The 257,799-nt window shown below is 53.3% G+C and overlaps 1 protein-coding gene across 6 annotated transcripts; it reads left to right on the plus strand.

The window, feature by feature from the left end:
- Nucleotides 1-58,458: 58,458 nt before the first annotated feature.
- IQSEC1 (IQ motif and Sec7 domain ArfGEF 1) lies at nt 58,459-228,048 on the plus strand. 6 transcript variants are annotated; one of them, XM_032412014.1, is made up of 15 exons: nt 58,459-58,900; nt 81,218-81,262; nt 182,573-182,867; nt 187,442-188,691; nt 200,625-200,786; nt 203,330-203,452; nt 204,793-204,959; nt 209,604-209,743; nt 210,426-210,455; nt 212,058-212,183; nt 213,418-213,517; nt 215,942-216,103; nt 216,895-217,071; nt 222,295-222,344; nt 223,646-228,048. In XM_032412014.1, exons 1-15 carry the CDS (start codon nt 58,878-58,880, stop codon nt 224,201-224,203), a joined length of 3,408 nt encoding a protein of 1,135 aa, XP_032267905.1. In that variant the 5' UTR covers nt 58,459-58,877; the 3' UTR covers nt 224,204-228,048. The 6 variants fall into 6 exon arrangements, with proteins under 6 accessions (XP_032267905.1, XP_032267908.1, XP_032267906.1 ...); XM_032412017.1 differs by lacking the exon at nt 81,218-81,262; XM_032412015.1 differs by lacking the exons at nt 58,459-58,900; nt 81,218-81,262 and adding an exon at nt 105,760-106,249.
- The last annotated feature ends 29,751 nt before the right edge of the window (nt 228,049-257,799 follow it).

A 257,799-nucleotide genomic window follows, 5' to 3' on the forward strand; every position in this document is an offset into this window, starting at 1 on the left:
GGATGGCCCGTTCATATTTGATCTGTGAACACCTCTGGGACAGGCCTCTGCCTTTTCTTCTCTGTGCACCTTGAACCTGCACACAGTGAGCCTTCATGACATGTCAGGGACCTCGCCACCTCCCCCATCATGGCCAGAAGTCTCCAGCCATCATAAAGCCTTCCAGTTCACTTTGGCCCAAGCACTACTTCTGAACTCCGGGCTCTCCTACAGCCTCTTCAGGGTGAAGTGTGAGGTCTTTTCTAAACAGAGCTTTCCAGCTGTCAGCTTTTGCCTCATGCATGCCTTCAAGGGCTGAGCTCTTGATTTATCGTCAGTTCGGCCTCTCCTGCAGCAGACACAGGAGCCCACCATGCAGAGAAAGGAGTGCATGAGCTGAGTTTCAAGGAAGACGTAGGAAGGGCAGTGATGGATACATCCCATTCCAAACTGAGTGAGATTCTCTGCATGTTCTAGAAAAAAACTCTGGTGTGCAAGTGGGGCGTAGGGTCCCCCAAGGCCCCAAAGAAAGAGATGTCCCCAAAGAAAGAGATGTGTCCCCCAAGTATGGTGGAGGGGTGAAGGCTCTTGGCCTCCCCCGTAGCAGCTCCTGGTGCTGGCTGTGAACAGGGGACTGTCCTGTGGTCACGTGGGCATGACTCTGCCAAGGAAAATCAGGGAAAGAAAGGGATTCTAGGCTTCAGGGAGCTGGGAGGGTGTGTGCGGCTGGTGAAGGAAGTTCTCCTTCCTCCCTTCAGTGCGAATTGCTTTTGTGAGTCTTGTAACAGCCACATGACAGTTACCAAGCCTCAGGCACCCACAGGATACCAGGCGTGGGGCTGGGTGCTGAAGCCCCTGTCACATGGACAAGCCACATCATGAGGCTTCCCAGGACGCAAGCAGCAGAATCTGGGTTTGCAGTCTGGCTCCACACTCCCAAGCTATAGCCCTGTCACCTCCTTTCTTGGAGCCTCAGTCACATCCTCTAAAATGACATTGCTACCTTAATGGGGTCAATCCCGTGAGGATTAATTTGGGTAATGTGAGTGGCCCAGCCTGTAGCAGACCTCCAACAGGTACAGCTTGAATCCATTTGGATCTCCAGGTTAGACTAGAATTTTGCAGTGTTATCTGGAAATCCTTTCTTGAAGCTAGCTTAAATCCATGCTGTCACAATTCCAGGATGCTCCATTTAGCCAACTGGAAGGAGCAGTCAGATTTTTTTTTTTTTTTTTTTGATAGCCAGTGACAGAAAACCCAAAGTGGCTTAAACAAGCAATCAAACAACTCAGGAAAGAATGATTTATGTAACTGAGAAGACTAAGGGCAGACAGCTTCAGGCAAGGCTGTACCTGGGTGCTTGATGACATCAGCAGGAATCATCTTTCTCCACCTATTGGCTTTGCTTACTATCCTCTTTGCAGGTGTTATTCTCAGGTAAGCTTTCCCATTGGGAAAGCAAGATGGCCATCAACAGTCACAAACTGATATATCCCTTCACCCCAACAAAAATAGAACCTTTCATTCCCTATGATTACAGCTGAGATCTGATCCATTGGGATCTCATTGGTCACATACCCAGCCCTGAGCCAATCACTGTGGCCAGGGAGGATAGAATATGCTGATTGGCCAGATTGAGGTCAGGTGACCACCCTCCCTAAGGAAACTCTTGAGCTGTTCAACCAGTTTTCCTGGGTGGGAGATTGTGTGAAGCCTGAGAGAACAGAGGTCAGTCCCTCTGTGCTTAATGTCCTGGGTGTGCCTGCTCATATCCTCTTCCCACACCCCATTGTCTTCATAGCAACACTTCTTCCCTTCCCCCACTGCTTCCTTCCATACCATTTCACCTATACCAAAAAGGAACAAGACTTCCTGTTTGAATTCAGGATTCGGGGTCCACTCCCAGCTTCAAGATTTGTGTTTTGTGTCTCACTATAATCATTTATTCAGTCAACAAATGTCCACTGAGTAACTACTATGTGCTACTATGAGTTTTCTGGACTTAATTATTCTGGGTAGTGAGCAACAGCCAGGAGCCTTCCAAGGAAATGAGTTTTGTCTGAGCAAGCCTCTAGAGGCTAGCTTCCAATCCCACAGTGCCACTCACGGAGTGGTCCTGAGGGAATTCCTTCCCCTCTCTAGGCTTCTGTCTTCTTATCTGTAAAATGAGGCATTGGGAAAATTGAGATCCTGGAACCCTCTCAGCCCTGATATGTTGTGGCTGGGTGTTAGAAGTCTCTTCAGCTGAGTCAGCCTGTGAGCACCATGGACAGCGACTACACCCTTAAGGGGAGTCGTGTGGTCGCTGTCCATGGTGAGCTGGGCTGAGTCCACAACCATACAATTCTGTGTCTGAATCTTACTTTTCTTGGCTAACAAGAGCACCCAGGGCAGAGGAGTCTTTCTGTGCCTGTGTGGAACCCAAAGCTATAAGTTCCTGTCAGGTTGTCTAATGCTGCTGCTACAGAAATTCTCTTTTGGGATGTTTGTGAATCCCAAGCCCTCCCACACTGAAAATCAAGTTTGGAACTCTGAAAAGGAAGTGTAGGGAGACCATACAGAGGAGAGGAGAGGATGCTGTAGAGGTTCCACGGAGGCCATCCTTCATCTGCCTCCCTGTCCCTGGAAGAAGAGAGATGCCTGGTGTGTTGGTAGCGGAGGGAGGGATCCTTCTGAGACATGCCCAGTGGGGAGGCCTTTCTTCTTCTGGTTGAGTCTAGTTTCTCTTCATTCTTTGAACACTTGGAGACATGAATTAATTCCCCTGGTCCCTTTGTCATTCATTTGTCACTCCACTCGGCTACTCTTCACCTTATTAATCCATTTGTTCCCTTCTTTATTTAGCTCAGGTTTTTTTGTTTTTTTTTTTTTTAAGCAAGAAGGGAGATTTAATAGTAGAACACAGAGAGCCCAAGGACAAGTAGAGAGTAGAGTAGCTGGTCTTCCCAAAAGACGGGAGCCAGCAAGTGGTAAGACATGAGAAGCCAACTCTGCTACATTCTTTCTACCTCCTGGGGTCACATATTCACTCACCTGTGCTTCTCTTTGTACATCCCTAGAACTTCCCATCTTGAAAATCTATTGGCTTCTCTCCATTTCCACTGCCATGACCCTAGTCTAAAGTAGTCTGACCCTAGTCTTTTTTTTTTTTTTTTGCATGGAAAACTGAAGTGGCCTCCTAATTTTTCTCTCTAAATCCGCTCTTGCCCATTTCCAATCTGTTGGTCTCACTACAGCCAGAGTGATTTGTTAGAAATGAAAAATTTATTCAACAGATTCCATTGCTCCTAGGATAAACATCAAACTCCAAGCATGGTGTGGAACTGGACTACCATTCCCCCACATTCAGTGCCCTTTATTGTGGCGCCTTTCTTGGATGGAGGATTATACAGCACCATCCATGTTGCTCTCAGGCATGGGAGAGGGGCTGGTGAACAGTGAAAGAAATCTGAGCACACACTTTAAGAACCAGTGAGTGATTTACCAGTTTTCTTTTCCTTCTTCTGTGACAATGGCAATATTCCAGATAGAGACTGCTCTGTCAGCCTGAGTCCAGAGGGGAAAAGATATGAAGGAGAGCCACATGGACATGTAGCATGAGCTATAAATAAACCTTATTGTAGGCCACTGAGATTTTGAGAATTGTTTGTTACACAGCATAACCCAGGCTATCCTAGCTGATACACATAATCTATGAGCTCTTGCTCACTACCACATTGCTTTGCTAAAGCACCACTGGCCTTTCAGTACTTATACAAGTTACCCCCTCCCACTTTAGAACATTTGTCTGTTACTCCCTCTCCTTGGAGAGTTCTTTACTCCCATTTTTGTGCGGTTGACATTTACTCACCAATGAGATCTTGGCTTAGCTGTGAAGTACTCAGGAAAGGATTATCTGGTCTGTGTTCAGAGTACCTTGAATTCACCTTCTTTGTCATTTGATATCTTTCACTAAACTATAAGTTGCAGGAAGACAGAGCCCAGGTATTTAGGTCATGCTTTTTTGAGGCCCTACTGCATCCCCACAATGTACCAGGGCCCATGCTGAGGGGCTGGAGGTAATGGGGGTACCTCAGCCATGAGCCCTGCTCCCACAAACCTACCCCATGTTAGGGGAGACAGATGTGCAAGCAGCAGCATTTGACCCATTATGATCATTCTAGCAGGAAATGAGTATAAAGAGGCCAGAGAGAAGGCAAGGGGACATCCTGGAAGAGGGGGCATCAGAGATGGTTTTGAGGAGTATTTGGAGTTGTCCAGGTGGGGAGCTTCCTGGGGTAGAGAGAAATGGAGGGATCTGATGGAGAGATTGTAGAGCAAGAAGTGGTGCCCAAAGTTTCCAAGGCTTGAAAGAGAATGAACCCAGGAGAAGTTGGAACCAGAAATAAACATCTGGTATCTGTGTTTCTGGGAACACAAGTGAGCATTCCTGTTTCAGCGTCTTTGCAAGTCTGCGCTGTTTGCTTCTCGGAGTCTGTGGATGGTGTCGAAGATAATAGCAGGTTTCAGGCCCTTCCACACAATGGGTGTCAGTGACAGACTCTGATCTGAGGGTCTGGCAGGCCACATGTGGGCATGTGCTGGCAGCTTTGCTCCAGGACAAAGCAGTGGGAGACACCTTTGTCTTCACTCTGCTTGTTGGACATGTCTCGATGCCTTAAGTTCCCGCCTTTGTTTTCTAAGAACTCGCCACAGTTCTTTCTAGTAAATCAAGACTTCCTGTGCACACAGCCCAGCAGTCATTTAAAATTTGCATAAGATGAATAAAATGAAAGAGAGATGAATCACCAAGGCACCATGTCACTGAATATAATGTCTCTCAATATGATCTCATTATTTAAAAGAATCTGCAGGTAGCAGGATGAAACCAGATGCTCCATGATTAGGGGCTGTGGTCACTCAGCACTCCCCTGCTCTGGGGAGGGGAGGGGTTTCCACACAGGACTGGGGTTTCAGGGCTCTGATGGAACATGGCAGAAAAGCTTCCCAGCCTCCCAGAAGGTGGGAAGGTGGGCAGTGATGCTGGAAAAGTCACTCCCCTTTGTGGCCCTTGATTTTCTTATTAGAATAGAGAGTGCTGTCCCCCACTGCCAACTTCCCTGGCTGTGAGGCTCATACAATAGGTGGGCAGTTCTTAAAGAAGCCCTTTTATTCTGAGGCATTGTGGCTGCTCCTGATGGTATTATTATTTTCACGCCAGTTGTGAGCTAGACCCTGATGCGCTCCCCACTCTGGAAGGCAGACACCCACAGAAGCTGGACCAGACCCAGCACACAAGTTCTCCTTGAGAAAGCTGACCTCTGTGTTGTGGACATCTAGAGGAAGGGATGTCAACTCTCACTGGGGAGGAAAGAGATGGAGCAGTGCAACCAAGGAGGAGTCTTGTGAGCTAAGGCCAATGAGGGGAGGAGGAGGAGGGCAGGCAGAGGAAAGCACGGGAGCAAAGGCCCGCAGGCCCAAATAGGCAAAGGCAGTGAAAGGAATACCATCCTCCTGCCTCAGAGGGCTATTTGGATCAGGCACAATGGGGCCATTTCCAGTATTCTCTGGACTAGAGGGTGATGATGAGCTCCTGCCTGGCCCTCTGTTAGCTGAGCTGTTTTCAAGTCTAGCACAGCTCACCAACATAGGGTAGACATGAGCCTGCCCACCCAATAGATGGAAGCAAAAGGCCTGGTCAGATGGTGGGCGGGCAAGGGCCACCTGCAGCAGACTGGAGGCCATGGGAGTGGGCACCGTGGAAGCTGGGGCTGCATGCTGCCAGGGTCTGGCTAAGGTCTTCTCCAAAGCCAGCAGGCTCCTCCCTAGGGCCACAGCCTTTCAGACTAGCTAGCACCTGCTGGTGAGGCTTCAAAACTTGCAGGCCAGAGCTGGATGGGCTCTCCAGATCAACAAGTAGGTATCATTAGTGTGCCATCTCAGATCGACCAGCCTGCAGGGCCCAGCTGAGGAGTCCAAGGCTGTGTATGTGATCCATGTGAAATAGTGCTGCAATCCATTAGTAGTGTCTGTAGTGGGGGAGGATGGGGAGACCTGTGTTATGGATGCCAGCCATTTGTCATTCCTGGTACACCCCCTTATTTTGCATATGGAGAAACTGAGGCCCAGAGGGAAGAATGCCCTCATCCAATTTCCGGTCCCTTCACCTCCTGGTTTGGCCTCTCCAAACTTCTTGGTACGCACTGTGACACGAAGTGAAAATAGTGAACTGTGTGACAAGGAAATCATACTGGATCTGTCTAGATCCACAGTGTTCCTCTTTTTTCTCCTTTGCCTGTGTCTATTTAATATTTAATGTGTTTTGTACATGATAAAGGACAGCAAAACAACAAACATCTGTGAGTCCACAACTCAACTCCAAAACTAGAACATTCCCAATAGCTTGCATCCATGTGTTTGCATCTTGTCCTACCCTGGAGGTCACCCCTTATCTGCAATTTTGTGTTTGTTTGTCGTTCTCTTGCTCATAGGCTTACTGAATAAGTCTAAACATTATATTGTTTGTTCTTGAGCTTTAAAAAATTGTTTTCTATACTTAGATTTCTAAAATTTGCACTTTCTTTACTCAACATTTTACTCTAAGCTTTAGCTATGCTGTTGTGTAGCAGTAGTTTACTTTCACTAGTGTGAAAATAAATTGTGTGACTCTTCTGCAATTTATTTTTGCATTCTCCTGTCAATGAGTATTTAGGTCATTTTCTCCCCACCCCCATTATTAACAGTGCTGCTATGGAATCTTCTTGTACATGCCTTGTGTAATACCGAGGAGTAGATTTACAGGGTTATAAGGTATGTGAATGGTCAACCTAACAAGAAAATGCCAAAGTGATTTTCAGTGTGGCCAGACCAGGTGTCACACTCAACCACTACATATTCCAGTTGATCTGTATTCTCTCAAATCCTTGGTACTATCAGATGTCTTACTCACTGTGAGTCTAATGGTTATGAAATATCTCATTGGGACCTTAACTTGCACTTCCCTGCATCCTAGCGAAGTTGAACAGCTTTTCCCATGCTCATCTGTGCACCTGTTTCCTCCTCTAAGACATGCCTGCTGTGATCTTTTTGCTCATTACTTCTCTTCTTCCTATGGATTTATAGTTCTTTATGTATTCTGGATACTAATTCTTTGCCTGTTGTACATATTCCAGATGTATTCTTGCTTTTTGTGGTTTGTCTTTTCACTGGTCATTTGGTAAAAACAAATTTTTAGTTTTACTGCAATCAAATCTACCAATTTTTGTATGCTTAGTGAGTTTTTATACCTTGTTTAAGAAATTGTTCCCAACCCCAAGTTTGGAAAGATATTCCCCCAGAGAAAATTCCTCTTAAAGTTTTCTCTTTCAAATGGAGATTGTTGATGTGTCCGGAATTATTTTTTGGGATGTGGTGTGAGGTAGGGATCCAACTTCATTTTACCATGTGGATACTGAGTTGTCCCAGCACCATTTACTAAATGGGCCTCCTTTCTCCAGTCACATATCAAGAAGCCTCTTTAAAAATCCTAAGTACTGAGGCCCTCAGATCTTTGATAATTTGTAGCACACCCTGCAGTCATTCCTACTGTCTGTGTATTCTCCCCTTCTCCCTCTTTTTACCGTTGCAATTTCCGGTATGTGCAAGTGCCCCAGTAAGCCCTGTGTAGCCATCTGTAGATGTTTTTGTGAGATTGAGGAAACATGAGCACAGAGGAGAGGCTGAGGTTGTAATGACAACTGGGGTGGCCCCAACATGGAGTCTGGCTCCAACTCTCTGAAGGCAGGTACTGTGTTCCTTCCACTTGCTGTCTGGCTGTACAGAGTAGGGCTGGTAGGTTGGGACCTGAAACCCTGGGGTTGGCAGTAGAGCAATCAGACCTGACAGCCTGCCTTTTCATTTCTGTCCCATGGGCTCCAGTGAGCTGGCATGAAAGTCATTTTGGCACATTTCTCCTAAAGGCCTGAGAAGCTGTTGCTGCTTCTGCTTCTCACCCCTGTCATTTTGATGATGAAGCACCTGAGGTTTAATAGATTCCTTTCTCTCACTCCCTGCCAGCTCCTTGCCTGGTAAGGGGATGGAGAACTCTGGGAGCAGCACTCTATCACCCTCAAGCCTGGAACAGAGTTGTATCCTTGCCAGGAAGGCTCCTCCTTTGCTCTGGGGTGTGCAGAGTCATGGCCTCTGGTGTTGTTAATGACAGGTCACTTCCATAGCACTTGTGATGTGCCAGGCCCTGGTCTGAGCATTCCATGGGGCTCAGTGCTCCTTACACTTACAATGCTCCTTACAGCCCCGTAAGGAGACACTGTTTTTACACCCATCTTGTAGATGAGGAAGCTGAGGCTCAGAGCCATTATGTGACTTGCCCAAGGTCATGCAGCAGCAGGTCAGTGAATGAGCTGGGATTTGAACCAAGACAGTCTGGCTCCAGACTCCGTGCTCTTTACCACAACACTACACAGTCCCTTCGGACCCTGACCAGGCCCCCAGCTCTGCCTCCTGGTTACTGGTCTAAGACCCCAGTGGCCATGGGGCCCCTCCCAGAGTGTAAAAGAGCTTTATCCCTGAACCCTGGATCCATGGTTGGTCTGGGCCTCCCAGGCCCTGGAGAATGCTCTCCCCAGCTTCTGAGGCTAAGCCAGGCCACCTGTTGCTTCTCCTGCCTGCTGCAGGGGAGTCCCAGCTCCCAGCTAGAGAATTCTCTTTTTTGTAGGCTCTAGCACTTCTGAGAAGGGCCCTAAATGCTGGGCCCTCAATTAGAGGATTTCAGATAGGAGGAGCTCCCAGGTAGACCCTGTTTGTGGAGCCTCCTGTGTCCCAGGGAACAGATTTCTGGGGCCACCTCAAGGCAAGGTATTTTTGACAAACATGTGTCACCTACATGAGGCTTGTAAGCAATTATGCCACAGCCATAAATCTGGGCTTGTGCTGCCGGGTATAGTACCAGCTCCAAGAAGTGGCTAAAGCACATCATTGCCAAGAGTGTCTCTGTGGTTGTCAGGCAGTGGGGGATGGCAGGCTGCTTCAGGATACATGGACTCCCAGTCAGTGGCTCTATGCTATGAAGGTCCCACGGCTGACCTCTTTCTCACCACCCCATCCTCCCTTCATAACCTTCACTGGCTCCCACTGAATGTCTCACAGTATGGACGTTATTGCACCAGGTCATGCTAAGTGCTCTGAAAAGAAATAAAGCAGGAGGAGGGTGTAGAGATTGACTCATGCCATTTGGTAAGGAGTGATCTATGGGTTGTTTGACAAAGCCTGGAGGAAGTGGGGAGGGAGCTGTGTGGGTGTCAGGGAAGAGCATGCTAGTCAGGGGAGCTGCATGAGCAAAGGCCTGGAGGTCAGGTTGGGTCCTGTGGGTTGGAGGCAGGTGTGCCTGGAGTGCAGTGAGAGGCACGAAGCTGGGAGGGGGGGGGGGCACTGGGAGCACCGTGTGGGTTGGTGAGGAGTTTGGGTTTCACCCTGAGTGTCATGGGAAGCCACTGGAGGGCTCTTCATAGGGCCAGTAAGCAGTAGAAGAGGCCAGATGGCTTGGGCACGACCACTGCCAGGAGAACTAGTTGTAACTGTGCTCACTGCAGCTCAGGGTCCGATCTATAGAGCAGAGCCGAGGTGACAGCAAACAAGAGGGACAGGTGAGATCCCCAGGGCCAGCCCACTCATCTGTCTACAGCCAGGTCTCTGCCTGTAAATCCTGCAGCTTATGTGCCCAGAATTCTGGGGTAGCTGTATCAGTTAGCTTCTGCTGCATAACAACCACTCCAAAATGTAGCAGCTAAACAACAGCCATTTACTTAGCTGAGCAGCTAGATGGCTGGGCAGGTCTTCTGGCCTCTCTCAAGCATGTGTAGTCGATGGCAGGGCCCGGCTGATTGCCAGCTGGCTGTTGGCTCGGGCGACCAGGGGTGGTGGTGACTGGGCTTCATGTCTCTCATTCTTCCAGGAGGCTGGCTGGGCTTCTGCCCATGGTGGTGGCAGGGTCCAAAGCGGGAGGGCACTCAAGGCCACAAGGCTCTTTGAGGCTGATGTGTTGGCATAGCATCATTTCCACATTCCGTTGGCCAGGGCAAGTCATGGAGCCAGCACAGATTGAGGGGGAGGGGGGGACCAGACCCCACCTCCTGATGGGAAGAGCTGCCCAGTCACAGTGCAGAGGGTGTGGAGACGGAGGTGGAGAAATAGGGCTGTTTGTGGATCAACCACAGTGTCGCTCGTTCTTGAGGGAGGAGCAAGGGAGGAACCAGGGCCCCAGGACAGTTGGCTGTAGCTGTGTCTCTGTTTCCCGGAAGACACCAGAACTCTGACCCTCCAGGACTAGGCAGAGGAGGCTCAGACCATTTGTTACTTTGTCATTTAATGCCAGCCAGCCATGTCACACGGATGGGAAGTAGTTTCCTGTCACTTAATGCCAGCCAGCCAGCAGAGATAGACCCACCGGTCCCCATGGCGGCGTCTTTCTCTGGGATGCTTATACCCAAGTACTGCAGAGATCACATGGAACATAGCCTGCTTTTGGCATCACCTTTTTCAGGAAGCCCTCTGGCTCTCCAAGCTTCCTCTGGGTCCCCCAGGCTCACCTGCTAGCCCCTGTCACAGCAAACAGTGCACTGTGTGGCCATGATTGGTGCATGTGTGAGTCAGAAAGGCTGGGGTTTGAGGACAGAGCTGTGTCCTGCTCTGGGAGTGACACTGAGGATTAGGCCAGCAAGGTGTGGGTACTGGAGACCTGCGTTCAGTGATGACTTCCAGTTGGTGTCTGTAAGGGGAGGCGGGGGAGGGTCTGGAACAGGGGAGGGAACCTGGCCTGCAGTGGGGATGGGGGCTGCTGGAACAGATGCTGGGTGCAGAGGGCAGCGGCAAGAGTGCAGTGAAGCAAGGGCAGATCCCACAGTCCTCTTCCAGACGGCCAGCACTGGGTCTCAAGCTTCGGGCACAAGCACCAGGGCAGGAAGGCGACCTGCAGGAGAGCATGCAGAGAACCCACTTTGAGCGTTCAAGGGCAGCGCTGGACAGATGGAAAGTCAAGCAGGGCACGCCACCCCCATGGAGAAGAGAAACATCAGCAACCTTTGACATAATAGTTAGTTTCTGTGTACTGGAGTTTCTGTCACCTGAATTCCAACTTACCCCAAATAAATATTATTAGCATTAAAAAAGAAAAACAAGCCAACTAGGAGGTGGCAACTCTGAACGCAGCACAGTGTCTGCCATCGCAGTGCAGGGGAAAAATCTTCATCACCCTCTCGGGCACACCAGAGACATGGGAGGGAGGGGGTGGGGAGGGGAAGTGGTCTTCAGGAGGTCGCAAGGGTGCACCTCACGGGGGCCCGTGGTGGGTTAAGCCAGCCAGGCCTGCGAGTGTGCCAGCTTACTCCTGCCAAGCTGGCATCGGCCCCACTGCCCCAGGTTGGGCCGGGCAGTCTCCCTTGGGGAGAGAGCTTGAAGCTTTTGCAGTTTGTAGTTGTCTGTTGTATTTAGAAACCCAAGCATCTCGGAGTCATAAATTACCTTGAACTAGTTTGCTAACCCGTGTGACTCTGTGCAGTGCCTTTTCAAAGGCGGCCAGTTATGTAACTGGCTGAGTGAGGCCGGGCCCGGTCCCCTCAGCGAGGCAGTGCATGCTGGGTCTGGCAAGGGGGCTGGCGACCCAGGACAGTGGGGCCAATGCAAGGAGATGCTATGGGTCTGTGCAGTTCACTGACATTTCCGTGGAAATGCACTCCCAGCAAGGAGCAATGGTTTGCGAACTCATGAAGCCGGATTCTCACTCCCAGAGCATGGTCATGGGATCCATGCCACATGGAAGGGGCAGAGAGCACCATCTGGTTCAGTACCCCATGTGATATCCCTGCTAGAGGATCAGCTCCTGCTTACACCCTTCCAGGGACAGGAGCTCGTCACTGCCTGAGACATGTCACATGGATGGGAAGTTAGTTTCCTGCTAATTCCAGCTGTCTCTTTTGGGGACATGCCTGAATCCATGCCTGCAATAGCCCGGACAGAGTGGGAGGCCATGCAGGGCTCTTGGCCAGCTAGTACGGCTCTCCCAGCCTTTCCTCCATGGCCACAACCCTCTGGTCAGAACAGGTGCTAATGGGGCCAGCTGGTTAGACATGCTGAGCGTTATCCCTGCACGGCAAGCTTATTGGCCATGCCCATGTTGACATAAAATTTTAATATCAAATTATGCAAGAGAAACATGTCTCATTTTCTTATCTCTAAACAGAGCTCCAGCCTCCCCTCTGTTTTTGTATTCAGAAAGCAGAGAGGTGACTCACACATGCTGGGGTCGTACAGAGGAGATTTGGGTGTAAAGGGAGTCTCTGCTTGTAACATGGGATCAAATTCTATGATCCTCTGGGTTTCCCTGAAATTTACTGGGGAAACAAGACCCATTTGATGTTCAAAACCAGGCTTCAAACAGAATGGGACAGCTGAAACACCCCCAAGATGGGCAAAATACATGAATAAGTTGGAAGACACTGAACATCAGGCAACAAAGGACAGTGATCCGTGAGAGGAGGGAGACTAACAAAGTGATCTCTGTGGTGCTTTGGGCATCTCCCTTGGGAGAAGGTCCTGGCCCAACTTGGCAGGTGACATGTGTGTAGTTGGGGAGGGGAGGGCAGAGCCCAGAGAAGTCTGTGAATTGAAGAGGTGGAGCTGAGTGTCCAGGAAGACCAAGGCAGCTAGAGCTCACAAAAACAAGTACTGGAGAGGACTGCACTGCACAGAGGGAGAACTTGGGACATCTGCAGAGGGTCCCCCTTGGGCATTCAGTGGAGTATTGGCTAGGACACTGTGTGAGAGAAAACTATCAGAGCCCAGGGAATTAACTACCCAAAGGAAGCCAGAGGCAGTGCAGTGCCCGGCACCCACCTATGAACAAGGCAGAGTTCCTATTCTCACCAGCGAGACCAGAAAACCTCATGATGCCCAGGACATCAGCCAGAGGATTCTGCACAGACTTGCCCTAGTAGGGGGAAACGATTAGCCCTAAACCAAGCACTGCTGGGTCCCACCTAACAACCTTAAAAACAAAACACCAAAGGATCAAACTTTTTCCACATAACTTAACCATGACCCAGAACAAAACTCAAGATGATTTAGAGGAATACAAAGATATCCAGCAAGGTAAAATTCACAATGTCTGGCATCCAGTGAAAAGTTTTCTGCCATGAAAAGAGGCAAGAAAATATGGCCCATATGAGAAGAAAAATTAGTCAATCAAAACTGGCCCAAAATAGATAGTGATGCTAGAATTAGCAGAAAAGGCCTTTAAAAGTTATTATAACTGCATTCCATATGTTCAATAGGTTGTGTATAAACATGCAAGATATTTTTTTAAAAACTTGTAGAGATTAAAGCTCTAAGGCAGTCACAAAAAAATATTCAAATAATCAAAAAAAAGGTTAGGAAAAGAAGAAAAATAGAACAAAGAACTAATGGGATGGAAAGAAAACAAATAGATTTAAACCTAACCATTTCAACATTCATATTAAACGTAAATGGTCTAAGTACCCTAACTAAAAGGCAGTGATTGTCAGATTAGATGTTTTTAAGAAGCAAGAACTAGATCCTGCCTACAGGAAACACCTTAGATATAAAGATACAAATATGTTAAAAGTGAAAGGATGGAAAACATGTAACACACCAGCCACAAGAAAATTGGAATGGCTAGATTAATATCCAAGTAGATTTCAGCGCAAAGAATATGACTAAGGACAAAGAAGGTCATTCCATAATCATTCAGGGATCAATTCATAAAGGTAAAAATAGCAACCCTAAATCATCACAACAGATGTTCAAAATACATGAAGGAGAAACTGATCAGATAAATAGAAACAGACAAATCTACAATTATGGTTGGAGATTTCAGTATGCCTCCTTTGATACTTGATAGAACAAGTGAACAGAAGTCGGTAAGGATGTAAAAGACTTCAGCAGCAGTATCGCCAGCCAACTTGACCTGTTTGGCACTCCACCCAACAGTAGCAGATACACATTCTTCTCAAGTGCACCTGGAATGATTACCAAGACAGACAGAATTCTATGTGATAAGACTCATCTCAATTACTTTGAGAGGATTCGAGTTAAATGTTCTACGACACCATGAAATTAAACGTCAACAACAGAAACTTTAAATATGTCCAGTTTATTGTATTGATAAAGCTGTTTACACACACACACACACACACACACACACAAAGGCTTCTGACCTCAAATGGACGCTTCCCTTTAATATTGAAAATACTAAATTTCATCTTGTAAAAACTTTGAGGACTTGTGCAGTGAGGAATGTCTCCTTTTCCTCTCATGATTTTGTGTGAAAATGACCAGACTGTCCCAGGGAGACAAGTAGCGGAGCCCTTCTCCAGGTGGCCGGGTACCTTCCAACAGGACCTCGCTGACAGGGACACACGAGGCCTAGATTAGGACAGCATCTCTCTCATTGAGGCAGAGCAGAGCCTCAGAAGTCATTGGGTATGAGCCCCCCTTACAGGCAGAGAAACTGAGGCTCAGGAGTAGAGCATGGTTAACATTCTGGAGTCCTGGAATTCCCTGCTTTAGGGGCACAATTTGGTGAGCTCCACAGGGATCATCATGACCCCTGAGAAGCTCTCCCCCTCCCCCCACCCCGCAGTCACAGTTTGCTAAGTTGACCTGGTCCATAAATGGGGTCCTGATGCTCTGCCATCACCACCCTCTCCCTACCCCCAGAGGCTGCTCACCCTCACAGCCTTGGAATGGGGCCATGCACCCTGATGTGAGCCTCCTCAGGGCAATGAAGGGCTTGCCAGACTGGGGCACAAATGCACACTGAGCCTATGAGTTCTGACAGTGGCTGGGTCAGCTTAAGGGGACAGCAGCATCCCTTAGGCTGCTGTTGTCTAAAAGCTGCCGTACCCCAATATAGACAGAAGTAGGGTAAGGCTGTGTTCCAGTAAAACTTGACTTACAAGAGCAGGCAGAGGGCCAGATTTGGCTCAAGATCTGTAGTTGGCCAATCTTTGTTCTGTATTTACCAGATTCCGTGATAACCCAGATTCATTGGTCTGACCCTAGGTCAAGCAGCAGCCCCAACACGGGACCTGGGGCAAAGCAGGGCACTGGGCTAGGGGCACAGAGGGCCTGGGTTCCCTGTCCTGCCTCACAGTGTGATCCTAGCAACACACTTCACCTCTCTGGTCCTCAGTCTCCACACCTGAAGCCTGGATCAGGGGAGCACAGTGAGGGCTGCTGGGGTCACACCACCATGTAATGGAGAAAGGCTGGTTGGATGGGATTTAGGCCCATCTAAGGACTAAGCTGGCTTCTCCATTCCCACCAGTCATTGCTGGTAGACACACTGGTCCGGCCATTTCAGGAGTCACAGGCCACATTTCAATGCGAGCCCTGCTGGGTGTATGCTGGCCACTGACTCAGGCTAGCCTGATGTGTGAGGCCAACAGTGGCCACAGGCCATGTCCCTTTGCAGTCCCTCAGCTCGGGGCTGTTTGTTTCCTCCCACATGGCCTTTGGTGATGCTTTTACTAGAGGACAGAGGAGACTGGCTTTCCCAACAGATGCTATTTGTAGGTTCGAAATAAATTGCAGCGAGGCACAAACATTAGAAATGGACTCCCTCCCCTCACCTGCATGCCTGTGTTCATTACCACCCGGTAATAACCTTACAAGGCCTTCAGTACTGAGCTCACGTAGCTCAGAATTAGCCTGCGCAAAGCCTTCTTGGCTGGGTTTTTCTTAATCATTTGCTCAGTGGGTGTATTATTTGACATGTAATTGTCTTCCTAGGGGAAATTAATTTTCAGAGCCTTGAATGGTCTTTCTGAAAATAGAGAGAGCGGTAAATTCCAGCCCTGCCCGGTGGGGCCTGCAGGAGACTCAGCACACCTCACCCGGGGAGCGTGCATGAAGACGTTCCTCCCAGCGGGGCAAGGTCGCCAGCCTGCATCCCCGCAGGTTCTCCAAGCCCTCCTCCTTCATTAGATTGACTCAGAAGGAGCTCCTAGTGTGTATTCAAGGAGTGGGGATGCTGCCAGCCCCTTGGGAGGATGTAGGTCCACATCCTGACCTGTCCAGTAACGGGCCATGTGACCTTGGCAAGGTCCTGACCTGTCCTGTCCGGAATGGGCCATGTGACCTTGGCAAGGTCCTGACCTGTCCTGTCCGGAATGGGCCATGAGACCTTGGCAAAGTCCACTGCTCTTTGAACTTCAGGGTCTTTGGCAACAAAGGGAAGCCACTAGTGGGGAGCTGGTGGTAATGCTTTCCCGGGGAGCCTGTGCTCGAGCCACAGCTTGGAGGGCTTTGGCAGCACCTGCAGGACGCAGTGAGGGGTATGCAGCCCACACGCTGCCCCCCCGTTCTGTGTCTCCTGAATGTGTAGCTCTGCTCAGCTCCTGGTTCTCCTCTCTCTCTCTCTCTCTCTCTATGCATTCATTCATTGTTTCTTTCCTTCCTACCTTCGTTTTTTTTTTAAGATTTTATTTATTTGACAGAGAGAGAGAGAGCCCAAGCAGGGGGAGCAGCAGAGGGAGAGGGAGAAGCAGGCTCCCCTGCTGAGCCAGGAGCCCAATGTGCGGACTTGATCCCAGGACCCTGAGATCATGACCTGAGCTGAAGGCAGATGCTTAACGGACTGAGCCACCCAGGAGCCCCTCCTTCCTACCTTTAATCCCACACTCAGTCCGTTCTCCACTGGACTGCCAGAGGGATCCTGATAAAACCCAGTCAGGGCCAGCCACTCTTGTGCTCAGTGCCCTGCCGTGGCTCCCTCTTTGCTCACGGTCAGAGTCACTCTCCTCCCCATACCCTGCATGGTCCTGATCATCTGCCCCGTCATTTCTCTGCCTTCAGCTCTTCCCGGGTTCCCTGTCATTCACTGGCTTCCAGGCATACCTCTGTCCCAGGGTCTTTGCACTGGCTGTGCTTTTTGCCGGGCTCACTCTTCCTCCAGACGCCCATGTTGCTCCTCACCTTCCAGTCTTCACATGGTTTCATCTCCTGGGGGCCTTCCCTGAGCAGCCTGTTTGTTTTTGCAGCATTGAACCCTTCCCCTGAGATTGGTGTTGCCATCCACAGTGCATGTCCCCGTATGCCAGGTTCGGTTCATTGTCCTCTCCCTTACTAGAAGGAGAGCACTATGCAGGCTGACCCAGGGCAGGAGTGAGGAGCACTCGCCTACCCCCTGGCTGACCTGGATTGTTTCCACCCAGCCTTGAGAGACGTGGCCTTTAATTTGGATGGAGAGCCCCTTTCAGCCTCCTGCAGCCTCCACAGTGCCCTGAGCCCCGGCGGGGGGGTCTGCAGGTCTGCACATGCCCGGCGCACCAGGCAGTTCCTGGTCTGGCCCCTCCGTGGTCAGAGCCAGGAGTTCCAAGGCCTGGCTCAGTGCCCAGCCCCTGCGATGCTCCCCTGATTTCCGCACTCATGGGGTGGAGCCCCCACTTCCTGAGGACAGGGCCCTCCTTAGCCCCATTCTTTCCCTTTTGCTCTTTGTAGTTGGCCTTGGCCCCAAACCAGTCCCCAAGCCTGTCATCCTTCAGAGGCAACACCAGCTGGTTTGCGCCTCCCTGGCCACCCCTGGTTGTCCTCTTAGGACTGGCCTTGGCCCTCTTGTGGCCTGGCCACCCTGGACCTTGGCAGGTGGCGTCTCAGAGCACATCAGCTTATGGGTGCACAACTCTGCTCAGGGCCTTGGTCCCTGGGGCAGCCAGCCCCTTGTCCCCGCAGGTGCCAGGAGGGTCCCTGTAACCTCAAACTCCACGCCGAGTAGGGTCGTTCATTCAAGTCACGGCCTCCATCCACACGTCTGTCCATCCATGTAGCCTGTAGTCACCAGAGAGCTGTTTTGTGCCCGGCCCTGCTGGGTGTGCTCGGAACAGGATGAAGCCCTGTCCCCGTGGGGCTGGCCTTGACCTCTCCCAGCCGTGGGGTCCTCCTGTGAAATGAGAAGAATAACACTGGCTTCCCAGGAGGCCATGAGGAGGAATGAGACAGGTGCAGGACGGCATCAGCAAACACTCTCTGTAAAGGGCCAGGTAGTAACTATTTGAGGCTTTGTGGGCCATACAGTCTGTCATCACCACTCACTTCTGCAGATGTCCCAGCCAGTGATGATAGGTCAGCGGTGGGTGTAGCCATGTTCCCATGAGACCTTCCTCCCCAAACAGCGGGGGGGCTGGATGTGGCCCCGGGGCCATGGCCTGCTGACCCTGAGGCAGCGTGTCCGGGCTGGGCGCAGACGCAGCGGCAGCTGTTGCTGTAATCTTGATTGATGACGATGGTGGGGACACTGCCCTCCTCCGGGACACAGGACCACAGGAAGCTCGTGGTCCTGGGGTGGCAGGGCGCTGGGGGTAAGGCTTCCACAGAACCCCCTTCTATTTCAGTCTGTGGACGCCTCATTTAGTCTGGTGTTCCCTGGAGCTATAGTTAATCCCTAACACGGCGGGGTAAGATCTCAGAGAGAGGAAAGCTAGGACTTAACTCATGGCTGAGGTCTGCCAGGAGGCCCCGTGGAGGCGGCCGATTTCATTCCCCGCACCCTGCCGGGCGCCACCACTTTGAAGGAAGCCTGGCCTGGGCTCTGGGGGCAGCTGGGTGCAGGCAAGAGCCCCACAGATCTCCTGCATCCTGCTTAATTGCCCGTGAGACTCCTCTGCTGGCGCCGGCCTCGCTCTCTCCCTGATGCTCTGAGATCCCTCTGCTCGTTGCTCTCTGCAGCCCCATCTCGGACTGTGTCCTGAGTTTTTCTTAATTAAATGTTTGCCTCCTCCCTCTAGACTGTGAGCAGCTCCTCCTTTGGGAAGGGAAGAGGAAGAATTAACATTAATTGAATGTGGGCCACATGCGGCCTTGGGGAGGAGTACAGGGAGCCCAGAGAGGTTACACGCCTGTCCGAGGGCACACAGCATAGGAGCCACAGAACTGGGATCGGGCGTCGGGACCCTCCTTCACTCCCCTGCCCCACCTGCCCTGTGTCTTGTCCTCACAGGAGAGGCCAGGCATGAGGAACACAAGTTGGAGTCAGAAAGACTGGCGCTGAGAACTTCCCCTCCCACCAAGCCTCAGTCTGCCCATCTGTAAACAGGCACAGTGAGAGTCGCCACTGCACAGAGTAGTCCTGAGGATCCAGTGTGACGGGGGCGGGAAGGAGAGAGGGAGGGAGGGAGGGAGAGGGACAGAAAGTCCTCGCCCTGTCTCTTGGGGCCTGAAGGTCACTGCTGCTGCAGACTGCCCAGCCGGCCCCGTGCGCACCCCTCTCCCCGAGCTGGAATGGTTGGCAGCAGGCCTGTGTGCATTATGTTCTCGAACTGTCCCTGTGCCAAAGGAATGCCTTCCAAGGAGCATGCCACCGTGGCCTGAAGAGTTCTCAAAGCCTTCCTGGGGCGTGGAGAGCGGCTGGGGGTTTGTCCTTTGCCCCCACCCCAGTCCTTGGCCATTTCCCCTGCGGGGCCTCAGAGAAACCAGGAGGTGATGCTCAGCTCATGAGGCGGGCTGTGATGGCCCTCTGTGCTGACAGAGACGCCAACAGAGATGCCTTGCTGTCCTGGGAAAACCAGAGCCCGCGCCATGTAGTGAAATCAGGGTTCCAACCCACACTTAATCCCAGCACCCCGTCATCAGCCTCATCGTCATCCAGCCCGATCAGTATATCCACAGCCGCCCTCCTCCTGCGCCCACCGGGAGCCACTGTCCCACCTGCTCCGCGTCAGGAGTCCAGTTCCCTGAGTCCCTTTTAAGGCGTTGGAGGGACCAAACAATGTGTTCACGTGGGCATATGCTTTTTATTTTTTATTTACTTTTTCTATGGTGGTAAAATCTATATAACACAAAATTTACCATTTTAACCACGTGTAAGTGTGAGGTTCGGGGACATAAGTACACTCACACTGTTGTGCGGCCATCCCCACCATCCGTCTCCAGAACTTTTCCATCTTCCCAAATTGAAACTCTGTCCCCCTTAAACGCGAACTCCCCAGTCCCCTCCCCCAGCCCCCGGCAGCCACCGTCCTGCTTTCTGTCTCTGTGAGTTTGACGACTCCAGGGACCTCCTGTGAGTGAAGTCATACAGTGTTTGTCCTTTTGTGACTGGTTTATTTCACTTGTATGATGTCCTCAAGATTCATCCATGTTGTAGGCATGTGTCAGAGTTTCCTTCTTTTTTAAGGAAGAGTAATATTCCATTGTGTGGAGAGACCACATTCTGTTTTGTCCATTCATCCATTGTCCGACACTTGATCAGCTTCTACCTTTTGGCTATTGTGAGTTATACTGCTCTGAACGTGGCGTACAGATGTCTCTCCGAGACCCCGCTTCCAATTCCTGTGGCTGTCTACCCAGAGGTGGAATTGCTGGATCGTATGGTAATTCTGTATTTAGTTTTTTGAGGAACCTCCCTACCATTTCCCACAGCTGCCGTACCATGTTACATTCCCACCAGCAGTGCACGAGGGGTCCACTTCCCCCACACCTTACCAGTGCTTGTTTTGGTAACAGCCATCCTAATGGTGTAAAGTGGTATCTCACGGTGGTTTTGATTTGCATTTCCCTACGTTGAGCATCCTTTCATGTGCGTATTGGTCATTTGTGTATCTGTTGGAGCCCTTCACCTATTTTTGAATTGTATTGTTTTTCATTGTTGTTGATTTTTAGCAGCTCTTTATATATTCTGGACATCAGTCTCTTATCAAACACATGATTTGCAAATATCTCCTCTCATCTTGTGGGTTTTCTTCTCTGTTGATGTGTCCTTTCATGTACAGAAGTTTTTGATTTTGATGAATTTAACTACTTTTTTTCTTTTGGTGCCTGCATATGTTTTGTCTATGACTCCTTTGGTATCATATCCAAAAAAATCATTGCCAAATCCAGTGTCATGAAGATTTCCCTATGTTTTCTTCTAAGATTTTTATAGTTTTAGCCCTTATGTGTAGGTCTTTGATTCATTTGAATTGATTTTGGCATAGGGTGTGAGGTATGGGTCCGACTTTATCCTTCTGTGCGTGGAATCCAGTTTTCGCAGCACCATTCCTTGAAGACTGACCTTTCACTGTGGGGTGGTCTTGGCCCCCTTGTCGAAGACCATTTGACCGTGTACCCGAGGGTTTATTTCTGGGGTCTCTGTTCTCTTCTGTGTTTGTAAAAGTTTTATTGGAACATGGCCACACCATTCACTTATGTATTGTCTACCGCTGCTTTGGAAAGAAAACTGGCGGAGTCAGAGTAGTTGTGACAGAGAAAATTAGGTTCTCAAAGCCAAAGTGGTCCAGTCTCATCTGCCTGCAGGGCCCCTTCGGCCCTCCCTGGGATGTGAGCTCCCTGGATGCTTCCTCCATTCCCCCCCACCAAGGGCAGTACGAGGTCCACCACGTTGTAGGCGCCCGGTCAGTGTTATGGGTTCGTTGTCCTCTGTTGACTTGGGAGGGTTTTCGATGACCTCTACCTTGGTACACCTACAGGGACATAGTGGCAAAGAGGTTAAAGGACCCATCATTCATTCCCTAGAGCCCCTCATTCATTCCCTAGAGGCTCCTCATTCATTCCCTAGGGGCCCCTCATTCATTCCCTAAGAGCCCTTCATTTATTCCCTGATGGCCTTCCTTCATTCCTGAGGACCCCTCCTTCCCTATGGATTGGCTAGAGGAAAGACTGGGAGGCATGGCTGAACTATTTCACAGCCTCCTGGAAGCTCCCTGCTGCACCAGATGTTAACCGTTTAGTTGCTGAATTGTGGGAAAGTGGGGAGCAGTTCCATGCAGGCAGCCAGATAGTGGGAGGGGCTCAAGGCAACAGATACTTACCAACCAGACAAGGGTGTTGTACTGGTTAACAGCCCTCGGTGAATAGTACCTGTGAATAGTACTGATGCAAAGGGCCTAGAGCAGGCCATGGCCCACAGTCAGTGCCCACTCCAGGTGCCAGGCCCTGGGCATTTGTTGGGGCCACAGATGCAGTCATAGGGGCCAAAATGTTCTGACAGCCTCCAGTCCAGCCACCAGCATGTGCCTCAGCTGGCAAGACAATGCATTATTGTCCCCGTTTTACCAAGAGAGGGGAAGATTTATCTCGGGTCACAGAGGGGATGGGGACACCCCACCAGAGGACCCAGACCTTTGGGGGATGCTGTGACTCAGTCCCATTTCTGGTGAGACTCTCATCCTGAAATAGGGCCCTGCCGAGCATCTGGCCAGGTGGAATATCCCAGAGCAAGAAGGGAAAGGACTTGGCCACGGGAACAGGAAAGGGGGTGCAGGGGGGTGGGGTGGAGGAGGGGAACAGGCTAAGTCAGGCCAGACCCATGTAGGGAGCAACCAGTTGCTCTAAGTTATTTCATTGCCCATTCAGTTCAAAAATCACCCCTGGCTCCTGAGGAACAGAAGGAAACCCGAACCCCATGGCCCTACCTGCAAGGCCTCCCCTGAGCTTTCCAGTGTCTGCAGCCCACCTGCCCAGCACCTCCTGGGGCTCAGCACACCAGCCCAGCCGGTCCCCTCCTGCTCCTCCCACTACTCAGGCAGGCTCCCCAGCCTCTCCTGCTGCTGGGGCTCTGGGAACCCCCACCCCGCCCCCCGACCCTGCTGCCCCCACCCCTCCTCTGCGAATCTCCCCAAGTACTTGGCCCTCCTCTCTGGCACTCCACTATGTCTTCCAGGTCACACTTTCTTAAAGTATTTTCAAAACATCAAACCCACGGAAAAACTAGAACAATGTAATAATTCCCCCTCTAGAACTTCACCTGGGCTCCCCAGCTCTGAGCGTCTCCTGCGGCCACTCCGTCCCTCTCTGGGAATACACATCCATGGCCCCCTTTTGCCAGCCTGTAGGCTGTGGATGCACAGGGCACGGTGCTGGAGAGCTACACCCAGGAAACACAACACGCCGGCTCAGTAACTTCACCCGCAGCGTTCCCATTTAATAAGCAGCGTGGGACCACGTTCTCTGTAGGACTAATTAAAGCTGTGAAGGGGCTGAGGGGCCGTTTGGCCCGTGTCCCCAGCCCGGCCCCTCCCACAGGTGCCCGCTGACGTCTGTTGGAAGTGTGTCTTAGCAGGGCTTTTTTGTGCGTTTTCAGGTGCACACAAGCATTAAGCGGATGGCACCCTGTACGTCTTCCTCTCTCATGACTAGAATTACACCGCGTGCAGAATGTTCTGCAAGATGCCTTTGTACTCCCGGAGCTGTTCCCTGTGTGATCCTGTGCCCCCCTCGGCGTATCTTTGCCGGTCCCCCACGGAGGGGCGTCCAGCTTGCCTTGCTTCGTTGGACCAGCCCTTATCACGTCAGCAGTGTGGCAGGCTCCCAAGGGACCCCCTTGCCCCCGGCAGCCGCCCCTCACATTCCTGCGGGAGACCCTGAGCTCCCAGAGGGCGGAGGTCTCGTGCCCTCGCCGCCCCGTCCCCCCACCCCCCACGTGAGGACCGTGCCCGGCTCGGGAAGCAGCACCGAGCTGAAGCCCAGCAGTGAGGGGCAGGCAGGTTGGCTCTGGGGTCTGTGCATTTAACTGCTGCCTCTTCAAAATGTTGAACCGGCGGCTCAGATGAATTGAACCCACCCACCCCAGCCACCAGCTTCAGTGTTTGCCCTGTCACTACTAGCACCTGCGTCCTTGTCTTATCCCAAACCTAGGCAAAGGGGCAGCCAACCAGGATTCAAGTCCAGCTCCGCCTCTCCCTCCAAACTGTGCGACCAAAGCTGGTTACTTGCCATCTCTGAGCCTCAGTTTTCTTTCTTTTTCTTTTTTTTTTTAAAGATTTTATGTATTTATTTGACAGAGAGAGACACAGTGAGAGAGGGAACACAAGCAGGGGGAGTGGGAGAGGGAGAAGCAGGCTTCCCACGGAGCAGGGAGCCCGATGCGGGGCTCGATCCCAGGACCCTGGGATCATGACCTGAGCCGAAGGCAGACGCTTAATGACTGCGCCACCCAGGCGCCCCTGAGCCTCAGTTTTCTAGTGTGAGAGGGGCTGGCAGCGGGACCCTCCTTGTGGAGGTTGACCTTGGAAGGTGCCCGCACAGCCCCGGGTGAACAGCAGGAGCCCGATACGTGGGCATCCCTCCCACGGAGAGCAGTTTGGGGCCCAGCCGCCCGCAACCCAGGGACTGATGTTTAGCGGCTGCCGCCCGAAGCCAGAGTAAGTTTATGACACTCTAGCTGGTTTTTAATCACAGCAAGATGAAAATTTGGCAGATTCAGACACTGATTCATGTGACAACATTGTCTCGCGTCTCATCTGTCTTTCTCAGGCTTCGGTGGTGGTGCAGTGGGGGCTACCCTGACGGCCCTCAGGCCCCCTGCATCTGCCCCAGGCCTGCTGCGTGCCAGGTCTGAGCCTTGAGGGAGAGGGACGTGGGCACGGGTGTGGAGGGACCCTCCCAACCTGAGGCAGTCCTGATGGCCTCACTTTTCAGACGGGACCCAGAGAAGTTGAAGAGAGGCCCCAGGTCACCCAGCTCATCAAGAGCGGGACCGGCTGGGAACCTGTCCGCATCGCTGGTCTTTGCTGACCTTCTCACTGTGGAACTCCGGCGGCGCACCAGTGGGCACCCGATTAATACTTGCAGACTGTTGCACTGACGAATGCGGGTCCAAGTGCTGGGGGGGAGGGAGACAGGGCTGGGAGGAAGCTGCTAACTCTGTGCATCATGGGCACCAGGAAAAGGTGCACTAGAAGGAAGGGGGCACATCAGCTTTGCCTTAGAGGCTGAGTAGGAGTCCGGTGGGCAGATAGGAGGAAGGAAGTGCAGCCCAGGCAGAGGGAAGGGCAGGTGCAAAGATGGGGCAAGTGCAGGGAACAGCAATGAGGGTGGAGGGCTGCCCGTGTGTAAGGTGTAAAGGTTGGAGAACATGGCAAAACCAAAAATCACTCAGTGTATTAGCTTGGGCTGCTATGACAAAATACCGCAAACTGGAGGTGGGGGCACTTAAGCAATAGACATTTCTTTCTCACAGTTTGGAGCCTGCAAGTCCCAGATGAGGGAGCCCGTGAGTTCAGTTTCTGGTGAGGGCTCTCTTTCTGGCTTGCACTTGGCCACTTCTTGCAGTGTCCGAGAGAGGAGCAGGGACGTTGGTCTCTCTTTCTCTTCGTATAAGGACTCTGATCCCATGGGGGCTTCACCCACATGGCCTCATCTAAACCTAATTACCTCCCAAAGTCCCCACCTCCAAATACTATCCTACTGGGGGTTCGGATTTCAACATATGAATTGTGGGGGGACACAAACATCCAGCCCATAACACTCAGCTAGCTTAAGCAGAAAGAGTTGTAATACAAGGGATCCGGTGCTTCTCAACGTCACAGGAAAGTCTGGAGGCACAGGCTCTCGTTGGGCCTCCAGGAACCAGCCCAGGGCAGCCCTACAGAACTGGTCCAGATGGGCCTCCACCACAGTCCAGACATTGGGGGGTCAGGAGGCTGCCAGCTGAAGGATCAGGAAGCCACCATGGCTGCCCCTTACCACCCAGGAAGCTGGCGACTCAGGCCCCAGATGCTGCCGGAGGAAAAGCCAGAACCCTCCATCCAAGACATGTGGTAGCCACAGCCGAAGTATAAGAGCAGGGAAGGGCCTGGGCAGGGGTTGGGGGTGGGGGGGGCTGCAAGGTCTGGAAAGCCCAGGCTGGGACATCCCAAGCTCTAGCTGCAGGGAATGAGCTTTCCAGCCTCTGCAAGGCAGGCAGGAAGTTGGTGCAGATGCTCTCCCTCTCCAGCACACCTTCTCGGGTGGTGGGGGCCTGGGACTGCCTTTTCCTTACCTGCTTCCTGGTCTCTCATCTTCCCCTTCCTCCAGCCCCCTCTGATTTCTCCGCTTAGGGATGACAGCTGGGCGGGTAATTCCCCCCAGCCATCCTCATTGTTTACTGCAGAGCCTGGCTGGTCACTGGGTAAGCTCTTTAGGACAGGTTCATCTGCATCGTCCCTTTAATTGGTGCCTTGCCCCACCCAGTGTAAATCTCCAAACCATAAATCCGCCAGGGCTTCTGAGCCTCGGGCGGCTGGTGTCCCTCGCTCTGCATGTCCCAGACGCCCAGCAGCCTAGGAAGTGCCTACGACGGGGGCATCAGGCAGGTTTTCGTGTTCCAGAGACAGGAAAAGCTTTGGCCAAAATCACCCAAAGAGAATGAGATGTGGGGTCAGGGTAGGGGGGTATAGTGGAAGCTAGAGCCAGGGCAAGGTGGGGGCGGGGGCGGGGGGCTCACGAGCAGGAACTGGTGAACAGGCTTTGTCGCCTCTGTTAGAATAACTCAGCTCCAGTTGTATGGATTTTCTAAATTACAAAATATTTCAAACCTAGGGAAAATAAAAATAAGAGCCTATACTTATATAGCACTTCCTATGTGCCCAGAACCATTCTAAATGCTTAATAAAGAAAAATTTCTTTAATCCTCCTAACTACCCCTTGAGGCGGGTTCAGTGTTTTCAAGTGAAGCACTGAGCCAGCGAGCAGTTCCTGCGGGATCTCCTTGGGAAGTGGCGGAGTCCAGATTTGAACGTGGGCAGTGTGGATGGAGAGCCCCAGACATTCATACACCCACCATCCAGACCGCTGACGTTGATATTTTGCCTTAAAATGTTATGTGGGGGCGTGCCTGGGTGGCTCAGTCGTTAAGCATCTGCCTTCGGCTCAGATCATGATCCCAGGGTCCTGGGATTGAGCCCCACATCAGGCTCCCTGATCAGCAGGGAGTCTGCTTCCCCCTGCCTCCCTCTGCCTGCCACTCCCCCTGCTTGTGCTCTCTCACTCTGACAAATAAATAAATAAAATCTTAAAAAAAAAAAAGTTGGGTGGGAGGGAGTGGGGGAAGGAGGGAGAGGAAGGTAGTGCTCTAGGCTGCCCCAACCCCTCCAAGGGTGGGCATTGTACCCTATTCCCCTGCAACTCATGCTCCGGACATGACCTTCCCTGGTTGCTGTTCTGAAGGTCTGCATCCACAGTCAGGGCCCCAGAGGGACATGTTGGCCATGTGCCCCTGAACTCGGAGGAGGCCACACCCTCCCAAGCTGCATCCTGTCCATTGTCCCCCCACTTACCTTCAAGACATCTCCCGACTCCGGGGCTACAACCTGCTGCTTCCTCTACCCGGTCCCCAGCAGAGGGGCTGTGTGGTCCATAGGATGCTGTTTCATTTGTGAGTTTTGTACAGATTCTTTCCGATGGCACTTATCTTTTTGCAACCTGCCCTGTTTGGATCACTGTGGTGTTTACAAGTTTTGTCCATGCTAAAAACACCTGCAGAGCAAGTAAACCCACGCAAAATTGTGTCCAGTGGCTTCTCTACCTCGGAGCCATTCAGGTCAGGATTCTAAACTCAGAGGGATGGGTTGGTGAGGGAGGCTCCCACTGAAGGCTGACTCCAGTGGAGGTGAGGAGATTCCCTCAAAAGGGGAATGTTTGCAAGAGGGGAGATGGGTGTGCGTGGCTGAAAAGTAGCAGAAGGAGCATACTCATTGCAGCCTGGGAAATGCAGGCTGGAGGGTGGTGTGGGCATTCGTATCGAGGGTCCCCACAGTGTCCACAGTTTTGACCCATAATTCTGCCTCTCAGAATGCTCCTGAAGGAACCCCTCATAGATGGAAACAGGGAAATGCCTGACTGTCTAGCTCTTTGACCACCGAATATTAACAATAACACTGATGGCTAAAAATAGAGCCTTTGGCTCATCATTTACCTCAAGGCCACATATTAGAGTAGAAGGGAGTCACTAAAAAGTAGGGTTTTTTTTAAGACTTTATTTATCCATTTGAGAGAGAGAGAGAAATAGCAAGAGAGAGCATGAGCAGGGGACGGGGGCAGAGGGAGAAGCAGGCTCCCTGCTAAGAGCCCCCCACGCGGCGCTCCATCCTAGGACCCCGCGATCATAACCTGAGCCAAAGGCAGACGCTTAACTGACTGAGTCACCCAGGCGCCCCAGAGGTAGGGCTTTTTAAAAATGAGGTGGCAGGAGGCTCATGAAGTCATGGTCATGAAAAGAGTGGAAGGCAAAACGAACTACTCCAGCTGACATGCCATGAGGTAGAAACAAATGGCTTGAAAAAACAACTAGGGGGTGCCTAGTGTTGGGCACCTACCAACTGTGTGACCTTTGGCGAGTGACTTTGGCAAGAGCCTGTTTAGTTTCTTCATGCAGAAAATGGAGATGTTAATGCTCACCTGCATTGGTTCCTGGGAGGATTAAACAGGTGGAAAGCATGTCACTTGCCTGCTGGCTTTACTTACCTGAATGGGTCCCAGAGGGTGTGGACTTTGCCATTAGAGTGGGAAATGGTGTTGCTTTTCCCCAGCCACTGCTCTGACCAGCCCTGGCTCATCTTTCTCCCCGCTCTTGGATGGCCCCCAGGCCTCTGTCCCTGGTGGTCACCTGAGCCACGCCACACCTTCTGCACATCAGAAATGGCAGAAGAGGGGAGAGACGACAGGGGGCAGGGGGGGATGTCTGCCAGCTTTGTGACGTCTCACCCGCTCATCGTTGCTTTGGGCTGGCCTTTCATTAAGATATAAGCCTTCCCATAAAACCACTGAGCCTTCCACTATTTCATTCCGGCTGCTAAGTCCGCACGGCTGGTTGGCTTTAATGCGCCACAGAGCTGGCATTTGGCGTCTCTTCTCAAGCAGATCCGAGATGATGTATTTGGGGGAGATGTGCACGTAGGATTGCAAGGGTGCGAACCCCACGGTATGGGACCACTGTCACGGCTGTCCACCAGCATGTCTGTTTGGTCACTTGTTTGATGAATGTGCCTGGAGCCTGTGCTCGGGGCTCAGCCCGGCACTAACCACAGGCGTGGGAAGGGGATGGGATTCCTTGGACCCAGGGGCCCCTCGCCTGCAGGAGACACCAGGCAGTGCAGATCCGTGGATTCTTCCCTAGTTGTTCATCCATCCACCCTGACACTGATCCGTCTGCTCACCGGGGTTAGCCCTGCTGCGCTGGGAGGCTGCCCCGCGGTTAAGGCTGGATTCGCTGCCCCGCCTCCTACTACCGTGTGACTCAAGGCCCGTTACTTGGCCTCAGTTTGTTCATCTGTACAATTTTGTGGGATTGTGCTCAGGATTAAATGAGAAAGAGCCTATATACCTGGCATATAGGAAGTGTTCAACAATGGAGACTGATTACCCCAGGCCCCATGCAGGGTTCCAAAATAAGAAGGGGAAGGAGCAGGGTCCTGTGCCCTGAGGAGGGGGTGTGGGGGCGGGGGACTGGCAGAGTCACAGTGGAGTGTGGGCAATGGGAGCCCAGGGGAGGGGGTGTCACAGTGGAGTGTGGGTAGTGGGAACTTCCTGAGAGGGGGTTGGGAGCTTCCTGAGCTGTCCCTTGGCAGAGGTGGGGGGATTCCAGGCAGTGGACAGATGTTCATTGCTCTATTAAGATTCCGAGGAGGACAGGCAGCCTGGATGAGCCCAGGGCTCTGCTCTGAGTCACCCAGGAGACTGGCCTCCTCCCTCCTGTGGCCCTGCCTTTCCCTTGGGATGGAGGCTGGTTCTCCACCCACCCCCACAGGGTAGGGGAGAGGATATGAGCAGAAGTTGAACACTCTGCCTTGGCCAGAATTCACTTATGAAGTCACTCTGCACTGATCAGCCACATGCCCTGGTGAGCTGGGAGGGAGCGAATGGACCCTGGGAAGAGACAGCAGGAAAGTGGAGGAAGGGACAGCACCCCCGCCATGTGTGCGTGGGGGTCATATAGTTTTTGGCAACTGGGTAGTATTTTCAAATGCAAACACCAACTTGACTTTGTGTTTTATGGGATTCACAATGCCCCTGAAGTTTCTTTCCTCTATTTCCTCTGCCCCTGCTGGTTGGAGGTGGGAGTCTGAGGAAGGAGGTGATGATACCTGAGCAGCACATGGCTGCTGACCCTCCTTTAGGGGACCAGAAGGAACCTGGTCTGTGTGGCTCCAGCCCAGGCTCCGTCCCTGGCTGGTGGTGGGGCCTAGGCAGGAAAGACAGATAGGGTGGATTCTGCCTGGGGGAAGAGGGTGGGAGCAATCAGGGGTGGCTTCCTAGAGGAGGCAACAGCATTCTGGGTAGAGGGGGCAGGCCTGAGACAGGGAAGCATCCTCATATCTGGAAGTCCACTCTGGATACAGAGGGGCCAGACCATGAAAGGCCTTGAATGCCAAGCCGAGAGTTCACCCTGAACGGGGCAGAAGTCATAAACTAGCTGCTGAAAGACTGCCTCTGGCCTGCAAAATGTGGGTTAAAATCTTTGCTTTAAAAGCTTATAATGTAATGACTTTTGACATTTGAAAATCGGGAGATTTCAGGTGGCGAAGGCTGGGTTTCTGTCTTCTCTTGATGGCTCAGAAAGTCTGGCAGTCCTGGTGGGTTCCCTCCTTGCAACCACAGGCTGGAGCCCCCAGCAGAGGCCCCCTTACACAGAGCAGGTGACCTTCAGTTCGCCCCTGTCCCCACTCACCCAGCTCCCTCGCTTCTTCCCCAGCAGGCAGCCCCTGGAAACTCAGCCCCTGCTACATGTGCTTATCCGGGTCAGCTTCTGGTGGTGGCCAAAGAGAGAGATGAAGGGGAGGGGGCCGTGGTGGACCCTGAACCTGTGGCCGGTGAGAGCAACTGAGTCGAGAGCCAGGACAGAAGGAAGGAGGGGGACGGGAGGGGAGAGGCTGGGGTCAGGACACTTGGAACATCTGCTGACTGAGGTCTGGTTCCCAGTGGCACAGGAAAGAGAGGGTGGCCCCCAGGGTGTTCTTGCCCAGATGTTAGGTCAACAGTAATGCCCTTACCTCATTGGAAAGTTCTAAGATTCGACATAGAACACAATCATGGCTCTGCACGCTCTGTGTAGATGACAGAGAGCCCCAGGGTAACAGACTGGTGAGGATGGAGGGGGGTGGAATCAGAGGGGCCCTAGTAAGGGCCCCCACGTTGGACTCACTGGGAGGTTTGTCACCTCTGGGTCCCCCAGGGGGATTCACCTCTTCTCTCGCCTTCATCCCCAACCAGAAACACTCCAGATTTGGGCCAGCAGACTGGTTGACTGTATTGTGTTTCAAAGAAAGCAAAGAGTACAGAATGCACTCATTTATTCACTCAACATTACATGGGGTGCAGCACCCAGTTCCTGTCCTTCAGAGCTGACAGGCCATGGGGAGCAGGTAAGGGAGAGTGGTGTGGAGTTCCAGAGTCAGATAGGTTCAAAATCTCAGCTCTACCACTTGCTAGCTGTGTGACCTCGGGCAAGTCACTTAACCTCTCTGTGCCTCAGTTTTCCCACCTATAAAATGAAAACACCAGTAGTGCCCACCTCAAGGAGTGCTGTGAAAATGAAATAAGATCATTTAAGTGAAGCTTCTAGAACACTGCCCAGTGCAAATGGAGCGTTCTAAGTATGGCAAGTATTAGTGTTTACTGAGCAGCAATTTACTGAGCACCTGCTGTGTGCTAGGCACCAGGGATAGAAAAGCATTGGAGACAGGCACAGGCCCCTGCCCGTGTGGGGTGGTAGGCACCAGAGGGATAAACAGGTGAGCAGTGTGGAATGTCAAGGAGCCCCCAGGTGTGGGAGGCAGAGCCTCCTGGGGATCATGCTCCCCCTCCATTTCCCTGCTCTGAACCTGCAGCTGGCGGCCCCTCCTGGCCCCTGTCATCAGACCCCCATGGTCCTGAAGCATCTGGAGAGCCTTTGCAAATTGTCTGCCTCCAAAGGAGCACTTGCCCTAACTCTTACCAGCTGGGGGGTCTTAGGACACTGCCTTGGCCTCTCATCATCTTTCTTTTTGTGAGGGAGGACCCGGTCCCTTCCATGGGGGTTCCGAGAGGAGTGGGGGACAGAGTAGATGGCACCAGGCCAGCGGGGTCAGTTCCTCCAGTGATGGGAACAACTGGGCGGCTTTAAACACAGCTGCAACTCCCCATGGCTCACGGAGCCTCGTGGTCTATGGTCTGCAGAGGCAGCCCCGGGAGGATGATCTATTGGTGCCTTGGGTGTGTTAGAGGGGGGTTAATTAAAAATGTGGCTGGAAGATGAATTTCTGGAAACACAAATTGGAAACCAGTGGAAGCTATTGATCTGCCTAATGGGAAGCCGATGGTATCTGAGCGCGCAGACAGCTCTGGCTTACGGAGGTGGCAGGAATCGATGCGGCCCCTTCCCTGAGCTGGTCAGCCCTGGGCAGGCTGGGGACATGGATTGGGGAGGGGCGCTGAGGTGCCCCAGCCTCCTGGAGAGGCCCCAGGCTACTAGTTCTGGCTCAGAGCTGGGGAACCAGCTTGGGGTCAGAGGAGTTCCTAGCCGAACAAAGTAACAAACGTCTTCCTGCCTCAGTTTCCTCATCTGGCAACTCCCGAGCCCTGGTGTTATTGTAAAGTTAGATGCAAAAAGAAGGGGGCATGGCAGGCACCGTCCTCAGGGCTAGGGACTCGGGAGCATAGACTGCCCCAAGTCTCAGACCTCCTGGAGCTCACATTTTAGCGGGTGAGACAAACAACACACAGGTCTGTGTACTGTGCCGTTCCAGGGAGAACTGTGTGTGCCAAGGCCTCAAGGGGGAGCACCTGGTGGCCTGCAGGTGACAGCTGTAGCCTGTGATGTGACTACAACATCACCATGGCAACCAATGAACACCTCCCCCAAATTTTGGACCCCCACCCCCCTCCCCGGGGCCTGCAGCACTGCCAAGGAGAACCACTGCTGTGTGTATCTGCTCACTTCCTCCTTGCACAATCCTGCAGCACATGTGTTTTTATGCCCATTTCACAGAGAGCAAACTAAAGCTCAGAGCAGCTCGGCCAGGACCCAAGGCCACACAGCTAGGAAATCAGGCTTCCAGGGCAGTGCTTCACCCCAACTCATGGAGTGGACGTGGCTCTGTTCCCTTGGTGTCCCCAGGGGCCGGCTCTCCAGCTTCCGCCTGTCTCGGGCCATGCTGCTCTAGAATGTGTGCGGTGATCGTTCACCCTGCCCTTGGTGAGTGGATGCCATCGAGGCGTGGGCAGAGTTTATCAAGCTCTGGCTGGTGCCTGGGCTTCGGTCTCACTGCACCCCCCGCTGCCCTCCTTAGACCAGAGTCATTTGGAAAGCACTTACTCGTGAAATGCTCTCCCAGGATCTGGATGGGGAAGATGGCCAGTGTTAGTCTGTTTATTGATTCCTGGACTTTACAAGGGTTTATCTCTGAAACAATAAAATTGAAAGATGGCCTCCAAATTTCTATCTCCAGCCTGTACCTCTACTGCCCCCTGAATTCCCATCCAGGCTTGAGCATCCATGGCCCTTCAGGCACCACCATTGCCCCCACCCGACCCACCCACCCAGGGGTCTTCTGGGTCTCCATTTCCTTTCTACTCTCTCAGCAGCCAGGGGGAGCTTTTAAAAGCACAAATGACCTCATGTTGCTGGTTTGAACCGTCCAATGCTTTCTCTTACGCTTTGCATAAAATCCAGGCTCCCCATCACACCTGCCCTGCCTCCCCCTCAACCTCCTCTTCACAAAGCATTCCCCTCCAGACACTCTGTTCTCATTGCAGCTCTTCAAGTGCATGGGGTGTTCTCTGGCCTCAGGGCCTTTGCACTTGCCACTCCCTGTCTGAACCACTAGTGCCCCCAGGTCTTTGCGTGGCTGGTACCTTGTCGCTGTCTAGGTCTCGGCTGAAAGGTCACCTCCTTGAGAAACCCTCCCTGACCACCCCTGTGCACCTTCACAAAACTTAGTGCCCTCTCAAAGTCTCTTTCGTGTGCACCCCTTCCCCCATGGTAGCAGGAACTGTCTTTCCTACTTATGGCCCAATCCCCAGGGCCTAGACCAGGGTTCGGTAAACATTTGTATAATTAATCAATGAACAAAGTGTGAGGCTCTGCACAATTCAGCCAGAGACACAACCTGACTTGGCCCAGAATTCTGGGCTTTGCTGGATTTACCCGCACTTGGTGGCATTGTGCCCAGTCTCTGCACCACCCCTCCCGTCCACCCCAACCACTGACCTGAGGATAGGTGACCCTGTGGTCTCCTCAGCCCCTGGCCCTGTCCCAGTCCTGAGGGCGGAGCTCAGGGAGATGTCATGGAGACTGGTCTACACTGAAGGCCCAAGCCCGCTGTGTGGGTGGGAGGGAAGCGCCTTACCCTGGGGTGCCAACCTCAGCAGAGGAAGCACCTCCTGCACCCACGGGGTGAGGAGCTTGAGGACGAAGCTTCACCAGGCAGATAGGAGAGAAGGAAGAGTGTTCCGGGTAGAGGGAACAGTATGTACAAAGACCTAGATGTAGGAAAAGCATGGTGTAGAGAAAGAAGAGGAAAAAGCCAAGCACGTCTCATTTTGGAAGGAGGACCATGGTCTTCATCTGGCTTATTTGATCCCCCTGCCCCTCTCTGGGAGAGTCTGGTGGATCTTCACTCAAGGTCATGGGGAAGTCTTCTCCTGGGGCCGCTCATACCAGCCTCCTCCCTGCTTTTCCTGTTCCTGCCCTTGCCACCTTACTGTCTGTTCTCAGCATAAAGCCAGAGGGGCCCTTCTTGTCCTCTGCTCAGAACCCTCCCAAGGCTCCCACCTTAGAATAAAGGCCAAGACCATCCAAGTCCTGTGCCAGCCGATCCTCTGACTCCTCTTCCCCTGACTCTTCCCAGCACTCCCTCTGCACCAGTGACATCAGCCTCCTCGCTGATCCTGGAACACACCAGGCATGCTCCCACCTCAGGGCCTTTGCACGTGTTGTGCCCTCTGCCAGGAACCCTGGGATACAACCACCTCCTTCACTGATGGTTCTGCGTTTATGGGGAGACGGGGTGAATGGGGCATGAACAGTGAACACTTGGAGGTTGCGGGGACTTTCCTGGCATCCAAAGCTGCTCTGGGGGGTAGGGGGGACCTTTGGGGAAACACTAATATCTGTTTTCCTAAAACTTAGGGCCAAGGAGCCCTCCCAGAGATGGAGCCCCAGGGTGATCTGGAAGAGTCCATTTCCCTCAGCCTGGTTAATTCCTATAAATGCTGACCTTTATTTCCTAGAATATCGAGCTCCACCGCTGACACGAGTTAAGTGGGGCCTCTGAGGGCTACCGATGTGTGTGCCAGCGCTCAGGCGTGGGATCACTACTACCTGTAAGCTCTTCACTCTGAGCAGAGGACTCTGGTGACCCCTCTCACCACCCAAGGGACCTGGGCCTGAAACATCATTTGTCCCACTAGCTTTGAGATGATGCAATTCTTAGTGATTTAAAAATGTCAAATCCTCATGAAATGCAGACCTGCACACCTGAAACTTCATCGCTTACACCGCACCAAGTACCTTCCAGCATCCCCAGGTTGGAGTCTGATACGGCCCACATGCCTAATAACTCTGGCGTCAGCTTCCCCAGAAGGCTCGCGTCACCCATTCCTGGCCCCGAAACTCCACTCAGGTCTCTGCTCAAGTGTCACCTCCTAACCGCCCTCCCCATCTTATCCTGATTCCTTTTCCTGCATGGCGCTAATGACGACCTGACATATGACATAGTTATTTTGTAATGGCTTTATTGATGTGTAATTTACATACTATAAAGTTCACCCATTTAAAGCACACAATTCAGTTGATTTAGTATATTCAGAGTTGTGCAACCATCACCACTATCTAATTTTGGGATGTTTTCATCACCTGTAAGCCTATATCCATTAACAGTCATTCCTCATTCCCCCATCTCCCAAGCCCCTGGCAACCATTTACCCATTTTCTGTCTCTGTGGACTTGCCTATCCTGGACATTCATATAAATGGGACCATATGCTCTGTGATCTTTTGTGACTGGCTTTTCTTTCTTTCTTTTTTTTAAAGATTTATTTATTTTAGAGAGAGAGCGAGAAAGAGCATGCACGTGAGCAGAGTAAGGGGCAGAGGGAGAGAGAATCCCAAGCAGACTCCCTGCTGAGTGCAGAGCCAGATGCAGGGCTCGATCTCATGACCCTGAGATCATGACCTGAGCAGAAACCAAGAGTCAGAGGCTTAACCGACTGAGCCACCCAGGCACCCTGAGACTGGCTTTTTTCATGTAGCAAAGTGTTATTTTTAATCATCCATTTCCTCCTACCCCAGGGCCTTTGCACTGCTGCTCTCTTTGCCATGAACGTTCTTCCCCAGATATCTCTGTGGCTCCCTCCCTCATCCACCTCCTCAGCAAGGTCTTCCCCAACCCCTATGTGAGTGGGTAATCTTGCCCTCTTCCCGACCCTTCCGACCTTACCAGCTTTGCTTTTCTTCAGTGACCTAGCTCCCTCTGACGTTCCTGCACTTCCCTATGATTCTGTTATGAGCCTCCCCAAAAGTAAGGGACCTTGTCTTGCTCTCTGCTGTGCCCTCAGTGCCCAAAGAATGGCTGCATGTCATCGTTGCTCAGTCAGTGTTGGTTGAATGAAGAAATCCTGGGGTCTTCTGGTATCCCCTTCACCTTATTCGGAGCCAGCCTAGGGTCCAGAGAGGCCATGAGCCGCCTTGGGGCAGGCAGATGTCAGGGACACCATCACCCTGGGGTGCTCGGTTTTGGCCTCTAGAAGCTGCCACAGTGCTCAGGGTATCAGGGACTGAGGCCGTCAAGGGCCATAAGTGTCGGGGGCCTTCCACGCCCATGAGGGGCCGCCGGACCTCTCCCACAACGCCATGGAGCTGGCCACGAAGAGAAGGGCTGCAAACAGGGCTCAGGCTCCAGCCTTCCCCAGTGACAAATGGCTGATAATTAATGTTGGACCTGCACGTTATTAATCAATTTAAAGTTGAGTGTGCAGCCAGAAGCGAGTCCAAGAAAAAAAAAATGTTCAGCCCCACATCCTCCTCATTCTTACTCATCAATCACCAATTTTGCAAGCAGCTTATTAAAATGTAGAGAAAAGCTTGGCTGGAGAAATGAAAGGCCCAGAGATGGTTTATCAGGGTTTTGCAGATGTGGATGCAGAGAGTGGGCAGGGGGGTGGCAAGAATGGCAGAGCTGAGGGGCCAGGTCCCATTTCACAGAGCGAAGGTCTGAGGCTAGCACCTCTAAGGTGAAGGACAGTGGTGTGAAATCCAGAAGGGTTAATGCCAGCCCAGGAGCATGGCCAGAGGCTAGAGCCCCCGGGTGCAGGAGCTGGGGTTGCAAGGCGCGCAACCAAACAGAGCCAAGATCCCATGTGGACAATTTAGTGACCAGAGGGCCCCGGAGCCATGTCCAAATGCAAGGCAGGCGAAGAGCATTATTTTGGTGTTTGGCAGATCTGGTTTCCAATCCAGGCTCTTCTCCTGACCAGTGGTATCAGAGGGTGAATCACCTTCTCTCTCTGAGCCTGTTTCCTCCTGAGCCCTGAGAAAAGCAGACCCCTCTCAAAGGTGTGCAAAGATGAACGGAGGCCATGTATACACAGGCCTGGGAGGCGTTAGGCACAGAGTAGATGCTCAGTAAATGATAACTATCACTGAAGGCCCAGAACCGGTTACCGAGCACAGCTGGGGGTGCTTCTATACCTCGCTAGGGCATGCAGACAGTATTCTGGGTCTAGAGCCAAGCAAGTGTGCCCTTTGCCAGGACAGTCTTTCAAAGCACCAGGAGGCTGCTATGCTTTTGCTCATTCTGTTTCTTTTCTGGGAGTGTGCTTTCTTCACTTCATCTCCTTCCCCCCAGGGAACTCCTATGCATCCTTCAAAACCCACCTCGGATGGCACCTCCTCTGTGCTGCCTTCCCAGTACTGAGTCAGTTTCTTGCCTTCTATGTTCCAAACATACCTGACTCTTGCTAGATTGTGAATCCTTCCTGGGAAGGGTTGGTGCTTTATGCAGCCCGGTGTGCAGTGACATAATAAATTTTATTGGATGAATAAGTAAAGGAATGAGTGAATAAATGAATGAACATTCCCCCCTGCCCTGATATCACTTAGAGGCCTGTCCCTCACTACCCTCTGCCTCCAAGACTGGATACCTCCCAAGAGCCAGAGCCTGGCCTAGAGGTCTTGTCTTTGTCTGTCTGCCACTGCCCAGGTCAATTCTTGGTACATACTAGGTACTCAAAAGATGTCAGAATGGTTGAGAAGGAAAAGAGGAGACAGGAAAGCTGAGCCCACATTTAGTAAGCCCCTACTAAGAGTCAGGGGTGGTGCTGGGCATTTTTGCCTGTAAGATCCTTTCTTAGCCTCATACCAAGCCCATTGCACAGACGTGGGAACTGAGGCAGAAGGACCCAAATATGTGAAGGAGCCAGAATTTAAACCACGGAGTCTGAATGACTCTTGAGAGCTGTTGCCACTCCATCGTGATGCCTTCCGAAGGCGTTCCTGCGTGCATGCGTGAATGAATGAGTTAGCCAGATAAATGAGTGAACTACGGAGTTCTCAGGGGAAGCTTGCTGTCTGCCTCCTCTGTCTCCCTCCAGTCCCTCTGCCTCCTGCCCAGGCCTTTCTCCTGTTCAGCTGGCTCAGCGCTTTTATTTTGGGGCTGTAGAATGAGACCTGCCCCGCCCCATGCCTTTGCGGGGCTCCCACCGCCCTGCAGATTTTCCTGCAGGCCCCCCTCCTCCTGCCCCCCTACCTTTCCTTGCTCTGTAGCTGCAGCTGCTGGCCCCTCCTGCTCTCCTGCCAATCAGACCCCCATTGTCCTGCCACATCTGGAGTGCTCTGCAAATTGCCAGCCCCGAAAGGCTCACTCAGCATCCTCTGCAAGAAGACGTCCATGCTTCATTCACAAACACTAGTTCCTAAAAGGCTGGTGATTGTGTCCTCAGCGTCCCCACTGGGCCTACCTGGAGACTTGGAGTGGCAGAAAAAGCCCCAGATGGCTGGGGAGGGAGGAGGTGTCCATGATTATCACTGAGCAGGAAGTAGGCTTGGCCTCTGGGAGGTGCAGGGCATGCATTAAGTAGGGAACACATTTTCTAAAATATCCTTTGCTCCACTGGCCCCCAAAGCCTGTGCTCCTGCCTCCCTGAGAGGGAATGTCTCCCTAGTGGGGCGGCATGGATGTCGGCAGGAAGGCTGTCAACACCCCGAGCGCTGGGTCCGCCCCGGCTTCTGGCTCAGGAGGCCTGGGGTGGACCTGCCATACTTTGGTCAGGGGAACCACGAGGGGGCTTCAGGAAGGGCAGGACCCCACTCGGCTGGGCTCACCTCTGGGGAAGGCAGTGTTCACCTGGACTACATCACACACAGCCCAGGGACAGGGATGGAGGCCACCTCTGGTGCATTCTCCTGTGGAGCATCTTTATGGAGCTACATGCAATCAGCCAAGAGCCAAGTGAAGAGGAGGGAAGGTGCTCAGAGGGAAAGACCTGGCTCTGGTCGCAGCTCAAACGGGTGACCATGGTCACCACCATTGTAACACAGCGCAGTGGGACCCCTCTGAGCCCCTGCTGTGCACCAGACACAGAATACCTATCTCTCTTAGCATGTGATTGGACATCTTTGAAGTCTCTGTTTATGAACAACCTAAATGTGTCCCCCACCTCCCTGGGGAGGTAATGATTGACCTCAACTCTCACCCTCCCTGAATTTCCAGTGGAAGCCCAGAGAGGTCACTCTACCCCAGGTCACACAGCTTAGCAGGTACACGACTCACTGGGAGAAGGCCCTGGAGCTTGTGGTTGCTGGAGTCTGTTGGCCTGGGTTTGGTCCCTGAGCCCCTCTGCCCAGCAGTGTGGCCAGGGGCAGGCCCCTAACTTCTGTACCGTGGGCCCGAGGAGAAGAAAGAGGCTGCTGTGACCACACGCCCTCAGGCCCCCATCCGTGGATCTGATTGCTTCTCTGCGGCCACCTCGTCACGGCAAACCGAGAGCAGGGTTGGCACTCCCCCTGCACCCATGTCGCAGATGAGGAGCCTGAGGGTCAGATGAGGCAATTCCCCAGGGTCACACGGTGGCAGTCCTCTCCCTGAGACATTGCTCGTCCTCTGGAAGCTGTTGTTCAGAGGCTCATGATCTCCTTGGTGACAGTGTGGAGCCTGTGCTCACCCTGGGCCTCGTGTCAGATCCAGGGTGGGTCTTCCTGAGCACACAAGGACCGGGCCGGGCCTCTTAGCCCCTTGCAGGGATGAGGGAGGCAGGCCCCCAAATGCCTTGGATTAAAATACGAAAGAAAGACAGACAATGGAAATTGAGAAATGCTGAATTAGTGTCCTCGGGATCAGATATGGCAGCTGACCAGTCGCAGCTCAGCCCACCTCCCCGGGCTCTCAGAGACAGACTGCTGGGGGACGTCTGGGACTCAGGACCTGGGTGGAGCTAAAATAATTCCGGGTACTGAGCCAGAGACAAGACTCTTCAGGACTGGGAAGGACATTACCCGGGCAGTCAGGGAGGGCCTCTGCGCCTGTGACATTGAGCCAAGAACTCAGTGGTGGGAGGAGCCAGCTGTGGGGCTGGGAAGCAGAGGGAGCAAGCGCAAAGGCCCTGAGGCATAAGAAGTTCACTGATTATAGGATGGTTCACTCATTATAGAATGGAAAGAAGAACAGCATGGGGGCGCCTGGGTGGCTCAGTCGCTGGGCGTCTGCGTCGGCTCGGGTCGTGGTCCCGGGGTCCTGGGATCGAGCCCCGCGTCGGGCTCCCTGCTCCGCGGGAAGCCTGCTTCTCCCTCTCCCACTCCCCCTGCTTGTGTTCCCTCTCTCGCTGTGTCTCTCCCTGTCAAATAAATAAATAAAATCTTTTAAAAAAAAAAAGAAGAAGAAGAAGAAGAAGAACAGCATGCCTGGAGCAGAGGGAGAGAGGGGCCAAGGGTTGGGGGTGAGCCCAGGGGGATGAGCCGGGGCCAGAGCATTTAGGGCGTGAGGGGCGTCTTGGTGAACTGTGTTCTATGCACAGGGTCGGGGACAGATGTGCAGACAAAGCCCCTTTAACCCTTAAGAACATGAAGGAGCAGAAGGAATCTGGGTTGTCAGAGACAGAGATGAGGAGACGGCATTATAGCCAGGAGTAAGGCATGGGCATGGATTTGGAGGGTAGTGGTGGTCTCATGGGCAGGCTTGGGAGAGAGCCAGGTCCTTTGGGTCTCTCTGGATCTCCTTGGGTACCAAAGATTTTGTAGGCAACTCTTTCCAGGACTCTGTAGCAGCCACACACTGCCCTCTGCTGGGATATCTGAGTATTACACCCCATGACATTGGGATTGGACCAACCCCAGAACTTCTGAGAACTTCATGGGAACATCCCTGGGCTCCAGGGTCCTCAGGGCTGGCAGGGGCTCCCAGAGGATGTGGCTTTCTCGGGGAAACCCCTGTCTTTGTTTCCATGTCAGAGCCACTCAGTTTCCCTGAATCCAAAGGCAGGCTTGACAATGGGCCAGGACTTGAGGAATGGCTGGATGTGGACACGGGGGTGGGCGGCTGACTCAGAGAGGCCAGCCAGGGTGAAGCTGGGGCTTCTCTGGAGTATCTTGGGGCCTGTCTCACATGGGGCTTCCAGGACCTTCCAGGACCCAGCCCCTGCCTCTGCAGTAGCCATGGAGGAGGGATTCGCAGGGAAGCCAAGAAGAAAGGTGAGGAGGGAGGGAAGTTGGCTGGCTTGGTGGTGAAGGAAGAGGACGGATCCCTTGAGTAAAAAGCCCAGCGACTTTATCTGTCCTGTAAGCAGACTCATTCATTCATTCATTCATCAAATATTTTGTGAGTACAAGCATACCTCATTTTGTTGCACTTTGCAGATATTGCATTTTTTACAAACTGAAGATTTGTGGCAATCTTGCTTCAGGCAAGTCTGGGGGTACCATTTCTCCTACAGTATTTGCTCCCTTCATGTCTCATTGTCACATTTTGGTAATTCTTGCAATGTTTCAAACTTCTTCGTTGTTGCTGTATTTGTTATGGTGATCTGTGACCTGTGATCTTTGATGTTACTCTTGTAACTGTTTTGGGGTGTCATGAACCATGTCCATGTCAGATGGGGAATTTAATCGATAAATGTGTGTGGTCTGACTGCTCCACTGGCCAACTATCCCCCGCCCCCCTCCTTCTCCTCGGGCTTCCCTGCTCCCTGACACACAATCATATTGAAATCAGGCCAGTTAATAACCCGACAGTGGCCTCTAGCTGTTCAAGTGAAACAAAGAGTCACGTCTCTCACTTTACATCAGAAGCTAGAAATGATTCAGCTTAGTGAGGAAGGCATGTTGCAAACTGAGACAGACCAAAAGCTCTTGCACTGAACAGTTAGTCAAGTTGTGAATGCAAAGGAAAAGTTCTTGAAGGAAATGAAAAGTGCTACTCCAGTGAACACACAAATGATAAGAAAGTGTAACAACCTGAATGCTGATACGGAGAAGGCAGGAGAAGGTCTGGAGAGAAGAGAACACCAGCCACAATATTCCCTTAGCCAGAGCCTAATGGGGAGCAAGGCCCTAACTCTCTGTAATTCTGAGAAGGCAGAGAGAGGTTAGCAAGCTGCAGAAGAGAAGTGTGAAGCTAGCAGAGGTGGTTCTTGAGGTGAAGGAAAGAAGCCATCTCCATAACATAAAAGAGCAAAGGGAAGCAGCAAGTGTTGATGGAGAAGCTGCAGCCCGTTATCCAGGAGATCGTGCTGAGATCATTAATGAAGGTGGTTACACTAGACAACAGATTTTCAATGCAGACGAAACAGCCTTCTAGTGGAAGAAGATGCCATCTAGGACTTTCATAGCTTAGAAAAGAGAAGTCAGTGCCTGGCTTCAAAGCTTCAAAGGACAGGCTGACCCTCTTGTTAGGGGCTAGTGCAGGTTAATGATGTTAAGTTGAACCAATGCTCATTTACCATGCAGAAAATCCTAGGGCCCTTAAGAATTATGCTAAATCTACTCTGCCTGTGCTTTATAAACGGAACAACAAAACCTGGATGACAGCACATCTGTTTATAACATGGTTTACTGAATATTTTAAGCCCACTGTTGAGACCTACTGCTCAGAAAAGAAGATTCTTTTAAAATATTACTATTCATTGACAATGTACCTGGTCACCCAAGAGCTCTGATGGAGACACACGATGAGATTAATGTTGTTTTAATGCCTGCCAACACAAAATCCATTCTGTATTCCGTGGATCAAAGAATAATTTTGATTTCAAGTCCTACTGTTTAAGAAATACATTTCACGAAGCTATAGCTGTCATGGATAGTGCTGGTGGAGCTGGACAAAGTCAATAGAAAACCTTCTGGAAAGGATTCACCATTCTAGATGTCATTAAGAACATTCGTGACTCGGGCGCCTGGGTGGCTCAGTTGGTTAAGTGACTGCCTTCGGCTCAGGTCATGATCTCAGGGTCCTGGGATCGAGTCCCACATCAGGCTGCCCCTGGCCTGTGGGGAGCCTGCTTCTGCCTCTGCCTCTGCCTGCCCCTCCCCCTGCTTGTGCTCTCTCTCTCTCTCTGTCAAATAAATAAATAAAATCTTAAAAAAAAAAAAAAAGAAAAAGAACATTCGTGACTCATGGGAATGAATGGGAAGAGGTCCAAATATCACCATGAACAGGAGTGTGGAAAAAGTTGATTCCAACCCTTATGGATGACTTTGAGGGGTTCAAGACTTCAGGGGAGCAAGTAACTGCAGATGTGGTGGAAATACTAAGAGAACTGGAACTAGAAGTGAAGCCTGAAGATGGGACTGAATTGTTGCGATCTCATGATCAAACTTGAACGGATGAGGAGTTGCTTCTTATGGATGAGCCAAGAAAATGGTTTTTGAGATGAAATCTACTCCTGGTGGAGATGCTGTGAAGATCGTTGAAATGACAACAAAGGATCTAGAATATGACCTAAATTTAGTTGATAAAGAAGCGGCCGAGTTTGAGAGGGTGGACTCCAATTTTGAAAGAAGTTCTACTGGGGGTAAAATGCTATCAAACAGCATCACAGGCTACAGAGAAATGGTTCATGAAGGAAGAGTCAGCAGATGCGGCAAATTTCATTGTTGTCTTATTTTAAGAAACTGCTGTAGCCCCCCCAGCCGTCAGCAACCGCCAGTCAGCTGCCGTCAGCATCGAGGCAACACCCTCCACCAGCAAAAAGATTTAGCCTGACTGAAAGCTCAAATGATGGTTAGAATTTTCTAGCAACTAAACCTTTTTTTAATGAAGGTATGTACATTGTTTTTTAGACACAATGCTATCACACACTTGATAGACAGTAGTGCAGTTGACCCTTGAACAACATGGGTTTGAACTGTGTGAGTCTACTCAGGTGGATTTTGTATGGGACAGCACTATAAATATGTTTTCTCTTTTTTATCATTTTCTTAATGTTTTTTTTTTTTTTCTCTAGCTTACTTTATTGGAAGAATATAGTGTGTGATAGATACAACATATGTAGTAATTGACTGTTTATGTTGTTGGTGAGGCTTCTGGTCAATAGGATATTAGTGAAGTTTGGGGGGAGTCAAAACTTACATGTAGATTTTCAACCGCATGAGGATCAGAGCCCCTCACCCCTGCATTGTTCAAGAGTCAACTGTGTGCGGCGCCTGGGTGGCTCAGTCAGTTAAGCGTCTGCCTTCGGCTCAGGTCATGATCCCAGGGCCCTGGGATCGAGTCCCGTGTCAGGCTCCCTGCTCTTCGGGGAGCCTACTTCTCTCTCTCCCTCTGCTGCTCTCTAGCGCTTTCTCTCTGTCAAATAAATGAATAAAATGTTTTTTAAAAAATATTTTATTCATTTATTTGAGAGAGAGAGCACGAGCGGGGGGAAAGAGCAGAGGCAAAGGGAAAACTATCACACACTTGATAGAGGGAGAGGGAGAAGTAGGCTTCCCATTGAGCGGGACACATTTTATTTATTTACCCACTCGTCAGTCAATGGACACCTGGGTCTCTTCCACTCTTTGGCTGTTCTGGGCAATGCTGCTGCGAACATTCGAGGGGGGGCGGTTTGTGTCGACGGCTGCCCCATTCACGTTCCCACCAGCAGCGTGTGAGGGCCCCTGCTTCTCCACATCCTCCCCAGCCCTTGTTACCGTGTGTTTTTTACTTTAGCTGTCCTTGCGGGTAAGGAGTAGTTTCTCGTTATGTGCGTTTTCCTAATGACAGGTGATACTGAGCATCTCTTGTGCTTATTGGCCATGTGCACATCATCTTTGGAGAAATATCTATTCAGAGTCTTTGCCCTGTATTTGCTTGTTTCTGGAAAAACAAAACAAAACAAAAACAAAACAATTCCTTCACAGGAAGCCTACCAGAAAACCTGAGAGCCGTGGTTGCCGCTCTGAATGGGAGCCACAGAGCTGAGAAGGGTGGAGCAGAGGCGGGACCAGACTTTTCACCATAAACCTTTGGCATTTTGTGCTTTGGAATCCTGCAAATGTACTATGCAAGGACATGTTTAAAAAGCAAATGTGAACACAAATAACTGCATCAAGTCATCCAAACCCGCCTTCGGCAGCCCCGGGAAGCGATATCTGAGGCTCAATTCAAGAAACCCATTTAGTTCCTGGTCAGTGAGGGTAAGCGTGGTCTCCCTTCCCTGCCCAAGGTCCTCATCTGGGTCATTCACTCCACCAGGAGGGAGCTCCTTTGATTTCCTTCCTACACAGATCATCGTCCTGCCCACGCCCCCTCAGCTACAGCTTACATAAAACCACCATGGGGGAAGGCAATAGGAATCCAGCAGGGCAGATAGGAACAGGGGCTGTGAGAAAGGGAAGGACAGTGTGGTCCCACATGCTGCCCTTGCAGCTGGGCATTTTTGGTCAAGGCATCCAGGGGAATGGTGGATGCAGTCCCAACCCTTCTGCCCTCGGTGTCCTTGGCCAAGCAAGCGGGGGGGGGGGGGGGGGGGGGGCAGCGAGCCTCATGGACCCTGGTCATGAGCCCCAGATCAGAGCTCTCCAGTCAGCCCCTACCAATTAGAGGGTGTGGGGTCCTCCAGTGTGTCTCCCTCACACCCAGCAAAATGCCCAGGACACACAGGTGTGCCCAGGAAATGTGTATTGAGCAAAGGAGCCCCGGGCAGTGGTATGGGGAGGAGGTGTGGGCCAGAAGAGGATCCATGCATTGAATGAACAGATGCATGGATGACCAGGTGTGTGCCTGGACCTACCCAAGAGAGGCCTGTGGCGTCCTCACCCTCCACACCTCATAGACCTGTCCTGTGGGAGGCTCCTGGCCAGCAGTGGGGGCAGATGCGGACACAGAGAGGGACAACGTGGGGGATTTGAGCTCTGGGGCTCGCTAGGGAGCTGTGCCTTGAGCTCAGATTTCATTCACTCACCCATTCAGTGTTTTGTTGAGCACCTACTGTGTCCCAAACAGTGGGAATATAGCAGTCAACAAAACAGATAGAAACCTTATTTTCATGGAGCTAACACAGTAACGGGAGGAGGGGACCGACCGAAAACTAGGATACATAACTGAAAATACATGATTATTGTTCAGGTGTACAATTCAGTGGTTTATAGTGTAATCGCTCAGTTGTACGGCCATCACCAAAATCGATTTTAGAACCTCTTCATCACCCCAAATAGAAACCCTGTCCCCATGAACTCACTCCCCACACCCCCCCCCCCCCCCCAGATCCCAAGCTCCTGGCAGCCGCTGATCTACTCTGCCCCGAGGGATTTGCTTATTCCGGATATTTCGTATAAGTAGAGTCATACAATCTGTGGTCTTCTGTGACTAATGTCTTACCACAATGTTTTCAAGGGTCATCCACGTTGTAGCCTGTGTCATATTTCCTTCCTTTTTATGGCCAAATAATAGTCCATTGTATGGCAGACCGTGTTTGTTTATCCGTTCATCTATTGATGGGTACTTGAGTTGTTTCCACTTGGGGGCAAGGCAGAGTTTCGACGGTGACAAGCGCTAAGGAGAAAAGGCACGGATGGGGTCCGACAGTATGTACTGGGGAAGGGATCGGACAGGACCTTACTGAGGAGGGGACCCTGAGCAAAGGCCTGGAGAAGACAAAGCCGTAAGCAGATGGCTGGGAGAGGAGGCAGCCAGGCTGAATCAGGGCTGATGTTCAACAAGTACACACCTTTGTTAAAATATTGAAAGATTTTCATGCCAGTAAGTTGAAGACCACTGCCTGAACCCCCAGAATGGCCCCTTGACTGCTGTTATGCTGTCCCGCCCCACTCCTGGCCCCCCTCACAGATCCCCAGGACTTGCAACAAAGGAGTTAATACTTAGCGTAGCAGGAGGTGTTTCCGAGTGGTCAGGTCAGTGCCTGTTGTTAAATAGGTTTAATATTCCCCTGGGCAGAAACCACAGCACATGCAAAAGCCCTGAGGCAGGAGAGGGCCTCACAGGCTGGAGCAAAGAAGAGGCCATTGCGCCTGGGGCAGAGTGAGCAAGGGGGAGAGGGACAGAAGACAGGTCAGGGGGATGATGCAGGGCCTTGTGGGTCATTGCAAGGACTTCAGTATTTACTCTAAGTGGGGCAGGAGCCTGGAGGGTGCTGAGCAGAACGGTTAATGTGCCTTGTTTACTTTTAGCCAAAGGATCAAATCTGGCTGCTATCTGTAGATAGGCTGTCGAGAGCCAGGCCAGAATCAGGGAACAGCTTCTCTGGTCATCCAGAGGGTGGCCGGGACCAAGGTGGGCCATGGAGGCGCAGAGAAGCCAAAGCAGGCAGGGGAGGCGTGGGGTGTGAGAAGGAGACAGCAAGTGGCAGGGTGAAGTCGCCTTGCCAAAAGAATGAGACAGCAGGAGGAGCAGGTTTCGAGGGAGAGGGCGATGCTGATCTTACACTGTCCTAGAAGTCCTTCCTGGACCTTAGGTCCAACATTAGCAGAGAGGTCAACGTTGGAAATATAAACATGGGCATGGTCAGCGTCTGGCGGGTTTACAAAGCCAGGAGGCTGGATGAGACCACCAGGGAGTGAGTGCGGACAGTAAGTGGCCAGGGACACGGGGACAAGGAGGAGCCAGGTGAGGGGACTGGGAAGGAGAGAGGCACCGAAAAGACATCGTCTCGTTTACTGCTGTTTCCCAGCACCTAGTAGGTGCCAGCACATAGTAGGTGCTCATGCAATAGGCATAGAATGAACAGATGCATGGATGGCCAACTCCGTTGGAGCCTTCAGTTCTCCTGCTGGTGGGACTCCGCCATCGGTTCATTCACCACTGACTTGATGAGCATCTACTGTGTACCCCTGGGGCTCAGCAGTTTAGAAGATAGATAAAGGAGCCAGTGATCCAGTGGGAGAGACAGGCATTGAACACACAAATCCATCAATGTGTCGCAAAACCTCAGGGGCTCTCTTCCATGAGATATGTTTCAGACAGATGATCCTGGTTTCCATTTAGGGCAGGGAAAGAAAGTTTCCCTTTTAAATGCATTCAAGTAAAAAAAAAAAAAATCCACTTAAAGAGCAAGCCATTGCTTGGATACTGGTACAAAGAGTGCTAGCCCATGGCGCAGTGTTCGTGGCAGTGGAGGTTTGGGATTGGCCTACGGACTCCTTCCCTGCAAGGTAGGTGTTATCACCCCATTTTACAGGTGAGGAGATGGAGACAGAGACATTGGGGGGGGGGTTGTTTGCCTGCACTTAAGGCTCTTACTGCATCCAGAGCCTTTCTCCTCTGAGCGGCGAGTTTGGGAGCTCCCTGAAATAGCTGGGGAACTTTCCACATGCAAATATTCCATCCGGTCCATTAACTAAAATCGCAGCAAATAAACTATAATCATAAGACCTATTATTAGTGCGAATGCGCAAGTAATTACCCTGTGCAGATTTAGACTGTGGGAAGAACGTTCGTCTGGGCTGGGATTTTTACCAAACCTGCAAAGGTTGAGGCATGTGGGAATAATGAGAAGCTACAGGCTCGTACCCTTGTTCCCTCTGATGCAGTGGGCATGAGCCAGGTCGTGTGGCTTGAGAGCATCCGTTTATTCTTTCAGTTGGTGAACATTTATTAGGCACCTACTGTATGCCAGGCCCCATCAGTGCCCTGGGAGAGGCTGTGATGACCAAGTCGGAGGTGGTGACTCTGCCACTGGGGACCCAACGTTCTCTTGAGGGCAGACAGATGTTGAAAAAGAAAAAACAACTAAACAGGATGAGTTTAAACGCTCTGGATGAAACAAAATGGGCATGGGGGCGGGGGGAGGGCCATTTCAGCAAGGATGCTCAGGAAATGCCTCCCAAAGAGGTGATCTCTGAGCTGAGATGTAGAGAGTAAGCTGTACAGAGATTTGGGGGGGGGAGGGTGTTCTGATAAAGGGAACAGCGTGTGCAAAGGCTCTGAGGCAGGAGCAAGGTTGGCACAGAACAGAGTGGGCAAAGGGATGAATGTCAGCATGTGAATGAGAGTGGCAGAGTTGTGATGCCAGGCCAGGCGTGTGGATTCTATTCTGAGGGCCATGGGAAGCCAGAGCAGGATGGATCTGATTTGTGTTTGTGCAAGATGATATGCCGCAGTATGACTAGGCCACAGCCCCAGAGAACCCCTTCTCTGGTCCTCCCAGAGAAGACTCCCCCCGGTTCCCACTCCTAGGGGTGTCTCCGTGTACCTAGCTTCCCCAGATCCCCCTCCCAAGGCTGAACCAGAATGGAGACCGAGACAGGCCTCTAGAGGCCCAGGACACTTATGCGTAGCATGCCCCCCCTGAGCTCAGCCTTCACCGAGTGTGTGCTGTGGCAGGTACATCTCCCAGAACCCTTCTTGTGCTCCTTCTCAGTGGGGATCTGCTTTTCCCATTTTCCAGGGTAGGAACCGAGGCACAGAGATGGGCAGTCACTTGCCCAAGGTCACACAGCAGGTAAGCGGGAGGCTGAGACCTCAACTGAGGCCTGAGAGCCGAGTCCATGCCTGCTGTGCCCCCAGCCTGTCCCACCCCAGTCTGCCCTCGGGACAGCCTTCATCAGGCCAGATGGGCTGTGTCTGTCTGCGTGGGGTGACTCAGGACCCCAGCCCTCCCACACGGGCCCCCTTGGCAGCCCAGGTCAGCAGCCAGATCAGCCCCCGCTGGCCTAGAGAATCTGGTAAGAACAAGCAGGTGACTGGCAGAGGGAAACTCGGGCCCAGAGCCAGCTGGAGGTGTGGGGAGAGGAGAGCGCAGGACCCGGGCTCCCCAGGGTCAGCCTCGCTCATGGTCCTCTCTGCAGGCCCAGCCTGGCCTGCAGGCCTGAGACTCTACAGGAAGACCTTAGACAGCTTCCCCTACCCTCTGGAGCCCAGCGGAGCCTCACTCTAGGCCTGGGTTCCCACAGGCCCCTCGGGCCAGGAACAAGTTCTGTAGGGAGGTTCTAGAGGGAACCTCAGGCTTCGTGTCTAGCCTCCATCCCCATCTGTAACGCGGGTGAGGACACCAGGGAGTCAGAAGCTGCAAGGGGACTCACCGTGGTGCCATCTACAACGCAACTTTGAAGACTCTATCAGGGGCCCGAAAGGGGCCCTTTGGTCCACCTCAGGCGCTCAGTCCAGTAGGACCCACTCAGGGCTACAGCCAGCACCCAGCCCAGCACATTGTGCCCAAGGGTCACCTTCACTGCGTCCTGATTTTTTTTAAAGATTTATTTATTTATTTTAGAGAGAGAGCGCACACCAGTGAGCAGGGAGAGGGGCAGAGGGAGAGAGAAAATCCTGAAGCAGACTTCCCACTGAGCGCGGGGCCTGAGGCAGGGCTCCATCCCACGACCCCAAAATCATGACCTGAGCCGAAACCAAGAGTTAGATGCTTAACTGACTGAGCCACCCAGGCGGCCCCCATGGTATCCTGATTTTATGACCCCTGGGGATGCTGGTCACCTTTGTGCAACACCTGTCCTGGGCACACACTCTTCCTGGTGCACTGCCTAATCCACTCATTTGGTCCCCATACAGCCCTTGTGAGGGGCGGGGATGGATCCTTGGAGGGAAAACCAGCCCGAGAGAGGAGCTAGGACGCAGCGCTGAGGCAGGTGGGGGAGCTGGATTCAAACCCCCACCTGACTCCAAACCTGTTGCTCACCCCCACAGAATGCAACATTTTCCCCTTATTTTAGTTAAGCATGTTGTAGATATTATGAAAAATCAATTAAAATGAAAAGGGAAATAAAATTGACCAGTACCTCCACCACTCAGAGGTGCGGACTCTTAATGGTGGCATATTGGCATTTTTCTAGTTGTGTTACACTCACATTGCAGGGTTCGTACCGAATACACACTTTGATGATCTACTTTTTGTCTAACAACTGTCAACATGATTGCTTGCAAACCTCCCTTTTAAAGACCGCATGGTAGCCCAGCACATGCAGAACCGTGTATTTGTAGCTGGCTCCCAATGTCGGACCTTAATATTTGTTTGGAGTTTTAGTTTGTTTATTGTTGTTATAAATAACGCTGTGATGAACATCTTTGAGCACGAAGCTTGGTGCCTATTTTGGATTCTTTTTTTGCTCAGAAACGCCGTTACGTTATGTCAGGTCCTTGGGGAGGCAGGGGCAGGGCCTGATTCACTGTGGCAGGGACAGGGCAGATGGTGGATCCCCAGGAAGGATCTGAGGGGTGGGGCCGGGGAATGCAGCCCAGTCCCGGGCTGGGAGTGAGCACGCTGTCGCGGGGATGTGTTATGGGAAGGCGTGGAGCTCGCACCTGTGGGCAGGGAGGTCAGCAGGTTTCTTCCCACCACCTCCCTGCTCTGGCTTTTGCTTCTTCCCGTAAGTGTCCACATGCCCAGAGCTCTGCCCGGCTTTCCCCCTTCACCCCCACTCCCTCCCCACCCTGATCTCCTGGTGCTGTGCCTCCAGCCAGATTCTTACAGCCTCCTGGATGCTTCCCCTGGATGTCCCGGAGGCACTGAGCCCCAACGCATCCAAAAGGAGTGGGGTCATCTCTCCTTGCACCCTGCACCTCCTCCTGTGTCCCCATGTAGGTAAATGGCACCACCATCCACCCAGTGCCCAAGCTAGGAACCTGGGTGTTGCCTTTGACCCTGCCTCCCCGTCATACCTCATCCGCACCTCTCCCCAACGCATTTCTTCTCTCCCATCCCCGCCCCCATGCTGTATGCAGGGCAGAGAGAAGTGCTGGCTGGCTGTCCACCACAAGCCTAAAGACACGCCGTTCCCCTTCTCCAAAGGCACTGTCCCCCTGCCTCTAACCTCTAAACCCATACCCCATGAAGGGATTTATTTAGTCATATATCCCTCCTCTACTCAGAATCCTTCTGTGGCTCCCCATTACCCTCACCATGAAGCCCACGCCGTTCGGTAAGCTGACCCTCGTTATTGTGCTTCTCACCTCCAGGCCTTTACACCTGCTGTTCCATCTGCACGCATGCCTTTCCCTGCACTGTCTGCCTGACAAGCTTCTGGTCATCCTGTTAGACTCAGCTTCAACATCCTGCCTTCCAGGAAGCTTCTATTTTTCCTTCCTATATCCTTTTCCAGAAACTTGGCCCTCCTTCCCCCATATCACATTGTATTCTATGTATGCCTCCATTGAAACAGTCACTCAGTATTATAATATTCACTCGGAATCATAACTATTGGGAGACACATGTGTTAGGACTTTCGGTTGTAAGTGACAGAGAACCCGCTTCAACCTGGCCTAAAGGAAATGGGATTATCAGCTCACGTAACCTCAAAACTACAGGCATGACTGGATGCAGAGGTTCCCATGCTGACACTGGATCTGTCCCTCTTATGCTCTGAGTCTGGCTTCCCCATGTACTGGCCCCCTTCTCAAGGGGCCCCATGGAAAGTGCCGGCTCCTATCTTTCAGGTTTAAGTTCAAGCTCAGGTCCAGAGTTTTTCTCTCCTGACAATGCCAGTGAAGTCTGGGCCTGCCTGTCATGGGCCCAGCTTGAGTGCCATACCTGTTCCTGGGAGTAGCGTCAGCCCTACCTGAGCCCCAGACACCGAGCGGGGTGCAGGAGTGATTGCCAGGAGGGGAGGCAGCTGGGTGGGGAGAGGGGTCCGCTGTCCACCACAGGCCTCAAGACCTGTTCCCTTCTTCCAGGCAGGACATGTGGCTTTCTCTCACCTTAGTCCCCCCACTGCCTAGACTGGGCCTGACCCAAAGCAAGAAGTAGTCAGCATTCTATGGATGAAGATACAAGTAGATGGAGAATTAGTGCTGCTTTGTGGTCAGGGAATGCTCATGGCCCTAGGAGCTGGGGGCTGGGCAGTGGGTGGCCACACTTACTGGTCCCCAACGACACACAGAGCCCAGCATGGCTTTGTAGATCCCTGTGAAGACCCAGGAGGAGACCACCCTGGAGACCAGACTGTGGCGATGATGTAAGGTGACCATGGAGGGTTGCTGCCCCCCTCATACGGGCCTGAGGCCTTTCCACTCTGTTTCCGAGGAGCAGTGCAAATCACCAAAGATAGACCCAGGTAGACACACACACACGCACGCACACACGCATGCACACACGCACACATGCACACCTAGAACCCCCAGCCGAGACAAGGCAGGAGGGCTTCCTGGAAGGGTAAGAGGCAGTCTCCAACCCCACAGTAACCACAAACAGCCCTGTGACCTTCCCCAAACACTGCCACACGTATTCCTGGCCTGTCCTGACCCAGCTCATGAGCATGGCCTTCCCACTGCCTGCATGGACGCCCGCCCTGCGCTCCCCCTGCCTGGTGTCCCCAGCATCAGCACGGGGTTTCCCAGCTGGAGACCCTCAGACCCCTGAGGCCAAGAGAGGGCCTCAGGGCAGCGGTTTTTCTTCCATGACCCTATTTATTTGAATGTTTATTGGTGGTGTAACTAGCCCACTAAGTACACGATGTACCATAATGACAGAAAGTTTAGCTTTTGAATAAAAACTGTTTTTAGATTTAAGAAAAATATTAGTCAAATTAGTCAGAAAGGTGAGAAATGGGAGGTGCTGTGAGGTCGGTTTGGGGCCCACCGGATGCCCTCATTTCAGCTGGGGGCGTGGGGGAGTGGGGAGGTGTTAGCCTGGTCTTCTGACTCCAGTGCCCAGCGAATTCCAGTTCTGTGAACTTCCCAGCAGCCTAGCCAGCTCGAGAATCACGACCACACTGCCTAACGCTTCTAGTGCGAGTAAGCTGTCCCAGGCCATGGTCGAACTGCTTTGCACCTGTTAATTCATTTAGTCCTTACCTGGAGGTAGAGGGAGACGCCCTGTGAGCCTCAGTGCATAGATGGGTTACCTGCCCACAGTCACACGGCCGTTGGTGGCTCCCGGCCTTGACCACCAGGCTACTTGCCTGCTGAGAAGGTGCAGGGCCGTGGGGGGTGGGGGAGCACAGAGGGGGTATAGCCACCTATTAGGAGAGGGTGTGAGCCCACACCCCAGGCCACACTCAGACCCATCGGCTCTGGCTTGGGGTCTATGGCTGGTTCATCCTTGGCCAAGCACTTGGCCAGTGGCGCCTCTCGTTCATGGTCACGCCCACCCTCCATCCCGCTGCGGGCCCCTCGCAGGCTCATGAGTGGAGGCTCAGAAGGGCATGAGGCTATTCCCAGCATCCTCTGCTCCTGCTGGTTGCCGCCCTCTAGGTGAGCGGGACAGAGTCCCAGCCCCGCAGAAGGGACACACCAAGGTGAGCCTGACTCCCACGCCTCCTCACCCCCACCAGCACAGCCCAGATGCAGCGGGAGTGTCTGCAGGGAACGCCCTCCTGGCGTCAGCCGACTCCGTGGACCAGGGCTGTCCTTGGCCAGCCTGGCACAGCAGTGGGAGAGAGACTGATGCCAGCCCCGTGGCTTCCAAGCTTCCATCGGCCAGGGCTCCAAATGGCATTGAGAAGCGGCAGCCGTTGTGTCTCAGCGGCCTGTCAGGGACCCCTGCTAAAGCTGTCCTGGGGCCAGGGCCTGGGCTTCTCCCCTAGGACAGGGGACAGGGCACCTCGCTGGGATTCGGTGCATTGCAGACAGGGTGTTTACCAAGCTTCCGGGAGTCCGTTTCCAGAGATAATTGCTGTAGCTACCTCCTCCCTGCCTCCGCCGCATACACGTGAGGAGCAGGGGGTGCAAGCTCAAGGGGGGCTGTGCACGAGCCTGCCGGGCCCCTCCCAACTCCAGGAGCCTGGCCCACGGCTGGGATCAGAAAAGCCTATGATTTGGCAACTCAGCAAAGAAGAGTCTGCTTTAGAGATTCCATCTGGGGAAAGAGAATTGCAGAAAACGACGTGCAGTGTGTTTCCATTTGTGTAAAGTTTAAAAATGTGGGCAAGCATTCCTGCCCTTTGTGGGCACCTATAAGGATAGGAGCAATGTATCGGACGATTCACTTTGGAGTGAATTCACGTGTGTATGTGAATTGGGAAGGGCTGGGGAGGAGAGAACAGAGGTGATGACGGGGTTTCCATCAGATTCGTTGTGTCCTAATTCTTGTAGTAGGTGCTGGGGACACCAAAGTTCACTGCAGTTATCTTTATGCCTTTTGGTGTCGTGAAACTAAAATTTTAAAAATTTCATAATTTAATAAGATACCATTTGCTAGGGTCCATGTAATTCTTTATATTTTCTAGAGGCCTATAAATGTAGCTGCATGCCTCACAAACGTTCTGGAAGGATGTGCTCCAAACAGAGGACATCAGTTATCTCTGCAGAGATGGGCAAGGGGAGTGGGCCAGGGCATTTTCTTTTGTTCAAAGAGAAGAGATCTTTGGGTTATTTGTGCAATTAAGTTTTGTTTCTTTAAAATATAAAGCTTAAGCTAAAAGGAAAACAAACAAACAAACCAGGATTTGAAAGATTTGTGATTCTGAGCTTTGAAGAGTCAGAATGGGGATGGTTCTATGTTTCCATGGTTAGAACAGTTGGTGGCCTGAGCACGAGGCCTGGGGCTCCATACTGCCCCCATGGAAGAGGTTCGATCCCTGGGACTCCAGAGCTGCCAGTCTGGAAGGCGCTGTGACCTGAGGATCTGTGGACGGTGTGCTCCAGCTCTTTCTGTCCTCCCTCTTCCCAAATGCTATTGTGCTCCTTTCACACTGGGGACAGATGGGGGCACATCGGCAGCGGGGTGCAGGAGCCAGACCTCCCTGTGTGAATGTGCCTATCAGCCGGCAGGTTGGAATTTTCCAGTTGGGGAGGGGAGTCCTGGATGTGGAAAATTTTCCCACCCACTCTTTGTCAGCCAGTTGCTCCTTCTAGTCTGGGTTGCTTCCACGGGTCCACAGTGACAAGGTGGGAGTGCAGGGTGGGCCTGCGGGCATTTCTAGAGGGACCCTGAGAGTGAGTGGTGGCTGCCGCTGTCCCAACACCAATTCCCGCCAGGCCTTGGCTCCATGATTTTTGGAGACTCCCTGATGCCTGACCCACCACCATCAGAAATCAGAACAGCCCAGGTGTCCTGTAAACACTTGCCTACACTCTTGGCATTTGTTTCTGAACACTGGGGTCTTCGCCATTTGCCCTATTTTGAAATTAACAACATAACATAGAAGAAACAGACATGTAAGTTTATAAGGAAGAAGTGCCAGAAAGCAATGAATACGCAGATGGGTGCCATCCCCCCCACCCACCCCCGCCGCCCGGAAGGCTCCACAGAGCAGGAAGCCCAGGAAAAGGATGATGGTGCTGGCTCTGCAGTCAGGGGCCGTCTGTGCTCTGAGCCTCAGTTTCTTCTTCTGGAAAATGGATGTGATAAAATAATCCCCACTTTGAGGGGGCTGTGAGGGGAGTTGCTAGGGGCCCAGGCTTGGGAGTCACAGAGATGTGGCTTCGAGTGAGTGAGCTCTGCTGTGTAGAGGTGAGACCTCTCTGCATGGGGGTGGTAATCCACCTACTTCTGAGGATTCACTAAACATCGGATCTGACAAAATGATCTTGTGAAGCCCTCATGGTTGTAGTTGTTATGTTTGCATCGTTATTAAAATCTTGTGCAACTTCAGTCAGGAGAGACGGTGGGGATGGGGGGGGTGGGTAAAAGCGGGATCTGTAACATGTTAAGCCCACAGAAATGTGAATGACGACTGCATTCTTCTCAGGGAGGGAAGTGCACAGTGTAGGAAGATTGGTCACTCCAAGGTTTGCTTCCAGAGGGTGAATCGGGAAGCATCACGCAGTTCTGATGCCATTTACCACATTTACCACATTAGTTACTCCGAAGCTCAGCTCTACCCCTGCTCCATACGGGACACGGAGCCAGAACTGGGTCCCAGTCCCACCTCTGCCACTCAGTGCTGTACAACTTCAGGCAAGTCACTCACCTTCTCTGAGCTCCATTTTCTCCACTGTCAGGAAAGGAACAAAACTCAAGGATGTAGCATTCCTCCTTCCCCTAACTTCAGTGGGTCTGAGAGTCCAGACAGGATAGGAAAAAGGGAATGGTCCTCTGAGCTGCCAACCAGAGGCGGGGCATTCATACCTCTTCCCTCATCTAATCTTCCCAATGAGGAAGCTTTGCAGGTGCTTAAGAGTCAGGACTCGAGCCAGACACCAGTTGTGTGACTCTGGGGCAGCTGGTAAACCCCTGGCTTTAATTTTCTCCCCTTAAATAGGAAGATAATCTTATCCTTCATTGAGGTTGTCATAAGGATTATAATGGACATAAAAATTATATATGTGTATATATCTGAGATAGGTTTTGGATTCCTGATTTACAGATAGGGAAACAGACTCTGATCAGTTAAGCATCTGGTAAGAAAAGAGAGAGATCTGTGCATGAAAGAAAAGTGAATCCGGGGGAAGAGGATGGATGTGGACCTTCTCACCTTCACCTCCTTGTGGCTCACCCACTCCAGCCACACCGGCTTCCTCAATGTTACTCAAATACACTCTGCTCATTTCTGCCTCAGGACCTTGACACTAGCTTTTCCCTCGGCCTGCAATGCTCCTTCCCTAGATCTTCCATTAGTCAGGTCTCAGCCCACATGTGCCCTCTTAGAGAGGCCTTCCCTGACCACCCCCTCTGATAGAGATGTCTTCCTCCTTCCCTCCCTCCCATTATCTGCCTCTCTTCTCCGTCGTCTTCTTTACTTCTTGTCCTCATCCTTACCATGTAAAATTATATAGTTGACTACATGTTGTTTTCCTATTTCCCTCTTGGGATGTAAATACTATGAGAGCATTGCCTTCTTCATCACTGAGTTGACCGTCCACAAGCAGTGCCTGGCACGTGGAAGGTGGTCAGGGGTGTTTGTCAAATGAATGAGTGAGTGAGTGGGCACCACAGCTAGACCAGAAATTCTCCCTAGCTCCAGGGCATGGCCAGCAGAAATAATAACAGCTGTGCATCTATGCAGCTACTGTGTGTGACAAGCCCTCTTGGAACCCCTGTGACGTAGGCGTAATGATCCCATTTTACAGTAGCATCAATCGAGGCTCCCAGAAGGGAAGCGGCTTGCCCAAGGCCTCGAGGCCCTTAGGAGGCAGAGCCAGCCTTGGAATCGGTGGGCCTGACTCCAGGGCGCCAGCCTGTGCATTCCATGGCTTGCATGTCTCTGTGCCAAAGGCAGAGAAGCCACCCTGGAAAGCAGCGTCGTCGCAGGCTCCGGGCAGCGCGTGCATTTTAGCAACCAGATTTCCAGGTTTCCAGCGCCAGCCAGGAAGGGGCTAGGCAGGCCGCGGTAGCCTCGCACCCGCGCGGGCGCTCTCTGTCGGGCGGGTGACTTTGCAGCGAGGGCGCCGCCGGGTGGCCGCGCCTGATGCTGCAGTTGTCATGGCGACGAGCGCTTCGGCGATTGGTCCAGCGCGGCCGCACTACGTTGCTCCTTGGGCGCCTGGGGGGGCTGAGGCTCGCCAGCGCCCGCCCCTCCTCCGGATGCTGCGAGAGCAAAGCGGGCGCAGACTCCCCCCAGCCCTCCCCTCCTCCCCGCGCTCAGCCACCCCGGATGTGCGGGAGGGAAAAAGCCCGAGGTGGTCCCAGGTAGCAGCGAGGCCGACGCCCCCGGCCAACCTGGCGACCATGGTGACTGGACGACTTCGCAGGCTTCTGGGCACGGTGTGAGCCCTGCTGTGCCCGGGGCCCCTCGGAGCCTGCTGCTGCCACCCCCTGCTCCCGCCCCAGCCTGGGCGGAGGAGCCCGCCGCCCCCGGGGAATGTGACTCGCCCCTCGATTTAATTTTATTCCCTTCCACTTCTCGCCTGAGCATCCTGCTCCTCTTCTAACCACGCTGAGCCTTCCCAGCTGGAGAGCGAGAGAAGGGGAAAACTGCCCCCAGACAGGATGGCTTGCCGAAGACGCTACTTGTGAGTATATGTGACGGGTTTATGCCTGAAACTCGGGACCAGAAGCCAGAGGGGCCCCAGCTGAGCGTGGAGCTGGAGTGGGGGCTTGGTGGGGGGAGGGGTGGGCTGCCATGCAGGTGGCTCGCAGAGGGAGCTGGCCACCCGGCTGAGGTGTCAGCGTTTGTCTCCTGCAGCGAGGTATGTGTTGGTGGTGACGAAGAGAAAAAGGCTGTTAGTCAGCAGGTCTCCATTGGGCTGTGAAATTCCTTATCTCTGAGGGCAGGTAATCCCCCCAAATCCATATACAGCAGGGTCTTCAACGCCACTTCTTCCATTTTGGCTTTTGGTATAGCCTTCAGCGTGTCTGTTGGAAAAAGCCTCTTGTGCCCAGCTCGTTCGTGACCAGCCATGCCTGATGGAAGGTTGGCGGGAAGGTTGGGGTGGGGACAGGATGCTGTGCCCTCCATGGACAGGTGAAGGTCCAGCCCGCCGTCTTGAGCAGGGGGCATTGATATCCTCCTGTGCCGCACAGGTGTTCTGTGGGCCAGTGGCAGAGCACTTGTCTGCTGGGCCTACAGCCAGCGGCAGAAGCTGTTGAAACTCCGCACGGGGTGGTGACATCACGGGTCCGGGTATTTATGGAAACCCAAGCCCGTGCCTCGTTAAGCTAGGCTTCCCGGGGGGCATCGGATTAGAACGCCAGCTTCCCTCGCAGCTCTCTGGGGCTCTGCACTGTGCTGTTCTGGGGCGAGCAACCTTTGGTCTCTGGCCTTGCAGGATCCTTCCTTGGGGACTTGAAGCTATAGGGGTGAGACCCAGCTCCACATCTCCACCTGCCATAGGCTGCCTGCCCAGTGCCTCAGCTGTTCGGGGCTGTTCAGTGACCTCAGACCTTGTAAGGTTAGGGAACCGAGTTGGACCCTCTTGGGCTGGGCTCAGTCCCCAGGATGAGAAAGGAGAGGCCTGGAGCATTATGTAGGGGGACATCTTGGGGGCCACTCGAAGGCCTCAGAACCCTATAACATGACAGGGACCTGTGGAGCCCCTAGTTAAGCAGCACCCACCCCCCTCCATGGAGGGATAGCTTCTCACTAATGGTGTGTGAAGGAGAATAAACATACTTCTTGCCACTGCACCAGCAGGCCCAGACAGGAGCCCCAGGGGGCGATGAAGGTGGCCTGTGTCTATGGTTTGCTGTGATATTCATTTGCTTTTTTAGTGGAAAAGCCCACAGGTTGGTTGTTGATGTGAGCAGAACACCGCGGCGTTCTCACTCCCTGTGACAAGGCCCCAGCTGTATTTCTGAAAACAAATAGTAAATCCTTCCCCAGCATGGCACATCCACCACTGTTGCTGAGAATAGGTCCTCCCAAGGCAGCCGTCTCCTTCCTGCCACACCTTTGCCTGGGCTCAGGAGCTACTCAAGCCTATCTGCTCGTGATTTTGCCAGAGACACAGTTGCCATACAAATTCCACTACTCATCCCAATACCGGGAGAGGCTCATTTGGCCTGCCAGGAGCCCTGGACACAGCATTCGTAACACATAGCCCCTGGCAGGTTTGTCCCACAGACTAACCCTGTCCTGCCGCTTGCCTGGGAGAGGGGCTGAGCCGGTGCAGAGGGAGGGCCTCTGGGGGGGCTCTGTACCCCTGTACCCTGCCTGTCATTCGTGGGGGTCTTTTTATGTTTCTCCAGCTCTCAGGCTCCCACGCCTGGTGCCATGACATCCAGGCCTTTTCCCCAGGTGCCGCCACCAGACCTATGGGTACCAGAGGTTACAAAGCAGCTGGGGAGTAGGGGGGGACTGGAGAGGAGCCATTGCCCCCATGGTTTTTATGTAAAGATTGGAGCCCCAGAGCAGGCCTGGCTGCACAGTGGGCCCTGAGGGCATGTGTTTGCTCCCCTACTTCACCCTCACCCAGAACCTCAGCTCCCCTAGCACCTGCTGCTCAACCTTTGTTCCCAGGGCTTTCGACGTGGGGCGGGGCTGGGAAGCTAAGTATCTCTAGCTATTTAACTTTCAGGGCATCTGGAAACTCAAGCACGGTAGCATCTAGCCACCACACCGCTGCACTGTTGGGCTCCAGAGCCTTTTCTGCCCCGTTGCCTCTCACCAACGGCTGTAAAATGGGTATTGTTGATCTCATCTTACAGAAGAGGAAACTGAGGCTCAGGGAGGGTAGGAGCTGGGCTGAGGTCACATAGCTGTTTCCTGCTGTCCACTGGGCAGCGGTGTCCCTCCCCCGGTACGCCACATGCCGGAGCTGACAGACTCGCTCCAGTGTCCCCGTGCATGGCAGGATCAGGGTGTCCCATGTCCTCCAGTTTCTTGTCCTCCAGCCTCTGGGTCCCACAGAGTGGGCCCTAAGAGAGTGATATGGAATTTGGGCTCTGTCTGAGAGTGGGCGCCAGCCTGGGGGCTCAGTCACTCACGGTGGTGGCACAGCAAACGGAATAAAGGCTGATACGACAACAAAAACGGGAGATTTCTTAATGAAATGGGGGGAAATCATGAGGCCTCCAAGAATCAGCTCCTTAATCAGATTTGCTAACAACTGAGGTCATTACTGTACTGACAGTTTAATTAATGGTGTATTAATTAAGGTCAGCCCCCTTCCGACTGTAACTACATGGAGCATGGTAACCGCCGTCTTACGGGCATGTCACATCCTGCCGCCTGAACATGGGAAACTGGACTCCGTGCAAACACTGAAGTTTGCAGTGAGTGTGAAATTCAGAGCTGCTGGCGGGGGAGGGGGGGTCGGGGGCTGGAGGGGGGCAGTCTCCTGCTCATGCATTCATTCTTTCACTTGCTCATTCATTCATTCACTCTGCCTGGAACTCCCGTGACCCCTCTCTCCATTCCTTCCGGGTTCTGCTCCCACCACCAAATCTAGCTTGCAGATCCCACCTTCCCTGCCCAGCACGGTCTCCATCTGCCCGCCGCTGTGTTCCTTGTTGGTGGATTGGTCCATCTTCACCACTAGAAGGTCGGCCGTACCAGGGCAGAGAGGCTGATGGTGTGTTAGCTACTACCTCTAGCATCTAGAAAGGCATGGGCATACAGTAATTGCTCAGTAGATCTTTGACAAATGAATGAATGATGGATCTGTGCCGGGCACTGCCCTAAGCAGAAGAGCCTATTGCTGAGTAAGAAAGAGCTTCTGCCTTCTGGGAGCCTGCAGGCCAGGGGGAAAAACACACATGAACAAACAGTATCAATGCAGAGTGCCCAGGACCAGGACAGAAAAAGGACCCAGAGACGGAGAGGGTGGCCACATCCTCCAGTGGGCATGCGGGATGAATGGGAGGGAAGGGCACTCCGGTATGCAAATGTTAGGCCGTGGTTACAGGCATTAGCTCATTTGACCTTCACAGTAACCCTGGGAGGTGGGGCTGTTACCCCAGTATACTGACAATGCCACTGAGTCACCAAATAACACCCCAGCCAACACCCAACGAGGCGGTAGAGTGGGGCTTGAAGCTGGACCCCAAAGCCCAGCTCGAGTGCTCTGTTATACTGAAGGCTTTTTTGAAAGTAGTTATGTCTGGCCTGAGCCCCAAGTGTGAGGGAGAAGATGGTGACAGATGACACTGACAATGTGGGCAGGACCCAGGGCAGGAGTCATCTGGAGTGCCCGGAGGGGGCTCTCTCTGCAGGCAGTGGGTCGTGGGGAGCCATGGAGGGTTCTGATCAGGGGTGGGGACCATGGTTACATCGCTGGACTTGGGGGGAAGTTGGAGGGCAGGCTGGACAGGGCTCTCAACTGTCCTTTTCCTGTGCCCATAGCAGGGCACACGTGTCCCCAGAGAACAGTGACATCCCCTAGGATGTCGGGTCCCCTCAGATCTCCACGCCCCATTTGGACAGTCAGGAATACTGCAGGGGAGGTGAGAAGGAGTGTGTGGCTTGCTCCCTGCAGGGCTGCTAATGGTAGGGGCCGGGAGCCCGAATGCTCCTGAGAATGCCCCTGGGTCATGGTCAAACTGTTTTTGTTGTGACCGACAGGGGCCTAGAAGGCATTGTTGTTGGGTGCTGACTAAGCACCCACCAGGCCCATTCGAGGCCCCAATTTCCCTTGCATGCCTCACCCCACCTGCTCTCTGGCTGCTGCTGTCTCTCTCTCCCCCCGTCACGCTCACCCCTGCCCCTACGTCTCTGAGGCACTGGCCCTCCCAGGGTCTCACAGAGCAAGAGAAGGACATTCCACTCCAGCTCTGCCCCTGCCTTGCTTTGTGATCTTGGGCAGGCCTCTTGCCGTGTTTGGGCCAGCGATGTCACCTGGAAGCGGAGAGGCAGGGTCTACTCTTGCTGGTCGTCAGCTACCCTGGCATGCTGGGAGGAGAGAGGCCACGAGAAGCAGGAGCTGCATTTCAGACATTCTGGCTCTTCCGCACACAGTTCTGTCTGTCACACATGGTCACCGTGGGGTCATCGTCCACGCACGGATTCATTCACTCAAGCCAATCTGTGCGCCAGGCCCGGTGGGCACTTACTATAAACAGCCACAGTCCAGGGCAGCAATAACCAAGGCCGCAGAGGCCCGAGCCATGGAGAGATGGAGGGGAGAAAAGGGGGGGCCCCAAGGAGCAGTGGGGTGGCCCTGCTCGAATACTCCCCTTCTCTGGTTCCATGGCCACCCGGCACCTCCTGCTTCTCCTGGCCTGCCCACCCCCACTGCACACCCCAGTGCCCTCAGGAGAGCTTGCCCATGCTGGTTCCTCTGCCAGGAATGCCCTTTCTCCCCCTCACCTCAGACCCCAAGATCCAACTCATGCCTCTTTCTTGACTCCCCCAGGCAAATTGGTCCCCACGCTGAGCCCCTGCATGCCCGGTCCTCCCCTTTGCCACCATGCAGGCCCCTCTGTTGTCGCCAACTACCCGCTTCTCCATCTCCCCCACCAGCCTGGGGGCTTCCCAGGCAGGGCCCCGCCTCTGTTTCTCAGCACCCCAGCAGGCCCTGGCCTGCAGAGCACCAATAACCTTTCCTTAAAAGTGGTGGCAAAATACACATAGCCTAAAATTTACCATTTTAACCATTTTTAAGTGTGCCCTTCAGTGGCATTAAATATATTCACACTGTTGTGCAACCGTCCCCACCATCCATCTCCAGAACTTTTCCATCTTCCCAAACTGAAACTCTGCCCCCATGAAACACGAACTCCCCAACACCTCCCCCCCAGCCCCTGGTGGCCCCTGTCCTACTTTCTTTCTCAAGGAATGTGACTGCTCTAGGGACCTCATGTAAGTGGGGTCATACGGTGTTTGTCCTTTCATGACTGGCTTCTCTCACTGAGCATAGTGTCTTCGAGGTTCATCCATGCTCTAGCTTCTGTCAGAACTTCCTCCCTTTTTAGGGCTGAATAATATTCCATTGTGTGGGTAGACCACATCTTCTTTATTAATGCACCCATCAGTGGACACTTGAGTTATCGTGAATAACACTGCTCTGATCGTGTGTGTGCTAATATCTCTTCAAGACCCTGCTTTTGATTCTTTTGGATATATAGCCCGAAGTAGAAATGCTGGCTTGTATGGTAATTCTATATGTAATTTTTTGAGGAACCACAATACTGTTTTCTGCAGCGGCTGTCCCATTTTACATCCCCACCAGCAGTGGGGGAGGGCTCCAGGTTCTCCACTTCCTCACCAATACTTGCTGTTTTGTGTTTGGGATTTTTTTATAGTAGCCATCCTCATGGTGTGAAGTGGTCTCTCACTATGATTTTGATTTCCCTTTCTTTGATGAAGGCTGAGTGATGCAGACCTCCCCACCTCCCGATGGACTGCTTAGCCCCAGGGACACTTGGCATTGACTCAGCAGGGCTGGGTCCAGCTGGGCACCCGCCTGTGCCTCCACTGACTTTGTTGGGGTGTCTGTCCCAGGACAGAGGGGAGATTAGGGGGCTCTGGGCCCCCCACCCAGAACCCAGTCCTCCAGGACATATGCAGTTCAGGGGGGCTGGGCCCTTTGGGGATGACTGGCGCACAGTAGGTGCTCGAAAATTTTTAATCACAGAAGCAATACCTTCAGTCTATCTTTGGTGATTATTTATTCATATAATTGAGAGAGAATTCATCCACGTGGTACAAAAATGTCTGTACACAGTGCAAAGTCAGGCCCCTCCCTCCTTGTCCCCTCTACCCAGAGGCCACCGCTGCGTCCACTTTCTTGAGGTCCTTCAGAGAAGGTGTGCACATGTGCGTATGTGCTTGCTTCCTGAAGTGCCTTGGCTGCCAAGACAGTTACACAGAGCAGTTTAGTTTCCAATCACTGCTTGGCGGTTCTGAATTTGAGCCAATTAAGCTCAGTCTGGGGGGCCCCTGGGTGGCTCAGTCAGTTAAGGTCTGACTCTTGATTTCGGCTCAGATCATGATCTCGGGGTCGTGAAATTGATTTCCGTGTCGGGCTCCGTGCTCAGCACAGAGTCTACTCGGGATTCTCTCTCTCCCTCTCCCTCTCCCTCTGCCCCTCCCCCGGCTCGTGCTCTCTCTAAATAAATAAATAAATAATCTTAAAAAAAAAAAGCTCGGTTTGGGGGACATGGTGACCAACTAGGCCTTAAAGGAGGCAGCCGTCTCCTTCTGGCGGGAAGCCCTGACCGGCCAGTTCCGCACAGCGTCGCCATAGTCACCGTGGCTGACTGTCCAGATCCGTCCTGTTGAGCACATGTATTAGCACCTGTCCAGCACTGGGCCTCAGCTAGAGCCCGCGGAACAGCAGCCCCTGCCCTTGGGGAGACAGATGCAGGTGGATCGGTCATTGTGGGGACGGAGAGTGAGTGCGGGGGGCTCTCAGCAGGGCCGCACTGCCTCCTCTGGGCCGTGGATGATGCGGGCAGGAGTTCTGGGGCACTCGAGGAGAGGGGTCTGGTAGGCAGGGGCCAGAGGGGCTAGCGCCCCACAGCCAAGAACCTGCGAATGTCTAACCGCCTATTCATGGGAGTGAAAATCCACGCGTAGGTAACCGAGCCTGGACCTCACTCCATTTGGCATCCAAACCACAAAACGCGTTTCATATGGTTTTAGTATATATTGCATTTTCCAGGAACGCCACTGCTCTTCTCGCAGCCGAGGGAAGATCAGGCTTTGATAGGTTCAGAGCTTTGCCAAGAGCTGTCACCGTTCAAAGGATCACGTCACCGAGGGCAGTATCCCCCCGTGGCAGCATCTTGCCAGCAGCCCGCTGTATCCGCCTGGTCTGGAGCCACCGCCGTCCAGAGAGGCAGGTGACTGACTTCCTCGGGAGGCCCTGTGGGACAGCCAGACCCACCGCTCTCATGCCTGGGGCGCTCTCTCTTCCTTATGGTCACTTTCCTCCTTTTCTCTCTGGATTGTTACAGTGAGGGCACTCTGTTGACTTTTGTTGTAAAATAGATGTGTAGATAGATGTTACGTATGGACTTCATGTCATAACAGAGAAGGCGGCAGCACAGGATTAGGGTTATAAAGGACAGGGGGTTGGACGAGGGATCCTTGTAACGGAACGATGGTGTGGCTCGCCTATGAACCCGCACACGTGATAGAAGCACATGGAACTGAACACACATCTGCCCACGTGCACACACATGCGCACATGCTCACACATGGGCATGAGTAGGAGTACAATGGGAAATCTAGGATGGCAGACCGCACCACGTCAGTATCGGAGGTGATATTGTCCTACACTTTTGTAAGACGTTACCATGGAGGAAGATGGGGTAAAATGTAAACAGGATCTCTCTATTATTTTCAACAACTACAAGTGAATCTACAATTGTCTCAAAATAAAAAAGTTAATTTTTAAAAAAGGCTGAAGATAGGTGTTGGATCTAATGGGCTGGACCCCTGGTGACCATGAGACAGGAAGACGGGCAACCCCCTAGTCTGTCCTTCCATGAGAAGCCTGTCCGCTCCGCTGCCCCCCCAGACAGATGACACCCCTTGACCCCTTCTCCCCAAGGCGGCACCCAACCAGGGGCCCTGGGACCAGCTTCCTCCCCTCCCAAAAGCCCTTTTTGCTGTCAGCTGGGGCCTGGTCAGCCCTGGCGATAAGTTTGAGACTCTGGAACACTCCCCCAGACACCCTCACTCCCTGAAGCCCCCTCTGAAGCCTGGGCTCAGCCCCAGCTAGAGGCTGCCCTCGGGTGGGCCTGCCTGCTCCCTCCCGCTCAGCCTCTGCCCAGTGCCACCTCCATGAGTGATAATACAGCCACCTCATTCTTCCCGGCCCCTCTGTCCCTGCTCTCTGCCTCCCACCCAGCCACAGGGAGCTGGGACAGACACAAATCAAACATTGCTTCAAATGCCATTTGAAAACAAAAATATAACCCAGCCAACTAAAACTAAAAGGTTAAGGGAAGCAAGTGTTTTTGAGGAGTCTCTCGTCCTGCAAATTGACTTCTCAGTGAATGGGCTTTTGGCAAATTGACTCGTCACATGTTGAGGGAGAGCCGGGACGAGGCCAGTGAGACTGGCGGCAGTGAGTCTGAAGCCGGGACGAGTGTGGTGTCCGCTCGGGGCCCCACCCACCTGGGATCTCAGGGGCCAGGCTCCCTGGACAGACCCCCCAGCGGACGGACTCTGGCCTCCCCTCTCTGGTCTATTGGATTTCCTGGGGATGAGCTGGGAAGACGAGGCCCGGGCTGGAGATGTCCCATGTCTCCCCCTGTCTCCGATCAGGCCTGACCTTGTTGGACCCTGGTGCCCTGGCCCGTCCTCAGAGGGACAAATCACCCAATTGTGACAGGGTCCCACTGGAGCAGTCTTAGAGCTCAACGGGAGGCCAATCTGAGCATGGCTAATTGCAAGATGTTTTATTGGCTCCGGCGGTTTCATTCCTCGTCAAGACGGTCCCAGCATCTGTTTGGAATGGTTAATAAGGGAAGTGATGCATTTTTAATCACCACAGCCCTCACTGCAATTCACAGCCTGTCTCTCGCAACGTTTGCTGGGCCCTGAGATAACACAGAGAGCCAGGCTTCCTCACATTTGCTCTCATTATCCAATAAGAGAGAAACGCCCGGCTTCACCCATTTGTCACCCAGAGGGCTGCAGGCACCTTCCAGGTCCCTCAGTCCCCCATCCTGGTCGACTCCAGGCCCTGACCATCTCCAGGGCTGCTGGGTGATCAGGCTGCCCTGGAAAAGCTCCCTGAGAATGGGTGGGCCCGGCAGAGCTGAGGGGCCCATGTATTGGGGTTCTGAAGGCCTTTTCCGATAGCGCCCCCTGCCACAGGGCTCAGCCACCCTCCGAGGAGCTGCTTGGATGGAACCCCTTACCTTGTCACCTGGTGGCAGTGTGACTTGGAGCAAATGGCTTAACCTCTCTGAACCTCAGTTTCCTTTCCTATAAAATGGGGCCAATAATTCCAACTTTGCAGGGTGGCCATCAGGATTCAGTGAGGTAATAAAGCACATGGTGGATCTGTCACCTAAAATAACATTCTTGTCCCCTTCCTTCCCTGGATTCTCACTGCACAGAGATAGGCTTTGGGACACCCTGGGACTGAAAAATTGGGACATCTGGGAAGGGGAAGGCTGGGGCTGGGGAGTGTGTTAATCCAGGAGCCTTTGGATTGCAAAGGACAGAAACTCCAGTCAGAAGAGATGTGAATGGTTACTATCAGTGCACAGTCCAGGAGTCTGCTTCGGTGTGGCAGAATCCAGGGGCTCCCCTACTCTGGTCACCATCTCCTGCTGCCCTCCCCCCGGGTCATGTTCCCATGCAGGCGCTCTAGGGCTCACGGCCGTTCCTGACACCCTGTCCATGGCCCAGGGGAGGCCATGTGCCACTTGGCCAGCCTCTGTCACTTGGCTCCCCCTGGAGGTGGGCCGACAGGGTCAGCCCCACCTGGCCCACACCCCGGGAGTGTAGGAGGGGGATTCGCATGTGTGTGTTTGTGGGGGAGGCCGTAAACTGAGGTTACAGACAGCCCGCTGAGTCCGTTTGGAATGAACAGCACCCTACATATGTCCACAGCACTTCCCAGTTTATAGAGCACTACCTAGGAAGTACGTGTGCAGCTCAGAACCATCCCAGAGGCAGAGCAGGGCTTGGAGGCCCTTCCATAGAAGAGGAGCTTGAGGCTCCAGGAGGCACGTAGAGCATCTCGGGGTCCCTGTGGGCCAAACGGGTAGTCTAGGTCTGGGTCCTGGGCTCAGCTCATGTGCTCCCTGGATCAAGTCTGGGTTCTCCAGGTGCCCTCCGTCCTGTTCTCAGGGCAGCTGCTTCCTCCTGGAGCCTAGGGCTGAGGATCTGCCAACCCCTGAGCCCCACAGGCAGGGGCGTGGCTGCTCTGCTGGACACGCAGACCCCCTGCCCTCCAGCAACCTTCCCCAGCTAGGCCGTGCTATGGCTTTGCCTCCATCCTGTCCTTATTCCTCAGACGTGCCCTGAGCCTGTCATCAGTTCACAGACAGGTGTCCCTGCCAGGCAGCCCCAGGTCCAGACAGGGACATGAGCCCAGAGAGAGCAGGGCTCTTCCCAGGGTCACCCAGCCCATCAGCGGAAAACCAGGGTGTGGACTCGAGCTCGGGGACAGCAGTGCTGCTCACCCCCTGTCCTAGGGCCACATCTGGCTCACTGACATTGCACACGTATCAGATCGTAAGATCTCCGGGCCAGGCCCTCAGGAGCCTTCCAGCGCCCCCCCCCCCCCCCCACCCTGCCCCCCCCCCCCAGCCACAGCCGTCTCCTTTCTGGGCTCTGCAGCTATCTCTGTACTGACTGTGGGACCAGAGACCTTGGGGTGCTGTGCCTAGGAGATGGCATCTGAGCCAGGCCAGAGTGACAGGCCAGAGCCTGGCACAGAGCAGCCCTCTGTGTTTGTCAGGTAGGAGAAGGACATCCCACGTTGTCTCCTTCAGCCTGAAGTTTGTTTTCTGTTTCTCTTTCTTTCATCCAGAAAGCACCGTTCAGAGGGCGCCCCCATGCCGGGCCTGGGCTGGGAGGGGCGGGCATGATGGAAAAAGCCAGAGGTGGTCCAATGGGGAGGCCAAGGAGTTGCCAGAGCAGAGTGCCCCCTGAGGGTCGGCCTGAGGCTGGGGGCAGGGGTGGAGAGGAAGGCAGCAAAGGTGTCACAGACTACGGCATCCAGGATCTGGCTTGGGGTCTGGGTGGGTGGCAGTGCTGTCACCAAGATGGGCCCCCAGTGTGGGGGCTGCTGGTACAGAGACGCCTGTGGGGCAGCCAGGGAGGAGCTGCGGGAGCACCTATAGGTTGGAGTGGGGGGAGGTCAGGGGCTGGGACAGACCACCAGTGAGGACGCTGCCCCTCCAGCCACCCCCTCGACTCTGCACCCCAGGCTCAGCCCTGCCCAGCCGGCCAAGGACACACTCGGCCTGCTGCTGCAGCCACCAGCCCACGCCGAGGGCCAAGGACACGCAAGGCCTTCTGCCTGGGCTAGAGCCCTCCGCCCGGAGAATGCTCTGTGTCCCGAGCAGAGACCAGACGTGCGGGGAACAGAGCGTGCTGTGATGGCATCTTACCGCCCCTGAACTAGAAGCCCCCACACTGTGGCCTTCACCCTGAGCTTCTTCCTCTTCAGCTCCTCTCTCGTGAACAGAGGGGGTGGGTTAGGGCTCCCCTTTTACCTAGAGACCACCACACCCCTGGATCCAAGGGCTGGGAGTGCCCAACAGCTCTGCCTGCAGACACCGCCCCCCCGAAGGCTTCAGGGCCCTCTGCAGCCCTTGAGAAACTGTCCCCCATACTGAACTGGGGTCTGCCTCCTGCTACTGTGGGCTGGGGTCCCTTGTCAGCTGTGCAGACCTGACTCTCTCCCTCTGCCCCACCCCCTCTCCAGTCTAGTCTGCCCTGAAGTCAAGAACGGCGCCCCAAGTGCCCTCTCTTCCTGTGTGACTGGGGCCAAGCCCCTTCCCCTCTCTGCGCCCAGCTGGCCATTCTGCAAGGTGGGGGTGATAATAGGGTGCTCGGAAGGACAGAAGCCACATGCCCAGTGCTCAGCACACAGCAGGCACTCGGCACATAGTGGCTTCATTGTGAGCCTTCACTCTGAGCCTCGGTTTCCCCGTGAGATTTACAATAAAGCACCTAGCCCAGGGCCGGGCCCATGGTAGGTTCTGAAAGTATTCTTTGTTGTTTTTAACTTTCATATAACTGAACTGAATCAACACACCCAGTTTGCAGGAAGGAGGGGCAAATCTACATGAAAAGAGCTTGCAAGTGGAACCTGAGCTCTTCATCACCCTAGGTCCTGGTTCCCCGCTTTCAGCTAAGAGAGGCTGGAGGCAGAGTTGCCTTTAATGTGGTTGCTGAGTGCGGGCACAAAGGGGGGAGTAGCGGCGTCACATCCCAGCTGACTTGCTCATCACGTGACCCTGTGCTTGGTGGCCTGCGCCCCACCCCACCCCCGGGGTACTCCCAGCTGGGTGCTGGGGGGGTCTCCATGCTTGTACGTATGCACCATCACGCGCGTTGTGTTTTGTGCATGCACGTGTGTGCGCGCGCATGCCCACGTGATGGTAGGAGTGTGGGTCTGAGAGTGCGTCTGTGAGCTGGGGTGCTGTTAGTGGGCCCCATGTCGGATGTGGAAGGGGACACAGCGCCCACCGAGGTCCATGACATCCCAGAGGCATGCACTGTGCCCACCCCACTACTCCAGGGTCAGGGGCTTGGGTCAGGGAGGCCCCCCAGCATTCCCCGACCACAGAAGAGAGTTGCCCTTCGCCCCTACCCCTGGAGACGTACCCCCTTCACCTGGCTTAGTCTTCAGGCTGAGGTGGCTCAGGGGGCACTAGTGAGCTCCAGAATGTACCGGTAGGGGAAAAGCCAGGGCAGTGTGTCCGGGAGGAGACCTCCGTGTGAGGAGCAAGTACACACGTAGTACCTACAGCTCGGCACGTATGCGTCTGTGTGTGTTCACGTAAAGACGTTCTAGAAGGACGCCCAGGAAACTGCTGACAGGGACTCCCTGGGGGGCAGGAGGAACATTGGTGGGTGCGGGGCAGTGGGGAGGGAGACTTTAAACTTGATATCTTTTCTATTTATGTTTGAACCGTGAGAACATGTTGACTAAAAGTTAAATTTTTTAAATGTGTAAGTTGCTGAGTTTGGGGTGAATTGGTTTGTTTTCTGGCTATCCAAAGCCTCCCACCTCGCCTATCCCCAGCCCTGCAGGGGAAAGATATCCTCCGGGAACACACGGCTCAGAAAATCTCCCACCTTAAGGTTGGGTGGGGTCAGAAAGTTCTCCTGGTTGGGGGTCAGCTGCCTGGAATGACTGTGGATGATGGGGACCATGGAGAACAGGGTGGGGAACAGAGCCCTGATGACCCGGGTCAGGGTCTGGGTGGGGTTGCTTACCAGCCGAGAGGCCTCAGGCCTCGGGCAGGTGAGCCCCTCTGAGCCTCAGTTTCCTCATCTATAAGATGGGGATAAGAACCTCCAACTGCCCACAGGCTTGAGGATTAACTGAGTCCCTGTCAGCACCCGCCTGAAGAGCCTGACACCTGGTAGGGGTGAGGCTGAAAACCTAGGAAGGACCCTCCAGAAAGGCCAAGGGGACCCAGTGGGTTTGCTGGAAGCTGCATCTCTCCTGGAGATGGGCAGGGCAAGGAGTCCCAGTTGGGAGGGACTGCAGCACACCCCACCCTCCTGGCCCGGGTTAGACTAAGGCACCTCCGTGCTCACTGCCCATCAGCAGACTGGACCTAGGAATGACAGGTCGTGGCAGTCCCAGATGCAGTGCCGAAGGCCCTGGGGCATAGGCGAGGCTGGGGTCCGAGCCCCAGGCGGAGGCCTCAGTCCACTCCCCCAGCCAGGAAAAGCTGGATGTGCCCTCACCAGCTGCCCTGGCCTGTAGACACCTTCTGCAGATGTCTCTGCCTTAAGAAGAGAATCCCTGGTGGGACCTTTCGGGTGGCAGAAGAAGCTGGGATGCCGGAGTGGTGGTCTTGGGGGTCTCTGGGGGCCTCCCTCTCCAAGACAGGCTTCGTTCCAGCAGCAGATGCCTGGCCTGGCCCCCCGCTCCACAAGAGGGACCCTCACCTTGAACGTGCTCAGCTGGCTCCCACCTCAGGCCTTTCCCTTGCTTATTCCTTACACAGAGCCCCATCCTTCTGAGCCAGCATTTGATCGTCACTCGGACCTAGGCTCAGTGGTCACTTCTTCCTAGGGGCTTTTCTTGGCTAGTGTCTAGGGGTGCCCCCTCCCCTGTCTCATACACCTGCTTCTACTTTCTGTACTGGTCCAAATGACCTTGTTTGTGTACATGCTTATCTACTTTTCTTGTCTGCCCCCTCCTCCACTCAGACAGTATTATGTCTATCTTACTTACTCTGTATCGCCCTATGCTCAGAATAATGCCTCTAATCACGTCTGGGAGCCTCTGTGTTCTCATCTGTGAAGTGGGGATGTGAACATCTCGAGTTGCAGGCTGGTTGTGAGGGCGATAGGAGTCAGTACTAAGCTCTTAGAGAGCCTGGCCCAAAGTGGGGGCTGTGTGCTTAGTAGGTGGGATGCATGAATCACTGTCCCAAAGTGGCCTGAGACACCCCCACCCCCAAAGTTAAGAACCACTTCTGTAGACAAACCCTCCTATGGTGCAGACGGGGAAACTGAGGCCCAGAGATGGACTAGATGCACTCCAGGTCTCACTCAGGGCCCCTGCCTGGTCGCCCCGATCTCTCTCTCCACACCTCTGTCCAGGGGGGTTGCACAGAGACACATCCCCCCCGCCCCCCCCGCCAGCAGGGAGTTTTCCAGACTCAGGCTGAGCTCCTAGGCAGAGCTTCCTGGCAGGATAGAGGGGCATGGAGGCCAACCTGGGGACAATCACCTCACTGTGCCGCTGGGTGGTGGGGCCTCAGGCTGGTGGGCAAGGCTGTCTGGGGCCCAGAGCCAGGACAGGAAGGCCGAGGGTGGGTGAGCAGGAGCTCTCTGTGGTCTTTTCAGAGGGAAGCCCCAGGAGGGGCGTGGGGGACTGGGCAGGACAGCCGGGGCATGGGCCAACATGGCAACACCTCACGTCTGTCTGGTTTACAAGGCGCCTCCAGTCTGTCAGCTCCCGGAGCCTCACTCTGGCCCCTGAGGCAGGAAGATCATAGATGAGGAAGCAGAGGCTGAGGCAGCGTCCCTTAGCTCATGAGACCAGAACTGGGAACCCCAGTGGGTCTGTGAGCACCACTGTGTGACACTGGGCAAAAAGCTTCACCCCTCAGGGATTAAGGGGATGAGACACCAGGACAGCCTGGCCCAGGGGAGGGCGCTCCTGGGTTCAAGCCCCTTCTCTGTGTCTCTGCTTGCGCGCCCCCAGAGAAGAAGGATGCCAGCCCCCGGGCCCTGGCCCTGAGGTGCTTTCTCCCAGCAGCCAGCAGAGCGGTCGCGAGCCCAGACCTGGCACGCCGTTGCTCACACAGCATCCGTGGCATGGGTCACAGCTGATTCACCTACACGGGGCACGGGGTGGGCATGGGGCAGAATGGCGCCCAGCGCCTCCTCCCTCGGCCTCGCCTCTGCCCCAGACAGACACACTTCTGTGGCCCTGAGAATGGCTGAGCGCTCGCCGTCCCCGCTGCTGGGAGTGTGTTGGTCCAGCCTCGTGGGTCAGCATCCATGTGTACGCAGAGACATAAAAGCATTCCCACCCCGTGACCCAGAAATTCCAGGAACGGGTCCTAAAGGAACATCCCAACCTGTGCACAGAGACCGTATTGATGGGACAGTCCCGCAGCCTTGTTTACCAGGAGAGGAGAGATGGACCCAAGCCCAGCACCCACCTGGGGCAGCGGGGAACTCACAGGGGTTCCAGGCAGCTTTCCAAGGGGTGACGAGCAAGAATATTTGAGACCTAAAAACACACTCAAGAGAGGTGTGGAGCGAGAGGGTGGGGTGGGAGTATTTTATAGAACAGACTGTGTTTTTATGTAACCAAAAAACATATATATGCCCAGTCATGGGCACACATTTAGAGAAGGGCCCGGCCAGAAAATATTCTCAAATAGTTACGCTGGTTAGTCCCTAGAGAGCTGGGGTGGGGGGCGATTTCATTTCCTTGCTGTGCTCTGCTCTTATTCCTACGGTTGCTGCAGTGACCACCAGCTTATTTAATGACAGGGAGGGAGGGACAGTGTAACAGAGGGGTGCGGCCTCCCCCACCCCTTTGGAGATTGACGTAAATTCCACAAATATGTCCCTTCCAGGGCCTGTGACAGGCTGGAGCTGCCTGGCCTCAGGTTCCCTCCTGGGTCATGCCCTCACCCCACACATGGACTTAGCCACCCACTGCTTTCTACAGACAAATCCACTCGTAGAGGCTCCCGTGGGCTTTGCGCTGACTCCCTGGAGTGAGGGGCTCCCAGGAGGGGTCCCCTCCCATGCCCTCTGTCTCTGCTCTCTGTTGTCTCCCCGTTCCTTCTCAGGAAGAGACAGGGTCCCCTCGGGCCTGAGACATAGTAGCTCAGAGCCACCTGTGGCAGCCTGGACCCACCAGGGAGCCCTCCAAGTATCCCTTCCAGAAAGCACGGGCCGCCCAGAATTCTTATAGCAGCGACCAGGTTCTTTTTAAACTTTCCAAGTTCACATGGTGCTAGGGGATTAGCTGGTTGCCTATTAAACCCATCTGGGGAGCTTTTAAAAATGAAGGTGCACGAGAACAGACATTTCACCAGAGAAGATACACGGGTGGCAGAGAAACTCAGGAAACAGTGGTCGTCATTAGTCATCAGTGAATTGCAAACTCAGACCACAGTGAGATCTCACTTCATAGCTCTGAGAATGGCTAAGATAAAAAATTGTGGCAGCACGAAACGCTGGCCAGGATGCAGAGAAACTAGATCACGCCTGCATCACTGCTGGAAACGGTTAAGACGGTCCGGCCACCCTGGAAGACAGTTTGGCAGTTCCCTTTCAAAATAAATGTACGCTCACCGTGCAACCCGGCTGTTGCACTCTTGGGCACTTATTCCAGAGATATGAAGACTTAACATTCACACAGAATCCCATATCAGAATGTTCATAGCGGTTCTGTTCATTAGGGCCCCCAAACTGGACACGACCCAGATGTCCGTTGGTGGGCGAGTGGACAACTGTGGTGCGTCCGGGCCGTGGAGTACGCATTCCGTCCGCAGCCATCCAGAGGAGGTAATGAGTTACTCAGCAACTCGAATGAACCTCCAGGGAATTACACGGAGTGAAAAAAGCCAGTCTTAAAGAGTTACACATTGTACGATTCCATTTGTAGAGCGTTCTTGAAATGGCAAACTTAGGGACAGGGAATGGATGGGTGGTTGTCAGCAGGGAGGGACTGGGGACGAGAGGCGGGCGTGGCTGCAGGGGGAGCACAGAGCCTGGTGGGGGAACCGTTGTGCCGTTGATCACGGTGGGAGTTACACCAAGCTGCATGTGTGTTAAAATTACATGGAGACACGCATGCGTGCACACTTACACACACGCGCACACACACATGTGCTTGTCTCACGGGTGAAGTCAGAATAACCGTGGTGGATGGTACCTATGTCAGCCTGGATGGTGCCCTGTAGTTGTGCAAGATGTTATCACTGGAGGAGGCTGGGGAAGGGGGTGCGTGAGACCTCCCAGGACATTGTATTTTACTACTTCCTGTGAATCTATGGTTATTTCCAAGTAAAGAATTAAAAAAACAAAACAGAACACCCACAGTGCAGGAACACGCCCCCAGAGGTTATATGACTTAATTGGCCTGGCTTAAGGCCCAGGCATCAGTACATCAGAATTCTGAAAAGCGCTGTCTCCACCAGAGTTCTGAAAAGCGCCGTCTCCACCGTACAGCCGGGAATAGAAACACTGACCACTTCCTCATTCAGCAGAGGGAAACTGAGGCCAGAGAGAGGAAGGGGTTTTCCTGAGGACACACAACTGCTGTAGGGTGCCTGAAGGGGCCTCCAGCTATAACAGGCTCAAGCTCTGGGTTTTTCCTGCTGCTCCAGGCTGGGGCTGAACCACACAGGTTTTTTTAATGTAAATTTTTATTGAAATACAGTGTACAGCCTGTGGAATTGTCGCAGACAACACACTCATGTGATCAGCACCAAGGCCCCAAAACCCCGATGACCCAGCCCCCCCAGGAGCCCCCCTCGTGGCCCTGCCAGGCATGGCCCATCCCCCAGGGGGGCTCTCTCCTGACTTGTTCCAGCACAGAGCAGTTTTCCTGTTCCTGAACTTGGTATAAACGGCTGGGTGCTGTTTAGGAGCTGTGCTAGAGAGGACTGGAGCAGTCGGTTTATTCTGAAGGTAAAGGAAGTGGCCTCCCCAGGAGCCCAGTACAGTAGGGCGGGGGGGCAGGGGCTTCCGAGGAAGGACTGTCCCAGGGCAGTCACCTTGTCCAGGGTGGCCAGAAGGGGCTACTTATCCCCTGCGCCTGAACGGGAGACAGGAGGAGGAGTTGAAGCCCTGCCTGGCTGACTGAGAGCCCTATGTCCGAGCCTGGTCCAGGGTGCCCAGCGCGGGGAGAGGTAAAGCAACTCCAGTCCTCCAGTAAGACTAGTGGCTTGAAGAAGTTTCCCCACATATAAAATGAGGATTTTATATATGTGAATAAAACAAATTTGTATTAATACAGGATTAGTGTTAATGTAACACATTGATATTTTGCTGACTTACTGTTGGTATTATATATTAATATAATCTATATCATGTATGTTACATAATATAAGGTATATTGAGTAATTCTTTTGAATCCTATCTATACTAGTGATAGCTGGCATTTATGGAATGCTGACTCTGTGCCTGGCATTGTTCTAAGTGCTTTATTTTTTATTTTTTTAAAGATTTTATTTATTTGGCAGAGAGAGACACAGCGAGAGAGGGAACACAAGCAGGGGGAGTGGGAGAGGGAGAAGCAGGCTTCCCGGCGAGCAGGGAGCCCGATGCGGGGCTCGATCACAGGACCCTGGGATCATGACCTGAGACGAAGGCAGCCGCTTAACGACTGAGCCACCCAGGTGCCCCGTTCTAAGTGCTTTAAATGTATAAGCCAGTTGCCTCTTCCCAAAACACTACAGTTGGGGAGACTAAATTGAGGCACAGAGAGGTTCATTAACTTGCCCTAGGTCACACAGCTAGTATGTGGCAAAGCTAGGATTTGAACCCTGGCCCTCTTGGCTCTAGAACTCATGTTTGAATGTTTAAGGCCTGACATCTCAATATACACTCTGACATGTATGATAATAGCTGTAGGAGTACCTCAAATATGCATGCACTGGCGCTTTCTGGTTTACAAAACGCTTTTTCTTTCTCATCTCTCCTCTCATCATCCATGTGATGTTATTGCCACCCCTTGTTCCAGGAGGCGGCTGAGGCTTAGGGTTTCTGTCACCACCAAGGTTGGAACTGTGGTGTGAGCTCAGGTGGTTGGTTCCAAATGCAGGTATGCTCAGCCAGGCGGCCACAGAGATTCGGGCTGGGCCACGGCAGGCCAGGTCAGCCCTGCGTGACTGTTAAGGCCCCTCAGCCCTGTGGGGGCAGGTCGTGTTCAGAAGACAGTCCCCCTCTTCATAGGTGTACTTCAGTGACAGTGCTATCTGGCTGGAAAACATCGTGGACGCTTCGACATCTTGGAGCCATGTGTCATAGTATGGTGACGCGTCACCGTAACTCCCTCGCGGGCTCCAGCGAGGACTAAATGAGTTGATACCGGGAAGTGTTAACGGCACAGAGGAGCTGCTCCAAATAGATTTGCTCTTATTAGGGAAGGGGGAGAGAGAACAAGGGAGGAAGGGCAGGAGGGAGAGGGGAAAGGAGGAAGGAGGGAAGGAAGCAATCTGCTTAGGAGGTCACGGTCGGCAAAGAAGGCTGCAAGGAGGAGTTGACCCTTGAGCAAGGTTTTGTAGGGTGAATAGGAGTTTGCTACAGGCTAAAGAGGCAGGAAACAGAATGGTGTCCCACGTACAGGGCCCCTGAGCTGCACTTGCTTTGTGCCTCGTGAGGGTTGTGCAAGGGTTAGATGAGGACGTGTGTGGGAACAGCCCCTAGCACTAGGTGGGCTCTCTGTGGCCGGCTGGGATGTTGCCAGGTTCTCATAATGTAGTCAGAGCAGGACTAGATCTAGGGAGCCGAATCCCTGTGCTGTGTCAAGTGGCTCTGTGCCCGGGCATCTTGGCATCACTTTGCTGTGTCCCTGTCACATCATATTGGTATTTGCTCCCATGGCACATCTGCATCTGAGGGGCCAGTTGTTGGGGGAGAGGTGCTGAATGCTGGGTCCCCTTGTCAGGACTAGGGACTCCCCGAAGGCAGGAGCTCCTTGCCACTGCCAGTATGGGGTCCTGCCTCGGGAGGGAGGTAAGGCCTGCCTGGCCAACCCCGCCCTCTCTCCCCCTGGAAAAGCCATCACCCACCTGAGCAGGCACAGGACAGTGAACAGTCTGGAAAAGTGACTGGAGAGCATCCTGACACCGCCCTTTACGTCCTCTTTTCTCATTGAGCTTCGGCAAGGCCTCGTTGACACAGGCCGAGTTGCTGAGCCCTGGAGTGAGCTCTGGCTCCGGGGGGAGAGGAGCCGGTCTGCAGCCTCTGCAGCTGGGGTTGGAGAAGGAGGAGGGGCCTGGGGCAGGGCTCTGCTCTGGGGGATCTAACCCACTGAACGTGGGATCCAGCAAACCAGCAATGCTTTCACTGGACCAGAATTGCAGGTCAGTGTGGGGATGTGGAAGGAGGGTCAGCCTACTAAGGGCAAGTAGGTAAACCGAGGCTGAAGCTTGGATGACCCATGGCAAGCACCCAGAGTTGGCTCAGAATGGCAAAGCCCAAGTGCCAAGCACAGGCCCACAGGAAGCAGGGGCCCTGGACTTCTGAGGCATCGGGTGGGGGAGGGGTGCGCAGGGTGGCCACGGTGGGGAGAGGTGGCGTCCCGGGAGAACAGGCAGCGTGGCACGGGAGGAGAGGTGTAGTCCAGGGACACTGCCTCCAAGGGTGTGTCCAGTGTCATAATAGCCGCTCCCCAGGAGGGCAGGGACAGGCTGTGCTGGGGAGCCAGGCCATACCCCAAGGCCCCAGAGGTCGAGGACACTGGCCATGCTACCATGCACAGCGAACAGAGGCTTGTGTTTCTCCATAGTCGTTTCAAATCCATTATTTGCCCCCATGAACGATTTACTTATCCCCCTTTTACAAATGTGGAAACTGAGGCACGGAGGGGTAAAGGGACTTGTAGCAAACCCATGGCGAGTGAGGGTGGAGTGGGGTCTGACCCCAGGTTGGGCTGGCTCTGGGCCCAGATCCAGAGCTGGGCATCAAGTCTCTGTGCAGGGTCTCTGGACTCCGGGCATGGAGTTCATGGGCCTGGCCTGTAGTCTACAAGGACTCCAAGGGGAGGCCCCTTTAGGGATAAGCATGGTGGTCCCAGGCCAAACACACCTGAGTCCCAATCCTGGCCCAGTCCCAGTCTCGAGCTGTTAGACCCATGGTGCTTCCCCGCTCTGAGCCTCAGTATCCTCAGCCATGATGAGGCTAAGAGGCTGCCTCGCAGGCCACTGTGGGACCTCGGGTGGGGCTCCCTCCCCTCCTCTGACTGCATTCACCTGCACTCACCACCTCTGACCCACCATTTATAGCAGGTGGCAGGATTGACTGGTCTCCTCAGTGGGGCCAACAATGACCAGGACACACAAGACCCTGCCTGGAAAGATAGGCAGTGAACAAGCCCACAGCTAAATGGCTTAGCTCCTTTCACGTGGGGCTCTGAAAGAAATAAAACAGAGTGATGGGATGAGAGCATAAGGGGCAGGGCTGCTTTAGACACACCAGGAAGGCCTCTCTGAGGGGAAAGTGAGTGTCAAATGTGGCGATGGGGGCCAAGCATCCTAGGTAAAGGGAACAAGTGCAAAGGCCCTGGGGCAGGAATGAGATTGGCATGTTGCAGGACCAGCAAGGTAGCAGGGTGGTTGGAGGTGGGGGTAGGATGAGAGGAGGGTGAGGAGGCAGGGGCCAGCTCGTGCATGGGCAGGGTTGGTCAGTGGCAAGAGGGCCAGTGGGCAGAGCTGCAAGGTGGCAGGCCCAGGCCCCTGTTGGGTCTCTGGCTACAAGGAGCCTCAGGCTGGGAGACTCCCTGTGGGACCTTGGGCCTTGGTTTCCCCAGTGAGCAGGGAGTAGCTGGACTTGATGTTGCCAAGGGTCCTTTGTAACTGAGCTCTCCGAACTGGCGTGTGGGATGGAGACAGGGCAGCTTCTCACTGACCTGTCAGAGAGAAAGAAAGCACATGGTTTCTTGCATGTGGGGGCCAAACACGTTTCCCAGGGCTGCTCACCTACCCCAGGACCTGTCCTGGGTCCACCCAGTGTGGCCTGAGCCGGCATGAGCCCCGGGAGCATTTGTCGTGTGGGGGTCATGGGTAACCCTGTCTCACTTTTGCCGCCTCAGGAGCTCCCTGGAGACCGGAAGCAGCCTGTCCACTGACCACTACAGGTACTGTCTCTCCCTCTCCTCTGGGCCCTCTCTTCCCATCGGCACCGAGGGTGGGCCCAAGAGGCATCACGGGAAATTAGTCTCCCCGTTTAGCCCTAAACCTCCCCCAGGGACCAGAGGTACTGCTGACACATCCTCTGAGAACCAGTCCAGGGAGGAATGGTCCCCTGACGACTAGGGCTCAGCTAATGGTTCCTCTGAGATCCAAGGCTGGGGTCCCTCTGAGGGCCAGCCTGCGGCCACCAGTTCCCATGACAACAGGGCAGCGACCCAAGGGCGAAGCTGATGCTTTCTATCGGTTTTCGGATGGTAGTTGGGGGGAGTGGGGCTGTCCGAGGGCCTCTGCCTTCACATGTGTTTTGCACCTTGACATTTCCATAAGATGTCTTCAGAAAAAGACATGCTCTAACTTCACACGAGAGGGTTGGAGACCGAGACACTGAGGAAGGTCCTGTGGATCGGAAGTCAGTCAGTGTCTGCTCACAGGCCAGGGGCGCAAAAGACAAGTCACAGGCCGCTGGTCCCGGAGTGGTGTTGGCGTGGGGAGCCATGTCTGACGTAGCAGCCTGAGCCAGGGAGGAGGGGACTGGCCTCGTGGACTAGAAATAGGCTGGTCCTTGTGAGGGGTGGGAAGCGAGGCGCTGCCGAGAAGGGGCGTACTTGGTGACGATCCGCAAGGGTGGATGTGGCCCAGCGTGCAGAGCCAGGAGGGGTGAGGCAGAGGGTCGGGCCGAGCTGAGTCCCTCTGGAGAGCCTGAAAGGAGGCCCATGAGGTTTTGAGCCCCAGCACTGGAGACACCGCAGGGCCTGGGCCCCCTGTGCTGGGGACAAGAGCCATGGATGCTCCACTGGGATGGGATGGTCCCGGCCACCGGCTCTGAAAGCCTAAGGCTGCCTGAGGTTCTGAGGAGGGCAGAGGGGTGACCATCCGGGTGCTGCTTCCTCGAGCCGTCGTGGTGCTGGCAGCCCCCCTGGGGGGTGGACAGCGGCTCCTACACTCAGATAATCCTGTATGGGGACGCCCCATGGCCACGGCCACATGTGATACTGACAGGAGTGGGCACATGTGACAAAAGCCCACAGTAACCCAGCTCCTCACCACCGCACAGAACTAATACATTAGTATTTTACAGAAGTCACTTGTTCAGGATTCTCAGCCGGTGAGCAGAGCGTGCTGTGAACACTCCCCAAGGCCACAGCACACTCCTCGCCCGCGTGGACACACCTCCTCGTGCCCGCAGCTCCTGGGACTGCGCCGGCACCATCACACACGCTGCGTCCAGAACCCGCGCACGCTCCATTCCTCATGCGGTCAGCCCCTTGCTCGCACCCGCCCGCGCACGGGCTCCCACACCCCCACGGCCACACTGCATTTTCACGTGCTCACCGCCGGACGGCCCGGCCTGGCTGGCCCGGGGTGCTGGGCAGGTGTGTGGGTGTCTGTGACAGAACGGGCCGAGCCCAGGGTGAGACGGTCACGAAACTGCTGTAAAGACGCTGAGCCACTGGTTTCTCTGAAAACCACCCAGCAGTGTGGCTCCCCGCCGCTTTATCTGCTCTGCCAGCCCCTAGTCAGCACTCTGCTCAGGGCCAGGCGGGGAAGGCTCTAGAATGAAGGGAGGGTGCATGGGGCTTTTGTCCCTGAGTGTCTGGGGGTTGGGGAGGGGCTGTCACATGTCCCCTGCTCCCCTCAGGTTTGACCCTGACCCAGCTCTCACCAGACCAGACAGGAGGTCATGGTCAGGAAACGGCCACGGTAACCACCACCCCCAAGGCTGGTCACACTTGACCTCGAAGCCAATGACCCAGTGTCTTCATAGCCCTAGAGGACCAAGCTAGGGGTCAGAGCAGACAGCAGGACCCCCTAGCTCTGCCCTTTCCCCCTCCTCCACCCAGCCCTTATTTCATGAGCACCTATGGGTGTCGGGTGCTTGTGATACTGTGGGGAACAGTGTTGCTGTCTTTGCTGAGATGCTGTGTCAGGCGGAGGGACAGGCAGCAAACAAAGGAATCGGGCTTTAAAATACCATGTCAGGTGGTGGTAAATTCTATGAAGAAAAATAAATCCGGGTGAAGAGGATAGAGAGTGATAACAGGGTGGTCAGGGAAGGCCTCTGTGAGGAGGGACCATTTAACCAGACACCAGAAGGAAAGTGGAGGTGAGCCACGTGACTGGAGGAAGAGCATCAGGCAGTGGGGATGGCCCGTGCAAAGGTCCTGAGGTGGAACGTGCTTGGTCCATTTGAGGAACAGAAAAGGGGCAGGTGCCAGTTGGGATCTGTGATGTTGCAGTCCCATGCATCCTGACTGCTGACCCTCGCGGCAGCCTTGGGGCACAGGCAGAGCCAGGCTCAATGTTCTCATTTCACAGATGAGGAAAACTGAGATGCAGAGACCAGAGGAATATTGGTGTCCGACCCAGGCCCAGGACCCAGGGCCCCCACCAAGCCTCTCCCACCAGCACCTGGCCTCCGTGCGCTTTTTGTGCGGCAGCGCTGTGGGAGCCTCGGGGAAACCTGGCCCTCAGGCCCCAGTGGAAGAGGTGCCATTCTGCCCGTCCATCCCACGGAGGTTCTGGAGGCCCCATTCACAGCTTGGGAATTCAGAAACAAAGGTCCCAGCCAGCAATTGCCTCCTTTCAAAGGCACAGCCGGCTTCCTCTGCCACAGGCGTGAGAGGGAAGCTGATGTCCTGGTGGGGGGAGAGGGGCGGGGCGGCACTTCACGAGGCCTGTGCTACCTTGGCAAACAGGCAGACAGGCTCCTCACCCTTGGCAGATGGCCACTGTCACCCTCCTTCCCCATCTGCCCCGCGGTTATCAGCCCGGTTCTCCAGCGGCTCATGTCTCCCCAGCCCCGGACAGTGCGGGGCTTTCTGGGTCCAGCTTGGGCGCAGACTAATGATGCTGGGTGTGCCCTTTCCCTGGCTGGGCCTCACACTCCCTGTTTGTACAATAGGAGCCTTGGACTGAGCCATTTCGAATGCCCTTCCAGTTGTAACTGTCCACGATGGGATATTTCCAGGCGAGTTACTCTCCAGGGCGGGGTTTCTCTGTTTCACCACTACTAACAGCTGGGGAGGGATTGTTCTTTATTGTGGGGGCCATCCTGTGCATCAGAGGATGTTGAGCAGCATCTACACACCACTAGATGCCAGTAGCACACCCCTCCCCAGTTGTGGCAACCCCAGATTTCTCCAGACATTGCCACCTGGCCCCTGGCGGGGCGGCGGGGAGCGGCAAAATCGCCCCTGGTTGAGGACCACTGTTCTAGAAGCAGCATGCGTGCCAATGCCAGAGAATGCCCTCCTGGCGCAGGTGACTCTGTTCTTTGGCTTTGTCAGAGTGCGGGGCTGGGATCAGGCCCCTGGTTCCGCACCTGGCCCCCAGGAGCCTGGCAGCCTGACTCAGCACCAGCTCCCATCTGAGGCTGCCGTCTCCTGGATGTCCCCTCTCACGCATGGTACGGAGTCTTTTCTGAGCCTCAGTTCCCTCATCTCCGAGCAGGGGAGGGTCGTAAGGACCCCACGGGACCACCACTGTATAAATGATGTTGAGCCAACCAGGGACCTGGAGTGGGGGGCGGGGGGGGTGCTGTTCGTAGGAGGGCATTTCGTGTGCTAAGACCCTTCCATTCTGCTACCCAAGCTCCTTCGTTCCTTCCACTAATGATGACTGGGTGCCTGTGGTGGGCCCAGCTGGGGCCGAGCTGGGGGATGGGCGGTGAAAAGAGAGAGAGGCGGGGGCCCTGCCCAGGAGATGCGCATGCTGCAGCCAGCGCAGAGCGGTGGTAAATAAGTAACCAGGATCGTTTCGGAGGAGGGCACGTCCAGGGGAGCAAATTAGGGCGCGGGGTGAAGGAGGCTCTGAGGAGGTGTTGGAGGTGATATCTGATGGATGATGAGTTGCTGCCCCAGAGGAGGGGGCTCCTCCGGCGGAGAGCACTGCATGGGAAAAGGGTGTTGTGGATTAGGGGACATGAAGGGGGGGCGGGTGTCTGCGGGTCGGGAGCCTAGAGAGGTCAGACGGCCAGCAGGAGCCAGTTTGTCGGTCAGGAGTTTGGCCTTTCTTCTGAGAGTGGCATGTGGCCACATGAGGGTATGGAGAAGAGTGACATTTTAAGGTCCCTGTGGCTGGTGTGTAGGGAATGATCCCTAGAGCGGTCAGAGCAGAAGCAGGACCCACCGGCAGGGATGGGGAGAGAGGCCAGGCCGCATGGTTCTGCTCTGTTGCCTGGGACGGCCTGGGGCCACACAGCCACCCACTCTGCCCGTGGCCCCCTCGTTCCCGCCCAACAGCCCGTGGCCCCTCAGCCCCACGGCTCTCCTCCCTCCCGCCCTCCCTGGCTGGCGGCGGGAGTCCCCTCCCAGCAGCCAATGAGCAGCTGTCATCGAGGTTCCATTTTAGATTTTATCAATGTGTCCCCGTCACCCGGGCAACGGCTCCGGCGGCCCTGTCAGTCTTTCTCTGCCTGCCTTTCAGAGCCAAGCTGCTCCCACCCACACCATGTGGCTAAGTGGTGAGTTCTCGCTCACCCAGGCCGGACTGGGATTCCACCAAACATAACCGATCTGGGTAGCAAGGTCGGCATTCGCCTGTCATTTTGCCCCCTCCTGGCCTCACGCCCGGGTCTTTGGGGCCAGAGCCACTCTGGGCCAGGCAGGCGGGTGGGCAACCACCCGGCCAGGTGCGGGTGAGGCCACCGAGTGTCCAGGGCCTGGTTGGAAGAAGGGGCTTTGAGCCGCCATCAGGAGCCCCAGCATCTAGGCCCCCCAGGATGACGGGCCGGGGGCCCCTGCCACTGGGCACAGCCAGGGCTGCCTTGGTTTGCCCTGGGGAGCCCCAGGGGAACCCCAAGAAGAACCAGCCGCCAGAGACAGCAGCAGTCTGAGACTGCCCCGGGTGAGCAGCACCAACGAGTTGCTAGGCTTTTGTGCACGCTGCTCTTTGTATTGGAGGCGTGTGCTCTAGGAGCCGGCTGGGCAGGGCCGGGCCATGTGAGTGGGGGCTGCGGCGGGACCAGGGTGGGCCAGAGTGGCCAGGCCCCCAGCTCCCCCCAACCCCTCTCTGAGTCCCGGTGGAGGAACCGCGGTGGGCCGGCTGGAGACTGAAAGGTGAAAATGCTCAAGTTCAAGGCCTTTTGCCTGGATTACTGGCAGTTCCTGTGCCTGCAGCCGCTGCATGGAGTCTATAAAAGGTATGTGGACCCTCCGGGGAGGACCTCTGCCACAGGGTAACGGGCTGTGAGGTGAAGTCCCCCCCACCCCCCAGCCCGCCGACTGCAGGGCCTCCTCAGGTCGGCCAGGGGGGTCCCCGCCACTGACCAAGAACGGCGGGGGCGTTTGCCGCGGGTCACTTTGCAACTCGGCTTAATTGTACTCTCATCTCCCTCTAGCCCTGAAACTGGTAGGCTTTCTGCAGGGAAGTGCTCGCCCCAGAGTGTTCAGTGGCCAAATGCTGTGTTTCATTGTTTCTTGCTGCTGGGATCAGCCCTGGAGTGGACTGGATCTTGGGCAGGTGTGACCCCGCAGGAGGGCAGCCTGGCCCTTCCACGGTACATTCCCTCCGGCCTACTGGGTGGCTCATGTGATTCACAGGTGTGACTGCCTGCATCCCAAGCAGGAATTTGAGACCTATTTGGGGAGGCTGAATGGGGGATCCCTGGTCTGGAGGTCAGGAGACCGGAGTTCAAGTCCCTTCCCTTGTTGTGTGACTTTGGACAGGTTGCTTTCCCTCTCTGAGACCCAGTTTCCCCATCTTTTGGTGTTTGGAACTGATTATAGTGGCATTTGGGGACTGCTCCCTGCAGACACCACGAGCCCGAATGTTAACAAACCTGACAATGTCTTCTGCACGTGTGTTCTGTCTGCTCGCACACCTTGGCCGAGAAACGCGGGGGCCTAGGCCAGCGGGAAGGGCATTGTGGGCCATCCCCGTGGTCTCCTTCAACGGCATGTAATGAAAGACCTGGGAGGAGGGAATTAGAATACCAGCTATTCTGAGGGAATTAGTTTTTCCTGATTTCACACTCTGTGAAGTCCACAGCTATTAGCATGCGAGCAGCTCTGGGAAAGCATGGCAGCTTTTCTTTTCTCTTCCAGGGGCTTTCTCCGAAGGGGGCGGGCCCTGAGGGTCTCCCGGCAGCCTCAGAAAGCAAGTCCCTGTTCTTGGGCGGGTGCCAGGGAAAGAGGCCTGTCCTGCATCTGATGAGCACTGCCACATCTGAGCGGAAGGCCCCACCAGGTGGGATCTCCACCCTGTGCAGGTGGCCGAAACTCCACCCTCACCCCAGGGAGCTGGTTGTTAGAGCCTTGGGGCACCTGGCATATTCTGGCTGTTAGTTATCAAGTGACAGCGGAAGGTGGGGCACTTTCCATGTTCATTCATCGTCAGCCCTACTGCTAAAGAGGCACTAAGCCCCCACTCTGAGCAGGTGAGCCAGTAGAGACTGCAGGGCAGGCAGCCAAGTAAGTGAGGCCACAAGATTTGGACCTAGGTCCCTCTTGTTCTAAGACAGTCTCTCTTGAGTGCTCCCCAACTTGAGGCCATGCAAGCACACCAGGGCCTTGGAGCGGGAGGGATGACTGAGGCACAGCCCTGCTCCACAGGGGCTCAGGTGGAAAAGGTAGGAGTCGCGGTCAGGGTGTGGGGGCTTCACGGAGGAGGTGACAGCTGAGCGGGCAGTGAAGAGTCTAGAGAAGTTGGCAGGGCTGAGAAGAAGGTGGGTTTCCAGGCAAAGGGAAAAGCATGTGGGGAAAGAAACCAGAAGCTTTCAAAGGGCAGATGTCTTCAGGTGGTAGCAAAAGACCATGGAGCTCGGAGGGGGTGCCAGGGACTGGAGTCCAGGACCTGGGGCTGGGCTTTGTGCTGCACACAGTGAGGACCCCATGAGAAATATAGGGAGGGAGGGGGGGACAAGCTGAGTGTCACCTCTGGGAGTCCCATGATCCTTGTGAGCAGCCTGGCTCAGCCTCCAGGGGGAGCTGGTGACAGCCCCCTTGGCCCCCGCCCACCGTGGGAAGTTCATATTCAGAGTTGGGGCTCTTTTCCCAAGCCCCTACTGCAGCCCAGAGACAAATGGGATATAATCCTCAAGGAGCTCCCAGGCTCCAAGGGGAATAGACCCACTAACAAGCCATGAAAATTAAAGATGGGAGGTAGAAGTGGCACAAAACTACCAGCAGCATGAGGGAGGCTGTCTGGGAGAAATCCAGGAAGTCTTCCTGCAGGAGGTGGCATCTGAGCTGGCTGTAGGAGTGGGATTTTTCCAGACAGGGAAGGGCAGAGAGCATGGCTTAAACAAACAGAAGGAAGTAGGACCGAGCCTGGCATGGTTCAGAAATGGCCAAATGTGAGGCTGAAGTGTAGGGTACCTGTAAGGGGATGAGCCTAGAAAGGAAGGCAGAGTAGGTGACGATAATGCTGAAGCTCAGTGAGCACCCAGTACATGTGAGGTCCCATTCCAAGCCCCAACCCTGCGGCAACCCAAACAAGTGGGGGACGTGATTATCCCGTTTTCCCGCTGAGGGGAAACTGAGGCACAGGAAGGAGAAGTAGTTTGCCCAGAGTCCCATGGCCTGTCAGTGGGACCATCCGGATTTTACCAGGTGATCTGGCTGCGGAGGCCACTCGCTGCCAGCTGAGGAGTCGAACTATGCATCCCAGCAAATGAGATGCTCAGGGCTGGGTCAGTCCTCTCTCCATCCCCAGTGAGTGACCATAAATAACGGTGACACATCAGGGAGACAAGAACTTGGCTTTATGATCAGACCTCATCCTGGCAGAGCGCTCAGAAACTCACTTTCCCTCCAAGCCCGCCCCTGTACGATGTGGGAGGGCTGCTAGCCCACCTCTCAGGGCTTTTGTGGGGATTGACAGGGACAACTCTGGGAAAGCACTTAGTAGGGGCATAGGAAATGGTGGCTGTCCTGGCCCACACAGACCTTCCATCCCGCCCCCCCTCCCCCGCCCAGGAAGGCTTTGCAAACAGAACCTCTTGGCTTTTTTCCTGATGCCATATTCCGTTGTTTAAAACAGCGACCCAAAACTTAAGAGTATGAAAAGGATGTTTTGCAGACAATGCATAATTAACCACTTCTAAACACAGGGTGTGCCAGGCTCCCTTGAAGCTGTTAATTATTCTTCATTAGAGATCTTAAATTAATGTAAAATAATCCTGGAGCTCTGCCAGAGGCTGAGGCTGGGGGAGGAGCGGAGCTGCTTATTTCAACTAGAGAATGAAAGAATGTTTGTAGGGCACTTCTGCATTCCGGGGGGGGGGGGGGGGGAGGTGGCCCTGCGGTTCTTCAGCTTTGGCCAAGAGGCCACTGTAGGAGGACATGGAACCCTCCCCCCAGTCGCCAGAGCCGAGCAAACCGCAGGGTACACTTGTTCAAGAAACAGGTGCAAAAACGTAGAGAGAAATATACCCAATCGCCTGACTTCACAAATAAACTGTTACCAATGTGGCGGGTGGCCCCTGTGGACCTCCCCCAAATGCCATCCCACGCCCGCCCGCTCCCCCAGAGTTAAACCTAAGTAGTGCGCCGCCACCTCCCCCCTTTTCCATCTGTCTATTTCCCATGCACATTCTTATAACTTTGCTAACACAAAAGCTGTTTTACATGTTTTTAAACTTCAGATATATGATGTAATCTGCAACCTGCTTTTAAAAATCTTTCAATTGCAGTAAAGTACACATAAGTTATAATCGACCATCTTAGCCATTTTTTAAGTGTCCTGTTCAGTGGCATGAAGCACATTCACACTGTTGTGCAAACATCACCACCATCCGTCTCCAGGGTATCACAGAACTCTGTCCCCCTTAAACACCAGTGCCCCCCATTCCCCTCCCTGCCCAGCCCCTGGCAACCCCCATTCTACTTTCTATCTCTGAATCTGACCAAGGACCCCATATAAGTGGGATCATCCAATGTTTGTCCTTTTGTGGCTGGCTTATTTCACTGAGCACAATGTCCTCAGGGTTCATCCACTGTAGTAGATTGCAGAATCTCTTTCGTTTTTTTTTTTGTTTTTTTTTTTAAGATTTTATTTATTTATTTGACAGAGAGAGAGACAGCGAGAGAGGGAACACAAGCAGGGAAAAGGGGGGAGGTGGCGGCGCACTACTTAGGTTTAACTCTGGGGGAGCGGGCGGGCGTGGGATGGCATTTGGGGGAGGTCCACAGGGGCCACCCGCCACATTGGTAACAGTTTATTTGTGAAGTCAGGCGATTGGGTATATTACTCTCTACGTTCTTTGCACCTGTTTCTTGAACAAGTGGGAAAGGGAGAATCAGGCTTCCTGCCGAGCCGGGAGCCCGATGTGGGACTCGATCCCGGGACTCCAGGATCATGACCTGAGCCGAAGGCAGTCGCTTAACCAACTGAGCCACCCAGGCGCCCCTCTCTTTCATTTTTAAGGCTGAAAATGTTCCATTGTATGTAGAGACCACACTTTGTTTATCCATTCCTTCGTCAGTAGGTGCTTGGCTTGCTCCCACCTCTTGGCAATTGTGAATAATGCTGCTGTGAACACAGGTGTGCAGTTATCTATCTCTTCAAAGTGCAACTTGATTCTTTCACTCAACATTTATTGGTGAGCTTCATCCATGTTACCATGTATAATTCTCATTCATTCGTTTTCATTGGTGTATGGTATTCTGTTGTATGACTATGCCATTGTGCCAACATCCGTTCTGCTGTTTTGATGAATTAGGTGGCTTCCCATTTTTCGCTGTTACAGACAGGGTTGCAGTAAAGGGTCTTGCACATACCTCCTTGCTCATGTTTGCGGAGTTTCTGTAGGGTTTGTACCAGGGCGGTATATGAGTACCTTAAGCCTCACTGAGGTTTGTACAATTGCTTTCCAAAGTGGTTGTAACAGTGTGCATCCTCACCAGCAGTGGGCAAGAGTCCCCGTGTCTCTACATGCTTGCCTGCACTCGGTATTAAAAGCCAGATGCGGGGCGCCTGGGTGGCTCAGTTGGTTAAGCCACTGCCTTCGGCTCAGGTCATGATCCTGGAGTCCCGGGATCGAGTCCCACATCGGGCTCCCTGCTCGGCAGGGAGTCTGCTTCTCCCTCTGACCCTCTCAAGCTCTCTCTGTTTCATTCTCTCTCTCAAATAAATAAATAAAATCTTTAAAAAAAAAATAAAATAAAATAAAAGCCAGATGCGGTTTTTAATGTTGAAAGGAGAGCAAGAGACAGAGAGGAAGAGGAGAGAGCGCTGTAAATGGTGTGGGACTCCACCCATAGCCCCACACAGCCTCAGGCAACCTGAAGTGGAGGGTGAGACACACATGTGCTGTTCCCTCAGTGTGTTCCAGGTCCTCTGGAGTGAGGGATTTTTCAAGAGTAATTATAACTGTGCATGTTCACTTGCCCCCAGGCTGACTTGTAGCCTCGCCTCTGAGCATATTATGGATGTCTGGTTACAAATGTAGGATTACTCTAGATTAGACCACTTAGTTCCTGATGGGCAGGTCTCGCTGACCACTTCTGTTGGAAATAACCAAGGCCAGGTATATCAAAACCACAGTGTGAAGAAACTCACTTTGGAGAGCGCTCCCTAAGCCTCAGCCCCCGTGAGTGGATTTGGTTGGCTTGCAGCTCCGAGGGCTCAGCCCAGGGACCCGGACAGGCAAACCTTCCAGGACAGGGTAGGGGGTACCAGGGTGCTCCCAACACACACCAGAGTCCCAGACCTCAGCTCTTGGCTGGAAGTTCAGTCTGTTGAGGAGAAGCGTGGCAGTGAGACCCCAGATGCTCTGTGACTTGGGGAGACCTCACAGGCTCTGCGGTCAGGCTGACTAGGAATCCAATCTGGCCGGTCCCTTAGATAATAAGTATTACTATTACTCCTTACTCTCCGTGAGTGTTTATGCGTATCGCCATTAATCCTCCCAACAGCCTCATGAAAGAGATGCTGTTATTTTCCCCATATTTCTGACAACAGAACAGAGCCCCAGAGAGGGTAAGTGACCTCCCTGAGGTAACAGAATGTGGTCAGTCCAAGCCAAGGGATGGACTCCACTGGGCCGCCTTGCTTCATTTCCTGTCTGCGCTGTTTGAAGCTTCCTGGCACCATGTAAGTGCCCCACTAGCTGTGGCTGGCTAACAAATGACCCCAGAATGTAATGACTTCAAACAATGGCAGTGTCTGATCTTCCCACGGATCTGCAACTTGGGCGGGGCCTGTTCGACTCCCATCAGATGGGGCTTCTGGAAGAGCAGAGGCTGCATTGCTCAGAGGCCTCCCCCACCCACCCACTCACCCCATCCCCTGTCTTGCAGCTGCTGCTGGCTGTCAGCCGGATCACCCACACGGGGCCTCCGCATGGGGCCTGGGCTTCCTCACAACATGGTGGCTATGTTCCAAAAGTTAGCAGCGTTCCTAGAGAGCCACGTAGGAAGTGTGTCACCTTTCATGACCAGGCCTCCGACGTCATGAGGCCTCACTTCTGTGGCAGTCCACTCCCTGGGGCATCAAGGGGTCCTTCCCACGTGCAAGGGGAGGCAACTCACACCCCACCTCCTGACCAGGAGTCACGAGATCTGACCAAGCCTACGGGGCCATCTTGGGAGGTCAGATCTGCCACGGTGACCATCCAAAACACTTCCCCATTCCCACCCTCCCATCCTGAGCTGAAATGGGCTTAGGAAGAGTGCCTGACAGGCGTGAAGCCACCTGGGACACAGCTGGTACTTGATAAATTGTAGGTCTTCTTTTTATTAATGAAAGAAGTTTGAAGAAAGTGTGATTATTCTTCAAGAGAGGGAATGATCATTTCAACTAGGAAGGCCGGGAGGGTTCTTGCAGAGCTGAGATGGGTCTTGAGGGATGAGGAGGGCTTTTCCATTGACACGGGGAGGTCAGTGCCCAGGGCAGAAAAGGCACGAAAAGGATGTGAGAGTGGTGGCGTATGAGCACTGGATCCAATAGTCTTTGGTGGCGAGAAACAGCAATTGCCCGTGGCCAGCTCGAGCCAAAGGGAACTTGGGTGCCTCTCTGGGGAGTTCAGAGGATCAGAAGAAGCTGGAGAAGTGGGCTGGGCCCAGAGCAGGAGCCCCATGCCCCCGGGTGCAGGCTCCCCGCTATGACGAAGGCTACCTGCACCCACAGAGCCCACAGCCACAGGCCTCCACTCCGGATGTAAAGTCTGGGGCGAGAGTCTGACTGGTGTAGCTCAGGCCATCTCCTGCCCCTCAGCCATGCTGGGATGCCAGGGGAGGAGCAGTAGGAAGGAGCCTCCAGGGACCCCGTGGCTTCCAACCCCACCAAGGCCTTTGTGCTCCCCCCACCCCCAGCAGCATTGCACTGTGTGTGAGAGAGGCTGGTCCCTGGGCTCTATGGGAGGGCTGTTAGGAAAGAGCTGTGTGCTGGGTGGTGCAAAGTGCCCCGTATTCCCTGTGAGCATGGCCTCCTCGTGCAGGCACTTCTGCTGGACCCGAGCGAGGCCTGGGTGAGGTATACACCAGAGGCTCCATTTGGCCAAATTGTCAGGGGCCTGGAGAAGCTTGTCTTCAGCGGAGTGGTCAGTGAAGGTTGAAGAATCAGGGAGCCAGAGCTGAACCCAGCTCAAGTTCCAAGAGAGGAATTGAACCCCTTGAGTGGGACGAGGCTGCCTGCCTCCATCCACATGTCCTCGTCGGGCACATTTAGAGGGCATTTAAAAGCAGGCCCTGCAGGCGTGGGTAGGTTCCAGGGCAGCAGTCTTTTACGCATCACCTCTCCTGGCAGCCTTGTGTCTTAGCAAGATCCCTCGGGTAGCCCAGAGGGTGGGGGAGAAATTACCGGACTCTTGAGGATAAGCACTTTTGTCTCAGTAATTGCTGGATTTTGCATATGAGATGATCCATACTGAGGGACAGTCTGCACCTCCGCCATGTCTTGGCAGACATCGGATGGATGGGTCCGCCTGCCTGGGGAAGGGCATGCCAACCTGAGGGGCCCCAGGTGCCCAGGCAACTCAGAGGAAGAAAGTGCTTGGCCCCGAGAGCTTACGAGCTGGGTCCCTTCCCCAGTCAGGGCCTGTTATGGGGCGAGCTGTGCCCCTGCCCTCCCCCGGCCATACCGCATCGAATTCATATGTGTAAGTTCCAACCCCAGTAACTCAGAATGGGACTGTACTGGAGATAGGGTCTTTATAAGGGAATTAAGTTAAAATGAAATCACTAAGATGGCCCTAATCCAGTATGACTGGTGTCCTTATAAGAAGAGATTAGGACACAGACACACACACAGGGAAGACCATGTCTGATGAATAAATTTGTGTGTCACCTCGACAGGGCCACTGGGGTCCAGATATTTGGTTAACCGTCATTCTGAATGTAGCTGTGAGGGTGTTTCTGGATGAGATTAACATCCGAATCTGTAGTCTGAACAAAGCAGATTGCCCTCCCCAGCATGGGTGGGCCTCATCCAATCAGCAGGCCTGAGTAGAACAGAAAGGCCGAGTAAGAGGGAACTCCACCTGCCCAGCTGCCCTTGAGGCCTGCCTCTGGACTCACACTGAAACTTTGGCTCCTCCTGGGCCTTGAGCCTCCCAGCATTTGGACTGGAACCCACCATCAGCATTCTGGGTCTCCAGCTTGCCAACCGCAGACCTTGGGACTTGTTGGCCTTCTTAATCACATACACCAATTCCTTATGTATGTATGTGTGTTCACACACATCCTATTGCTTCTCCTCCTCTGGGGGACCCTGACTAATACCCCACATGAGGACCTGGGGAGAAAAGCCCATTTACACGCCAAGGAGAGAGGCCTTGGAAGACACCAGCCCTGCAGACACCTTGATCCCAGACTTCCAGGCTCCAGAATTGCAAAAAAAAAAAAAAAAAAAAAATATATATATATATATATATATATATATATGTGTGTGTGTGTGTGTGTATATATATATATATATTAGTTTCTGTTGTTTAAGCTCCCCAGTGTGTGATACTTCGATATAGCGAAGTGCTATAGGACCTCTCTTTCTTCATCTGTGAAGTGGGTCCAAGGGCCACTTGGGTTTATCGTGAGACTGCCAAGCACAAGGTGTGTGCACCCTCTGTCCACTCGGCAGAGCCGACATGTCTGTGTGTGGCGGTCGGGGCTGGGAGCTGGGTAAAGTGAGGGAGACATTCACTGCGGGCACAGAATTTAAGTGGGCACCAAAAAAAACCCACTCAGTAATCAAGTAAATAAAAGGTCAAGATTGTACCTAAAGACAGGTTGTTGTTTGTTTTACAATGCGCATTACCGTGCCATGCAGTCATTTCTACAGGGGCTCTGGTTTCTAGGCCCTTCCGCCCAGTGTGCCCTGCAGGGTGGGTTTATGAGGGTCGACAGTGAAGTGCAGAACCCTGAAGAGAGCGAACCGTGAAGCTGTATATATAATCTTTTTTTTTTTAATTTTAAAGCCTTATTAACTTTTTCACTTGGTTCAAAATACAGCAGGCTATTTTGGCAAGTATGTATCAAGATGCACATTTGTCCTTTTGCACTGGGCCCTAGCTGGCCCTGAGCCAGCCGCCCACCTGCTGTGCTGTCCACTTTAAAGGGTCAGGCTGGGTGTTCTCCTTGGAAGGCCATCCTGAGAATGCATTTCCCTCTGGATATCTGTAAAGGAGGCTTAAGAATTAGGATTGTTTCTCCAGAGAGGACATGATTAGGTCATTTGGCAACTCTGAATAAGATCTGAGGATTAGATAGTAGAATTCAATCAATGTTAATGTCCTGACTTTGAACACTGTACTGTGGTTATGTCAGAGAATGTCCTTGTTTTAGGACAGACACTCTGAAGTAGCAGGGGCTTGAGCTGGGCAACTTACTCTCAAATAATTCTGGAAAAAAAAAGTGTGTGTGGTGTGGCTAAGTGTGTGTGTGTGTATGCTTGTACTTGTGTATGTGTGGAGAGAAAGACAATATGATAAAGCAAAATGGGATACAGTGTTAACATGTGGAGAATCTGGGTGAAGGATACACAGGCTTCTTTGTATTCTTCCTGCAACTTTGCTGAAGTCTGAAATGAACTCAAAATACAAAGTTTAAAAACAGTGTCAGGAGTTGCTGAAGGCTAGTTCACCTTACTCATGTTCTGGCTTCTTCCGGAGCCCCCTGACCCCAGATTTCCCCTCTGCCTCCTTCCTAGTCCCTCAGGCCCCAGCTGGAATGCCACCTCCTCAGAGAGGCCCTCCCTGATCAATTAGCTTGTCTGGCACAACACCATCCTGTCCTACTTGTCATCTTCCACGTCCCCCACTTTTGTTTTCTTTATCACCCTCTGCAACATCAGAAATTATCTCATCATTTGCCTAGTGTTTGTCTCCTCTGCCCCCACCTCCAAATGTCAGCTCTGTGGAACTCTGTCTCATTCATCCCCACCCTTTCCCCCTCCCCATCCTCTGTGCCTGACACACAGTAGGTGCTCAATAAATATCTGTGAACAAGAAAAAGTTTAGATGATCATAGGGCTGCAGGTCAGAAAACCCAGAGTCTCATCCTTTCTGGTTTCCCCCACAGACTTGCCAAGTAACCCTGGGCAAGGTCCCACCCCATCTTGACCCCAGCTCTAAAGCTTTGGGACTGTGTGATGCAGAAAGCCCCAAGCTGCTACGCCATCTCAGTGTCCCCCAGCTGAGACCCTCTCTGCTGCAGGGATTACCTGGGGACCTGCCTCCCTGGGCTCCTCACCGCTATCCCCTGACAGAGGAAAAGCAGAAGAAAATGTGTTTCACGGATCTTACCTGTAAGGCACGTGTCCCCATACAGTGGGGCCCACAATGAGAGTGCATTCACTTCTCTCCCAGGGCTTCTTCCTAACAAAGACAGGGCAGATTTTAAGCCCAGCGCCTTTGGCAGGAAACAGTATCTGCCTGAAATTGAATAACATTGTCTTGTTTTCATGGTAACCTTCTACTTACAGCAAGTGATACTAGTTTTCCATTTGGGGGAGTGATATAAAGTTTCCTTTTAAAATGAATGTATTCAGGAGTGAAAGCCAGTTAATTGGGTATTTTGTGCATTGTTTTTAACTTACTATTGTTGTAAATTGGAAATCTGGTTGGAAGCAGAGAGCGACTGCTCAGGGTCCCATAGCAGGGTCCCGCCATGAATCACCTACCTGCACCAGATGTCAAGGCTTTGCCCAGCGTGTTTTATCTTTCCTCCACACGTTCCACACCCATTTTCGTGTTCAGCTTTCCCAGGGGGTCTTTAAAAATGTCTTTCTACGGTAGATTTGTTCAAATCAGGATCCTAATGCAATCCGCATGCTGCATGTGTCTGTTGAGTCTCCTTATATCTAGAAGCTCCCCCTTCCTTTTCCAGCTTTGCCATTCATTTGTTGAAAAAACTGGGCCATATGCTTTAGCACCTCCCACATTCCATTTCTGGCTGATCGCTTCCCCCACTGGTGTCATTTCACCTGTACCTCTGTCTCCCGTAGTTCCTGTTAACTAAGAGTTAGATCGAGGCACTTGATTAGGCTTGCTGTTTTAAGCCAGACTAGATATTTTAAGCCAGTTGATTTTAAGGGAAAATAGTAAATCGTATTAAATGAAATACCAGCATGTCCACAGAGAGTCTGCAGCAAAAGGGTGGGATGAGGCTAGGGCTAGGAACTATCTAGGAACAAAGGAAAGCAATGAAGGAGACTCAGCCAGGGGGCTGACCTGGACAGGGCAGGGCTGGGGCAGTGGATGAGAAAAAAAGGAGTCAGGAAGGCCATGGAGGAGGTGAGGTCCAGGCCCAGGGTGGTGCAGTCCTCACCAGTTCTCTGAGTTTCGTGTGTGGGCATGATCAGTCAAGGGGAGGGTTCCTGTTTGGGGGCCCTTGACCTGCATGCCAAGACCCAGGAAGCGAGGAGCCAGGGTCCAAAGAACTGAGACCTTTCAGCACAGGATGGGCGTCCCAGAGAACAGCTCTTCTCCTTTGCCTGAGAAGGACCTAGGGAATGGGTAAGGCCAGCAGCAAGTGGGATTTAGGTTAGGCATAGAGAGGGACTTCCCCACCAGAGTAGGAAAGTCATGTTGCATAGTGGTTATAATGTGCGTTTTGGAGAGCATTGCTTGGGCTCAAATCCTAGCTCTGCCATTTCCTATTTGTGTAGTCCTGGGGATGTTTGTGCATCACTCTGTGCCTTAGTTTCCCCACTCTACAGATGAGATAATAATGGTACCCACCTCATGGATAGGCCTGAGGATTCGGTGAGCTCATCACATGTAGGGCTCCGGCAACAGTAAGCACTCAATAAGCACCGGGTATTATTATTACTATTGAGTGAGAGCGAAACATCTCTCCCTGGAAGCTTTAGTTTTCACCACAGCCAGCAACTGTAGAGACTAGAAGCTCAGAAGGGCATTGCTTTATGTTCATGATCCTTCATAGAGCTTCTCAAAGTACATTCACACAGCATTGGCTCCTCCTATGGGTTTGATCTTCACAAACGCCCCCTGAGGCAGGTTTTGTTCTCTCCCGGTTTTGCAGATGAGGACACTGAAGGGGGGGGGGGGGGGGGGCAGGGCAGGAATGGTTTATAAAAACCCCTTGGCCGGTGCAGCTCAGGGGTGTGGAAAGGTCTTAGTCAGAACCAGTGTTCAGAGTCCCAGATCTGCTCCCTGCTGTGTGACCTTAAGTAAGTCACTTAACCCCTGTGTGACTCCATTTCTCCATCTCCAACATCAGGGAATGGGACCGGGGCCTCCATTGCTTCCACTGTCTGATCTCCCTACATAGCAGATGGGGGCACAAACCCTGAAGGTCCCCGGTACATCTGCCTTCCCCAGGCCCAAAAGGGAACAGAGTCACAAGTCCCAAAAGAGAGAAGCCAGGAGGGCTGGCTGTCGGTTTGATTGATTGCCGATGTCAGACCCTGCCCTTTGGGGTTCCATCTGTCCCATAGCCAGGCCACCACAGCAGGTCCTCAAGAGACATTCCAGAATAGTCTTCCCCCCCACCATCCCCACCCCGGATACTTAGGAGCTTCCCAGGATCCTGGCTTTCCCTCCAGTGGCCAAACTTGATAAGATCATGCAATCATCTTTGTACTTCCTGCCCCACCCCACCCCCAGTCTCAGGGGCAGGTGACAAACAGGCTGGACAGTGAGCAGGCCCAAGCCCCAGATCTCACCCTAGGCAGCGCACATCCCTCCTCTGGGCCTCAGCTTCCTCATTTACAAAATAAAAGGCAGACAGATCAAGTGAAAGGGTTGTTCCTTCATTTAGCAGATACTCATTCATTAACTCCTCTGGGCCAAATTGTTTGCCAGGGCCAGAGAAACTGATGAGCAAGCTCCATATCTACCCTCAAGTCACTCCCGGTCTGGATTTTTCCCTGCTCTAAGGGCTGTGAGGAGCCACGGGCATCTCTGGAGCTGGACCAGTCATGGGCAGCTTCCTGTAGGACGTGGCAGCTCAGTGAGCCTTGACAAGTGAAAAGGAACAAAGAGTACGAGAGGTGACCTGTGGGCCGGACACCACAGATGGACTTGATTTGACTTGCATGGGATTAGCCCTAATATGGCATTTCAAGTTTGAATTTATTGCAGACATGTAAAAATCAAGAGCTTTTAGGCAAAAGTGTGGATTTCTGACTTCTGAAAAACCAGAGCCCTCATTCCTACCCAGCAATGGTTGTCCCTTTAGACTGCATGGTCCCCACCCCTCTGTCCCACCTGACCATCCCCCACACCTCTCCCCACCAGCCATCCTCATGTCCCCATCGCCATTGATGGACCCTCCAATCCCCCAGTTGTTCAGGCCAGAAACCCAGGCATCATCTCCTGCTCTTCTTTCTCTCTCACCCCATATCATAGCCATCTGCAATCCCTACTGGCTCTGCTTCGAGAATGTTTCTAGACTCCAGTCACTTGTCCCCACCATCTGGGCCACCTCTTGGGTCCAAGCATCAGCTGCTTCCTGGTCCTTGCTTCTGTCTTTGCCCCCTACAGTTTCCTGTCTGCACAGCAAGCAAAGCGAGGCCCTGCACGCCCAGTCGGGAGCTTGGACACAATGTGCCTCACGCTCCCCAAGATGGACATGGCAGAGGTCTTCTCTCGAGTCTTCTCCAACACCCGGCCTGACTCGGTAACCATCTCTGCCTGTGCCCTTAGCCCTTACTGGCCTCCTAGGTCTGAGACAAGATGGCAGAAGTTGGTTGACTAGATTCCCTGGGGGCTTGGGAACTCACCCAGTGGTCCCCCATGACCCAATGCTCTTAATGACCCTGGGCCTCCATTTTCCCATCTGAAAAATAGGGGCATCCTAGCACCCCCTCCACATAAGGCAAATGCTGCTTAAGATGCAGGAAGGTTAAGGGTTTTAACATTCAGCCAACTTGGCGTGTGTTGGGTGTCTGCCTCACGCCTGGCCCTGCTCTGGGCACCACTGGAAGTCTGTACATATAAATGATGGGTGATTCATTTTGTTTTCAGCCTGAATCAGGAAAAAGAGCTCTGGCTTTGGAGTTGGATAGACAGAGCTGAGTTTAGAGATCATTCTGGACAAGGCATCTGAACCTCAGTTTGTTAATTTGTTAAAAAAAAAAAGGGGGGGGTAGTAGTGAGCGCCACTCCTCAGAGTGTGTGAGGTGTGGAAAGAGCTAAACTGCGTGGATATTTTGCCTGCTTTCCATGGGCTCTCAAGGCTGGGAGGGAAAGGGATGTGGACACAGGCCATGTCCATGCAATGTGAGGCTCAGGGACCAGAGAGGATGTGGGGCAGAAGAGGAAGGAACCCAGGAAAGCTTATCAGGTTTATTTATTTGCTTGGGGCCGGTTACTCCTCCCAGCAGAACATCAGCCCTGTTTGGCTCCCCCTCCTCTTCCCCAGGTCCACGAGTGGAGTCTGGCACTAGCAAGGCAGTCCCCACGTGTTGAACAGATGAAGGAACAAACATAGGAGTAATTGGCTTCCTAGAGCCGGTGGCCTTGGTGGTGGGGCGGGGTATCGAGGGTTCACTGGAAGCGTATGTACGCAAAGCTGGCCACAGTGGAGCCGTGCACAGACATGGCGGTAGGGTTAAGAGAGGACCCAGGGGACGGTGTGGCACCAGGGCTGCCAGCAGTTGGGAGGCCTTACAACCCAGGGCCTGAGCGTAGGGAGAGGGCGCAGTTACGTGGAGCAGGAGAGAGACAGAGCTGTGTACAGAGGGCCACCTGCCAGGCACTGCGGCTGCCGAGGGGCAGTGAACACCCTGACCGCCTCCCGCTCTCCTGCCAGGGTCTCCCACTGGCCACAGACAACCAGGAACGGGGGTATAGGAGCCTGGTGGTTCAGTCCATGGGCCCAGAGCAGAGGAGACAATCCATCTGCTGGGCATTTGGAGAGTAACAGGCCCAGGGATGCAGAACTCCTGTCCAGAGTGGGTAGGCTCAGAGCCAGGAGGCCTGGGGCAGGGACCGCTTGTGGGCATCAGGAGGCTCGATGTGGGTGGCAGACGGCACAGGGTCTTGCCTGCCTCATTGTGGTTTGGCCAGGAGTAGGCAATGGCCGGCCGCTGGGAGGATGTTGGGTTTAAAACGAAGCTTATGACAGATAGTGGGAGACAGGCCGAAGGCAGGGACAGCACTGGACAGCAAATTAACAAACTGAGGTTCAGATGCCTTGTCCAGAATGATCTCTAAACTCAGCTCTGTCTATCCAACTCCAAAGCCAGAGCTCTTTTTCCTGGATCCAGAGATCCAGAGAACAAGGAGGGGTCCGCTGTCTGGCCTCATAAACCCACTGTCACCGCCAGCCCACTGCCAGGGAAGAGACTGGAGGTTGACCATTTTGTGGGCAAGATGGGTGGAAGTCAGAGGCAGAGGTTGGAGGGCATTCAGAGCCCTGAGACCACAGATATTCCTCACCGAGCAAGTAGAATTGACAGATCCAGCTAGGCCTGGAGGCTAGACCGAGGCTCACAGGCCCTCCCTTGGCCTGCGGAGGAGGGGCGCCTCCCCCCGGCTCAGTCCCCCTCCCCACGAGCAGGGGCTCCCCCCACTGCCCTCCCTGCTGGTGCCGTTGCATCCCTCCACCGAGCACAGGCTGTGTCCTGCCCTCACAGGCCAAGTTCACCATGGCATCGGCATCTCCCAGGGAACAAATGTATCCTTTTCTTTGCCTGGGCGGCAGTGACTTCATCCTCAGTGGGCCGTGTGAGTCACCGCACGGAGGGTGGAGGGCCGGCCAGCTCTCCGCTGAGCCTGGCCGTGGCTGTGTGGCTGGGGAGAGGGGCGAGCTTCCACTCAGACCTCCCTCACTTTCTCTTCCTGCTGTGGCCCCCTGTGTCCTACAGGGGAAGTTGGAGGGACAACATCACTGGGCACCTAACGGGTGCCCAGCCGTGCCAGGGGCTTTTGCCATGACAGCTGCCGTGAGCTCTGCTGTCCTGCAGAAGGTGGGCCTCAGAGGCTGAGGCCTGCACCCAGGGCCACACGGTTCTGTGAGCCTACTATCACTTCTTCCCCACCGTAGCAAGGATGCTTATTCCCATTTTGCAGAGGAACAAATGGAGGCTCAGAGAGATGGGATGACTAGTGTTAGGGACAGGGAGTCAGAGGTGAAGAAGGAGTCCGCCCCCATTCTCAGGGACAAGCCACCATCGGTGATGAGGACAACGGTGTGCTGAGTCAGCATTCAGGAAACCTCAGAGCACCGGGAGCCTCAGTTTTCTCACCCATAAAATGGGCATGATGACAGCCACCCCTCAGGCCATTGAGAGGACATGATGAGAGTAGTCGTGAAGGAGGGCAGCACACCCCCAGGCCACCACCACCTGCACCCCGCCGTGTGACAGTCTCTGCGCCATCGGCACCCTGCGAAGTTGGGGAGCAGCGCAGGGGGCATGTAACGGCTCGGGTGTGAGGCTGGCCCAAGCTGACAGCAATGGCGTGGGGGCTGCCAGCGCTTTGAAAAAGCAGATCTTCAAGGGCCACCGGGGAGGGAGTGCGGGAGATGGCCCAGGGCGTGGCCCCTGCCGGGTGGCGACACTACACCTCGTGCCCTCAAGCTCTTCCCTGAGGCTTTGCTAACCCTTCGTGGGTGCCCCCCACCCCATCGCCCGTCAAGCCAAGGAAGCAGTCTTCTGAGAAGCAGGCGATGCCCCGGCAGCTGGGGACAGCTGCACCCATCCCTTCCCCGTGCCTTAGTTTCCCCATCTGTGAAGTGGGGGAGGGAAGCCGTAGTGTGATGCTGTTGGAAAGGAGGGGCACACAGGTGGGTGCAGCCAAGGGGAAGAACAGAGCGGCGCCTGGCCCCTCCAGAGGTTTGGGTGGCAGGGGTGTCTTCCAGGACAGGGTCTTGGCACCCTGTCCTGAAAATGACACCTCTCTCTGAGATCACCTCCAGGGCCAAAGCTGCCACCTTCCCCTCTCTACCAGGTACCCTCCACGACTGGTGTCTTGCACACAACAGGCATGGGAGGTGCACGTGACAGATACTCTTCCCAGCTGAGTGGTGAGGGACCCCAGTGCTAAGCCCTGGCCCAGCGGGTCTGCCCCAGAGCCTGGGGTCAGAGGGCCCAGGAGCCATGAGAAACCAGAGCCTAGCGGGCAACAGGAGAGCACGGGGCAGAAAGACAGCAGGCTCAGATGTGCCTGGGATGGGACAGGCCATGGATGGAATCCTGGGGGACCAGGTGAGAGGCAACAGGCTGATAGGGAGGATGGGACAAGGGTTCTGGAAGATGCTTCAGGAAGAGAAAGAGGTCTCTGCAATCACCTATTCTAGCTCTTTACCCTGTGGGGACCAGGGGTCAGCCCAGGCCAGAGGGGAGTGAGTGAGGGGATGGATGGAAGGAAGAGGAGAGGATAGGTGGGTGGATGCCTGGGAGGGGAGAGGGAAGGGAGGCGGGAGCTGGGTATGGATGTGTGAACGGATGAGTGAGTCCGTGGATGGTGTGAACAGAGTGGGGGTGATGGAGACACGAGCACAGACGCTGCCTCTGCCCACAGAAGATGTTGAGAAAACTTCCACCAGTAGGACAGACCAGATAAACTCTTGAATGGAGGTCCTACTCTGTGTGGCACAAGGAAGCGAGGTGCTGCCCCAGGGAGAGTTTCCTTAGGTCAGTGGAGGCTCAGGCTGGAATAGCAGCCTTGAGGGATAATGAGCTTCCCATCACTCAGGGGTCTCAAGCTGAGGCTGGGCAGCCACCTCCCCAGGGTGCTGTGGAGGAGCTTTTATGACAGGTAGTGGGCCGCTGTGGTGGCTTCTGAGGAGAGAGAACTGGGGTTCCCAAGCCCCCCAAAGGAGCCACAGCCTTTGTAGAAAGCAATGTTGCTTTCAGATAAAAAGTTCTTTCCTGGCTTGGGGGACAGACAAACATGCAGCTGCTGATCCTCACTGTGGGAATCAGGCTGGAATCCTGGACGTCCTGCCCAGGCCAGGGCCAGGGGCCCGGGGACAGAGCAAGGCTTTGATCCATAGACCCAGGCTCAGGGCCCAGCGCCACCCTCCCTGACTGTCTGTGGGCAGGTGATGCCCCCTGTGAGCCTCAGTTTTCTTATAGGTGAAACGGGGGCCCTGGTGGGCCCTGGACAGGATGACACTGGCAGCCGTCCATAGCTCTATAGCTCTACGCCCAGGGCCTTACAGGGTGCGGGGATCTGGACCCACCTGACCCTGGGGAACTTCCTGGGGGCTGTGGGTGGGTAGAAGTAGATTCTGTGAACACTGACCTTGAGCTGTGAGTCATTGTCCCTGGGGGCTCTGCCTGGGAAGCCCCAGCTGCCTGCCCTGGGCTGGGCCCTGGAGCAGCTGGGGGGAGGGGGATGGGGAACAAGGGTGGGGGCTGCAGCTGGGACCCCGGTCTGGAAATGCCCCAGACCCAGCTCGGGCCCAGCCCCCACGGCCGCTCAGAGGGGCCAAAGCCCCCCGCCCCCCTCCACTTCCCACCTCTACCCAGAAATGCTGCGCCCGGAGCCATAGCAAAAAGCCCACCTCCCCCGCTTCTTAGGGCTGTGACCTGGGGTGAGTGACTTTCCCCATCTGTGCCTCAGTTGCCTCAAATATCAAACAGAGCCGATGATCAAATCCACTTCATAAGGCCATCGGGAGAACTGTGCCGGTTCTGGCCCCGTGGAGAGCTTAGACCCGTGCCCAGGACTCCATGAGCCCGAAGTGGTCAGGGAAAATTAAGGTCAAAGGGGCCGGCCACACACAGCATCATCTGTCACACAGCAAGGAAGTGGCCTGGCCAGGCCTGGGAACTTTGTCTCTCCCAGCAGATGGAGACCCTCTTGGGCCAGCCGCCCTCCCAGGCTGCAGCCCTGACTCTGTCTTTCTTTTGTGTCCCGTACACCCCAGGCTTCCCCCAGGAGCCAAGCAGGCAGAGCGGCCCCTTTCCCTGTCCTGGCCAGCTCCTGGCCTGCTGGCTGGGGTGGGCCGGGCTGCGGGGCGGGTGTTGGGTTTAGGCCTCTGGGGAGATGGGGGAGGATGTGGGCCCGCCCTCGCCTCCCCGCCCACCTCCCTCCCTCTCGGGCTCGGCCTCTCCCGTCCCAGGCCAGCCTCTGGACACAGGACCGGCACTTTCCCTCACCGGGCAGACGCCCCTCACCCGTCCCGCCCCGAGTGACTCACTGCTCCCCTGGCCCACAGCCCACAGCCACTGCTGTCTCCTGGCAGGAGGCAGGCGCAAGGTTGTGCCGAAGCCACGGGGTCTGGTGCGAGAGGGCCACTCAGCCAGGAGGGGCTGAGCAGCCCGACGGGCCGGCACACAGAGGCTGGCCTGGGGACAGCAAGGTCGGTGGCTGGGACTGACAGTGGCCTGTGGGAGCCCGCGCCTCCCCCTCTCCCCTGGCTTGTAGGCCTTGTCTTTCTTCTTCCCACCATGAAGAAGGAAGTGACCTGAGAGCCAGCAAAGACAGCCAGCCCCTGGCGGGGAGGAGACCAGGGTTGGAGGGCTGGGGCCCTGGGTCCCTCAGCCGCTGGCTCTTCCAACCAGCCAGGCATGAAGGGGGGCGGCAGCGCCGTGTGGAGCCTCATGTGGAAGTACTGCATCTCCGTGAGGACCCTCAGGTACTCGGGACGCGCGCGCGCACGTGTGTGTGTGTGTGTGTGTGTGTGTGTGTGTGTGTGTGTGGACGCAGCTCTGCCGGGCCATCGCCTGGTGGCAGGGAGGCTGGGCACCGGGCTGGCCGATTTGCACGGACTCTGTGAGCCCCAGGACAGCTCCAGCCTGGGGGGAGCAGGGATGGAGGGCAGGAAAGGTCATGCCTGGTGCCCTCCGGAGAAACTCAGAGTCTCTAGTGGGGAGGGAGGGAGGCAGGAGTGTGGAACAGTAGTGGGGAGTGTGCGGACATTTGGCTGCGCCCCGGCGTGCCCGCAGGAGGATGCCCGCGGCAGGTACGGTATGGCTGGCAGACTCCCCGGGGTGCATGGGAAACGGGCGTTTGTTACATAACACACGGGCACTGGGCACAGCCGAGTGACCTTGGCCCTGTCCCCTAGCCTCTCTGAGCCTGTTACCCGTCAGTGAAATGGGGCCCACACTCGTTCCTTCAGAGCGCGGCGTGCGGCAATTTCCTGTGCCTGTCCGGGGCAGTTGCCGAGCGGCTGAGAACTCAGCCCGGACGCAGGCACCAGGCCGCCCAAGTTTAAAACTGACTTTGGCATCATCAGCGGCGTGAAGTGGCTTCATCTCTGCGGCCAAAGCTTCCCACCTGCAGATCCTTACAGGATTCGTGTGAGGCTTTAATGAGGTGGTGTACAAAGAACAGGGCCTGGCGCCCGGCCAGCGCTGGGTAAGCCTCAGGTGTGATTACCGCTGCTCTTGTTCTCGTCCTTCCCCTTCGCCAGGTGGACGGACGGGGAGGGGTGCCTGGACCGGGGGCGCTGTGCACGCCAGCACCCATGGAGGCAGAGCAGGGCTCTTTGCACCCTGGGGAGGGGGCTTGTCCCCGGGTTGGCGCCAGCCCCCGCACCTGCTGAAGGGATTCAGACCAGGGAGCAGGGAGCTGGATCCTGTGTGATCTCGGGCAAGGCTGGGTCTTGTCTGTAAAGGGGGATTAGGTGCGGCCAGGGTTTATATGGGAGGGGCTTAGAGGCAGCTGCTTGGAAGGGCTTGGAAGACATCTATTTAGATACCACCTAAGGGCGTATTTGTTACCAAGGGGAGGTTTTACAAAGGCTAAGGGATTGGAAGAGTCTCCCTCTTTCTTCCCACCTTCATCACCTAGTTTATAAACTATATAAACTCTCCCTTCCTTTCTTCCTTCTTTCCTTTCCAAAATATTTGTGACTGCTTATAGGAAATACCTACGATAAATCAAGTAAAACATCAGGACCAGGATAAGCACAATATAGGACAGAATGTAATGACCTAGAAGAAAAAAAATAGAATGGGACAGAGAGATAAGCAGGATCCTGAGGTCCTTCTGTAGAGGTGAAAATTGCTGAGCTTCCTGGCAGCCAAAGAGAAAGGGGAAACCTAGCCCCTCAGCCCACACTCACTGTGATAGGAAACCATCATTACAGTGGCCACAGTTGTCTTTGCTGCTGGATGAGAGGGTCTGGGCCTCTGGGCCTGGATAGATGGGTGGGTGAAGGTGGGAGGCATGGCAGGGATAGGCCTTGGGTCTAGCTTTAGGAAAACAGGGCAGACAGTGAGGGTGGAGGCATTCTCTTGGATGCGGATGTGGCTGGCTGTGGGAACAGAGAGAGGAAAGCTTACCCCAGGAGTGAGTCAGTGGCCACCTGTCCTTCCTTAGACCCTGGGATAGACCGCCTCGGGTTGGCACCTCGGCCAAGCAGGCCACGGCAGGGGGTGAGTCCCCCGGCTATGGTGAGTGTGCTGTGTGCCTTTCCCTCCAACCTCAGCTGGATTTCCCTGTGTCTCATTCTCTCCTGCGGTTTCTGGGGATTGGCACTATGGAAACCTCAAGGGTTGTTTACAGGATGCAGGGGGCCCAGCACTGGGAGGCCCTGCCATGCTCTGCCAGAGGCTCACCCAGTCCAAGGAGGAGTAGCCCAGCCTCGCAGGGCCTGGTAGATCAGCCGCTCCATGCCTGAATTCCCTCATCTACAGCGCGGGGTTAACAGCACAAGGGATAATTACCAGTCAGGGCTGTGAGGTAGAGACTTGCACAGCTCATGGTTAAGTGCTCCAAGAGTGTTTTTTTGGCCTGATAGCCCAACAGTGGCGATGGGCAGGCCTGCATCGCAGGGCTGATATGAACACTGGTGGGGTGGCTGCCTTACCCTCAAACACAGCACCAGGTGGGTGTGGACACCATAATTGGCACTGGGTTGGCCCCAAACCCCCACTTAGCACCTGTAAGTACAGGGCACCTCCATGCTTAGCTGGGGAACATGGCCCTTAGGGGGCTCCAGGAGACTTGCTCTGCTCTCTGGACCCACACCCCATTTTGTTGGGAGGCCACCACGAGGACTGAGGTGACCCCCCGAGTCGGACAGACAGATAGAAGGACAGAGCAGGCCCTCGGTGGGATCCCAGCCCCCCTCAGCATCAGGGAAGACCTGAGTCAGCAGGTCTGCGGCCTGAGGCGGGGCTGGCGGCAGCCACAGTGACAAATTGGAGGGTTGCAATCGGACAGCACATAGTTTTCCACTTGCGTCTTCAGATTCCCCTCCGCCCGAGTCTGTCGCCCCTGGCCCAGACCCGCTTACATCTGGAAAAGCAAGAGGTGTGTGTGGGGAGCAGGCTGCCGGCCGGCCAGCCCTGGCCCTTTGCCCAGGGGTTCAGTGACTGCAGCCCAGAAGCCAGGGGCAGGGTCTCTGGGCCTTTGGCCCCAGATCTCCGAGAGGGAACACGACACCTAGGAGCTGTGCACACCGGGGCCCAAAGCCAGAGACGGTAGGTTATATGATGTGCGTTTTGGGGTGAGTTGCTAAACCCCTCTGGGCCTGTTTCCTTGGGTAACATGCCAGCGAGGTGGTTCTGGGGAAGATCACGAATGGGTTCCATTGGCCGGTACCCAGTGGAGCGCCTCCCTGTGATGCCTGTCCCCTTCGTCCCCCTGAGTCTCAGTGTTGGAGTACTGGAGCAGGGAGAAGGCCAGCTCGGCAGTCAGGCCTGCCTGAGTTCGAACCCCGGTCCAGCCCCTTTGTACTGTGTAAGCGACTTCCAGGGCTGTTGTGAGATTAACTGAGTTGAGGCCGTGGGCCTGCCCGGGCAGGCTAGGTGCCGCACGGTGGCTCTGTCTCTGAGCAAACACTTCCAAGCTCCCATCTGTCACAGGCCTTAGTCTGTGGCATCGGTAATCCTCAGCCTCTGGGCAGGCTGGAAAATCACTTTTGCATCTGGTGTTATTTTGGGAACGACAGATCATTTTGTGCCTTGAGGGCCAACGGGGCATTTGAGCCGCCTGGTGGGCAGAGGCAGCCCACTTGGGGGGCTGGTGGGTGTGGGGCGGGGGTTCTGCTGAGTAGGCCCCCCCCACCCCTCCCCTGCTGAGGTGCATCTGGGGAGGAGGGCTGGAGGAGCAGCTGACAGCCAGGCTCTGGGAGCTTCCAGGGAGCTTCCCGGACAATTAGCCATCTGATGCCCTCTGCGGGAGGCCGTGTGCACATACCTCCTGGGACAGGGAGCTCTCCGCCCCCCAGCCTGGGCCAGGCCTGGGGAGCTCCAATGCAAGGAAATTCTTTCCCACTTGGAGCAGACACCCCTCTACCCCTCTTCCTGTGATGTGCCCCACCGACACACACTGGGGGGCCTGGCCCTGCTCTCCGGGCCCCCAGAGCATCTGCTTCCCTGTCCTGGGAGAGCCTGTAAGTGGCCAGGATTCCCTGAGGCTGAGGACAGGGTCTTTAGTCCCCTCCCCACATCCTTCCCCTTCTGGACAGGCTATCCCTGTCTCTCTCTGGGCAGGGTCTGGAGCTGGGCATGGGGTGGGACGGGAGCTCCTAGGCAGGGCTCACCCAGCTGCCTCCACCCCTTGCATGGGCACTGCCCAAAGCACACATGGATTCTTCCGGTGGCTGCTTTACCCTTTCATACGAGGGACTTACCACCTCAGCCCTGCAGGCCTGCCTTCCCCTCCCCCTCCCCCCTTTTCCCCCTGCCCCACCCCATGCTGCTCTATTGCCCATCACCCCCCATCCAGTCTTTGTGTGGGGGTGAAGCCCTCCTCTGGCCCTGGCACTGTGCCAGGTGCTCAGTGTCCAGCCTCACGTCAGGCAGCTAATGTCCACCGGGTGAGGGCAGCCATCCCACTGGACAGAGGAGGAACCTGGGGCTCAAGGGCCTCAAGTTACTAGTCGCCAAGCTGGGCCACTGCCGAGGCCTTTCCTGGTGAGGGCAGCAGGTGTCCTCCAAGCCGGGCAGGGAGATTGCACGGGAATCTCGCTGGAAAAGGCTTCGTTCAGTCAGCCAATAAATATTTGCTGGGCCCCTGCTCCGCATCAGGCCTGTGCCCGACCCTGGGGATGTGGCAAGAAGTAAGGCAACGGCCCAGGCCCCACGGGGCCGACGGCTGGGGGGAGAGAAGCAGTAAACCAAGCAAATAGACGGAGGGAGGTGTCTTCAGACAGGGATTACAGGCAAGATCAAACTGGGAGGGTGGATTGAGTGACTGGGGCCGAGAGGACACCTGGATGGTCGGGGAAGACCTCTCCCAGCTGCCCACTGGCTGCAGAGCACACAAACTAAATCTGTCCACACGATGGAACGCTACGCAGCCACGAAAAGGAATGAGGGGCTGCGATGTGTCACGACACGGAGCCACCTTGGAAATAGTATGCTGAGTGAGAGAAGCCGGTCACAAAAGACCACTGACAGTGGACGAGCCCACAGAGACAGGAAGTAGAGTAGCGATTGCCAGGGGCTGGGGGCTACGGGGGGCACTAGAAGGGCTGCTTAATGCAAGCGGGGTTTCTTTTTGGGGATGATGAAAGTGTTCTGATCTTAGATCGGGGTGATGTGTGCATAACTCTGTGAATATACTGAAATTGTTGTACACTTTGAATAGGTGGATTTTATAGAAAGTGGATTATATCTCAATAAAACGGTCTTAAGGGGCGCCTGGGTGGCTCAGCCATTAAGCATCTGCCTTCGGCTCAGGTCATGATCCCAGGGTCCTGGGATCGAGCCCCGCATCGGGCTCCCTGCTTGGCGGGAAGCCTGCTTCTCCCTCTCCCACTCCCTCTGCTTGTGTTCCTGCTCTTGCTAACTCTCTGTCAAATAAATAAATAAAATCTTTAAAAAAAATAAAACGGTCTTAAGAAGAAGAAGAAAGAAAGGTCTGTCTGAGGGAGTGGCATTGAGTTGAGAGTGGCAGGGAGGAGGGAGCTTATGAAGACCTGGGGGAGAGCATTCCAGGCGGAGGGAACAGCAGGTGCAAAGGCCCTGGTGTGTTTGAAGAACGTGGAGGAGACCCAGCCGGGGTCCAGGAGGGAAGGAATATGCAGTCCCCAAAGTCTGGCAGTGCCAGATCCTTGTGAGGACCTGAGAGTTTACTGGGGTGGGGTAGAGACAGGGCCAGGTTTAAAGCAGGATAATGACACGATGTGCTTTCTGTTTTAAAACAATCACTGGAGCTGCTGAAGGAAATGAGACTGTGGAGAGGGAGGGGTGTGGGCTGGGGGACGTGACACCAATCAGGAGGTAGTGGCCACTGTCTAGAGGAGAGACGATGATTGATACCCAGAGGCGACAGACTGGCCAACGAGGGCAGTGGGAATTCAGATGGGAACAGATCACTCCCAGCTGGGGGTGAGGAGGCTTCCTGGAGGCGGGGCCAGGGTGGGGCCTCCGGGAATGAGGGTGGGCCAGGCAGAGGGCTTTCCAGGGGACACCACCAGTGTGGGGGTGGGGAGCTGAGAGCACGGAGGCCGTAGGGAGGTGGAGTGGAATGTCCGGCCCCTGCCACCCCAGTCCTGGTTGGGCTGGGGCCACCTGTCGTGCGCCTAGTCCTGCCTGCTCGGGCTGGCCCTCGGTGAGTGTCAGTGCCCCTGTGGCCAGAGCCCCAGGCTGGGCAGGCACTCCGAACAAAGCAGCCTCACCTGAAACTCGAGTGGCCTGAAACGTGATCGGCCACACGAGACTGGCCAGGGAGGGAGCTGTATTATTTATTGACCTGCCTGCTGAGGCCACTCGGACTGGCCGGACCTCGAAGGAGCCCACTGGGCAGTGAGTGTCTGGGGCCCAGTCAGAGGTAGGCGGGGGCCCCAGGGTGCCTGGCACCCTCTCCCCAGGGCGTGGTTTCCTCGATGCTGGCTGAGCAGGGAGGAAGTCAGACGTCAGGCCCTGCAGTGGGGAGGGCCCAGAGCTCGTCCCCAGGGGCCGTGGAGGCAGGCAGGGTGCTGGGGCTCCAGGAGGACCTCCGCCCTCTCCCCTGTGACACTGTGAGTACCAACCAGATAGCCTGGGGGAGGGAGAGGGTCGCAGCCGCCTGAGAAACCTGTGAGAGGCCACTGATGGTCAGGGCAGCCTGCTGGGGCAGGGTCTCTGGGGCTCTCATCGGTGTGTTCAGTGTTTCTCGCAACTGTTTTCTGTGACCTCTCCTCACTGCTTGGATGGCACAGAGGCCCAGCCAGGGCCCAGAGAACCTCAGGGGTTTCCCCCACAGCTGCCTACAAGGGCAGCTTCAGCCATGGGAGGGGAGTTCTTTCACTCCCCTGGGCATTAGCCCAGCCCCAGGCCCTGGTGGGGATGGAAGGTCGAGGGCCCCTCATAACCACCCCGAGAAGGAACCACACCCATTTTCCAGCTGAGTAAACTGGGGCCCACAGAGGTTGCACACTTGCCAAGGGCCCCTGCAGTGTAGTTGGTGCAGTTTCTTTCCCCGCTGCTACCCCCTCACCCCACAGAGCATAAACTTTGAGCACGAGGAGGCCCAGGGCAGAGGGAGCAGAAGCTGCTTTCCAAAACGATCCAGAGTAGAATCTTGAGGATCTGCAGATTCCCCAGGGCTGGGCGGGACTTCGAGACAGCCCCTGGGTGGATGGGCAGCTTTGGACACACAGAATGAGAGAGATTCAGTGAGCCTCTTTGGTGCTGGCCCTTGGGAAATCCCCTTGAGCAACCTGGGGAGCCTGGGGCCACCTACCCCTCAGGGAGATTCCCCATCGAGCTCTGCTTCCCCATCTAACCTCACTACAGCCCTGGAGAGGACAATGGCTAGCACCCTTGGTTATGTGGGAACTCAGGCACAGAGATGTTGGGAGATCTGTGCAATGTCCCACAGCGGGTGTAAGCTGGGCAGCTGGGGCTTGAACCCAGAGTGACTCCGAGCCCCTCAGTGTATCATGCAGTCTCTGTCTGGGGTGAATGACCCCATGACTAACCCATCACTAGGTCTCAGTTTTTCCAATCGTAGTGGGTTGGACTCCAGTGCTGAGGAGGGGGCTGCTGTCTGCCCCCCTGGCTTCTGGGAGCTGGGGCTGGCGTCATGGTAGGCTTGTCCGCAGAAGTGAGAGCCCCCAGGGTGGTTCTGTGTTCTCAGGTCAACAAAGGCTTCCTCTGTCACATTGGTAGAACCCCCTGATGACCCCAGTGAGCCAGGGGGGCCGTGGGAGGACCCTGGGGTGGTCAAGCAGCTCAGAGCCCAGGGCTCTGGCCTCCAGTTCAGTGGTCTCCAGCAGCGACCTGTCTTTTTTGGGCTCCAGGGTGCAAGCTGGGGAGCCTGGCCAGGTGGGTGCCGGCACCTGTCCTGGAGGAAGGCCCATTTCAGTCCTGAGGGTAGGGCAGAAAGAGCGGGACCAGGAGCCAGGACAGCTGGGCTCACCTGGGATCCAGACAGGCTCCTTTCTTTCCTGAGTCCTCATGTGCTCACCTGTGAGCAGCCAGGTGTAGTCAGGAGCCGTGAAGCATTCCGTGACTCCTTGCAGGGTTTCGGGCTTGTCATTCATTCATGAATTCAATCATTCGACAGACTTACGGAGCACCTGCTGCGGGCCAAGCACCGTCTTATCTCTGGGACTACAAAAGTGATAAAGCAGAGGAGGCCGCAGCAGGGTGTACATGGCGGGCGAGGCGTATCTGGTTGGGTGTGTTTTGTTTTCATAGATGCATATCACCTGTTAGGAAACAAAACCAGCCAGCATACCGGATTCATGATTTCAGAGCTACCAATGCTTAGGATGAAGCAAACTTACCAAATGAAAAAGCGAGTGGATTTGAAGTTGATCTAGAGAGCAGGCAGTGGACAGAGAGGGCCGGAGTCGTGCACGCGGCTGTGGGTGCCTGGGGCTCTCAACAGAGGCCGGGCGAGCAGGGGACTGAGCTTTGCTGTCTGCCTAGGGGGAGTCCGGGCTTTGAGGAGAGATGTGGGACTTCCACAGACGCTCCTTCCCCTGAACCTTCTAGAAGTGGCCAGACCAAGTCCCACTTAATAACGTGACTGTTTCAGCTTGGCTCTGCTCAAATAGGTCTCTCACACCCGACAGTCACATTGGGCTTCTGCTGACCCTCCAAGTGGGCTCCCGCTGCAGAGATGTCGGCATCCGACAAGCGCTGGTTTGGGTCCTAGCTCCACACGCCCGCCCGCCCGTCTGCCCGCCCGAGTCTAGTCAAGCCACAGGCCTTCCCCGAGCCACCAGCTGCTTGAACATGAAAGACTGTTTCATGGCACCAAATAAGCTCAGGTTGACGGCCCTCTCCTCCTGTCCCTTCCCCTGCCACACCTTGAAGAGCCTGCATCCTTTGAGGCACGGGGGTTTTCCTCAGGCCTTCTCTCCGGGGATTGGGCTTGGGTGGGACACAGGGTCCAGGAAGCCAACTCGGGCCCTCCCACCTCCCGGGGGCCTGCCAGTCTCATCCTTTCCGGAGCCCCTACCCCTGGGCTCAGAGCGGGCAGAGGCGGTGCAGGTCTCCTAATCCCATCATTAGAGAGCCAGAGCAGCATGGCCTCCAGAAGCCCAGCACAGATGTGGGGTTACTGCCAATATGGGAGGCCTGGCCAGGCATGCCCGCGGCCCCCGAGCTGGGGAAGGAGTCTGCCGAGCATAGCATCTGCAGGAGTCAGACAGGTGAGGGCAAGTAAGAGGGTCCACACTGCATCCTCCCCTCAGAGTCCTTTATGGGCCAGGCCAGTGTGAGGCGCTCTTGGGCCTTCTGCCTGGGTCGGCTAGGAAGGGGTCATGAGCCCCATTTGAGGGATGAGCCAACCAATGCCCAGAAATCCATATCAGTGTGATTTCAGCTGCTTCTGGGAAAGAGGTAAAAGGAGTCTGGTCAGGCTGGGTGGGGTGTCCAGGCTGTAGCCGGCCTGAGGGGGGCATCAAGGCAGCTGTCAGCTGGGGCTTGGGCTCTAGGGCCATGAGGCAGGCTTCTGGGAAAAGTCAGGCTGCTGAAGTAGGTTGAGAGCCTAGACTTTGGTGTGAGTCTCAACTCTGCTACTTTCTTAGCCATTTGACCTTGGATTAGCCTCAGGTTCGCCTCAGTCTGTCAGTGAGGACCCTTCTGGTTGCTGATGAGAGGAAATCCAAATCAAACAGGCTTAAGCAGAAGGACGGCTTCATTAGTTCATGGAACCGAAAAGTCTGGGGCGGGGGGGTAAACTAGCTTCAGGAACGGCTGGATCAGGGGTTCAATTTATGTAACGGATTTGGACTTCTCAACTCTCACCTCTGCTTTCCTCCCTACTGGCTTCATTTTGAATCAGGGCTGCTCCATGTGGGGTCCCCAGCTCTGTGCTTGGCATGTAGGGAATGCTCCCCAACCCAGCAACAGGCCAGCTTCAGGGGCCAGGCTGCCAGGAGCAACACATTATCTCTGTCTTAGGGATGTTGACAGTACCCTGGGGGAGATGGGACAAGAAAAGAGGAAGTTACCATACAGGGTGATCAGAGCTGAGACCGGTGTGCGCTCCAAAGCCCATGGGAAACCAGAGGAGGAATGTCAGAGTTCACATCTGGATGGGTTCCCCAAAGTCTTCCTAGAAGAGATGACAGCTGGACTAGGTTTTGAAGGGAAGGAGGAGTTGGTCTGGGGAATGAGAAGTGAGGGAGCGGGAGCCCTGGGGTTCAGTGTGGAGTTCAGGTTGCCTCAGGACCCACACACAGTGGGGCTGGCCAGACTGTGGAGTTCCCGGTGGGGTTTAGGGGTCAGGATAGGTGATGGGGGTGGGGGCAATTGAGGGTGGGAGCAACTGAGCCTACCTGTGGGTGAAAGATGGCTCTGGCTTCAAGGCAGCGAGGACAGGAAAGAATGAGCACGTAGTGAGCACCTACTGTGTGCCGGTAACTTTCCATATGTTGCCTCATTCCGGCTACCTGACGCGCCCTGGAGGTACCTCATCCCCACTTTGCAGAGAACGAAACAGGTGCTAGAACAGAACTCCTTATCTGAGTCAATCAAACATATTTCCCCACAAACTTCGAATTTTGGACTTACCAGTTGGCCAGGCTCAGTGACCTCTGACCGGCCATCGAGAGGCTACTGGGATACCACCCATGGCAGGGACATATGGGGAAGTGACTGTTCAAAACAGTTACATGATGAAACACCTTCCCAGCAGACGAACCACGAAGACTCCTATCACACAGGTAGCTGAAGCAAACACGGTAAATCTGAAACTTCATGTCCGCAAAATAGGGAGCACATCATAGCCAGGGGCCAGGCATGAATTGTGAAGCCAGAGACCCCCATGTTGAAGTAGGTATGGAGAGCCACCTGCTCATGAGCAACCAGAAGAACCCAGCTTGATTTTGAGCTTTAAGCGGCGAATTTTTAAACCGCTTCTGAGCTGCCCCCCACAGTGTGTTCAGTTGTAGCTGAGGTAAGTCAGGGAGAACATGGGGTGGGAGCAGGAGGACCGAGGGCCAGATCCCAGCTCCCCGTTTGGTTGCTATAATAACCCCTCTGAGCCTCAGGATCCTCGTCTGTAAAGTGAGGGCATGCCCTATGCAATGACATCGAAAGAGCTCAATAAATGTCAAGGATTATTATCCCCAAAGAAAATAAATAGTCTCGATTTGATTATAGCATTTTAAAAATTGCTGTTTTTGCAACCACAGACTTGAGCCAAATGGGAAATTGTTTGGTTCAGACTATACTCCTCCCCCTCCCTGCCCCGAGGGCAGGCACCTGGTCATTCAGTCCTGTGTCGGCTGGTCAGGCTTCAGGTTCAGGAAATGCACTTGGTGAGTTAAAACCAAATTTTGAACTTGTCAGATATTAAATGATCCAAGGTATTAAATTTTTATTTATTTATTTATTTTTAAAGATCGTTTATTTGAGAGAGAGAGAGAGAGAGAGCATGGTGGGGGGGAGGGGCAGAGGGAGAGGGAGAAGCAGACTCCCCACTGAGCAGGGAGCCGGATATGGGGCTCGATCCCAGGACCCTGAGATCATGACCTGAGCTGAAGGCAGACACTTAACCGACTGAGCCACCCAGGCACCCCCAGGGTATTCATTTCTTAAATGAGATGGTGAGACAAAGCTTTTTGAAGAGAAAAAGAAAAAATAATTAGTGGACTATACCCCAGGGATACAGTTAGAAAGTGGAAGGAGGCCAGAGGTAGATGCCATTGGCATTTCGGAGTGGTGGAGGGATATTGAGAGGTTTCTGGGGGAAGGGGGGGTGACCTCTGAGCCAGGTCTGGAGTGTGAGTGGGAACGCTGGGCAAGTGGAAAGTGGGGGAGAATTTGGGGGGAACGTGTAGGTTGAGTGTCCATGGTGTGTTTGGAGAATAATCATCAGTCTTGGGTGACACGGAGTCTGGAAGGATGAAGCCCAGAGCTGAGGCCCAAGTGGAAGGCCAGTGAGGCCCAGAGCTCAGAGTGCTAGACTCAGTGGGCACAGAGGAGCCCTCAGGGGTTTTGAAGCAGGGAGGTGGTATTAACCAGCACTCTTTTGGTTGCATGTGATAAGAACAAACAACAAAAGCAGATTGTCTCAAGCCAAAAGCTGAATTTATTGTCTTCTACTTCTGTAACAGTGAGGGCTTCAGGTATGGTTTGATTCAGGGGCTCAAACTCTATCTCCAGACACTGGCGCCTTTTTCTCTTTTTTCATCTCTCATGACTTCGCCAGCAGAAACAGTTCCAACAGAACTCCCAGAACAGACTCTCACTGGTCTAGCTGGGGTCACATGCCCATCCCTGGACCCTTCACTCTGGCAAGGGGGTGAAATATTCTAGAGATAGGGATGGAAAAGGCTGATAAAACTAGGTGGACTAAGAGTGGAGGAGGGGATTCCCCAAAGAAAATCAGGGTGCCTCACCTGAAGTGAGAAGGAGGCTGGGCAGACAGAAACATCCAGCATCCCCCCACTGTGAGCTGAGAAGCCCTGCCAGGCGCTATGCTAGGTGACCCGATGTGTGGCATCCCTTGGTGTCAGCCCCATGAGGTAGAGTTTCTTATGATCCCTGTTTTGCAGATGAGAAAACTGAGGCTTGGGGACACAGAGTGGCTTGCCCAAAGTCACAACATTAGCAAATGGCCTCAGACCCCAAATCTACTGGACTCAAAGCCCGGGCTCTTAACTATCTCTTCCACTGCCTTGGAGACACCAGATCTGAGTTCGAAGAGGGTGCCTTGGGAGCTAGAGTGGAGGATGGAGTGGCAGGGGGGAGACCAGAGGCAGGGGATGGGGCTGGAAGCTGGTGCCACACAGACAGAGGGCAGGGGAAGGGGCCCTGAGAGATAGAGGTGCAGCGTGTCCCAATGCACTGTCAGCCCTAGCTTTCATTGTTGTTTTCTTATGTAGATAAAGAAATTGATCTAATCAGCAATATATCTCACACACACATACACACAGCAATTTGTATGTATGCACACATGCATATGTATACATACACACATGCACAAACACACACCATAAGTGTGCTAATTATTTTGCCTCCTGGTTTCTGTTTCGGGCAATCTTAGCAGGAGAATGCAAGGTGTGAGGCTCCTGGGCCTGGAGGCTGGACCTCTGCTCAGGCTATGGGCACAGGGGCATTTCCTGGGGAATTTCCGGAGGAAGTGGTCAAAGGGAAGTAACCACCTTCAGGGCCAGGGTGGGGAGTGGGTGGGATGGGGAAACAGCCACTCTTCACTTCCCTTTTCAGCCCTAAGGCTTCCCAGGCAAGAGTACCGCCTCCCTGATGACATCATACAGGTCAGAGGTCATTCTGCCCACACCCTCATCGCACAAAGGGAAAACTGAGGCAGCCGGGGTGGGGTGGGGGGGGGCACAGCATGTCTCACCTTTGTCATCACCGAATGGGGAAGTCTGGCAGCCTGAGTACCCAGCCTAGATGGGCTGCTGCTTTGCTGTATGACCTAAGGCAAGTCACAGAGCTGCTCTGGGCCTCAGTTTTATATCTGCAAAATGGACCTGTAATTACCTCCCCGAGTGGACAAATGAGCAAAGCTTGGAAAAGTACCTGGGTGAGTGCCTGGCAGGTGTCAGTAAATGTTGGCTGTTACAGTTTCTTCCTTTGCACGGCAAACTCTCCTTTGTGCGGCTGTAGATCCTGGTCTTGGGCCCAGCTTTCTTCTCTCTCTCTCTCTCTAAAGATTTATTTATTTATTTGAGAGAGAGAATCTCAAGCAGACTCCACACTGAGTGCTGATCCCACGACCCTGAGATCGTGGCTTGAGCCAAAACCAAGACTTGGGTATTCAAACGACTGAGCCATCCAGGCGCCCTGAGTCCCAGCTTTCTGTGTATAAGCTATGTAGCTTTGGGCAAGTCACTTCACTTCTCTGGGCCTCCGGTTGCCTTATCTAGAAAATGGCTTACTAATTACCACCTCATGGGTCACTGCGAAGATTAACAGAATGCCCAGCCCCTGGGATGGGATTTTCTGGTGTGTCTCCTTCCCCCTGGGCAGCTGGACATTCCCCTGCCCCCATGGCTCCTCTTCCTGCCCTGGGAGCGTACCAAGGGAGTTATTCTATTAATAAGTCAATTAGCTAGTATCTACTGAGCACCCACTGTGTGCCAGGCCCTGCTGAAAAGTCAGACCCAGATCTCCTCCCTCTGGAGCTGCGGGGGTGGGGTGGGGGGGGAGGGAGACAGGAAATAAGTAAGCAAACAACTGAACAAGATACTTTCAGACGGTGCAGTGAGGAAGGTAAATGGGTTGATGTGGGGGGGAATAACTTGGTGGAGGCCACTTCAGTCAGATGGTCAGCAAAAGCCTCTCTGAGGAAGGCATCAGAGGACAAGGTGGTGGCCGGTAGAGATGGGGAATGGGCCTGATGGCAGAGGGAGGAGCAGGGTGGACAGCCACCAGGGAATTCAGACTCAAAGGAGATAGGGGCTAGGGATTTCCAGCACCCCCTCCCCAGGAAGGGAGTCTGGGTGGGCCAGTGTGAGAGCCTGAGGGTCGCGGTTGGGGGATATTCCATCTCATGTGTTAAGCGTTTGCTGGAGGCAGGGCCAGCTGAGGCCCACCTGTGAACAATGATGGGGGAGAGAGGACATGTCCAGCAACCTGGTGGTCACGAGCCACCTCTGCTGCTTGTCCTTGGAGCCCCAGACTGAGGGTGGCAGGTGGTGCTGGTAGAGGGGGACTACAGGAAGAGGCAGCTGGTTCAGCCCCAAACTTCAGAACCTCTAAGAACCACATAAGGAACCCATTTCACCTTCGAGTACTGTCACAACCCTAGCCCGGACTTCCATGTGCCGAAGACAGGCCACTGCCCGTCCCCAGAGCCCTGGCCTCTCTGGAGACACAGGGACACAAATAATAATATCAGCTGGTTTTTGTGGAGCAGCGGTGTGTGCCGGGCACGGTCGGGCCCCTGACACAGATCATGTCATCTTCTGGTATCTTGTGTTGTCATGGTGGGCTTTTCCACACCGGGGGGGGGGGGGGGGGGGGTGGGGGGGGGGGGGGGCCCGCGGGGGTATGTTTTTTTTTTTGGGGTGGTGTGGGGGGGTGGGGGGGGGTTGGGGGGGGGGGGGGGGGGGGGGGTCCTGTTGGATATGACTGAGAACCAGTATGGAAAGACTTTGTAGCTGGATTCTGGGATGACTTTGTATAGGAAACACAAACTCTTAATGTCAAAAAAAAAAAAAATCTGGTGCTGAAATCCTAAAGATGTCTGTCCCTAAAGCGTGCTGCCCTAGTTTGGGCGCTGTCGACGCTGGCTCGTTCGTGGGTATAGAAAACAGATGCTGGCCGTGGCACACTGAAATCCCCCAACTGAAGGGGAGAGGCACCCACTAACCCAAAGGAGGTCGTTTTTCTGCAACACTTATAACAGCCCCACTTCATGGAGGAGGAAACTGACAGTGAGGTTAAGTCCCTTGGCCGGGTTCATTCAGTAATGTCACGGATGGGATCTGAACCCAGGCTGGCAGGACCCAGAGCTCCCAAGGGCTCCACAACGTGCCCCCCGTGCCCTGTCCACCTCAATGGCGAGATCAGATGTGCTCGTGGAGGGACCGGCACCTTCCTGGTCTACTGGGTTTATAGAAGGGTCGTGTCCCTGCTCTCTCTCCTATGGCTCCCCAGCAGGTGCAGCAGAGAAAGTCAGAGCTGGAAGGCCTTTAAGAAACCATCAAGCCATTCTCCCACAGGCCAGGGGATTCCGTCAGCTTGGCTGGGCAGGGGGTGTCAAGATGGAGCCCATGACAAGCTTAACAAACTGGGGGCTCCTGACCAACAGTGATGGGGTAAGAGGTGGAGCCCCAGAAACAACAAGAGACACCAGAAGTCTGGGCTCGGTCCCAAACTTCAGTCAAGACTATGTAACAAGCCACATTTCATCTGCACACCCAGATGCCCCAGATAAGCAGGCCACAGTGAGCACCTCGAGGCTGCAACATGGTGCCCTGACACACCCGCAGGGTGACACAGGAGGGCAAAGGAAGGAGCCATGCGGCCTGAGGAGGCTTCCCAGCAGCCACCAGAACAACATGCCTGAATGTGTGTCGGGCCCTACTCGGTACTCGTTTAATTCTCGCAGCAACCCTAGGAATATCCACCCTGTTTTGCAGATGGGGAAACTGAGGCCAGCCAAATCACTTGTCCACATTCCTTGCTAGCTGGAAAGGGGCTGCATCCAAGTGGGGACCCAGAATTGAGCTTGCCTTTGGGAATTGGAGGTTTGACCAGTGTAGTGGGTCAGGTAAGTGGAGAGGTGTTCAAGTGCTTCCCACCCTGGTGTCTGCCCTCCTCCCAGGTGGCAGCTGGTCCCCAGTGGGTGTCCCCACTACTCCATCATCTGGAGGCTGGATATGGCTGCCGGGCCAGTCATGGGAGAAGGGCCCCATCTGGTGCCTCTGGACAGTAGGTCCACTGAACGTGGAGTCCTTTCCTGATAGCTCTTGTACCACCCTCCGGCCCCCCATCCTTACTGCACGAAGATTTGTGATCCCTGCCTGGGAAGACCAAGAAGCTGGACCTGAGGGAGGGCAGGGCCTGGTAAGGGTGACTCTGGGAAAATGTCTTTGTAAATGTGCCAGGAGCAGGATGCTGCTGATCCAGAAACCCTTAGCACCCCGGCTCATCCAGTCCTGCCTGTGACCAGCTGGAGCCTGCCTGGTCCACAGTGCAAACCTCAGGGCATCTCCCCAAGGCTGCCTCCCTCTGGCCCTACTCAAGTCTCTGTTCTGTTTAAAGGGCAGATAAGTTCCCCCTGGGAGCCTCAGAGATTGCTCTTGGACACCTGGGCCCCCTGCCCACGGTGCAGGGAATGCTTCCGGGCCGTGGTTCTGCTCCTGGGGCCATGGGCTGGCCCTGAGCTGACACTCCCAGACAGTCTCACTACCAATGAATGTAGTCTACCTGTTTCATTTAACTGTATAACAAACCACCCAAAATGTAGCAACTGACGACAGCAATGATTTCTTATTGTGGGTGGTGGTGCAGGTTGGAAAATCTGGGTGGTTCGGCTGGTCTCCAGGGGCTCACTCCTTTGCTGCACTCAGCTAGAGGGTCTGCTGGGCCTGGAAGTTCCGAGATGGCCCCACTCACATGTCTGCAGTTGGTGCTGGGACACCCCAGTACCCCCCTACATGGCGCCTTGCCCCAGTGGCAGCCAGCTTCTGCACCTGGGGTCCCTTCTGTTCCCCTCCATGTGGCCTCCAGCAGGTGTCCAGCTTCCATCCACTGAGGTCCAAGGGCAGCGTTCCACGAAGATGAGTATGGAGCTGCAAACCTCTTGAGGCACAGCCTCGGAACCAGCCCAACCATCGCTTTTGCCACATTTGACTGTACAAAGAAATCACATGACCAAGGGAAAGGGAAATAAACCCCCCTTTGGGTGGGAAAGGGAGGGGACAAGTCCCACTGCAGAGGGGCCTGGGCACCAGGATGGGGGGAATTTGTGGCCATTATTTTGTATTCAGAGCGCATGTATCATTAGCAAGTTCTAAAGTCATTGTATACAAAGGCCCAAGCCAGCCTGGTAAAATTACCCTTGAAGACCTGTCAGTTGCCCATAACATAGAGTCCCTGGTTTGTATACCCACCGGAAGTGTGTGGTCGCTGAGCCAGAGCAGATGAGGGAACCAAGGCTTGCCCAGCATTCCAGCCTTCGCGGTGAGGAGAGGACCCACAAATCCCTGCTGGGAGTGCAGTGGGTCCAAACCACCTTCGGTGGCTCCGTTCTGTGTTACCGGTAAGCCCATAGAGCTGCCCTGCCCCAGACCGAAGCCACTAGCCATATGGGGCTATTTAAATTTTAACGAGTTAAGTGAAATTTTTTTAAAACTCAGCTCCCCATCTGCACTAGCCACGTTCCAAGTGCTCCGTGGCCACACGGCTAGCAAGTGGAGAGCAGGAGTCAGCTGGCCTGAGCCCAGCTCCGCCCCCTTCGTCCAGCAGCCCTTCTACCTGCCCGCCTTTGTGGTCACCCAGGCCTTGTGCTGGCTGCTTGGGACCCAGAAGGGATTCAGCCTTATCCCGGTCACTGCTTTTGAGGGGCTCCCTCCCAGGCTGCTGGGGGCAGGAGAAATAACACATGGTACCAGGGTGTGAGCAGGACCGGCCCTGCTGGGCATCCCTCCAGCCCCTGGCTCCCACCCGCCCTGCTCTCAGGCAGCCAGGACCAGGGGTGTGCTGAGCTGGAAGCCCGAGGTCCACCCCTCTGGAGCCAGCCCCTTGCTCCAACCCTGTCCTCCCCACCGTGAAGTAAGGGGGGGTCCAGGTGCGCTCTCCAGGCTTTTCCAGTAAAAGCAGGATGCCTTTACATCACCAAAACTTGGGAGAAACCTCCCCACCCCCACAGTTAGTATCCATGGCTGAAAAATTACAATAAGCCACCGAGAACCCATTTCAGATGAATTTGAAGTCTATGAATTTTATTCACAACAGCTTCTATTTTGGTTTGAAAGATGTTAATGTGTGAAACAGTATTTGTTTGGTCTACCAGCAGTATTGGGTGTGCATATGGGATGTAAGATCCCCTAAAATAATTCAGGGGCTCCCAGCTTGGGAATCCCCGAAATTTCCAGGATCGGAATAGGGGGAGGGGCACCTCATGATAGCTCTGCGTGGCCAGCACTTCGGCTAGCCCCTTGCTGGTTTTTGTGGTGGGAGGGGAGTGAGGTTCTCCCTCGACACCCTGTCCCCCCCATTCCTACACCCCTCCACACTCACAGCCTGCAGCCACCCTCCCTAGCAGCCGTTCTTCTGGTTCTGTTCTGAGCTCTACCGATCTGAGGTGACCCAGCATTTTTGCCTGGTCCCTCTAGGCTGTGGGCTTCAGTGTCCAAAAGCTGAGACCCTCTTTTTTGAGGGGACAGAATTTGACTTCCTTATAATCCAGGGGAACAGAGATGATTCAGACACCTGCTCTCCAGACTGGGGCCTGGGCAGAGCTGAGGGGTCCCCTTCCTCCTCCTGCAGGACCCTCCCCTGACCCCAGCTGAACCTCAGTGCCACGAGGGCAGGGACATTTGTGTGTGTGCCCCGATTGATTCCTGGCACATAGTAGGCACTCAAATATTTGTTGGATGAATGAATTAATGAATTAATGCTAGCTGAGAAGTACACAGGCATGTGTCCCAACCCTGCCCTCTGGCTTCTGGCTGTGTCTTTTTTGGTGGGGGGAGGGGTGAGCGATCTCAGAGACACGTGATGAGCAGGGGACACCCCCTATGGGAGTTCTGTTCACAACTAGATTGCTTTTTCTCCCTTTGGGGTCCATGGATTTATTCTCAGGTTATTCACACAATAATTCAGGTTCCACACAATAATTTTTTTATGTGTGGATTCTTTAAGAGTTGTAAGAGTTATTTTGTGATAATTTCAATCTTCAAGAAGATTTGCAAGAATAATACCAAAACAAACAAACAAACTTCTCCCCTGTACCCTTCACCCAAATTCATTATTACTAACGTTTTGCCAAATTTTGCTCTCTCACAGTAATATTTTTCCCCAGAACTATTTGAGAGGTTATTGCTGACATGCAACATGATGACTTTTACTCCTGAATAATACTTCGGCGTCTGTTTCCTAAGAACAAGAACATTCTGTTACATAAACATGGTTCAGTAGCCAAATTCAAGAAGTCTAACATAGACACCATACTGGGATCTAAAATACAATTTATAGTCAGCTTTACCAATTATCTCAGGAATGTCCTTCATGTCAAGTTTTTTTCCCTAATCTAGATCTTGCATTGCATTCAGTCACCACTCATTCTCTTAAAGCTTTATAAAGATGTCATTTACATCCTATAAAATCCCCTTGCTTTAAGTGTACAGTTTCGTGATTATTAGAGATATTTACAGAGTTGTATAAATGTCACAATTTTATTCTAAATTATTTCCATCACCCTAAAAAGAAGCCTCATCTCTAGTTTCCATCAAGGCTTTGTCCCGCTTCTAGCCCCTGATAACCGCAAATCTACTTTTGGTCTCTATAGGTTTGCCTTTCTGAGCATTTCATTATAAATGGAATCATGCAATATGTGACCTTTGTGTCTAGCTTCTTTCACTTTAGCATCATGTCTTCCGGGTTCATCCATGTTGTAGAATGTAGCAGTAGTTCATCCCTTTTTATGGCTGAATAATAGTCCATGGTATGGATAGACCCGGTTGATGGACGTTAGGGTTGTTTCCACTCTGGGGGCTATCATGAATAATTCTGCTATTAATATCTGCATACAAGTTTTTTATGTGGACATATGTTTTCATTTCTCTTGGGTAGATATCTAGGAGTAGAGTCCAGGGGTTCAGAGGGTAACTCTCTAACTTTTTAAGAAACACCCAACTGTTTCCCAAAGTGGTGGCACCATCTTACTTTCCCACCAGCAGTGTAAGAGGGCTCTGATTTCTCCACATCCTCGTCAACACCTGTCTGTCGTTTCGATGAGAGCCATCCTAGTGGGTATGAGGTGCTATCTCACTGTGGTTTTGATTTGCATTTCTCTGATGGCTAGTGATGTTAAGCATCTTTTCATGTGCTTCTTGGCCATTCGTGTTATCTCCTTTGGTGAAATACCTATTCAGACGTTTTGCCCATTTTTTAATTGTATTGTGTTCTTATTATTGAGTCACAAGAGTTCTTTTTATATTCTAAATACAAGTCTTTGTGGGGTGTTTTGTTTTGTTTTGTTTTTTGGTTATATGATTTGCAAACATTTTCTCCCAGTCTGTGGCTTAATTTTTTGCTTTCTTGATGGTGTCTTTTGAAATGTAATAGTTTTTAATTTTGATAAAGTCCCAATCTATCAATTTTTTCTTTTATTGCTTATGTGTTGGGTATCTAATAAATCATTATATCTAAGAAAAAAACCTAAGATATTTTTATATCTAAGAAATCATTTTATAGCTAAGAAATTATTGCCTAACCCAAGGTCACAACTTTACTCCTCTATTTTCTATTCTATTTACTCCTCTATTTTCTATTTAATTTATTCTATTTCTATTCTATTTACTCCTCTATTTTCTTCAAAGAGCTTTATAGTTTTAACTCTTACATTTAGATCACTGATCATTTTGAGTTAATTTTTGTGTGTCATGGGAAGAGTCCAAATGCATCCTTTTCCATGTAGATAGACAATTGTCCCAGTGCTGTTTGTTGAAGAAACTATTCTCTCTAGTAAGTTCTCTGACACCTTTGTGAAAAATCATTTGACCATGATACAGTTTTTTCAATGTCATTTGCATGAAGATGATAACCCCCTTCCATTTTTTTTTTTTTAAAGATTTTATTTATTTATTTGACAGAGAGAGACACATCGAGAGAGGGAACACAAGCAGGGGGAGTGGGAGAGGGAGAAGCAGGCTTCCTGCTGAGCAGGGAGCCCGATGTGGGGCTCGAACCCAGGACCCTGGGATTATGACCTGAGCCGAAGGCAGACGCTTAATGACTGAGCCACCCAGGCGCCCCAACCCCCTTCCATTTTAACAAAAGCATGTTCGCAACCACCTGGATGACTTTTTCTCTGAAATACCTAGGTAGATCAATTGGACATTTTTATTTTGAATGGTTCATGGCTTTTATTTATTTGTAAGAACTCTTTATATTTTGGGGAACCAAGGGAATAGTATGTGCAAATACTCAGTGTCGTGAAATAGCACTGTGTGCTCAAAAGGCATTAAGTATAGCTTGGCTCTGGGGGAAGATACTGAAGATGTAGCTAGGCAGGAAGGCAGAAACCAGTTCTGATGCTAACCTGAGAAGCTTATGTAACCAAACCAAAGTGAGTTCGCTCCTTGGTGAGTCAGAAAATACACCAGGTTGAGTTGTCACACAAAGAAAACTTTTATTTGCAGCAAATAAGGTCACAGGGAATGGTTTCCAGAGGCATGACTCCCCGAGAGAGGGTGAATGGGTTCCTTTTGTTTAGGGTTAGGATGAATATTTAGATAGGGAAGCCTTGTTACCCTACGTAGAGGCAGGCATAAGGTGGCACATGCGCCTTAAGGAAATATGCCTATATATACGTTGTATGTTATGTAAATGAGGCTGGGGCTCCTCCTTGGACAGAGATTTTAGTATTATAATGAGGTAAAGGTACCAGAGGTCACTCCTTGGTCCATCTGCGCAGGTGTGAGTTGGGGGTTTAGCTCAAAAGGTCTGAGTTGTCTGGACCAGTGGGAGGTCTTATCAGGACAGTTGCCATCACCTGAGGCATTTGCCTGAGTTAAGAGGTGAACCAGAAAGAAGAGCTTAAGGGAAAATGTAAGACAAAGGTTAGCAAGGGGCGCCTGAGTGGTTCGGTTGTTTAGCATCTGCCTTCAGCTCAGGTCCTGATCCTAGGGTCCTGGGATGGAGCCCCGTGTCGGGCTCCTTGATCGGCCAGGAGCCTGTTTCTCCCTCTCACTCCCCCTGCTTGTGTTCCGTCTCTCGCTGTCTCTCTCTGTGTCAAATAAATAAATAAAATCTTAAAAAAAAAAAAAAAAAAGGTTAGTGAGTACAAGCAGGTAGGCAGTCAAGGTCAGGTCTTGGGGTCTAGCTGGTGACACTTAAGACTTTATCCTACAGGTCACTGGGAGCCATAGAAGAGTTTTAAGCAAGGGAGGGATGTAATTAAAGCTGTATTGTTGAAAATTGCTTTAAATAAGAGACATAACGCATGGAGGGAAGGGCTACAAGGGTAAATTGAGGCCAGAACGAGCAAACCCTTTGAATGTCCAGCTGAAGAGTGTCAGCTTGGTTTGGTGGGCAATGGAGAGCCACAGAACGTTCTGGGTGATGTCTGGGGGCATGGAACCAGAGAGGCAGTGGGGATGGAGAGCTGCCTATGAAGGCGAAAAGAAGCAAGACTGAGGCTAGGGCTGATCTCTGGATGGGGTAAGAGGTTCGCTTTCCCAGCATAAGGCTTTCCCCCCACTGACATCTCAACTCCACATGGGTGCCCAGGGCTGTGTCATCTGTCCCTCATCCCCAGAACTGACCTCCAACCCAGACAGATGGGATGTTGCCAGGGGTAACCCGGAGAGGAAATATGAACCGAGAGTTTCTGGGCAGGGCACTGTGAGTGGGAGAAGGAAAAAGGAACAGCATATCAGCATGCCAGCAGGGGTCTTAGAAGTCACACAAGCCGCCATCCCCAGGGCAACTGACGCTTGGCCTCTGCTGCCACAGGTCCAAGGATGAGGAGCCCCCCTACCTCCCCAGCAGTCATTCCATAGCTGGTTGGCTCATCCAGTGAGAAAGTTCTGGGGCTGGCATGGCATCAGAGGCATAAGGAGCCTTGGAACTCTTATCTCGCGCTTCCTGTCGACTAGATAGAGGGTACCTTGAGGCTCAGAGGGACACCATCCTGCACCGAGGTCACATAGGGAGTCAACCCCAGCTTGTGTCAGAGAAGGCCCTAGAAACTCCCCGCCCAGTTTCACAAATGATTATTTTTTTAACGTACTTTTCAAAAACCGGTAGTACATGCATATATCGCAAAAAAAAAAAAAAAAAACCATTTCAACAGAACATTTCCGTGAAAAGCCAGTTTCTTTTCCACCCCAGCCCCAACTCTCTGTATCATTCCTGAGGGCACCGCTGTTTCAGTTTCCTAAGCACCCTTGTCAGAGATAATATATGCATGTACCAGCATGTGTAGGAGACCCCCGTCTTTTTTACATGAGAAGTACCACACCATACCCCGTACCACACCTTGCTTTTCCCACGTACCAGGATTACCTCTGAGGTGGATCATTATCATCCCAGTCCACCCCAGGACAAAGCCCTGGCTTATGTGTCTTCATACCGTTTCTTGGTCCCCTACTGCTGGACACCAGAGGTGCTTCTCCGTTTGCTTACACAGAATACTGTTGGCTATCTTGGTATTTTTACATTTGCCTGCTGCGTAGCTTTGCCAGATCACCCTTCAGAAGTGCAGCACTACCTTGCCCCTCACCCAACAGTGTTTGTGAGTGCATGCATTTCCCCCCACCTTCAATAGCACAAGTATTACCAAACTTGTTCATTTTTGCCAACTTGGTAAGGTTACAAAAAGTGACAGGCATGTTATATTTTTGATTTGTATTTCATTACAAGATGCATTTAATATGCATTTAATTACAAGTGCGATTAAATATCTTTCCATGAACTGCTTGTTCATATCCTTTGCTCTTTTTCTAATTAGTTCATCATCTTTTCCTATCGATTTGAAAGAGCTCTTTCTGTATGAGGAAAATTAACGTTCATCTCATTTTCCTCAATTAACTTCTGGCATATGCACTGCAGATAATTTTTTTTTTATTTGCCATTTGCCTTTTTTAACTTTTTAACTTTAACTGTGGTATTTTTTATTCTATTCAGAAGTTTTAATTTTTACATAGTTAAGTTTATCAATATTTTCCATCATGGTTTCTGGAAATAAAAATATTTATACAGTGCACTTTATACAACCTTTTTACACAATCTTACGGTTGATCTGCACAGCAGCCTTTGAAGGGAGACAGGGTGGGGATTTTTATCATTAGTTTCATTTTACAGATGAATTCAAGTGAGGCTCAGAGAGGTGATGAGACTCGCCCAGGCTGAACAGTTTCTAGAACCCTTGCTGTTCTCACTTCCCTCACCTGCCTTACAACCAGCCAGGGAACTCACTCCTGGCACTGATAACAAAAGGAAGTGGCTTCTCTAGTAGAACATTTTCAGTTATTAAAACTACAAGCATCTTTTCTTCCTTTTTAAAAATATTTTTGAAACTATAAAATGAACTCATAGCTCTTAAAAAGAAAACCTCCAACATACAAAAGAACGTAACAGGAGGTTCAGGGTGGGGACGCATACTTTGCCCCAAAAGCCCACCCCCCAGAGGGACCACTGTTGGGTTTGCTGTGAGATGGGGCGAGGAAGAGCCACAAGGAGCTGGACAGTTCCTTGTCTGTCTGTCACCAGGGCCTTGTATACTCCAGGAATGCCTTAGGTGCTCTATAAATGCTGCAAGACAAGAGACTGGGGTGGTCAGGCCCCCCATTTAGACTGCAGCTGCCATAGGCCTGCATTCAGACACTTAGCAGTTGTGTGAGCCTGGAAAGGTGAACTACCCTCTCTGTGCTACAGGGTCCTTGTCCGTAAAACTGGGGTACTAGTTCCTACCACAAGGAAATGAAATAAGTCTCATAAAGTGCTGAACCTCTGATCTGTCTGTTCCTTCCTGAATCTACTGTCTGCTACTCCCACCTGGCCCCCGATATCCAGGGTCATGAGATATCAGAGCTGAAAATCAGGCCCCTTCCCTCCCAGAAGCCCAGAGAGGGGACGTGCCTTGCCCAAGGTCACGCAGCCTGTGGGTGGCAGGGCGGGCAGAGACTCCCGTCTCCTGACTCATTACATCACTAAGCCCGCTTCCTCACAGCTGGACCGCGGCAGACGCGTCCCTCTCGCCTACTGTCTCGCCCCTTTTGGCCACTAGGGGGCGCTGCCTAAAACACAGCCCAGACCGCTGACGCCCTTGCTCCAAACTGGTCGGGGGCTCCCCGAGCCTAGGAAAGGAAGACGCCTTTTTTTTTTTTTTTTTTTTTTTGTCTGGTGTTCAAGGCACTCAGAACCCTTGCCTTCTCTACACTACACACTGGGCAATGCGCATCCCCAGACTTGCAGTTTCCTTAAGCACACTCCTCCCAGAGCACCCGCCCCCTTCCTGCCTCTTTCAGGCCCAGCCTCTCCTATTTATGCCACTTCTTCCCCACGGATTGGGTCCCTCTCTCAGACTGTGCGACCCCATTCTCTGTGACAGCTGCCACACCACCGAGGCCCATCCCCAGCATTCAGTTGGTGCTGAGTCAATGTTTGCTGTGGGATAAGGCGTGCAGCTGGCAGGCCGAGATCCTCCTCCCAAACTGCGAGGAGCGCGGGTCCTGGAGGGTCCTCAGGGGACGTGGTGCCAGGGTGGGTGTGAGCAGCCCCCACCTGCTGTGCAACTCTGGACCAGTGGCTGCCCCTCTCTGGGCCTCAGTTTTTTCATCTGTGAACTGGGGAGGCTTGGGGGAGAGGGGGCTGGGCATTGCCTGCCTGCAGGGGCTGCAGTGCTCCGTGGGAGGGGCCAAGGGACTTGGCTTGAGGCCGCGGTTACTAGGTGTTTATTTAGGGGTCTTGCGGAGTCTGTGGGAAACGCCGGGACCACAGTGCCCCCTCCCACGCGCCTGCACTGTGTGTATCCCGCTTCCCGGCCCATCGGCTGCAGAGGCCAAACCGACCCAAGCGCCCTCACTTCGTCCCGGCTCGGGTGACGTCGGCGGCCGGGGCGGTACCCGTCCTCCCCACCGCCCCCCCCCCACACACACACCTTTCAAAGGGGGGAAACTGAGGCCGGGCGCGGAGAGTCCGCAGCCAAGGTCACGGCGCGCGGTGGCGGCGCGGGCAGGAGGGCCGGCGGCGCTCGGGCTCCAGCTCGGGCTCCGGCTGCCGACGCCCCCGGGCAAACCCCCCCCTCCTCCCCGCGCCCGGCCGGCCCGACGCGCTGGGGCCGCGCCCGCGCTCGGCTCCTGCCGCGGGAACGGCGCGCGCTCGGCGGCTGCATGCGGACCCGCGAGGTAGGAGGCGGGCCGGCGGGGGACGCGCGCGGCGGCGGCGGGTGCGGTGCGGTGCGGGTCTAGCCCGGGGCTGGGGGCGGCGGGGGCCTCGGCCCGGAGTCCCCTCCGCGGAGAGGCCTGGGCAGCAGCTCCGCCCCCGGGGCCGCGGCTACACGGACGTGCGAGCAGCTCTTGGGAACCGGGGGGAGGGAGGGGTGATCGCAGGCGGCTTTGCGGAGCCCGGCCGGGGAGGTGGTTCCGAGGCCGCAGTGGCGGGGATGACACTGGTCTCCGGGTTGTAGAGTTGGGGGATCAGAGGCCGCCGGGCTCTCGGCTTTGGGAGCCGAGGTTACGCGGGCGGCTCGGAGGGCCTGGGGTGCGTCAACGCCAGTCTTTCTGAGCCGGGTCTCTGCGGGTGTCGCTCTCCGGGACTCAAGCGGTGAGGACGCAGGAGATTCAGCCTCCGCGACTATGCGGAGCGTTTATCCGAAACCTTGTGAACGCTAAAGGCGCGATCTTGGGGGGGGGGGGGGGGGGGGGGGGGGCGCAGGGGGGTCCCTTTTTGCGTCTATGCAGTTGGCTGTCTCCCCGGGGCGGGGAATCGTGAATCCAGGCCCCGAGGGTCGCCAAGCGAAGCTGTCTCCCCCCCGCTCCCCCGGCCGCACTCCCTCCCTTCCCTCCCCGCTCCTCCCTGCTCTTGCGTCCGGGGCGGAGAAACCCCGCCACCGCGTCCAGGGTCCAGAGCCTGCGGGCGGGAGGTTGAGGCATCTCAGGAATTCGCTGGGAGCCAGATAGACGCGTCTAGGGAGGGAGTGAGGAGTTTTGGCTGGACTGGAGGGGCTGGGTCCGAATCCAACCCTGCCCCTGACCCCCTGTGTGACCTTGGGCAACCCCTCCTGCAGCCACCACGTGGGCAAGAGGCTGGTTTTTATTCCAGGGGGCCATATAGGTGGTGGCGCTTGAGGACAGGAGGCAGCAGCGGTCTGAGAACTGACGGGGTTGTCTCAGCTGTCAGGACGCCCTGTCCCACCTGCCAGCCTCAATTGGGACCCTCCTGGGCCAGGGGGCTCCCGCTGTGGGAAATCCCTGCCCTGTCCAGAAGGGCTGCTCTTGGGCAGGATAGGGAGCAGGGACAGCTAGCAGAGGTGAGTCAAGGCTGTCCCCACCCCCACCCCAGTCATGGGGAAACCCCCCTCCCATATTTCTGCCAGGCAGTTGCTGCTTTAAATTGCCAAGCTCTCAACTGTCACAGCCGATCTGTTCCTGGACCAAACGGAGCAGAAAGATGGCAGTGGGTGTCCCCTCCCCCGGGCCTGTCCACAAGATTAGGCTCATGGGGACAGCAGTCTGCTCTGCCTGGTCAGCTCTGTACATTTTGCTGTGAGCATGCTCTATAATGGGGGGGGGCAGGGAGAGAAGCACTTGTTCTGCACTAGGAGCAGGAGTCTGGTTGTGCACTTTGACAAGCCGCTGCTCCACTCTGCGGTCAGTCCCCATGAGACAACCCACATGCTGGCCTGCGCAGCCCCCCTCTCGGAGCAGCTCTGAACTGAGGTGATACAGGAGTGCCCCTCTAGTCACTCTCCTCGGTCCCCAGCATTATGCCTGGCTCTTCCCTTGGGCTGGTAAGGTGGCCACGCTCCTGAACCCACGTGTGAGTTTGAAAGGAAAGAAGAGAAACAGCCCCATCCCCCCCCTGCCCCCCACCCCCACCTCCAGGTAGGAAAAGATGAGCTAAGAGGTGCCCCAGGTGCCCAATGCCCACAGTCTAGCCACTGAGCATCAGAGCTGGAGGGAGCATCCTAGGGCCAATCCTTTGTTGGAGCTGGAGAAACTGAGACCAGAGAGAGGCAGGAACGTGTTCAAGGTCACGCCGCATCCCACTGTCTCCAGCTCTCCAGCAGTCCAGCCATCCTTGGGGAGCTGCTGCCTAGGGAACACTCAGAGGACTCCGTGTTCCCACAGAGGTCCCTGCAGGGAAGGGACAAGGAAGGGGACTGGTGCCTTCCTCTGCAGGGGACTCTGGCTCCTGCACAGTTTGCAAACATTAAGTAATCTTTGGTCTCATGACCAGAGTGGCCATCCTCTGTCAGGGCGGCTTTGAAAGGGCCAGTGGCTGTCTGCCCTTCCAGCTGCAGCTCTGACCAGCCTGCCCTCTCCCGCCCACCCCATACCTGCCCCCCACAGCAGCCCCACTGCTGTTAGTCATGCCCCTTCCCCATTGTGCAGAGGGGAGTGCCAAGGCCAAGCCAGACCTTGTGACTCTTTGTTTCTTCAGCTTTCTTTCCCACCAGTGTTCTGACGCCTGGGATGGGGAGTCAACTAGCCTAAGCCAGCTGTCTGTCGCCAGTGTATGGTCTCATCACTCCCGGCTTGTGTTTCGGAATCAGGGGGTAGGGAATGCGATTGTTTTTTCCTATCAGGAAAGTGTGTTTTGCATAAAAGAGGCTGGGCAAAGGCCCATAGTGTTGGTGAGGTCCATATGGGCTGGGGTTCCCCGCACTCAGACCTGGTTGTTGCCACAGTGAAGTGTAACTCAAACCTGCTTTGGGGAGCAGCATCTTCTAGTGACCCCTGCCTTCCCTCTGGACCCCATCCTTGCCCTGTCCTGGCTCCCGCAGGAGTGCACCCCCCACCCTGCCACCTAGAAAGCTCTGTTCATCCGTACTCTTGTCGATGTCACCACTGCAGCGAAGCCTGCCCTGAGTCCCTGTGTCTCCCCCTCTGGGGAGTGCGCAGGGGCATGGATGAGTCACCAGACTGCAGGAATCCCCTCCTGCTCCCAGGGCCCTTCCGTTGGGCTGCCACAGCACGTGCCAACTTGGGAAGGCAGGACACAGGCAGCCAAGTTCTCAGTGACTCTTCGAAGAACTTCTGATCCAGCATGATTGCAATTCAAATCCAGCAAACATTTTTTAAGCATCTGGTCCTTGCCAGACGCTGTCACAGTGGCTCTCACATATATTATCCCATTTCATCTGCAAAACCACAGACCCATCCATTAATGTGTATGAAGGTTCTGGAAGCATAATATTAAAACAATGATGTCAACCCCACAGGCCAGCAGGAACGATTGGGAATGCTGCACCCTCCCCCTACCACCGATGGCAATCCTTTCGGTTCCTTGGGCCCAGAGCCCCACAGTTTGCCAGTTTTCATGCCCTGATGCTCTCAGGGAGGCATCCCTCCCAGAGGGGTTCTCAAGTGAGCACGGAGTCTAGGCTGACCCACATAAATCCACGTGCCATATGTGATGGGGGTATAATGGTTGGGGCCTCCCATGCTGCCTCTCTGGAAGGTAATCCTAGCCTGTGCTGTGTCCCATTCTTTTGGGATGATGCAGTCACTCACAACTGAATTCCCCAAGGGCAGAACAGTGGCTGAGGCACCTCATTGGCCCTAGAGCCAGGGGCTGATAGAGGTTTTCCTTGTGCTCAACTGACCTGGATCCAAACAAGAAACAAGCTGCCTTAGGAGGTAGTGAGTTCCCTTCACTGGAGGTATGCAAACTGAGGCTGGACAGAGGATTTATTATATATCAGTCGGTTTAGGTGCCCTGGAGACGCAGACGTGTCCCTCTTGCCTACTCGTTGTAGCTCCAAGACTCCCAGAGCCAATGATTTTTTATTTTTTTAATTATCATCTGAGGGCTTGGTGAAAGCTATCAGGATGGTAATATAGGTTTGTAAAAATGCTAAGTGCCCAGGTGTTTTAATAAAGCCAGTTGCCTGAGGGTATTCTGGGAATGTTTCATTATTCAGCTCATCCAGATGCAGAACTAGGACTAGCTTTTGGACTTAGCCAGGGGGCCTGAGGATTTGGTATGAAGTGAAACAATACGGAAATTGAGTGTCTTATGGCAAATCCGTGAGCTGCCCTGGGGTCACTGTTGGTCATACTACCTTGGGAAGCTTGAAGGCAGAGAGCTGGACTCCCTGTTACTTTGGACAGGTCCCTTCCCCTCCCTGGGCCGAAGGAGTTTGGAAGAGACCAGAAGTCACTTTGGAAACTGTAACTGGCACCTAAAAGAGGTCGGGGTAGGGGGTGGGCAGGAGGGGCTGAAGCACGCTGATCCTGATACGGGGATCCTTTCGTGGGCCGGCTGAGGGCCAGCCTGCTTCTGGGGCTGGGTTCAAACACGAGCTGTCCACTTCCTAGCTCCGTGACCTGGGACAAGTCACTAGGCCTCCCTGAGCCTCAGTTTCCTCCTCCTGAAGATGGGAGTGGTGATGGTGCCAGCCACCTGAGGCAGTTAGGAAAATAACTCTGAAAAAGTGTGTCAGTGTCATACAGATATTTTTCATTTTCTCCTTTGGGGCTATCATAGGAGCCGCTAAGTGTTTCTGGGGCCTCCAAGTCCAAATAGAAATGTCAGCTCCATTCATTTATTCATTCAACAAATATTTATGGAACACCTGTTTTACCACAGGAGCAAAACGGACAAAAAGCCCTTTCCTCCAGGAGCTTGTGTTCTAATGTCCACAGCCCCGCAATGAATAAGTAAGCGAATAAAAATTCCAGAGAGCGCCAAGTGCTAAACAGAATGAGTCTGCCCCGATTGGTGTTAAAGGTGATTTGCAATGGGAAAATTCTTCCAAAAGGAAGAGGAAAGAACCCTGGTTTAAGACCTAGATTCCAGTCCTGGCCCTGACTTGCTCTGCAGCCTTGGGCAAGTTCCTTTCTGACTCTGATCCTCCGTGCTTGTCTTGAAAATGAGAGGGTACGATGAGCCCTTTCAGCTCAGATGTCCCACGTGGCTGAGGTGGCTAGTGTGCCGGGGTGTGGCAGGTGGGGGCAGGTGGCTCTGCAGTCACAGCTTGGGGTCCCCACCTACCCCCTACCCATACCACACCAATGTGTCTATTTAAATGTGGTAGGAATCTGTCGCACGGGAAAGTGAAAAGGCGTATGTGCAGCAGCCTAAAGAAGAATGATTGAAATACACGTGTGCCTACCGCCTGCGTCAGGAAACGGAGCGGTGTCAGAAACAACCCTCCGCCCACCCCTGCTCTGTGCTCATCCCCAGCCACTATGCCTCAAAGATTGTCACCATTGCGACTTCTGTGATGATAATGCTCTTGTTCTCGCTGTCTTACCACCTAGCTGAACAACTCTTTACAGTATCATTCAGTTTTTCTGTTTTTCTTATTTTCGAGCTGTCTGGAAATAGCCTGAGGCTGTAGATATTTGTTTGGGTCTGGCTTCTTGGGCTTGAACTCGTGGCTGTGTGGCTCATTCAGTCCTAAGTAGCTGTGGTGAGTCCTTATCACTGCTGTGTAGTATTCCCTCGTATCACTAGGCCCCAGCTGACGTATCCGGTCTACTGTGATGGACCTGTGCGTGGTTTTTAGTTTGGGGCTGTTGTTCTTGCACCTGTCTGTATCCTAGTGCGCAGGGCATACACTTCTCTTGCGCGTTACCTCTAACTGGGCCGGAAAGTACACTGGGTGGTCATTCCCTCCTATTGCGCCCCCTTCTCCCTGGCACCTTCTATTATCAGTCTTCGCCGTTGTTGCTCACCTAGTGAGTGTGGAATGGTTTCTCACTGTGAGGTTCATTTGCAGTTCCCTGATTGCCAATGAGGTTGGGCCATTTTTGTATGTTTATTGGCCATTTGGATCTCTTCTTTGGTGAAGTGCCTGGTCAAGTCTTTTGCCCATCTTGGGCTGTCTTTTTATTTTCTTGTTGATTTGGGGTGGGAGGTTCTTTAGGCATTTGAGACTTGACTCCTTGATCATTTACATACGTTGTAAATATCTTGCCTTTTTAACTTTTTCTGGGGTCTTGGGGTGAACGTCTTCATTTCAGAGTTCTTAATTTAAGTAGTCAAATTTATCTTTCACTTCATTATTAATGTCTTGTGTTTTAAGAAATCCTTTCCTACTCTGTGGTCATGAATATTCTTCTGTATGTTTTACATTAGATCTTTAATCTACCTGGAATTGATTCGTGTATGGTGTGCAATGAGGGTCCCGTTCTGAGTGTGCACATGTGTGCACTCACACACACACACACACACACACCATTACCCAGCACCATTTGGTGACAGGTGTGCCCTTTTCCCCATCTGCCCTGCCTCCCCATCCACATACTGGTACCTTTCCCAGGAAGGCAGGCAGGAGCCCAGGACCACAGGCTCTGGACCCCAAGAGCCAGTAGAAGCGAGGTGATCAGGGACTGCCCCGAGGGCAGGGCGGGCTGGGCAGGCAGCCCTCCCCCACCAGACCAGCTGCCACTCCTGCCAAACAGGTCTGTGGAGCTGCGGGTGTCACGTGTCCTGCTGGCGCTGACCAGGGCCCTGGCGGATTAAGCAGGGGCTGAGGGCTTATGACCCACGCTGGCCACTGCACAGGCTGGGGAAGGGCTGCGGGAGCTTACCTACGTGGGCTGCAGAGGAGGCCCCAGAGGCCAGCAAGGCTGTGCTGTTTGTGGCAGGAGGCCCCCCACCCAGGGCACTGGATCAAGGTAAGGGAGGGCCAGGGTGATCTCTGGCCGTGTCTTCCCTGCCCAACTCTGGGTACCTCCGTCTAGAAAATAAACCACCCCTCCTAATCTCTTTGAATCTAGGTCTGTTGGAGGCAGCGAGAGGTAGGATGGAGGGGCCACAGCGTGCAGCAAGGGCCCGCCAGATTCAGGCCGCTATGCAAGCTCACTCGAGCTCACACACATGCTCGGGCACCCTGCCCACCTGTCTCCCAAGGGGCTCTGCGTCCTCTTCAGTGTGCAGAGCATGCCCAATAGATAGCAGGGGTCACTGCCAACCTCCAGTCGGCCCTCCAGATCCTGCTGCCTTTCCCCAGGCAGTGGCCACTACCTTACTGCTCGTGGAGTTGTCAGGGCAGGGGAGGAGGAGGGAGGAAGTGGGTATAGACTGAGCACCTTCCATGCGCCAGGCACGGCTTGGGTAAGCTTTATTCCTACCAAGCAAAACATGGAAGACTCACCCATTTAATAGATGAGGAAACTGAGGCCCCGGGGAGGGGCTGTGGTTCAGCAGGGGCCTGGACTGAGAGAATGGCCCTGCCTCTTCTCAGCAGCCTGCCTATGTGGCCCCGGAAGTTGCAGGCTTTGCTCCCGCCGGTGGACTCCCCTCGGTGGCCTGACGAGGCACATTCCCTCTGGAGCAGCATCACTCCTCCCTGGGGCTCTCTGAGAACTTTGGGGCCCTAGGAGGAAGTTGAGGCCAGGAGCAAGAGCCGGACTAGGCTTGTGGCTAGGACTTTGGGCCGTGTCTCCTGGTTTGTGTAGCGGGAGTGACGATAATAGGGCCTGGCTCTTCAGGTCACTCTGAGGCCAAAATGCCACCATGCACGAATGGGCCACCAACATGGCCCAGCTCCCAGCAAGCACAGGTAATCTCAGCTTTTGGTTTGTTTGTTTTTTATGTCTTTTTTTTTTAAGATTTTATTTATTGATTTGACAGAGAGGGAGAGAGAACGAGCACAAGTAGGGGGAGAGCCAGGGGGAGAAGCAGACTCCCCGCTGAGCAGGGAGCCTGATGCGGGACTCGAGCCCAGCACCCCAGGATCATGACCTGAGCTGAAGGCAGACGCTTAACCATCTGAGCCCCGCAGGTGCCCCTCAGCTTTTGTTTGTTACAGGGAAGGTCAGTACCTGAGCTCCCTCCATCTCTGAAATTCTGAGCCCCTGGCTGTTTCCTTTCTTCCTGGGCCTTTTATTTTTGGTTTTTCTATGAGTTTAATATTTGCTTAGTAAAAATATTCAACCTGGTAAAAATATTCAACATTGTAAGAATATACAATGAAAACTGCATATGCCCCCCACCCCCTATTCAGAGCAAACATGAGGAGCATTTTGGGGGTATCTGGTCGGAAATATTCAGGAGCTATATCTGTGTGTATTTAATCCCTGCACTGTATTTTAAAGAAAACACCCGGTAGCTTGCTCTGCCCCCACCCTTTGACTTCCCTCTGGGCCTTTAAATCCACCCACTCGGCTAGAGAGTCTGACTGCCTCCTCCCTCCAGAAGGCACACATATTTGTGGACGCTGGCACCAGATTTTCCTCGTCAGCAGGACTCGAGGGAGGCTGTAGCCTGGCACGGGGCAAACAGGGGGATTGTTGAGCTGCAAAGAACAGTCCCTCTGTGCCCGGTGAAGGCCCGAGTTGGAGACCAGCTCCCCCTCCTCCCCACTCCAGCAGATCTGGGTCTGGAGCGAGGGTGGAGCCTGGGGACCTGGCATGGGCCCAGCCTGGCTGCCAGCTGGCCATTGGGTGACCTTGAGCCAGCCCTGGCCTCCTCCGGGCTCCTGGCTCAGTGCAGAAGCCCAGGACGTACGGCAGCCTCTCTGAGAGGACTGAGGGTCTGTCTCCTTGAAGACCCAGGCAAGCCACATGTCATTCATCCCACCTGAGCTAATACCCATGATGTGGGCTGGGGTTTTCCCTGCCTTCCTGTTAAGCTTTGACAGTCCTCCATGAGGCAGCTTAAGTCAGTGCTAAGTTTTGCTGATGTTTTCTCTGTGGGCCTTGTGATTTCTGGACCTGCCAGTGTCTTATCTCTGCCATGTAAATCTCCCAGAGGGCTTTCTCTGGGGCTTACTCTCTCCCAGGGTCTGAGAAAGGAAGGCAGCTGGTGGCTACATGTGGCCACATGTCCTGCATGCATAACTATAAAGGCTTACCGGAAGGGCTCCCTGCCCCCTTGAAGGAAGAGCAGGATCCACTGCTGGTGTCAGAAGGACAGCAGGGACCAAGGGTCATAGTCACCCAGGAGGGCGGAGCTCCAGGCATCTCTAGTGTACAGATGTTCAGGTTGTGCACTGTATAAGAGCAGTTGGCAAAGGAAGAATGCAGTCCAAGCAGGAGCCTAAGAGGCTGTGTCCACCAGAAGAGGGCGCCTTTCACAGATTTACACACAGAGGAGCCCTGCATGCTGGTGGTAGCACCGGCCTTGAGCATGCTCAGTGGCAAAGGAGAGATGCCAGGGTGTGGTGGGTTCTCCTCCCCATGTAGGCAGCCTTCCTATGCTTAACTTTCTAGAATCTCTCTCCAGGACTCTGTTGGTAACCTCAGGGGAAAAGGAACTCTAAACACTGTCTTCCATCTGTGTGAGCAGCTTGAGCAAACCCAGCCGGGTGAAACCTCAGAGGGAACTGGGCCATATGCCTGGCCTCAAGGGCCACAAAGTGGCTTGACTCAAAACAGATCTGGGTCACATCTCAGCTCTAGCTTTTCCTGGCTGTCTGTTCCTGGTCAGGACATCTGTGCACAGAACCCCCCCTACTTTATTGTCTGTTAATATCACCCCCCCCCGCCCCCTCCACCAGAGCTCAAGTATGAAACACCTTTACCTCTGTGCCTGGCCCTTTGAGAAATGAATGTTTTGTTTATGAAGGCATGTTAATTTTGACACAGGGACTCATGTGAACTAGACATACTTCATTTCATCTACAAAGGTTTCTCAAGTATCTAGTATGTGCCAGGCACTGCCCTGCGGCTGAAATAAATGGTGCATCCAGCAGACATGATCCTTACCCTCACACAGCTGTCCCATAGAAGAGGGAAATGCTCTCCGGAACAACACCAACCAGGTGCTAGGAGGAATTGCTCAGTGGGCCCTGTGAGGAGGTCAGGCAAGGCCTTCCCAAAGGAGCTGAGGCATGAAGGTGGAGTCGGGCTTAAGTAGTTGAAAAGAGTGTGGACAGAGGGATTGGCATTTGCAAAGGGCCAGGGCAGGAGCCAACCCTCTGGTAAGAGGCTGAGGCCGAGTAGGGAGAGCAGAGGCCAAATCTGCAGGGTCTTATGGGCATAGCAAAGAGTTTGGTGATTATTTTGTAAGCAGTGAGGAGCCACGGTTTGAAGCAGGGTGATTTGCTGTTAGATTGAAATGTCAGTGAAAATGGGTTTGAGTCTTCCTCTGCTTCCTAACCCACCTGCCCTCCCTCTGTACATCAAGGAGGGTTGGGGAGGAGGGTGTCTTAGGTTGTTCAGGCAGGATGGAAGAGCTTTGATTGAGGAAGGTTAGGGTGGGGTCCAGAAGCTCACTCAGCTGCCCCTTTCTACACCTGTCCCAAGGCTGGGGTACCATGGGGTCCTGCCGGCTCTGTCCTGGGGCTGGGAAGGCCAGGATGCAGTTCTCCAGAAGGTCGACAGGTGGCGCCAGCCCTCCAGCAGTGGCAGGTGGACTGGCCCAGCCAAGACCAGCCTAGTGAGAGGTGGGGTTGGTCAGGCCAGGGCCAGCCACCCTTCCCCCTGCTCCTCGCCTGCACCCCAGTCTGACACCCAGACTGCTGGTTCAGTGGCTCCAGCCCACAGCTGTCACCACCCCATCTTTCATCCTCTCCAAGGATGGCTCCACCAGCTGTGCCCTGAGCTGTCTTTTTAAATCAATCTTAATTTGCCACCAAGCCCAACCTGGGGACTGCTGGGTGAGCCCCCACTTTGCAGGGGAGTGCTGGGGCCCAGATCTCTGCTCTGCAGCCTTGGCCAGTGAAATGCAAATGATGAGGTCCCAGCTTCACAGGGTGGACAGGGCATCCACAAATCACGTGTGTAAAGCCCAGAATGAGTGCCCCACAGTTAGCATAGCTGGAGCTAGGCACCCAGGAGGCCTTCAGAGCCTGGAGTGCCTTCCCCTGCTTCCCTTGGCCCCCATACCTTGCCCTGGAGTTAAAGCACAAGAGGAGCCAACGTGTGTTGCATACTTCATTTCATCCACTGCAACCAGAGTCTGCATCCCAGAGTGGGGACCCTCATGGCTTGGGCCATCCGTTGGTATCAAATCCCAGCTCCGTGTGTTCTGGTGTGTGATCTTGCATCTTGTGCACATGCATCTTGTACATCTGGGCCTCCGTCCCTTCTGTAAGGTGTGGACTGTGCTCTCTCTTACGGCTGGGAAGGTTGCCGAGACCCACTGTGAGCCCCTCGAAGCACCAGGCGCAGAATTGGGCGCAGAATTGGTGCTCGGGCAACAGCAGCTGGAATAGGGCCCCTCCTGAGGGCGGGAGGCAGGATTCACTAGGGATGCCTGCCAAGAAGGAATGCCTGCTTGTCCCTACTTGGGTGCCCGTAGGCAGGGCCGAGCCCATGAGAGGCCCACGGTGGGGGCGGGGCGGGGGGACCAGCGGCCACAAGATGCGGCCCACTGTGGGAGGGAACAGGAGGGATCTGGGGAGAAGAAATGGCCTCAAGGAAGACAACTGGGGTCCAAGCCCAGCGCCCCCACTCCTGGTTTCCCATTCCCGTGCACTGCGGGGATTACCCTTAACCAGGGTAATAATTACTGCGGACAGAGCTGACGTGTTGAACAAATTGTTGTATGTTTGTAATTACAAATTGCATTTCTAACACTCCAGGGGGTTCCAAACCTTGATATCTTTGCTATTAACACAGAAATTATACTCATTTATGGAAACTGCGAGAGAGACCAAAATTGTCTGTGGGCTATGTTGCATAAGGGATGCTCATTATGGATCCACTCCAGGAGTCTGGGGCAGCCCCGTCTGGGTCTCCAGGTTTACTCTTATTTCATGGGGTCACATTCCCTTAGCAGCCCAAGGCCCACTTGGCTCAGAGGCTCAGAGGCTTTTCCTGCATAGCCTAGGGATTGGAATCCCAGCTCTGCCACTAGAGCTGAGTGGCCTCAGGCAATCCATTGAACCTCTCTGTGTCTCAGTTTCCTGGTGGGCTACGTCATAGGACTTGATAACCGTGCACAGGAGAGTGCATGCCAAGCTGCAGACACCTGCCCAGCACACAGGAGGTGCTCCCTGGGGCCTGACCTTCTCTCTTCACAATGCAAGAGGTGCACGGTGGGATGGCAGCTAAGTCTTGTTCCCAAGAGGATAGGAAGACAGCCTTGACCTCCGCCCACCCCCACCGCCCCTACTGCCCCACCTGACCCCCCCACCCCCGCCAGCCTTAGATGGCAGTAAAGTCACTACATGCTTAGGGATATTTCTTGCTGCAAAAAGTGTATTCTCTGATCCCTGTTACCCACCGAGCAGGTGGAAGTGTGAGACCCGGGCCATGTGACATGATTCCAGGTGAGCCGCAGACTCCGCGTCCAGTGACAAGGAACACAATCACACGGGACCCAGGAGAGTGTTATTCTCCTCCCAGTGCTCTTTCAGCCCTGCCAGTTACTTCAAGACCAAAGTGTTGGTTGGTGCTGATACCTCTGTGGCACTCAAAAAAAGGCTTAATTGTTTCTTATTTTTATAGGCATTATATAGTCACGTAGTTCGACAATTAAAGATCTAAAAGGCACACAGTGAACAGTGAACCACCCTCCCAGCCCTGTCAAGTTCCCCCAAAGGTAACCACTGTCCAGAGATATTTTATGCACACGTCAGCGTGTGTGCATGTGTGTGATTACTCCTGCCCCTTCCTTTTATACAAATACAGCATTCATCATTTCACTTGTTTCACCTAGCAATACATCTTGTATCTTATTCCCTATCAGGATATAAAAAGCATCCTTCTGTTTTATGGCTGCCTTCTGTAACATGGGTTCTCTGTGTTAAACAAACCCAGAGCAGGCCTCCAGCACAGGCCTTCTGCTGATAACAGGATCCAAGCAGGATTTTATAACTGTTTTAGTTTGGGTGATTTGTTTTTATGGGAAAATTCAATTTATTCTCAGTGAGACCTTTTTTTTTTTTTTTTTTTGATGAAGATCGAGTTTCCCTGATGTAAAGCATAGTGTTATGTAATTGGTATACATGTGCTTTGTGGTCATTGGGAAAACCAACCTGGGGATAAATCCAGGCCACTTCTGCCAGCAGAATTCTTCCCCCTTCACCCTCTGGCCTCATTCCTCACAGCTCACCCATCCCCACACTTCACACTCCACATATATGCAGAACTACGATTATATTTTCCCAAGCTCACCAAGCCTTTGCCTTTGCTGTTCCCTATACCTGGAGTGCCCTTCCCTTGCTGGGCCACCCAGTGAATTCCCATTCATGCCACAGATCCCAAGACAGACATCACCTCCTCCAGGAAGCCTTCCCTAAATGGCCACCCCACCAGCTCACAGTCAGTCCTGATCTTATGTCAGGTGGCTCCCATACCGCACTGATGACCCACTCCAGTGCCCTGGCTGGCGCAAGCTTCCCAAACTGTGGCAGGCATCAGACCCTCCTGGAGTGTGGGAATTTGCAATTGCAACAATTCCCAGCTGAGACTGCTACTGTTGCTGTTCCCAGAACACCCGTTGAGAACCACTGGTGGAGTAGAGAGAACACAGGCTGAGTGTCAGCGTAGGTGGGTGCTAATCCCAGCGCCATCATTTAGAGGTTGTGCGTCTTTGGACAAATGACTTACACTCTGGGCTTCAGGGCCTCTGTGATAAACTGGGGTGCAAACCCACCTTGTAGGGCTGCTGTCAGGATTATGTGAACTCGTGTGGGAACAGGGCTGGCACCAATGATTGCGATTTGCCTGCAGTCCCCTTACTCACCAAGCGTCGGAAGGTAGGGCCCACGTCTGTTTGCTTCTGCATCCTCTGAGATTCCCCAGCTGGTGCCTGACACGTGGTAGGTAGTAATGAATGTTGGGGGCAGTTGTCGAACACATTCAGGAGCGCACATGTTCTCAGTTATGGATTTATTCAAACAATGAATCAGGCATCACACATATCCCACGTCCATTAATTCCGAATCAGTGCAGTCGGGTCAAGCTGGTTGCAGTCTTCCTCCCAGCGGGATAAGAGAAGGTGTTGTTTAAATCAATAACATAAAGAAGATTGCGGAGGGGAATTTTTAACCCACTTAAGAGAGGCTGATGTTTTAGGAGCACTTAATGGCATCCGTTTGCAAAACAGGTGTCCCTGGTACTTGTTATAAATGAACGTATCTATTCATTAAAGGAGAGGGCCACTGGGGCCTTGCCTGGGCTTGGCACCTCTCGGTAGCTGTTCTGCAGTAGGAACACGCTGCTCAGGAGTAAGCAAGCTCCTTCTCTAGTGGCTCCCTGGAATGCCACGTGTCTGAATCTGAAACAGAACGAGGCCTTGCAGATTTCCATATTTCCTCCTCGATTCCCTCACTTTACCTGCTCCCTTTAATACAGATGGGCCCCAGTTTAAGCAAAGCTACCAGGAAAGAAACCCAAATATGTCAAGGATGGTCATTTGCTCTGCCAAAGGGATGCATCTTTTTTTATAAAATCTTTAGCGGATAAAATCTTTTTCATAAAATCTTTAATCTTCCTTTAAGTACTGGGCACACTGGAGATGAAAAATGGTGTTTTTGAAAGACCGTTTCGCCCAGCCCTTCCATAATCTATCTATGGTGGAAATGGGGGTGTTGGCTCAGATCGAATAAAAAAGGGTAAGAATGGGGAGCGGGAGGGGGGCCTGCCTTTCCTTTCCCAGCTCACAGGCCTTGCCCCAACCATGGGGTTGTCCCTGAATGAGAATGACTGTGGTTCAACATGACTCACTCATTTATCAGACATTTATTGAGCACGTACTATAGACCAGGCGCCATCTGGACACTGGGGCTACAATGGTAAACAAAGTCCCCTCCTTCACAGAGCTCCATTCTGGTGGAGGAGACAGACGGTAAACAAGTAAACAAGTAATTAAGCAAGATAAATATAGGCTGAGAGATGGGCTTTGAAGGGAATTAGATGAGAGAGAGAGAAGGGGGATGTGCTTTACCTGGGGGTGTCCCAGAAGGTCCCTCAGAGGAGGTGACAGCAAGCGGGCCCCTGTCCATTGGAACATGTGTGTGCTGTCTCAGAGCCCTTCACTCATGGGGTCTGTCTCTTTCCCAGACTGTAGGCCTGGGCGTGGGGCTTGGAACCACAGACCTTAATTCATCCCTGGTGGCAAGCTAGTTCAAGGGGCCCTCTGAGTGTGAGCTCATCCGTGGGGCAGTTTTGTTGAGGGAGGAAGGGAGAGGTGCAGGCAGCTGGGGAGGAGAAGGAAAAAAGGCAGGACCGCTTGCCCGGTGTGACCCCACCTGGGCCTCTGGGATGCCCCAGCAGAGCTGGCAGAAGCCTCAAGTCCTTCCCAGAGCCAGCTACCACCATGCCCACCAGCTCCTCCTCAGCTGCTCTCCACTCCAGAGGGCAAGTGGGGCTTTCCCCAGGAAGGGAGTAGGGCAAAGGGAATTGGGATTTGTGACCAGGGTCCTGGGAGCTGGCTAAGTGGGGTCAGTGGTGGCAGAACTCTTGCTGAGGGCCAGGCACTGGGTATCCCGCTGAAGTCTTTACAACAACATCAGTGATACATGTTGTTATTCATTCCCATTTTACAGAGGAGGAGACTGAGGCTCAGAATGGTGATGCCCAAGGCCACACTGCCAATAAGGGGACAGAACCAGGTGTCTGACTCCATAGCCAGCGTGGGGCGGTGGGGGGGGGGGGGTCTGTATTTGCTTTTGTTATTTCCATTATATCAGTTGAGAAGGGAAACTGCCTTCTGCAGGGGACTGGGCCTTGGAACTGGGCCTTGAAGACCAAAGGGAACAGTGTTATAAGCATAGACTTGGGAATCAGACAGCCCTGGGTTCAAATCCTCACTTACTAGCTGTTTGCCCTTAAGCAAATTCTTTAACCGTTCTGAGCCTCAGTTTCTTTCTCTGGATGATCGGATGATAATAGTAATAGTGGTATGTTCCTAAGAAGGTCATTGTAAGGCTTAAGTGAATGATACGTGTAAAGTGTTTAGCACAGAGCCTGCATTCAATAAGCACTTTGTGTAGGGGGAAGACAGGGAAGATCTAGCTTTGTGATTACATTCATGGTTTGGGGGTCAAATGGACTTGGGCTCAAATCCCTATCATCCAGGCTCTAGGTGTGTGGCCTTAAGTAAGTTACCCCACCTCTCTGAGCTACAGTATATCTGTAAAGTGGAAGGTTGTTGAGGATTAAATGCAACCTCTTCTGTAAAGTGCCTGATCCAGGGTATGCGCCCGTGAGGGGTGGCCATGGCTGTCTAGAGAGGTAACAGCCCCAAACTTAAGGAACAGGCAAACAGAGGCAGGGAGGTGGGAAAGGAGGCTCAGAGAGACCCATCCACTTGCCCAAGGTGCAAGATCAAAGATCAGATGCAGGGGAGTTAGGCTATGGACCCCGACAGATGCCCCAAGCCATAAGCATTCCCACTGTGTGGGGACAATGGTGGAGCAGGGGAAGGGACTGCCAAGCTCTGAAGGCCTCCTGGGTGCCCGGGCCTGGCCAGGCAATTACAGGTGTTCCTGCCAAGCCCCCACACCACTCCTGCAAGGAAGGTTTACAGGTGCACACACTGAGGCCCCAGGAAGCTGGGTGACTCACCCAGGGTTACACAAGGGGGTCAGGGGCTGGGATGTGTGTCCAGACCCACTGGCCACAGGGCTGCCTCTTCTATCTGGGGCAGAGAACCGAGGTGGCCTAGGCTCTGTCTCAGGTACAGAGGGGCCCAGAGGATCAGACCTGAGGATCTGGCCAAGTGGCTTCCCTGTGCTACCAGCCAGGGAAAGGGGGGTTGAGTTTGAGGGGCTGAAGTGGGGTCACTCTGATTGTATCCTAGGGCTGGCAGGGCCACCTTTTGGGAAGTGTGATGTGCAGTATGATTTCGAGGGCAGTGGGGTGCGGTGCAGTCAGGGAAGAGCCCTTCACTGATGAAGGTGGCAGCTCAGATATTTGCTTCTAAATGTCTTCCTGATGTCGTGAGGCCTCTTGAATCCTGCAAGAAGACCGGCAAACGGCCATTTCCCATCCACTTGAATAGAGACCTGTAACTCAAGTAGTGGCACTTAGAAGCCACAAGTCTATTCTCCGTGAGCCCTGCCCCCTAAATCCCAGGGCAAGCAGCTCAGCTGACCTGGCTGGGCCCAGCAGAAGGACTAGGACAGAGGGAGGGTGCACACAAGGGTGGCCACACTGAGGAGGGAAACCATCAGCACCTTCGGACCCATGGCCACCCCCCCCCACCTTCCTTCACTTTTACAACAAACTATTACCCACTGTGTGGCAGGGGTTGCAGTGGGCACTGGGGACCTAGAAACATGGAGTGCTCTGGGGGTCCAGGCTAGGAGGGCTTCTTGGAGGAAGTGATCATTCCTGACCGTTTTGTTCACATTGTCAGTCACTGAGCACCTGTCACGTGCTAGCCTTTCAGAGCTCCCATGGAGCCACCCGGTGTTGGTAAGGGGTTTCGTTTCTCCTTGCATCTGACCCTGTGTCCTGTGTGGTTCTGTTATTGCAAGCCCTCCCTAAGGATCTTTCCGTCACAGCCTGGGTTAATCCATTTGTCAACTGTTGGCATAGTAGCACCTGCATCTAATTTTTATTGTTCATTTAAAGACCACAGGAAAACAGCCTCCTTACACCTCAAACCACAATGGTTCCCTGACTCTGTGGTTTGCTTTGTCAGAGCGGTGGGGAAGGAGCTGCGGAAAGGAAGTCAGATAATGCGTTCTTGGCTGTGCGGGAAGTGCTCCCCCCTCCCCCCTGCCCCGTAGGCCTCAGGCTCCTCACGGTGACTCTGTCCAGCCCTAAAATTTAGGATATGCTAACATTAAAGCCTCTTGAATCTCACTGTCATGGTCTGGGTCTTGGCCAACCCAAGTACCACTGAGTTTTTATGGTTGGTACTCAGCTCTGCTGGTGGCTGGTCACATGGAGCAGTGGCAGTGTCTGAGCCCCACCACCACGAGGGTGGATGGAGAGCCACTGTCCCCGCCCTTGAGGTGCCCACAGTCTAGGTGAGGGTTTCCCTCCCCACCTGGGGGACAGAGCACTGGGAGGGGCTTTGAAGAGAAGGCGTCGTTTGGGCTGAGTCTTAAAGGTTGAGTAGGAGGTTGCCAAGCAGATGAAGAGGGTGGCCTGGGGAGTGGGAACCGCATAAGCAAAGGCACTGGGACAGAAGAGTGCACAGTGCATTCTGGGAGAAGCTCTAGCATAGGGATGGGAGCTGGGAGTGAGGCTGGAAGGAGTCAGGGCCTGGATGACAACCAAAGGAGTGCCTGCGCAGGGAGATGGCCATATAGACTAGTTCCCGGTAAACAACCCTACGCCACCTCCAGGCCACCCCCAGCCTCCCAAAGCAAGTTATCCCAAGGTCATTTACTTTACTTGGTGTAGGGCAACTAGGGAAGCCTGTGATTTGCAAGTGGTTTCTGTGAAATTTTAAAAGTAACTTGGCACTTCAGAGCAGCTTGATTTATCTGGAAACTTTCTGTTCTGGGGGACTGACGGGCTTCTCTGAGATACCACTGTACACAGTTCTGCATTCTGCAAGCTGCCTCCGGTTTCCTACAGCATCCAACACTCCTAGGAAGAAGTTCTCTTCTGGAGGGAACCGACACCTCACCCACAGCCCCGCTGTGTGCTGGACTGTGGGGTACTGCGGCCTGGGAGGCAGGACGCCTGGGCCAGTGTCATTGTTTCTAGTACACACCCCAGGGCACATCCCTTTATCACTCTGGGCCTCAGTTTCCCTGTCTGTAAAATGAGGGCTTGGGCTACAGGGATGATGAGAGAGCTCCCTCCCACGCCCAGCATCCTGGCCGTGCCGTAGGGATGTTTGTTCGGTCTTATGAAGAGCGACAGATGAACGATCAACAGGCACTGAGAGGGAGTCAAATGGGCTCCAATTGATTTTCACGGCCATCAGTAAGACACAGCCAACTCAGAGGAAAAGGAATCCAGAGGGCCCGAGAGGTGGCCTAAGTACCGTCTAGAATTTGGGGTCTTTGGGGACTGGTTCTGGAGGGCCTCAGATTCTCCTACAAGATGCTAGAAGACCTCCGGTCCCATGGGTTGCCATGATTTTATTGATTTCTTTATTGCACTGGCTTTTTTTTTTTTTTTTTAAGGTGACAAACACTTGTGTAAAATTTTGAAAACTATAGAAGGGCATAGAGTGAAAAGTCCTCCTTTCTCCTTCCCAGCCCTGTCCCAATAAGACTTCAGGCTTAGAGGGCAGAAGCCCATCTCCAGGAATCTTTGGAAACCCGATTACCCTTACCAGAGGCAACCACTGGTCCATGTTTCTTGGATCTTCTTTAAGAAATAGTCGATGGTTATATGATGCTATATAAGCACACTAGTGTTCTATATATTTTATTATAAATACTTATCACAATTTATTGGATTGTTAATCACAGTGTCTCATCTCAGATCATTTCCTATGTGTATGGTGCTGCCGCCATCTTGTTAATATAGGATTCCACTGATGGGCGTATTGCTGTGTACTTAACCAGTCCCCCCTGAGGGACATTGCATGTCTCCTCCTCCCTGTTCTGCTGTTACAAACAACTAATATCCTTGGACCTAAGTCTTTGTACACACGGGCAAGGAGCTCCGTAGGAGTCATTCCTAGCAGTGGATTGTCCCATCACATGGCCATCTTGTCTGAAGGTCACCTGGCCCAGCCCTATAGTTTTAATCACCACCTTCCCCCATGACATCTGGATTCTGCTCTTCCAGATCTTGTCCACGGCGGGCCTGCGCCAGGGCACTGGAGGTCTGGCTAAACAGGCAGGGTAGCTGGTGCCAACATGAAACTCCCTCAGAGGAGCCTGACTTATTGCAGGGTATACGAACTTTTTCTGTGGAAGGCTAGATATAAATATTTTAGGCATTGTAAGTCATCTATCTCCATTGTAACTCTTCAGCTTTGTTGTTGTAGCACAAAAGTATCTGCAGACAATACATAAGTGAATGAGTGTGACTCTGTTCCAATAAAACTTTTATTTTATTTTATTATTATTTTTTTTTTTAAAGATTTTATTTATTTATTTGACAGAGAGAGACACAGCGAGAGAGGGAACACAAGCAGGGGGAACGGGAGAGGGAGAAGCAGGCTTCCCACGGAGCAGGGAGCCCGATGCAGGGAGCAGGGAGCCCGATGCAGGGAGCAGGGAGCCCGATGCAGGGAGCAGGGAGCCCGATGCGGGGCTCGATCCCAGGACCCTGGGATCATGACCTGAGCCAAAGGCAGACGCTTAACGACTGAGCCACCCAGGCGCCCCAATAAAACTTTATTTTAAAAAAGCAGGCAGGGGCTATGAGCTAGGCACAGCAGGACTTTGGGGCTTTGAAAGAAGTTTTGTATTGCTGGACGTATGGTGTGCGTGGAGGGGGCATGATGAGTGGCGAGGGCTGAAGAGGTAAACCTCAATCAGGGCACACAGGCCTGGAGGCAGGCTGTATGGAGGGCTGGCCTTCATCCTGACAGCTCTGGGAGAGGGACTGCAAAGGTTGGCCTTACGGGGTGGGGGGTGGGGGTGCTACATACATATCTGGTGTCAGAAGCCAGGGGGATGGGGATGAAATTGGGTCATGACACATGAAACAGGCCAAGGCAAGCAACTTAGGACTGAAACCCAGGACGGCACAGTGGAACTAAACATTTTCATGACTTTCTTGAATCCTGTACCCCTATATATGAGCTCCTACTCATCCCTCAAGCCTCTGCCCCAAAGTCCCTTCATCTTTGGGGCCTCTGTGGGGCAGAGTTACAGGCTCCTTCCTCTAGATTATCATAACATCATACTAAGGGACACTTGTCACATCAGTGTCTCCCATTGAGGCCTCAGATGACAGGCACAGAGTAAGCACTAATAAATGCTTACTAAGTTAAATTAAACAGCAAGATGAATTCTCCAGGGTAGATGTGGTCCATGAGGGATACTTTACAGTTGAGAAAACTGAGACTCAGAAGGCTAAGCAATTTGCCCAAATGGAACATGTAAGAATTCTGCCCAGTCTAGTCATTTTAGCAGAAAAATTGACTTTCTCTGCCTCTCCAGGCTGGAACTTTGTTGTTTGCCTCACAATTCCCTAAATTATTAATCTGTGAGGCAGTTAACTGAGCAGAAGTAAGAGGCACACTTTGTAGGGAGATAAAACAAAACAAGAGAATTAAGAGGCATTTGGTTTCCAGGGACTCCATCCTCTGGTATTCCAAATGCTAACAGGGAAATTCAACCCCCTTCTTCTAAATCCCAGCAGGAACAATGTCGCCAAGACCATCCTGGCAGGCGGCTAGGCCGTGGGCCTGGACAAGTGCCTGGAATTCTTGGAGAATCCAGGTCGTGAGGCTGTCGGTCGGAGCCTGTTTCTGGAGTGCTCCAGCAGCTGGGCTGGGGGAATTCTCTTGGCTCCATTTATTGCAACCTATTTTTAGAGGGCTGTTCAAGCTGGGGTGGGAGTTTTCCACCCCCTCCCCCAACTGGATGATTTCAAAACTATCCTCTCCTACCTCCCCCTCCCCCCAGCCAGGATGCAGAACGTGGTAGCAGTCTTTGAGCAGTGTGTGTCAGAAGTCTTCTCCTTCTGGAAGCCTTGTGTGTAGGTGCTTTTGTCCATCTTCCTGATTCTAGCCATCCTGGTGGGTATAAGGTGCTATCTCATCGTGGTTTTGATTTGCATTGCCCAGATGATTAGTGATGATCAGCATCTTTTCATGCGTTTATTGGACATTCATATATCTTCTCTGGAGAAGTGTCTGTTCAGATCCTTTGCCCGTTTTTTAATTGGGTTATTTGCCTTTTTATTGTTGAGTTGGAAGGGTTCTTTATATGGCATAGATACTAGACCCTTAATCAGATATGTGATTTGCAAATATTTTCTCCCATTCTGAGTCTTTATTTATTTTTAATGTAGCAAAGACAACATCAGAAGCAGAGAGGAGAAATGTGGAGACGGGCAGTGAGGGGCACTGGATTCCTGCTCAGCCTGTTGCCTGGGAACCCTGGTACACTAAACTGGATCTAGGGATGGCCTTTTCCTGTGCTGCAAGCTGGGCCAGCCCAGCCCTCTTCCTTCACTGTCCCCCACCCCACTCCAGTTTCCCCATCTGGGAAAGCACTCATCATTAGGCTCTTGGCACCACCCCCTCCAAATGAAAGACTCAAAAGGGCACAAGAGGATGTCCCTGCATTAGTGGCTTCCTACTTCTTCCTGACTTCTGCAAACGTGCCAGCTGCCTGGCCCTCCAGGAGATGGACTTGCAGGTGGGGCAGGTGGGGTTTTGATTGTGTCTGTGTCCGCTTGATGTCTCCCAGCCACATTTGGGCATTCCACAAGTGTGGGTGCTGGTCTCTATTCCTGCCTTCATGAAGCCCAAGGACAGATAATAAACAAGTTAATATGCAAATTGAGAACAGCAAGCCATGATTGCTTATAGTAAGGAGAAATGAGCAGCCTGGAAGAGAAGGTGAGGGAAAACCTCTTAGAGTTAACCCATTTAAGGTGAGCCTCAATTTCCTCTTCTGGAAAATGGGGCCACTAATAGCTCCACCTATATCACAATGTTGTCTTGAGGACCAAATGTAGGTAGAGAGCTCTAATAGGGAAACAGGATTACTCTAAGCCAGCCACGGGGGTCTGAAAGTTGTCTCTGGTGGGATTGGGTGGGCTTAGGGAAAAAGAAGCTGCTTTCATCAGATCCTCACCCAGAAGTCCCCAGATGGGCGTCTCCAGCCTCAGGATGGAACCCACTTTTTTCTCTGGGGCAGGAGCATCAGAGCCCCGGAGCCATACCATCCCGGGAGCAGAGGTCCCATTTTATAAACTTCGGCCAAAGTGAGGATTGGCCAAGATTGGCGCCATCAGCAGAGTTGGCTGGTTTGGGTTTTGTATTTGCTGTGCTTACAAGTTGGGAAGGAAGATATGTATATTTGAGGAGTCTGTTTTGGAGGGAGTGCGCAGACCTCCCAGAAAAGGGCCTAACTTGTAGGTACAAGGGATGCTGTTGCGGAGAACTTCTCCGCTGCGATCCTCCCGACTTGGCTCGGCTCGCCCCACCCCTGCGCGCAGCCCCGCCCCATCGTGCCCTGCCCCCGCGCTTCCCCACGAGGCTCCGCGCAGCCCCGCCCGCCGGGCGCAGTCCAGCCTCCGGCCCCGCCCCTGGCCCCGCCCCCTCCCGGGCCACATTCCTCCGGCCGGGCCTCGCTCTGCGCCAGGCGGGCGGGTGGCGGTGGCGGCGGCGGAGGCGGAGGGGAGGGCTTGGCCGGCCTGGGGCTGGGACTAGGGCCGGGAGCAGCGGGAACCGGCGGGCACTGGGCCGGGCGACCCGAAGTGGTCGCGTGGCGGGTGGTCAGGTCTCCCGGTGGTCGGGTGTCGGCCCCGGGCTGCCGCCCCGGCGGGAGTCGGCCGCGCTCGGCGGGGCCTGGGTCCCGGGCGCTCGGCCCCGTCAACTCCCGCCGCGGCCGCCATGTGGTGCCTGCACTGCAACTCCGAGCGGACCCAGTCCCTGCTGGAGCTGGAGCTTGACAGCGGGTAAGGGACCCGGGCGGGGCCGAGGCCGGGGGTGGGGCGGAGGGAGTGGGCGCCGGGGTTCGGGCGAGAGGGCCTTGGGGAGGGGCTGCACGGAAATGGGCTGGCGGGGCAGGGTGGGGGAGCCAGCAGAACCCCAGCCATTGCACAGTTGGCGTGCAGTATGTTGTGGGTTTGTGAGAGAGCCGGGTGCTGTGTTGTTGTGCAGTGGTTTGTTAGAGCCTGCCGGGGCTGTACGTATAAGTGTGTGCCAGAGAGGCTGCGGGGATGGGTGTGCCGGAGTGCGTGAGACGGTCAGGATGTATGTGATGAGGGCCTGTGTGTGAGAGAGGGAGGAGGGCTGACGGGGTGGAGTGTGGCTGTAATCGTATGTGTGCAACCAGACCCGGGACCTGAGTTCGTGCGTGTGAGAAAAAGAGATGCTGTCAGGACAGGTGTGTGTGTGTGTGTGCGTGCGGGCATGTGCATGCTCGCTCCCAAGCGACTGTCGGGATGGGAGCTTGTGTGTGGGTGAGTTTCCGTGGGAGAAACTGATGCGCGTGGGTATCCGGCGCCAGGCGGGAGCCAGTGGACTGGAGTTTGTGAGTCGGAGTGTGGCCGGCGGGCGTCCGTGCTTGCGTCTGGTTGAGGCGGGCTGAGGCTGCCAGGGAGTCTTCCTGTGGGCCTAGTTAGGCGAGTCCCTGGGCCTGTATCCAGGGTTACGAGTCAGCTCTGTCAGGGAGACCCTGGGCAAGTGTGTGTGGGGACGAGGGATTCGTTCCCGGGCTGTGCGCAGGTGGTCCAGGTATGCTTGGGGGGGAGGGGGGGCGGGGGGGGGGGCGACCCAGGAGTGCGCTGGGGAACCTGGAGTCCTGGGGAGGTTGAGATCTGTGTGGCTCCTGCTGTTGTGTGAGTGCGGCTGTGAGGGGTCTGCTGGTGTGATTGGGTGTGTGCGTGTTTTTCATGTGCCTGGTGTGGTCAGGGATGGAGTCTTGACGGGGGCGAACGAACGTGTGTCCCAGAGACCAACCCTTTTCTGCTTTGGGGCCTGTGGGTGGCTGCCTGAGAGTCCAGGGGCCAGTATTTATGGAAAGAGAGTGTGTATGTGCTGGGAATATCGATTTCCTTGCTTCGCTCGCCAGCACAGCTGCCCCCTGAGCTGTGTGCAGGCCCCTTGGAGGAGCCAGGCTGTGGGGCGGAGAGGATTTGTTGACAAGCTGACTTGGCTTGTGTCGGGCCCCCTGAGGGTTGGGGGGAAGCCCACCTGCAGCCGTTTGATCTCTGAGTTCAAAAATTCTGCGGCGTGTGTCTGGCAGTTGCACTGAGAACATGCATGTGGTCCCCTCTGCCCCCTCCTCACCCCAGGGGCCTGGGATGCTGGGCCTGAGGCTCCGTGTGGGGTTGTGGGGGTGCGGTTCCCAAGAACCCGTCGCTTCTTGTGTCTGGGACGGAGGCTGGGCAAGCTGCAGCTGCAGGGCCAGCTGTCTGGAATCGGTGGCATGAGTCCGAGAATGGGGGGTCACGATATTCATATCGCACACGTGCTACTGTCTTACGCAGCTGTCCCACCCGGTATCGCATTTGCATTCTTGTCCTTGTGGTTCTGGCATCCCCATATCGCAGGAGAGCAAACTGAGGCTGAGTGTTAAAGTCTTGTCGGCACCAAGGCTCGGCGGTTTACGGAGTACCTGCTGTGAGCGTTCCCTGTCTAGGCACTGGGGACATAGCAGTGAGCAAAACTCAGAGTGTTTGTCCTCCCAGGGCCAGCACAGTCGTGGGGACGCAGTCGGCATGCTCCACAGGCGACGACTCTTCTGCTCCCAGCTGAGAGAGACTGAGGGGTGTCCCTGGTGCCCCTGCATTAGGACCTCTCCAATATCACCCTTCCAGTTGGGATGTCCATAGTCACCTCTTTGGCTTATTTCTCAGTCCTGCATCCCTTCTTATTGGAAGTCCTTCTTTGTATCCAACTCTAAATCTTCTAGCTGCAGGGAAGCCTGCTTGAGTCCTTTTGTTGTCAGGGTTGGTGGTGAACAGCTGCTCCCCGAGTCTCAGAGCACAGGCCAGGTGTCCTGGAGATTGAGAAGCCCCTCTTGGGCACAACCCGAAGTTCACGCGTCCGCCTCAGAGCAGGTGGATCACATTTGCTCCGGAGTGCCTGGGATGCAGTTCCGAAGGGGGGGGGGGCAGAATCAGCCCAGCTCCTGGCCTGCGGAGGCTTAGCCAGCTACTCCTTGGGCTGGCCACCTTGTCCCCCCACGCAGAGTCCTCCCAGCTGGCCATCTCTCCTTCTCCAAACCCAGGAAGGATCCAGCATGCTCCAGAGACCTCAGGAGACCCCCAGTGTGTAACAGGTCCAAGATGACCCCCTCCAGGCACGGCCACGGCACCTGTAAGCACAGGCTTCTCCCTGATAGCAAGCATGACGCCTTTGCGTGGCAGCACCTTGATGCTCTGCTGTTTGAGACTCGGGGCAGCCCAGGTCTCTCCCCACCCTCCCTTTCTGAATGGGCATGTTAAGATAGGGAATCCAGTGACCTGACTGGGCTATTACAAGGGGAGCCTGGAGTAGAACCCAGATGTTCTGCTGGAGGGCCTCTGGAGGGCCCCTGCCAGCCCTGCCAGGATTTTCAGGCTTTCGCTCAAGGAAGTTGGACTGTGGACTAGCTGTGCTAATATTTACACAGCTTCAGTTCAAAAACATGGACAGGACTGACAGCTGCAGTCAAACCGTGTGATGACTGGGCAAATAGGTGTTTCTGGAAGGGATTGAACAGGGCCCCGTGGGCTCCGGGAGCTCAGGATATGTGTGTGTGTGCCCGCGCGTGTGTGCGGGTGTTACCTGGCCGGACTGTGTGGAACGAGGGATCTTGGTTGGCCAGGAGAATCTGTGAGGCCAAAGCAGCTCAGGGCGTCAGCAAAGAAGGGCTCAGGGAGGCGAACACTTGGTTTCAAATCCCAGCTCAGCTTTGTGACGTTATGCCAGTCACATTCCTCAGACCACATTCCTCTGAGCCTCAGTTTCCCCCTCCGTGGAAGGGAATGGTACCCTGCTTCACACAGATGCTCAAGGACGTGTCTGACAGCCCTCGCACTGCTGACCAGCCCCAGGCCTCCAGTCCGAGCTGCGATTGTCTAAGTCAGCGCTCTGCTCTTCCCGCTGCCAGTGACCCATGGGATTTTCTTCCTTCCCCTTTTGTAAATTTCCTCTGAATTGTGATGACACGTGGAATATCTGCCCAGTGGGCTTGCGGCAGGCTGGAGGCCTGGGGAGAGCTCTGCAGAGGTGGCCCAGGTCCCCTGTGGAAGTGTGTGTGTTTGTGCTATGGGGGAGGATGCTCAAAGGCTGTTGAATGTGATTTATCATTTGTCCTCAAAAGCAAATCATAATGACTTTAAAGGCCATTAAGGCTCTTGAAGAATTAATTGGTGCAGCCTTGGAGAATCTGGCCGCTCCCACTGCCTGAGCTGCTGCCGAGGAGCAGTGGATGGTGATTATGGTGGAAAACATGGCACGGTGCCACCTGGACCTGCCACTCCGCTGGCTGCTGTGGCCGTCCCCCTAGTTGGGCAAGTGCCCCTTTAAGCCCTGGGGCCTGTGTGCGCTGATGCCTGCCCAGCACAGCGCCCAGCCACGTGGTAGGCACAGCCAGGCATCAGCGAGTGACTGCACCCACGGATGCACGCATGCTCTCCTGGGCTTGGGGGTGCTTTGTTCTCAGGAGAGATGTGTACGACCCACAGGGCACCCGTTGTTGCACTTCCTATGTTCCTTTATTCACTCACTAGCTACTGAGCACCTACTTTGTGCCAGGCCCTGGGCTAGATGTAGAGGCACCAAGATTAATAACGTGAAACCGTGTGTCACAGAACCCAGACAGGCCTTGGGGGTCACACAAAGCCTACTCTGCCTCTTCCCAGCTGTGTGGCTTCGGTGATGTGGCCTCCCCTGTCCGAGCCTTGATTTTCTCATCCATGAAATGGGGCTAAGAAGTATCTCCCCGGAGGGCATATGCAGCTTTGCCTGGTGATTCCTACCTATTCAATGCCCAGCAAACCGTAGCCGGTAGCCAGCAACACCAGCCTCATCACCACCTCTTCTCTTGAGAAGTGACTACTGAGTTAAAGGTAGTTCCTCACGGTCTTTTTTTGCTGGTTTCTGGAGCTGTGTGGCTTTTTGTATAATCTCTTGTCATTGAGGGGCTAAGGCATGATCCTAGCTGTTCTCACTTGAATATCCTTTTATGCTTTATTTGCACGTAGCTGTGGCTTCCCTGCTCCTTGATGGAAAGGGTCATTCCCTTTTATTTCCTTGCTTTGCGCCTTCCTAACATGGTAACCATTTAATCGGAACTGAAGGCCCAGATGCAGAGCCATAGCAAGAGTCCCCTCCTTGCTTGTCTGGATGGGGAAACTATGAGCACATTTGTTTTTTCCTCTCTGTTCAAAGGTCAGTATAATAATAGTAATCGCAGTGGCTGCCATTCAGCTCTGTGCAAAGTACTTAATTCGCAGAGCAATCTGTGAGTAAGGGCTTCTGTCCCCACTTGGGGAACAGTTGGGGGACGGTTATGTGACTTGCCCAGGGTCACTGGCCATAAGTCTCGGAGCTGGGATTTGAACTCAGTCTTCCTGGCTTTGGGGTCTCCGTTCTTCGTAGCCAGGCTGTGCCTCCTCTGGAATTTAAATAATCTTTAGCAAAATCTGTCACCATCATAAATGGAGCCTTTTGTATCTTTCCCAAGCCATGGAACAGGTAGGTGTCTGGTATGCCCTGGCATCAGCATTTCCAAAATGTTTCCAAATGCCCCAGCCTCGGGCTTTGGTTTGAGGACCACCCTCTGGGCTCTCCTAGTGTCTTGCCAGAACCCACAGGCCCCAAGAGCTGCTTGCCCCTATGCTCTAGCCGGATTCTGAGATAGTGCCCTTGGGCCCTGAGCACTTGTGCATTCTGAGAGTGGCACACTTGCCCAGGCCAGCCTCAGCAAGGAGCAGGGTCTCACAGAAGCCAACGGCCCCCAGACTCTCAGCAGGACCAGTACAAACACAACCAGCTTCTGCATGGGGAGGAAACCCAAGGCCAGGGCCTTTGACGTCATTAGAGGACACACGTGAGTGTGGACTGCTGAACTTGCTCCCATGAGAGAGGAGAAGAACTGTTAATAAACTGGAAAATTTGGAGGAGTCCCCATCTACGAGGCAGTCTCCTCATTCAGGTTCCCCCAAATCGCCTATTGGCCGAGTTGGTCCAGGTCTGTCCACCAACATGAATACTTTCCTCCCAGTGGCTGTTTTAAAAGACAGAAGCAAATGGTGTTTGCTTTTTTATTTCTGGCCGAGAGGCTAGGCTAGGTGGTACAAGATTGAAATGCGTTAGTACACGTGAAACATTTAAAACAGGTGCCTTATCGTATTATAGTTAAGTGTTCAATAAATGTTTATTATTATAATTATAATCACTGTAGTTGTTACTATTTATCCTGATTATTACTAAGTTTGGAAGGTCTCTCCCTCCAGGGACCTGAGAAGAGCTCGCTCTAACTGGCTGTTGGCATTCAGCCTCCCTAGAAGCTCTGGCATCAGTCACTCCTCCCATCCCCTTTCTGGGCCTCAGTTTCCCATCTGTGAAGGGGGTGAGCTTTATGATGCTTATGGTCATTTGCTGAGGGAGGGTGTTTGACCCAGTGTTGGGGGGGGACAGATTCTGTGGCCAGCCTCAGTTTCCCCATTTGTAAACCGTGGGTGACAGGAGGAGCTCATGGAGTTGTTGTTAATCCACATGAAGTGCTTAAAGGGCACAGTTAATACCTGAGAGGTGGTAACTTTTAGCTGTGACATCAGGGCGGCCGAGTCCAATTGTGCTGAAACTGGACCGTGGTACTTGTTCAGGGGAGACGTGTTGCTAGACAGGAATGCATCGTCTCTCCTTCTGGCCACAGACGAGGCCAGGGGTAAGAGCAAGAAGGAAGAAAAGGGGTGGTAGCTGGGGGGAGCCATGGGAGGGTAGGGTGCTGCTCACATGCGAGGTGGTGGTGACTGGGAGCGAGACAGGTTGCAGACTTGGTGACAAGTGACTAAAGCCCATAGTCATGTGCATGTGCTTGTAGCCCACTAAGAGAGGGTAGTCCAGAGTGTTTGGGCAATCGCTTTGCCCATGGATTGGAAAAATTGCAAAGCAAGGTGACTTGGCTCTCAGCTAGAGTGAAGGTTTCTTAGGATGGGGCAAATGGCTTGCTCCAGGGGTAACGGAGAGACCCTCTGGGGACACTTCAGGAGTAGGGACACTGGGGCTGATGCCCCAGCCCTGTGGCCCCGAAATGGGGCAAGGTGGCAGTGCCCTGGAGTTCTCAGCTGGTGGCCCATGCGGAGCTCTGGTACTTCGGGCAGCTCTGGCATCCTGGTCCCACCTGGGGCTGCCTCTGGCGCCTAATGGGGCTGAGAGCTGCAGAGCCTGGCTTCAGGACCCTCTCTGTGCTGCTCTGTGCTCCCCAGCCTGGTCCAGCCACCAGACAGGCAGCTGGCTGCAGTGGAAAGACAGTGGCATTTGGGTTGGAGAAACTTGGCATGAGTCACAGTTCTGCCCCTCTCTGAATGAGTGGCCTGGGCAAGGTGGCCCCTTCTGTGAGCCTTATTGGTCAGGTGGGGATCGTAGAGGGAGAGGTGATTGTGGGTAGCAGACACAACAGGTGCCTAGTACGGGCTGGCAGAAAGGGGAAGAGGGTTCAGCTGGCTTTGGGTGAAGCCACGACTGTTTTTGACGGGTCTAGAGTTGATACTGGAGCTGGAATGGGCTACAGAATAAAAATGATAATATCTGACACTTGGGTGCCTTTGAATTTTACACACACTTACCTTATTTGAACGTCCTCAGAGACTTCGACGTGGTTGGTATTATTCCCACTTTACAGACAAGGAAACTAAGGCAAACGTGAAAATATTGTCCGAGCTCTGCAGAAAGTAGATTTGGTATTCTGGTGAGTGTATCTTTCCTGCTCCCTGACATTGTTGGGGGGTGGGAGGCTTGGGCCTTAGAATGGAGGGTGAAGCAGGGGCAGGAAGGTAGAGGAGTGGGAGAGAACCTGCAGGACCCCACCGGGCCCCAGCCCTCGGATGGGCGCAGAGGTGCATTGGCATTCGGCAGAGCAGACAGAGGACACCCTTGGACGCTCAGGCAAATGGCCTTGAATCCCAGAAACAGTTTGCCAGCCCCGGGAGGTCATCTGGGTGTAAGAACTGTCCTCCACAGTCCCTGGGATGATTTTCCATGGAGAACACGAGAAAGGAGGAGCTAGAACAGTGCCGGGCTTGTAGGTGTTCAGTAAATGCCGGTCGTTCCTATGGTTCTTATTAATTGCTATCAATTACCGTTGTTATTCCTGCCATGATTTCCCTGGGTAGGCCCCGGACTGGACCCTGAAGTGCAGTAAGTCCCATGTGGGGAGTTGGAGAGGAAGCGTTTGGGGAAGCGGCTCTTTCCCCTGCAGTTACCAGAGGAGGAAGAGGAGGGGGAGGTGTGGCCACGCAAACTCCAATTCTCTGTTCCTTTGGGGCCATAGACTTTTCTAAGAGCCATAATTTAAATGGGCAGGGTTTGGGATTTTGTTTTTGTTTTCCTACTTAGTAAAAAATGGCAAAATGACCCGGGAAGACCTTGAGGAGGGTAACGGATTCTTAGCACTATTTTGAACCTTTCCTTATGCAACCTTTTAACCATACACAGAAGTAACGGGCAATTGTATTTCATTGCTCCCAGACTGTTTCAAAACACATACCAGACATTTTGATGTTTTTGATCAGGGACCTGTCCAGTGGGGGTGGAGATGTCGAGTTGCTGGGGGTGGGTTCCTGGGATGGAGCCGTAAAGTTCCCCAAACAGCCCTTGGCTGCGTTGGCCCAACTGGGGAAGCCGGAGCCTGGTCCGGTTTCCCAGCCTTGAAGACCAAATGATGCCTGCTGCATTCAGGGAAGTCTGTGTTGGAGGCCCTGTGTCTGCAGGTGGCCAAGGGAGGCCAGGCCCGTGCATCGCCGTCAGGCAGGGCTGTCCTGGGGAAGGGCTGGCGTCAGGTCAGGAGTGCCCCAGGCATCTGCCTTTCATGCCTTGGCTCCCTGGGCAGAACTGGGCTCTCTGTGAGTGTCCCCACAGACCCTGCCTCTACTGCCCTCATTGCCCCTTGCCTGGTGGTAGAGCCGGTCAGTGGCACCTGCCTTTGCCCCGAGACAGGTTGGCCCCTCACCTCGCTTGGCCTCTGGACACACCCTGAGCGCTCTTCTCTGGCTTAAGAGACCAGGCCCTCCCGGGTTCTTCCCACCACACGTGTCAGCACCGCGGTTCCCTAAGCCTCTGCCAAGGCCCTCTTTCCTTCTCGCCACACGGTCTCTTCCATCCTACGGCTTCTAATGGTGCCGCTTTTGGAGCCTGGCCCATAACAGGTGCTCAGTAAATTTTAGTTGCAATAGCTATATTAGTTGTAATATTCTGATATATTCTTAGGAATATATTATTACTACCCCTAACATCTTACACAGTGCTTGGCACGCAGAGGGCCCTCAACCAAGTTTAGGTAAAAAAAAAACAAAAAAAAACAGGCAGGAGGCCTGAGTCCTATCCCAGTCCTGGCTCTGAGCAGTGACCATGCCCTGTCCACTCACCCCTCGCTCTCCTCAGGTGCAGATGCTGGGGTTGGGTCAGATGGTCGGGTGCCTACCTTCCGAACAAAGGGTGCTCCTTAAGGCTTTTTCCCACTGTTGAGTACTCACAGCCTTATAGCCCCTCCCTTCGTCCCCGGGGCCCCTGTGCACTGTGGGGAGCAACAGTCCTATGTTGTGATAGTAACAACAGCTACCCTGAGCACTTCTGGGTGGCAGGCCCCAGGCTGAGGATTTGTGTCTGCATTATCGTTTGACTGTGAGGTAGATAATACCCCCATTTAATGGCTGAGAAATGGAGGCACAGAGAAGTCAAGTCACTTACCCAAGGTCACACAGCCCCTCTCTGCCACATGCCAGACAAGCAGTCTACAGGGAAGGGCTGTGTGACAGAGCTGCAGGTGTGGGAGGTCGAGGGGGGGTGGCATTCCCTACCTGGGGCCTTCATCCTTCCCCCAGACCCTTTCTTCGTGCCTGCTGCCGTGCTGCAGGTCCAGGTCCCGAGAGCGCAGGAGGAGGGGGGTGGGCAGACGGGGGGGGGGGGGGGGTTGCCCGGGGGAGGGCGGGGCCGGCGGGGGGGGGGGGGGGGGGGGGGGGGGGGGGGGGGGCAGTGAAGTGCTGGGCCCGGTGCCTCGGTCAACCTGCCCTCTCCTCACCCTGTGTGGGAGTTGTGTGGGCCTCGGTGAGTTACGCGGCCCCTCTGTACGCCAGTTTCTCCATCTGCAAAATGGGGAGAGGATTCAGCATCTGCCTCAAATGGTAGTTATCTGCAACACCCAGAGGGAACCCTAATGTAAACCCTGGACTTGGGGTGATCCTACTATGTCAGGGGAGGTCCATGGATTCACAAATGCACCATGGTGGGAGATGGGGGGTGTTGAGAGTAGGAGAGGTTATGTTGGGGGGGGCACGGAGAATATGTGAAATCTCTGCTTTCTGCTCAGTTTTTCTGGGAACCTAAAACTGCTTTAAAAAATAAAAATCTGTTCTAAAAAGTCATTATAGGATGCTAGGGGTTCGTTCGGTGCAAAGTGCTCAGAGCATCTGTTGTTATTATAGTATTCTTTGCACCATCATCAGTTCATCCAGTGATTCATTCAGTCACTTCATATATGGTTTTGAACAGCTGGGGACACAGACGCTAAAATGCGCCCCCCCCCCCGGGGTGAGCTCACAGTTGGGCAGTGAAGTCCTGTGGGCTCTCGTGGGCTCTGCTCCCTCTGCCATGGGGTACCGAGTGTTTCGGGGAGGGGAGCAGTGCACGTTGCCACCAGCCGGAAGTCACAGCACCATACGGCTGCGGCATGGGGGTGGAGGGGGTCAGCGGGATGGACAGCAGGCTGGGAGGTGGGCAGGGAGCCTGTGGGAGGGGAGTGTCAGCGCCACACTCAGAGGTTTGGACCATGACAAAGGTTTGATGCCATAAAAGACGCGAACAATTTGCATTTTAGAAAGTGCTTTCTGGCAGTTGAGGGTGGGTGAGTGCAGGGGTATCCCCCCTTGAGGACAGTTTAATGTTGGTGCGGGTCTGGGGTGGGACTGGAGAGCTGGGCGCAAGGTTGTCCCAGGCTCCACAAGGCCCGCATGCTTGGTCCTGGCCAGCAGGGTGGGCCGGAGGCAGCAAGGCCAGCACGACGGGCATCTTCCTTCTCTCTGCCCACACTCTGTCCCAGAGCCAGCTTCCCCAGCGTGTGCCTCCCGCCCGGCACTCCCGGGACGTCCCTGGGGCCCGGCCCAGCCCTGTCTGCTGGAGCCTGCCACAGAGAACTGCTTTATTTGAGTCCATTTTGCGCGTATGGAAATAACTAGAGGCCTCTGTATTTAATTTGGCTCAGCCAGGAAGATTTTTGGCTGTGTGTATGTGTGTGTGTGTGTGTGTGTGTGTATTCTGAAAAATCTTTTCGAGTGAGCCCCAGGGTTGGAGGCTCTGGCCGTCTTTATGCAGTCAAAACCAACAAGGACTGGCCTGGCTTAGCTGGGGGTGACCGTCTGGCAGAGAGTGGGCTATAGGAAATGGCAAAAAAAAAAAAAAAAACAGGGAAGAGGGTGGTGTCGTACACAGATGAGATCATGCTCAGGGAAGCTGTTTTGTAAACTTTGTTGCTTGAGGCCAGGTAAGCAGTGGGAAGGATGAAGGGGAAGGGGCTTCTGAAAGTATAAAGCTCCATACAGATCCACAAGAGACATTTCTGGTTTCCCAAGCAGGCAGTGCCTAGTTTGGTGTTGGGTTAGAGAACACTCATCCCGAGCCCCTCTTTTTGGCCTTGGCAATCCCAGCAGAGTCTCTCCATTGAGCCCTTCTTCTCTGAGCAGCAGTGTGTGGTCCACAGCAGAGACAGCCCCACGTGTCTACACAGGGGTTTGCAGTTGGCCAAGTGTGTCTCCCCCACCCCCCAATTCCCACATTCCTGTTGCACAAGCGGGGCAGGAGAATGATACCCACTGCAAAGATGAGACAGCCAGAAGCCCAGAGAGGTGAAGTAACTTGCCCCAGGTCACTCAGCCCGGAAGTGGGAACCTGGTCTCGACCTGGTCTGATCTCCACCCAGAGCTTCCCCACACACTCTGTGGGCATGTCTGGAGCCACAGGGGCATCGTTCCAGATACAGAGACAGGCAGAGGGGGCTTCCAACCCCAGGAGACCACCTAAGAGTCCAGTTTGAGAATAAACACCAGGTATCCAATGGCTTTTCAAATTATATCTTGACCGTATGGAAACTGAGGAATGAGGACATCTGGAAAATCGGGGCTTGGTGGCTGTGATGACCATGTGCTTTTGGATCGTGACCAGTGTGGTGGCATTACTTCGATAGAGTCTTGTAAAAGTTAAATGGAGAATGCAACAGAACAGAAGCTCCTTGGCATTCCCACTAGTTATGCAAAGCTGTGGGAAGGCTTGGATCCTGCCCCTCGGGACTTGGTGTTCTAAATCAGGTTCCTTGGGAATGACTGAGCCCAGAGCTGCAGATCAGACTGCTGTTCTTTGAGAGGGGTCCTCTGTGAGCATTGCAAGCAAGTGCAGATGCCTTCAATAGGCAGGAAGGTGACCTATGGGGGAGGAGTAGGCAAGTGTGGTGGGCACTAGGGAGTGGTGAGGACTGGGGCAGTGGAGAAGAGCATGTGCCATCTGGGGGTAGCTATCCCCAGCTCTGTCTGTCATCAAGCAAGACTATAGGCCCAGTACAGCCAGATCCTTAACTGTTTCTCTCCCCAAGGAAAGTCAGAAGTCTGGATTTTCATTATAAAAAGCCCCTACATGGTAAATGTTGGCCATTTATTGCAGTGGGGGGAGGGATTGTTTGCTTTTTTAAATACTCTTTGGGCCTGGGAACTCTGTATGGAGACCTTGTGAGCCCCTTGCATGGAGGCGCTCTGTCTTCCAGAGAGCTCTGTGAAGTCTACAGTGTCCGTATGAGGAGTGGCGGTATGGGCATCGAGCCTCCCACCCAGCTGTCCCGGGGACAAGGCCCAGGGTCCCGGATGGGTGGGCCTCACCCCTGCCTTGGTCCTGGCCCGGATAGCACTGGGGAGAATAAAGGGCTTTTTCACAGCCTGTCTATGGAAAGGCTGCCCGTCCTGGGTTTGACTGCAGGCCTGGCGTTCGAGGCCTGATTTTCCTCTTGGTTTGGGCCTTATCCCTGGTTTGGTGCTCCGGTCCCCAGACGTAGGGTGAGCTCCCAGGCAGCTCGAGGACCTCTCTGGGACTCATGGTGATGCCACTGTGAGTGGCCCCTCCCCAGGCAGAGGCCCTGGCCGGGCTTGGTGGCAGGGTGTTCACGCCGGCCCCGGGCCCCTGCCCTCATGCAGAGAGTCATGGCTCTCCTCAGCCAGCTGGCTTCCAGCCGAAGCAGCAGTGCACGTTTGCCAACCTGTGGTGTGAGACTCTGCTCCTGCTTCCTGTCTGAGGCCCCGCCAGCGCCAGCCTGGCCCCACAGGCCTCCCGGGGTTGTGGGGGGTGGGCCGAGGGGAGCTGAGCCAGGGGTCCCCAAGGGGTGAGACTGCATGAGGCCCCTGTTCCTTTGTGACTCGGGGTCTGGAGAGCAGTGCTCTGGGTTCCGCATCCGTTGAGTATTTCCAAGGCCCAGCTGCCAGGCGAGGGAGCGAGCGTGGACGCAGATCCCTGTCATGGCTGTGCCATGTGTCAGTGACCCAGCAAGCCTCCCTCCCCTCCAGGCCTTGGGCTCCTGCTTCCAGATGACAGAGGAGTGAGCCCTGCCACTGGAGGGGAGTGGACCAGGGGCCCAGGCAACATGCCAGGGGACAGTGGGCTAAGGGGGCGCCGCCCAGGGTGTCTGAGAGCAAATCAAGAGGGGTTCGGTCCTACGGCTCCTGGTCCAGGGGAGAAGGTGAGACGGGCGTGGTTGTGGGGATGCACCTGGCGCAGAGCTCTCCGTGTTTGAATGCACGAACAAGTGAGAGATGCCGCTTCCCAGGTGTGTGTGGGCTCCTTAATCACTGGCAGCATCACTCATTCGTTCCTTTGTTCATTCATTCATTCACCCAGCAAATACTGACTGAGCTCCTGCTCACGCCAAGCCCTGTTTGCGGCCCTGGGGAGGCCTGATAAACAGAGGCAGCACTGGCAGCCCCACCGCCACCCTTCCGGATCCCACTTTCTCCTGGAGAGAAGGACTTACAGATCAGAGCGAAGGGAAAAAGGTGGTCAGCAAGACGTGCTATGAAGGGAACCAAGAGTTCGACGTGCCAGGGGCGTGGAGGCACCTGTATACAGATGGAGAACACCCCTTTTCCTTCCCTCCTGCCAGGGCGACCCCTTTCCCCCACGTCTGCCATGCTCCGAGCTCCAGGGCACGCCCTGTGCAGGCCCCCGCGCACCACGAGGGGCTCGCCTGGCCCTGCGCTGGGCACCGTGTTTCTGCACAGCCGAGACCCTCTTCCCGATGGGAGCAGCCAGAGTCAGGAACATTCAAGGGTGATGTGCTCGCAGGTTCTTGGGGCTGCCCTCCAGCGCCTCCCTGTCCTGTCCCAGGACCCTGAACTCCAATCTCCAAGGCCCCCTCTGGTCCTCTGGGCTGTTTTAACAGCAGTGACTCACAGCCACGCCATGGGACAATCCAGCCCGTCTCCAGCAAGGGCAGACAGATGTTCTTGATGCTCAGGAGTGAGGCCTGGCCTGGGGAGATTGGAGCCACCACCTCCCCGGGGGCCGGAAAGATGATCTTGGAAAACATGTTGACAGGGCGAGGGCCTGGCGGCATGCGCTGGCTTCACGGGACAGCAGACTTTTCTCCTTCCCTCTGGCTGTGCGCTGATGGGAACACACCCCATCTGAGGATGAGCACTGCTGAGGCCCCTCCTGGATAATTCCCTCTAATTAGGCAGAGCGTTCGTTGTCTGCAGGGCTCCTTGCCAAGGCACCGTTCACCTGACTCCACCACATTGCCTCAAAGCAGCGGCCAGCCCCCCACCCCAGGCAGGTGGGAAATTGAGGCTCAGGGAAGCTGGGGTTGGAGAGCCTCACCATCACTCACATCATCACGGCATCAGGATGGAAAGTGCCTTGCAGCGCCGTGCAGGGTGCTCGGGACCAGAGGGCAGGGAGCAAGAGTCGGTGCCACCACCGTGCCCCCTCCAGCTTGGGCATCGTGCAACGCGGCCCCTTTCCTGCTGTGCTCGAGCAGTCCAGGAAGACTCCGCCACTCCTAACTGCTGCCTGCTTCTCCCCGTGCCTCCTGCCCGCCCCGCAGGAGCCGCTGACAAGCTGGGGGAATGCTGGATGTTGGTTCAGTAAGCATGGCTCTGAAAATAGCCTCCCGCTTTGAGAAGTTCATTGTTCCGAGTCCTGTATTTTTATACATATATTAAAAGCCACTTCTGGAGGTCTTGGTGCCAGGTAATTAGAGATAACGCTGTAGCCGGGAGGTGCATCTGGGCCAGAACTTGTCTCGGCCTCGGCAGGGCAGGCCTCAGGGTGGGAAGTTAGCAGGAGGGGGTTTGGCCTGGAGGTTAAAGGGCAGTCAGCAAAGAGGGAGCTGGGCACCCATGCTAGGGTTGCTCTGGGAGCAGCTGTTCTGGGCTCAGGGGCCACCTGAGAGGTCTGAAGGTCACAGAAGCCAAGAGGTGTGGGGATGGAGACCAGGGGTCAGTGGTAGGGGCTGTGGGCCCACTCCCTGCAACGGAGCACAGGGCTGGAGGGAACCTCCCATTTTCTCTTGGTTAAGACTTTGGACTCCTGAAATTGGCCCTACCTAAGCCCCGGCTTGCTGGTGGGAGGGGTCGGGCCCCCTCAGCAGCCCACTGACCCCCTCCTTGCCCCTCAGGGAACAGTGAGACCCCCAGAGGAGGGACCCCAGCTGGCTGCATCCTCTGCTGCCAGCTTAAATCTCAGTGACCCCAGCCCGTGCCCAGTGCTGCTCCTCCCAGGGCCCCCCACTTCTGTCACCGTTCAGATGTGCCTGGGTCTGTCCCAGCTTTAAAACCAGTCTTCCTTGGGCGCCTGGGTGGCTCAGTTGGTTAAGCGACTGCCTTCGGCTCAGGTCATGATCCTGGAGTCCCGGGATCAAGTACCGCATCAGGCTCCCTGCTCAGCAGGGAGTCTGCTTCTCCATCTGACCCTACCCTCTCTCGTGTTCTCTCTCTCATTCTCTCTCTCTCGCTCTCAAATAAATAAATAAAATCTTTAAAAACAAAAAAACAGTCTTCCTTGCAGCCCCCTTCAGCTGCCACCCCAAGCCCCCACTGTCTTCTCAGACACCGTCCTCCAAGGCCTTTCCTCACCCCGCCAAAGCCTGACTTCTAACCCCTCTCTGTGCCAACCTTGCAGCGCCTTGTCCCTGCTCTCTGCTGCCTCAACTACTCTTCGGTGACTCTGGCCTCACCAACTTGGCATCAGGACCCTGAGGACTCCTGCCCTTCCTCTCATTCCTCCCACAGGTGTCTTCTGGCTTGTCACCATCTCCCACATAGATCTCTTCTTCTGTTCCCACCTGGCTGCAGACAGCGCTGGCCCTGCATCCTTCCCTTCTCACTCGGCCTGCAAGTTCTGGTCCTGCCTGCCCTCCGTGCATGCCACACTGAACTTCTCCATCCCCTGTGGACGCGGCGGACACCCACCTCCTCCCGCTCAGCCTTCACCCCTCATGGCCACACGGTGCTCCTCCTCAGGTCGTAGCTGTTGGTGCCTGCCTCCTAGGAGGCCTCCCCCCATCTAGCACCAGGGCACGGGCTCCGCTCGCCATCCTGCAGTGCCAGACGCTTCCTCCGTTACTATTCCTAACACGAGCCGTCATTATTAATTAGTTGCATCCCCCAGTGTGCCCACGAGGACAGGGCTGTGTCTGTCTGTTCACTGCTACACTCACAGTGCCTGGCAGGGGTCTGTCACCTAGTTGGCATTCGGTACATGTTCACGGAATGAAGCGCCAGAGTTCTGTGTTTTAACAGAATCTAGAGTCTGTGGTTTAACAGAATCTAACAGAATCTAGTGGGGAAACCCCAGTTCTCAGGGCCTGACACCCAGACAGTCACATCCCCACATATAGTGGTATGGTGGCACTATAAAGAGAAATGAAGTGGGGAAGAATAGGGAGGGCCAGGGAGGGGTATGGCTTTTAAATGAAGTGAACCGAAGGAGGTGAGGGAGTGAACCAGGTAGACATCTGAGAGAAGAGACACCAGGCAAAGGGAAAAGCATGTGCAAATGTCCTGAGGTAGGAGTGTGCCAGGAGTACAGAGTAACAGTGGGGCTGGGGTGGGGTGGCCAAGAGGGCATGGAGGGAGGGGGTAGCAGGAAGAATGTTTGGGTCTTATAGTCTTCTGGGTCACTCTGAGGATTTGGGCTGTAGATCCCAGTGAGGTGAGAGCAGAGGAGGGACATGGTCAGAGTTGTGTTTTAACAGGATCCCAGCTGCTGTCTGGAGAAGGGTGGAAGGGTGTAGTAGAGAGGCTGTGGCAGCAACATAGGGAAGAGGTGAGGGCAGTGCAAACCAGGCTGGTGGCTGGGGGCAGGCCAACGGGTCAGATGTTGCCCCTGCAGTGGGGTGTAAAGAAAAGAGACTTGCCGGGAGCTACTCTCAGATTTTTGGCCCGAGCCGCTGCAAGATTAGCGTTGCTCTCAGCCAAGGTCGGGGAGGCTGCCGGAGGACCTGGCCTAGGGTTGGGGGAGCACAGGAGCTCCGTGTGGAGCCTGCCTTTGAGAGGTCTACTCGTCATCTAAGGGGTGGTGCTGGGCAGTCAGATGTTGGGGTTTTTTGGTGCTTTTGTGATTACTGTATATCCTCATTAAAGCAAATTGAGTAACTAGTTAGAGCAGGAACTCCCCACCCCCACCTCCACCTCCACCAAGCCCTGCTGGGGCATCTCTTGGATTATCCAGAAAGCTCATCACCTCCCTTGCTGTAGATACGGAGCTCCTGGTTAACCAGCCAGAAGTCACGTTGAGCATGTGTGCCTCATGTGGACTCACACCCTAAATCTTTTCACAACCCCGGCCCCTCCGTCCCAGGCTTGGCCAGTATCTGGAGGCTCTCAGCCCAGGGCTCAACCTCTCTGCCTGCGTGCGTCCTGGGGACCCATTGCCGTGGCCTCTCCTAGAACTCTCACTGGCTTTGCAGCCTAGGATCGCGTCCCTTCCTGCTCACCACTCACTCCTGAGGACACTTCCTTCTGGTTGCGTTCGTCCTGCCCCTGCCCCCCAGGGGAGATGCCTAGCCACTCCTCCCAGCAGGGACAGAGCTTTGGGGTGTTCCTGGCTGTTCATAAGTCACCTCGGTCCCCGGCAGGCATCTGTCCTCCCAAGAACCACTTACCAGGTGTGGTCCAGCCTGTAAGGCTGTAAGCATCTTGAAGCTGCAGCCTTTCCTCTACCTCCTCTCCCCACCCCAACGAGGGAAGAAGGTGTGGAGAGCCTCCCTCACTTCCCTGGGGAAGTCTTCTCTGTCCCCTTCTTGCTGGGCATACCAGCTGTGTGTCCCTTTACACATTCCCTCTTCCCTTGAAACATGCCCCTCTGTGTCCTTGCACCCTGCTCCTTATGGCCAGGCCAGCCCTTGGGGGATGCCTCCTGTCTCCGGGGACTTTTCACAGAGTGGGAAGGACTCGGAGAATGTCGCACAGCTGGGTCCTGGCTCTGCCCCGAGCTCTGCAATCTTGGGCAAGCCACGAGTCCTTACTGAATCTCCTCAATGGGATCATTGCAGGGATTAAATATGTGGATGTGGTTTGTGCAAGGGCTCCCATGTGGCACAGTGGGTGTGTTTGTGCAGTGACCCGCCCTGAGCCACAGCAGTCCCTGAAGACTGGTTTTCTAGACCCTGTTGGAACACCTACACTACCCCCTGAAGCAGCCCCTTCCCCAATAGCTGAACTGCTGAAAAACTCTACTTCCCTGAAGCTGCCAGGCTGCCTTCACCCTGCCTCTGGTTCCACAGACCTGCCTGCTCCCATTGCCCCAGGATGACCCTGCAGAGATCTAGGGGTTGTGGCTGGTCCCAAGGCTGCCTTTCTCCAGCTGAGCCCTCCCTGCTCTTCCTCAGAGGACATGGTCTCCTTTTCCTTCCCACCCTCACCTCCTCCCTAGACCCTGCCCTAGTCTGTCTGCATCCTTCCCCGAGGACCTGGAACAGAGCAAACCATCCCCTTCTCTGGCCTGAGTGATAGACCTCAGTTAATATGGCCTGGGTAGCAAAGAGCTATAGAAGCTCCACAACAGAGTATGTGAGGGCTGGGAATGAATTGTCCCTGCTCTGGCCTAGACTCCCTTTCTGGAAATCAGAAACCCTGAGAGCAGAGCATGGGGGAGGCCACAAGGCCTGGAGACATGAGGGGCATCTGTATTTCAGGAGGCTGTTTGGCTCTGGCCTGCGCAGACTGCCAGCAGTCAGTGTGGACCGAGGCTCCTCGCATGGGCATTTAACCATGGGCAGGCTTTCAGAGCACTCCTTCCTCCAGCGGGGGACCCAGCCCACTCTCAAGAGAGCGGCTTCGCCATGTGATATGACCATAGCTGGCCGCACACACAAAGCCCAGGCTTATTTCTCTCATGACCATGCACAGCCCCAAGACCCCTAGGCTCTGGACCCCAACCCTGGATCCCCAGCATATCAACTGCATGCTTTTCCTCGGGGCAGCCAGTTGGCCGAGACACCCACTTGGGGTCAAGTCCTAGCCCTGCTGTCCTGCAGGGGTGACCTTAGCCCAGTGACTCAACTCCACTGAGCCCCAAGCTCAGAAGGCACAGCTCCCTCCTAGCTCCCAGGGATGGTAGTTGGGTCATAGGCTATGTCTGAACACTCAACACAGCACCTGGGCTGTGTTGAGGAGAGTTACTTACAGAGGAGAGTTACTGCTGCAAACCCACCCGGTGTGTGTGCACGAGTGTGCATGTGTGTGAGTGACTGAGAAGTCACATAAGCACAGTGAGTAAATGCGCAGACTCAAGCCACACTGCCTGGGTTCTAGCCGTATGACCTTGGGGTTGAGCTTAACCTCCTCTCTGTGCCTGTAGGGTGGTTTAGAGAACTGAGTTACATAGAACACTTGGAAGACCACTAACTATATACACATTAGCTGTTACTACCATCAGCATCATCGATGTTGGGGCGAACAGCCAGCCCCCTGACAAGAGGGTCCCTGCTTCCCCCGTGCCCCCTTGCCTCTCTGCCCAGAGCCTCCTCTGACTAACATTTTTCTTGAGAAAAGTCATTCATGACTTCACAAGCCATAATTAGAGACATCCGTGGCCCGAGTGGCCGAGGGCCCCCCGGCCCTGACTCACTCCCCAGCTAGAGTCAGGACGTGGCGTCTGGGCCATGGGGCCCGGGTCGCTTTCTGGGACTCTCCCGCCCTCCCTAGGGCCTCATCACCAGTGACTACGGCCCATGGCCGGAGGCGGCTGTCCGCGCCAAGACAGGCCCTACAGCAGCCAGAGGCCAGAGGTGGGTGACCCTGGCTCGCACACTGGGCCTGTCTGCTCCCCACCTCTGGCTGCCGGGACGTGTAGGTTAGGCCGGCCGGGTCAGTCGGAATAACCAGAGCCGGCAAGTACAAAGTGCCTTTTATGAGCCAAGCAGTCTTTTAAGGACTTCCTCTGTGTTAACTCCGTTAAGCCTCATAGCAGTCTTGTGAAGTCGGGACTCTGCCCCCATCTTACAGGAAAGGAAACTGAGGCATAGAAGTATTCCTGCCCCTGGTCACACAGTTGGTAAGCGGCAGAACCCAGACATCTGACTCAGAGGCTGCCATAGGGAGCCTGTCCAGCCCCCTCACTTGGTGGAAAGGCACAGGGATACTGCCGGGGAAGAGGGGAACTTTTCAAAACATGTTCTTAGTTCTTATGTTTTTCATCATCCTTGGGCAGTCAGAAACTCTAGATGCTGTTCTGTAGTGATCCAGCCATTTCCCCCACATAAAAACCACACACACACCAGCCTCCAGCAGAGGAAGGCATGTTGGGAAAACTGGAGAAGGGGAGGAGGAGTTTGGGGTCACTTTCCAGGGACACGGCTCCGAGTCCCCAGGCCAGCAGGGGAGGGCTGGGGACACATCTCTGTGTAGTTCCAACTATCACCTGGACAGCTGTGCTGGGCCGGGCCCACCTCTAGAGCCCCATTGTGCATGTGTGGAGCTTTCTCGGCAAGGAGCCAGTCTCGGTCCCTGTCTTTGCAGGACCAAGCCCCACGGAGCAGGCTCTTGGGGGTGGGTGGACCCTCACGCTCTCTTTCTCCAGGTAATCTACACTGTGACAGAGTGTGGGAATGGGGGCCACACTAGGCAGGGGGTGGCCCCATGCAGGAAGTAGGATTTGAGCCAGGACCAGAGTGTGGCCCCTCAGAGGTAGACTACTCCAAGTGACGGGCAGGGGGGAGCCACAGGGTGGGAGTGCACATTCAGACAGTCCGTAGCAGCTTCTAGCAAGTATAGGAGTCCTTTTGCTCTATTTCTGACAGGTGTCTGACCTGCTACAGCTTGCATACTTCCAGTGACAGAGAGCTCACCACCTCCCAAGCAGCCCTGACCACGTGAGAGCATTCTTTCGTCAGGTTGGGTGACCTTGGTCATGGTTCTGTCCACGGAAATCTGCTCCCTCCTCCTCTTGTCAGCCTGTCAGAGGCTTGATGATAGGCATCATCTCTCCCCTCTGGCTGCTTTTCTCCTGGCCAGGCAGTCCCAGCTTTTGGTGAGATGTGGTTTCCAGACCTGAAGGTTTATTCCTGGCATACTGTAATTTGGGGTTGGCAAGTAGAGTTCACGCCACGCGCCCGCTGGGGTCAGTCACGTGGAGCACGGGGTTAGAAGATGTGCGGGAGGGAGTCTGATCAATTAGCAATGTCGGCCAGACGAAAGTGGGGCGAGCAAGTGCCCCCGGTTTGTGATCTGCACTCTGGGGCTCTAGACGATCAGTGCAGCACCCAGACACGGTCCTCTGCGGTGATCTGACACCCGTAGCGGGCCGCAGGGCTGTTTTGGCTTCTGGCTTTGTATTAATTCGTGTTAGCGACTGGCTTCCCAGCCGCGTCACAGCATTGGCTCATGTTAAACTTATGGTCAGCCAAAAAATCTTGTCTTTTTCCTTAGAACAGCCATCCGTCTTCTCCCCTGGGCTTGACATTGTTTCCATTATATGGATATATAAGTAATTTAAATCAATCCCTTGTTGACGGGCATTTAGATTATTTCCAAATGTTTATAATTAGAACCAACACTGCAGTGAAATTCCTTGTATTTACCTCTTCGCAGATTTGCTTGTTTCCTTAGCGTGAATATCTAGAAGAGGGATTACTAGACCAGGAGCATCTTCGGAGAGTGCTGGGCAGCAGCCACCCAACTGTCGTAGAATGTTCCAGAAACTCTAAACTGTCAGGGACTGTCAGGCCCTTGGAACAGGTGCCCGCGCCAATCCCTGATTTGCATATGGCCCAGGCCTCTGAGAGAGCCCACAAATGCCGTTGTGTGGTTTAGGACCCACTACAGTGTTCGGGCCTGGCTGATGGACAAAGGTTGTGGAAGAAGCTTCCCCAAGGGAACTGACCTGGGTGATGAGACGGTGAGCTCCAGCCAGGAAATCACTGTGGTGAAGAAGCAGTGTGCAGGGTGGGCTGCTGGTGCAGGGGGCTTGGGTGGCAGCAAGGGGGACCGGGGGGGCTGCTGGGCCAGGGCTGGTGGTTCCCTGACCCCCAACTCCCTGCTGTGTCAGGCGTGGACATCATATAAAGCAAAGATCTATGGGGTGTCTGATCTGCTGTGGGGAGGGAGAAGATGACTGTTCTGTTCACACTCCCCCAGGAAGGAACTGGGGGCAGAGCTGAGTCCTAAGCAGGACGGGGGGCTCGGGGTTCAGGGTGTTGCTGTAAGTAAAGCATCTTTATGGGTTCTGCCGGAGCCGCTGCCCAATCGAGTAGGTTTGATAGCGGTTTCTAGCTAGTGCTCTGAAAACGTTACACCAGCTTAGACTTCTGAAATGCCTGTTGCTGCCCATACTCGTCAACACTGGGCATTTTCACTTGACAAAAATGATATTTCTGTGAACCAGCTGTCTGGTGCAGATTTCAAGACTCTCTTTTTATGTCTAATAGTGTGTAGCTCCTGATTATCTTCTGGCTTACGGTGGGTTCTTAAGCTACATGCAAGCACTCATGCATTTCTCACTTTTGTCCACTCCTGTACTGGGGGGCAGTGTCTGTGATGGGGTCATGCTGGCTGCAGGAAGTTGGCCTGGCCATTTCGGTTCTGATCAGGGTGGTCTGAGGCTGGTGGTGATTTTGGTGGGGTGGAAGGCCTGCCACATTGTACCAGTCAAGGGGATACAGTTCATGTAGATTCAACAGGACTTGGTGACAGACTGAATGGGGCAGGGGCGGGAGCTGGTGGTGGGGGAGGGACTGAAGAGATGATGCCCAGGATCCTGGCTTCGGGTCACTGCATGACAATGGAGAAAGATCACGAGTTTGGTTTGGGGCACATAGGAGGTCTGGCAGGGGTGATGCAAGACGCTGTTCCAGGACCCAGCCAACAGCAGGCATGGGGAAGTGCCGTCACTCATTTGGCAAGTATTTACTGAGCACTGTTAGCCAGGCACGTGTGTTGGCACTTGGGAAATATCAGTAAGCAAAACAGACAAATTACCTCCACCCTCCTAGAACTTACATAGTGACATGGGAGACAGCAAACCAAAAAACAGGATAAATATATTACATGTTTTGAAGTGATGATGATCATCAAAGATTTAAAAAAAAAAAAAAAAAAGGCAAAGAAAGAGACCAGGAATCTTGACGGGGAGGGAGCTGTGATTTTAAATCTGGTGATGGCAGAGATCCGGGGAAGAGTGTTCCAGACAGAAAGAAGAGCCAGTGCAAAGGCCCTGAGGCAGGAGCATGCCTGACCCCTTTGAGCAGAGAGAAAGGAAGCCAGTGAGTCAGGAAGTCAGAATGAGCAAGGCAGGGAAGGAGCCAAGATGAGAGCAGCCGAGGTCAGGCGTTCAAGGACATTGCAAGGACAGGGTCTTCTAAGTGTGATGGGACCAGGGGAGGCACTCAATCTTACATTTTATCAGAGTCACAGTGGCAGCCTTGGGGAAGAGAGAGGCAGGGGGACCACTGAGGAGGCTGTTGTGATAATCCAGGGAGCAGGGATGGTGACCTGAGCCATCTGCTAAGAAGTGGGCAGAGCCTGGGTGTGTTTGGAAGGTGGGGCCGATGGGGGAGAGGAGACTGGAGTTGCTGTCATGGTGAAGAGAAAGGCTGCAGGTGACTGTCAGACCCCTTCCCTTGGCTCTGAGGGGAGGCTTGGCCCTCTCTCTCTAGCATGTTCTAGAACCTGCTGGCTTAAGACAGTTGGGAGCCAGGTAATGCCCAGAGCCGGAATCCTGGACTGGCACAGCCCCAGAAAGTGCTTGCCTCCCACCAGCCACCTCTGTCCCTGTCAGGTCACGACCCACCAGCCTCCTCTGTTCCTGTCATGTCACGACCCACGCTGACATCCTGCTCATGTCCCCAGCCATTGAGGCAGCCGGGCTCTTCCCCACTACCAAGCAACATACAGCCCTTGAGTTTAGTAGCTTGTCACCTGCTTCTCTTTCCTCAGCCCCTTCTGCCCCAAACCACAGCCGTCAGGTAATGATGACAACCCCTCAAATTCACAGACTGACCCCTGCCCCATCCCCGCCACTATCAGGAAGAATGCGCCTTTGCCTGTTCGCTGTTACTTTGAGGCCCAGTGAGCAAGGCCTAGGTAGGGGGTTGAATACCCCACAGACATGAGAGGTGGACACTGCTCCTTTATCCCAGGGCATGTTGGGGCAGTACGACGAGGGTCCCAGCCCACCACTCCCTGACAGAGCCACCATGAGGCACGACAGAAGGGCTTCCTGCTCTGGGGATTGCCCTTCAGTCTCCCCGTGTTTCTGTAAACTCGTGGTTTTGAGACTGTTTTAAAACCTTCTGAGCAGAGCCCCGGCTGCTTGTCTTCAAGGATGAGATTTTGTTTCCTGTCAGCCTCTTGCTCAGAAAAACAGACTCTGCCCCTGACTAAAGCATTTCCAGTATGGGGGATGTGTGTGTGGAAATACTTCCTTATGAGATGCTCACAGGCTGCACAGAAAAGGTGAGGCAGGGAGGCGTGTGGGGCCAGAGCGAAGGCAGGGGCTTTTGGTTGGCTGTCCATGGGTGAGCTTGCTTATCGACTGCCTGCAGGTCTGATAGGGGGATTCCCTCTCTCTGTCATACAACTACTGATCAAGCCACCGAGTATTTATTGTCAAGTATTGTTCAAAGGTTTATCAAAAGAATGAGAGAATTTTTCTTAATCTCAGGAAACAAACTGAGGGTTGCTGGAGTGGGGGGTGGGGTGACTGGGTGATGGACACTGGGGAGGGTATGTGCTCTGGTAAGCGCTGTGAATTGTGCAAGACTGTTGAATCTCAGATCTGTACCTCTGAAACAAATAATGCAATATATGTTAAGAAAGAAAAAAAGAAGAAGAAGAATGTAGCAGGAGGGGAAGAATGAAGGGGGGGAAATCGGAGGGGGAGAAGAACCATGAGAGACGATGGACTCTGAAAAACAAACTGAGGGTTCTAGAGGGGAGGGGGTTGGGAGGATGGCTTAGCCTGGTGATGGGTATTGAGCAGGGCACATTCTGCATGGAGCACTGGGTGTTATGCACAAACAATGAATCATGGAACACTATATCTAAAACTAATGATGTAATGTATGGGGATTAACATAACAATAAAAAAAATTAAAAAAAAAAAAAAAGAATGAGAGAATTTTTAGCTCTGCTGGTCCCCATCCTTCTCCCCCACCCGATGCATATACAGGGGGCCCAAAGGAAACTGCTCTTGGGTAACTGTGATGTCAGGAGAGTCTTGAAGGGTGGGTATTCCTCTGACACCTTAAAAGCATCTAGTCCATCCCACATGGATAATGGACAGGGAGACAGGCCTTGAAATGAGGGGTGACCCACGCTGATTCGCAGCCAGATCAAGGCAAAGCACCCAGAGAGAGCTCTTCCCCAAGGAAAGACCTTTGTCACTTTGTCACACTTTAGCTTCTGGGGAGCAGGATGGGATGTCCTTTGTCACAGGACACCAACTGCATGTCCTCAGAGGTCAGAGCCAGTTGGTGGAGCGGAAGTCCTATAGTATTCTTGAACTACAAGTTGGAAGGCAAGCACGGGGATTTGCAGCCCATCCCTGGCTCGGGGCAGAATTGGAACCACAGGGCAGGCTGCTTCCCTCTGCCCCCACTCTGAGTCTGTCTCTCCCAGGAGTCTGTAAACAGTCACATTCTATGCTCACAGGGCAGCCCTGCCAGGCCTTGTGATGTGACTGGAAGCAGAGCTGGGCAGGGGGTAGACCAGTTGGCCCCAAGGCTTTTGCACCCAGGGTGTTCCCATTGGTCTGAAGACAGGACTGTGGAGGAAGGACCGCAGCCTGGGAAGGGGTGCAATGTTCCCTTCTCTCTTCTGGGCCCCTTCCAGAGAGACCCCCTGCCCTGGCCCTAGGGATCAAATAGAGGGTCTCTAAAGGTTGAGTGATATCCTGCAGGGACAGGGAGATGGCAAGGCTTGACCAGAGAAGCTACTAGAAGCCGAGTTAGAAACAACCTTGCCTCTTTGTGCTATACTAAAAAGCAGTCTGCAGCAGGAACCAATGTCCATTTTCTGAGTTCCTGACTTTGGGATGAGTAAGCCAGCCAGTCCTTCTCTGTCCCCCCCAGTCTGGCGCTTGGAATGTTGAGAGGGATGTCTGTGTCCTGGGAATGAGGCGCAGCGAGGTGGAGGGGTGCACACCGCCCCCCAGGTCTTGGAGTCCCACCAACTTGGGCTTTGATCTCAACTCACCCACTCACTACCTGTGCGACCACAAGCAGGTCCCTGTACTTCGATGGGCCTCAGTTTCCCCACCTGGAAAAGGGGAGTTAGTAATTCTTTCTTTGCAGACTAGTTTTAAGATTTAAAAAAAAAATGTATGTACAACACTGTATTCATTCCCAAGCCTGCTGTAACAAGGACCACAGACCGGCCGGCTTAAACAACAGACATTTATTTTCTCACTGTTCTCACTTCTGGAGGCCCGAAGTCCAATATCAAGGTGTCGGCAGGGCTGATGTCATTGAGGCCTCTCTCGTTGGTGTGCAGAAGGCTACCTTCTCCCTGTGTCCTCACGTGGTCGTCCCTCTGTGCGTGTCTGGGCCCTAATCTCCTGTTCTTAGAAGGACACCAGTGACGTTGGATCAGGACCCTGACGGACCTCATTAACCTAACTATCTCTTTGAAGACCCTGTCTCCTCCACATTCTGAAGTACTGGGGGTTAGGACTTCAAGATACAAATTCTGGGGGGACATGGCTCAGCCCATAAAAAACCCTCCAGTGCCTGACCCTTAAGTAGGTATATAGTAAAAAAGTCACTTTTGTGAATGTCTGTTTAAAATAAGAACAAAAATACAAAAATCAGTGGTTTACTTAACCCAGGTGGTGGGAGTGAGGGAGAGAGGGTGACCAGATCCATTTAGTTGGTTAGCAGATTTTCACTGACCACCTACTACTGCGGGCCAGGCCCTGCTCTAGGCACTGGGGCCCATCAGTGCACATCGTGGGTCGAACCTCCATCCTTGCAAAGCTGACGTTCTCATGTAGGAGACGGACAGTAAGCAAAATCAATCAGTAAAGTGTGTCAGGTACCAGCCGGCAGTGTGGGGGACGCTGCGGGGCTGCCTCTTGAGCGTGGCTCCCTCCCACCTCCTGGTTCCCCATTGGGCCCTGGGCTCTGGTCTCCCACTCACAGTAGGCCTCTCTCGTCTCTCCGTCCCCTGCAGCGTGGAGGGCGAGGCCCCCAGCAGCGAGACCGGCACGTCGCTGGACAGCCCGTCGGCCTACCACCAGGGCCCCCTGGCGCCTGCTTCCAGCCTGAACCCCGACCGCTACGAGCACACGTCGGTGGGAGCGTATGGGCTGTACTCGGGGCCACCGGGACAGCAGCAGCGCACACGGAGGCCCAAACTGCAGCACTCGACCTCCATCCTGCGCAAGCAGGCCGAGGAAGAGGCCATCAAGCGCTCGCGGTCACTCTCTGAGAGCTATGAGCTCTCCTCTGACCTGCAGGACAAGCAGGTAGGTGGGGCCCGCCGCGCAGGGACAGGCAGCCGGGGCAGCTCTGGCTGGAGATGGGTGGGTGCCCAGCCCTTTGCTGGGGCGGCCTGAAGCAGCAGGAGGCTCAGCTCTCCCACACACTGAAGTCCGGTTAAGTGCACCTGTGCTAGGAACGTGGCCTTCGCCTCAGCCCAGGCTCCCCTTCTTGCTCCGCCCAACCAGCGGAGGTGCCCCGAGTGAAGGGACTGGAGGGTCGGGACTTGGCCTCTGCCCCACTCACCATCCTCATGGCCGTGCACGCAGGTTAGGTGGCCAGACACTGAATGTCTGAGGTCCCAGGAGAGGCCTGTACCCTTAGGGGGTCCTCAGGAGGAGTCCCCGAGAAGGGCAGGAGGTCCGTTTACAACATAAAGAGCACACACCCTGTAAAGAACACCAAGCCCATCCACAGCCAGCAGGCGAGCTTGCTTATTATATCCCCTTTGGTTTACAGCTCTTTGTTCTCGTGGGGAACGGCCTCGCTGAAGGCTCGCTTCCTCCCGCAGGGGCCTTGGCCCAGACCCACCGTGGGGTTGGCCCCTGTGTGCAGGACAAGGAGGTTGCACAGCCTGCCCGCTTGGCCGGGCTCCGGGGAGGACTAAAGATAGCCTCTTGGGGTTGAGGGGGAGGCCTGTCCTGGCTGCGTGGGGGGTTGAGAGGGGGCAGAGGGAATGAGCGATCCCTGGGCGGGGGGCAAAGAGCTCTCACTTTTAGGACCTCAGGGGTGCAGGCACCTAGAAGGCCCTTGAATAAGAATTCTTGGGTGAAACTGAAGGCAAGTTTCAGGCTTCAGGAGAACCTCAGGCTGTGGCAAGCAGCTGTGCAAATGTGCAGGACCAGGCTTATCTGTCCAGCCTCCCCCAGCTCCTGGGCCGTCTCCTCATGAGTCCTAGGTGGTCACATTGACCCCTTGCCTTGCCGCCCTCTCTTTGCTCCCCAGTCTTCCTCTTTGTCTTTTACCGAGCAGAGGTCTGGGCCTGGTGTGGCACCTGACTTCCAGGAGTGGTGCAGGTGCTGCCCACGTTGGGTCTTTCCTCCCCCCAAGCCCCCTGACAAAGTCCCCTACCAGCCCCCTCCTCTCCCTGTTCTCAGTGCTACCTCTCAGACCTGATTCTCTTCATCCTTCTGCAGATGGCCCCTTGTCGGGCTATGGGAGCAGATACCGCCCCCCCCACCGTGGCACTTGGCTCCGTGGCCAGGCCCACAGCAGGGGAAGACCACGTGGTCTCTGTTCCATTTATCACTTACACCCAGATCCAAAGTGGATCAGAAGCAGTTGATAGTAAAAGACCTCCAGCAGAACCGTTGAAACAAGTGAGGATGTTGAAGACCTCACAGAGGCCTATGGAGATAACCATCTGCTTCATATGGGCTTACTGTGGCACAGCTGTTCATTTTGATCCCATGCACATTAACCAAATGCACACCGTGTGCCAAACACTGTGCTCAGTGCTGGGGAGTCAACAGTGGACAGGGTGAGGCCCCAGATCTTGAGCTGACACTTTGGTCCAGGAGATGGACCCCACAGGCAAGTTAGCAATAAAAACAGTTTAATTCCAGAGTATGATACAAACTCCAGAGATTATGAAATAGGGGAAAGAAGTGGAGGTGACAGCATTGGATAAGGGCGGTGGGGAAGACCTCCTCAAGGTGGCATCTGAACTGAGTGTTTGAGGAAGGGGCCTTGCAGGAAGCAGTAACGCCAGGTGCAAAGGCCCTGAGGCAGAACAAGGGTGGCGAGGAAGAGGTGGTGAAAAGGTGAGAGGGCCCCTGAGCTATTGAGCTTCCTGGCAATCAAAGCAAGAGTGGGAATAGGACAGATTACCTGGGAACTGCCAGGTGAAAGTAGGATGCACAATTCCACGAGGAGTTAAAGTTGGGGAACACAAAGTCCCGTTTAGTGAAGGGAGCACTTTGGCTTCAGGGCCTCCACACCTTCTGGTGGTTTCCTATCAATGAGAGCAGGAGTCCTGAGTCATGGAGAAGTGGTAGTTCTGCTTTGTGGAAGGGCGTTCCTCTCTGTTCCTTATCCCTCCCCCGCTGTTGAGAAGTGTCCTTTTAAAGGGAGAGTGAGGGCTAGAGGTCAGCTCCGCATCACTTCCCAGAGCCTCTGTCCTCCAAGAAGGGGGATCCCAGAGCCCCTCTGCAGACTGGATGTCACGTGAGTATCGGGTGAGGGTGATGTACAGCAGGTGAGCACATACAGATTGGATTCCCTCTCCTGCACCCCGATAAACTTCCAGACTGGGCCTCGGGTCCGTTGTGGCCCAGAAGGAGGAATGACCCCCGTGAGTCTGGGGGATGCATAAGAGCTGGCCTGGGTCAGTTTATGTCCTCCAGGGAAGACCAGGAAGGAGGGACTGGGAGGGGATTTGATGACAACACAGAGCCAATTTCTGCCTTTCCAAAGTCCCTCTTCTCCCCCCCCCACTCTTCCCCCCAGATTTGGGGAGCCGGTCTCAGACAAATAGGTCGCTGCTTGGTTTTCTAGGTCCAAAGTCAGCAGGAGAGAAAGAGCCCTGAGTGAGCCCTGGGCCTAAGCTGGTGGTCCTGGTGTCATGACTGCCCCCAAAGGTGACATGAGAGGGGCCAGGCTACCGGCCTTGATGGGCAGAGGAGAGAGGGCTTCCCAGAGCTCAGCCTTGGGCCCTTTATCGGCCCCGTCGGCTTTCAGAGCTCCACTCAAAACCCCAAAAAAACAAAGTCTGCTTACAGATGTGGAAGTGAGGTCATCTCTTTGGATGTTGTTCAGTAACTTCAGGGCAAGAGAAAAAACAGACCCACCCTGGCTGACTCTGGGCCCAGAAAAGTCGTTTTGATCCACCCACCCACCCCCCACACACACACACACACTATACCCGCTCCTCCTATGAAGGGAGCTGCTCTGCCGGGCCTTTTGCTCCCTCTCCTGCGGGCCCAGAGAGCTGGCATCCCTGACGTGGGTGGCCTCCCAGAGCCGGGACGTGAGGGGCCGGGACCTGCACTGGGGTATGTGGGGCTCCAAGCCCTCTGTTCCCAGCCCACCCCACAGCGGCTCTGAGCGACCCTCTCCCCCGACTCGGGCCTTGGCTTGGATTTGCTCGGCATCTGTTTGGTTTTATTTCAGTTAAGTATGTGTGTCTGTCCGTTCTCCCTGACAGACTCTTTGCTTCTTGAGGGCAGGGACCTTATCTCTCTGTGCCACCAGCTTTGGTGTGATGCCCGGCACGGCCTAGGCCGGCGGGATCTAGACAAGCAGGGTGTGGTGCTTTGCCTCCCTGGCACAAGTGTGCCTTCCTCCTCAGGGCCTTAGGCCTCTCCTGGCCCCACAGCAGGTGCCCCTCTGCCCAACACCCCAGGAGCCCTGGCTTCACAGAGCAGCCAGTTCCTTATCTTGAATTTTCTTTGATTCTTACAGGGTAGGCTCCCACTTTATGGGCATGTTTTCACACAGGAGCGAGGCACGGTTAGCAGCCCTTGGGGTTGTCCTTGATCACCAAGGGCTGGCATGAGCCTCAGGGCTTTGGGAGGCTGGTGTGTCACACAGGGGAGCCCCAGGCAGTGCCACCTGCCTGCAGCCCCGCCCCATCTCTGTACCTCATCACGGAGAGGGGCCATCAGGACCTGGGGTGCCAGAATGAGTGCTCGCTCTGGAGTCTGGAGGCCTCCACCTATGAGCTGGGTCACTTCTCTGGGCCTCAGTTTCCCCATCTGTCCAGTGAGGGGAGTTGGGGACCCCACAAACTGTAAAGACCTTCCAGGAATGCAGCTGAAGGTCTTCTAGCCCCAGCTGTCCCTGTGCTTGGCATGTGCTAAGCACTTGTGTCTGTCTCATCAGGTGCTCACCACGGTCCTACGAGGTAGGGCTGAGTACCGTCCCCACTTTACAGATGAGGAAACAGGAAGCGCGCGGCCCCAAGGCTTGCTAAGAGTAGCACAGCTAACGAGGGGCAGGGCCAGGCTTAGAGACCGGGCATGTGGCCGGGAAGCCTGCTCCCCACTAAGGTGATTCTCTCAGGCCTCCCTGAAACTCAGTGACACCCTCCCAGCTGGTAAGAGCACATGGTCGCTGCTGTAAAGAGGAAGTGAGACCAAAAGCCTGCAGCCAAGGCTTGGCATCCAGGATCTCACTGAATTCTTTGGCTGGTCTCTTAACCTGCTCGTGCCTCAGGTTCCTCCTCCCTGGAGGGGCTGCCTGCACCTCATCCAGCATCTCCCAAGTTTCATTAAACCACAGGCCACAAGATGCACTGGGGCCAAAGGTTTCTGTGGTTAAAGAAATTTGGGAACACGCCACCTTTTAAAGGTTCTGGGAAGTCCTGCAGGGAACATCCTTGCTTTCACTTCAACATGGGGCTTCTCCATCTTACTTGACCCGGGGAACCCCTGTCTTGCACAACCTCACGGGCAGGCCTCCACGGTTGCCATAACCAACTTTGGGATGCTCCAAGGCCTTTCTGGATGGTGTCACCGCGGGGCTGGGCAGCGGGCACGACTGTGGGTGGACATGGCGCTGCGCCAGCACACGGGGTTGTACTCACTAATGTCCTGTCCTTCCCCCCCCGACCCCCGACCAGGTGGAGATGCTAGAACGCAAGTATGGGGGCCGCCTCGTGACCCGCCATGCGGCCCGCACCATCCAGACAGCCTTCCGTCAGTACCAGATGAATAAGAACTTCGAGCGCCTGCGCAGCTCCATGTCGGAGAACCGCATGTCGCGCCGCATTGTGCTGTCCAACATGAGGATGCAGTTCTCCTTCGAGGGCCCGGAGAAGGTGCACAGCTCCTACTTCGAGGGGAAGCAGGTCTCGGTGACTGATGACGGCTCTCAGCTGGGGGCCCTGGTGCCGTCCGAGTGCGGCGACCTTGGCGAGCCACCCACCCTCAAGTCTCCCGCCCCGTCCAGCGACTTCGCAGACGCCATCACGGAGCTGGAGGACGCCTTCTCGCGGCAGGTGAAGTCACTGGCCGAGTCCATCGACGACGCCCTCAACTGCCGCAGCCTGCACGCCGAGGAGGCGCCGGCCCCTGAGGCGGCGCGGGCCCGGGACGCCGAGCCCAAGCCGGCCCTGCACGGCGTGGACCACCACAAGCTGGACGAGATGACAGCCTCGTACAGTGATGTCACCCTGTACATCGACGAGGAGGAGCTGTCACCGCCCCTGCCCCTGTCGCAGGCGGCGCACCGGCAGCCCAGCACGGAGTCGGACCTGCGGCTGCGGGCTGGGGGGGCCGCGCAGGACTACTGGGCGCTGGCTCACAAGGACGACAAGGGGGACACAGACACAAGCTGCCGGAGCACACCGTCGCTGGAGCGGCAGGAGCAGCGGCTGCGGGTGGAGCACCTCCCGCTGCTCACCATTGAGCCGCCCAGCGACAGCTCCGTGGACCTCAGTGACCGCTCGGACCGCGGCTCGCTCAAGAGGCAGAGCGCCTACGAACGCAGCCTGGGCGGGCCACAGGGCAGCCCCAAGCACGGCCCCCTGGCCGGCCCCCCCAAGAGCCTTCCCCGGGAGGAGCCGGAGCTGCGGCCCCGGCCCCCCCGGCCCCTGGACAGCCACCTGGCCATCAACGGCTCGGCCAACAGGCAGAGCAAGTCGGAGTCCGACTACTCGGATGGGGACAACGACAGCGTCAACAGCACGTCCAACTCCAACGACACCATCAACTGCAGCTCCGAGTCGTCGTCCCGCGACAGCCTGCGGGAGCAGACGCTCAGCAAGCAGACCTACCACAAGGAGACCCGCAACAGCTGGGACTCACCCGCCTTCAGCAACGATGTCATCCGCAAGAGGCACTACCGCATTGGCCTCAATCTCTTCAACAAGTGAGTGCCTGCCAGCCCCGCAGGACCGAGTGGGGCGGGCCTTCCTCCTACGCCCCGGGGCCTTTGCACACACCGAGGGTTTAAAAGAGCATGTGTGAGGGCGTGACGCTGCGCTAACGGGGCCTGTGGCAGCACCTGGCACGGCGCTGCTGTCGTAGAGGAGACTGGAGCCCGGTGAGTGGGGGGCCCGGCCCCTCCCAAGGGCCCTGTCGTGGGGATTGCAGAGGCTCACAGGCTGAGAAGCAGCTGAACGAGGGGTTTCTCTGGGACAAGGCAACACGGGGACAGGAGTTCAGGGCCCTGTCGGTGCCTAGAGCAGCACCCAGCACAGAGTAGCTTCTCAGGAAATGTGAATGTGAAGGCTGATGGCGCTGTGATGGGGGTCCGTGTGTGAGCAAGATCTCCCAGGGCAGGTGCGGGCTCAGCTCGGAGGCACGCGTCGGGGGAAGCAGGACACAGATAAGCCTGGTGCTAACAGATGTCTCAGCAAGGTCCTTTGGGAGACGTGTGAATTGGGTCTGTTGAGTGGCCGCTCCCCACCAGGACGTTCTAGAAAGGTGCTGTGGGGGCAGTCCTGAGAGCAGATTTAAGGAGGGAGACGGGTATTTAAAGCAGGCTATTCTTAGCACGGCTGAAAATAGCAAGCGGAAGGGGAGGAGGCCGCATACTCCCTTGGAAGGGACGCTGCCGGGCTCTGGTTATTAAACCTCATATTTCACATCGTTTCCATCCGTGGGGCCTCTGGGATTGGGGGTCATCGGACGTCAGCCTGGCGCTGACTCCTCCAAGGTTGGGGACACAGCCAGACTGCCTGGTGGTGACCGACACACATCCACTGCACTTCCCCCGCTCTCTGCTTCCTCTTTGAGATGGAGGGAGACTTGGGGGCACTTTTGAGCCATCCCTGCTACAAATGGGAGTGCTGCGTTATCTCGGGGACTCAGGCTTGTCCCAGAGGGAGGGTATAGGGAACAGGACATTTACATGTGAGCAGCCAGGGGGCTCTGGGTCACTGGTCCTCACTCAGCTGAGAACTATGAGTCTCAAGCACCCGGGTGCTCTCTCCCAAGACTCCCATCAGCCCGTGGTTCATGGCACGTAGGGACAGCTTTACCGCTGCACGAGCTGTGGCCAGAGCAGCACGTGAGCAGGAAGGGCCATATTCTGCTGAGCCCATCCTGAGCTCTGTCCCAGAAGTCTGTTCCCACCTGCTTCTGGGCACAGCCAGCTCCCGAGTCGTCTTAGACCCAGGCCAGGGCCCTCCTGGGCAGGGGGCCGAACTGACCGGGGGGCTCCCTTAGTGCCCAAGCCCACCGCATGCCTGTCAGCTTCCAGGGATGTCCTGATGTGGGGGTCCCAGCCGGGTTGACAGGTAGAGGCCAGAAAAAACAGTCCCTCCACCAGCCAGTTGTGGTCTGTGTAGATTCTCTCTAAGCTCTGTTTTTAGTTATGTGCACGGTATAGGAATACATTCCCCGTGGAAAATGAAAGCCTTCCAGTTAGGATAACATTCCCTCTGGCTCTTGTCATTTTGGAGTCTCTCCTCCCAGATCTTTATTCCGTGCATGTGTGTGCTCTTCGGAACTGCAGACAGCCATGGTTCAGAGCACAGCTCCAGGGCCAGACTGCCCGGGCTCACAGCCTGGCCTTTCGTCTGTACGGTGGGGCTGGGCCCAACAGTGTCCACCTCGCAGGGTGTGAGTTGGAAGGAAGCAGGTATGTGAAGTGCTTGGAGCAGCGCCCGGCATCGAGTAAGTCCTCTCCCAAGTGTTAGCTGCCGCTGTGGCCTTGCTGGTGTTATCTGGGGCCTGGGGTTGTGGGATCATCTCACTGAGATATCACTGCACGGCTTGCTGTTGGAGATCTCCACCCCCCCCCCCCCCCCCCCCACCCCCACCCCCCTGCTCCGCCGTCAGTGTGCATGGGCCACCTCCTTCCCCCTCCCGCCTGCTGCTGTGTAGTAGTCCCTGGTGTGGCTATCCATATTACTGACATGGCCACTTGCTTCCACTTCTTCATAACTACCAACCACAGATGACAAGGAGTGTGGATCTATTCTTTACATACACTCCCAAGAGAGTCTGTAGGGAAGCTAGCTAAAAGCGGAATTAGGTAGGCAAGTTTTTCACTGGCAGCTTACTCTTTAAAAGGGGGCTCTACCCATTTCCTCTCTTCTGCCTGTGGATCTGAGAGGTCCTCTTTCTCCCATATGCTTGGCGACACTCAGTGTTCTCTCCCCACCCCCAATCAAAGGGTAGACATAGTTGTCTCTTGGTCATTTTAGTTTGCATTTTCCAGCTTTTTTTTTTTTTTTTAAGATTTTATTTATTTGACAGAGAGAGACACAGCGAGAGAAGGAACACAAGCAGGGGGAGTGGGAGAGGGAGAAGCAGGCTTCCCGCTGAGCAGGGAGACCGATGCGGGGCTCGATCCCAGGACCCTGGGACCATGACCTGAGCCGAAGGCAGACACTTAATAACTGAGCCACCCAGGCCCCCCCCCTTTTTAAGTAATCTCTACACCCAACATGGGGTGTGTACTCACAACCTTGAAATCAAGAGTCGCATGCTCCTCCAACTGAGCCAGCCAGGCGCCCCCAGTTCATATTCTTTGCTCATTTTTCTCTCAGGTTATTTGTCATGTTGATTTACTAGTGGTTCTTTATTTGTCGGGGATACTGATCCTTTGTAATTATAAACATTTTCTTTCTGTCTGTCACTTGTCTTTAAAATTTTTTTCTTTTGAGATCTAATTCACATACTGTAAAACTCACCCTTATAAAGTATACAGTTCAGTGGTTCTCAGATATATATGTCTTTTAACTTTGTGCTCTTTCATCTAACACAAGTTTTTTAATTTTTTGTGTTTTTAAAATTGAGATAATTGCTATCTAACATCAGTTTCAGATGTACAAGGTAATGATTCAATTTTTATGTATATTGCAAAATGATGACAAGAAGTTGTTACCATCCCTCACCACATATAGTTAGAATTTTTTTTTCCTTGTGATGAGAACTTTTAAGATTTACTGTCTTGGCAACTTTCAGATATACAACCCAGTATTATTAAGCACAGTCACCATGCTGTACAGGAAGATTTTAATTAGCTAAATTCGTATTTTCTTGTTTTGTTTCTTTGGCTTTTCATGTTTTTTATTTTAAAAGGGGCTCTGCCGGGGCACCTGGGTGGCTCAGTCCGTTAAGTGGCTGCTTTCGGCTCAGGTCATGATCCTGGGGTCTTGGGATCAGGCCCCACATCCGGCTCCCTGCTCAGCGGAGAGCCTGTTTCTCCCTCTCCATCTGCCTGTCACTCTGCCTACTTGTGCTCTCTCTCTGTCTCTCTCTCTGTCAAATAAATAAATAAAATCTTTAAAAAAAATAAAAAATAAAAAAAATAAAAGGGGCTCTGCCCATGGGGACACCTGGGTGGCTCAGTCGGTTAGGTGTCCAACTCTTGATCTCAACTCAGGTCACAATCTCAGGGTCGTGAGTTCAAGCCCTGCATTGGGCTCCACACTGGGCATGGAGCCTACTTAAAAATAATAATAATAAAAATAGTAATAATTAAAAGGGGCCTGCCCCAAATCATCAATACAGTGATAATAATAATAATTAAAAGGGGCTCTGCCCCAAATCATAAATATAGTTTTAAAAATATTTTCTTTAGTGTATTTGCATGCCCTTTAGGACTTAAAGCTGAAATTTGTTTTGGAGAACCACACAAGATGAGGGGTCCAACTTTTCTTTTTTTTATTTTAAGATTTTACTTATTTATTTGTCAGAGAGCGCACAAGCAGGGGGAGCGGCAGGCAGAGGGAGAAGCAGGCTCCCCGCTGAGCAAGGAGCCCAACGCGGGACTCGATCCCAGAACCCTGGGATTTTGACCTGAACTGAAGGCAAACATCCAACAATCTGAGCCACCCAGGCATACCCCAACTTTTATTATTCTGTAAAGATTAGCCAGTTGTTTCCAAACTATTTACTCAACAGTCTGTCCTTTCTTCGTTGACTTGAAGTTCCATCTAATTCCTACATGAATGGGACCTTTTCATTCATTCAGCAGCTATTTATTGAGCGCCTGCAACACACCAGGCAGTGTTTTAGGGGCCCGGGACAGATCAGGGAACAGAACGAAGATGCTTGCAAAGCTCCACATTAATCGTTACAGGACCTGTTCGTTCCTCCACGAGCATCAGACTTGGGTTTCACATGTTTTCTTATGAGGGCAAAACCCCCTCTTTTGTTCTTTTTAAAAATCGTCTCGGCTATTTTGGGTGGGTATTCTTCCATGTGAATTTTGGAATCCGCTTAGTAAGACCCATGAGCAACCCCGGCCGACTTTTTGCCAGTGTTGCCTTCAGCTCAGAGATCACTTGGGGGAGCCTGTGTTTTTACAGCATTGCGGTCCAGCCACAGGTGGCTACTGAAGTTAAAGTTCACTGAAACTTAACACGAATCCAGTGCCTCTGGCGCACTAGCCACGGCGCAGGTGCTCACTGGCCACCCGTGGCCGCCGTGCCTGACAGCGCCGATCTAGCACAGTTCGGTCGCCGCAGATTGTGCTCATGGACAGTGCTGGTCTAGAGCACTGAGGGACAGTCAGCAGCAAGTCTGGCTCCACTCGGGGTGTGGGGCAGGTGGGGTGGCTGGCCTCCAGGGGCAGGTGCCAATGGACTCCATGTGAAATTGCCCCCTGCCCACCAGGGAGGCTCCGGGGCTGGGAGAGTGCACGAGGCCTCCTCCCGGCTCAGCCCTCACCACCTCCCTCCCCAGCCTCCCACCCCGGCCCACACCCCTGACTGCCTCCCGGGCCTGCCCGGCCTCCCACCTCCTTCCAGGAGCAGGCTTTCCCGACAGAGAACAGTCAAAGGTAACGGCAGTGGCTGATAGTTCCATGTGCTTAGCCTGTGCCAGACACTGTTCCACAAGCTGTCTTGCTCTAAGTCCCGTTCTCCTGGGGGATAGAGCCTCTTACTAACCCCGTTGTGCAGACAGGTAGACGGAGGTCCCAAGCGGGTCACCTGCCTGAGGTCACACAGCCAGCGGGGTGGGCAGGCTAGAACTCCCACCGCCCCACCGGCTCCAGTGTGGGAACGGCCACTGCGCGCGTAGCCGCATGTACCCCCATCAGCTCACTGGGCCACGGGGGTAAACGGAGAGCTCAGGAGAAAAGCCACCCCACCCACGGGAGGCCGCACGGCCCTGGAGCGGTGGTCCTTGGGCCACCACAGCGGCAGGAGCCTGGGTCAGTACCCCCATAGCCCTGATGGGGTCCCCTCTTCCTGTGCTCCACACACATGCTCAGGGACACGGGCCTCAGTGCATCAGTCACCTCTTTCATGCCCCTCTCGCTCTGGCAAAAGCCCAGGTGACTGTAGCCCCAGGCAGCCTTGTCCCAGGTGGACCAGGCCAGACTTCTCCCACCTCTGGAAGAGTGTGCTCATCCCCAGAGCTGCCCTCGTCCATGAGTGATTACCTCGTCTCTGAGGGGCATGTAAGGTAGGGCCTCAACAACCACTCGCTGTGATGGTGTGCTAGGACTCTTGGCTTGGGCTGGGAGCTGTTCAGGGGGGCCCCTGGGGTCCCTTCCAGCCCAGCCTCCCTTCCACCTAGGGCCAAGCCCCTGGGGCCTGCCGGGTGCCCCCCTGCCTGTCATTCCTTTCTGCAGGAGGGACCGGAGAGCCCTGGTATGAGTCTGGGGTGCTCCGAGATTTCACCCTTCCTGCATCCCTGGGCAGTCAGCTGCTCTCTACCTGCGTGGGAAGCAGGCTCAGAGGCCACAGAGCTGGGCCGGCCTCTGTCAGTGAGCAGCAGAGCTGGGGGTGGGCTCCCGATCTGCTAGCCCCAACTCTGTGCTCCTCACGTGTGAGGTGTTTCTTGTGAGTAATGAAAATACCAATGACAACAGCCAGCCCATATGAACATATCAGGTCCCAGGCACTGTGCGGAACACTTCACGTGCGTCAGCTCACTGAATCCTCACAGTGACCCTGTGACACTTGGCTCTAGGGAGCCAGGGCTCAGAGAGGTCAGGTGCTAGCTCGAGGCCACAGAGCCAGACATGCTGGCTCCAGGGTTCTGGTGAAAGATCAGTTCTCTTTGGAGCACTTTGAGCTACTAAGAAGGAGGCTGGGTTCCCATTCCCCTGGACATGAGCTACCGATCCAGCGCATGGCCCTCACCGCCCTCACAGCCCTGGGGGTCCGTGGTCATGTCCTGGGTCTGGGGTGGCTGGTGCTGAGTCTCTCGGGGAAGAAAACCGTGCCAAGGCAAGCCCTGCAGGGCAGACAGTCATGTTGGAGGGTAATTCCTCCACCTTCTCTCTATAGTAAGGGCAAGCCCCATTCAGCTTGTGCTCCCGGCATCAGGAAGAGCTTTGTAAAAATCAGAGCTGCACGAAATACAGTCTGAAGAGGTGGTGAGCTTGCTGGCCCTGGAACTTTGTGAGCAGATGGAAGGCCGTCACTCCTTTGTAGGACACTGGGGGCATTTGAGCCTGGATTACGGAATTGAAGGGCGCTTCCAGACATGCAGAGATTGTCCAAGTACCAAACTTGCTGAGTCCCTCCTCCCGTGGTCAGCTGAGACCAGTCACAGGGACGGCTCAGCCTCCTGACTGCAGAGGGTCCTCGGGCACCATAGGTAAACAGACCCTGTGTTAGCCTCTGTTAATCAGGGCCTTCTCCATTGCAAGTGACAGGAACCCAGTCAGACTGGTGTAAGCAGAGGCCTTACTGGTTCTGGACCTGAAAAGCTGCTGGGCATCTCCGGGCCGTTTTCCCGAGTCGTCTCCTGCCAGTGCCCCACCAGGGCAGGAGGCCTGCCAGCCGTCCCGGGGTCATGGTCCAGCCTCACAGCAACCCTGGCAGGAAGAGAGCTTCTCCTCTCTCGTCGGCCCCTGCTGGCTCACTCCAAACTGCTCGTGGTGTTCGGCAGGATTCGGGACTCTGACTGGCCAGGCTGGGAGTGAGGTCAGCCCGTGGGGTCAGGGGGACAGAGTGGGTGGGGTGGGAAATCCGGAGGCCAGCTAGATGCCAGGCAGGGAGGTGTGGACAGCCGCCCACTTGCACGTCTCTTCAGCTGCTCGGGCAACTAGAAACGACAGGAGAAATCCGTTGGCAACTAGAAACGACAGGAGAAGCCCGTTGTTGACATGCAGACCCCTACTGGGACAAGAGCCTGCAAAGCACTCAGCTTGGGACTCCAGCAAGTGGGTGATCCATAAGTGTGGTGCCCAGCCTTGTAACTGCCCTCCTGGAGCCCCACAAGCTCGGCGTCCCCACTGACTGCTGGCGGCCCGGGGACAGGAGATGCACGTGAGAGACGCCACTGGTGCGGGCTGCACGCACTCGCCTATCACAGCCAAGTCTGAATCAGCAGCTGACGTGGAGCAAAGCCGGCCCCGCCTGGCGACCGACAGCAGGACCAAGCTGTGGCCTCTTCCACTCCAGCCTGTCCTGCTGACGCCTTTCAAGGACCCTTTACAGGGGGGCCCAGAACGCAGGGGCAGATCAGGTGTGGATGGTGCAAGTGTCCCCCTTGGCACCTATTGACTCTGGGCCCTTTAGAGAAGCGAGCTGGCTCAGCAGCTGGATAGATTGGCTTTTCAGCAGCAGTGAGGGTGGGGACAGCAGAGTGAAACTTTGGGGGGCTTCTTGGAGCAGAGGAGTGGGTTGAAACTCCCGGCACGCTTTCTGTCGCCTGGCAACCTGGAGCCAAGTTATTTGACCTTCCTGTGCCGTCTTTGCCTTACGAGTCAAATACAGCTTTTGCACTGATCATTCTTTCTAGCGGGGTCCCTCTTCCCGGCTCCCGGTTCAATGCCACCTCCCCAGGGAGGCCTTTCCTGATCATCCCTCCCGCCCCTTCCGGCCGAAGTACACGCCTTCTCCAGGTTCCCATGGCGACGCTTTGGTTTAGTTCTGCTTGTTGTTGACCCTCCTTTTGGAGCCATAGGACCAACAGTATTTTTTGAAGTCTCAGAGGCATTAACTCATTTAACCTTCACAGTACCTCTGCCGTGTGCACTGTTGCTGACCCCGTTATACAGACGGGAAAGCTGAGGCACGGGGAGATTAAGTAACTTGCCCCAGCCTGTAAGTGGAGCCTGGGTATGAGTGCAGGCCTTTGACTCCAGAGAACATGCCCGTGACCCCTGTGCTGTATTTCTATATCCCGGGAGGTTATTTCCCTCCTTTACCATGCTTTTTCAAGGTGTTTTTCAAGGATGGGGACTTTGGACCACAGGCGTGCTAGCACAACCCCTGGCCCAGAACAGGGGCTCAATAGATGTTTGTGGAATGAATAAAGAAGTGAATCCAGGGGCAGAAAGCCTGGATCTTGTCCTGCAGGGGTTGGGAGGCCCTGGAAAGTTTTAAAACAGGGTCCTGGTGACACTGGCGAAGCCATGCCTTCTCCAGGGCTTCTGTTGGCTATGCTCTGTGTGAGCCCGGCCCTCGCTGGACCTAAGGATCGGGAGCTGGATGAGCCCCAGTCTGTGTCCTCTTCTGTGTCTTTAGGGCCTGGGGTTCCAGACAGAAGTCCCGCAGCACCCTCCTAAGGAAGGAAATGTAAGGCCACAGCTGGGGAGGAGACAGAGCCCCACCACTGTGTCTGTGCCTTGGGGTGGAACTAGACGCCCTGTGACCTAGTTTCCTAGCCAGACTCACCCTTCTTAGCCAGTCTGGGTGGGCTCTGGCATGCTGACACAGCCTGGGTTATTCCCCTGTCGCGTCGGCATCCGTCACTGGCTGGCCAGGGGCTGTGCTCATCAAGTCTCCCAGGGACGAGACAGCAGGGGTGTCCTTTCCAGGTGGGCTCCCTGGGTCCCTGGGTCAAGGGAAGGCGCCATCAGGGATCATGGGGCTCCCATAGGGAGTGCCACGCACCCTTCTCTCACAGTGCATTGGCCATAGTGGTCATGGCACTGTGGTGGTGCCACGCACCCTTCTCTCACGGTGCATTGGCCATGTAGTCCCCTAACTGCCACAAGGGTGGGCAGCACTAATGACTCATCTTCTCACATCCCTTCACCCAGCAAGTCACTGTGTGTGCCGCTTAGCAGGATCCAGGGCACGTGCCCCTTCCATCAGCATGGAGCTCTGTGAGGGAGCACGTGGGTCGAGGACCCCTGCCTGGCAGGCCCCCCAAGAGCACACTCGGGCCTCACTGTCCTGTCAAGGTGGGCGGGGCCAGCAAGGGCCTGACAGGCAGGGGACTCACACCATCAGATGTCCAGTGCACTGGCTGAAGAGGATGGTGAAGGCTGGGCCACTCCCCTGCATAAAGCCTTCCAGAGGCTTCCTTTGACAGCCATATTCATCCTGACCCTGGAGCTCCCGGTCTGGCCCGCACCCCCGACCCCAGCTCCTTACCTGCGCCTCCTGCCGCCACATCCCTCCTTTCAGTTGCTCAGCAAGCTCCTGGTCACTGGTCAAGGCCCAGTGAGTTCAGATTCCTCTCTCCTGTGACCTCACTTGGAAACCTGCCAGGTGGAACCAGTCCCTCCCACATCGGGTTCAGACTCGGAGCTGGAGTCATCGGGTTCAAACTTGGGTCCACCAGCAATTATTGTCATCCCTATTCTCAGGCAGTGTTCGAAAACGGCTGCTTCTCCCCACCTCCTGCCTTGTAAGCTGGATGCCTGTGGGAAGCTCCTCGAGGAGCTCGCACTTCGGACTTAGCCTTGCTCTTTATAGAGCATGGTTCCCTCACTGCCCGATTCATAACACTCTAGGGCTTCTCATCGAACTCAGAGGAAGACCAGATTCCCCCTGTGGCCTGCACAGCTCCCCTCCCCCAGGGGCCCCTACTCTCGGCTGCCCTGGCGAATAGCTTTCTGGTCCTGGATCATGCAAAACCCTTTGTCACCTCAGGGCCTTTGCATTCACTGTTGCCTCCACCCAGAAAGCTCCCTAATGACTTAGGTTACTGCCCAGGGTCACCTGCTCAGAGAAAGCCTCTGATTCACCTGCAGGAGCCCCTCCTCTGCCCTCCAGCGATCATTCAGTCCCTTTGTCTTTTAGACCAAGGATTAGAGCCTGCCTTTGTAAGGTGTTCCTGACCAGCCCCGCTCTCTGCTGTCATCCTGAGCAGTACCTAGCAAAAAGTAGACTCTGGGTACTTAATCTGTGAAGAATCTGCATTCCCATGGCCCCTTGTAAGACTCTCCTTCCTGTGCTGCGTTCCACTCTCCTGCTGCGTTCTGCTCCGTATCCTGCAGTCCGAGATGCTCTGTGACGTTGGTGTAGAAACACAGGAGGGGGCCAAGTGGGGCGGGCAGCCAGCCCCCCGGGGAAGCAGGCCGGGCCTGGATCTGGGCCCCCAGGCTGGGTGGCTGACACGGTGCCTGAGTGGGGCGGCCCAGCCCAGCTCTCCAGTCATGGCCACACAGGGGCACAGGCCCAGAAGTGCCAGATGGCCTGATTTTTCAAGAGAAGCCGGAAATCTGGATTCTGGTTTGAGCTCTCCCAATTTCTACATGTTGGCAACTCACTAGAATTCCTTTCGCTAATGTCGTGTAAGCGAAAGAAGAGCCGTCTGTGGGCTTGCCGGGGTGACCTCTGACCTAGAAGTTGAGGAAGAGGGAAGTGGGCACGGACAGGGCCCCTTGGGGCTGGTGTGGAGCAGGGCAGTGAGGGAGCGTGAGCAGCCGAGGGGCTGGGGCAGCTCTTGGTTGGCTACCCCAGAGTCCTCGGGGAGGAATGGGGTATGTGGCAGGGCTGGGGGAGCCGTGCCAGGACCCAGCTGGCCAGCAGCCGCTCCCTGCCAAACTCCTGAAGGTGATGTTAGGGTGTGTGGTTATCCTGGGGTAAAAATAGCAAGGTCACCTTGCAGCAGGAGCTCTGCTTTTGCTTGCAGGTAGAAATACAGTATGTGCTGGATGCTGCTGTCAGTCCAGAGCCTCATGGTTTATGGGGACAGGTGGATACCCACTCTCGCTGCCAGGCTGCTAGGGGATAGCAAAACACTGATCTCTACCTGCCAGGGCAAGCGGTGGGGCCCAGCTCCCCTCACCCCCTACACGGGTGCTGGGTACACCGCAAGGGTTCCACGGCTCCTCAGGCCCGTCTGAGGCTCTGGGGTTGTCAGAGGACACCTGCTTTCCAAGGGTCATACATGCGGCCCCCTCACACCACCCTGTGAGGTCAGCCAAGCCCGTACCATGCAACAGACCAGGAAGAGGACAGAGGCCCAAAGGGAGGAAAGGGCCAGCCTGGACCCCTGCCGAGCCCCTGAGGGGGCCTCCCTCCACCACAGCCCGGCCGGGCCCCATGGCTCCCAGCGCAGGTAGACTCACTCAGCCCTGCAGGGCCAGCCCAGCCCTTCCCAGAAACCCCTTTGCCCAGGAAGGGTCAATGCTGCACCTTCACTTCCTCTCCTGTAAATTGGGGCTAGTCCCTTCCATGGTGCTTTACTGCACGCATCGTTCTAGGCACCTGACTGTTAACTCAGGAAGTCCTTACAACAAAGGTAGTAGAGGTTGCTGGCAAGGTCACGCGGCGGTCAGGCTCCTCAACAGCCCAGGTAACAAGAGCGCTGACCCCCAGGAGGAGTGTGAGAAGTTAGTGGGCGTAGGGTGCCTAGACAGTGGTGCTCAGAGTAAGGGCTCAGCGCGTGTTAGAAACTGCGGTCAGTGGGCGGAGGGCAGGCCAGTTTGTGCTGGGCAAGGGGTTCCAGTCTGCCTGGCAGTGAAACACAGGACAGTGACTTCTACACTGAGGGGCGTTTGGGGCAGTGCAGAACACGAGGGGGGTGGGGACAGTCCCTGCTCCGGCTGATGGCCCAGTCCCAGCCTATGCCTAGTGCAGGGTCTGGGCAGTTCTGGGTTCCTCCGGCGGACCAGGACAGGGCACCCGGAGTACCCAGGGAGGAGGGCAAGCCAGGAGGGGTTGGGGCAGCCAGGGCTGAGCCTGTCTCTCGTCCCGCCCCTAGGAAGCCTGAGAAGGGCGTCCAGTACCTCATCGAGCGTGGCTTTGTGCCTGACACGCCCGTGGGGGTAGCCCACTTCCTGCTGCAGCGCAAGGGCCTCAGCAGGCAGATGATCGGCGAGTTCCTGGGCAACCGGCAGAAACAGTTCAACCGAGACGTGCTCGAGTGAGTTCTGGGGCCGGGGGGGGGTGGGGGTGTGGACCTGCGCGCACGCGGTGTCAGGCTCACCCTGCTCGCTGGAACACACACCGAATCCTCCCCTTAGCTCTTTCTTGCTCCTGGACACACACAGACACCCCACATGGTTTTGCACATCACACCCTGCCAGGCATACATGCGTGCTTCCACCCCCGGGCGCTATAGCTCATACGCTGACCCTGCGGGGCCCCCCTGCACGCACCCTTGGCCCCTCCATCCCTCTCCAGCAGGGCCGAGCCACTACAGCACTGGGGGGTTGGAGGTCTGAGCTCAGTCCCCCAGCCTGACTGCCAACTGTCCTGACACACCCTCGGGGGCGGGGGGAGCCCAGAGAGACCCCAGTGCCTCCGTCCCCTGCGTCTCTCCTGCCTCTCCTGCCTGGGAGATCTGGGGGTGAGAGTCCAACCATGGCTGGCAGCCACGGCCCTCCCAGCTACTTGCAACTCTGCAGAAAACCCTGTTTCCAGCTCCCTGGGAACTGCTGAGAGTTTTGAGAAGCACTGTCCAGCTTGTACCCCAAGTTTGCCCATTCCTCCTTGAGACTGCCCTAAGTAGAAAGGCCCCCTGCCCTTGGACCCTTGGGTTTACAGAGCAGTTACTGTGTACGGGCCCTGTGTCATCCTCAAACATGGAAGGGTGGGTGTCGGGTCTCGCTAAGCCCCTCTCACAGAGGAGGAGCCGAAGCCGTGGGACAGGATGGAATAGGGCGGCTCAGGCCCCAGGGGAGCATCTCCAGTGAGGATATTTCTGACCAGGCAGCTACACACCGAGATGTAGGCCAGGAGCAGAAATCAAAGCGGGGTAAAGAGCGAACCATTAGTAACAAGGACAGTACCTTGCATCCGTCCAGCCCTGCCTCATCGGACGGAAGAACAAAGGCAAGGGGGTGGGCAGCGGGCCTTCTGGGGCCAGGCGTGTCCGCCATAAGGAGGAGCCTGGCCACATGCGTGCCCGCCATGTCTGCACTGCCCTGGGAGGAGGTGGGCAGCTGCCCCGGCCTCTTATACAGGTGAGGAAACCCGGGCCCAGGGAAGGGCTGGCCCGGGTCCCCCCCACCCCCACACACGCAGACTCACATGCACACGTCTGTACTCATTCAGTCACACGTACACCCAGCACCTGTGCAGACACACGGGTCACAGTGAGCCACGGCGTTCAGCGGCAGCTGAAGCTAACAGCCAGCCGAATGGCGTCTGTGCCCTTCCTCGGCCCGATGTGCCCACCTGGGCTGCATTCTCCCTGCTTGCCGTTTCTGTTCCGGCCCTCAGCGGGAAAAGCCTGCTGCATTGTTCATATGGTTAGCGCCCCTCTCCGCCTTTTAAACCAGCGTCAGGAAGCAGCTCAGGGGAAAGCAGATGAGGTCCTTAGTGAATTGGGCCTAAGACGGTCTTGGGCCAGCCCCCCCCCCCCCGCCGCCATTCCTGCGCCCCCCCCCGGCCTCCCCCCCCCCCCCCCCCCCCAAGCTAGCCTCTGGTCTGTAGGAAATCCGTGCATTGTTCTCCCCCATCAGAAAATAGCAGCAGCCTCAGGAAGTAGCGATCCTCACCCCACCCCCACCCCCGACCCTCCACACCAGGCTCAGATGCTAGTCAGCATATTACCCTGTGTGGCCCCTGCCCTCCCCCAGCTGCTCTGCAGCAGCCTCCGAGGATGGGGGCGCCACAGTTAATGCCCAAGCCCAGAGCAAGGGCCCTGGCAGTGAGGATTAGGCCCCGCTGTGGCCGAGGCCTCTGCAGCGCCACCAGGGGTGGCCATGGCTTTGTTACAAATAGATACACTGGAAACCACAGCCTGCTGAGTGGGTCCCTGGGGCAGACCCCGCCTTCTCCGTTCAGGGGTCTGGCTCAGAGGACAAGGCATGGCATGCCGGAGGGCGAGGGCAGGGCTGGGATGAGGGGAACCAGACAAAACCCGCTCAGCCATTTCTGCAAGCTCCGCTCCCCTTGGCGGATTGGCAGATGAGGATGGCACAGGTCCTCCAAGGTGCCCCTTGAAAGACACCCAGGCCCCTCCACGTGGGGAGATGGGCTCAGTGCACAGTCACTGCCCGGCCTTAGTGGACAGCCCCGACCTCCTGGGGAGGATGGGCGGGCTGTGCCGGCATCCCTCGCAGACAGCCCGAGAAGACTCCTGCCGTCACGTGCTGTTCCGTGCCCTGGGTCATGTGCACGCTGAGGGCCTGTATCAGGAACGGCCATAGGCCATAGGCTCTGGCCCCTTCGTAGAAAGCTACGCACAGAGATATGGGCACCAACATTTTCCTATAGTCGCAGGGGGTCTGTAGACTCCCCCAGAAGCACAGGGGTCTTTGGGCTGTGATCTGAAGTGTTTAGTGATTGGAGGAAGCCAGGCGGAGGGCCCTTCTGGACAAGAGGCGGCCGGGTCCCCTGGCTCTGGGCAGCTCACGGCCTGCCCTGCATGGGCTCCCTTTGTGCTCTGCCCCCAACAGGAAGGCCAGCAGGGGCTGTGCGGGCAGCAGACCCTCATGGGGCCTTGGTCTCTCGTTTCAGCTGTGTGGTGGATGAGATGGATTTCTCCGCCATGGAATTAGATGAAGCCCTCAGGAAGTTCCAGGCACACATCCGGGTCCAAGGGGAGGCTCAGAAGGTGGAGCGGCTCATCGAGGCATTCAGGTTGGGGTCAGGGCAGGGCATGGGTGGGTGTCGGGAAGAGGAAGGTTCCTGACTCTGAGGCCCATGGCTCAGGGCCGGAATCCCCCTCTCCAGCCCTGTCCCCAGGGCAGGGTCAGGTGGCCCTCAACTTGCCTGGGGAATGAGGCAGTAAGTAGTCCCTTCTGTGTGCCAGGTGCTGTGCTGGTTATCTCTAGAACCAGACTTTTGGACAGTCTGTGCTCCTCCGGGTCCTCATGAGCGTCACTCATTCATGCGTCCATGTCGTCATTGTCTGCCCATTCACAAAGGGCAGCCCATCTCACACAGTAACTCAGAGCACAAGCTGCAGAACCAGATGGCCTGGCTCTAACACCCATTCTATCACTTACTATGTGACTTTGCACGGGTAACTTAACCTCTCTGTGCCTCACGTCCTTGCCTATAGCGTGGTGATCACAAAAGCACCTACCTGGTGGAAGGACTAAACCACTTTGGGCGTGTGGGCACACTTAGCCCAGTGCCTGGCACAACAGAGAGCCCACAATCAAGGTCAGCTACCCAACCCACAGTCATTCTTCCCAGGACTGTGTGCACAGTGGCTGGGTAAGATCCTCCATGCCCACGCTAGGTGTGGGAGACACGAGTCAGCCACTGACCCAGCCCTCAGGGCTCATCACCAGTGGTGGGACCAAGGTTGGGAATGAGGACACAACAGGAGGACAACTCTGGGGCCCTGGGAGGGGGTTGTTCAGGCACTTCCTTCCAGGAGGGCTTCCTGGAGGTGGCGGCACTAATGGAGAAGACAGGAGTGAAGCCCATGTCGTCTGAGCTCCGATGACTCCTGCCTTAGTCGTGGCGCCCCATGGTTCCTCTTCTCCAGTTTGCCCCCCTCACCCACCCCCTACCTGAGCCAGGCTCCTTTCATCTCAGGGTCCCAGGTAGCATGTCCAACAACCGCCATCACATCCCTGTTCCAGGCAGGGGAAGAGAGTGGACTCTGCCCTTTAAGGTACATCCTTAAAGATGCCCACATCCCATCTGCTCATACCCCACTGGCCCGAAGTTGGTCACCTTCTGGGCTGCATCCAATTCCAAGGAAGCAGCAGCCTCAGGAAGTAGCGATCCTCACCCCACCCCCTATCGCCAGCTAGAGGACAGATGGCTGAGTTGTAACTAGCGTAAGGAGGAGCAGGTGTTACCCCCATTGACCAGATGTGCAAACCGAGGCTCCGAGGGCAGTGGCCAGCCTCAGCTGTTTAGTGCCGGGGCCCGAGCAGCGGCAGCCGTCCTGAGGGAGGGGCAGACCTGCGTCCTGCCCTAACTGAAGAGGTCCTAACCCTGCTCCCTCTCCCGGCCCCCAGCCAGCGGTACTGCATCTGCAACCCCGGGGTGGTTCGGCAGTTCCGGAACCCAGACACCATTTTCATCCTGGCGTTCGCCATCATCCTGCTCAACACAGACATGTACAGCCCCAACGTCAAACCTGAGCGGAAGATGAAGCTGGAGGACTTCGTCAAGAACCTGCGAGGTGAGCTGGCCTGGGCCCAGGGCTCTGGCGTACAGCCATCCCTCAGAGCACGTGCCCAGCCAGGCACAGGCAGAGCCGGGGGGCTGGGCTCCCGCACACCCCGTCCTTCCACAAACACGGAGCAAATGACCCTGAGGAGTGCTGACAGCCACGACAGTCAGCGACACGCGTGGTGGGAGCACAGACTGGGTCTCGTGGTGCCACGAACCTCACTTGTAGAGGAAGGACGCACAGGGGTTTGACAGGTAGAGGTGGAGAGGGGGCGCCAGGCCTAAGAAAGTTCGGCCCAGCATGGGAGGGCCCGCTAGGGTCCCCAGAGGCCAGATCGGGGGATGTGAAGGAGCAGTCTGGAGCCCGGGTGCTGGGTACCCCGGGCAGGCGGGGCCGGCCCACCCCATCCCCATCACTGCTTGCCTCCCTCTCCTATGCTCCACGTTCCTTGTGAAACTGACTTGCCTGTGTGTGTGTGTGTGTGTGTGTGTGTGTGTGTGTGTTTTAGAGGAACTTTCCATCATCGCTATAAACAGGAAGCCCGTATCATTTGGCACACTTAGGCAGTCACTATAAAAATGAATTCAGTGGACGAAAGCACCAGAGCTGCTTCTGGCCGGGCCCCAAGGCTGAGGTGCTAAGGTGGGCAGGGGGAAGGGAGGCCTTCCTGGTGTCATTGTGGAGGAAAGGCATTGAAAAGGGGACAGCTGTCTCCCAGGTGGCACCGTGTTAGCTGGATAGCATGTCCTCGTGTACCTGGAGTCTCTGGAAGGAAGAGGAGGGACTATGTCCCTCTCCTGGGGAAACTCCAGCTGCAGCGGGCTGAGGTCCCCTTAGAAAGGGTGTCAGGTGTTCGGTACGTATAGATATATGTGTGTGTAGATATATGCACGCACACACATACATTTTTTTTTTAGAGAGGGAGAGGGAGGTAGGGGCAGAAGGAGAGAGAGAATCTTAGCCAGGCTCTGCGTCCAGCATGGAACCCGACATGGGGCTCAATCTCATGACCCTGAGATCATGACCTGAGCCAAAATCAAGAGTCAGACACTTAACCAACTGAGCCACCCAGGCACCCCTGAGGGTGTCATGTTTTTAAAAAAGGAAAAAGCTGGTTTAAATCAGGTCCCAAGTTTGTGAGCTTGTTGAGCCATTTAAATGTACTCCTCTTGTCCTTTTTTCCTACAAAGCCCCTGCTCTGTCATCCCCTCTCCTGGGACAGGAGGACCCTCCTGGGGTTTGAACTGTCCTAGCACGCCCCCTGGTGGTGGGCACCCCTGCAACAAGCCGGCTAATGGGATGCCCACCCAGAGCGGGCCGGGCTGCGCCCTGTTCCCAGCTGGGGAGTCAGGGCTTTGTTCAGACCACCCAGATGATGGCCATTCCCTGCACTGAGCACTCAAGGTGTGTGGCCCTCTGCTAGGTCTAAGGGGTGCTGTGGGCCCCAAGGAATTCAGGTCTCAGCTAGAGCTTCTAGGAAGCTAAGGAGTCCAGGAACTTCCTTAATCGCAAGTCAGCACCAGAGCACAAGAGCGCGGCCAGCAGATGCTTTGATGTGCACGCAGGGATGTGTGCTCCTCTATCAACCCTAGGCCTCGCTCCTCACAGGGCTGAGCCTGATTCTGGTCTTCACAGAGTCCTGTGTGGCCCCAGGGTGCAGAAAGCAGGCTGTACACGACATGCTGTTGGCGACCCCGGGGGAGTTTAAGGGTCTTTGTGATTTGACTGTGATTTTTTTTTTCTGCCTGGAAACCTCACCCACGTAATTGGGACACCCGCCCCCCCACGGCCCAGTATGGGGAACCACAGGGGGAGCCAGAAATGATTAGCCCAGAGGAAAGAAAGCCAGGGGAAGGATGGGGTTGCTGGGTCAGATACTGCCAGGCAGCCACCCTCATGTCAGTGGCCCTGTGGTTTGTACCACCCTTGCATGTGACCATTCCAGCAGTCTGGGGCAGGGGGGTTGGGCATTATCATCCCACTTCTCAGTGGAGTAAGCTGCTGGTTCTGTCTTCTAACCCTGGGCCGTTCCCACCAAATCCCATCTTTTCCAGCCAGGAACTCGGGAGTGTTCTGTTCCATCTTCCTTGTGTTCCAGAAGGGTAACCGAGGCAGAGAGGGAGGGGATTCGCCCAGGATCACACAGCAGGTGCATGGCAGTTGGGGGAAGGCCTCTAGTCTCCACAAGCCCACCTGGTGCTCTGCACTGGGCAGACATCCAGCTTGTTCTTTATAGAGGAAACCTTCCCCCCCACCCAACATACACTGGACACATTTTCTCTGGAATTGCTCACCCCAGTTCACCCAGTAGGTCCAGCAGCAGGACCACCTCTGGGGGGTTGGAAGATGGGTGGGGGAGGAATAGCTCACCAGCACGGAAGCTGGATGAGCAATGCTTTTATTTTATTGATATTTGTTCTTAAATTCTCTAGATTGATTTTTTGAATGGGTATTATCCTCACATAGTTAAAAAAAAAAACAAAAAAACAGAAAGTAATATAGCCTAGCAATCACGTTCCTTGCTATTTACCCAAAGGAGTTGAGAACATATGTCCGCACAAAATCCTGCACACGGATATTTATAGCAGCTTTATTCATTGTTGCCAAAACTTGAAGCAACCAAGATGTCCTTCAGTAGGTGAACGAATACATAAACTGGCACCTCCAGACAACCGACTATTATTCAGCACTAAAAAGAAATGAGCTATCAAGCCATGAGAAGACCTGGGGGAGCCTTAAATGCATATTACTGAGTGAAAGAAACCAGTTCTGAAAAGGCCACAGCTATATGACATTCCAGAAAAGGCAAAACTATGGAGACATAAAAGATCCGAGGGTGCTGGGGGTTGGAGGGAGGGAGGCACGAGTAGGTGCAGCCCAGGGGAGTTTCAGGGCAGTGACGTTCTCCCATCTGACTCCACAATGGTGGGTATGTGCCATTAAACATTTATTATCAAATGAACAACACCAAGAGTGAATCCCAGTGTAAACTGTGGACTTTGAGTGAATGATGTGTCAGTGTAGTTTCACTGATTGTAATAAATATACCACTCTGATGGGGGAGGTTGGTAGTGGGATGCGGGGGAGGCAGGTGTTATGGGGAAATCGCTGTGCTTTCCCCTCAATTTTGCTGTGGACTTAACTGCTCTAAAAATCAGTTCTAGGGACGCCTGGGTGGCTCAGTCAGTTAAGTGTCTGCCTTTGGCTCAGGTCATGATCCCAGGGTCCTGGGATCAAGCCCCGCATCGGGCTCCCTGCTCAGCGGGGAGCCTGCTTCTCCCTCTGCCTGCCACTCCCCCTGCTTGGGCTTGCTCTCTCTCTCTGACAAATAAATAAAATCTTGTAAAAAACACATACAAAACAAAAAACAGTTCTAAAAAAATAGTCTGTTTAAAAAAAAAAAAAGTAGGAAAGGTCTGTGGTGGAGCCCCTCCCACCCCTCCGTGTGCCCAGGTCATTCAGTCCCTGGTATACCGACCAGAGCCCCTCTGCTCGCGCAAGTACTAACGTGCGTGACTGGTTTTACCCTCGTCTGTTTGGCACCTTGCTTTTCTCATTTAACAAATCTAAGAGAATGTTTCCATGTCAGTTCCCTATGGCCTTGCTCATTTTCCTGGCACGTGTGTGGTATTTCATTGCCCTCCTGTGCAGTGATGTATTAATCAGTCTCCTATTAATGGGTAAATGGGTGAATTCGTCTTCTGTTATTTGGAAACCATGCTGCAATGAGTCACCTTTTTGCGTATCCTGTCCCGTGAGATAAATTCCCCCCAAACGCAATCAGTGGCCCAGAGGGGGTTTGAGTTTATAATTGTGACAGGCAAGTGGCCCAGCGCAGGGACGAACCACACCCCGGTCCCACCAGCAATGTGTGAGAGGCCCCTTCCCAGAGCCTCACCAACAGCACCAGTTACCAAACCCCTGGATTTTCGCCAGCCTGCGGTCTGAGGTGTGGGTTTGCGTTTCTCTCCTGAGTGGGGCTGAGTTTTCCTCACAGCAGTTTTTCAGGGTTTAGCAGAAAGGGTACGTGCCTGTTGTCAGAGCAACCCGGGTTCAAAGCCAGGCCCCCAGCTTCTGTGCACGTGATGTGAATGACAGCTAGCAGCAGGTGCACGGAATTCTCACTTTCTGGGAAACACCAGGGCTGCTCTGGCTTCCCCACAAGATCTCCGGGAAGCCACCGGTGGTGCTCTTGGTGGTCCACTTCAAATAGGACCCTCTGTCTGTGAGCCCCCTGTGAGCCCCCTGCCTTCCGAAGGCCAAGCTGCTCTCAAAGTCCATGGCAGGACCCTCCCTGCCTGCCATGACACTACCCAGCACGTCCTGGCCCCAGGTCAGAGATTCAGTCACATGGCTAGTCAGGGGTGAAGCAAGAACTTGGGTGCAGCCCTGTTAGCAAGCTGATAAGCATAAAGCCCTCGGAGCATGGCTGTGCTGGCCTGGTTCTGGTGGAAGGATTCTGAGACACTTTGTAATGGAGTGAAGATGTTCAGTGGCTGTGGGTTCTGCTGAGGACTGGGGAAAGGGATCACCATTCTGACTGGGTTTAGAAACTGGTAAATGAGGGGTGAGCCTGGGGCCCGAAGCTGAGTGCTGCCACCGCCACCCAGGCCCTGGCCCTCCCTGACACCTGGCTGCCGTTCTCCTGCCCAGGTGTGGACGATGGTGAGGACATTCCCCGGGAGATGCTGATCGGGATCTATGAGCGCATTCGCAAGCGGGAGCTGAAGACCAATGAGGACCACGTGTCCCAGGTGCAGAAGGTGGAGAAGCTCATCGTGGGGAAGAAGCCGGTATGTGGTGACCCAGCGTCCCTGGCTCCCTCACTCCCACCCACCCCCACTCCATGTGACCCCGGGCCCACCTCACTGGCTTCAGCTTCGGACAGCGGCCCTGATGCCATTTGGAACCCAGCCCCTTAGGGGCAGGGTGGCGGAATTACTTCAGGTGTAGGGTGGCCCCTGCTATTTGGGAATAACAGCCATTGGCTCTGGGTTCTATTTAAAGAGAGCCTGCGGCTCTTAAGAAACCAACAGCCAGGGCGCCTGGGTGGCTCAGTCGTTAAGCGTCTGCCTTCGGCTCAGGTCATGATCCCAGGGTCCTGGGATCGAGTCCCACATCGGGCTCCCTGCTCTGCGGGAAGCCTGCTTCTCCCTCTCCCACTCCCCCTGCTTGTGTTCCTGCTCTCGCTATGTCTCTCTCTGTCAAAAAAATAAATAAAATCTTTAAAAAAAAAAAAAAAAAAAGAAACCAACAGCCAGAGTTGTGCAGTGGTCTCTTGGTGGCCCGGGAATGCCTTCATTGCTCCCTCAGAGTTCTGGCTGCGAGAACTGTGTGTGGCATGTCTGGACAGAGGACATGGGAGCCACAGGAGGGGTGCTTACCTACTTGGATGTCGTCCCATCAGCTCTCTCCAGGCCCAGGTGCATTTTTTGGATCATTAATACCTTTGTTTGTTTCATGTTTCCCGCATAGATTGGATCCTTGCATCACGGGCTTGGCTGTGTGAGTATCCTTCTGCTTTTACATTCTGGCTGATATCCCGCCCTGGGGGTGGCCCCCGTGTCCTTTGTTCACATCACTGCCTCCCCTAGCTCCCAGGTCTACGATTCTAACTGCTTGAATTAATTTCTGGAGCGCTAAGAAATTTGATTTTCATAATTATCCCAGCCTCGAATCTCTGCAGGCCCAGAGACTGTGGCCGCAGGGGGCGGGTTGTGCCATCAGGCCAGAGCAGATAGTCTCCTTCCCTCTCATCCGAGCCCGGCTGAGCACTGAGGCCAAGGCTTGTCCCCAGACCCGGAGGCACTGTGCCTGAAACAGACGATCCTTCCCACCCCACCCACGCTCTGCCCCCTGACATCCACTGCCACGGCCTGGAGCAGGTTTGCCTGCTCGCCCCAGGAGCACCTGGACACACAGCTAACCTGGCAGTCACGTGGCACATGCCTTCTGTGTCTGCCTCTGCTCCTCGCCAGGCAGCCCCGTGCTGCGAGAGTGGGTGTCACAAACCTGTCCGCTCCCCGCTCTTCCCAGCTTCCCCCAGAGAGAGACCACTGGATGCTGCCATGACCATGACCTGCCCTCACCCGCCTCTCCGGCCCCACCTCTCACCATCCTCTCCCCTTGGTACTTTTGCTCCAAACAGGGCCGTTCCCTGAGCGCGCCCAGCCTGGGCCACGCACTCTCTCCCCATCTGAGGACTGGGGAAAGGGGTTGCTATCCTGACTGGGTTTAGAAACTGGTAAATGAGGGGTGTGCTGAGCTTGGGCATCCCTGCACCAGGGGCCCTGTTGCACAGTGGACCCCCCCTGCCTGCCGTGACACTACCCAGCACGTCCTGGCCCTTTACTAACTTGCTGTCTCTTGTGTGAGCCTGGGTGCTCTCAGAGCCATAACTGGGCCTCCCAGGTGGCTTGTCACCACAGCCCTTAGACACCGTACAAGTTGCACCTGGCCTTGAGAGCAGCTTGGGCTTCGGCAGGCAGGGGGCTCACGTGAACCCATGCTAGGCATGTTCAGATTGGAGGCCCAGGCCAGGCCCCACAGAGTGGTGGCAGCTGGCTCAGGACTTGGGACAGGGTTTTTCGGGCATCAGAACCGTCGGGATTTTCTAGGAGGGGCCCGGAATCTGCTCCCGGCTCTACACCTTCCCTGTTGTGTGGCTGAGGCAAGTTGCTCAACCTCTCTGTGCCTCAGTTTCCTCATCTAGAGTAGACACTCTCTGAAGAAACCTTGACAGAGACTACCGGGCTTATGTCTGTGACGGGCACTTTATGGGGACTCAGGGATCATGAATTTCTCACTGGGGGGGGGGCTACCATGTGAGTGTGATGCTCTAAGAAGTCTGGGACCTGCCTGAAGGAAAGGAAAGGAAAGGAGGTGTCACGAGAAGCAGGGGAGCTTTCCACGGCCCTTCAGGAGAGCTCCTGAGGAAGAGCAGGGGAGAACTGCTAGGAGTCCAAACACGTCTGCTGTGCTGTGCACGGTTGGTGGGAGAGGGCGTTCTCGAATGCCAGGCCCACAGGTTGGGTTCCGAGTGTGCTGCCTGGGCTCCAGCCGAGGGGCAGGGGGCTGACTGACAGCAGTGCTTCCCTCCCCACACAGGTGCTCTCTCTGCCCCACCGGAGGCTGGTCTGCTACTGCCGGCTTTTTGAGGTTCCAGACCCAAATAAGCCCCAGAAACTTGGACTGCACCAGCGAGAAATCTTCCTGTTTAACGACCTCCTGGTGGTATGTGGTTCCCCACAGCGTGCCGTGGCTGGGAGAGCGGCTCAGGGCAGCCTCGACCTGCGCCTCTGGTCTCTGTGTGGCCACGTCTGCCGGCGCTCTGGAAAGGCACCCGTGGGGGTGGGGTGCGGGTGACAGGGCTGGACTTAGCCCCACGGTCTTTGGGTTAGCAGAGGCAGAGTCTGACTCCCAGCGCTGCCAGTGAGCACAGGGCTTCACTGGCTTCTGGAAAAGCCCAGAGGGGCATCTGGGCCTTCAGCCCCAACTGTTCCCGGAGGCTCACACTGTGTCAGCAGGACTCCTCTTCGGACTGTCTCTCAGCTGTGTGGGTTCCCTTCTCAGGCAGCCGCTGTCCAAGAAGGGAATGTGAGCCTTGGCAGCTTCAGGCCTCACCTGCCCCCTTTCCTTGCATCCCTGGCCAGTGGGATTCTCTTTGTAAGAGCCCGAGCCAAGGTCTCACTGCATCCCAGGCCCATGCCCAAGCCACTCCTGGGGGCCAGGCAGGTGCAGTGCTTTCTCATTGGCTAAGCCTGGGTCACTGCCCACCCCCAGGACTACTGAACTGAAGGTGACAGAGAGGGAGTTCCCCAAAGGGAAACTGAGGAGCTCCTGCCCGGAAAAAAGGTGGCATGGGTGCTAGCCCCTGGGGATAAAGATGCCCCTGCAGATAGTAGGGCGAACCTGTCCTTTGGGTCTCTGTCTCTCTCCCGCATGCCACAGGATTTTTGCTAGAGGCCCTTGTCCCTGATCCCTACCTGCTTGAGAGTCAGCTGTTCCTCTCTGATTACTGAGCCTGGAATCTGGACCTGTGGGTTTCAAGTCCTTTGTTAAGAGTCCCTGACCTCAAGCAAGTTACTTCAAACTTCTGAGCCTCCATTTTTCTCCTCCAAAATTAATCTTTCAGGCAGTTAGAGTGCTCAGGTGGGGTCCTGGGCATAAGTGCCAGCCCGGCGCCTTCAGAGTCCTGTGCCGTGCCACCATGCCCATCACCTCTCTGCTAGCTTGAGGGTGTCATCGCCAGCTGGGAAGACACCTGGGACTTGTAGGAACAGAGCCAGCAGCCATGTCCAAAGATATGCATGGGCACACAGCCCTCTCTCCTGCCCCAGAGGCCTCCCTGACCTCTGAATTGCTGAAAGCGTTCTGACATTAGGCCCACTTAGAATCCTGAGCTCCCAGAGCTGCATCTGGGCAGTGAACATGATGGGACTCAGCCTCTGTCTCCGGCTACCCCCAGGTTACCAAGATCTTCCAGAAAAAGAAGAACTCCGTGACCTACAGCTTCCGACAGTCCTTCTCCCTGTACGGCATGCAGGTCCTGCTCTTCGAGAACCAGTGTAAGTCTGTACTGGGGGCCTGCCGCGGCCTGGCCACGAGCGTGTGCACTGGGGCGCCCATCCACGCGTGGCCGTGCGCCATGTGGCAGGAGACGGCGGCACAGCTCTCGCCCTGTAGTCAGGAAGCACTGCGCTCCCCAGCAATCTCCCCTTCCGCCTGGTTCCCGAGGACAGAACCCCAGGGTGGCGCTCCCACGCATGCTCTTATTCCCACGTCACCAGCCGAGAGCAGCTTATTGACCAGGAGTCTGAGAAGCAGCAGTAATGGGGAAGAATTTAATAACATTGTACATGGTGGTTATCACATTTACTTTTTCTGTTCCTTCTGCTTACGGGTGGTAAGATTTTTTTAATTTAGAGCAGAGTGCATTTACATCAATAAAAATTTGGCGGGAAAACCTCAAGTTAAATGGCATAGGTGATGTGCAAACGTAAGTGAACAAACAGGTGAGGCCATGCCTGAGGGGCTGTGGAGGACAAGACCTCAGCCCTGAGCGGAGAGCCTGGGTTCACGTGCTGCTCTCACTCGCAGTGGCTATGTGGCCCAGCTGTGTAACCTCTCCGGGCTCCAGTCCCTTTGTCTATGAAGTGCCTGCCTCATAGACTCAGCTCAGTCCATGCACATGAAGTACTTAGAACAGCTCCTGAAACAGGATTTGTTCTTAGCTGCTACTGAAAAGTCTCCTCTGGGTATGAGTGGGCCGTGGGGTGTAGGGATTTTGGGGGCGAGCTCATACCCCCACTGACTTCTTCTGTTGACCTGGTCCTTCTCCAACACCCAAGCCCTTCCCTTTTCCTCTCTCCCTCTTTGTCCTGTCCTTGTTGGGGGTCCCTGAGCTGCAGGCTGAGGCAGGCCTCCTGAGATGGGGGTAGGGGTTTGATCCTGCTGCCTTGCCCATCCTGAGCCGACCCAAGGGGAGGCCTGCGCCCGTGGAGTGTCATGGTGTCCCCAGCAGCAGGGAAGCCCTCCGCCTCTCGGACAGGTCACCAAGCCACCATCTGATCAGCTGTCCATCTGCAGGTTGAGAAAGTACCAGGGACCTGTGGCTGGGCCATCCCAAACCCTGGGGCCTGAGGGCTTAGATTTGGGGCTCTTTACCCCTTCTCTCTCCCAGATGGAACTGGCACCTGCTGTGTCCCCAACCCTGCCATCTCTCCACCTCCTGCTCTGTCTACCACATCCCAGGCCAGGAAGCCTGCCTTGCCTCTGTTTCTACCAGGTGGCCCCAGGGAGGATGGTGCCATCCCACATCATCCTGAGCAGCAGGCCCCCTCTTGGAAGGAGTGGCAGTGGTTGTGATGCTCACAGCAGTGGGCCCCACCAGACTGAATCCTCAGGCAGAAGCTGCGCCATCATCATTTTTAGATTCCCAGGGTTTAGCCCTCAGTCCTGGACACAAGGCCCTGGCAGGAGCCCCAGAGCTGACACTGACATTTCTATGGGACATTCCTTCATACCACAGATCTTAGAGTGGTGGCCTTCGATCAGTCCCAGCTCAGTTATATTATAGTCCATTTATAGATTTATTTTTTAATTCGTTGAGCTGATACTTAAATCTTCATATTAAACTTTTAGTTATTTTTGACTTCGCTTAAAAACTGGGATTTGGCATTGCTAGGCCCGCATTCCCATGTGGTGGTCTTGGGCTGCACGCCCCTCTCCCTACTCGCTCTGTTGCTCTTAGGTCTCATGTGGTTTGCTTCCTACATTTAGGGAACATGTTTGGGCCTCTAGGTATTTGAGTACCCAGCCTTGACCGCGAGGTCTGAGCAAAAGTGGGATCGGTGTTTAAGCCAAGAACCTGCAAACACCCACTGAGGAGAGAGGTGCTGCCAGAGGACCAAAGCCACAGAGACCCCATGAGCTCCGAGGTGGCACCAGACAGGCCTGAGCAGAAAGACACGGCCCTCAGCGTAGAGTGCCTTGGGCATGGGGCACCCAGGATGCATCCAAGGAAACTGAGGGTCTAGAGGCCATTTGGTAGAGAACAGAGCTCAGCATACCCTCAGAATTGTCTGAGGTGACCAGATAAAACTCCCCACCCAGCACAGGACCCTACCTCTGACTCCTCCTGGACTCCACCCCTAGCCACTCTCTCAAACTTCAGGCAGTGACCAAGGACCTTGAATTGAAGGGTCCAGTCTCCATGACCTTCAGGCTGAGGAAGAATGGGGGCCCTGGCCTCTGCCTAGATCAGCCCTATCTGCCCCCGACTTATAGACGGAACAACACGGACCCAGGTCGGGAGATGGGGATTTCCTGGCAGTCCCTGTGGTCTGCGCTGTGGATGCCTTTCCTTCCCGGCTGGACACGTCCACTGAGAGCCTGGCTCTCAGACTTCTTAGTATTTTCTTGACCAGAAGGGAGATTGCAGAGATCACACGGGGACCCATGGGTTCTTCTCCTCTCCTCCTCCTTTGCAGACTACCCCAATGGCATCCGGCTCACGTCTGCTGTCCCCGGAGCAGACATCAAAGTGTTAATAAACTTTAATGCTCCCAATCCTCAAGACCGGAAGAAGTTCACCGATGACCTGCGGGAGTCCATCGCGGAAGTGCAGGAGATGGAGAAGCACAGGATAGAGTGTAAGTTGCAGGCCCCCTGGAGAGGAAGAGCCAGCAGCCCCGGCATCTCTGGGGACTCTGTGAGGCCTCGCCTGTCCTTCCCACGGCCCTGTGACAGGACAGCCCACCTGCCCGGGCCAGAGGTGGCGGCATGGGGAAGGCAGCTGAGGCCACCCTGTGAGAGCCGGGGCTTCAGCGGCCCAGGCCCATCCTGCCTGTGGGACCACACAGCATGTCCTTCGAGGGCCTTAGTTCTCTGGTCACCCCATGAGACAAGCGTTCCCGGAGTTCTGGAGCTGAGCTCTTTGCACTTTAGTGTGGTTATTATTTGTCTGTCTTCCGCATCAGGGCCCAAGTGACTGATGGGATCACAGCTGAGCCCATCCCCTGGGTTCCATCAAAGCTGATTATAATCCTTCCCTCTCCTGGCTCCAAGCCTCGCTCCCTAGAGACACATAGCTACCCCCATCCAGGGCAAGGCCAGGTTACCCCTTGCTTATCTGCAGGCCCAGGCCAGTCAGTCTCCTTGTCGGCCCTCAGGCCTGCAAAGTGACTATCTTTCCTGCAGACCCAAGACCCATGCCTCTCCAGCCTCCCTTCCAGGGTTTTCTTCCAGCTCCCTTTTGTGAAAGGCAGCATTCATACCTTCTCTTTCCCAAGACAGCCCTGGGCCCCGACTTCTCCCCATGCCAGGCAGATGGCAGCTGGGCCTGCTGCCAAGCCTGCACAGAGGGCCCTGGTCCCGTGCCCACCCCGGGCTGTCCCCTCAAGGCTGTGCTCCTCTTACCGGTCCCTTGCCCCCTCTGTTTTAGCGGAGCTCGAGAAACAGAAGGGCGTCGTGCGGCCCAGCATGTCCCAGTGCTCCAGCCTCAAAAAGGAGTCGGGCAACGGGACGCTGAGCCGGGCCTGCCTGGACGACAGCTACGCGGGCGGGGAGGGCCTCAAGCGCAGCGCCCTCAGCAGCTCCCTGAGGGACCTCTCGGAAGCGGGTAAGAGCCGGGCCGGGTCCCCCTTCCTAGCCCAGCGCATGCAGGACTCGGACCAGGCAGCTGGGGCACACATGGTGCGCCGGGAAGGGCCTGCAGTGGCGGCCGGTGGTGGCAGCAGGGCTCAAACGGAGCACTTCCCGTGACCGTCCCCAAACCATAGCAACATCTGACCACGCAGAGCGGGCGTCCCCTGAAGGCCAGAGGCAACAGGACCCACTTGTTAAGGCAGAACAGCCAGGAGGTTACCCCCATTCTCCCTTTCTCCTTGTAGGGGTTTTGTTTATTCTTTTATTTGTTTTCCGGAAACTGCTCTCACACAGAGCGAGCCAGGCCCCGCTGATGGATGTGTCCCTTGTCCTCTGTGCTGCTGCGTCCCTGTGTTTTATGCTGATGAATGAAATGGAGTGAAGCCCCCTAAACTGTGTCTGGAGACCCCCTGTCTCCGCTGTCCCTGGTCTTGCTTCCCTCACAGCGGTCTCCCTTCTTGGGAAACCCGGGCCCCCATCCAGCCCAGAGCCGGTGGCTGCAGCTGCCCCTGGGATGTCGGGGGGAGAGCCCTGGCAGAACTGTGATTTTTGTTGTTGTTTCTTTGTTTCTATGTGTGTTTATTTGCTGCCAGCCTCTTAACACCCAAGCAAGCAGCATCTCTTCAAGCCTCCCAGATTTCCCAGGGTGGGGGGTGTGTGGAGAGCATCAGGGGGCTTCTGCTGGCAGCCCTCACCCGGCCAGCTCCTCTGAGCGAGTGTTGCTCCAGGCTGCTTGGCCCGCAGCGCCGTCAGAGGAGTCGTGGAGGATGGCCCCCACCCCCTGTCTAGCCAGGCAGCTTCTCCTAGGAGCCTGATTATAGGCCCTGGTTTGTTGGAGAAGACCCCATCGGGCCGCAATTGGCCCCCTCCCTTCCTGGGGGCTCACCAGCCCACCGTGCCTCAGGCACTACCCCGCGGCCAGCTCTGGGCCCTGCAACGGGAGCCTGCCCGGGACCCCATCCCGCCCCTGCCCCACCAGCACTGCTGCCTCCCTGCAGCTTAGTCATTGCCCGGAAATTTGTTTTTTCTTCTTTTTTTTTTTTTGAGTTGGATTTTTTTTTTCCTTTGCTTTTTTTTGTCTTGTCATATTTTTTTTTTCCATAGTAAAAATCAGAAATCCATTGCCAGCATGAGGGTTAACCCAGAGTTTCTCAACCCCTGCAGTCTTGACGTTTAGTGCTGTGGGGGGCTGTCCTGCGCCCTGCAGGATGTTTAGCAGCATCCCTGGCCTCTACCTACGAGATGCCGGGAATACCTCCCTCAGTCATAAGAGTCAGTAATGCCTCCAGAAATTTCCAGGTGTCCGCAGGGGGGGTTAGGGGGCGGGGGACACAAAAATCACCCCTCGTTGGCAAAACTGCCCCTGGTTGAGAACCACTGGTTTTCCCTATGGCTTGTTAAACCCAGCTAAACATAACTGGACTGCTCTGGGCCTCTGCAGGCTGGGGGCTGGGGCCTCTGTTTGAGTTTGTGCAGTGGGTAAGCCCTGGCCTCTCTGTTCCCTGATGCAGCACCCAGAGGGCTGAGGGGTCTTGTCCAGCCCCTCAGGGTAACTGTGGCTCTGTTGAAACTGAGGCTCCCACCATGGCCGGGATGGCCCTCATGACCAGCCACATCTCTTCCTGCTCCTGGGGGTCAGGGAGAGCCGCATGCCCAGGCCCATGGCCACGTGAGAGACAGAGCTCTGAGATTCGGCTGCTTTCCATTTATTGTTCCTGTTGCCACTGTCATTTGGGCATTCTGAGCTAAGAAAAACTCTAGGGTTGGAGTCTTCCCGGGAGACAGTGAAAAGAATCCGCAGGGAAGAAAGCCCCCTCTACCCAGGAAGCTTGGAGGGCGAGGCAAGGGGTGTAGGAGTGCTGGCAGCTGCCCTCGCCCCAGACTAGGAATGGGCCACCTGGGATCTCCAGAGGGAGACTGGCCGGTGTCGGCAGCCATCCCGGAAGATGCTGGGCGCAGCAGCTGGAGACAAGGAACCCCATGTCCTGCACTGGGTCGGGCTGCTGCTTTCCGGAGGCAGCGTCACTGCACCCACCGTGGCCCTCACCAAGATGAGCTCGTGGAGAAGAGGCAAGGCCTCGGGGCACTCAGCGCTTGGCACGTCACCACTCCGAGAGCAGCTGCGAGAGAGTGACCTGCGATTACACAGCATCCCAGGAGACGACACACCTCAGACGGAGACCTTGGAGACCCAAGAGGCAGTTACAGTTAGGCCCGCGAGGAGACCTCTAGGAGCCCCTGACGTTCTCAGAGCTGCCCAACACCTCCCACGTGGTCTTCCTTCGCCCGGAACCCCATGCTCAATTCAGTGGCACCAGAGTCCTGCCGGCCTGAGATCGAGGACCTGCAAGGACCAGGGACACAGGTGTGACTGGGCCTTAGCCCCTGGCCCAGATCAGTCAAGTCATGGTGGACACTCCCCAAGCCCCCCACATCCTCCTGCCCTTCCCGGTCAAGCTACCCAGCACCGGTCTCCAGAAAGAGGATGTCTCCCAGAGGCCATAGGACCCGCTTGCCCCTGTCATTGCTCCAGGGCTTAGCCGGGGCCCTGCAGGTCCTGTACCATGGCAGCCCCTCAGGGGAGAGTTGGTGGCTCCTGGCAGCCAGTGGCCAAAGCAGCACCAGCTCAGCCTCCAGCATTGTTAAGGGCCACAGGGTGAGACCCCGGGTGAAGAGCCCGTGCTGCATCCTGTGCCGACACTGAGGAGCAGGGGGAGGCTGTGAAGAGCCATGCTGGGAACCCCTTCCGGATATGGTTCCTGATCCTGGCCCTGGTTGGCCTGGCAGGGCCTGATCTGGCTCTAGGAGAGGCACCGGGTCGGGTGGGGCTCACCTGTGGCCGGTGCAGGATCCCAGGGGAGAGGGAGGGTACCTGGAGTCAGAGTGCAGGTGAGGGATAGTGTGGATGCATGGGCAAGAGCCACTGTCCCGGCACGCTTCACCTCCGTTAGTACATGGTGTGTGCATGTGTGCACACCCCCGGACACGGGTCTACACTGAGCAGGTGTCTGTGGGGTGTGCCTGTGAGTAAGGGGCTCTGGGACTGGACTGCAGAGAGCTCCTCTAGGGACACCCCACATCTCATGCTGATTTAAGAAGTTGAAAAGATGAATTCTAAGAAACAACATCATTCAAAGACATCCAAGGTAAAACTATCTGAAGTCTTGGCCCACATGGGGCAGGAGGAGGAACAGGAAGAGGGTTTTGTTCTACTTCAGACTATACCATATGGAGCCCCCAAACCTAGCTCCAGGCCTGGCCTAAGTCCCACTGGGAGAAGCAGGCCAGCCGGAAGACATTGCTGGGCACTGGCGGGGGTGGGGGTAGGAGGCGTGGGCTGGCCTTCCTCTGTCCCTGGTTTTCAGTCAGGGGAGTCCTCTAGGCTTAGAGGGGCCAGAGAGCTGACTTTAAAACCCCAAAGACAGCAGAGATCTTACTGTCAGCATTTCTGCATGATGCCACAATATCCTGAGTGTCTGATGCTCATGTCCAGCCCACTCAGAGGAAGGGGCGTGCCCATTTCACAGATGCAGAAACTGAGGTAAAAAAAATCAAAGGAGCGCCAGGTGGCTCCAGCCAAAGGGCCTCCAGCCAAAGGGCCTCCTCCTGCTCCATGTCTCTGGACCACTGTGTTGAGACAAAAAGCAGGAAGAGAAGAAGGTCAGGCCCTCTTCTCACACCAGCTGAAAGATGAGGCTACGTGACCTACATCTTTCTTCTAGCTGGGAATAAGGGCCAGGTCCTATTTGGTTCTCCCTGGTCCTCAGCAACTGGTGGAAAACCCTGTTGCCCTAATCTTCTACGTGGCCCTGTCCTGAGCGAGCTCTGAGGCCCTCTCAGAGCTCGCTCCCAGAGTCAAGCAAAGCTCCCAGCTGGAACTCGGGTTTGGGGGTTGGCAGGTAAAGCCAAGGGACCAGATGTCCCCCCGAGTCTGCTGTTGTACGCCCAGGATCAAGGCTGTGTCCCAGGCACAGTCCGGTACCCTCGGATGACATGGACCCACAGACCTCTTCTCTCTGTGAGCCACAGAGAGGCAGGTAGCAATCTCTCCATCTTCCAGGCTCCTGGGCTCAGCCTGCGTCCAGCTCAGAAGGCAGCGTGGCCCAGCTTCCCAGCCCCAGAGGTGGGCAGGCAGACCTGGGTGTGAATCCTGCTCACTGTGGGAATTGGGCCAGACAGCCCCCCAACCAGAGCATCCGTCTCCTCCTTGGCATGGATGCCTGTCCTTCATTGCCGTGGGGCTTGACTGAGAACAAAGGTGCTTGGCTCATGGCCAGGGCTGCACAGATGGAAGCCTACAGAACGTCAAGTGGGAGGCCCCTTCTCTGTTCCCTCTTCCTATCTGCCTTCCTGAGAGCCAGTCGGAGACCAGACCCAGAAGCTTGGGCACCCACCCTTCCTGCCAGCCTCAATGTCAGAAATCCATGGAGACGGCCTCCAGAGGGACTGGGGTGGCCAGGGTGAGCCCTGGGCATCCAGAACCAAGAAGACAACAGCCTTCCTCTGACATAGTCAACCTATATTGAGGGCCTACTGTGCGCCATGTGCTGGGGATATTAAAAAGCCATTGGCAGGGAGCACTCATAGCTGAGGGAATGCTTGTAGCATCCCGGGGTGGGGGGGCTGCCCATAGAAGGGCCCTCCCAGCAGCCCCTGACCCTGTCTCCTGCCCCTGGCCAGGGCACTGCACAAACCAAACAACAGTCTCCAGAGGCACATTTGAGCCCCCCAGGAGGAAAAGACAGGACGCCAAGTTTAGTTTCCTCCTAACCATCAACCCCACCGTGCCTGCGAGGGGGGAGATGTATATGTATGTACGAATATGCATATACATGTGTATATGAAATCCACGGAAAGTCAGGGCTGTGCAGGACCACGTTTTGTTTGTTTTGAGCCGTTGGAGGAGCTGCCCCTGTCCCGTCGTCGTCCCCTGTTGGCAGGCGGCTGGGGCCCCACCTGGAGGCACCCCTCCCCCCAGCGGACTGCCAGTCTGGGAGAAGGGGTAGGAAGTTGGGGCTGGTTGAAAAAGAATTTTTTTTCTTGAAACCCACCCCCTTTTTTTTTTTAACTCGTTGCTGCCCTGCCGCCGGCTTCCCCGCGGAGCCCGTCCTCCGACCTCACCCGGGCCCGCGGCGGCGCCGGCGGCGGCCCGGCCTCGCGTCCGCGTCTAACCTCTGGTATTGCATGTTCTGGGCAGGGAAGCGAGGGCGTCGCAGCAGTGCGGGATCGCTAGAGAGCAATGTGGAAGTAAGTAGGAAGCGCCTACGTCCAGCTGGCTGTCGCGTGTTGCCTCCCCAATCCTTGGTTTATACCTGTTGTCTTTTTTTTCCCGTCGTTTTGTTTTGTTCTGTTTTGCTGCTCCTCGCCCCTACTGCACAGGGGCGCAGACACGCCCCGCGCCCATGCCTGCCTCCGCCCCGCTGCATGCCAGCTTCGTCCGCCTAGAGTCGCCCATGCCTCTCACCGCTTGTTTGGGCTGGACCCGTGGGGGGGTGGTTCTGGATTCTGTGTTTTAGTTTCCGCTTAACCCTGTCCCCGGTGGCCCCCCGAGCATGGTTAACATCCCGGCTTCCCGGCACTCCCCCCGGGGTCCCCACCTGCCGGCACTGCTCCTGGGTGGGAGGCACCGCCGCCAGGCGCCCATGCACCCTCCCCCCACGCTGTCCTGGGGGCGGGGGGGCGGGGCAGGGCGGTTTTGCCGGTCTCTTGACTTCCATGCTCCGCCATCCCCATCGCTTCCTTCCTGGAGTTTCGATTGCTGTGTGTCTGCAGTCAGGGCACGGTGGACTTGCTTAGCTAGCTCGGGGGAGGAGAGCCGTGAGAGAAAGAAAAATTCAGTGTGGATTTCATGAGATTTCATTCATCTTCCAACCATCTCTATATTACTGTTCACATCTTAACCTCAGCTTGCAGACCTTTTTGTTTCCTTCTTTTTCCTTGTTTGGTTTGCAGTAGGTAGCTGCAGTGAAATGCCTAGGCAGCCCCACCACCCAGAACAAGGTTCCCCGAGCCCCTCCTGTCCCTGCCACCAGCTTCCCAGAAACCTCGGGGCAGAGCAGATGCCCTCGCACCCGTGGAGAGGACCCAGGAGAGCGTAGGGTGCAATTTGAGCAGGAACGGGGTCCTTCATGCACACCAGCCCACCCCACTCCACGCCGCACACGCCGCTCACAGGCACCCCCAGGCCAGTTGTTCTGATCCGAAAGCTCAGGCCGCCTTCCGTGTCAGGACGAGAGCAGAAGTCACACTTGTGCTGCTGCTGCTGCTTTGACCAGACAGGAGGGTCCCTCGTGCCCTGCCCCACCCCCACTTCCCGCAGCGGAAGGCCACTTCTGAGTCCCTGCCGGCCCCCAGTAGCATGAGCGGAGGTGACGGACGCTAACCCAGCCTCACCCAGCCCCGCCCTCTGCAGCCAGTGAGTTGAACTAAGGCTTAGCAGTCAGTGGGTGAACTTTTTACATTGAAAAAAAAAGAAAAGAAAAAAAAATCATTCTGACATAAGTGCTTTAAGATCTTTTAATTTTGATTTCTATGAATTTCCTTTTTAGGGGTCCATCATTAGCAGTCCTCACATGCGCCGGAGAGCTACATCAACACGAGAGTGTCCATCTCGCCCACACCAGACTATGCCTAATTCATCCTCCCTCCTGGGCTCCTTATTTGGGAGTAAGAGAGGGAAGCCCCCTCCCCAGGCCCACCCGCCCTCAGCCCCTCCCCACCCGCCCCCCCACCCACCGGGCCTGCCCCACCCGCAGCACTCTGTGGCCAGCCATCACCAAGGGCCTGTCGAGGGCCTGCCGCAAGCCCAGGTGCATGGGCACCACCCCCAGTACTGCCACGTGCAGCAGAACCCGCCCCCCTACCACCACCACCACCACTACCACCCGCCCCAGCACATCCAGCATGCACACCAGTACCACCACGGTCCCCACGGGGGGCACCCGCCCTACGGGGCCCATGTGCACAGCCACCCACCGCTGCCCTCGGCCCATGCCGGCCACCCGGGCCACCCGGGCCACGCAGCGCACCACCACGGGCAGCCCCCCGCCCCGCCGCCCCCCACCAGCAGCAAGGCCAAACCCAGCGGCATCAGCACAATTGTGTAGACAGCCTGGGCGGGGTCCCAGACTCCCTGGAACAACTGCACACCACATAGAGTCATGCCCAGGGGCGGCCAGCCTCAGACCAGACCCAGGGCACTTGTGTTTCCACCTCTCCCCTCTGCTCCCCATGGCCTGGATGGAGCCCCCTGAGCCCACGGGGCTTATGTTGTGGGAACAAAGCTCCCGATCGCACTTAGCGTGGGTGTCCCGGGTTCCATCCACTTCGACCCCAGGGGTGGGCCTCGGCCACCATCAGCCTTGAAAACGGTGCCACCGGCCACGTAGCTGTTGAACTGCCCCCCACCCCAAAGCAGCCCTCAGCTCTGATCCCTAACTGTACACGCATATGAAAACCCAGCCTAGGAAAAGAAGAAACGAGACACAAAAACCAGAGACAGAACAAAAAAAAAAAACAAACAAAAAACCCAAAACTTGCTGCATTTATTGCTCTTTTATTGACAATGGGCAAAAAATTAAGTAGACCTGATATGGTTGATGAAAATAACGTAAGTAAACTTTATATAATATAAATATATAAATATATAAATATATATATATACTGTATAGGTAGTATTTGTGTGTGAAAGGAAACGTCTCAGTCCACAAAATTAGCAATATAGACTTTACAAGGAGCTCCACTTACCTGATAAGAAGACAGTACCTTACATGAATGTGTGAGAGAGAGTAAACCAAAAACGTAAATGCTAGGAACAAATTCAGATACTTCCATATTTTCATAAAAAGAAGAGAAGTCCCTCCAGGACTGGCTAAAATCTTTACGCGATCATTACTAACTGTGCCAAGTAACATAGCATCTAACTGTTTAAAAAGTCCAATATTGCTTTGTATAAATCCTTATTTTATTAACAGAAAACTATCATAAGTACTCAGTATTATAACTGCTCTGTTATTTCAGGTAAGCAAATAGATAAAAATGCAGTAAACTCTACAGTAGCAACTCGGGACAACCAGTAACTGGTTGTCTGAGGATATTGGTTACACAGATTCTTAGACACTTTAATGGCTGCGATAACTGTGAATTTCCATGATCCATATTTCTTTTATATGCATATGATTTAATGCACACTCATTCAGAGTCCTCCGAAGGGGGGCACCCATCCACGGCAGAAGTGTTCATCTCCAACATGAAAACGGCCAGCTCCCATCCTCGTCCCCCCAACACCATAACTTACTCATCCTGTCTCCACTGCAACAGGCACGAGCCCCGGAGCGAGTTTCCGCCGGGAACCGCTCCGAGCCCGAACGCTGATTCTAGCATGTAGCAACCCAGGGCGGTGTGTGTGTTTCCCATTTTGTTTTCTGAGTGGTAGCCGTGATCATCGTGATTCCATGTGGCCATGTGCTAGCACAACACCCCCCCCCTCGCCGTGTCATCACCGTGGCCCCTCTGACCCCGGCCACGAGTGCCGGCCCTCGCCAGCGAAGCCCCCCGCTGCCTTCTCATGGTCCAGTTAGCTGCCAGGGCATCAACATGACTCTCAGCTGTGCTCTTGTCGCTTCCGTGTTGTGGTGACACCATCTGCCCCCCTGGGGCCGGGCGCCGCAGGCGTCTGGTTCTGTGACTGAGTCACCCACGGGCCGTACTTTGTAGTTTCAGCCCTTCGAGCCACTGCAGCCGCCAGTGCTGTGCTCCTAAGCCGTGGGACCCGAGGACTGCCCCACGGCCCCTGCCCCGGCGGAGAGCCCTTTCAGAAAGGGCGAAGCTAGTGCGGGACTCTGCGGGCCGCGGGTTCCGCGCTCCGTGGATGGCGTGGCGTGCCGTGGCCAGACGGCAGGACGACCGAGGGGAGCCCACCTGGCGGGCCAGCGGGGGGGGGTCCTGCCTGTTTCCCTCCCCACCCACCCCTTTATCATATCATCAAGGCCACCATACCAGCAAATCTGCAAACCGAGCACTTTGTTAATCTCCACAGAGAGCAAATACAGCAATCTAGAGTTTAGCCTTTTTTTTTTTTTTTTTTTTGGAAGAAGTGTGACTTTAACCTGCCCGCCTTTATCTTCCCATCAGTGTCGTATTTCTCTCCCAGAAGGAGAGAAGTAAGAAGCACGGGTGTGTCTGATTTGGTCCAGGCTGGCGGGAGGCTCCCCGCTCCTGCTGGCTCCTAAATTCCTTGGTTTCCCTGCAGAGTCAGGCTCCCCGAGGCATTCTCTGTCTTGCAGTTTAAAGGATGTTGTTCTGACCAGGAACAGTCGAATTGTACTGCATGCCACCCGGCGTCAGTCGTGCGAGGCCACACTCTATGTATTGTGTATTTGCAAACTATATCAGTGTTACTGTTGACAAATAGTTGAAGTAAAGTGATAACATATGAAATATGTCGGCTTTTCTTCACCCTCTGTACCAATAGTAAAGTCTAACTGTAAACTCGAGGTTGTTCCAGAAAAGATACAGGCTGTTTGGCACCAGATTGCCCTTTCCGAAGGGACAACCACTAATGAGAAAGAAGAGAGGGCGAAGCCGATGGCCAGGGTGGGGGGCTCTGTCCATCGCTGTCCTTCGTGCTCCACGGCCATTCCGAACCTTCACCTCCAAAGCTGCCGTCTGTGTGTCCTGAGGCTTTGTTGGGGCGTCACAGGGCCGGATCTAGCGAAAGGGGGCTTCTTGAACAAATTCCATTTCTCCCCATGTTTCCAACTTCACAGAGTGTGTTGGACTCAGGTCAGTGGGGTTTCATCAATCCTTTGTGTCGTATTTACAAACTTACCATGGGAAATGCTTCCAGAAGGTACATTGTTCCACTAAGGAGGCTGGAGCCGCGCTGCCCAAGTCTCGTCTGGGCAGCAAAACCTTCTGACAGATTGCTGTGTCCCCCCCGCCCCCAGTGTTGCTTTCATGGGACTGTTCTTTCTAGACCCCAGCCTGCCACAGAGTCACAGCTGTGGGGGCCTGTCTTCCGCGCCCCCCCCCCCCCGATAGGCAGCAGGAAGCTGAGCACTGCACTGTCAGGACACACTGGGGACATTTCTCTCAAGTCGCACAAATTGTTCCAATTAAACAGTAATTGCTGACAGGAGCAGGAGACCCATAGCAGAAGTGGCTGATAGCATCACAAAAATCTTTTCTGGGACAACAACTAAATCATGTATTTGTATTTTTTTTTAAGTTTATGAATGAATTGTACAACAATGTAAAAATAAAGTTCATCCTAATATGGTGTGCACATCTTGCTTAAAAATGTCTTCGGTCATCCAGTGTAGAGCGATTTTTCCATCCCGCGCTGCATGCAGCAGAAGCCTCTTGTTTTTCTTTAAAATGAGCTGAAAAGACAGTCAGCAGATACTTAAACATGACCCTAGGTGTTGACTCAGCGTTCTGTATGAAGCTGTGTCTCCACAGGTAAGCATGCATCTTACAGTTTCGTTGTAAAATATCATCTCCCTTCCTGCCCGGAAATGGAGTAATTCTGTAAAGTGTCTTTAATCACAACAATAATCAAGGAAACAAATGGCGAAACAAATCAGTGTGAAGTGGGGGTGGTGAAAAGGGACAGGCGGGAGGAGCTGTGTTCCCCCTAGCCGGCGGGCGCGCACACTAGCCTAACTGCGGCCACATCGAGGCCCCACGCAGGAGCCGTCTCCTCCTGGGAACTGTCTATCGTTCACCTTCTAGTTGTTTTAACCGATTAGCATCAGGTCTTGAATGCAGACCGTTCAAAGACTTCGAGAGACACCTCGCTCCCAAGAGGCCCGGTACCCGCTGTGTAACTTTGGGCAGGAAAGGAGTGCTTTTGTTTTAATATGCATTCTGTTTGTGAGTAGTAACAGACTCTATTGATGTAAAACCATAGCTGTGATCATGTGGAGAAATCAAATAAATCCTTTAAAACTCTCGGGTTTTTACTTTGTCTGAAAAGTCCAGCTGTTTCCCTATTGAGCAGACACAGAGAGCTCTCCAGCTGACCACTTGGCCCCGTCCTTGTCATGACTGCTAGCAGCAGCTTTCCTGGAAGACACGGGACCAGGGGCACCTGGGGGCCTCAGTCGGTTAAGTGTCTGCTTTCGGCTCAGGTCATGATCCCGGGGTCCTGGGATCGAGCCCCACATCGGGCTCCCTGCTCAGCGGGAAGCCTGCTTCTCCCTCTCCCACTCCCCCTGCTTGTGTTCCCTCTCTCACTGTGTCTCTCTCTCTGTCAAATAAATAAATAAAATCTTAAAAAAAAAAAGACACGGGACTGACTTTAATCGAGGGTGCTGCTATAAGACTTAAAGGTACGCATCACAATGTAGGCACGGATGGAAGTTTTCAAAGGGATTTATAATTTCTAGCCACTTTCAACAAATTTGGTGTTTCATTGAGTTAGAGAGGAGCTGGCTTCTTTGGGGTGTTGAAGTGGACTGGGAATGCCGTGGGGGGAGCCAGTCCCCAGATGCTGGAGGAGAGATGATTTTATGAGGTCAAAGCAGCCATTTTTCCACGCGATGGTGAATATGATGTGCAAAAACCAGGAAGGTGAATTCTGGTTCACCCGTGAGAACGTGATGGGCTTGTACAATTTCTCCTTTCCCGGAACCAAATTCAGCTCCAGAGAATACCGCCTTCAAGTTTCCATTTCGTACCAGAAAGTGAAGTAAAACTGGTAGATCTCATTTGTGGAACCCAAAAGTTAATTTTAGGGACCAAAATGAGCTGTGGCCCACCCCTCATAGAGAAGTGACTTGGGATCAAAAGAGGTGCTCAGACTTGTGCAGCTGGGGGGGCCATTCCTTTTCCTGGGGGTGAAGCTGGTCACTGAAATTCCCTGAAACACTTAGCTGTACTTTTGTGTCTGACGTCATGATGCATGCACAGGGCTGCGCTCCCCAGCTGCTTGGCGTAGGTGAGCTGCTAAGCCACCGCTTGGAGGGGACAATTCTCTGGGTATTGCGTTTGTCTCCCCCACCAGACTGTGAGCTCCCTCCCACTTCTCTGTGTCCGGTGACCAAGCATGGGACTGGTCTTGTCAAAATGCATCTGAAAATGAGCTGATGGTTGCAAGGGGGAGTGGGAGGGCATAGCAGAACCACTGGGCTGATCTTAGCCTGTGTAAATCACCACCACCCTCCAAAATGTACGGAAGCCTGTTCGCTCAGCCGTTTGCTACCCTTGACATTGAGAATTCTGGCTGGGGCCACACAGGACACAGTCAGACTTCTACAAGAGTGGTTCATACTGGCCGTTTCCAGCCCCCACACGCTGCACGTTTTTAGCCTTCATTTTACTTGACCTCTGGGCAGCTTCCAATATTGTTCACACATATTCCTTCCTGAAACACTGTTTCCTGGGCGCCTGGGTGGCTCAGTCATTTAAGCATCTGCCTTCGGCTCAGGTCATGGGTCCTGGGATCGAGCACCGCATCAGGCTCCTTGCTCAGTGGGGAGTCTACTTCTCCCTCTGCTTCTCTGCTTCTCCTTCTTCCTCTGCTGCTCCCCCTGCTTTGTGCTCTCTCACTCTTGCTCTCTCTCAAATAAATAAAAATTAAAAAAAAAAAAAAGAAAAAGAAACACTGTCTCCTTAACATCTTCTATCCCACTCTCTTCCTGAGGACGCCCTCAAGTCCCCTTTGCAGGGTAATACTCCTCTGTGGAGCCTTGCAGGGTTGGTTTGAGGACCAGGCCCAAGCCTCTTCCTTCACTTCTCTCTCCAGGCCTGCAGTTTCAGCCAACCTCTGTGCACCCGCAGCTTCCAAATTTGTATGTCCAGCCCAGACCTCTGTTCCAAGCACTGTGTTCCCTTGGATCTCTCAATCATGCCCCAAACTCTTTATGTCCACCACCACCCTCATAGTCTCACACAGATACACACCTGAAACCGAGGCCCCTGCTGTGTTCCCTGTTTGGGCAAATGGCACCACCACTGAGCTGTACACACCAGGACTTAAGAATTGTTCTTGACACCTGTCCTTTCTTTTGACTTTCCAAGTCCATTCTGTCACCAAGCCCTTTAGATTTTTGCCTCCGACATATTGAGTCTATCCATTTCTGCACATCTCTCCCCTGGCCTGGAGCTCCCTGACTGGTCTCCCAGATGCCACAGCGCCCCCCTCAACCCATTCTCCACATGGCATCAGAGGAATCTTCTTAAGGGGCATCCCGCTTAAAGCCAAGTCAGTGGCTTCCTATTGACCTTATGATTAGAAAAATAAGATCCTTGGGACGCCTGGGTGGCTCAGTCGGTTAAGTGTCTGCCTTCAGCTCAGGTCATGATCCCGGGGTCCTGGGATTGAGCCGCGCATCAGGCTCCCTGCGGAGCAGGGAGCCTGCTTCTCCCTCTCCTTCTGACTCTCCCCACCACTCATGCTCTCTCTCTTTATCTCTGTCACTAACTCTGTCTCTCTCAAATAAATAAAATCTTAAAAAAAAAAGATCCTTAATGAAGCCTTCATGAGGCCTGTATGATCTGACATAACCCTCACTTTCCCCTTGCTCTCTAGCCTTTCAGATGCCCAGACAAGCTGTTTCCTCCTGCCGCTGGGCCTGTGCAAGCGTTCTCTCCCTTCCCCCAACAGTGGGATGCTTTTCTTCCCATCTTCGTTTAGTTAGCTCCTAGTTCATCCAACAAACTTTAGTTCAGCCATTGCTCCCTCTGAGATGCATCCCTTGTAGTTATATATTCAGTGGTGTGATCACTGCGACAGCGGACATCACCAGGTCGGGACAGTGGTGGCTCTTGTACCCTGCTGTCCTCTCAACACACAGCAGAAGCAGAACTGCCATGAATGTTTGTTGAATGAATAAACAAACACCTAGGACCAAAGATGGAATTCGGCACTGAAATGCACGATGCGATTTAGTGGCTCAAAATGAGATCAGAGATCTAGGGAAGCAGCTTGGGGCCAGGGTGCTGGGTAGAGGCCAGCATTCCTCACTACTTCCAGGAACACTTGGAGCAGTGGTTGGAGGCTTTTAATCATTGTTTTAGCTTTCACCAAACGTGTTCTAACATTTAGAGCATTTGGAAAGAATAGATTCATACAAAGCAGGGAAAACCCTCACCTACAATCCCACCACCCAAAAACAGTTATAATTATTAGGTCTACTTGCTTTGCATCTTCTCTTCACACATATTCTCAATTACCTGGTTCAGATCTTCTATGTATGTGCCAAAAGCTTTGTAAGTGTTCTTTGGTACCCATTGTGAACAAATAGTTCACAAGCAAAAAAGATGTAGGAAAAGCCAGATTAGACAAAGTTACACTGGTTTTTTACTGCAGGATTTCTCAGAGCCTTTGAAAGGATGGTGTGCATTATGAATTTCTGAAAGACAGTCTGTGCCATGTTTCCCAAACTTACTGAGCCGTGGAACTCTTGCACTCTACAGCATACAGTTTAGTACAAGTTTGTATGTGTAAATTTTGGTTTTTTCCTCTTATAGTGAAAGACTCAATGGTTTATAATGCCTGCATAATGGCCCATCATATGGATGTTCCACGATATACTTGGCATGCAGAGAGTGTTATTTTGGTGAACAAGGAAGACACAGAAGGAAATCCTAGAGTTTCTGAGTGGGTTTGGTGGTGATTCTGGTAAGGATATGAGACGTGGAGAAGTTGGACACCCCTGAATCTAACTTTAGTGCTGAGTTCCTGGGATGAACATTGACACCAGTTTGGCAACTCTGGGTAACCTTGTGTCAGCTGAGATGCCACTCATTCAGTGTATTCAAGTCAGTGCTCACTTCCCAATGGAACCCATCCCACTTCTCAGCAGAGTGGGCTGTAATAAAGATTTATTGGCTGGCTGATGGCAGGGATGTCATGAAGGCTAATTTCTCCCATTTCTAATGTGCAGCTTCATGACTGTTGAGGCATTTATAGGGGAATCTTTTCTTCACTTCCTGTTACTCATAACACACTCCATCCTCACCTCCAGCGTGACCACTGGTATTTCTCATCTCCCATGGAGTTAGTAGGGAAGAAGCCATTCTAAAATAAAAATGCCTGAGGGTAATCACAGCCACCTCAATAGGAATGTCTCCCCACATCCTTTAAGAACTGTTCAGGAGAGGAGATAGTCCAAGATGGCGGAGGAGTAGGAGACCTTAGTTTTGTCTGGTCCCAGGAATTCAGCTAGAGAGCTACAAAATCATTCTGAACCTGCAAACTCAACCGGAGACCAAAGAAAAGAATGCAACTCTACAAATAAAAAAGCGACCACTTTCTGCAGGAATGACAAGACGGAAAAACTCACTTCCAAAAAGAGAACAAGAGGCAGCACTGACTGCCAGGGACCTAATCAGTATGGATAGAAGTAAGATGTCAGAACTAGAGTTCAGAACAATGATTATAAAGATACTAGCTGGGCTTGAAAAAAGCATAGAAGACACTAGAGAATCCCTTTCTGGAGAAATAAAAGAACTAAAATCTAACCAACTTGAAATCAAAAAGGCTATTAATGAGATGCAATAAAAAATGGAGGCTCTAACTGCTAGGATAAATGAGGCAGAAGATAGAATTGGTGATATAGAAGACCAAATGATGGAGAATAAAGAAGCTGAGAAAAAGAGACATGAACAACTACTGGATCACGAGGGGAGCATTCAAGAGGTAAGGGATGCCATAAAATGAAACAACAGTAGAATAATTGGGATCCTAGAAGAAGAGGAGAGAGAGAGAGAGAGGCAGAAGGTATATTGGGGCAAATTATAGTGGAGAACTTCCCTAATCTGGGGAGGGAAGCAAGCATTCAAGTCCAGGAGGCACAGAAAACCCCAGCTCAAAATCAATAAAAATAGGTCAACACCTTGACATATGATAGTGAAACTTGCAAATCTCAAAGACAAAGAAAATACTGAAAGCGGCTCAGGACAAGAGGTCCATAGCCTACAGGGGTAGAAACATAGGCTGGCAGCAGACCTATCCACAGAAACCTGGCAGGCCAGAAAGGACTGGCATGATATATTCAGGGTGCTAAGTGAGAAAACTATGCAGCCAAGAATACTTTATCCAGCCAGGATGTCATTCAAAATAGAAGGAGAGATAAAATGCTTCCAAGACAAACAGAAACTAAAAGAATTTGTGATCACTAAACCAGCCTTGCAAGAAATACTAAAGGGGATCCTTTAAGCAAAGAGATAGCCCAAAAGTAACACAGACCAGAAAGGAACAGATATAATATATAAAGTCAGTCACTTTACAGGTAATACAATGACACTAAATTCATATCTTTCAATCATTACTCTGAATGTAAATGGGCTAAATGCCACAATCAAAAGACACAGGGTATCAGATTGGATAAAAAAGCAAGACCCATCAATATGCTGTCTACAAGAGCCTCATTTTAGACCCAAAAACACCTCCAGATTGAAAGTGAGGGGGAGGAAAACGATTTATTGTGTTAATGGACATCAAAAGAAAGCTGGGGGTGGCAATCCTAATATCATACAAATTAGATTTTAAACCAAAGATTGTAATAAAAATGAGGAAGTACACTATATCATACTTAAAGTGTCTATTCAACAAGAAGATCTAACAATTCTAAATATTCATGCCCCTAACATGGGAGCAGCCAATTATATAAACCAATTAATAACAGAATTAAAGAAACACATTGACATTATATGTTGGCTAATTTAATTTAAATTAAAAAAATAATATAATAATACCAGGGGACTTTAACACCCCACTTACTGCAATGGACAGATCGTCTAAACAGAAGATCAACAAGGAAACAAGGGCTTTGAGTGACACATTGGACCAGATGGACTTCACAAGTATATTCAGAGCATTGCATCCTAAAGCTACAGAATACACATTCTTCTCGAGTGCACATGGAACATTTTCTAGAAAGATCACATACTGGGTCACAAATCGGGCCTCAACCAGTACCAAAAGATTGGGATCATTCCCTGCATATTTTCAGAACACCGTGCTTTGAAACATGAACTCAGTCATAAGAGGAAATTTGGAAAGAACTCAAATACATGGAGGCTAAAGAGCATTCTACTAAAAACGAATGGGTCAACCAGAAAATTAAAGAAGAATTTTAAAAATTCATGGAAACAAATGAAAATGAAAACACAACTGTTCAAAAACCTTTGGGATGCAGCAAAGGTGGTCCTAAGAGGGAAGTATATAGCAATACAAGACTTTCTCAAGAAACAAGAAGGTTCTTAAATACACAACCTAACCTTACACCTAAAGGAGCTGGAGAAAGAACAGCAAATAAAGCCTAAACCCAGCAAGAGAAGAGAATGAATAAAGATTAGAGCAGAAATCAATGAAATAGAAACCAAAGAACGGTAGAACAGATCAACGAAACTAGGAGCTGGCTCTTTGAAAGAATTTAATAAGTTTGATAAACCCCTGGCCAGACTTATCAAAAAGAAAAGAGAAAGGACCCAAATAAATAAAATCATGAATGAAAGAAGAGAGATCACGACCAACACCAAAGAAATACAAACAATTATAAGAACATATTATGAGCAACCATATGCCAACAAATTAGGCAATCTGGAAGAAATGGATGCATTCCTGGAAACATATAAACTACCAAAACTGAAACAGGAAGAAATAGAAAACCTCAACAGACCTATAACCAGCAAGGAAATTGAAGCCGTAATCAAAAATCTCCCAACAAACAAGAGTCCAGGGCCGGATGGCTTTCCAGGGGAATTCTACCAAACATTTAAAGAAGAGTGAATATCTATTCTTCTGAAGCTGTTTCAAAAAATAGAAAAGGAAGGAAAACTTCCAAACTCGTTCTGTGAGTCCAGCATTATCTTGATCCCAACACCAGACAAAGACCCCACCAAAAAAGAATTAAAGACCAACATTCATGATGAACATGGATGCAAAAATTCTCACCAAGATACTAGCCAAGAGGATGCAACAGTACATTAAAAGGATTATTCACCACAACCAAGTGGGATTTATTCCTGGGCTGCAAGAGTGGTTCAATATCCGCAAATCGATCAATGTGATACACTACATAAATAAAAGAAAGAAAACAACCATATGATCCTCTCAATGGATGCAAAAAAAAAAAAAGAGCATTTGACAAAGTACAGCAATCCTTTCTTGAATAAAACTCTTCACAGTGTGGGGATAGAGGGAACATACCTCAATGTCATAAAAGCCATCTATGAAAAGCCCACAGCAAATACCATTCTCAATGGGGAAAAACTGAGAGCTTTTACCCTAAGGTCAGGAACACGGCAGGGATGTCCACTATCACCACTATTGTTCAACATAATACTAGTCCTAGCCTCAGCAATTAGACAACAAAAAGAAATAAAAGGCATCCAAATCGGCAAAGAAGTCAAACTCTCACTCTTTGCAGATGACACGATTCTCTATGTGGAAAACCCAAAAGACTCCACCCCCAAGTTATTAGAACTCATAGAACGATTTAGCAACATGGCAGGATACAAAATCAATGCACAGAAATCAGTTGCATTTCTATACACTAACAATGAGACAGAAGAAAGAGAAATTAAGGAGTCGATCCCATTTACAATTGCACCCAAAACCATAAGATATCTAGGAATAAACCTAACCAAAGAAGCAAAGGATCTGTACTCAGAAAATTGTAGAACACTCATGAAAGAGACTGAGGAAGACACAAAGAAATGGAAAAACATTCCATGCTCATGGATTGGAAGAACAAATATTGTGAAAATGTCTGTGCTACCTAGAGCAATGTATACATTCAATGCAATCCCTATCAAAATACCATCCCCTTTTCACAGAGCAGGAACAAATAATCCTAAAATTTGTATGGAAGCAGAAAAGACCCCGAATAACCAAAGAAATGCTGAAAAAGAAAACTGAAGCTGGTGGCATCATAATCCCAGACTTCAAGCTCTATTCCAAAGCTGTAATCATCAAGACAGTATGGTACTGGCACAAAAACAGATACATAGATCAATGGAACAGAATGGAGAACCCAGAAATGGACCCTCAACTCTGTCGTCAACTAATCAACAAAGCAGGAAAGAATATCCAATGGAAAAAAGTCTCTTCAACAAACGGTGTTAGAAAAATTGGACAGCCACATGCAGAAGAATGAAACTGGACCATTTCCTTACACCATGCACAAAAATAGACTCAAAATGGATGAAAGACCTGAATGTGAGAGAGGAATCCATCAAAATCCTAGAGGAGAACACAGGCAGCAACCTCTTCGACCTCAGCCGCAAAAACTTCTTGCTAGGCGCGTCTCCAAAGGCAAGGGAAACAAAAGCAAAAATGAGCTATTGGCACTTCATCAAGATAAAAAGCTTTTTGCACAGCAAAGGAAACAGTCAACAAAACCAAAAGACAACTGACAGAATGGGAGAAGATATTTGCAAATGTCTTATCAGATAAAAGGCTAGTATCCAAAATCTATAAAGAACTTGTCACACTCAACACAGAGAGAACAAATAATCCAATCAAGAAATGGGCAGAATGGGGTGCCTGGGTGGCTCAGTCGGTTAAGCGTCTGCCTTCGGCTCGGGTTGTGATCCCAGGGTCCTAGGATCAAGCCCCGCATCGGGCTCCCCTCTTCACAGAGAGCCTGCTCCTCCCTCTCCCTCTGCCTGCCACTCCCCCTGCTTGTGCACGCTCTCTCTCTTTCTGTCAAATAAATAAAATCTTAAAAAAAAAAAAAAGAAAAGAAATGGACAAAAAACATGAATAGATATTTCTTCAAAGAAGACATCCAAATGGCCAACAGACACATGAAAAAATGCTCAACAGCACTCTGCATCAGGGAAATACAAATCAAAACCACAATGAGATACCACCTCACACTGATCAGAATGGCTAAAATTAACCATTTAGGAAATGACAGATGGCGAGGATGCGGAGAAAGGGGAACACTCCTACACTGTTGGTGGGAATGCAGGCTGGTGCAGCCACTCTGGAAAACAGTATGGAGGTTCCTCAAAAAGTTGAAAATAGAGCTACCCTACGACCCAGCAATTGCACTACTAGGGGTTTACCCCAAAGATACAAATGTAGTAATCCGAAGGGGCACCTGCACCCCAATGTTTATAGCAGCAATGTGCACAATAGCCAAACTACAGAAAGAGCCCAGATGTCCATCGACAGATGAATGGATAAAGAAGATGTGGTATATATATATACAATTGGATACTACTCACCCATCAAAAAAATAAAATCTTGCCATTTGCAACAACATGGATGGAACTAGAGGGTATTATGCTAAGCGAAATAAATCAATAAGAGAAACAATTATCATATCATCCCACTCATATGTGGAATTTAAGAAATAAGACAGAGGATCATAGGGGAAGAGAGGAAAAAATGAAACAGGACGAACCCAGAGAGGGAGACAAACCATAAGGGACTCTTAATCATAGGAAACAAACTGAGGGTTGCTGGAGGGGAGGAGGTGGGGGGATTGGGTAACTGGGTGATGGGCATTAAGGAGGCACATGATGTATTATACAATATAATTATATAATATAATAAAATATAATGGCACTGGGTATATTATATAACAATATAAGGGTACTGGGTATTGTATTATATAAGACAATCACCTCTACCTCTGAAACTAATTATACATTATATGTTAATTAATTGAATTTAAATTAAGAAGAAAGAATTGTTCAGGAAAAGAACAGATAAAGTCACCCGTGGCTTAGACCTACAGTTTACCAGGAAAGAGCGAAAACTATGCATTTCAATGAAAGGTAAGTGGGAACATAAATATCTTCGACTAGCAGAGCTGACATGGAGTTGCAGACCAGAATATACATCCAGGTGGGGAATGCAGGGAAAAGAGAAAATGGTATGGTCCTAATGGCAGTAGAAACAGGTAACATCTAGAGCTCATGCCCGTAAGGAGAGAGACCCACGCTGCATGGACAAATGCCGAGAGGAGAACTGAGACCTACTGGAATCAAAAGGAAAAGATCGCGGGCACCTGGGTGGCTCAGTTGGTTAAGCGACTGCCTTCGGCTCAGGTCATGATCCTGGAGTCCCTGGATCGAGTCCCGCATCGGGCTCCCTGCTCGGCAGGGAGTCTGCTTCTCCCTCTGACCCTCCCCCCTCTCATGTGCTTGCTCTCTCATTCTCTCTCTCTCAAATAAATAAATAAAAAATCTTTAAAAAAAAAAAAAAGGAAAAGATCAGAAAGGTTTGGAGTCAGAGGTGCAGAAGACACTGCTGGAGAAGAGGACGCACCTTGGCAATAGATTTCCTTTGGAGGCTTGGTGGTGAAGGGAGAAAAAGGAGCTAGGACAGGACACTGTCAAAGAATCAAAAGACAGACCTTAAAAAAAAGTGTCTTATTAAAGGAAATGAACAAAGGAATTAAAGGAAATTGATAATTAGCCAAAACTGACCTCAGGAGAGAGAGAAATCTTAAGCAGACAAATTCCCATAAGAGAAATGAAAAAGTAACAACCTGCCAGGCCCATCAGGCTTCATAGGGGAATTCTTCCAAACCTTCACATATCAGATAATCTCAATGCTAGTCAAACTATTGCAGATTACAGTAGGAAAACTTCCAAATTCTTTTAAGAAGCTACTAGAGCAGTGCCTTCTAAACGTGATAAAGTTTGCACAAATATAAGACTGTCAGTGCAAAATTGTGAATCAAATAATAGCAAAACTCTAATGGTACATTAAATGTAAACTAATACACTTCATGACCAAGTAGGGGTTTATTTCAGGAATGCAAGAATGGTTCAATATTAAGAAATCCACTAATAGAATCAATTTAATTGAAATGAGAAAAAAAATCATATCAACTCCATGGTTGCCAAAAAGCCTTCATCAAAATCCGGACCCATTCCTGCTAAGGAAGGCACTTACTAAATGGAGACTTTGTTAGCTTGATAAAATGTATGTACCTCGGGGCCCCTGGGTGGCTTAGTTGGTTAAGCGACTGCCTTCTTCACTTCTGCTTAATGTTTTAGTGAAGGTTTTAGCCACCACAATCAAATACAGTTAGAGGCCTGAGAATTGGAAAGAAAGAGTTAAATTATTTCTATTTATAGGAAAAAACTGTAAATAAGGAAACTTAGCAAGATGATTGGATATAAAGTTAATAGGATCAAGAGCCACATATATATTTTAAAAATCAGAACAAGGGGCACCTGGCTGGCTCAGTCAGTGGAGCATGCAACTCTTGATCCTGGGGTCATGAGTTCGAGCCCCATGTTGGGCATAGAGTTTACTTAATTAAAAAAAATTAAAAATCAGAATAAAAAATGGGGGAAAATACATGTTCAGGATAATTTTTTAAATGCCTGGGAGTAACTTAAGAAATAATCAAAATATATGTGAGGAAAAGATTAAAATAATCAAAACAAAAATCTGGAGTCAAACAAATTGAAAACATTCCACATTCTTCTTTTTTAAGATTTTATTTATTTATTTGCGAGAAAGAACGTGCAAAAGCGGGGGGAAGGGCAGGGGAGAGGCAGAGGATCTGAAGCAGACTGTGCTGAGCTCCGAGCTGGACACGGCTCAATCCCATGACCCTGAGATCATGACCTGAGCCAAAACCAAGAATCTGACGCTCAACTGACTGAGCCACCCAGGTGCCCCCATTCCACCTTCTTTAATAACACAGTTTAACATAAGGATGTCAATACTCCTTTAAAAAATGTGGAGCTAGAAAATTTATTTTAAACTTCATATTTTAAGCTTAGTCAGTTAAGTGTCTGCCTTCAGCTCAGGTCATGATCCTGGAGTCTTGGGGTCAAGCCCCGCATCGGGGTTCCCTGCTCGGTGGGGAGCCTGCTTCTCCCTCTCCCTCTGCCTGCCACTCCCCCTGCTTGTGCTCTCTCTCCCTCTGTGTCAAACAAATAAATAAAATCTTTTAAAAAATAAATAAAGTTCATATTTAAAGAAGACAAGAATGTCCTGGATAATCTTCATTGTTTTGTTTTTAGCCTTAGTGGTATGACCAGGTTTTAAAGCCTACTGTAACAAGTCCATGATTAAATATATGGCATTGGTATGTGAATAATCAGACCAGATGAACAGGATGGAAAGTCCAGGAGCAGACCCTTATGTGGAAATTTAGTATATAATAAAGATGGCATCACAAATCGCTGGGGAAATGACTTCAAAATTTAATGGTGGGTCAGTTAGCTTTTGCTGCAAAACATCCCCAAAATGTAGGGGTTTAAAATAACCGCAACAATGTATGTTTCTCATGAGGCTAAGGGTTGGCTGGGCAATTCTTGTGGTGCCATGGCTCAATCTCATTGGAGAGGTGGTTACCACCCACCAAATGGTGGTGAAGCATGGTGGGTTGCTCCAGGCCTGAGCGGGCCCAGTCACCAGGCTGAGGCCAGCAGGCAGGAGATCCCCTGCCAGTGAGATTCAAGAGGGTACGCCTCTTCCTCCCGCAGCACCCCACCCCGATGTCATCTACTGCTAACTGGAAAAGGAGAACGGTTACAAAGTCCATCTCCACTATCACAGAACAAGGAATGAAGAGGAGATTCGGAGGTGACAGACAAGAAATCAAGAACTACCATGGTCCACCCCCTTTGGCTACGCCGCTTCCGTGTGCATCTTCCTACACACATTTGGCCTTCCGCACAACAAAACAGCTCTGTGTCTCTGCCTATCAAGATACAGCCACGCTTCAGAGGACGGAAGAAGTTTGTCACCTTCTCCCCAGAATGAGGAGCCGTACCTCCTGAGCAGTCCTTGTACCCATCGTGGGCCATACTAATGACCCTCAGATCATCAAAGCCTCCCTGAGCATCTGTTACCTAAAGACAAAATTGCAAAGTTAACCTCCAACAACTTGCATATAAATTGAAAAAAATGGGAAGGAGGAGAGAGAAGACGGAAACAGCATAAGCCAACAAACACCTACATAGGACAAGGAAAAGGAAAATGCACGAGGCTACCACAGTCCTCATTTTTGAAATTGATCATGAGGCTGCAGTTGGTATCAATGGCTCCTTCTTCTGTTACCCATTCCATGTTTCCCCTGCCCTCAGGCAAAATTTCAGCTGGTCAGAGTGGAATAACAGGCCATCCTTCCCAGATGGCCTGAGTCTTCAAGTGTCCTACCTGTTTTAGATTCAGCATTGCTAGGAGGTACCCCAGGGAACCCCTTGGGTTGCACACATAATCCTTCTTGCCCCATTGTGTAACAGCAGCTCAAAAGTCCCCCTGGGTAATTGGGGATGATCCCTCTAGGCAGTGGAATAAACCCTTTTGCTTCCTGTTGGTTCAGTGGCAATAAGGAGCCCCAAATGGCCGGGTGAAAATCTCATCTTGCTATTTAGCAGAATCTGCTCTCTTTCCTTTGGTGGAAGCATTTCCTCCTTGGGAGTGAAGACCCCCAAATCAGCAGAGCTCAAAGTTGCCTGGACAGAAAGTAACATTTCTGTGCAAGGGTTCTAGGTATAACAGTGAGAGTGGCCGTCCACCCCTTCTGTGCCTTCACGTCCGCACCTGTGTGTTCTGACCACGGAGGAGATGCCACCATGTCGTGGAGTCTGGTTCAAAATATGTCCTGCATCCCATAGCACAGAACCTGTCTTTCCAAGGTAGTGTCCCCCGACTGGCTCTGTAACTTTCAGGAAGCCATTGCACCTCTGAATTAGGTCAGCTGCTCCTTGGTGATGGTGGCTATATGGCAAAACCAGTTAGGGTTTGCGCTGTTTTTGTTTGTTTGTTTGTTTGTTTTACTTTTTTGGCTTAGTTCTATTTTTGGACATATAAAATACATGGTTCAAAAGTCAAAACCACATCAATTTTCAGAAAATCTTGCTTCCGTCACCATTCCCTCCATCCTTACTTCACTCCGAACTGTTCCATAGTTAACCGTTTTTACTAATTTCTAGGTATATCATTCCAGTGTTTTGTTGTGCAGAATTACGCAGATACATAATTTCCCAGCCTTTCCTCCACAAAAGATAGCACATCGTGCACACCGTTCTGCATCTTGCGTTTTCACTTACAATCACTCCATTATGATCAATTTACTGACTCAGCTCCAAATCCACCCTCCTTGCCTTGCTCTGTGGTGATGGAGCTGGAGTCTCCATTTGCCACCTGGCATGATGTTAAGCTTTGTCGATAGAGGGCGCTGGAGGGGCACTGCCGGAGGAAGGGGATTTCTTCCAGGTTCCGGTGAGTGTCTGCCTTACTTGCATGGCAGGTGACTCAGTTTTTCCTGTTTACAAGTTGCAGCTGGCAATGCCCTGCGTACGCGCTTCAGTACACCTGCACCCTAGAGGGGAGTTTCCTGCTTGCCATTCTTGGCCCAAGGTTCGCTGCCCACCAGGTTCTGCCCATCTGCTCTTTGGCGGAGGTGTCCTGCTTGCCACTACAAGCCCGTGGTTCCCCGGCGCAGGTTGGTAACTGTAGTCCAGCTCTGGTCCAGGGCAACCCAGTGGGCTGCAACCAGACCTTCTCCAGTGAAATGTCGAGTACAGTCTTGGGAAGAGCCTGTTCCTACCCCCACGTTTGTTTCTTCCTCAGACATCTCTTTCATCCCCACGTCATTTGTCGAGAGTATGTTTTCTGTCTCTTCTTAGTATGTAATCACCTCTAGTTACAAATTCTTTCTATTAAACCTTCCCTGGCCAAATTACTCTGTGCCTTCTGCTCCCTGGACTCTGAGGATACCAAGTTGGTGCCTTAAGCAGTACCAGGAGGTAGAGCCACAATGATGGGATTTGGGAACTGGTTGGATGGAGCGTGGACTTGAGTGCCGTGCTGAGCGCCTTGCCAATGGAAAGCAGGACAGCAGTGCTGTCACAATTGGTGAAGCTGTTGTCTGTGGTGGATTGTGATGAAATGACAACTGAAAAAAGTGCCTTGGGAACCCACCTGAGGGGTGTGGCAGTAACGGTGAGCGCAAGGACTGTGGGGCGGGTGGGTTTTCCTGTGCGCAACACTGGATCATCTAGAGAGCAAATGGCAAGCCTGGATTCTTCAACTCTCAGCTCAGGGTCTGAGAACTCGACAGCTTTTATGACAGCCCTGAAAAACTCGCTCGTTTCTCGTAGCCACGGGGCTGGCATTGTTGAAAAGCAAGTGCAAAGGAAACTGTGTATTGCTGGGTTTACAGCAAGTTGAATCCACAGTCTTGCGATTTTTTTTTTTTTTAAGATTTTATTTATTCATTTGACAGAGAGAGACACAGCAAGAGAGGGAACACAAGCAGGGGGAGTGGGAGAGGGAGAAGCAGGCTTCCTGCCAAGCAGGGAGCCCAATGTAGGGCTTGATCCCAGGACCCCGGGATCGTGACCTGAGCCAAAGGCAGAAGCTTAACCACTGAGCCACCCAGGTGCCCCCAGTCTTGCAATTTCTTATGTGAGAGTTAGGACACTCATTGGGAAAGGATAGGATCCTGAAACTTAGAATGGGGACATGTGGTTGGACCTAGATGAAACTGAGACTCTTGAACCCCTGTATCACTCTGAGCCTCGCATGCCAGTGGAATTATCTTCCCCAGCTCCCATATCTGAGGAGACTATCCTTCCTTTGCCTGAGAGCCCTTGGATACCCACCTGGGGCACATTAAAGAGATGCTCATTTTCCCCCAGACAACCACCACCTGTTACCATAAGTAGGGTCATATCTCAGCCTGTTCCTGGGACAAAAGTACACGTCATGACCCAGGAGGACGTTGCTTACACATCCAACAAATTACAAGATAGATGACGTTTTGTTTATCCATTCATCTCTTGATGGACATTTGGGTTCTTTGCATTTTTGGCTATTGTGAATAGTGCTGCTGTGAACATTCATGTACCACTGTTTGAGTTTCTGTTTTCATTTCTTTTGGATATATACCTAAGAGTGGAATTGCTGGGTCATAGGGCAATTTCAAGTGACTTTTGAATCCATTATGTTGACTGTATATGCTCAGTGGGTATAGTCCAAGGACAAAGGGAACTGCAAATAAACCTTAAACTTCACTCAGTTTTATTATAATTAGCAATATTGTTATTGTAAATTGAAACTACTTTATGTACATTGTTAGATAAAGCAAGTAAGTAAATATATTAATCTTAATAAAACTGATATTTTAATATAAGTAGAAAGATACAAATATATCAAAGACATTCAGAAAAATTCTATAATGTAAATTTAATTTGGAATTATTAATAATTAATTCCTGATTTTAAAAAATAGACATTTCTAGATCTGTCCATTGCAGGAACCCCATAGTGATGGACTGAAATTGGATATATTGGAGTGTATTCGTTATCTTTTTAAGTTTTATTTATTTAAGTCATCTCTACACCCACCGTGGGGCTCAAACTCCTGACCCCAAGATCAAGACTTGCATGCTCTTCTGACTCAGCCAGCCAGGCACCCCTGTATTAGTTACTTATTGTTGCCTCAAAATTACCCCCAAACTTAGTTTCCAACAATACATATTTATTATCCCATAATTCCTGTGGGTCAGAAATGCGGGAACCTCTTAGCTGGTGGTACTGGCCCAGGGTTCTCACAAGGTTACAGTCATGGTGTTAGCAAGGGTCACAGTTAGCAAGGATTGACTGGGGCTTTCAAGCTCACTTATGTGGCTGTTGGCCAGGGGATTCGCTCTTCATCATGTGGCCCTCTCCGTAGCACTGCTCCCAGCATGGCAGCTGGCTTCCCCCTACAGTGGGTGATCTAAGAACCAAAGCAGTGCCACATGGTCTCCTATGACCTAGTCTCAGTGACACAGGGTCACTGCTGACTTATTCTGTTCATTAGAAGCCGGTCACTAAGTGCAGCCCACATGCAATGGGTGGGAATTACACAAGGTTAAGAATGCGGACCATCCTGGAGGCTGCCTATCATCATCTACCCTCTAGTCTCCAATGATTCATGTCCATCCCACATGCAAAATATGCTCACCCCTCTTCCCCAAATTTCATCCCATTATAGCACCAGCTCAAAGTCCATGCTTTTGTCATCCAGGTGCAGACAAGGCTCTTCAAACACAGTTCCTTTGTCTCCTGAACTGAAGAAACCAGTTATCAGCACTCCCACCCCCAAAGCACACACACCAATGTACAATGGTGAGATCAGCAGAGGATAGCCGCTGTACAGCAACTCATAAGGGGGAAAATGGGAGGTACACAGCAGTCAGTGGTCCAGGCAGTTTGAAATGCAGCCAAGAAAATGTTGGACGCTCATTGACTGGGACTTAGTCCTATCCCTGCCCTGGAGTGACTCTCCATTGCTCTTGGCTCTTCCCTCTGGGTCATCCTTCTTTTTTCATGAAAGGTAGTATGTGTTTGCAGCTGTGTGATTGTCTCAGCCTGTTTTCTGCCAGTAGAATTTTGGATGTCCAATGACCTCTTTTCATTTCTTATAGTCTCTGTGCCTTTCTGACAAGGGCATGAATCCCAGGAGGCAGGGTCATGGAGGACCATCTTGGAGGCTGGCTACCAGCAGTGTAAACTCAAGTTTTTCAATATAGAAATAAATAGAGAAGTAAATATATCAGAAATACATATATTCCCTAACTGTGTTCATTAAGAGGAACTGGGAGCACTGAAGACCTTGGTAGCCATGAGTGTACCTAGTGCCCAGATCTTGGCTTCTGAACACCATTCTCCACGAACAGGAACCAGGGCTCCAAGGAGTAATGGCTGAATCCAGGGCAAGGGCAGGGAAAGTACAAGATGAGTCCAGAGCACTTTGTTGTGCCAGAAAGTAAGGACATGCTCAAAATGGCACAGAAGCCAGCTTGAAAGGGCTCCTACTACACAAATACGGGATACTTTGAGTTTTAAAATAAGTAATTATAGTACTGATTATAGTAATCATTGAATAAAATAGGAATCCATAAATCAAGTTAAAAATGAATTAATTAAACATCTGATAGGGATTGGGATATTTACATAGTTCAAAGTACTCGGGGCGCCTAGCTGCCTCAGTCAGTGGAGCGTGCGACTCTTGATCTCAGGGTCATGAGTTCAAGCCATATGTTGAGTGTAGAGCCTACTTTAAAAAAAATGTGCCTTCCTACCACACTTTTGTTTGTTGCAACATTATTTACAGTAGCCAAGATAAGGAAGCAACCCAAGGGTCCATCCATAGACGAATGGATAAAGAAAATATGGCATATGCATACACACACAAACACACACAAAATATACACAGTAGAGTATTAGTCAGCCATAAAAAAGAATGAAATCTTGCCGTTTACAACAACATGAATGGATCTAGAGGGTATTATACTAAGCAAAGTACTTTCCCATAACAGACTTACAAATTACAGTGGGAAGACCGGCCTTTCAGTAAAAAAGCCTGGCAGATACCACCTAAATCATGCACCACCCAGAAAAATGCAGTGAGAAGAATATAGCATTATTTCTGTGATATTCTTGCCAAAAATCCTTGTTCTGAATCTAATGACGAAGCGTCAGATGAACCCACGTTGAGGGACATTCTACCAAATAACCAGCCTGTAGGCTTCAAAAATATGAAAGGAAAATAATCAAAATGATGAAAGTAAAGGGCTGAGGCACTTTCTTAGATCGAAAGAACTAAATGCAACACACGGTTTCAAGGGCTTCATTTTTTTTGTTGGAAAGGTCTTGCTGGGATGATTGGGAAAAGCCTGAAGAAGGTCTGAGGATTAGCTCGTGGTAACGCATTAAAGTTAACATTCTTATCTTGGCGGTGTTATCGTGGCTCAGTGATGTCCGCAAGAGCTGCAGGCTCTGAAGCCTGGAGTAGGGCTGGGGCACCTGCCCCTGAGCTCACTCAGGTGGCTGTGGGCCAGAGGAGGCTTCTCTCCCTCACTCACCAGCGGAGGGCTTCCATAGGACCGAGCATCAGTGACACGGCTTCCCCCAGAGTGTGTGATATACGACGGGGAGAGAGCCCAAGTTAGAAGCTGAAGTGCCTCCAGCCTAATCTCAGAGGTGACATCCTATCGGTCACACAGACCGGGGGTGGTACACTGCAGGAGGGGGTGACGCACTGCCCTGAACTTGGGGATCACAGGGAGCCATCCTTGGAGGCTCCTGCCACACTCCCATTCACTCTGTTCTCCTTTGAGGGGCAAATATTAATCAGTTAAAAACCACCTTTAAATGGGATGGAGTTATTATTATTTCCGTCTTAGTAGTAAAGCTTATTAGACTGCCAGGGAAATTCCTGAGGCACGGGAAGGATCCTATTTTCCAAATTTTCCAAGTTAAAGGAAAGAATGGCAGAGAGGAAGATCATGGCACCTGTTAAAATTACTCCTTTGGGGGCACCTGGGTGGCTCAGTCATTAAGCGTCTGCCTTGGGCTCAGGTCATGATCCCGGGGTCCTGGGATCGAGCCCCGCATCGGGCTCCCTGCTCAGCGGGAAGCCTGCTTCTCCCTCTCCCACTCCCCCTGCTTGTGTTCCCTCTCTCGCTGTGTCTCTCTCTGTCAAATAAATATATAAAATCTTAAAAAAAAAAAGAAAGAAAGAAAGTACTCCTTTGGATCCCGCTGATGCTTTAAAAGGGTCTCCGCCCCGCCCCAGGCACTGTGCTGGCTGCTTTCATCCGTGTCGTAGCTTCATGTTCTCAGATCACCCTTACGCTAGAGGAGGATGGTGGCTTGGACAGCTTGTCACTTGTGCAAGGTTACAACATTAGTAAGCCAAAGAGCAGGAACAGAAATTCTGTGAACCTCCAGATTCACAGATTTCTCTAGGGGCAGAACCAGCAGCAGAAAATGCTTTCTGTTTAGTGTCGCCCACTTACCAAATTCATTGAATTGAATATCCCGCCCACCTTGGTGACACAGCTAGAATGAAAGGCTCGTATTAGAATTTGTGGGAAATACTAAAGTAACCTGGCAGGTGATTTTGTAATCGTGCCCTCAAGAATTCTTATTGGCAGAAATTCCAATAAAGTGATGAATAGCGACAAGCATGATTTTTTTTTTAGATTTTATCTCATTGGGGCGCCTGGGTGGCTCAGTCGTTAAGCGTCTGCCTTCAGCTCAGGTCATGATCTCAGGGTCCTGGGATCGAGCCCCACATTGGGCTCCCTGCTCGGTGGGAAGCCTGCTTCTCCCTCTCCCACTCCCCCTGTTTGTGTTCCCTCTCTCACTGTGCCTCTCTCTGTCAAATAAATAAAATCTAAAAAAAAAAAAAAAAGATTTTATCTCGTTATTTTGAATAAGTAATTCATGCACATCATACAAATATCAAGAGGAACAACAACGACAACAAAAATCAAACAGTAAAATGGCCTTCTGTACTCCTTCTTCTCCCCAGCCTGCCAAATCTCTCTCCCAAGACAACTATTGGTACCAGCTTATTGGGATCCCTTCCAGAGATACTCTTGCATAGAATGCGTGTGGTTGAGAATTCTTCTTGTTCAGGTAAATTGATATTTTATTCCAATATAAAGTCTATGAAGATCAGAAAGTTCTTGCCAGAATATTGAGACAGTCATCAAGCTTCAACACAAGCATCCGCATTGCACACATCCTCGTCATTACTTATTATTCACTCTCAGCCATATTTCACCATCTTTGTGGATCTTACCGATAGAACTTAGCTTCCAGTTATTCTCATGGGTGGATACAGATACAGAGCCCTACGCTTTCCTTAGTTACACATGTCTGAATCTTCTTAAATGTCAGGTGCTTACCCTCTAGGACTGGTGAGTTGTAACCAGCCCAAGGTTCCCCTTATTCCTTCCTGTACTGGATCCCCTGTTTCCTGGGAGTCATGGCCTTTTTCTCGGTCTGTTCCTTTGCTTTGATGGAGCATTATCCTCCAGTGGCTTCCTTAGAAAGGATGCATACATGGAAGATAAACTATTTGAGCCTTTGCATGTCTGAAAAATGCCTTTTTTCCCTCACTTTACTGAGAAATTAACTTGCAGATGACTGCCCAGCAGACTTGGAAAAGGACCCATTTAGCTCATCTCAAACGCCTTTCACCCAATCCTCTGTATTTTAGTCAGTCCTTACCCCGATTTCAGGAGATACTGGCCTTTCCAGTTTCTGAGCTTTTGAGAAATCTGTGGTATAAAGGTCGCTTCTCAGCTTTTTCCACTGCCAGCTTAGGGTTTGGCTGCATGCCACGCCACTGACAACTTGTCCATCTGTTTTCCAACTTCCAGATTTTTATTGTGTTGTCTCCTCTCTTGTTCTCTTCAAGTTTAAGGATTTATCTTTTGTGCTGTTCTTGTAAAAACCTTTATTCCAGTTTTAGTGGGAAGGGAGAAAAAATGGATGGATGTGTGCAACCCACTCTCTCGCCCAGAACTCCAGCCTGACTTTTAGTTTTGATTTTGTGTATTGAAAAAGATTATTAGGATATATTTATTATATTCATACCTTGCCTTTTCCCACAAAGGATTTTGTGGTGGGAATGTTATTTTGGACATTCCTTCCTCAAAAATATTTCCTGCCCCCATTATTGTATATTGCTAGTAAACTTAGAACCCATCAGAGACATTTGTGTAGTTCTTTTCCTCCAAAACCTGATTTTTAGAGCATGCTGTGAAGCACCTGCCTGTTTCTGTGTACTAAGAAACACATTGCCGACCAGGACACAATAGCTTTTTCAAGGCTTTTGCATTTCTTGCTGGTCATAAACCAAATGTCCATCCTTTTCAGTTCTTCATAATATTCCCTTAGGTCCTGTAGCCTTGTCTGTCATCAAAGCCATTAACAAGGGAAAGGTTGTAAAGGAGAAACACCACTGCATCAACTTTGGATCTAAAATCCATCCTTGGGGTACCTGGGTGGCTCAGTCAGTAAAGCATCAGCCTTCAGCTCAGGTCATGGTCCCAGGGTCCTGGGATCAAACCGCGTTGGGCTCCCTGCTCAGCGGGGAGTCTGCTTCTCCATCTCCTCTGCCCCTCACCCCGCTCTCTCATAAATGAATACAATATTAAAAAAAATAAAATCCATCCTTTGCCCCATAGTCATCCTTCTTGCTTTTCAAGTTAAAACCCATTTCATATATTTGGAACTCAAACTAAACTCATTATCCTTAACACCCATACGGAGATAATGTACTTTACAACAACCTATCATGTATATTTACAATTAGTTTTTATTCCCTTAAAAAACAGTTTGGTTGGGGTGCCTGACTGGCTTAGTCAGTGGAGCATGCGACTCTTGATCTTGGGGTTATTGGGGGTAGAGCTTACTTAATAAAAAAATTTTTTAAAAATTTGGTATCCACAGAAAAAATGTTGGTGCCTGAACATACTGCTTTATCTCACCAGCTGAATCCATACAATTTATTGGATTTTGTGTTCAAGTCAGGGAAGTACTTACTCATTCACATGTGGCAGGCACTGAGAAGAAACAAGCCTTCATTCTAGGGAATATTTCTTAGTCTATGGCACCCCAAAGGGCCCTTTCACTGTGACCTGGAATCCCAACCCAGATGTCTGACAACTTTGGCTGGACATCGTGAAACCCCATTGTTGTGAAGTTCGGTGGGGTGAGGTCCGGGGCCAACGACCAAGAAAGAATTCTTGAGACATCTTTGGTGCAAAATGGTGGTTTATTAAAGCACGGAGACAGGACCCGTGGGCAGAAAGAGCTACTGCACCGGGGTTGTGAGCGGTGGAGTTGTGGGGTGTCAACTTCTGCTTTGTCCTCAGCTTGCCTTCTGCTCCTTCATCAGTTGTATGACTTTTATAGGGCAATCCTGGGCACTTAAGAATTTACAAACTACAGTCTGGCCAGCAATAGAATATTGGATCTTCGGGAAAAAAGGAAAAAACCTATTAATTACAACGTATTGCAGGGGAAAATATAAAATTAGTTCCTCGGTTGAGTTTCACTGAGTTACCTCTCCTATAAATTATAGCTGGAAGAAAAATGAATCTGAGTAAATGCCAAGTTCTACTAAGTGATTAAGAGGAGTAATTGTCTTTAAAAGGGAACAGATCCAGCAATTATCAATAATTTTTTACTTAATGCCCCATCTCCACGGTCCTATAATCTGCATTTACAACCTCCAGGAACAACCAAGAGGAGTTTTTCATGCACTTCATTCCTTTAATTGCATGTGAATATACACTCCAGATCCTTCTTGGAGATAGGCAGGGTAGCAATGATAAATGAAAGAACATGGAGAACAGAGAAGATTATCAGTCTCTGCATAGGAAATCACATTGTCATCTGCTAGGTATTTTATTGGGCTCTAATGTTGAGCAAACTGTATTCTTGATCAACTCATGCTGAGTGAGCATTGAAAGCTTTGTGAAATGCAGGCATGACTTGGGAGACTGAACTGTCTCTACCTTCTGTGCTCAGTGGGTGAACCATTAAAATGAACTCCCCACATCGCGCTTCATTATCTGATTTGCAGTCCCACGGTCACTGACTCAGAGGATTACAAAAAAGTATTATTAGTTTCAAAGAAATGTTAGTGCTGAGTGCCAAATGCCATTGCTATAGCCCCAAGGGTTTTCTGGGAAGAGGCTGGGCAACCCTTCCTGACAATGACCTGCTGTGTGTCAGGATTCCACTCCTGCAGGAGCCAGGGTGATGAGCTACACTTTCCCAAATATATTCCCCAGTATTTATTTGCTTGAGTTGAAGAGGAATGCAGTAGTCGTCCCTTATCCACTGTGGGGTGGGGTGGGGGGGGGGGATAAGTTCCAAGACCCTCAGTGGATGCCTGAAAGCGTAGATTGTACCAAACCCTATATGTATCGTTTTTTCCTATACCTACATGTCTATGATAAAGCTTAATTTATAAATCAGGTACACTAAGAGATTAACAACAATAACCAGAACAATTATAACCATATACTGCAATAAAAGTCACGTGAATGTTGTCTCTTTCTCTCTCCCTCTCTTTCAAAATATCTCATTGTACTGGGATGATGTGAGATGATAAAATGCCTACATGATAAGATGAAGTCAGGGGAATGACGTCGGTGCTGTGCCCTAGCATTAGGCTACTATCGACCTTCCCAACGTTTATCAGAAGGAGGACCATCCTCTTCTGGGCTGCAGTTGACCATGGGTAACTGAACCCAGAGGAAGTGAAACCATGGATGGAGGGTGCTGGGGGACTATAGTACTCCGTAATAAGTCCCGTTAGCAAGAAATGGCATTCCATCTTCTTGATGTGCCATTTCCCACGAGTTAAGGTTTTGCCATGCTGGTCCTGCCACCTCGCCATCTTGAAATAAGATTCTGCTTTCCTGGCTTTCATGCAGGTACAGATGACCCAAGAGAATTAAGGTGATTACCTGCCTCTTATTTACAGCAACTGCCTTAGGAATTCTAAGAGTTTGAACAACACAGCTTTGTGTTATTTCACACACTTTTCATACTGTAGTAGTGGGGGCTACATGTTCTAGAACTTGGATCTTGGGTTATTTTGGCTTTTGAAACATAAGAGAAATTCAAAAGTATTTTGTTTTGGTTGTTGTTAATCGTCTTAATATTTCCAATCTATTGAGATTTTGAAAGACTGTCATCATGAGGACCAACTCTGAACTTAAAAGTATCTATTTTTAGGGGCACCTGGGCGGCTCAGTCGGTTAAGTATCTGCCTTTGGCTCGGGTCATGATCTCAGGGTCCTGGGATCAAGACCCACTGCAGCCTCCTTGCTCAGCAGGGAGTCTGCTTCTTCCTCTCCCTCTGCCCCTCCCCCAACTCATGCGCGCGCGTGCTCTCTCTCTCTCTCTCTCTCTCTCTTTCTCAAATTAAAAAAAAAAAAAGTGGGTGCCTGGGTGGCTCAGTTGGTTAAGCGACTGCCTTCGGCTCAGGTCATGATCCTGGAGTCCCGGGATCGAGTCCCGCATCGGGCTCCCTGCTCTGCAGGGAGTCTGCTTCTCCCTCTGACCCTCCCCCCTCTCATGCTCTCTCTATCTCATTCTCTCTCTCAAATAAATAAATAAAATCTTTAAAAAAAAAATGCCTGTTTTTAGACTTTTTTTTCTTTTTAGCTGGATTGCTAGACTCTGAAATCTAGGGTGGTTGAAACGAGAGGATAAGTCAATGTTAGTCCATTGAGTCTTATTTTTTTTTTTGAAGATTTTATTTATTTATTTGAGAGAGAGCGAATGAGAGAGAGCACATGAGAGGGGGGAGGGTCAGAGGGAGAAGCAGACTCCCTGCCGAGCAGGGAGCCCGATGCGGCACTCGATCCAGGGACTCCAGGATCATGACCTGAGCCGAAGGCAGTCGCTTAACCAACTGAGCCACCCAGGCGCCCAGTCCATTGAGTCTTATTTAAAAATACGTACTTTTTATTGATTCCATCATTTTATGGATGAGGAAACTGAGACTCTGGGATGGGTCGCGTCTTGCCCAAGGCGTGGTGGCAGTGAGGGAATGGGAAAAACAGGATAATGTGTCTTGTCTGAAAATACATTGTTAGGCAGAAAGACTTGTGTAGACAAGTCCAAAATATTCACACTGATGATTACACCCAAGAAGAAACAGAGCACACATATGATGAGCACTGTGTATGGATGCTATGCTTGCCCCTTCATGCAATCTTGACCTAAAAGTACTATTACCCTCAATGAGTTGGCAGAGGTGGAGAGTGAAAGGACTGATGGGGCTCCTGACCTTATCTATTAGACTAGTTTGGCCATATATCAGGTCAGCCAATAATGGGGAAAAGAGAACAAAGAAAGAGGGCTGGGCACCTGGTGTATGGGTTCTTTTTTTTTTTTTTTTTTAAGATTTATTTATTTGAGAGAGAGAGCACACAGGGGGAGGGACAGAGGGAGAGAAACTCAAGCAGAGTCCATGTTGACTGTGGACCCCGATATGAGGCTTGAACCCAAGACCATGAGATCATGACCCAAGCTGAAACCAAGAGTCAGATGCTCAACCAACTGAGCCACCCAGGCACCCCTGGGTATATAGGTTCTAAAACATAGCTTCAGTCCTGCAGTCACTATTAGGTCTTATTTATTTCTGAAAACACTGTGTGCCAAGAATCATACCTCTTGTATTACTCTGCTAGGGCTGCTCTAATAAAAACCATAGGGGCCTCAAGGGTCAGCTCCTGCTTGAGTTTCTAGTGTGCTGCACTGCGTACAGATTTCAGACTCACCAGTCCCTACAATTATGTAAGTCAATTCTTTGAAATAAACCTCTTAATCTACATTAAAAAGAGAGAGAGAAATGGGGGGAAGAGAGAGAAAGAAAAGAACCACAGAATGGGTGGCTTAAAGAATTCATTGTCTATTGTTCTGGAGACTAGAAGTCCAAGCTCAAGGTGTTGGCACGGTTGGTTGCTTCTGAGGGTTGAGAAGAAATCTGCCCCAGGCTTGTTTCCTAACTTCGTATGGTTTCCTGGCAATCTTCGGTGGTTTCTTGCCTTGTAGAAGTATCATTTGATCTCTGTTTAAATCTTCACATGGTGTTCTCCCTTTGTGCATTTTTATGTTCAAATTCCCCTTCCTTTAAGGGCACTTCCTAAAAGGGCACCAGTTCATATTAGAATAGGGGTTCATACTACTGTAGTATGAGTCATCCTAACTTAGCTAATTATATCGGCAACAGAGAATAAGGTCATATTCTGAGATACTACCGGTAGGACTTCAACAAATGAATCTTGGGGGTACACAATTCAACCCATAGTACCCCATTATCTTTGTGGCTTTCAACAAGCCAGTGACTTCCATGTTTCTATAATAACTAATTTACCCCAAGTGGGAATGAATATACATCAAAAAGGGAGTAGTCAAAGGACGTAATTTAGTGTAGGAGAGAAAAGTATTCTCTGAGGGACACCTGTCTGTGTACAGAAGTTTGATCTCCAGACAGTAAGGTGTCAGAAACTTCTCAGCAGGAAATAAACTGGTGATAAAATTTGCACAACGTATTTGTGAGCCCTTTTATTAGGATATTGATTGCTATGAGGCAGGAACCTTGACCAGACTAACTCATTTTTCATATAACTGATTATTGATCTTATAGTCTTAGAACAGGGGACAACTCTACCCCTTCTGCTCCCCAATTTGTGTAAGTAAATCTCTCCATTAGCTTTGCAGCTTTAACACCAAAGGATCTAGGAATAGTTTTCTACTCAATGTGCCTGAGAGCTAAAGCCAAGCATCTTGATATACTAACACTAACATTACAGCCACAGAAGAGTGTCAGCTTATTTGCTGGTTAAGTTACATATGGGAATCAGTTGTGTTGATGTGATCATACAGGAAGAACATTCAGAGCTACTCGGAGTGTTTCAAACACCGAATATAGGAAATTCTATGTCTCAAGCAAACTGTTTAAAAGTAGCATCCTTTTTCTCAGAGGCTGATCCTCAAGTGTGAGATGAGAATCACATAGTACAACCATTGATCATTTGCTGTGCTAGATGTTTTCCTATTATTTTAATCCCCACAAGTCCTGTGAGATAAGGGGTATTATACTCATTTTTACAGATGAGAAAACTGAACTTAGAAACTGGCAAAGTAGTAGAACTCCAAAACTCTTCTTCCACTGTACATGCTACTAGACTACCTATGCCTTTAATTTTCCCCAATTTTTGTTTTGGAAACTGTGTGCCACTAAATTTCTCACTTGCTTAATATAGGGAGACGTCTGTACACTAAACAGGACCTGAGAGATTATCTGGTTGAATGATAGGACTACAAGTTTTGGCAAAAACATACACCAGCGCAACCTTGAAACCCAGTTTTTGTAATCTCACTTCTTGTTTTGCCTGTGGGATTAATTCAAAGGCAGGTGTTTCCAAAAGCCTTCTAGTGAAGCCAAGTGCTGAAATCAGCAAGTATTGAACACCGATGAAGAAAGAATCTGTCAGACCTTTCAAAGTTAAAGATGAACAGATAGCAGACTGCAGAAGACGCTTGCAAATATTATGCAACCAAAAAAGTCTCTGAGCTCTTTTCCCCCTGATGTTGTCATCAAGTTAACCTTTTATTGGGCCGAGCTGGCAAAGCGCGATGAGATGACAGATTTCCCACTGTTCTCCAGGAGTTCACATTGATGAGGGAACAGAAGGCAAGCTGAGGACAACGGAGAAGCTGACACCCCACAGCCCCCCCTCCCATAGGATGTAAGTGACATTCCTCAGGCACTCCTGGCTGCCCTACAGCTATGGAGAGAAAAAAACAAATAGTTAACTTGTAGAGATCACAATCCTAAAAGACATGAGTCTCCCTCAGTTTACTTACAAAAGCCTTAGCAATAGCTTCCAGAAGGGAATGTAAATTGTCTTTATAACCTGCAGCCCATCGACAGATACTTGAAGTGGGCAGAGTGTAATGTTCCTCCAGGAAGTTCCCAACTATCTTAATGTTAATGCCTTACTAGAGGGGTAAACAACCTTAACTTGACAATGGCAAGGCTTCTGGTATCTAGTAGGTCCTCTTTAGCATATGAAAGTTCTTTGGAAACCTCCCTTTTTCCTTGCCTTCCCCCAACTTCATAGTATATAATCAGCCACCGCTCACAACCCCGGGGCCGTGGCTCTTTCTGTCCACAGGTCCTGTCCCTGTGCTTTAATAAACCACCGTTTTGCACCAAAGATGTCTCAAGAATTCTTTCTTAGTCGTCGGCTCCAGACATCACGCCACTGAACCTCACCTATATTCCAAAACCTCACCAACATGACGGAGGCAGAAAGCTGTTTCCAATATTGTAGTAAACACAAGCACAACGAGAAGAAATCTTCCTGGAAGAGGCTGACGTAAGACCATTAGAGAGCGCCCACTTGCCCCTGGTCAGGTATCGCTGGGCCTGGCCATGCAGCGCTGGGGGGTTGCCGGGGCCCTCCTACCTGGGCTCCATGGCCTTTCCCTCCCACCCCAAGGTACACACCCCTTCTTGGTTCCCTCCGTAGTTTCTCTTCCTCCGCCTGCCTTTTAAGTTGGTGTTTCTTGATGTAGTTTTGGAATGTAAGTGAGGTCCGGAGCGGATGCCCAAGAAGGAATTCTTGAGATGTCTTTTGTGCAAAAAGGTGGTTTTATTAAAGCACAGGGACAGGACCTGTGGGCAGAAAAGAGCTGCTGCCGTGGGATTCTGAGGAGGAACTGATTATATACTTTGGGGTTGGGGGAAGTAAAGATCAGAGAAGTTTCAAAAGGATTTTCCTATGCTAAAGACTCACAGGAAACCTGAGGCCTGGCTGTTCTCAAACCAAGGTTGGTTTTCCCTCAAGCGAGGCATTAACGTTTAGACCGTTGGGAGCTTCCTGAAGGAACGTTATACTCTGCCTGCCTCAAGTTTTTGTCAATGGGCTGCAGGTTATAAGGACATTGAATTTTATCTACATTAAAATTAGTAAGTTAGGAAGTTAGGTTATTGATAAGAATGCTTTTTTTCTTGTAAATCACTAAGACATTTGTAAACTGAGGGAGACTCCTGTCTTAATAGGACTAATCTCTATAAATTAACCAGTTGTTTTTCCTTCCCTTCGCTTTAGGGCAGCCAGGAGTGCCTGAGGAATGTCACACAGATCCCACCTCGGGGGGGGGGGGGGGCAGTTTGTGGGGGTTGCGGGGTATCAGCTTGTGTTTTGTCCTCAGCTTGCCTTCTCCCTCAACATTTCCCATAGTTGTGACTCAGGATTCTACCCAGACCTCTTTCTGGCAGAACAAGCCTTTTATTTTCCCCTTCCAAAATAAGTATATGTAACATACATGAAAGCTATGAATCAAAAGGAATCCTCACAAATCCACTTAAAAAACACAACATTACGCTACTGAGTTCCCCTCCAGAGATAACCAGTATTATGAATCCCCCTCCCAC

This window comes from Phoca vitulina, unplaced genomic scaffold (assembly GCF_004348235.1).
Source record: "Phoca vitulina isolate PV1807 unplaced genomic scaffold, GSC_HSeal_1.0 scaffold13, whole genome shotgun sequence".
NCBI lineage: Eukaryota > Metazoa > Chordata > Mammalia > Carnivora > Phocidae > Phoca > Phoca vitulina.

Coding starts and splice junctions, on each gene's coding strand:
- IQSEC1 (XM_032412014.1), top strand. CDS start 58,878: ATGGCTTGCCGAAGACGCTACTT. Junction 182,868..187,441: donor CTGACCTGCAGGACAAGCAG/GTAGGTGGGGCC, acceptor ACCCCCGACCAG/GTGGAGATGCTAGAACGCAA. Junction 204,960..209,603: donor CTTCGTCAAGAACCTGCGAG/GTGAGCTGGCCT, acceptor TCTCCTGCCCAG/GTGTGGACGATGGTGAGGAC.